The sequence below is a fragment of the Calliopsis andreniformis genome, chromosome 5 (genome assembly GCF_051401765.1).
Source record: "Calliopsis andreniformis isolate RMS-2024a chromosome 5, iyCalAndr_principal, whole genome shotgun sequence".
In the NCBI taxonomy this organism is placed as follows: domain Eukaryota; kingdom Metazoa; phylum Arthropoda; class Insecta; order Hymenoptera; family Andrenidae; genus Calliopsis; species Calliopsis andreniformis.
In genome coordinates this window covers 19,146,160-19,361,251 of record NC_135066.1, presented here as the reverse complement: position 1 = coordinate 19,361,251, position 215,092 = coordinate 19,146,160, and the positions used below count along the sequence as shown (strand labels likewise).

The 215,092-nt window shown below is 33.0% G+C and overlaps 7 protein-coding genes and 1 long non-coding RNA gene across 11 annotated transcripts; 1 reads left to right on the top strand and 7 right to left on the bottom strand.

Moving 5' to 3' along the window:
* Window positions 1–13,949: 13,949 nt before the first annotated feature.
* Window positions 13,950–128,489, top strand: Adsl (adenylosuccinate lyase). The gene is made up of 6 exons (XM_076379482.1): window positions 13,950–14,188; window positions 108,343–108,546; window positions 110,307–110,589; window positions 119,331–119,482; window positions 124,987–125,385; window positions 127,841–128,489. The coding sequence occupies exons 1-6, from the start codon at window positions 14,033–14,035 to the stop codon at window positions 128,102–128,104; spliced, it is 1,458 nt and encodes a 485-aa protein (XP_076235597.1). The 5' UTR covers window positions 13,950–14,032; the 3' UTR covers window positions 128,105–128,489.
* LOC143178991 (uncharacterized) lies at window positions 22,319–38,624 on the bottom strand. Its single transcript, XM_076377945.1, has 8 exons — window positions 38,518–38,624; window positions 35,925–36,671; window positions 32,244–32,309; window positions 23,205–23,286; window positions 23,075–23,131; window positions 22,912–23,010; window positions 22,479–22,845; window positions 22,319–22,410 (listed from the first exon to the last, which is right to left on the bottom strand). Exons 1-7 carry the CDS (start codon window positions 38,622–38,624, stop codon window positions 22,627–22,629), a joined length of 1,377 nt encoding a protein of 458 aa, XP_076234060.1. The 3' UTR covers window positions 22,319–22,410; window positions 22,479–22,626.
* On the bottom strand, window positions 38,812–50,128 carry LOC143179294 (uncharacterized). Of its 2 annotated transcripts, XM_076378450.1 has the most exons (6): window positions 49,809–50,128; window positions 44,113–44,273; window positions 43,949–44,045; window positions 41,183–41,392; window positions 39,523–39,695; window positions 38,812–39,091 (listed from the first exon to the last, which is right to left on the bottom strand). In XM_076378450.1, exons 2-6 carry the CDS (start codon window positions 44,271–44,273, stop codon window positions 38,911–38,913), a joined length of 822 nt encoding a protein of 273 aa, XP_076234565.1. In that variant the 5' UTR covers window positions 49,809–50,128; the 3' UTR covers window positions 38,812–38,910. The 2 variants fall into 2 exon arrangements, with proteins under 2 accessions (XP_076234565.1, XP_076234566.1); XM_076378451.1 differs by lacking the exon at window positions 49,809–50,128 and having other exon boundaries at window positions 44,113–44,301.
* On the bottom strand, window positions 53,484–77,436 carry LOC143179124 (uncharacterized). 3 transcript variants are annotated; one of them, XM_076378182.1, is made up of 4 exons: window positions 77,422–77,436; window positions 64,542–64,811; window positions 62,998–63,183; window positions 53,484–54,627 (listed from the first exon to the last, which is right to left on the bottom strand). In XM_076378182.1, exons 2-4 carry the CDS (start codon window positions 64,629–64,631, stop codon window positions 54,397–54,399), a joined length of 507 nt encoding a protein of 168 aa, XP_076234297.1. In that variant the 5' UTR covers window positions 64,632–64,811; window positions 77,422–77,436; the 3' UTR covers window positions 53,484–54,396. The 3 variants fall into 3 exon arrangements, with proteins under 3 accessions (XP_076234297.1, XP_076234295.1, XP_076234296.1); XM_076378180.1 differs by lacking the exon at window positions 77,422–77,436 and adding an exon at window positions 65,969–66,263; XM_076378181.1 differs by lacking the exon at window positions 77,422–77,436 and adding an exon at window positions 65,969–66,261 and having other exon boundaries at window positions 64,542–64,806.
* On the bottom strand, window positions 97,476–104,649 carry Ssk (smooth septate junction protein snakeskin). Its single transcript, XM_076378300.1, has 4 exons — window positions 104,599–104,649; window positions 101,679–101,885; window positions 100,011–100,130; window positions 97,476–97,736 (listed from the first exon to the last, which is right to left on the bottom strand). The coding sequence occupies exons 1-4, from the start codon at window positions 104,647–104,649 to the stop codon at window positions 97,626–97,628; spliced, it is 489 nt and encodes a 162-aa protein (XP_076234415.1). The 3' UTR covers window positions 97,476–97,625.
* Window positions 125,691–126,763, bottom strand: LOC143179323 (uncharacterized). Its single transcript, XR_013001948.1, has 3 exons — window positions 126,593–126,763; window positions 126,250–126,515; window positions 125,691–126,171 (listed from the first exon to the last, which is right to left on the bottom strand). It is a non-coding gene; the product is annotated as an uncharacterized LOC143179323 (long non-coding RNA).
* Window positions 128,490–132,126: 3,637 nt separating the features above from the next.
* On the bottom strand, window positions 132,127–146,226 carry C1q-vp (C1q-like venom protein). Its single transcript, XM_076379483.1, has 3 exons — window positions 146,078–146,226; window positions 136,374–136,533; window positions 132,127–132,723 (listed from the first exon to the last, which is right to left on the bottom strand). Coding segments are annotated over exons 1-3 (483 nt in total). The 5' UTR covers window positions 146,080–146,226; the 3' UTR covers window positions 132,127–132,402.
* Window positions 146,227–159,058: 12,832 nt separating this feature from the next.
* On the bottom strand, window positions 159,059–200,588 carry LOC143179660 (uncharacterized). Its single transcript, XM_076378974.1, has 13 exons — window positions 200,528–200,588; window positions 190,656–190,799; window positions 173,256–173,392; window positions 172,656–172,828; window positions 170,740–171,010; window positions 169,407–169,529; window positions 169,166–169,336; window positions 168,299–168,459; window positions 167,974–168,224; window positions 164,515–166,116; window positions 162,555–164,434; window positions 162,375–162,488; window positions 159,059–161,859 (listed from the first exon to the last, which is right to left on the bottom strand). Exons 1-13 carry the CDS (start codon window positions 200,586–200,588, stop codon window positions 160,693–160,695), a joined length of 6,255 nt encoding a protein of 2,084 aa, XP_076235089.1. The 3' UTR covers window positions 159,059–160,692.
* Between the last annotated feature and the right edge of the window lie 14,504 nt (window positions 200,589–215,092).

The following is a 215,092-nucleotide window of genomic DNA, read 5'->3' as shown; positions in this document are numbered from 1 at the left end:
CACGACGCTGAACCAACCGTAAGCAATTTCCTTCTATGAAAATTTCTAACGAATCCTAACTCATTTTTCGGCCTATATAAACCCTGAGATTTTACTCATAAACCCTCATGGGTTCAGAACATAATAAAAATTACCATCTAATTCATTTTACATCATAGAAATATTCGGATACTTTATAAACAAAAGATAACAAAATGAAAATATTAATTTTTTATAAAAGGTATTATTTGGTTGGATGCTCCTTTTATTCAATAACACGTTTCAAGCAGTTGAAAATATTAAAAATTATTTTTCTGTAAATGATAAGTGCTATTACTTATTCTTCTGTTAGACAATACTATAATTTTTCTTTAATTGGTATTGATATATTTACCAATTGGATCCTTACAAAACAATTGTGACTTTGGTTCTTTAACATTTTGCAACATACTCGAATATCCTTGTAAAATCAAAACACATTTTACATCAGTTTATTTTTTGCTACGTAAACAACAGATTTTTCATTACGTAGCTTTTTAAGAGTGTATGAATAGACGTGTACGACGTAAAATATTACAGCAAAATCTATAGATACGAGAAAAATATATTGATTTATTATGTACCAAAAGTGAAAAGTTTGTTAAATGCAGATAAGCCGAAAAATAATACATTTTAATTTTGTAGAAATATTCTAGTAGGTATATTACAAATTTACCTTATAAACCTAACTATCAATTTCTTTATGAGAGTATGATTATTTCTGTGCAGTCAGTTGAACAGTAGAACTGGTAAAAAAAGTGAATAAACATTAAAGGAAAATGATAGCATCGTCTAGCAGAGGAATAACTAACAGTATCAATCATTGAAAAGCAGTAATAGTTAACGTTCCACACTGCTGTTTACACTCGTTATTAAACAAAAGAATCATCCAATCAAATAATAACTTTTATAAAACATTGTTATTTTAATTCTTTTATCTTGTGTTTCATAAGGTGTTCGAATATTTTTGTTAACCGACTGCATGTCTAGTTAACAAAATTAGTAAATTCAATTCAAGCGAAACAGAATTCTAAATGTGAAAGAAACATTCGATTATGATTTTTCATGTCCTTGCATTTCCAGACACTCACTCCTATGCTTTAGAAACATTGTATCGCAGATTCTGAACGCGAGGCCATTGATCTTGATCTTCAAGCGGGTAACAGGTTACTCAGGCAACATTGTAACGCAATCATCAAACAGGGACTGATCCGAAATAGTTTGAACCGCTACAGAAATTTTTTCCTATTGCCGTCTGTTAAAAAAATATTTGCAGCGGAGATATAATGTAATTGTTGTATGTAATATATTATGTAACTTTTAGTGTATAATAAATTAAGACATTTGTTACTTTATAAGGGTATAGATTGTTCTTATTGCAATTTTATATTATTATATCAGTTGTACTATATTCCTGAATAGTAGTTAATAACGTTATAATGACAATATTCGTAACCCTAGAATAGCATGCTATTTTTTTTTTTAAATACCTAACACCATACATATATGTACTTGAATTTTTTAAGTTTAGCGGGATTTTCGCACATTTAGAACATACAAAATCTTTGCAAAAATTCATTAAAGTATTTTAAAGCACATATACTTTACGTTAGCACATATGCTTAAGAGTATTAAATTCAAATATTCCAAAAAGATTAAAGAAACCTTATATTTACAATCATTTTTCGATACAGTAGTGGAAATCAGTATCCTGCAAAAAAATTATAGTGAACGGTATGTATATTTATTGATATAATAACTTGTCTATAATTAATAATAAAAAACGATTTTATTATGAAGCATTTAGAAAAGATGCTACCTAAACAAATTTTAAAGAAATTACACATATACAGCAAGAACGTCTTGTGTAAAATACACACATTTCCTTTGATTCGATAGAAAAACAATTTTAATTATATCGTTTTCGTGAAAATCGTTTTCTGACATTTTCCGTTTTGTTAAAAAAGTTTCTTATTCCTGTACAGTGAGGTCTTCTATATTCTGTACTAAGTTGAATTCTCAAAGCCTAACTTATATTTTGTAGAAACAGAATGTATCTAGAAATACTCATTTACTTTATTATACGTCAATCTCAATGTTTATTAGAGAATGGAAACAACGATCTCATAAAATAAACCTTTTCTATTTAGGCACATATTTGTATAGAAAATATTGTTGGGGTTATAGTTGGTTTAATTAAAATTTCATACATTGCAATTTAATTCTAGAAATTTTAACAAATTGAAAATCTCCGAGAAAGAGGGTGAAGCTAGTTTCAAAATAGTTTACAAGCAAACTTCATGATTGTATGAATATATTATTGAAGACATTCGAGAACGTGATTGTAACTAGTCTGAAGATATTTTGCTAGAAAATTCCGCATTTCTGTGAAAATATTACCAAAAATCTTTAGGGTAAAGGTTGAAGCTAGTCTGAAAATATTTTACATATTATCCTCTAACTCTAACTAATGATATTTTACATTTATTATATTCTACGTAGCATTTAAAACAAATGAAAGTGGTCAACTATAAGGAGTGAACAAAAATTTCGCAGAATGAAGGAAGAGAGATATACGAACACCCCTCCAAAGGGTTATCGGAAAGAAATGTATCCAATGGCGACAGTCCGAAATAAGCGCCATCTGATCTCGTACACTTGATCCAGCAGGCCTATCGCGGCCTACTGCATCAGTCGTCTGTCGTGTTTAAATCGTGGTGGTGCCTCTTCTTGTTTCTTTTACAACTGCAACCGGTAATTGTTGTCCACCTGAATAATCAACTACCTTATTTTTGGCAGCCCATACAAAATTATCGTCAAATTATCCCAACATGGTATAATGAACGAAACGAAGGATTTTTATAAAGAAAGCATCATGTTGAATATCAAAAAGGAAGCGGGTCAAAACAATCAGAAGAAGGAAGTGACTTCCGCTTCGAAAACGCAGAAGTCGGCTAAACTACATAAAAATTGCAGAAAGGAGAATAGTGAGAAACAATCGGGTAAGTGTAAATATATATTATACAGTAAATATTTCAAGGATACACAGATTTTCTTGGTTTTGTTGGAAACTAATTGCCTACAATCTTTAAGTGAGTAAATAAGATATTGTGATTAGGATTAGATACGTTTCTTACTTTTTATTATTAGAGGTATTATTTCAAAATTAATTATTGATTTGGTGTCGTTATTTGTTTTAGAATGTTTGTAATACGTGAGAATGTGTTCGCGAAAGGGACACGCGTATAATTTTCTATTAATTGTTTGAATTTTGTTTCATTTTGAAAGTCCTCCTCTATATCCATTTTATTTAGGTTATTTGAGTTATTAAAAAGAATCTATTGAAATCGCATATAATCATACAAATTTTCAAAACATTTAGACGATAGAAGAAGTATAAACTATAGACAGTAATATTAATAAATTTTGAGAGCCACATTTATATCTTTATAATAAGTAAATAATTTATATTAGTTTATTAACAATCATAAGTGTATACCTTTAAAGTTTAATTGATTTGTGCAGTATCTCATTGTGCACTATTTCAATGGTTAAAAGAGCCAAAATGACAGAGAACCTTTTGTGAAAATTATTTAGTTTTATAACTTTACAATTTTTGAGATTTTCCGTACTACTTTCTGTATAAATTAAATAATTAATTTTATCCTTTTTCCTTATACTTTTCTGTATGAAGATATTTGATATGAATATAACAAAAAACACAAGAATCATCATTTATCAATAGTTCTAGTCTTTGGTGTGTACAGGGTGAGTCTCATAAAGTGTAAAAAAATGTTTTCTTTAAAACTATTACAGATGTTGACAGGATTTCTTTCGCAAAATAAATGGGAAATGGTGCCTAATCATTTCGAGTGCAATAAATTTCTCAGGGGCGGCATTTAAGAAAACAAAAGGGGCTCTACTTTTTTTTAAACACAACCGTGTATTTTTCATCGTACATATTGAATCTTTAGAATGTTTTGCGTATAAAATTATAAGAGTATTGTATTGAAAAAGTTAATAATTTGTGAGATATTTGTAATTCTGGATGTGGCGAACTCACTATTCAACATGTGTCCACGTATTTTAGGAGTATACGCCATATCAGAAATTTCAAATGTACCGAAGATTATTAACTTTTTAAATATTGTACTTTTATACTTTTATACGCAAAATATCCCAAAGATTTTATATGCACGATAAAAAAAAACGCAATTCTATTTCAAACAAAATAAATGGTGTCTTCTTCGCGGCTTGAACGCTGTTTTGAAAAATGCACTCATCTCTATATCGCATTGAATTTAAAAAAAGAGTCGTGTCAATATTTGCAATAGTTTTAAAGAAAACATTTTGTCATGCTTTACACATAATATATCTCATTTTGATTTTGATTTTGATTTCTTTTTGATTAAATATAAAAATTGACCACATTAAATATAATATATTGTGGAAAATACATTTTATGCATAAACAAATATTTTAAACAGTTCTGTGTCAAAGTATTATCTTTAAGTTCGTGAAATTAAAAATGAATGCGATGAAGTTAATTTTCTACTTTACTAACGGCTTTTCAATACTTTAAAAAAATAGTCGTTCAATATGTTATTTAATTTAAGTTTGTCAAATTAAAAACAGTTTGAAATGAATCTTTATATTTCCTTTATCTGTGCTACTTTTCTCTCTTGTAAACTACTCAAATCTTTAACAAAAAGCGTTCAATCAGAATATTCATTGTTACCTATTTAATTTTTCTGCACTGTTGGGGACCATTCGGCCCGAAGCTTAATCTTTAATGCTTTTTCAATAAGAATTAAGTTTACATAAAATTCAATGAGTATCAACTATCATTACTAACATCATTAACAAAAATGATTGACATTGAGTTTTTCGATACTAATTACAAAAACACAGGTTTCATCAAATTTGAATAAAAACAATATTGTTATTAACTGTTCCTAGAATTGAATAACATTAATTGTTATGTAGAAACGGAACACGAAAGACTAGGTGTTTCCAAACATGTCAGACATTTTTAGAGGGTAAATTCTAGACACGAAGACAATGAAAAGGGTTCGGTAGTTTTTTAGATGGAACTCGCGGCCGATCGACATGAATTTAGAAAGCCAAGAGGAGAGGGTGGGATGAACTCGAAATATAAAATTTTAGCTTCGGATATTTATTAGTTTTTGAGATATTAATAAAAAATGTCGGTACTATACATAGAATTCTGCTTATACAGACATTACTTATACAATTGTACGATTAGATATGTTAAGGTAGCGACATTACTGACACAATTAGGCAAAAACATGGGTTTACAGGAATCGACTTTTTGTTCATATATAAAAAAATTTTGAGCTGAGAAAGGGTTTATTCGAAAGAAAAATTATCAATGCAGCGCAGTCTGGTCGTGATTTAACGAAATTTTGCAAATGTTTAATAATACGAGCGTTACAAAGTACAGCAAACATCGGCCATTCACAGTCGCGGAATTTAAGCATTTTTATATAATTTGGAGTGTTTTGAACGAAATCGTGACCAAACCGCGCGCTGCATTAAACTTTTCTCTTTCGAATGAATCCTTTTCCAGCTAAAAATCTTCTCATACAAGGACGAAAGGTGAACTTCCGTAAATTCATGCCTCAGTATTGCTTTTTGCTGGGTTCTCGATAAAACAGAGTAAAACACGTGACAAATGGCCTAGCCGAATAAGGAGGTCAAAAGTGCCCCCAAACCAAATTCGATTGGGGATAGGCCATTCGATAGCTTATCACAAAAAAAACTAGTTTGTGCCAGTTTTCAACCTTCTATCTCAACCTGGGGGGTAGTAATGGGGGTAAATAGAAAATCAGGTTTTTTGGAAATTACTCATACCCTATTAAATAAAAAATTCGACCAAAAATCAGAGATATTTCAGACACCAAGATATATGTTATGAAATTTTTTGAGATTTTTAAATCGATAATTGAAGCCATGAAAAATAAAAAACTGGAAAAAATGCCAAAAAACGCGAATTTCGCATTGAAGCAATCTCAGAACTACAATATTTTTTTTACAGTAAATACATATTGTTATTACTAGTATCTCTGATTTTTTCAGATTTTTCGGTTTGGTGCGCCATAGTAAAATAAATCAAAAACTGATATTTTCATCGTTTCTGTCACGTCAGAGTAACATATACGTCGAATTTTCGTACATTCTTTAAAAGACAAGTGTTTTGTTCAATGTTCAAAGCTTTTACACTCAGGAAAATAGCATAACAATTACAGAAAGTAAATAAACTCGTCCGATGAAAACTGCCGAGCTACTTATGTTTCGAAGTGTCGATACTATGTTTCCAGCAGCGTTAGTGCCGCAGCGACAGAGCGTCCATCTGCTAAACGGCTTCATTACTTTTTAGGCACAGATTCGGGCCCCTCTTTGGGTTCATCATTTTTTATACATTCCAACCCCCCACCCCCCCACCCCTCTAGAATATTTACACATAACGTTTCAGTACCTCCTTCAAGTACAAATTATTTAAAGAAAATATCAAGTAATGGATTGACAAGGAGAAAGTATGCAAAACTATCACCCAAGGGGTATCAAGTTGAATGGCAAGAAATTGATCTCTTTTTCTCTATTGATATGAAACTTTTTCGTATATTTATGTAACATAATTACGTTTCGTACATTTTGTAATTATTTTACATAAATAGATCAGAGAATTTTGAAAAGAAGAAACTAAAAAAAATTTGCCCTCTCATTGATCAAACTCCGTACACCAAAATGGTAGTTTCACACAGCTCTTTTACGCCAATGCATTACTCAATTTTATGTTCAACTTATTTATACTTATACAAGATAATAAAATTTTACTAATATCTTGAAAAGTATTGAGTGTCATATATTCGTTATGAAAACCACTGCTGGAGTTTCGATTAATAAAATCCAAATGAAGATCGTCGTAGGGACAATGTACGAATGTGAGCGCTCGGTCATCAGGCATACCGTCATTTGCAAAACGACATTTGTGGAACAAACATCGTAAGTATTTTCGCATTTACTATCTCTGTTTTTTCTATTGTTACAAAATCATGCTATAATTCATTGAAAACATGTCTATACTTATCTCGAGTGTCGAATAATTTCTCTATCTTTGTCTTTAACTTTATTCGACGATTTATTTTCTCAAATAATAATTATAATTTTCAAGCGCGTGTCTAGCCACCGAATGCTGACTCGGGGACAGCCTCGAACATTACAACGTAACATCGTTCAATGACAAAAATTTAATTTTTTATTACCACTCTGAAACAGATAGGATGGAAATCATAAAAAATTAGATTTTCGTCATTGGACTGACTCCTCGATACGCGGCGGCTTGGTGCGCTCTCGAAAATTATTACTTGAGGTTAAATAAATCGTCGAATAAACTTGTAGGTAAAAATAAAGAAATTATTGAATACTCAAGATGAAACTTTATGAAAAAAGTATCTTCATTCAATAAATGAATTCTCTCTGAATACATTTTTTATTTGTCTATGAATCATAAATAATAATTCAAGAAAAGGATACAACAATTTCTTTAATTTATGTTTAGATGGGAAATAAAGAGGACGTAATGGACAGAGACCGCCACCGCGGCGGGGACCAAGGCAGCCGCAGTCTCCGTCATCGCGGCAGGGATCGAGCAGGAGTAGCAGCACGTCGCCGCCAGCAGAAATGCTGGCTTCACTCAAAAAAGTACATACTTGCAATTAGATACATACGCAATTTCAGACTAGATAACATACTAATTATTTACTTTTTCTATTACAGATGAAAAGAAATGAAACAGCAGATAAAATATTATAAATACGGGAAAGGCGCGAGAGACGGGAGAGGAGGCGGAAGAGGCGAGCGCGGTCCAAAGAATATTATAATAATAAAATAATGAAAAAATAAATAAATTTATAATAAATAAATTAATTCTTATATTGATTCTCTTAACAATCGGTGCTGTCACAGTGGCTGCATTTCCAGAGGTCGTAGAAGTCGGCAATGCCGACACAATAAATATGGGCAAATGAAAATATCGCGCGCGGTTTGTGCCGTTTGTCGGCAACTTGGACAGTATTTCAAGAGCGAGAGAGTAAGGTTCACTTTACATTCGCGTTCTTTTCTGACTTTCCAAAGCTGTCTGAAATGGCCTGAAACACTGAGCTTCATGCACACGCGAATCCTAAGGTGGTGTGTGTAGCGGAGGGGGAAATTTTTAGTAACTCGCATCGCCAATTTGGGTATCCCAGATTCCGATTCCACATCAGCAGCCTTTCAAATTAGGCGCCGCCTGGTTCGCAAAAGCCCAGCTAAATTTGTCACATTTTTTGTTCTGTTTTATCGAAAACCCAGCCAAAAGCAATATTGTGGTATGGTTTTACGCTCTGTCACTTTTCGTTCTTATATGAGAACATTTTGAACTGGAAAGGGGTTCATTCGATAGAAAAAAGTACAACGCAGCGCAGTCAACTCGCGATTTCGTTCAAAACACTCTCTAAATTACATAAAAATGCTTAAATTTCTACAACTGTCAATGGTAAATTTTTGCTCTACTTTATAGCACTCGCATTACTAAATATCAGCAGAATTTCGTTAAATCGCGAGTTGACTACGCTGCATTGAACTTTTTTCTTTCGAATGAACTCATTCCAAGCTTAAAATCATCTCATATAACGACGAAAAGTGTCAGGGCATAAACCCCTGTTTTTGACTAATTTTGTCGGTAATGTCGCCGCTCTGACATATCTGATCGTACCCTCTTAGCTCAATTTTCTCCTTTGGGGTTCTGTTAAATAATAGCGTACTTACAGCCAATTCAATATGTTTAAGCTCCAAAGTCAAATACGATGGAATAATACAAGAATTTAACCTCGCATTTCAAGATCAAGCGCAATTTTGCGGGAATATTGTTTAAGACTTCCGCCGCTCCAGTGGAGCAGGGCAGAGTAATTCTGCCTTGACATGTACTTCCTTTACATCTTTTATAGCTTATAGATTAACATTTCATTTCATTTTCAAGTACAGAAAAACGTGAAATTAAGTGTCTTGCATTTTTAGAAAATTTTGAATATTTTGCGACTTGTTTTAGTGAAAATTAATACTAAAATATTTTTAGTAGATATTGTTTTTTTTTATAGTTGGGCAAGTATAAGCGTTATAAGTGATGAATAAGAGTCTGGTCAGATGAACGTTTACGGACGTTGAAATCGACAAACGATTGTACATGCCTTTGTCATTTTCAACCGAGAAAACAAAATTCGTAATGTCTGTTATATTAACGCTCGTGTAACCAGGCTCTAAAATATAGAATTCACAAAATTGCCGCATATGGAATACTGTAAACTTTAATATCTATTTTTTATTCACGAAAAAATGTGTTTAGAAAGTTTTTAATAAAATTGCAGCCTGCTTGGAGAAGTCCGCCAGTCAGTTGAATGGTGGCAACAAAGTAGAGAACAGGATAGATCAAATGGAAAGCTGTTTCAAATTATTGAAATTCATGACTGATTCCAAGGTGACTATAACACAAGTCAACGGACAAAGAAAACTGGGGCCGCCTCCAGGGTGGACAGGGCCGCCGCCTGGCCCCAGATGCGAGATTTTTGTTGGAAGTATCCCTCGGAATTATTATGAGCCCGAGCTTGTTGTAATATTCGGTCGCGTGGGCCAGATTTATGAATTGCGGCTAATGATGGATTTCTCTGGAACCAATAGAGGATTCTGTTTTATCATGTATTCTACCGAGGAAGAGGCAGCCCGTGCTGTGAAGGAACTGGACCAATACGAGATTTATCCCGGAAAAAGAATTGGTGTCATGGCAAGCATTAATAATTGTCGTCTTCATATCAAACAGTTGCCTCAAAACATCAATTCTGAAATGATTATCAAGGTACCTTGGAGTTTTTTGAATGATTTTTAAATGATGTCCTTGACGTTCTCTGAATTTTAATTTTTTATTTTGTTACAAAATGATGATCGTCTAAAGTTTAAATATGGAATGTTAATGGAAAAATCGTTTTCTTCTTAAATTGTTAAAGAACTAGAAACAAAATTTGAAAAAGTATGCTTTAGGAAAGAAACATTTAGCATCATTTCCACTAATAGTTCTTTTTTTAATTTTCAAGCTTGTAAGTTTCCTGTGGCTCTCTAGATAGACGTAACTTCTGAAAGTTTTAGATGTATAACGTTTTAATTTATGAAACAAATCATAACTATATAACTATATTGTGTATTGATAAACTTATTCAGGTTTCTATTTACTTTTAGATGTGAAATTTACAACACTTTATCTTTCGTGAGTTAGATAGCTATATGCCAAAAGGTTCTTTAGACCCATAAATAAATAAATAACAGAAATAGAATCCAAAGGGTAAAATATAGCACGAGGAGAGTATGATAAAATGGAACACTTAACTTTGCATTGTATTGACTAAAAACCAGAATGTTATTAGGCTTCACTAAGAGTCCTAAGTAAACTTTAGTGTACAATAAGAAAATAAAACTTTTCAGAAAAATATTTGGTTACAAATGAAAATAAGATTTTTTGGAAGTATTGAATCATCCCTTTAAGCTGTGTAGGAGTGTAAACTGGTACATTTATTTAGAATGCAAAAGTACAAAATTTGTATATGTATGTATGATTAGAAAACCATAAATAGAAAAGGCTAAAGATATAAGTTCTGGATATCATTAAATTATAATACAATAATATTATAAATAACATAAATTATTGAAGATAAATACAAATATGAAACAAAGAATACTCGTGGACTTTTATGTGAATAAAAATGTGACCGGATAAAGTATGTATAGAGATTGGATAAAACGGAACTGGAAGTTGTTATTGTATCATTTATGTTTTATTCAGTAATAACAAATGTATTTAATACAGTTCAAAATCAAGTAAATTTGATTTTACAGGAGAAATGAATTTCAAACAGTTTTCATAAATGAAAAACAAAAATTTATTGTAATAATCAATGTTCGCTCATCATACACGGGTGGTGAATCCTTAGTTTAATTCTTGAAAAAAAAAAACTCAATAAGTATTATACTTTACAATAAGATCTTAGATAATAAGTTTTATACAGACACGTAATTAAATATAAACCATATGTAAATGACACTGAGTTGACTTTAGCGCTGTAGGAAATAGGTATTTTGTCTTCATGTGTTAATTGAATGATATAAAAAATTTCATAATTAATTTCTTTTTAATTGTTAGCGAATTTACGAGATAACAGAAGATGTAGAGAAGGCTGCTATTTATCGGAAAGTGAATGGTCTAGTTTTCTATGCGTTAATCTCATACAAAACTCATCGAGGCGCTGCTATGGGAAGACGGAGACTTGTATTAGAATCAGGCAATCTTTTCAAAAATTGCGAAGTTAGCATAGAATGGGCGAATCCAACCATGACTCCATCCAACGTAGTACGTATAATAAACATGTTTTTCATATGTTAGTGTAAATAATTAGAAGACTCATAACTAAAACAACCCTTTGTCAACGTTTTTTTCTTTTTAAAAGAACCAAAAAATTAGTTTAGTATCTTTAATTCTTGTTTAGTAGATTAAAATTTTTCTAACAAAATACATATCATATTATACATACTATATTTCTGATAATACAAGTTTCACTGTGTTCTAAATTTCACGTATAATCATTAGAATATGTTATAAAAAAGAGCTTAGCTTGGCTAGCCACGATTGTTTTCTTTATGAGCCCTCCCCCTATTTCAGTATATAGTTTTAAGTTTTTCTTATGGTAATGATTAAAAACTTTTCGTACAACCTTTTATCTCTAATTCTAATTTTACGAACAAAGAATGTAAATTTTAATCAAAATGAAAGTCAATAACAAACTTGAATGACTTTTTTAAATTACAAACCTGAGATTAAATTGAAGTACCTTGTATTGTTAAACTTTAGTGGCGCTATTAATGCTAAAGATATTTAATTTCACGTTAGAATTGTACGAGTAAGCGTTTTGTTTTTACACATTGGTGCAATGCTTTTGACTGCATTAATCGATGCAATATTTCACTCTGCATAAAAAACATTAAAATATTTACATAGGTACATCTTAAAACTAATAATTTAAAAATTATTGTTTAGATTCCTTATGCAAATTCATATTTTCATACGCATTATTAAAATAATAAATGCTAACAATGAGCAAGCGTAAAGTTGTTTGATTTTCCAAATATTATAACGTGTACTTTACTTCTTATAAATTTGTGTATTACTTTATATTATGTATGTTCTGTTCTTTTTTGCACACTTAAATTTTTCGCAAATACATAAAATTTTGCAGTCTAATTATCACGGTTTGAAATTTGTTTACCTTATTGTACTTTCCATTTCAAACCATCTTAACACTAAAACTATCAAGATTAAACTATATTTATTTTTATTAACAGTGTACTAAATTACAAATTATTGAAAAAATATATAATTCACACAAATAACATTTATTGCTATATTTTCTAGTTTCGTTAAACATGAATTAGAAAGAATAAAATATATACATATATAAGAGAATATTGTATTAGTCATTTTTATTTCTAGGATACATGGTTGTTGTAGCATTAAAAATACAACTCGTCTCAGTTGCAAGGGACAATCTATGAATCAATTTTAAAAATTTAACACATTCCTAAAAAATTACGTATTTAAGGAAATATTGTTTATTTCAATTTTCTTAATTTCCTTAAAGAGAACATAATAAATAATCGTATTGATCATTTTAACTATACCGGCAGTTCTACTGTCAATGTTCATAAACAACCATTATTGATATGAGACGTTTATAAAATAACAATAAGAGTCTGACGAAGTGATGTTAGTGTTTGCAAATTTATGATTTTCCTTTCATGCCTGGAGAACAATAACACCGGCCACATGTTGGTTCCACGTGAAAATGGAACGTGGGTAACTTTCTTTATCGGCTTGTCCCCGTAAATGGCAATCATACTAATTGGAAGCCTTGTACATAAAGCTTAAACATAAATCGTTTCGTGAAATCATTCGTGAACTCTTACATTTATGTGTTACAAAATTCGTAATAAAAAAAGGTGGTACCTTCAGAACGAGTATCAATAATTTTGTAATTTTTTGACCAACAATACTAATTCAAAAACATTGAAAGTGATAAACATTCAAAATGGTTTATTACACTATTCAATTTTCGTGTATAAATTTTATAAAATTTGAAGGACTTGAAAAGTTAGATTCATTTCAATACATTTTAAGATCTTTTATCAATTCTATAGGTATTTAGTAGTATTCTTTGATATATAATCATGTAATACTTCAATTGTTTTGTTGGATAAAAACTATCAATAAGTGAAAGTAGTTTAGACATATGAACTTTCTCGATGTTAACTTATTTGATATTTTATTATTATTATTTAGAAATGGAATTAACATTAATAATTTAAAGAAAACGAAACTATCCAATATTTAAAAATGTTTAATTCAAAGTTTCAGAAAACTGGATACAAATATCAGTGATTACAACATTTTAATAATTCTATTTTTAAAACATACTGTTGCAGTTGTTCCATTAAAAATTCTATACAGATTTGATCAAGTCACTTTTCTCAAATAAATATAATAAATACATCTTTAAATACTTTTAAAGATTTAAAATACTATTATAACATATTTGTTAGTTCTATTTAGGGTATGGTACAGGATGTTTTTATACATTAACATAATTGTATCTAAACCCTAAAAATAGCTTCTTTAAATAAAAGGCCTATTCAAAATGAATAAATTTTCGCGGGTAATGAACGGTAAACATAGCTGAATGAAATAGTTCGAGGTTTCGCCATCAGACGGCGCTGAGAAAGTCGGCTCTTAGTAAAGTGAATGATGTAGCGACAGATGTGCTGAGTTGATCAGCTGATCGCGTGTTTCTTCACTTTCGTATTATACGAAACCGATTTCAAGTATTGTATCGTGCGTATATTCGCTAAAAAATTTACAAAAATGAGTGTTTCGGTAGCAGAAAACAGTGAATACAGTGATTACCGCAGTCCTTTGGCAACTAGATATGCTTCAAAGGAAATGCGCTACAATTTCAGTGACCAACACAAGTTTAGCACGTGGCGGCAACTCTGGATTTACTTGGCCAAAGCAGAGATGGTTCGTAATTGCTAACAATTGTATGAATGATTATAGCTATACGTATATGTCATTTCTTAGCAGAATACTTAATTCCTGCTAAATGTTTTTTCATTTATTTTGTACGATGATTATTTCATTAAGCAATTTATCAAAAATTGAATTAGATTTCTGTTACTTTGAACGAAAAACAATTTTTGTTGAGAAGATCGTAAGTTTCAGTTGACAATTGGAGTTCGTTTGTTTGAAAAAAGTTTGTTTTTGAATTAAATTATTTAGGTATTCTGCCATTGTTGTAATTAATGATACAAGTTGTTATTAATAACAGTTGATACTTGGACGGTTTTATGTAGGTGTTGAGAATTATTGTTGAACTTTGACTGTGCGATTTAAGCATTACGAAACATTGAAAAGCAGATATTAATTATAATCATTATTTGTAAACTAAAACTTCATTTACTGAATTTAAATACATACCTAATTAATCTCTGCTCGTACAAATAAAGTGCTCGGTAAAGTACGGGCCAAAAATCTTGGAAAAAGATGTTCTCAGAAACAATATCATGAGTCTAACTCGTGATATTCATATTTAGCCCGAAATTGTGACCAGAAGACTCGTCATTGTACGCGAAGATGTTAAATTTTGAAATTGGAAATGCATTTTTTGTTTTTTAAATTTACAAAGCATACAGGAAGAATAAATACTTTTTCGATTTCTGAAAAAACTCTGTTGTTTTGGACAAGTAAGGTTCTCAGTCGATGTCGTAACTTTCATTGCCAGTTAAGATAACATTATGGTTTCACAACTATCTTTTTATAATTCCATATTAACACTTTATGAGTAAACATGGTAGCCTAACTTGCAAAAATTATAATATCATATTTTTAACGTTGCGTCAGTTGATTACGGAAGTAATGAAGTTGTCTTTAAGGCTTTGACTATGTTTGATTTTTTTACGAATAACTAGAAATTTAGTAATTTTGCATAAATTAGATAATTGAAAACTAATTTATTTATATATCGTCTATGTATAGTAAAGTTATCCTTAGCTATAGATGATGAAAATTTTTTGCTGAATTTTTTTACTATCACTATCTAAAATAGTTCGAATTCATAAAAAATATATTTTTAAAAGATAAACTCTATCATATATAACGAGAAAACGTTTCTACTTGTTTACTTTTGCTTCTTGTATTTATTAATCTATTGATCAAATAAGACAAAAAAATGAAAGCGTGACAGTTCTCAAACACCAAAATCCTAATCTGGTGCTTCAGCAATAAGACAGACCTTACAGATATAAAACAATTTACAGCAATAGGGGCAATAACAGTGATATTGATTGCTAATAAAAAAAAAAATAAATAAAATGAGAAGATCTCTAGTTAACTGAACAACTCTGGTAAAAGACTTGGAATAACGATGGAACTGTCTTACGGGATTTTACATGTAAAATTTTAGGGGTCCAAGGGCGCAGTTTGCCAAAAATTATCTTTCGTAGGAATGTTTTTATTACCATGTCGTTCCATTAGATAAGAACAGCTAGATACGAATTCGTATAACTTGTGATAAAAAGAATATTAATTGGTCCGCCAATAATTAAAATTGACACGGTTATGTTAGGTGAGCCTTTCTACATACTCCAAATATGTTTGGACAAATCTGTAAGTCATTGTACCTTCAGGGGGGATACCTATCCGGAAACACTCAAAACGTATGCATGTTATATAAACAGTACAACTGAGATCCTAGAAGGCATTTTATTAGAAGCTTATTGCGGTGACTAGTACTATTCGGAGGGAGATTACCTATAATCACAAATCCTTCAATTTTTAGATAGTATATTAAGTTATCTAGTCCAACACTGTCCAAGCGAGGGCTTGTGAGCTCTGTGGGCTCTCCTACTACCCCTTATGTCGTCAAGGAAATCACGCGACGCTATGAAGGCCGACATGATATGTTAATATCTCTGTTTATAAGAAAGCTCAAACATTACGAGCAACGTATGTGTTGGTGAAGCCATAGAACGATTGGAAGGAGAAGCAGGCGAGTAAGGGGTCCTACGCTGGACAGGGGACAGCGTTGATCTAGTCTTTATCGAGCCGTATTTTTGATGAATTAATCTGTGACAGAATAGCGGCACTGAAAATCTATGTTAACTTTCAGCTGTTTAAGTCACTCATTTTTTTTGCACGAGAAAAATGTATAATCATTCATTAGAACATGTTACATATAGAAAAAAAAAAAACGTTTACCCAAAAAAGTTCAACAGTTTTTCTTTAAAAGCTTCACAAAGATGCATGTATTTTGAACGCATCGTAGATATCCGTCCTTAAATTCAACAATAGAATCGAGTACAGTATCGTTGTGCGTAGTACAGTGTATACAATAATACTCTGATTTCATTAATTCACACTTATATTCTCTTCGTTTGCGATGTTACTTATGAAATTTCATTTATTTCGTTTCGTGTTGGGTCTCAGTAAAAGGAGTACGTACAACTTAGTTTGTTGTATTGACTATGGTATCGAAACAGTGATTATATACATATACTTCTATCGTCGCATACTAATCACATGAAAAGAAAAAAGGTTTATATTAATACATGTGTACTTATGTATAATCTGTAGAAATAGAACTATACAATATATAGTAAATTACATCTATATAGTCACCTTCATTGAATGAAAATCTAACTTTTAATATAATATAAATGCTAATATCGTACATAATAATACATACTTTCTGTCTCGACACATTTACCAATTTATGTTGTTTATTCTGAAACCAACTAAGAATAATCTGAAACTAACTAAGAAACATTACTGTACAGGTTACTATCTGAAATTGGAGGGTTTATAAATAAAATCACTACTATTTTTCAATCTACGTCTAAACAGACCAATAACTTTGCAAACATAGCATCTCTTCGTCAAACCTTTACTTTACAAATAATACTTAATTTTCTGTATTCTGAATAATTGAAAAACCTAAGCGTTTAATAAATTTTCCCATTTCTACCGCCTTGTAGTTAGAAGAATGCGGAACTTGTGATGAGCAAGGCAATGTGAAGATTACAAAAACCTTTATGGAGTGCGTAAAGATTAAGAAACCAGTGACTCGATCAAGATGTAACAGGAGCATGGACAAACGATGCAACGTAACCAACTGCCAAGTGGCTCAGAAACCCCCTCTCAACTCTATAATCAAGGCTAGAGCTATAAAAGCTAGCTCAGAAAATGTAGCTAAATGTTCTCAATGTGATAATTCAATGTGCTCTCTGTGTTCTATGGATAACTCAAGAATCGAGAATAAAGCCAAAGACAATGTCGACCAAACATGGGACATAAATGGAAATCTATCACTGCCCACGAATTTTAGAAAAAACCAACCACAGTATCAGTCAAATGCTTTGCTTCCATCCATCAGCGCGTATTTGAGCAAAAAGAAGCGTCCAAAGAATTTAAAAGTTAATGACATTCAGAAATGTTCTAGTGAGATTTTCAGGAACCAAAGTTTTACTACCAACTCATCAAACACCTATCATCCGTTTAAGTATGGCATCGATTACCTTAGTCGATTACGTGAAAATAGCACTCTCAATGAAGACAGACTTCATTCGAATGATATTTGGAACACAGCGTGCCGTTTTGAGCCAAAAGTATCCGAGACTAACGAAAAAGACAAAAATTACATTAATTACAAACAGGAAAACGTTTGCAAGAATGAGCAACGAACTTCTACAGGACAGTATCTGGAGAGTGTTCCTGGTTTCCCTAACATTATGAACGAACACCAACATCAGTTCCCTAATTGCTTTCAATATTTGAATTATTATCGGAATTTTCCCTTCAATGGTGTGGGACAGAACGATGTAAGACCTTATTTTCAATCTTCTGTTCAGTTCTCGGGCCGATCTAATTTGCCAAACCTTCGGAGATCAATGCTTCATCAGGAAGCAAGATTTGGCCATTTGCAGCGAGGATTTTTTATGAATAATGTCGCATCAGTTATGGGACAGAATTTTAACTGTGTCGGTGGAACCTTGTCTAATCAGCCTCCCTGTTCTGAGTCTCAACAGATTCTAGGATCATTTAATAGATTTTCGAATAACTTTAAATATATCGATAATTGTCATGCATTCAACGATCCTTCAAAAATGCAAATTGTACGTTACGATGATCAAATTATTTGTGAGCCTCTTATGAATTCTGTTTTTAATTATAGTGATAAACTCTTTCATAGAAGTGAAATGAAACCTATCCAAACGTATCCAAAGAATATGGCTTCCATCGAAAATAAACAATTTAAAGAAAATTTTCAAAATGATAGCAACTGTTACATGAGACCGATTTTGAAAAACATTAGTGCTAATATCAACGTTAATTATTGATTACACCTCAAAATTGTTTACTTCTTCTAATCTCAGTTGTTTCGTTCATAGTTGTATCGTTACGTAATTTTGTATCTCATTATAGTGCGTGTAATCTTAAATGGAAATTATAAAGACTTCATAAACAGGTTCCTACAGTTGCGAGAAAAATTTTCTGATCGAGGGAACTTTATACTAGGTGTTCCAGAAATATGTCTAAACTTCTGAGTTATACAGTGTTGTCTCGATAGAAGATCGATGTTACGCTCATGTTTGCGTGGAACTATTTCTCTTTAACTAGTCCTCGCCATTGAGAAAACAAATTAAAGTTTCTAGAGCACTGATTGAAAAGTAGAAATAAAAAAATTTGAAATGCCAAGACTAAAGTTGCGAGGAAAACGATTTTCCAATATTGGCCTTCATATAAACATCCCTTTTATGAAAAACAAAAACAATTTTTTTAGAATGCATTTTCAGCCTTTTTTTGTTTCCTCTGCAATTGATTTTAGGAATAAGTTAGCACTGTATATTGACCAACAGGATGATAAACTTGTTATACGGGATGGTCAAAGTGAAGTGACTTAACTGTTTGTGTCACACATGTATGTATGATTTCCTATAAATATGTGTAAATATTTGATTAAAAAGTCACGATATTAAACCTAAAGGTAATAGTAATATCGCTATTATTTATCATTATTAAGGATATCATATATCACACTATTAACGATTAAGGACAAGCTTTTCATAAACTTGATGGTATCCACCATTGTTTGGGATTGTTTACAAACGAATTTTGCTTTCGTAGATTTATGAAATTATTAATCTTTAATCATTATTATACAAAGATAGAGTTACTCTGATTCAAATGCAAGCTTTCGATTTCTGAAAATCCGTATTCAATTATAAAATTTGAAATACACAAAAAGATTGTGAAAATTTACAATTCAAGATCTGAATTTGAAAATTTTAAATTGAAGATCTAAATATTTGAATATTTGTGAGCTTCAATATTGGAAAGTTTGAAACTTTAAAATCTAAAAATTAGTAGTATTTTAAATTTCTGAAGATTTAGAGATTTGACAAATTACTGTAGACTTGAACATTTGTAGTTTGAATATTCGAAAATTTGCGAATTTGTAGACTCGAAAACTTAAATTTTATTGCAGAAATACAAATATTGAAATTTGTAAATAGCCTCACTTTTGTACATATCAAGAGTTAGTAAAAAATGAATGTGCACGCATAAACACAAAAAGTGAGTAAATATGAGTGAGCACTATAAACTTATCATCCTTGACCAGCAAGCATACATCAAGGAAACAATAAAGAAAATTGTCTGAAATAAGTTTGTATAAGTTTTAAGAACTGCTTTTAGATTTCGTAAATACATTTTATGTGAAATTTTCTACATATTCAGTTCCTTACGTTTTTTTGTGTTTTATCTTTTACTGTATAAATGCAATGAAAATCTTAATTTTTAATTTACGATAAAAGATTTAATAAATATTGTTACCAGTTAGAAGGTTGAGGCATAGACCACGCCTTTGAAAGTTCGTTATCTATTTCTGGAACACCTTATACGTCATTTATTTTTAAAAAACTTTTGTAATAAAGTAGTAACTGAAAGACGAGTGATCGTACGATGATCAACGATCAAGAGGTTTTGCTAATCAATATTTAGTGAAAAGTTCTATTAGTCATATCTTTTTATTTTAGTAATTAGAGCTCTTTGTCTTGCAATCAGTGCTACAAACCTTGTAACAGTTTGTTCTTAAGACATATATATTTATCATTAATTTTTATCTATTTATATAATACGCGAGTAAAACAAAATAGTTGTTTTATCAATGCGAGTAATTTTGTTCAAACTTTCTACATATTAATAAAACTAAGGTTCCTAACAGTTAAGTACAATTTTATATAAGCAGTTTATCAAAACAATTGCTTAGTTTTCACCAAAGAGTAATGGCATGACTTATTTTAATGGCAACTAGAAATCAATTGCTACATTTTTACTGTAATCATAGTAATTTATTAGAATCATACTATTTATATTATTTTATTTTCTGTTTGTACTAGTATAATGTAGTAGCTTGTTTCGTGAATTTTCAAATATTCTGCAATGTTTGTAGTATTATAAATATAGAAACTTACACGTATACTTTTTATTATATCGTTTGTTATTGCATCTTATTTTCTTGATCAAATAATTAGTGGCGCCGCTAGAAAAATGAAATTGATAATGTCGTAATTACAATTTATTATGGACATTGAAAACTATATTAAACAAGAAATAATACTGTTTTACAAGCATGTTACAATGTGTTATAATCATTTGCGTACTTCTACAAAAAACGTATATTATTTACAATCATCTTCATTTGTAATGAGTGATGTTACATGTATCTTCTTTAGTAAATAAACAAGGCTTTGAAATACACTAAACCATATGTTACATAAGTTTAATTAGAAGTAACATGAAATTATGTTACATTTGATATTGTTTGGAAGTTTGTTAACATAAAGAAGTGTGTAAAGAATGAATTAAATTATTTTTCTAAAGAAGAAAAAATATATTCTTTTATACTACACATTAATACAATTGTTTTTTAAATTTGTTAAAGTGCAAGTGGATGATACATCAATTATGATAATGTACCACGTTGTCGATTTTTATTTTCAATTTTTTATTTATATATATAGTGGGACACCGGAGAGCCGTAACGTCGAAGCGTGACGTCACGCGTGCGTCGGGGCCCGTCGCAGCAACGCGAAAACGCCCGAGGCGAAAAAAAAGAACGTCGGGAGAGTCTGAAAAAATATGGCGAGCGACGCAAAACCGTCGTTGTATCTATCGATCATTATATTGCATTATTTTTCTAGTAACTGATGTTTATTAATATCCAACCTCACCATTTCTATCCCGGATATTAGGAGAAATCCTACATATATATATTTCTTATGCATAGAATGATTTGACGTATACAATGAGTTTTTGAAATTGGAATAGAAAATAAAACTACGGCATTGAACTTAAAACTTCAAATGCATTTTTTCCAAAACACATGATTTTATTTGGCACCTAATACATAATTCATTTGATTAAATTTGGACATGATGTTCTTTATAGTATTCTTTATAACTTTATAATTATTTTTATTTCCTGATAAATCTCCGTTATTCTATAAAAATTCCACTTTTAAAAAAAAATGTATAAATCGCAATTTTTTAATATTACACACACAAAATTCTTTATTTCTTAAAACATTCTTTGACTACCAATTTAATATTCTTTTAAAGTGTAGCTGAAAACCACGACTCTGAAGAATATCACACGAGGAAAATTGGGTCTCATTTTTTAAATTCTCTATCAAATCAAAATCGGACAGAATGATTGAATGTTCTACAGTTTTTCATGCCACTATTTAAATATACATATAATTAATACATTTAATTTAAATTTTATATCAAATTTTACGATAGCAGCTTTCATTGGCTTTTAGTTCTGTATAACTGACTCACAAAGAAACATTTTTTTCAACAGTTTCAGCTGTCTAGTACCTTTAAATACAACTTACAAAAACATTACATTAAACAAAATGTTTCATATAACTTGCAATACGAGTTATAATATTAACACATAATAAAGAACTCCAGTATTCCTTTGCTACGTAAAAAGGTTTAATCTTTACTTATATATTTCATCTACTGTATTATTAAAATAAAAATTTAATTCTAGGTTGTGATGTGATAAGATTAACTTTCTTACTATAAAGATATTCACACTTGTTTATTAATTATACATAATTTTACATATATACATATAGGTTTAAACATCATTTTCAATTCTTAGGACCTTTTGAATTTCTGCAAGCAAAATAATATATTTATAAGAATAAATATATACATATACACTTTGATAATTTATCACATACCTCTTACTCTAATTTTAATGTCATGCGTACTTTTCACTTGCATACCATTCCATTTGTATTCACATTTTTATGAGTATTCATACACTGCATTTTTACACAGTTTAGTTGGATGGGGCTGATTGCATGTGTACTTGTGTTTGACCAGATTTTACGTTATTGTCAGATCTCTTTCGTAAACTCTGAATGTAGACAGAACCAATATAACCAAGACGATAATTGTAAATTGTTTCAATTCATTAAACAAGCCTTTAATGTAGTAATGTAAAGTTACTTTTACTGCATATTCGTCCATACTAATCCTTGGCCGTAGAAAATTCCCACAACCTGCACATCTTAGACATTTCTGTTCCTCGTTTTTGTATAATACCTGAAATAGATGAAAATATTGTCTCATACGCTGCTTTTAATAATATATCTTTTATGCTTGTTGTACCTGAATGCAATTAACTGTAGCACAAAAATCACAATAAAGCCTTCCTCGTTTGTCTTTATGAACATTGTAGTATCGAAGAGGACTCAATACTGGGGGAACCTGTTAAAGCCTAAGAGATGAAGTGTGCATTCTGAATTTACTCAAATGTAAGAGTAGCATTTACCTGTTGCTTTTGGCACGAGGGACAAGTATTTACAGTTTTGTCTTCACCTGAACCTGGCTTTAGAGAGTAGAAATTTATATCTTCTTATCACTTAAAGGTGGAAATTTAATAAACTTTTTTTAACAATTACCTCTGATTGTGGTTTATTAGTAGGAGCATCAACTTCATCCTGGGTTTCAGTTTTTCCAGTTTGAGCACCTGTGTTTATATGTCTGAATAAAAGAAGTTTTTGTATTAGTTGCGGACCTACCAGAAAAGTATGTATCTATCAGCGTAGCGAATTACATCATCCCGGAGTAGGGGTAAGTTATGTAGTAAGGAGCTGCAACTACAGAGAGGAGATCGCTTGACGGCGCGGCGTAGCCGCCATAGTAAGGGAATACGTCCTTTGGTAACGTATCGTGATGACGCTTGATAACGCTACTTTGTGTTATGTATCGATAACTACATAACCGTATCCATATGACATATTGTAAATATAATGCAAAATAAAATAAAAAAGGTTAAAATTAACTGATAGATATATAATATCGATTTCATTAAAATAGTTATTTAAAACATGTATGTATTTTGTATAAAACTTAATAGTATCCAATACTGTATGCGAGAGCAAAGTTAATTGAAGCCAATTGTTTCAAAATTGAATTATCTACATTTTATTTCTCTTTTAAAAACACGATATACATACATACGTGCATACATGCATACACATACAAAAATTGGCTTCAATTAACTTGGCTCTCAGATACAGTATTGGATACTATTAAATTTTGTACAAAATATATACATGTTTTAAACAACTATTTTAATGAAATCGATATTATATATATATTTCAGCTCATTTTGATTGTTTATTTAATTTGACATTATACAGTAATGTAATACATAAATTCCAATAGAATTGTAATGTCTTAATTACAATGACTCAATCCCACTACCATCCCACCACCATCCCACCATTAAAAATCCTCAACTCAGCGTGACCTGGTCCTATGGACAAAGACAGTGAATCGGTATAGCAAAAGTAAACAAAAAAGATATAATAGGGCGAGCAGCGGTGGCCGACACCATGCATTTGAAACAAATGTCGCATATATTATAAAAAACGTGAAATTTCAAGAATACCAATTTCTATAATTTTCATCTTACCTTTATAAAAACGGTGCCGGTAAATTTATGAAGTCCTACGGATAAAAATGAGTCCAAACTCTACATAAATTCGACGAGTTTTTATTATTAATCACAGTTCGCGATCTTCTGTTTCGCAGTTTTTCCCACACATACACATGTATATGTATAGGTTCGCACATTAATTTGCAATAAAATTTCTTCACTCCTGCTTTGTTTACAATAGTCTTTTAGGCTGTATGCTTGGAATTGTACAAGTTTATCATGCTATTTTGACCAAGAATATTAAATGCCTTCTTTACATCCTCTTCTGTACATTGACACGGGGAACATTCCTCGTTTACTTCTGTTCCTTCTTTTCTTTCCCCTCCTCTTTCTGCTTCTACTATAGAACTTATTTCTTCCTCTTTACAATTTGATATCCATTCTTCTATTTCTGGTGCATTTAATAACGTTTCCAGTAAGTTTGTTGTGTTGCTGACTTCTGTTTCTGGCTCTGTGTTATCTGTAATTTGGTTTTCTAGAAGTTGCTTCCACGAATTTTTATGTCTTTATGTGTAACTTCTTCCCAGCATTCATATAATTTATAAATATAGTTTTTTAAATTATATATCGCATAAAATTCTGTAATACCGACAGGATAGGTTAAGGGCCTAGGGTAGTCACATGACTTACAGATTGCGTGGTCGGTATCTGCTGTTACAGTTTTCGTTACAGAAATAATATTACCTACAGACACGTGCCTGCCAAATGAATGCGAGATGGAGCCACACTAATTCCCCCTCCACTACACATTGTACTGCACGAGCCGTATGTACGTGAGTTCGGCTCCTCCCGCTCCTCGGACCAATCCGGATAGCTTTGGAAAGTTATATAAAAAAATATATAGTTTCATCTAAAAAACCAAATTTGACCATCATATCTCATGTAATAATAATGTTACAAAAAATTCGCCTTCGCTAATAAATTGGCCCCTCCGGACCATCCAATCCTGTATAAATAATTTTTTTATCTCTAATATTTTAGGAAATAACGTACTGTACAATGTTTGCTGGGACACCCTGTATGTAGTGAGATAGACTCACAATTATATTCGTGATGTTTGGTGTACAACGGATAACGGGCAACGTTGTTAATGATAGTTTTTTTTAAAGAAAAGACCATAAATAAAATATGGATATAGGAAGCCCGTTAACGTTTGCGTGTAACCTAATGTGACTATGACGATTTAAAAAACGCTATACATTCGCTGTCCATGGTTGTATAGAAAAAGCGAACACGTTAATCACAAGGCATATGGACGAGTTAGGCCTAATGTGGAAAAGCTTGTCTTAGAAAACATTAGTGCACCCAACAGAAAAGAAAGAGCACGTTAATAAAGTAAAAAAAGATGGTGTTACAGCAGCACTGTGTGCGAATATAATGGTCACCCACAAGCTTGCTCCGCTATTTATTAATAGATTTAAAAGCCCACGAGTTTTTGGACTCAAGTGTTTGGACTCATTTTTATTGGTAGGACTTCACTAATCTACTGGCAGCATTTTTATCAAAGTAAGATGAAAATTACAGAAATTAATATTTTTGAAATTGCATGTTTTTTGTAATGTACGCGGCATTTATTTCAAGTGTATGACACTGGCCTTCACTGCTCGCCCTACTATATCTTTTTCACTTACTCTCACTATTTCTTTGTTAGGAACTCAAGTCTTGAATATAAGCAAATTCCTGGGCGAATAAAATCGCTACGTATAATGCGAAAATTACAATGTAAACCCTCAACTTATAATTTAAACTTGATATTTATTTATAATATTTCTTATATTCGCATCGTACCACCGCATTACGTTACCAAATGACGCGTTACCTCCACTACAGCGTCAAGCGATCCCCCCTCTCTAGTCACACTTCTTTACTACAGTTTACCTCCACTCGACGATGATGTAAATTTGCTACACTGGTAGATACTTTTTTGGCAGATCTAGTTAGATAATTTTATCTAGATATGCTAAATTGTAAGGATGTTAAAAAACGAAACCGAGACTTCAAGAATTTACAGGATGATCAGTTTATCTGGAAACCTTCAAAACTACTGCCGCTGTCGGCCATAAGTGGAAATACAGAATAAGTCTTGTCTCCGTTCTAAATACCTTTTAAACGATGGTGACAGTGTCGTAAAAGAGGATTAAGGAATCACAGATTACGATAGCCCCATTCTATAAAAGAATATTCTTTGACAGTTTCGTGTGGGATACGCAGGATTTGAGGAATTGAGGAATCTATCTCAGCGCTATGCTTATTACAATTTCGTACTAAATTATGTGGGAATATAGGTTAATAGTTATTGTAGATATGTAGATTGTAGGTCATTCGTTGTGTTCAATTAATTTGTAAAATTGATGAAAATAATTTTGTACTGTTTAAAGCATTGTGAACTAACTAGCTAAAACTCTTACTATCCGAATATCCGACTACTTAAAATAGTCATTGTAACTCAAACTTGGATTCGAGTATCAGGAGACGCGGCAACGTCTCGCGCCAAGTAGTTCAGTGGTTATTAACAGTTACTAATTGTAGCATAAGCAATGATATTTGTAAGTTAATTTCTTCTCATAAAAATGAAGGCGCACTTCATGGGGTGAAACATAATTTTCTTGTAGCATATTCGAGCAGTATCAAAAATATTTTAAATGGGAGCCACACTCTAGTAGCAGAAATAAGATTAAAAGTGATATTTATTGGGATTACAATATTGGCAATGTTTTGGTAGAAGATTAAATTCTTACGCTTGACGTTTTCTAATAATTTCAATGGATTTGTTTGCCCTAATATCTTAAATTGGTTTTTTCAAATGACTAATGCTTTGTGGGAGAGTGGATTCTATAGGGTAGATTTGTTAAGGAAACGCATATACTTGGCGTGCTCTTATTTACCCTTTTATGGTTTTTGGAGGGGATTAATATTTCTTGATAGTTATATATTTCTTCAATTTTACATGTTACATCAATCTCGCATGTATATGATTTTGATAAAAAGGGCCTGCCAAGCACACCTTAGGTTTAATTTTTCTGTTTTTCACATGTATTTGTTATTTATGAATTGTAAAGCACACTGTACAAACGAGGCAACTACTTTTGATTTCGGTACTTTTTTTAAATTAAATGGTAATAAACACTTTTGGGGATGATTCTTTATTATATTTTTTTGAAGTTTTGGGTTTCATTTTTATGGATTAATATTTTTTGACAGTACTTTTGTGGGGTTTATTAACACTCGTTGTATCTCAACAACGGCTAATCGCAGCATCATGATCTTAAGCTCATTTTAAAGCAGAGAGTCTGGCGATTTGATTGAGCCCTGAATGAATTTGCTGTGACCATTTTGTTCTTATTTATTTAGCAATTTATTGCTAAAGCAAACAATGCATCTTCAATAGGAAAGTTCAAACTTTCTACCGCTTTTTTTATCTACGTTCTACGATGATTCTATCGCCTTTGAGCAGCAATTAAAGTTAAAGAGACGGTTTCTGCTTTAAAGTTGAATAACTTTATTAAAAAAAATCGCACAACATTCAGCAAACACTTATTTTACACGGGAAAGAAGTCGCTTTCGACTGGTATAAATGCAATGAACCTAAAAAATTTGTTACGCCCCATGGAGTATTAGAAAGTTGGTCGAAATTTAAAAAAAAGTTTAAACTGCCCTTTATAGCGCTATAACTTTGCCACAAAACAACAAAACTAAAATCTGAAAACAGTACGCAAAAGTAGAGATTTCACGCTTTCAAACGACTTTTTAATATTATCAATTCGACCATTTTTGCCAAAGTTATGTCTATTTGAACTTGGCCCCATTTTTCGGCTTCGTAGAAGTGATCCCTTAAGTCTTTTGCTGAGTGTATTATAATTACATATAATATTGTAGTTCACTATTGTTAATTTTGCCATATCATATTGGAAGTATTGGAAAGAAAGAGAAGTTACTCGAATTAGATTTATTAGGTCAATGCACATTGCTAGGTCTCCTGTATTGAGATACGCACACCACTATACTGAGCCTTACGTTTAGGGTAAATGTTATTGCATAGCAGAGTAGTGGTAGGCTCATGCTCCTATGTATGCCTGTACACAGTCAAACCAATGCCAAATCTTTAATAATTTTTCCTGACTAAATGTTTCATTTGCGGCATATGGTTTCTTTCAAACATTTTCTATATTAAACGATTTGAATATGATTATGTAATAAAAAAAAATTAAAATTAATTTTCAATGTTATAAACAATTTTGCAGACGGACCTTTTTGCAAATGTCCACCGATCCAGAGGTGTGGATTTACCCCTGAAAGCCATGATCATTAATTTTTTTACATCCTGTACACGTCAAGCAAAGAAACTTTTGACAAAACGCTAACAATAAGAAGTGACTTTGTGAAACAACGAGTCGTGTCGTTCTTGTCCGAGCATCGTCTCTGTAAAAGCTACAGAATTTATTTCGTAATAAGATCTATTGTATTCTATATATGTACACAAACGTATACATATGTATATTTTCCCCATGTCAACTCATATCTGGTTATGGAATGGGAAAGGCATACGTGAAACGTATGGTTCCTTAGCATTACATGTATAACATAAGTAAATATAACCTAAATTATATCGTATTTGGTATCACTTTAAAGAAAAAAATGTCACGAGTGTGATAAAAAATTGCGTGAGGAAAGAACCACAAATAAAAAATGTTTGCTCATGCATTAGTATTGTCTCTCCGATACGCAACTTTTAATCTTCGCTGAAGTACCTCAACTTTCAGTTTCTCTTTCTTGTCGACTAATTGCCTTTTTATACGTTCGGCAAATTATAAATAATATAGTACCTATAGGGGCGCTAGTTTCGGAGGTTTCCAGATAAATTGATCACCCTGTATAGCACAGTACTCCTGAAACATAGTCTCGCTGCTCGGCACAGGTCGCGAGCATTTATCCTGGGTGGGGTACTAAGTTCACACCTCATTTGACTTCGAGTGGATTGTTTGTTTAGACTTAGACGATAGCGTCGATCCTCGGCGACGTCACTCGATGATCGAAGACAAGGACGGTTTCAAGAAATGATGAGAATAAGTGAGATTGAATGAATCGCAAGCGAAGGAAAGGACAGCGTAAGAAACAAATGAGAGCGAACAAGAAAGAATGAACTGAAACATACTAGGCTTAGTGCATACTAAATGCACGTGGTCCGAGACCCGAACGAGGAGTCTATGCCATGAGAAAGAATGAGAGGAATTGGGATTACGTGCATTTAGCATCGGTTCATATGTACCTACTTCCTTTCACTCTTTCCCATGGTGTAAGCTCGTTACTCGAATCTCGGCCCGCGTGCATTTAACATTGGTTTATTCTTTCCTTCTCATTCACATTTACTCTTTCTCACAGCGTAACCTCGTTGCTCGTGCCTTGAACCACGTGGGTTTATCATCGTCTCGTTCGTACTTGTTCACTCCCTCTGACTCTTTCTCACTCTTTCCTATGGTGTAAGGTTATTGCTCGAGCCCCGGTTCGCGTGCATTTAGCATCAGTTTGTCGATACACTAGTTACTGGCATGATTAGAAAGCTATTTTTTGTGTTTTATTAAAAACGATAATGAAAAAAAATGAAAGTTGTTAAAATACACACTTGAAAATTATTTGAATCATGTCGTGTTTGGTCTTGTTTTTATCCGAAAAATCACAGTAATACCTCCTTAATTTTTTAAATACCAGTCTTCGATTATTCACAAAGGAGCATCGAGCGAGCCGAATCGTGTCACATTTCACGCTTCATTAATTCGAGGGTTCCTCCATTCCCCCAATGGTGGGGTTGGCGACGAGACTTTATCAGGGAAGATCTGGTGAGCCTATATCTCAAGAGTACTGTACTCGTCAAAAAGAGGAGTGAAACGCATCTAATCAACACGTTAAAATCAATCCTGTCGACATAAAATGAACTTTTATGAGCGAACGTTAAATACGGCAAGTCTGTTCGCAATACATTGTATGGAAATAAGCATGATTCTATCTATCTATTGTACATGATATTTGGCATTACTTAACTATAATCGCTTGATTATGTGATGAGTATAATTACATATACCTATATTCAATAGCGTAAACTATCATGAATTGCCAAATCTGGTGACTTCAGAAAGTACTGGTTTTTAAGTTTTTTTTATTGTTTGGAAGTATTTAACCCCTCAACGTGGGAGCAGTCTGCCGAAGAGCAGTGTCGTGCTGCGTGTAATTTCCTATTGGTGGAAAAGCTGGATCCTCCTTCGAGGACCTCACCATGTAGTCGGTCTGGGAAAGTATTGGCATATTTGAGTACTATTGTCGACCTGGGAAAGCATTGTCACACTTGAGAATCATTAGCCGTTTCACTGGAAAAATAAATGTGCACTTCAAATACCCTGACGACCAGGATTCGTCATTCTGTGCGTGGAACCACTTTTTCCGTGACGATTAAGACTTGTCAATCCACGTTGACGGGTTAAGAATGTTTTTTCGAATTGCATCAGCGGCCGACCAACATGGAATTCGGACGAGGGTGGGGAAGAAGGATGGACTCAAAATATAAAATTTTAATGTGAGATATTAATTAGTTTCCGAGATATTAATGAAAAACTGGCTCCACTCTAGTTATTGGGGCAATGAGCAGGCGGGTTTGTGTATCTTGATCGCTTTGATTGAACTTGACTCGCTTTTTTCAAGTCGAGCAATAATATTATTGCTCAACGACAAATCAGCCTGAGAATAGTGTAACATTTGAAATATGTATTGGTGAACTTGTCGAAGTTGATCATGTTGATATGTACCATGCCTGAGGATCCTTCGGATCCACGAAATGCGTAATAACATATAAAACATATCCCAGGTGACTCAACACCCTATAAGAACCTACTGAGTCTAAGTTGATCCAGTGAAGAAAGGTAAAGTAGGACACGACTTTAGTTGCAATTATAAACCATACGAAATGACTATCGCGTCGTCTATATCCATGTACGCAATCACATCTTAATACATTTTTGTATTAGTAACATCTGTATAGACAGAATTCCATGTTTAGTACTGACATCTTTTTATTACCATCTCGGAAACTATTTAATTCTCAAAGCTAAAATTTTATATTTTGGGCCCGTTCCTCTTTTCTTCTCACCCAGCACTCCTCTCAAGTTCGTGCGGGTCGATTGCGGGTGCCATTCAGAAGAATAGCCGTATTTAATGATAAACCATAATAATAATATAAGTATAAAGTTTATGACTATACTATTGAGAACAGTTATTAGCAAAGTAACTTCAAAGAAACACAAAAGTTTCAGAAATAATCAAATATGTCAACAGGATTTTGTATCTCTTATTAAAAGGCTAATTCTAGAACCTATATTGCTGATAAGGGCACAAGTTGAACCTAAACACATTATTTTTTACCAGTCTTTGCAAGTTTATAGAGACTAGAAATACCCGACACATAGTTTTTTATCGACAGTCCATATTGAAGAGATGATAACGACCTTCAAAGTTGGGAGTTAAAAACATAATTTTTGAAATATCTTCTAAAGTAGTACATAATCATAGGAAGAAAACTTTTTAATTGTTTATTTTCCAAAGACGAACTCACTTCGTGAGAAATAACATTGTTTGATTAATATTTTTTGCAAACTATTAACCAATTTTTATTTAATTTTCATATGTGTAAAATATAGTCTGAAAGAAGAGATCTCTAAACATAATAAATATTTCTCCATTTTTATAATGTTCTAAGTTATTATACTATATTTTATGCTATCAGTTGTATCTTCAATAAATATTACGTAGTATTAATTACCTGCGTAATGTGTATGGAAAGCCCATACTGTGCTCAGCTGATGTGCACGGCCATAGGACTTGCAGTCTTATATGTGTCGAATATTTTTGGCCACTCTACAAACCTGCAATGGTTGATCAAAATCCCTGTGTTCGGGTTTGATATGTTCTCTTATTAGACATTTTTCACTTTATTATGTATGTGCTTACTTACGTCACTTCAATGGGTTCGACTTTGTTATTCTTTCGAAGTATGTGAGTCTTTTTATTTCTGGCTGCCCTGCAATATTTTAGTATAATGTAAAACAGCTATGTCTTAGTTCCGTGTAGGGAACAAAAATTAAATAAACTCTTTAGGTACAAAGCTTCTATTATTTATTCTACTATTCGAATTTTTGTTGTACTTAAATATTTCCTGGAATGGCAAATTTAAGTAATTGAATCAATTTTTAATAAATATGAATGCTTCAAACATAATCACAGTCATTAATATATACTAATAATTATATAGTAAATAATGTAAGCTTTTATTTTTTACAGCTAGAACTGATACTCCAAAGCTGATTTCCAATTTCACGACTTAGTGGTTTCTCAATCACACCAGTCTCGCTCTTTTCAATACGATCCCTCACACCACGCACCTATCTCGCGTATTGCCTCCCTTCTCGCGATACCCGGCACACATGGCACACTCTCACACAGAATTGCTTACAGTAATAATATTTCAAACACTAGTTAACGGCATTTCGGTTAATGTATCTACTATTAAAAGCAATCTAGAGGAAGAAGTTGCGATACCCTTAAATAGTTATCAATCTACTAATATACCTTCTTATAATTTTGCATTTTACAATCTGTTAAATTATTATACAGTTTATTATACCTACATAGCATAGAAGAAAAGAAAGTCTGCCGATTATTCACATTAGATAAGTATTCTGTCACTATTAGATTTACCGGCAAGCAGCTTGAAGAACGTAATGGTGTGTCTACATTATTTGTTTGCTCACGAGCAAAGCCACGCGCAAGCCTGTCTCAATCCGTTTTTGAGCATTTGTTTCCCTATAAACGAGAATAGGCTCGAAAACCACGAGTATCACGAATGGGTTACGAATGCCCATTCGTACTGTTCATGATACTTGCAAGTATGAAGGTCCTCTGGAAATCCCTTAACTCCAGGAAGCCCCACTTTTGTCACTTGACACTTGATGGGTCTTTCACAGATATTTTCTATACTTTCATGATATTGGTAATTCGAGAAGATTGTGTTTATTTATTTGACAATACGACAAACGGTACTATGTTTCGAGGATTTCGTTGCGCCTTATCCTGCAGCACCTATTACTTTTAACAGGCGGCACAGCAATTTAGTTTCAACCAATTAAATTCGTGAGAGGAAGATACGCGTTCCAGAGCTGGCCCAAGCAGGCTTGCGAGCGGCTCTGCTCGTGAGCAGAAGAATAATGTAGACGCACCATTAGAAGTATTTTACAGGATCTAGTTCATACTTTGATAATTAAGTAGATCATTACGTCAAGGATAAGAGGAACAGAAGAGGAGAAGATAAACGAGAAACTGATTATTATGTACCTAGTCCTGTTGTAAATTCTATTACAAACGTATTGGAGGATTGTAAAACAATAGAACGCGTTACATAATCTCTACCTAATTAGAATATTTTTTTTAAATTCATGTAGACGGATGTGAGACCGTCATCTTTTGAAATGTATACATTTGTTCAAGCGTTGGAATCATTGATATCTGTTTTAATAACGATGCGACGTCGCATTATTACTTTCCTGGGTGTTATTATAGATATAATTAAGTTCCTAATTAAGAGTCTTATTATACATATAATAACAGAGGAAAAATATTGTTATGGGTCAAATTTTGATCCCATCAGGATTTTTGTATTTCTCATTATTTTGAGGTCCCCTCGAGACTCCTTGAAGTCCAAAAATTCCAAAGAACTGTTAATTAAATTCTGTATGTGTGTATGGGTGTGTATGCGTGTTGTATTGGCGTCTATTTTGCTTTATATTTTTGTACTGGGTTATCAGTATTTCATGAAATTTTATATGACGGCTTCTGCATATTTGACATTAATGCTATGTATGTATTATAGTTTCAACAGATTTTGTTTACCTGGAAAAAGGGAAGGGGTTGGGGGCATGTATCAATGGGGGTTGAAGTTACAGAAAATATTCTATCAAATTTTTAACATATTATAAAAAGATACTATTGGTAAGAAAGATGCTCCTAAAGTTTCAACAAAATCAAAAAATATTGAGTTTCCATATCATAATAAATTACTTGGCCGGTGGCCCAAAGTATCACAATCGCAACGTCAATTTTTTTGTACTTAAAAAGCTAACCGAAAATGGGTTCCATTCGTGAGATCTTCCTCAAGAAACTAAACAAAATTAAAAGGCGACTACATTTAATTTGTTGTAATTTTATTTAGTTCCTTGAGTAAAACTTCAAGAATGGAACACATTTTAGGTCAATTTCTAAGAAAGGAATATAAAGCAGTTATGTAAAAACATATTAAGAAATGAGTACTCGAAACGTTATGATCAATAGTTACTACGCTGAATGAACGTGTACGATGTCAAAGGACTTTCATAAAAAATGATGACCTAACATGTCTTCAATTGTCAAAACAAAAGGTTTAAATTGTTTTCGAAACTTCATTGTCACGCTTGGTGTGTTATAACGAAATATATTCAAGAACCTTATTCGTAACACGGATTTTTTGTAGAAATATTTTGGTACAACATTCTCTTGTTTCTGTGAAAACGATGTTTGCAGTCAAAACTTACCAAATCGACTTTCTATAAGAAATAGTGAGACCTGTGATAATGACTCTCTTTTAGAAGCCTAGGTAAGTTCTCCAACAGAATACTGTTTCAACTTAGAAAGCAGAAACTAGACAAATTAGATTTCAAACAACGTTTCAGACTTCATAGTAGTCTAGATTTGAATGAGCTGGTTCACAAATTGCGGTTAGAGTTACAGAATATATATGTACTCTAGAACTTCTCATAGATGTTTGGATAGCCTGAAAAAAGATTTGACAAAGTAGATCAGCAGCAGATGCACCGATTTTTATGAGACTAGGCTTAATTGAAAAATCGTACAAACATGATATTCACGATGATATTCGTGATTAAAGTTTTTCATATACGCAAAACTCCAAATAATGTGCACGGTAGTGCCTACTATGCCCTGCATATGTATGATTGGCGTCCCAGCACTACCGTTTCCGCTTAATAATTAAATGTCGTTACAAGTTTGTATTAAAGCATTGATTATTTCGTATAGGATTCTTGGATATTTTTCGTTCTGACACATATTAGCGATCGGACGACCATAACCGTTCAATCCGTTCAGACCCAGACTTTTGGTGAAAAATTAATAAATTCTGATTAGTCACAAAATTATAGTCAGCAGGAGTAAGTAGTATTGTTATTGTCTCTCTTTCCCCCATGTTTCGACTAATAGAGGGAAATGATGGCTTTAACCAGCTACCTAGGAATCAAAAAACTACAAGCTCGACATACGATTTTCTTTTGCTCTCTATTTTGCTATAATCACCTACGATATTTCTGTCCCTGAGAGCTAATCCAAACCAAATTTTTTCTGCTATTTTTTAGAAGAGCAGAAAACAAATGTGATTACCAATTTCTTGACATATTATTTCAAGTAGTTTAGACTGTTAAATTTCTTAAACTTATAACGTAACTTAAATAGATTCTTATTATTTTAATAACATGAAGAGAATGCAGTAAAATAATGTATAAAATTTAATTTTGGAAAAAACGGACTTGAGTTAGGCTAACTCTCAGGTACAGATTTATGACAGAACTTATGAAAAGACTAATACTCTACTTACGTTTGTGTCCCCATTTGAGGCTGAGGTACTAAAGAAGTCTCCAAAGATCGTTCCATCTTCGTGTCGTCCATATTTTTCGAATCACTAACCTTCTCTTTGTCATTTGAGACACTTTTCTTTGCACCTTTTTTAGAGACTTCTAAATCATCCACCTTTTCTGGACTTTCTTTAACGATATTTGAACGCTCTCCCAGGGGTTGTTCCAACCTATAAGCTGCAGTTGAATCATCGAGGATAAGTTCAGAGTCGGTGACAATGCCAGTAATGCTGTCGTATCCATCTTCTATGCTTGGTGTTTTTGCATTTTTGTCAACATTTTCTTGAATCTGTTTTATGGCAGTAACTCCGTCTGTTTTTTGACCTTCAATTTCTTGTAAACGACTTATTATTTCCGCAACTTGTTGTGGTGGAGAAATTATCTTCGACTCTGAAACCCGCAATGCTTTTTTCAAATTACTGGTGGGAGACTCTTTAGGAGTAATCACTGATTCCTTTTCTGTAATAATTTGCACCGATTTTCGTTTTTCTGATAACTGCTTCTTCGTAGGGTCTATCTTCTTTTCTACAGGTACCTCTAATGGTTTCTTCAGAACAGAAATCAGTGGCTCTTTCTTTACATCGTGTATTATTTTCGTTTTTTCTTTTTCTGGCAGCAAAGTTTTTTTTTGATTCTGCACCTCCGTTTCCTTCTTCTTCATTATGCTCACTTTTGATGCCTTCGATTCCATGGATTCAACAGGCTTTTTTCTAACGGAAAAATTCAATTAGTATCTACTTGTGATAAGAGTAATACTATTATCTTATTTTATCGTTTCTTAAGGTTATTAATTAATCTTTTTCACACTGCCCATTCCCAAACAATAAATAGTGTTCGAATTTTTGCAGTTTATGTATTTGTTTTGAAATTATAATTATTTGAAATTAACAGCTTTCAAACTTTTCCATTCTGCACCTTCTACTATGTATGCTTTTTTTATAACTTTCCTATTATATTTTCCGTCAATAATTAATTTTTACAATTCTTTGGGACTTATAGATTGATGCCTTATTAATATTTTACGTGCCAGAAAAACACAAAATTTGACCATTTTGTGCCATTCTCTTTCTTCTTTGCTGAAAAAAATCAACTTTAAACATTTATAATAATAGGTAACAAGTGGATACGCATGTTAAGGTGTTAACTCTGTAACGAAACCTATTTTGATTCTTTTATCAATTGATGTTTTTACTGGGAAAGGCTGTTACAAAGAGTGAAAGCTATTTAATGAACGAATGTCCAGATATAATATTTGAGCTATGCTTGAACATCTCCAAGCGGTAAAAATGAGACCACAAGGGTTTAGTGCGATCATCAAGACACGGGCCATGGTAAGCATTCAAGATTTCTCAAAATTCTTAATACTATGACATGGTCACAGAAGATTTTGAAGTGTCGCGACTGATTCGTGTTTTCTATGTTTTCCTAAACAATGAGAGATGTCTAATGTGTTAGCTTAAGTGGATGCATTGCATTGGGAAAACGACTGAGAGGGGTTCAGGGAGAAGATTGTCGGGATCCTCTCTCTTTTTTAAAAACTGCATAAGGCAAAATCTTGCATTAGTTTTTTGAAGCAGTAAGTTGTTGACCATACTGCAGTTCGAGTAGTCTTTCCACACTATGTATTAGAAATCCCCATCTCAAATGAAGTTCTTGAATGAACCAGCTAAGATGTGAAACACTCAAATAAATATTGTAAAATAAAAACAAATTTTGTCGCAATTCACAATAAAGGATTCATTTTTCCAAATTTGAAGTTGAATAGTTTCGAAGATCTGATGTCTATCAGGTTAAAAAATTTAGTTTCAAGGAAAAGCATGTTTAAAACTTGAAGTTCGTATTACATATTACGAATATTACATATCGTATTCAATGCTGTAATTTCATTAACTAGTCCAAACTCTAAAAATCTCTTTACTCGAAATAATCACTTATCACTTGCAGGGACCATCTATCGAAACGTTCTCTGCCTATCTATCTATCGACATTATCTAGCTTGGCAGTGAAATACTGCTTCAAACTGTAGTATAGAAATATTATTTCAAGGTTGTTTGTAATATTAGACGGAAATATGTATTCTATATGAATCATTACTGTATTTTTTATTTGATATATGCATGCGTCTTGTTTAATTATACGTATTATTTATATTGTACGAGAGTTGTATAAGCAATAAACCATTTTTGTTATTTAATCAGAAGTAAAAATAACAGAAAATTAAAATTATTAATATTAAAACACATACCCTAAAATTATCCAAATCATATTGTGTGTGATCTTATTCTCATTATAAAGGTCATAGGAATAGGATAAAAATGTTTTTAGAAAAATAAAATTTTAAACTTTAACTTTTCATTGTTGGTTATGAGTTTTAAATGCCTTCCTAACGCTTTTAAATGCACGTTTCATATTTTACTGGTTCCGAATGGCATATCCTCCAAGTAATAGAAATAGCAATGAACGTGTAATAAATCAAATCTGACTCATATATAACAACAATTTACTGTAATTAGTTTTCGCTTGAATGCCCTCCTCCCTCTAATTCAGAAGACTTACGTGACTTTCGCGTCATCGTTGTTGACCGTTTGAGACGAGGTGTGGGCTTTCCTGCTGGGTGTGACGCAGTAGGACGCAACAGTGAGCTTTGTGATGGTTCCTGTCATTTTTGGATCCCGCAGTTCACCTTCGGTACCTTCAAAGTAACGAATGCCGGCAAATGAAATCCCAGAAAAGTGGCTGTTCTAGTGAATCCAGATTTAAAAAATGGTTTCTAGGATTTTGACTGAGTAAAATAAAAATACCAAAAAAATTAGAGACACTGTGAAAAACAACCATGTTACAATGTTTTAATCGTATATTTGTTACACTGTTGAAAATGTTATAATTCAGAAAAATGTTAGGATTCACTGCAGTTGATAAGATTAATCAATTAAAGGAAATTGTCTTTTTTCATGTCAACGCCTGATCGACTCGAGCTTTCTCACTCGTCAACACTCCATAGGATTTATCATCTATCGGTTGTACCCATTGCACTTGATCCTTGCCTGATTGCTCTTGCTGATCCTGTCTTTGTGTCTGTTGCTGTTGACTCTGCTGCGGCATTTGTACTATACCAGCGACGCATCTGCAACTATTTTTTGTTTTAAGGATTAGTTTTGCATCATTTATCAAAAATCAGAAAATTAAAATAATTAAACAACCTATACAAACTATAAAAATTATGCCTTCCAAGTTGCTTAACAAGTAGAGTGTCATAGCAGAGTTTCAGCTTCTCAATGAAATTCCGACAACTATATTTATGAAATGAGTTTAATAATAGAAAAGTAACAATAATGTTAACTTTTTCTGCATCCATCATATCTCAATTTTAGATTGCAGAGTACACTTGTCCACATGATGGAAGTTCGACTAATAATACGTATCATGGGCCATTGATGGCCCTCATAGCACGCAATACATACTACTAATATACTAAGTTACATTGGGTTTATTGTAAAATAATGTTTCTTTTTTCTATTGAAATTGGAAAGCATTACTATTATTATTCTAAGTAATACTAACCCTGGACAACACGATACTCCCCGAATGAGCTGCACAAGTGCAGGACAAGGTGCACAAGGTGATTGTGTCGTTGGTTGAACCGTGCCGGAAGATGAAGGGAATTGTAATTGTCGATTACATAGCTCGCATTTACTTACTGTTTGCACAGGAGACTCTTTCAGTTCCCGTTGCGTCTGAGAGAAATTTTCTAGTTATTGAAATTATTCGGTTTTAGTTTAAAATTTTTGCAACTTAAGGTAATGTTAGAAAATTTCACGATATTGTATAGAAGCTGCTATACCTTTCCTTTTGGTAAAAAAATAGTGTACAGTTATTCCTAAACTATAAACTCTAATTATGCATTATATATTATAGGGCTATTGACACTGTAGATTAATGGATTTAATTCTTAACGCATTACTTAGGAACCGCAATACTATTTATAAAACACTATTTTAAATGCTCAAACTCACAAATACCCGTTGTTAAATCTTAAAATGTTTAAATACAAGTTGTTAAGTTTTCAAATTTTCAAATACCGGACTCTGAAATATTTCAACCTTCCTAACTTTGAAATTTTTAAAGTTTTCAATTTCGGTTCTATAACCATTATTTTTTCGGTTTTACGTATATCGGTTCCAAAACAGTTATAAAATCGATTCTCGTATCGATTTCATTACGGTAAATGAAATCGTAACATGTCAGGAGTTACGCGTCTAGATGTAGAATAATCTACATGCACGTAAATATATTATTAGAAAATTATTATAATATATAATATAGATTACAGTCGCAATACGCACTTCATGAGCGCGCGCGCGGGTGTCTGCATACATGTATCAACGCTATTCAGTGGCAGAACTCTTAGCTCTTTTCCTACCCTCCCAGCCACCTCTTTGGTTTTAAACAATATTGCACATGTCATTTGTAGTGTTCCAGCTTTCTTCACACAGAGTACTAACATAAATAGAGTATCATGTCTCATTGTTTCCTTGATGACGGAAACAGAGTGGGAAACCCACGGGGCACACGAGCTCTCGCTTAGACAGCGTTGATATATGTGTATATTATATATTTATTTTTATAATAATTTTCTAAAAAGTATGCTTATGTACATGTAGATTAATCTATATCGGAAGTCGTAACCCCTGACATGATACGAGAATTGGTTCTATAACTGTTTTGGGACCGATATATGTAGAACCAAAAAAATAACGGTTCTAGAACCGATATGAGTGCTGATGTAGAACCGTAACTAGAATATGGTCTGAAATTTCGGTTCTTCATAACAGTTATTTAGAATAAAAGTTCTTCGTAACTGTTTCAGTTGATACCATTATACATATAACAGTTTGAAACCGTTATTTTCAGAACCGTTTCAAGCCCTAGTTTAAATCTAAAGATTAATTGAATAGTGATGATAAAGAATGATGGGAGAAACAAATTTATTTAACGTTTATAACTGTATTATATTTCTCACTCATAATCTCTAAAGAAAGCGTTTTTGGTATGTGATGATAAGCATTTTACATGGTTATGTTGTTTTGAAGAATAATATACCATGTTTGATGCAATATAAATTAAGATTTGAAAGGAGATACCTTAACATTAATATTTTGTCAAGGTTCAGCAAGAAATAGGATTGTTCTATATGATATTCTAATATCAAAATATTGCTCACTTGACTCCCTATAGTAGATGTCGCGTGAAGTTCTGTTTGAACCTCGACAATGTCCACGACGGACTTTGTTCGAGCGCTGGTTGGGCAGTCCACGTATTGACGTCGACGACCGTATCCAATCTTCCTCTGACTATGATCAGGGATTCCTTCTTCATCTCTAGAAGGCATTGTTAAGCTGCTAATACTGGTCATCTGGTCGTACTTGACCGTCTAGATTGCAAACAGACACCTTAAAAGAGACGTTGATACTCCAGGAAGATAGCTTACTTCGTACTAGCTATGTTACAGTTAACAATGGTGATTAGTAATGTTTTTGATAATGTATTTCAATACGGTGGAAGTAAATTTTGAAAAGGATATAGCCGAATAAGTATGACAAAAGTGTCTCTGACCAGATTCTATTGTATACAGTACATGTAGCAAATCTAGCTATGCCGGTGACGCAATAGACCATCCTTTGAAGTGAAGAGTTCATACTTTGTAATCGTAACTCAGTTATTCTTCTTTAACGTAATTAGCCTCATCGCTTCTCTTTGTTGGTTTGTGTAACTCACTGGCAAAGCTAGATTTGCTGTACTGTAAGGATAAACTTTGTGTCTCAGTAACTTCAATCAAAAAATTGACATTTTAAAACTTTTCGAATGTTCAAGTTTTTCAGTCAAAGAATCTGAAACAGTTCTCAAATATATACCAAATTGGTTATAGTATCTCAGATATTTTTCATAATTTCTTATAAGATAGAACAAAAGAAATCAATCGTAAATTATATCAGTACCCTGATCATAGGGTTACGGGGCTAAAACTTTCACGAAATGGTTTTTTTTACAAAATTTTGTCGATTGACATATCACAAGTTCAATTTAATTTAGTGGCACTGCTATCATACATATTTGGCTATATCCTTTAACACTGAAAGGAGGTTTCTTAAAAATATAAATATGTATTCCAAATATTCTATTGAAGTACTCTGTTTCAAAATACAGTAAATAGTCTATTTAAGAGATACAATTTTACGGCTCCATGTAGATGGAACTAATCCATAAGAATGAATGAATATAGTATAGATTTTCTTATCTATTGATCATTTTCTTACTTTAAATAATTCTTAGATTTGTTAAAGTTCATTCTTCTCCAGTAATGAAGTTTAACTTTGAAAGTTTATAATTTATTATCTCACGGGCCGAGCGAAGTAACAAAATAAACCAAACGAAAAGCTAACGTTAGAAGCGACGTAAACGCGACGAACCAAACGTACGCCGAACGCAAAAGCCAACGTTGGGAATCTCATGGTCCAAGTAAACACGATGAGCCAAACGAAAAGCCGACGCGAGGAAGCGATAAGAAAGAGTATAAAGAGGGGGGCAGGCGAACGCGAGAGTTAGTCCTGAGTTAGACTCTGGTGGTTTTCACGTCAAAATCATTGTCAATAATTGTAACGTCAATTGTGAACGAATAAAACTTTCTCTTCTCGAAACTTCGTGTGTAACATATTTGGTGTTTTTTTTTTTTTTTTTTTTTCGAGAAGAGAAAGTTTTATTCGTTCACAATTGACGTTACAATTATTGACAATGATTTTGACGTGAAAACCACCAGAGTCTAACTCAGGACTAACTCTCGCGTTCGCCTGCCCCCCTCTTTATACTCTTTCTTATCGCTTCCTCGCGTCGGCTTTTCGTTTGGCTCATCGTGTTTACTTGGACCATGAGATTCCCAACGTTGGCTTTTGCGTTCGGCGTACGTTTGGTTCGTCGCGTTTACGTCGCTTCTAACGTTAGCTTTTCGTTTGGTTTATTTTGTTACTTCGCTCGGCTCGTGAGAATTAAAATGTACTTCGTGTGCGAAAATTGTAGTAATTTAGTTCAGAAGCAATTGTTCAAGTATTTCTATTTAGAAATTTCGAACTGATTTTAATACTTGTGAGTATAGCAATGTAGGATCATTCAGAGTCCACAAAATTTCTGTAATACGAGCAGTTTTAAAATTTTAAGTATCTAAGTCTTTAGATTTGTGAATGTTTAAAATATAAATCTTTGATTTTCTGAATGTTCACATTTTGGCCTTCCAGATTAAATACAAATTTCCAGCTTCCCAATATTCAGAGTTTTGAAATGTTAAACTTCCAAATTTTTAAATTATCAAATATTTAACACACAAATCTTTAATTTTTCAAGTTTTAAAATTTCTAAATTTTTAAATATTTCATTTTTTATTTTTTAGTTTTGATTTGTCAATGGTCGAAAGACGATTATTTAACGCAATTTTTCATACAAGATTAAAAACAAGTATTTGAAGAAGTGTATCACTTCCTAATCAAAGCTTCTATTACTACATGTTTTTTTACAAAATTCGCAGTTCGAGAAACTGAATTTTGATTACATTTGCACATTGAAATATTTTTTAAGTGTCAAATTTGTAACACACATTTTTTGTAACTTAAACGTTTCGATGTTCACTTTTAGAAAGTAAGTGTATACACACGAGATGTCGAGTTCTACGATAAAATTACAGAAAGAGATCTCAATAGTATTTTTCTATTATGCTTCTCTAATTGTACATAGAATAAACCATTCTCGACCTAATCAATTTTTACGTTTGTATAGCTACTATACAAATTCAAATATATTTTTCTGTTTATTCATTCATTAAGTCGGTATTTCACTGAATTCATAAAAAGAACTACATAACAAGTTTGTGCAACTCTAGAAAAAAATCATATTTCATTCATATTTACTACTTTTACAAGAAGGAAGTCTTTATTCAACTTACTTCGCTGCACAAAGGATGACAAAAGTCACCTTTCAACACTTCAGTCCTATCCATTGAACAACACTCCTTGCAGCAACGGTATTTCCGCTTCCAAAACCTGTCATGAAACATGACGCCTCAGCGACATGGGGACTATGATTAAAGTACAAAAACTTGAAACTTACATCATTATCATTGCAATTTCAAGTAGGAAAAAGATACACATGAGACAGCAGAGTATCAGCATTGTTAATATATACCAAAACGCAGCAGTTAAGTAAACTGATACCAATATAGCTACAGTAATACCGAAGAGCAACGCTCCCAGAAGAGTGAAGAGAAGCATCTGCAATCAATAAAACATCCGTAGGATTGCAAAAGTTGTACGAATATTAACTAATTGTAAGTATGCTTTGCGAAAAGTATGTTGATACGCTGCAAAGAACTAAAAATTGTTTAACTACAATATTATGTCATGTATGGTAAGCACAATTTGCTATTCATTTATTATGTTGCTATATAATGCTATATATTGCTATATAATAATAAATAATTTAATTTTTATTATATGCTAGATAAATATGGTAATAACGCTTTACATAGTATATACGAGATTGGCTGAAAAGCAATGCACATTTGCGCATATCTCGAGAATGAAAAGAGGTATTGAAGAAAATCGAAATAAGAATAAAAGTACAATTCTTTGGCTTTGAAAGGGTATGTTTCTTTTTCAACATAATCCACATTTAGGGATATTTATTTCTGCCAACTCGTGACAAGTTTTTTCATTGTGTAACTGAGGTATCCAACGGTTGATTCTTCATCCAGGACATCACTACTGCCTTTGAGGTCTCTTTTGAGGTGTAAAAAGAGATAAAAATTACAGGGTGCCCAATGAAATGAGTATAGGAGCGTAAAACGGGTTTACATTTCAACTTTCCGAGAGTATCGAGAGTTGGATACAACGTGTATAATTGAACATTATCGTGTTGTACCCGTTCCACAACTGATTCTTTGACTTTCGTATACGTCATACACATTTTTTCAAGTTCCTTATATCTCCGTCTACCTCAGAGAATTTATAAAAATCCTGGATCAAGAATTAATCGCTGGAATATCCTAACGATGCAGGTAAAAAACTTGTCACATGTTTGGAGAAAAAAATGTCTCTAAATGGAGATCATGTTGTAAAATAAACGTACCAATCTAAAGCCAAGGAATTGTACTTTCACTTTTATTTCAATATTTTCAATACCTCCTTCCGTTTTTTGAGATATACGTAAATGTGAATTACTTTTCAGCCGACTCTCGTATAACTGTAAAATATTGTACACCATTAAGCTAAACCCATTTAAATAAATAAAATTCTCTTTCCGGTGGAATTTAATATTTCAACTGAAACATTTAATATTTAACTGAACTTTAATAATAGAACTGAAGTATTTAATATTTAACTTTAATATTTAACTGAATAAGAGTTAAAAGAAAAAAAACAAGAAAGTTTATATTATTAATCTTATCAAAGGTGGTAACCTATTTCGGCGTCTGATCGCAGAGACATTAGTATTAAAAGTCGCCATTTCTATAAATAAGAGTGTTCTACAAATTAGGGCTGCATTTATACCTTTAGAGGCCCTAGGCGCAACATTAGAAGGACTAAAATAAGTCTATTACAGTTAATCAAATTCTTATACATTTTCTTCTTTATTGAAAATGAAAGTCCGCAATTCTATTATAACTCATTTGAATCAAATAAAAATAACATTGTTATACTCAGAGAGGGTGTTTCACGTAACTGACAAGGAGAAAGTAAGTCAGTCTGAGCTCTGATTTCATTAAAACTCTGTACAGTAGTAGGTTTTATTATTCTGTTTAAGAAAATATCATGATAGGCGTAAACGGTCAATAATTTACAAGATATTAATAAATAAAGTTTTAACACTAGGTTGAAATTTAGTTCAACATTTTCCAGTATTCCCAGTGAATACCCGATATTTTTTTTCATTTTTTTCTGAATTTTTCAATATATATGTACAAAATAATTATATTTCGCATGCAAATACGTATAGACAAGGTTAAATAAATTTTAAAACATATATTTCTTTATGAATGTGTCATTTACTATATGTGCTATACGTATGGGCTATGATTTATTATACGTATAAATACATATAGTCAATTTATCCTACTATATACGTATACAAAAACATATGGGTATATAAAAATGACATTTTTCAGTACGTACAAGTGTAATACTTGTCATAAAGACGAGGAACGTGGTATGCTGAAATATTTCGCGTATCAAATAAATTCGGGTACATATATAGAGTGTCCCAGCGAACATTGTACAGTGTGTTATATATAATAAATGTTTGAACTTTTCTCTACAATAAGTATATATTGCGTATATATATACGCATGCATATACATGTATATGCATTCACAGAAAATTCAAATATTCTATCTGACGTTGTAGCCAGCCGCTACGTCCAACGCACACAACTTCACAAAACATGTAAGAAAGCAAATGCAGTTGTTGCATTTAGGCCTTAGGCAGTGGAAATTCCTCGATAAAATGCACAGATAAAAGCAGAAGAAAGTTCAAATTTATGTATTTATGTATTAGGTATGTATTTATAAACAAAAATTTATGTTTAAAAAGTACAATAGTTGTGAAATACTATTACGTGCAATTTAAATATTTAAAAAAAGTAGCTTTTTCCATATCGGATATTGAATCTGGAACATGTTACTTATATTGAAACCATGAAACGCAGCTGTCCAACCACTTGTTTTTAGGATACTACTAACTTTTGAACATATACGATGTGGCAGGGCGTGCGATACAACCGGAAAAGGACAATTCTAGATACCTATAAAAATAAACCGAAAACAAAGAATACAGTTCCTTTCATAAGGTACTTAGTTTTCTACTTAGTTTCGGGCTTTATATATGTATAGCAGTTATTATTTTCAGTTTATCATTGCGGTGGAGTGTGTAGTAGAGGAAGAAATTTTAAGTAACTTGCATCACCAATTTGGATATCACAAATTCCAACTGCACATCGGCAACCTTCCAAATTTGGTGTCGCCTCGTTCGCAAAAGCTCAGCTAAATTTGTCACATGTTTTGTTCTATTTTACCGATAACCTAGCAAAAAGCAATACTGTGGTGTACGTTTATGCCCTGCAAAATCAAAAGGTTTTGACCTGCAAAAAGTTTCATTCAAAAGAAAAAAGGTTAACGCAGCACAATCAACTCAAGATTTCATTCAAAACACTCTCTAAGTTGCAGAAAAATGCTTGAATTCCATGGCCGTGAATGATAGATTTTTGCTGTACTTTGTAACGCTCGTTACTAAATATCAGAATTTCGTTAAATCACGGGCTGATTGCGCTGCATTGAACCTGTTTCGTTTGAATGAGCTCATTCCCAGCTCAAAATCTCATATAATGCAAGATGTCGCAGGACGTAAACCCATGTTTTTGCTTAATTCTGTCGATAATGTTGCCACTGTGACATATTTGATTTGATAGGGTGAGGTGGACTAGTTAAGAACTATACACTCTTTTGTATCATAACTATTATATAATTAAAGTGATTTTATTATAAAAAAACAGACTATAGATGCTCTTACATGCTCAACGGAATACACCACACACTCATGTCATCGTTCGTCCAACACGTGCATACCTTCACACACATAAGACTGTATACAGGCATACTGAGCCTTACATAATACTTATCACGATTCCCCCCTTAATACTACCAGGAGCATTCAACACTTGCATGTGTAATAGACTTCATAAAAAAACATTTTTAAAATTGTTTCTGCATTCGGAAATATAGACCTTCGTCCATAGTTTATAGATTTGAACATACATTCATATATGTAATTAAAGAATTTCTTCTATTATTATTATAATATAGTAAAAAGTAGTTCATTAGTAAATTTTGCTAATAAATCTTGTGTTACAATTATTGTATACAATTGTTGGGAGTGTGAGAATTCACTTTTTTTAGAATTTTTTTTAGTAGATACTATGTAGAGCAGAGCTGTTCAGGCCGTTGTCTCGGAGAAATTATAGAATTAAGATATACACGCGATCTCATGAAAAAAACTAAAATTATTTGATAAAATGTTGATAAGTTAACGTGTGACCTGAAAGTTATACGGCCCCATAGAGGGTTAAAAACGTTTTAAAAATATCCAGTAAAGTTTTAAAAATCTCCAAAAGACGTCTCTGAGACGTCCGATGTTACAAATCAGTATGTCTTTAGGACGTCTTAAGAAACATTTATAAGACATTTTAGGGACGTCCAAATTACGTATATAAGACGTTCAGACAAAATTAGACGTTTCTAAGACATCCAAAAGCGTAAGTTTTTAGGACATCCATGTTCCAACGTCTTTAAGACGTTTTATATGTGTAAACTTTGCAAGTCTTTAAAATGTACGTTCTTGGATGATTTTAAGACGTCTTGGATATCTTTAAGACGTTCAAGCATAATATGAACACGAAATAGACGTCTTCAAGACGTCGTGTGCTATCTGGATATACTTACAGAGATGGCTTCGGATAACTTTCTTTAGACAAAGATAAGAATGACACGCTGATGTTCCGAACGTGTTATACTGTTTTACTGTTTGACATTAATGAGAATGTGAAAATGTTTAATTTTCAGAAAACATATTGCATTGATTAAATATGAAATATGCATATTTTGGGAATTATAATTTCAGACGGTTCCCACCATTATTAATAATTATTTCAAAATTAGATTCAGCCAAGCTGCTCATAGCTTCGCGTTGGATTGTGAAGGTCGGTAGCGTCCAGTAGCGTCTCAGCGTCTGGTGCATTTAAATAATTATCTTTTGCCCAGTGTGACGTCACACTTGGGCAGTTATCTATGCTTAATCGAGTTCTGTATGCATGTTCTTGAATATCGGTTTATATTAAATCAATTTTTGCAACATTTGGTTGCGTTTAGCTTCGTCACAACAAGTTTTCGTCACAACATTCGTCACAACAACTGTTTTCTATGTTACTGTTTGTGAAAAGTAAAGTTTTAAACTATAGACCCATATTGATTGGGGTCACACCTCACAGCTAATATGCTTTAGGGGCCCTAGTAAATGTGGCCCTGTTACTAATGTGAAAATTTTTAGTGATTCTATTCTAGAGCCAGGAGCTGTAAATAGAACTACATTTTTTGAGCTTGTCAACATACTTTCCGTGGCAAGTGTATACAGAGTGAAAATAAAACAATACATATGGTAATATTTTAAAGAAGGGCAAGGTAGTTTAAACAGAACGCAAAATATCTTATGGCATAATGTCCGACCTGCTTGTATTTTGCAATAATACCTACATACTAAACTATCAGTCAGAGGATTCTATAATTTTACGAATGCATTGAAGAGCAGAAATAGAACAGAAAAGTCATAATACATTTTGTTGTATTTTTGTGGTATAACATTTATAAAGCTCTAAAGGTCCAAGATCCATTTCCTATAAATATCTCAGATTTGTAGAGCTTTATGTAAGTTAAATCGTAAAAAATGGAACAAAATGTATTCAGATCTTTTTACTGTTTTTGTGCACTGCAATGAACCTATAAAATTGCAGAATTCTCTGATTGTTAGTTTAACATATAGGTATACTGACATTATGCCATTATTATTACAACGTGGAAACGGATCGAACATTTTATTGTAGATCATTTTGTGTTTCACATGAGCTTCTCTACTGTCCTTTAAAATATTACCATGTATATTATTTATTTCCTGTATTTAAGAAAACCGAATGAACAGAGTTATTATCCTTTGTAGGAATTTTTCGGACAATATTTTTTACTATTTTGTTATGCAAATGTTTACCGAAATAGCATGCAATTCTCCTCCACTGAATTGGCTGATCAGATCGACTGCCAAAACGAAAACGTAGACTCCGGAGAGAACGATAAGTAGAATCCATGTTACAGACGGTCCGCTCGAGTCGCTCAACGCGATCGTGTAAATTACAAAAACGAAGATCAGTAGTACCACTAGCTAATGACACAGACAAAAATATAGTTTTATTGTAGTAAGTTTTGAGGAAATGTATTTAGATCCACAAGTATTAGGGCGAGTAAAAATTAGGTTGGTCCATATAAAATGTCATTCTTTCGAAGTTTAAAATAGGGGTCCGATACCATGCATTAAATTGTGTTCGATTGTCAGTTTTTATAAATTATATTAGAAGAGTCGTTTGTTAATGTATGTTTACGTGGCTTGAATATTAACAAAATTTATACTCAATTAAGTCCTTGCCATTAGCTCTATGATATTTAGCATCCAGCACAATTGTAATCTTCGAATACATAATTCTTTTTAGAAGATTAAACTTGTTAAAAAAAGTACAGTGGAAGTTGCTTTAAATTAAATTTATCATTTGTAGAAATTCATGTAAACGAATTCGTAGTTCATCATTGTTATTTTTTTTTTTTAATTGAAAAATTAATTAAGGACAAGGTTGAAAAATGCCATTGACAGTAATGTTCTAAAAGAGATTATAGAAAACAACACACATAAAATAGCAAGAAAGGCTACATTTCACATTTCTAATTACTTTCATATTCAACAAATAGTATTTTACTCGGTTCAAATAGTAAACTAACAGAACGTAAATCAGAAAAAAATCTAGAAAGAGTTAAAATTGGTCCTAAAGATACTTTAATCTACGTTAAATTAAGTGGTGCTAGTGTGTAATATACTCTCTATATTACTTCCGGTTCTTCATACGTTGTAGTTACGTTATTCCACGCGCTATATATGTTCAATTATATTAAGTACTATTTTTATGCATAACCATCAGAAAGTAAAGAAAATAAGTAAATGGATTTCGTACAAATAACCAAGCCATATACAGAATTCAGGCAAATAGAAACATCAACATCAAGAACGATTACATAAAAGCTTCATGGATTAAAATATTAAATTTGGCAACATCCCTCTCGTCAAATTAATGTAAACAATTTTCTAATAAGTGAACTGTGTTGAATTGAGGATATGTAAAAGTAATATTCATACATTGTTTAAATTCTATATCTTAATATTTTTGTGAATTTAGAATAATAAAATTAACTGTTGAGACAGGTATATAAAATTACGTAGAACTTATTTTGATTAAGCATTTGATGTTTTGACAAAGTTACCTGTATTTAAATCTTTGTTTAAAAATACGACATTTCACTTGCACCAACCTAATGAAAACATTCTAGATTTCAATACTATGTCGATACTCACGAATTGAAATATCCTGAGTGGCCTACTGACTAATCTAACGAGGGCAAAGATTCCTTTTTTCGATTCCTGTTTGTCATCCGGTGCTAGAGCCCAGTTATCTTTACCTGCAGTTTGAAAATTTTTATTTTGTCATGGTAGTAAGCAACGGATAGAAAAAGGGAATGTGTGCTAAATAATTTAACCTTGCATGATTTACTTGCTATTAATAGGATATTATCCGTTTTACGCCATCGAACGAACCTCGAAATTCGTGGAGACGCCAAATGTCATCAAGTTTTTTGTTTCATGCGTGTTGAATGTTGCTATGTTAAATTGCCAGTTGCATTGTTGGTATACTCTCGATTGTACTGATCAATACTTGTAGAAAACTTCGTATAATACTTAACGTAAATTGTCATATATAAGATGGAAAGAAAATTAAGAACACAGTAAAAATAACTACCGGAAAATAGAAAATGTCATGAATGTTACTGAAATATCTTAAAATAAACAAAAAAAAATTGGTTTGATAAAAATATTAAGATTTACTTACAATTAGCATGATCTTTTATGTACTGCACACGCAGGAAAATGTAACAGAAATGTAACTCCATAGTAAAAGAATCTAAAAATTTATGGAGAAGTTTCAAATGAAGGAAAATTGAGCCATTACTAAATTACTTAAAAAAATAATAAGAATTTATAATTCGAGTGATGAAACTTAATTTTGGCTCCATTTTGATATGGTTACGTAAATATTTTTGGGTTCCAGATATCGATTTATTTTAAACTCATGTATTTGTAGGCAAATTATAAACTTCTCAACTCAAAAAACATCTTAAACTACTGCATATAGTATGTGCTTCTATTTTTTCATACGTATATCACCACCAAATCCATAGTATGTACTATACAATGGTTCTGTGTAGATAAATATGTTTAAATAATTTCTTAACCTTTTCAAGTTGTATCGTTTAAGTTAAAAAATACAAGTTTTCTAATGATATCATTTTTATTTCCGTTTGCATAATGTTTCTGCAAACAGAAGTTCTTCATGCATGAGGTGTTAAAATATTGAAACTAATATTGTTTACGTCCTATATATAATTTTAATAAATAGTTACAAATTTATCGAAATTTACAATGCCTTTAGGAATCCAACATTGCTAATATTAAATTGGACGGACTTGTTTTGATAAAGACATAATTGTCACAGCTGCGCTGCATACATTTACATGTACTGACAAGCGTATATGTATAGTATCGTTTATATACCATTCTTGGTCCTTTCTTAACTACAATTACTATTATAAGAGAGTTTCAACCTCCGTCCTACTTAAAAATATCTATGGCAATTCTGAGAGTTGTTTATATTTTTATATTAGTAACTCTTAGAGAATTATTATTTTTATAATTCTAAACTCTATAATAATAAACATTACATTAGTAAATCTACAACGTTTAATGCTACAGTCATTGTATAATCATACAAACTTGGAAACGCAGACTGATATTAACCGTTTCGCGTACAGTGATGTGCTTGACTTGTAGTCACAGTTTCGGGCCAGACATGAATATTACGAGTTAGACTCATGGTATTATTAATGGGAATGATTTTTCCCACAATTTTGGCCCGGATTTTGCCGAGGTAATTTGTACTGCAAAAGGTTAATAAAAATTCACGTTGTTTAGTGGACTTAACATTTCTTTAAAATACAAATAGGACAAGTAATTAAAAAATCTTTGGATATTAGTTTGAATTAAAAATATCTATACCTAATTACTATATTTACCCAAAGTATTTCCCATATGAAAGTCTATTTAATTAGTAAATATAGTCGTGTATTTAAAGTGCAAAGTTTTTTATGTACAAATTAATAATTTATAAAATCTAATGTTTTAGTATATAATTCAACTTATACTGAATTTGTACACTTTCTAAAAGTACTAGTACAAACATACTATTCTAGTCGCACATCAATAAACTAAGTTTAGTAGCATTATTAATATTAAACCACTGAGCCTTGTACATTTAGTTTTAATATTTGGCTTTTGATTGTATACATTTTTTACTCTGTGGACGGAATATTATAGTATTATGATTATTTTACATTTAATTTTATTACATATTACTATAAGTTCGTATATAACCTTGTTGTGTATATTGGAACACATTCGGTGAACTTTTTTGCATTTTTTTTCTTTTCTTGTCAACAATTTTCAAATGTATTTCAGCTCTTGTACCATATTCTTTCTTCTTCAGAAATGTGAAAAGATTTGATACATACATACATGCTTTGATACATTTATTTAAAAATTTTACTGTCTTGGTAACACTTTGATTGCAACGTGATATTAATTTATGTGATTACGAATGACACCTACAAATAATAGTGACAACAGTTGTATGCACTATATAGAAAAAAAAGAAACTCTATGGAATTAGTATGTGTATAAAAATAAAATAAAATCATTTATTGAATATAGTGAGGCAGTCAAAGTATTAATTTTAGTACAAAAAGTATAATAATTTTAGAATTTGGAAGTGTATATTCAATAATATTCCGAAAATTTTGTGAATCACTGTATACTATCGATCATCTTCATTCAACATATCCCTTGTTTGTTACAATAATAATATAACTTAAAGTTCATAGTTTGTAGGAAAATAAGAATATCGTCATTTAGAGTAAAAATTGTTTCTTCTATAATTAAAAATCGATAAATTTGTTTAGATGTCATTATTGCAAAAAACAAGCGTATAACATATGATAGTATTTACATACTTTGCAATTCTGCATAAAAGCAAGAGGGAAAATCTATATTTACTTTTGTCTAACTCCATTAATTTTCAAGAAATCTTTCACATCTGATTTCGAGGTCCGTTTTCACTCCCTAAGCATGAGTATGAGCAACTATAATAAAATGTCTAATATTTTTCAGTGTTTTACATACGTGCCACATTTTATTAAGACCTGATTATTATTGGGTAATATTTTTCATAAGTGTACTACTACGCAGAGCAAAGTTTACTCTGCTAATAGCTTATTATTGTACAAAACAATTAAAAACGGTTCCTAAAATCGTTTCACGAAACAGTTGACTAGCAACAATCCGTATAAAAATATAATTTTATATTAATGATTGCGAATGTGTTAACATATGTTTTTCTTGTTGAAAATCAGAACTTCGCCTTTTTTCTTCATTGAGTAGTCTTTGTCGAATTCCTTATGGTGAAAAAGATTTCCAGGACGAAAACTAGCGCATTCAAGAATGTGAACACTGCTCCCGATATTAACATGTCCATATATTGTTTGCTGGGATAGAATTCGTTGTTGTTATAGGAATTACCCATAATCTTCCTCCAGTTGTAGACGATCACACTTCCAGCGACGACATGGAGAAGCGCTCCCACCGACGCGAAAATTATTAGCTGAAATCAGAGCAGAGGAATATGTGTAATAATTTTCGACCACTTATTTCACAATGCAGTCAGACTGATCTGTCTCCTATTCCTCCATTTCTTTTTTTCACTTTATATAAAGATTTAACATCCCACCAACAAGACGGTTATTAGGCCCGCTTACACGGACAATTGTTTCGACAGTTTTAAAACGCCTACTCTAAACATACAGGCCGAAACTGTCAATGTAAATGCTCGGCCTTCTAGAGGTGCATGGAGCGCAATCTGGATTCACATGTTTCAGGTTTTGAATTGTTTAATCCAAACCTACAGTCTGGCGTGTGGACTGGGAATGTTGAATATTTTTGCATCACGCGCTATGAGTATACCGTCTAAACTTGCGCCTCGGCGTACCACTCTGGAGCGGTATGTCAAACCGTTGGATCGGAGCGTCCGTGTAAACGGACCTACTAGTGACAAAATTCTATACATTGTATGTGGTACAGTTAAATTTGATGATTTGACTAGGTTACGAATTTAATAGTTTTTTATATCTTCAGAAGATAGAGCAGTATCTGGGTTAATGTTAATTTTTTGTTTTTTAAAATTAAATCTTCTGTGTGGTGGACCGTCATATAAAGTTGTAACAACAACTACCATAGGGGAGTTTGTGTACTTGAGTAAATATTCATCAGAATATATGCCATGGATATTTGTATGTATCTAATACTATCAATTTTGTAACAAATGTTTTGTATGATTGTAAAAAAACACAAAACGAAAGGAGATTCTATATAGTAGGAAAATTGCATCCAGTCTCTAAACTTTTGGCTACCATGTATGTAGCTAATCGGAGTCATGTCCCTTCTATTGCTTGAAAGATAAGAGAAAAGGTGATAGTAACAATACTGCTTACTTACAACTAGTTCTGTTAATCTGAGCCTTCTAACTGATCAGAATTTATTAATACAATATGTATTATAACAAAAAGTATTCTGAGGTTTTATTCGAAATGATCGAAATTACTTTATTGGAAATATCGTCTTCTTTGTTACAAATTTTCAAATAACGCGACCAGTCAGCCCTCGATTTATAAGGATATTTGACTAGTTACTTTGATATAACTTTCTTGGAGTTATCTAAAAAAATTTCTCTAAACAATTCTGCAAGCCACCCTTTGACAACGTATTTCAACGTCATCAAAATCGATGACGAAATAGTTTTTCTAGAATTTTATCAAAGCAAATATATATTGTAGAAACTGTTTGCAAAGTAAATTAGAGATTACATGGACACTTTTGGCAATTACTAAAAAGATGAAATCGGTTATTTGACACTGAGACATATCGTCCTGCTTCTTAACACATTACTTACTGGTAGATCTTACCTTATTAGTAGACATCTGGTAAGTAATGTGTTAAGAAACTTGTATGTCGTTCTTTTTGGAAAAATTTACATGTTTTATAGGCAGTACGAAAAATCTTTATACTTCTTTTCGTCTTAAGCTACTGTAATTTAGTCATTATCAACAACTTGCCAGTGTATTTATTATTAACACTTCGTATAGTTACGAATTAGTTGAACAAACAGCAATATAAAGAATAATCTATAGAAAATGGTGAACTGATATTGAAATATTGAGACCTACTACGCGCTTTATAGAGAATGGTGGAATAGGGCCTGTAATTTTAAACACTTATATGTACATATTACATATACGTAATACATATGGATATGGAATATGGATTTTTTCTACTGACTTGCGAGACAATATGACCATAAACTGGACATCTACGGAATACACGCGCGGAACCGTAGGCGCTAATCCGGAGTACCGTTTCTTCCTCCTCGAACTTTCCGCGATCTTCGACCAGAAAGACTTCCTACTACCGTCACGAGGATGGCTAGGAAGTTTCCCCTACCACCGTACAAGGTGATCAGGGTGCATCCTCCACCGTCGTTACAAAGTGATGAGGAAGATCCTCTTCCCTCAGATCAACAATCAATCGATATCGATTTCTCAGACTTTTGTGGACTTGGCGTTTCAGACAATACGAGGAGGAAAAAGGAATTTCATCAAGCAATATAGTCGATAATTCGATCGATAAGCCGATTTAACTAAAGACTAATTACAGACTGAGTAGAATTTTAGAATTTTCTTTCGATAGAAAAAGAATTATTCAGTCTGTAATCTGGCTTTAGTTGCACCCACAAGATTGTCAGCTGTGTGCGCCTAGGCTTTAGTCTAATCTATACTGTACATATGTATATGTATATACTGCTTATTTCCATCAATATAAAATCGTGCACAGTTTCATTTCCATCAGAAGAATTCAACTATCTAGCAGGCGCTATTACAAACATTTGTAATTTGCTTATGTAGTGTTTATATATTTGCTAATGCATAATGTCGTCCCCAGAGTCAGAGTGTATGAAGTCATACTTTTTATCACCTTATTGATCAGTTTTTTGGAAAATATCGTCAAAAATGAATTTTTCTTTATCCATGGACATCTTTATTTGAATATATTTGCATTACTTACATTTACGGGGAAAAATTATGATAATATAACATTTCTACCAATATTGCTTGCTCGAATTAATTCCAGTGTGCTCGTTTAGATGTTAAATTTTGAAAGAGAGCAAATCAAACACGAAGAAAACCTCATAACTTCGGAACCGCTGCGAATAACGTACAGATGGGACTTAATGTTGTAAAAAGCACTCAAGGATTTAAAATATACTAGAGTCAGAAAATATTAACAACCTATTACATTTTTCAACTCGGAACTAGGTATAAATTTAATATTATTTTTACACTATTATATTAAAAATTAGACGACTCAGAATGTGATAACTTTTACATTCGCAAAGAGCGGTAAATAGTGACAAACCTAATACTCTTTGGTTTTTGGATCCAAACCCAAATTGTCCTCGACGGGAATCACTTACCTACAGTGTTTCCTAACCAAAAATTTGTTAGTTTAAGTTGCTAGTTAATATAGGCATTCAGTATATAATGATTAAACATATAATGTGATTATAACGAAAAAGGCCCTGTTTTAAAACTTACATACTCGTTCAAATGAGGCCATAGTTCAACGTACTTACATAGTCAGTAATTATTCTGCTTGTTATCAGTACGGTGCGACAACAATTATCGCGCTTTTCGAAATATCGAGGTCTCGATACTATGACTGCCAATCGTAAAACTAGCATAAACGTCGCAAAATAGGTAGTTGATAAACTGACACGTACAAGAACTTGAATGTTGATAAGTAATGAATTCTAATCGGACTGAAATAGAACACATTCGTGTACATATTTTATAACGTGTTTGCTTAAAAATAACAGTTATAATGGATTCTGTCACACTTTTCAAACGCATAGTTATCAAATATTGTAATACTTGTGTGATAGGTTGCTACAATTGGAAGTTGTAATTCTTGCACACCGTTCTATTTCTGTTAAATTCTACTGTTGAAACTTCATTTTAATCTTCAATGCTTTTTTAATGAAAAGTCAAAGTAAGTACATAAAATTTGTTTATTTTTAACAGTAGCATTTAAAGGACACAATTTCTCTGATTTTTGACGCTCCGAATAGAAACAAACAATAAGCTGCGACATTTGTTGCTAGCAACAACAACAAAGCAACGAAGAAATCTGAAGAAACATTCGACAACAAGCGATAATTTTTTTAAGATACCTAGAACAACTACAAAAAGTTTTGATTGTTGCTTCAGTGAAAACGTAGCTTAAGACAAAAAAGACATATGTATGTCGCAATTCTACATTCAAATTTTCCCATACGAAAAAATAAGTGTTGTTTCTATAGATTTTGTGCTGCTGAATCTAAATCTCGTCTGTATTGAATAGACATACAGTATCTGAGATTGATGCAGATCCTCAGAGGACCGTGGTTCCTCGTAATAAAAATAAAAAATTAGATACCCAGTAAGTTGATATTGGAAACCAAAAATACAGTTAGGTTATAGTTTAAGAATAGCTTAAACTGCTAAAATAAACTTGCTAAATACAGCAAGAACACTTATAGGGTGTTCCAGATATGCCGGTACAAGCGAAAAGGTTGTGATTCTACATGAAAAAATTAAGTCGGAAATATCAAATAAAAATGTTTAATATCATGCTTCGCAGAAATTGGATCTGAATTACGAACAAGTATAGGTGTACGTAAGTACAGTTTTGGGTATTTAAAGGATACATGGGGCAAAGAGAAAAGAAAGAGAAACGTTCCCTTTTCCACATTTATCTCTAAAATATGTAGGCTTCATTACGATACCCTCGTCACCGAGTAAAATTCATAGTTCATTTTCTCGAAAACGACGCCCGATATCAGAAAATGTTATTGTATATTTCTGACTGTTTTTCATGTAGAATCGCCACTTCTCTGTCTGTACCAACCACTTGGTCAACCTATCGATGTGTAACGTCCTCGCCGATTTCGATGAACTTGAAATATGTTATAAAAGACAACATTCTAAACAACTTTTTCCTATGCATATATTAGGCGGTCGGCTTTAGCTTCCGAGATATATTCGTGAAAAATTGCAAGGCTGGGGCTCCGGGGCAGTGCCGCGCACGGGGGTTTACTCGGAAAGTAAGGGTTCAACTTGGAAAATACTGTCTACACTCGGTAGTCTGCCATGGAATGGAGGAGTGTTATATATTTTGCGTGTGAAGCGTGTCACAGAGAAACGACTGACGAGGTATAACTTTCAGTATATTTAGAGTACTTCAGGTAGCAACTTGTTCGTGTCGTACCCTAATCTGCATATTTACCGCTAACCCAGACCTAATTCAGATCAAGCTCTTTAATCGCTGTGAAATGTAATTGTCTTTCTAAGATATATTTTTAACGAATACACCACTTATATGCAATTTTGTCAGCTGTATTGCGTCGCGCCGCGCTGTGTTCTCGGAAAGAACAGCCAAGTGTTCAAGCTGCGCTACGCATACGTTGTCACGCACGTATATGTGAAGACGAAATTCAATGAGTAGTAGCGGCGGATTTTCGCAAGTATCTCGGAAACTAAAGTCGACCGCCTAATATATGCATAGGAAAAAGTTATTTAGAATGTTGTCCTTTATAATATATTTGAAGGTCATTCAAATTGGCGAGGGCGTCACACATTGGACAGGTTCATCGAACAGTTGCATGGTAATTTTAAAGAAATTTGAGACGTTTGAATTTTCACAATTTTTAGAGAAAGACTATCTTGATTTTCTTAATTGCTTTTGGGTGTAGAAACATCTTTCTAGCATTTCAATATAGGAATGTGAAAGTAGAGGATTCGCCCGTTAAAATGGCATTAGGAAAATTAGTGTATGATTTCTCTTCAGGAAGTTACAATAATTCAAAGGTCAACATTGTTTCGGTTTAGTATTTGAATAAATTCGTAGGTCACTGTAAACAACAATATCGATTTTGGATAAATTTTTATAATGCTGATGTTGAGATTGTCGCATGTAAACAGAAACATTAAATTGTTTAGTTTCGTGACTGGAAGGCCCCTATTAAACTTATTGTCAAATGTTGTGAGATGCTGTGAGATAAGATTATTGAGAAAATCTTAATAGATGGATCGATGTTTCTCTTGTCATTTATGTATGCGTTAAGAAAAACAAGCAGACCTTCATCAGGTAATCTTGAGCACTTCATTATGTTAATAAAGTACCACTTTTTCGAAGGAATATGAACATGAAACACACTTAGAGGATATTATACATTCTGTTAGTAATTGAAAATCTGTAGAAAATCAATTTATAGATCTTTATTCAAGGTTTGAGGTGGAAATAATCAAATATAAAAAGAAAAAAAAAGCGAAAAGGAGAAACGTAATAATGCTCCTAGAATATTCATTTTCTGAGTTTTGGGTCAAAATTACTATCGGAAGTACCTTGAAAAATATACACGTATAGTTCAGTTTTTAGTAGGTATATTAATAAGTAGATATCAGTAAAAATTTAGTTACGTTTCGAAAGATTGTTAAAAAGTGTACTTAGAAATGAGTTAAAAAGTACAAGTACAAAGAATATAATTTCAAATACGACAATGCTGTCACTTTCAATTTTTATTTGAGCATTTAAAATTCATTTGTTATCCGAATAATAATTTGATTTACATTTTAAACTCTCATTTAACAAGAAATGTTTCATTGCTCTTTTCTTAAACAACAATTCACGAAGAAAATATAATTCCAAAAGATAGAATTTCACATATATTCTTTAACTCTCTTTCCTCAGATAAAAACTTACTGAATTTGTGAAACAAATAATAATTAGAAACGTAGAATCAAGTTCCAAAGTTTCCTTTGTCTGAATTGAAGGCTCACTTTGCGAGTACTGTGACACTCATTCTTACAAGCAACCGTTAACTTGCACAAATACAAGACAGTAATAGTACATAAATAAGAAAAAAGGAGGAGTAATGCACGAGGAGTGCACGTATGAAGAACATGACGCATCTGTTAATTATCCAATGCGTGCTTCTCGTCAGCGACGCCTCAATTGTGTAAGCTATAACTATATTAATCTTTTACCAGAAAGTAACAATATAACGGAAACTCGGCCTTGTCAGTGAATTTGCCATACTTTCGCGATCGTCACGCGATCAAGTGATCGTGTCACTTCATTAATTTATTATTGTTAGGTAGAGCATATAATTCAAATTCTAATTATAGCAATATGCTATGAGCCAAATATATTCTTATTTCTTGCAAAAATGTTACTAAGATATAATTCTATTTTTATTACATTGTATTAAAATCTCGAGTGGCTTTCTTGAAATTTTGTGTTGCTAAAATAAATGTATTGTTCAATTTTTATTGCAGAACCTTTTCTTATTAACTTTTCTTTATGGAAAATTTGTAGTGATTTGCTAAATAATTATGAGCTGTGTTTTCGTTATATTTCGTTCTGACATTCCAGAGTTGTAAAAATTCAAAGAAATTCTACAAAGACAATGGAAAAATGCAGGGTGGTCCGTCCAACTTGCATATCTCTATAGCTTCTGAAGTGTGCGTTGTACGAAAAAATTTTATGTACAAAAGTTGCATGTTTTGGAGGGTCATATTATGCAATGTGTCCACTTTTTTTATAGGTGTAGGCGTGTCGGAGATTTGAAGGTTTTTTTTTTTTTTTTTTTATAGAATGCTATATCTTTTATACGAAAATATGGAAGAATGTCGAATTTTTAGTAAATAAAGTGTTAATCTTTATTACCCTTAAGCCTAATAGTTAACGTGTAATTTCGTTTTGTTTCTTGAAAATTTACTTCGCATAATGTTGAAGATTCAACCTTATAATTATTTATTAATAGTTTCAGTATTATTAAATTTAATTTTTACTTTTACCATACTGATAATTACGCAGGAACACTAATTGTAATTTCAACACTGAATCATGAACACGTTAGATAATTGTGGATCATGATAACTCTTATCGTGTTAATAAACCTTGTCACATAAATACCCCTGTCTTGCAGAAGTCTGTGATAACTTTGAATCTACAATTTGGAGGCTTCAAACCATACAAGTTTTGTATACAAAATTTTGTCGTATAATGCATATTCTAAAAGTTATAAGGGTATGTAAGTTACCCTGTATAACATGTGACACAATATAAAAATGAATAGTCTGGGTGCCTAGAATTGGAAAATCAATGATGAAATCACGAGGTGGATATACATGTATAAGTGAAACAAGAGCTATTTAACGTCCTTGCTTCGATATTTAATACTCGAATGCAGGCCTGCCTATAGATTGTTCCCGCTACGAAAAGCAGTCTTCAGTGGTGGCCGCTGTACTATAGTAACCGTGAAAAAGTGGGGGTCGTTGTGTTGCGTATAGTATGAGTTATGAGTAAATAGATTACTCTGTTCTACACTTAACCCGGTAGACTATAGTAATCCCCACCTTCTTGCTTTTGACAAAGCAACTCACATTGCGTGTTGTTCTAATTAGGAGAGCAAAAGCAGACACTTTAATCTCTGAATGAACAAATTTTGAAACAGGTCTGCTCTAATGTAATATTACAAAACAAAGTACTTAACATTTATTGAAATTCATTGATGGTTTCATAACTTTTCTTACATTGATATTTGTAGTAATTAAGTAAATATTTTAATTTCTATTTTTAAATGGGAATGCATCTACATCAATAAAAAAAATTGTTTCTTTTACTTATATAAACAGAAAAAAGTAATTAATACTTCTCAACCTAAAAACCCAAAAGTACATATTTTCTAACTAATAACACAGTATAAAATCAGAACCCCGTATAAAATTACAGTATAAAATCAGAACCCATTAACTATAAGTTTTCTTGCTGCATTTTGCGATTTTTGTTTCTTTTTAAATGAAAATAGCCTTCGACTTACCGTTCTCTTCGGTATGCGATCGCCGAGAAAATGACAAACGATGAAAAGTGTGTTAATTATAATGTAACCGGCAATGCTGATGTAAATTATTGCTGCATCGTCCAGTTTGAACTTCGATCTGACCAAGTTTCTGTGGAAAGAGTTCAGTGGATCAACAATCAATCCAATTGCGAACACAGCCAGGACCTAACAGAAAAAATATGACAGATTTTTTAATTTTGTAATTAGGGAACATGTAAACGCAAAGGACACTTTGTTAACAACACTTTTCACTGACATTTATTTTTTTTTAACACTAGAACTACTTAAGATACCGCATATCTATTTCTAAAGACATGCACAAATGACAAATGTTTGAAAATGCATGTAATTCATAATGATGGTAGACATCGAAATATGTGTAGCAAGAAGGTTCGCAGTAAACACTAGGATGGACCAATACTGCAACAGACTACCTTTTCGTGTGATGCAAATGCAAGTAAAAAGCAATGACTCGACACGGCATGAGATACAAAGACATATTATATTGTCATAATAAATTGTAACATTAGTTGTAAGTTCGTATATTATTATGATAAATTCTGAGATATAAATCTAATGTTAATTAATATATTTCTTCAATTTAATTCAACATTAGTTAGAAAACAATATTAGTTTGAGGACACGGTAGGCACGCTATATCCTTGTTTTGGCCAAGCTATACATCTCGACACTATTTTTTCACTTTTTCAACTACATTTTTTAGGAAAGTTACTTAATATTTATAATTGCTTAAAGCATTGAGAAAATGCTTTTAAATGATTACAAGAAATGAAAACTAGAAAAGTACTTTTGGAAACTTTGACCTGCAAAATTTGCATCCAATGTGTGTGCGAAATCCCGAATAATGGAATTATTTTTAGTTTAAGTTAATGTCATATTTGTCAAAATTACATCCTTTTGCAGCTTGTTGAAGTATAAAAATAGATGTTATGAAGGTTTCTGTGATACGTATTTCAAGAGCAATACAACTAAAAAAAAAATGTATGTTTTTTAGAAGAAACGAGAAACTATTTGTGAGTTTACAAAAAATTACATACTAAAATAAAATTGTTAAAAGGAATACTATTATCTAATAAAAAGTTATCTTATACGTATAATTCGTTAATATGTAGAAATTACTCGTTAGTAGTCACTCGTTACTCGTTACTCGTTAGTCGTTATTCGTCAGTCGTTATTCGTCACTCGTTACCCGTTACTCGTAATAAAATGATTTGGTCTACATTATTTGAAATAGTTCGTAGTTATTTATTTGAGAAGTTCTTTGAATAGACTTTCAAATTTTAAAGTTCTATCAGTAAAATTTTTACTATAAATAGAAGTGTGTTTATTTAAATGTTTACTAACTCAAAAATCGCATTTTTCGTGTCGTCTTTGAAATACATGCGCGATATATTTTTTCAATTTGTAAAATAAGTGTCTTGAAGTGCAACTACTGGTACATTCACATCTAGTTATTAGCATGATATTTAATTAATGTTTTGTAGTTATTAAGAGCCACTTACAACTTCCAAGATTTTCAACATAAATGGTAACTGCCTCGTTATCTTGTGTCCTTTGGAGACATGCTGATCCTGTTGACTATCGTCTGCCATTCTAACCCTACGATGTTTTCCTTTGCCGTCGCCCAGTTTGATAAATTTTTAGTTAACTATTGTTGGCGATCAATTGCTTTCCACCTCACGACGTTAACTTTCTCTCATTAAACACATCAATCCCAAAAGGCAGTCAGTAATGCGATAAACATCGATATCAAGGGAAATGGAACCCCTAATCTAGAAACAAGTGCACGTGGAGGAGTGTAAAGTTGGAAATATCAATTTTAAAACACGTTTTATATGTTTGAATTTTAACGTTATTACAGAATTTTGTAATTGTAAAGGAATTTTGTAAAATTCTGTGAATTTTAAACTTTGTTTAATTCATTTATTATAAAGTTGAAGATAAATATTCTCTAAAGGCATATCTATGTGCTAGTAATACTAACTAAGTATTAAATTACGTTAAAATAGAGCCTCGTGTTTTATGAGTCAGTTGAAAAATATAATTGAGAATGATTTTAATCACGTTCATAAGAGTTTTTTTTATAGATTTTGCTCCAAAAGTCAAAGACCTTCTTCATTTGTCAGACGTTTAATTATTAACGTAATTTTAACAACTGGACGGTCATTAATGGGAAATAATATGTTTTAAGTCTGTCTTTTCTATTTTTTTTTTTCATAATTCGTTAAATCATTCAAAAAAAATTTTGAAACTGACCAAGTTTATGTACGATTATCATCAAGTATATCAATTTCTTTTAAATAAATTTAAATTATACGTTATTTAGATTTTCGTAAACGTAATTTAACGTTCTTTTTCTTTGATTATTAATACTTATATCTCAACATGATTCTTTAAACAATCGATATTCTTAAAAACTGCACTGATGCTACAGATACGTTCCACATATTTTTATTTATACGTTTCTGTTTATTATTTGCATGTACCTACATTGTATTTTGCTTATTTAAGGCGTTATTGCATAATGTTAATAACAATAGTTTTACATATAAATTATCATTCTTCAAAGGTGAAAAGATGATAATAATGTTTAACGATAATTTTTGTCACATTATACATGGATGATAATTTTTCAACACAATTAACATAAATATGTTTCTCAAGTCATGCGTATTATACAATCAATTAATTCCTGACTCGAAAACTCAACGTCTAGATCTACCTTTTAAACTTACAGACATACATCCTTCTTCCTGCATCAAAACTATCCTTATGACACAATATCTAATATAACAAAGTTCGGAAGATTTCGAAATGAACATATTCAAAAACAAAATGCGTCAGATCTGTCATTCTCAATCATAAGTCCTATGTTAAAAAATGCAATATAAACAAGAAACACGTATTTGAAAAAGTTGTTTTAACACACCTTCCACGCGTTTTACGTTATGCAATGCTTATAAATTGGCTCAGTTTTCACAAGCGAGTCCTACACTGTCACTTATCAATTTATAACTCTTTAGACACTTTTTCTTATTTTACGAAGATTGTCCTAGGCTCCAAGCGGTTGAGTAAATTCGCTCTCAAAATGAAAAAATAATAAGGAGATTTGAGTAATCGAGGCGATGGGAGAACGACTCGGCCGGTGTTTAATCACAACAATCGTCGTCGAACAGTGCGAGGAAATACGCAGTTCCACATCGTGCCGCAGAACGACTTAAACTGGAACGCCAAGCATAACATACCGTGAGGCCACATCGTACGTGTAAGTTGCGCAGGCGATCTACTGGCTTTGTTTAAGCCAAGTTCACCGTATGACTGTGCTATACTCACATACAGTGAGTCAACAAAGTACTTCCACACCCAGTTTTTAAACAGTAATCTTACATAGAAAAATAGATAGGGTAATAGACTCGATAACAGATACCTATGAATGTATAATGTACAGTCACGCTAAGCTATTTTCCATAAAGTAATGAATAAACTGTATAAAATCAAATAAAAAAATTTAGCATATTTAATTTTTATTAAGTACCATCTACTTAATTTTTTTGTGTCAGTCATTTCTATCAGATTATTAAAAAATCTTAAGTTGATTAGAAGAATGAAAAATAATTATTGGGGATCAGATATACGTCACCAATTTTTATGACCTTGGAATATATTATCAAGGTCATTTCAAACAATTTTTCCGTATACATGTTATTACCACTTGACCTTAGTTCCTGAAATATACGAAAAAATATTTTTGAAATTATTTACTTTGAATACTATTTATGTATGCATTTTTTAAAAGACTTTTACTTAAATTATGGCTAATTATTAACAAATAAGTAAATTACAATTTGTATTTTCAATTTATTGCTAAATATTATAGGGGAGACCAGGGATGAAAATATCAAGTCTACTCCTTTTTCCACAAATATTTTCAGAAAATTTCTTTTATGCAATTACATGTGTATAATAATGTATTTTTTATTTCAATCGGACCTGGGCAGTAATACCAATCGCAAGTAGTCAAGCTGAATTTGTGTATTTAGATCATCCAGATAAGTTTCTGTTCTTTTAATTTTTGCTGTTGATATTTATAATTAAAGTACGAACATTGAGTCAATCATTTGCCCGAGCGTTCTTAGATAATGTCTTTATAAGTTCCTGTATTTGTTTTCAATAAGTCTTTTGTAATTTGTAGAATATAATATTTTTATTCTGAAAAACGTGAATTAGTACAAAAGTAACACGTGACTATGGGGAATAACATGTCACTTTTGTTCAAATGAAAGTTCAATGTGCACATATTTGCAAGAAAACAATGAAGACATAAAGTAAGCAAAACCTCAGTCAAATTCTCAACTTTGTTACGTATGCGTCTTACGTCTACGTGACCTTTTTAACTCTTCCTGAAAGCTGGAATGCACTGGATGCAAAGATAAGAACCCTTTGCATGAATCTACTTTATATAATAGTTTTTCAGAAAATCCTAACGAAAATGTTAGGTAACGTCTATGTTCCTCTAACACTAGCACATTGCGCTGTCTCCCACCATAAGCAGGTTCAGATTTAAGTTTCTTACGGATCAAATAGAAAAATCATATAGTATGTATTAGCTACTGTTAGGCATTATTTTATTCTGACACACATTTCTCGGAGCGTCAAAACTGAAAGTAGCTTAGCTCCGCGACAATTTCACACAACTGCCAACGTGTTGGTAATATAATATAGTAAAAGTCCTATTGTTTGTGTAACAATATAGATATTAAGTTGTAATTTTGAATCACAATTAGTTTATTTAAAAACCAAGAGTCAACATCTGAGTCTCATTATATTGAACCCAAAGCAATATACTCTCGCTGCTAAGAGTGTGTTTACAATGTAAGTTATGTGTCTCTCTATTTCTCAAGAAATGTGAAAGTTTATCCCCTCCACTCAGATAATTAATTTTGGAACCAGTGAATTGATTAATGCGGTGGCACAAAGATTCGACCACCGAACTGTGTAAATAGGGTCCGGGAGCGAATATCCATGTGAGACAATACTAATGCAACAGCAAAAATTGTTTATTTTTGGTTCTTTTTGCATACAGTTTTTGTTAACATATTCCTGATAAACAGGAAATTTGTAGCGTTCTCGCCAACAATCTTGTCGTAATTTGTGAAATGTGACACAAACAGAGAGCTTAATTTTAATAGTATAGACCTCTGTTCTTGAAATATCTGTGGCGATGCTTTCAATGTGCGTAAAAAAAAATTTGAGCTATTCAATATTCTAGAGTTAAACCTTGATAGCCGAGATCTTTGACTTGCGATGTTGCCGCTCTTCTGGCTCCTGAGTGACACTTCTCTCACGGGGCGCGCACCCTGCTTAATGGGTCTTAACCAATTATCTACGTTTGCTCAGTCGTGGGACCTTACTTATACTCTGTCTTTATTTACTGGATATCGTGTTTGGTTTCCTACAGGTCCACTCAACGTCTTTTTTATGGCGGCTAGGAAAAGTGTCGAATCTTATTGGTAATTTAGGGAGGTCTGTGACGCACAGAAGAAATGGCGAACATCTCAGAAAATGTCACCTCATAAGATAGTAAGAAATATATTTATTGCAAATATGCGTATGTAACAGTTATTCCAATAATGCTTAAGGATTAAATTAATATAAATAACACACCGTTATTGATTTGTATTACACTTCAGAAATAAAAACAGGGAACCTGTAGTAAACAGTAAATAACAAAAAAAGTGGAAGTCGAAATATCTCTGAAACAGTGAGAAACAAAGTTTTGTACATTTATATCACTGTTATATAAAAGAAATATATTTTTATTGTATAAAATAGCAAAATACCATCTGATCATTTCTATATATTTACTTCCGCGAAAATATTTTTTTCCATTGTTTTTTACCGCCAAAAAAATTGTCCCTTTTTTTAACTTTAACGTGAGAAGTCTATCCTATTGTCTAATAATTCTTATTTGGCCAAGTTCACATTGCCGACAGGTATTCTACTCGACTGAATAGTGTCATTTCTAACTACATACAAGTTCTACTATTTAAACCCACTCTTTCTTGGTCACAGACAGTTTTTATTGTAATTAAATCTGTACAAACGTATAAATTGTTGCGTAAATATATATGAGAAAGGTAAGTACATGTAAAAATTTCATTCTAAAATATTCATTCTTCTCACATAAAGTGAAAGAAGTGATTTCAATCAACACGATTTTACGAAAAAAGGCAGAAATGTCATGTTTCAGTGTCCTATATGTAATAAATAAATTCAATATAAGCTAAATAGTGTCTTTAACTACCTTGCAATTTTATTTAGATCCACCTAAGATTGTGCCATGATCTAAACCTCTTACATTTGTCGAAAAAGTAAGTAAGTATTCGATTTGGTACGGACGCTATTGCTTGAAGTTACCTACAAACGAAGAAATCTGCTTTAGCGAATCTATGAGAGAGATGAATTTTCTCTTAAAGTTAAAAAGAGAGATCCGATCTACTGTACAATTTGGCAACATTGCGGGAAATATGCTTCTGGCGTTGGGTCCCTCTCATAGTCAAGCGCCAGTCGCCTGGCACGCCCAGGGCTCAACTTTAAAAAATCGGACAGTAGTTGCAACGTCAAATTGGTCCTTAGATCCTTGAGCAGGTCATGCAATAAATTGTTGCTGACACCCAATTTTTCTCTGTGTTGTGTCACACTACCCCTCGGAAAGTTAAAAGTCTCAATATGTACATACTGAGCAAAGAAGCTTTTGGCAAAACGCCAACAATAATAAGTGCTTTTGTGAAATAACATGTCGAGTCGTTTTTGTATGAGCATTGTTTCTGTAAAAGCTACAGACCTTTCTGAATACAAACTATTTTATTCTATATACAGTATTATTCTCCACGTATATCACCTCACATCTGGTTATGGAATGGGGAAAGCGTACGTGAAACGTATTTACTAGAATTGTATGTATAGCATAAGTAAATATAACTCAAATTATATTATGTTTGGTATCATTTTAATCAGAAAAATGTGACGAATATGATAAAAAGAATTACAAGAATCAGTAAAAAAGAATTACAAGAATCAGTAAAAAAGAATCACAAATAAAAAATTTTTGCTTATGCATTAGTATTGTTTCACCAATACGCAACCTTTAATTTTGGCCGAATTACTTCGACTCTCAGTCCCTTACTCTCGCCGACTAACTATCTCTTTCTACGTTCAATAAACCATAAAGAATGTAGTGCCTCTACGATAAATGTGACTCTCCAGTCCCGAAAGTTTCACATTCATCGAGACAATACCGTATTAACAATCTCAAAGGTACCCCTGTGTTTAATACACAGACTTATCCTCTAGATTTTCCTTGATGGCGCCCTCGTCTCTCTGACACGGCGGTATCCACGCTTCAAAACTCTTCGGAGATACCCCCAGATAGTAAAATAGAGGCCTCTCTATGAGTATATCTGATTCTGTGACTCCCCGTGTTAACCATACATGGACTGTTCACACTATCTGGTCCTCTGCAGTACCCCTGTGTGTAAGCACGGGCCTTCCTGTTAACAATCTCCACTAAAAAAAACCAATCCTCAGTAAGGCGGCCGAACTCCACTCGCCCTTGGCTCGTAACAATGTACTAGTTCCTCACCGATTTTAGTGATTTTCAAATATATGGTATAAAGGAAGTGATTTTAAACAACCTTTTCCTGTGCACATAATAGGCAGTGAAACTTAGTTTTCGAGATATTTGCAAAAAACTTTATATATTACACAGTCGAATTGTACCCTATATGTATACGTATTGACAGCATGTGTGTAAGTTCGATGTCACCGTTTATCTATTGTTTCTATGAACATACCGCAGCAGCCAGTAGGCAACTTATACAGGGTGTAACGTGTGTACGTTTCAGTATTTTAAGGGGTGGTAGGATACTCCAATTGGATCACAAAATGTCCTATAACATAGTGTTCAATTTGCTTTCGTTTCGAAGTAGTGATACCTTAAAGGTAGCACTATGTTCTGAAACGAAAAGTGGCTTTTGCATATTGATGAGACAAACACACTGAAAGAGTCCGCTGACTTAGAGAATTCGGTTGTTTGAGAAAGTTGTGTATGTTTCGGAAGGCCCTGAACACGTGTTGAAACCCTCATAGACGCAAGTCCTTCAATGGGGCTCCTGTTGTAAACGGTTCCTGTTCTGCCGATCACTGGGTCAATCTTGAATAGCTGACTGCCGGCAGTCTTTTAGGTTACAATATACATATTTGTGTGTGTTACCTACGTTCTTTTCCGCAAGCATTTTTGATCTTTAAAGCTTTATAGAAATTAAACCGTAAGGAATATAATAAAATGTATCAAGACTTTTGTCTGCTATTGCTTCTCCGTAAAATATCTGCAAAATTACAAAATCTTCCGACTCGTAGTTTACCATATAGACGTGTTAACTTTGAACTTAATCTTTCTCGAAACAATTAGTGTTACTCGTGCTCACCTTTTAGGGCGAAAGTGACAATGACAATAACTGCGGAAAACTGTCATAGCTCTTTGATTATGTATCACATGAGGCTAATACCTGGGTTAAGTTGTAGACCAATAAACATACTCTCTTAAGGCATATGTTTCGTTTTCATATCTTTAAAAAGTAATTCGCAGCTACGCCACATGTAAGAAATGTTACTTTTGCCCTCGCTCTCCCCTAATCAATATTATACTGGGCGAACGAAATAACTCGACCACCTCGAATATCTCGCTTACATTTTATAGTAGGAAGAAGTGACAGAGGAAAAAGTTACTTGATTTAGAGGGGCAGATATTATGGTATACAAAAAATGGTAAATTTTAAGTTTAATGGCTTTGCTCTAAATGGGTTTTTTCGTTTTTTGAAAAAAGGCTATGTTTCAACATTAGAAAGAAATATAACTCGGGGGAGCTTAGAAAAGTAATGTGTTTTTACTAATTTTCCGTTACATAACATAAAATTTTTAAAAACTGCACAATACGTGGATCTATTCCGATGATTTTGGAATGTGTTATACATTTAGGCTTTAGTTTTCGAGATATTGCAAAAAGCTATGTTACTAGGTCCGCCAATTTTATGTGAACTGTGATCAAGACACCTCAGAAAAATGGTGTTTTTGATAAAATTACCTCAATCGATGACGGTACGACCCACTATACCGAACTCATATACTTTAATGTATTATGACGCGGTGAATTAAGGCATAAGCAATTCAGTACGAACTGGCATACTACGTTTAACGAGAGGTGGGAATGCAATTCTTCGTTGGGTGACAATTCGTCGTTTTTATCATTGAAAACTGTTGGATCTGTGCACAAGTTGCAGTTGAGTGTTTTACGAATCACATTGTGCTCTTATAAAAAACATAAGCAATTCGTCTTTGTTGCTGCACATTCCGCAAAATACCAAATTCTTCCGCATACAGCTAATACAATCCATTATTTACAGCACTTCCAAGTTCGCATTCCATCTTTCTACGTTTCAGGCAACGCACTAATGATTCATTGTATACGCCTGCCTGTCGGTCGCTACGATGCGTTTTTGTCACCTGTTGCGATTTGCTTTGATGCTATCTCTTGCTGATGTAGCGCGTCCACGACACACATACAGAGTTGAATGGAATAGTAATAAAAAACTTTTACAAATATCTCAAAAACTAAAGCCCAACGATAATTATCCTTCAGACAAAAGTTGTTCAGAATCCTGACCTCTATAATGTACTTCAAAATCATTTTTTAAAATTTTATATTTTTCAACAGAGAACTAGTAAAAACATATTACTTTTCTAAGCCCCCCCCCCCCCCCCCCCCCCCCCCCTCGCCCCAATTCATGTCGCTCTCTAATGTTGAAAAGTAGCCTTCTTTCACAAACTCGGAAGAAAATAAAACCTTTTAGAGCAAAGTTACTAAACTGCAGATATACCCCAAAAATTTGTCCCAAGGTCACACTTTTTTAGATTTCAAGGTCACCGCAATTTTTTTAAAAAGGACGATATATTTTCATTATCGTTGTATGATAGTTCAGGTCAAGACCAATTCAATGACTTAGCATACTACGACCTTCACGTAACATTGAACGCAAAAAATTCAAAAACATTTTGGTGAGTCAAAAAATAACGACTTATATAATTATAAAATGCGTTCAAAATGCTGTTCCTCATTTTCAATACATTTTTGGATGCATACTCTAAGTGAATACCTAATTTACTCAAATAAATGTACGTTGTAATTCATTATAGTCGTCCTAACATGTGATGCGATTAGGTCTGCTATCTGTAAAATAACTAACCTAGGACAGAGAGCATCAAAACCTCGGATATTTCCATTAAAAACTTGGACACTTTTAACTGGTTCTTACATTAGGTTAAATCAACGAGTACGATCAAGTACGATCAAAAAATAAAAATACAATGTAATTGCTAGAAACTTTATTAAAATAGAATTAAGAAAAATATTTAAACCAATCATCCTGAGTATACAAACATATAATTTATTTTTTGTTATTTCAATTATCAAAAAAAATGAATTATAAAATAAAATAAAATGGAAACATTTTACAAACTATTTTGGACCTACATATGTATATTAACACATTACAAACATTTGGTAAAATTTGTATAAAATTGAAATATTAATATCATTTACGTTTCAGTCTTCTTGTATTTGTCAATTTTTCCGATGGCAGTTAAGATATGTTTCTTGCTAACGATAAATTTGTAAAAATCATCACAAGAGAGATTTTTGAAATTGTATGTCTGTCTGTACTGGATATCTGCTTTGGAACAGAATTCTTTCAGAGTCTCAGTTCTAACTGTATATACTGAAAAATAATTGTAAATTTTCAGTATTATGGATTCTACATCTAGAGGCAATGTATCACACTTATGTTGCATAGCATTATTAATTATATGGGCAGAACAACCAGCATCAACGATAGTTGCTTTCAGTTCTGATTTTAATTTATAAAAAACATTGTTAATGTCTGTTCCTTGTTTTCCACCAAAATTTGTGTTACTATTGTCTTCATTAAATCCTATGCATTTATGTGAAAGGTTGAATTTATTAAGATTTTTTATAATAAGCTTGAAAATGGTATCTCACGTCTCATTTTCTGCGGTTTCTATTTCGAGCAGTTTTGTAGTTACATACACCCTTTTTTATATTTCCATGATTGCTAGCGTCAGTGGACATGCTTATAGATGCTATATTTTGTAAATCATTTATTAGTTCAGTAATAGATACAGGAGCTAGCTCATCATTTACAATCGCTATAGCTTTAGTGCGATTACATATCATATTTTTAGCCGTTTCAGATTCGGAAAATAATATTTTGTTCATTGCGTTAGTGCAATCTAAAGAATTGATAGACGGGTGATGACTCACCCTTTGAAGAGCTATTGCACCTTCAACTGCTCGAATACACTCATTATTATCAGGACTGGATTTTATGACATACATATGTGTTCATGCTTAATATACCTGCTTGACATCTCATTCTCATTTTGTACTTCATGGTATTTATCTGATCATTAATATGGTCAACATCTTTGTTTACAATAGAAATCTTTGAGTCACATATATTACAAAGAATTTTCCAATCATGTTTTGTTTTTTTAAAGATTGGAAACTTTTTTGCAAGTCACTGTTAAAGGTATATTTACGTTTGGGTATACTGAGTCATTAACCTTTTTCTCTTTAAATACAAATTACAATCTCGATTTTGCAACAATTTATTTTGTTGACCGGGGATTCATCGCAACGTTTTGCAACTCACATGCAAAAGGAGAATAAGTGATGATTGCATGACGAACCCGGGCAGGGGTAAGCAAGTAACCAACATCGGTAATGCCAATATGAAAAAGCCAGATCACTATAAAGTGAGAAAAGAATTTCTCCAGACGTCCTCGGACGCCCAAGGAACTAGGACGAATTTGGGGAAATCCGGACGATTGACAGCCTTAAACGCGATGGATATCTTTTATCTGAGAATTGTTCAGCGTATAACTGCTGTGCCTTCACAGTATTAATTCATTCACCGTAAATTAAGAGCATTCAGTTTTCTTTTCACTACTGTAACGATCCATGATTACCACTGTCTTTTTAGAAGATCGTAAGCGAACTAAACTGTGTCTTCTATGACTATCAATAACAATAGACATGAAATACATTGTAAACAATATCCGAGAGGTTGGACTAATATTATTAATAACTGTGTTTATTTTCTCAATTTGGGAGCTTTGTATAATGTAGTTGTATTACGTATTTATTAAATTATTCACCAAAACATTTTTGAGTTTTTCGCATTCAAGATTACGTGAAGGTCATTGTATCCAAGGTCATTGGTACGGCCTTGATCTGGGCTATCATGCAACGATGATAAAAAAATGGTAATGATCTTGAAATCTAGAAAAGTATAAACTTGAGACAAGTTTTTTGCATACCATAATATTTACCCTTCCAAATAAAGCAACTTTTTCCTGTGTCATTTCTTACTATTACAAAATGTAAGTGAAATATTCGAGGTGGTTGTGTTATTTCGTTCACCCTATACAAATGGAAATATTCTTCCCATTACGTCGAACAACAAATATGTATAGCCACCTGTTCTCTACTCATAACCCAGTAGTAAAGCATGCACTCCATATTTCCCCACGCATAACCTAGTAGTAACCACGTACCTTACATAAAAATATAGAGTACACTTTAATATGAATTATAATTACGTTTTTTATTAATTCCTCAAATGCATAACGTAACTATCAGCCACTTAAATGCGTTTGAGTTTGATTTGGGTTTGATGTGTAGATTGTAGACTGATGTGAAGACTTTTCTACCGATAATAACAATATTATTGTAGATGAAAAAGTCTCTTGTAATATCTTGGAAGAATGGTAACCTTGACAACATATTTTTACGAGTGCCTGATTCCCAATAATTACCGAATTAAAATTATGACTTCCTTACTAAAGAAAACACACGACACTAAAGAAAAATCCATAACTGCATAGTTAAATTATTAATGACAGTTAATTCTTTAAATAATATAGATATCACAGAAAATGCTCCTACAATTGTAATTAAACACTTAATACAGTTTTCTTTATTTAATATTATTTGTGAGATAGTGATTTAAACAAGCATTTAAAGTATCTTCAAAATACTATAATGACACTAATAGTGGATGACGTAATCGAAGTCTTGTACTATTATTATTACGTAGTAATTTTTGGAAAAAGTGATAGTAAATGGGGCAACAGTACTTGACCAGTTGCTAGTAACGTGACAATAATAGTTCCCGAAATATTTTTGTCAAATTAGTAAATTCATAAATGATAATAGGGACCTTAAAAGTCACACAAATTTTTATCTTTAATCCTTAACTGATATGTTAGGGTCATGGCATTTATGCTATTTCACTTTTAATACTAACTGTGTAGCATTTAAAGACAGGGAATAAAATATACTTTTGGTGAGTAAATAAAAAAAAACGTGCAGTAACATCAGATTCTATGCATAAAGTGACAGTAATTTTACTCTATTAGCAGAAACCGTTCTGTTTAAATGAATATTACTGAAGCTATTTCTGTCTACAACATTCAGTGTTGAATAATAAGAAAATAGCAGAAGAAGAGTGATCATTTATGAGTAAAAACAAAGGTAAAAAAGAGTTAAAAAGTTGAGTTTTCATACAACTGTTATAGTAGAAGTTGAAAAAATTTTTTTATAAACATTCTAATTTTTCTCGCAAATATTGGGTCAATATCGAGCGAGAACGTTTGTCCCTTATTATAGCATATAGATTAATATAGACTATAGACCATAGAACCTGATATTATGATGTACCCATTACCACACATTGTAGTCGGTCGAATATTCTTATGCTGAAGATTAGTGTGTTTACATTAGTAGCTCTGTTATATTAGATTTTTTTAAACCGTAAAAAATTCAGCCTAATGGGATAGCACACCGTGCAGTCAAGAAGTGGGACAGTATTTTACGCAAATAGTATGTGACTAACATACTATACCTATTGAGGCATATATGTATTTGAACTTTTTTCATTGTTTTTGTATCCAGAACCTATCCTCCAAAAGTGTCTCACGTTTTTCTTACTTTTTACAGAATTTGAGCCAACGTTATATGCAATACAAAATAGCGCAGGTATAACTAAAACCCTAAGCATTTTCAAACATATATTCATATGAACGTTCTTCATTGTCTATGTATGTAGAACCTATTCTGCAAAAATGTGTTACATGCTTAGAAACACCCCGTATACGTCTTATCATAACGTGGCGCACTATCTCGTAATTATAAGTATAGAAAGTTAAAGAATGAGGTCTGGGACTTTAAGACCTTATAGTACTCACCGAGACGAGTAAAAATTGTCCGTTCCACATGTAGTATATTTCGTTATATAACCGCTTATATAACACAGAAAATATAAACAGGAGAAGTGAATTAAAAATCAAATAAGTTAATATTTATTTACTTATATGATAATAATCTAGGCTAAACCAATTTATGTAATTACGATGTTTAAGCTTGCTACAATATTAAAACTCGTTATAGACAAACATAGCTGAAGAAGTTAGCAAATATTATATTACATACGAGAGTGACGTTTTCGGAAAGGTAATCAGAGTTTGGAACGTAGAGCACGGTGACTGTTGGATTTAATTCACGGGCGCGTGCTGTTGGTGCGACGCAACATATGTATCGGAGCATGCTGAACTTCACGTGATTCATTCGATGTATAATTTGCGTAGATGTATTGCGGCTATATATGTGTCGAGCAACCTTGAAACTCAGACGATCGTCGCTATTAAACATGCACGAAGCAAAGTAGTAGAATGGATGGAGAACCGCAAATAAAAGTGAATATGTGGAAAATTAAGCGAAATACTAAGTTTGTAAAGTCTTTGTACAATAATAATTAATAAAATGTTTGGCAAGTTTGTGTTAGAACGCAATTTGATGTATGATATATACAAAATAGGTGAAAGTAGTTACCGACTACTTTCTTATATCCAGTATTGACCGTGAATTTGTAATGTAACATACAATTTTGCGTCTAATAAAAAGGTTACATTGAGGACGCATGACGCTTTAATTTTTTTGCAAATTTGAGTGGTAAAAAATATTAGAACCAAATAGCTTCTTGTCTTATAAAGTTTAAGTCTTATAAAAGTTTAAATTGAAAAGCCTTCTGTTGTAAATTCAATAAAATTTTTACATGTAAAAAGGAATTGCAAAGGGATGCAAGTGATATTTTTAAAGTTTTTTAGTTAAGAACAGAAATGATTAGATAAATTGTTAAATATAATGTTCTATATCATTTAAGTAATTTAACGTTACGTCAGGGTGTCATTTAAAGACCAGAAAAATTGACTGCTAAGCAAATTATTGAAATAAGTGGATGAAAAGGGAATGTAAATGATTTACTATTTCATATGGTGCAGTATAAATACAAAGAATTTCTATGAATCCGTTGAGTAAATACAGAAACTAGTAAAGATAGATTCAATATAATTGTAATAATATTTTAACTATTGATATTCGTAATAAAGGCATTTAGCAACGTTAATATATCTGTACAATATGATGTTTTACGTTTCTTTTTTCATTTTTCTTACAAAAAACTCATTGCGAAAAGTTTAATTGATGCCAAAGGGATGCAAGTATAGGTGATAACATTATTCTTCGCAATATTGGTGAACCTGCAGATTAGTCACACCATCGCCGATTTCAATGATCTTTGGATATATTATAGACGACGAGATTTTGAACAACTTTTTCTTATATATATATAATAGGTAGTCGGCCTTAGTTTTAAAGTTATAAGCAAAAATATGTTGGATACTACGTATTTCCCCATTGGGTCTAAGTTGACCCAGTGGACAGGTACAAAAAAAATCCTCAGGCTACTCAACACCTTACAAGGACCCAGCAGAAAGAGGTAATACACACTAAACTATCCTGGAAATATAGAATGCAAGATAGTTAGATTTAGGCTACTATCTAACTATCCTGGAAATATAGAATGCAAGATAGTTAGATTTAGGTTATCTTTGTCCACTGGGTCAACTTATTCCACTAACATGAGTAAAAGTCCACCCCTTATATTGGATGTCGCGCCTATGCTATGTTTGTAGAAACAGCAGCAAAGCGGCGTCACTACGCGACGCGCACTGCCACGGAAGCGTAAATGTAACCAGAATTTAATGTGTAGTAGCAAGTTTCTTGCAAATATCTCGGAAATTAAAGCCGACCACCTATTACATATATAAGAAAACGTTGTTCAGAATAATAATCTTAACAATACATACAAAAATCGTTGAAATCGGCAGTGGTGTGACTAATTTGCAGGTTCACTGTAATATTCAGTAACCTATAAATTAGAAAATGAAATTTATTAGAAACTTGTGCTTACGCTATATGTCAACTATTAAATTATACAACTCAATGTTCACACAGACTTTCTGTGGGATTGTTTTAATTAATTTTTGTTGAATTTTTGAGAAAAAAATGTGCAGCACTGTTGACGCTAATATACATATTATTTTCATTATTTTCAGCTGAAAATTTTAATAATTTTATAAAACTTGTGTCACTAGGTTTCTAGCTGTACGAATCACTGTAAATATACAGTGCTTATTAAGTCCATTGTAAATTCTCGAAGTTATAATATTCAAAACAGGATAACTTAAAAATGTACGATGTTTAATGAAAATTGCTAAGCGTTTTAGAATGCGTCATTAAAAAAATTGGATTCTACTGCCACTTTATCTGTAATAATATACATATATTACAGTGCTGTTAGTAATAATCCAGCTAAAATGTTTTATAACATTGTTACATTATTTTTTAATTGCGCAACAATCCTCGTACTTTGTGACTCGTATTACACAAGACCGTCATACCATATGTGCCTAACAATAAGCATCGCAGCATAGTGTCACTCACACAGGTGTAAACGCTATTACGTTCGTCAATGATGTTTACAAACGGAAGATAACACGTTCACTAGATCAGTAGGTGGGTGCGGTTTAATCTTCGTTGACAATTATTCTGTAATCTTGCGATTGATTCGAAATTATAAATAACAATTTCCATTTCAAGGAATTTTTTTCTTGATCTAAAACTGTGCAATACGATATTTATTTTAGAAAATTTTATGGATCTGGATGATTTCATACAAAAGTTTGGAAGTAGTTTAATTTTTTAGTTAAACAAATATTTTCTTGTTAATAAATTGAAAGTAAACACATACTAAAAACTTTATTCTATTCTGTGCTTGCATAAGACTTTATTCTAAGCTGTGCATGCATTTCTGTTTTCATGCAATATCAATATTACAAGTACATATACATATAGACATGTATATACAATTACAATTTTTAAGATATTATACTTTTCATATTCAAATAAAGAAATTTGAGATAAAAGTTAAACGTTAAAAAAAATAGCTCAGTAGTATTCACAATTAAGTAATATTCAGAATATGTATGAACGAATCTGTAAGTGGTACTCACTCAGTGTTATTTACTACGTGTATGTATTACCAATTAGTGTAAAAATCCGAAAATTGGTAAATCCTAGGTTTTACCAGTGTATTCTAGTATTTTCTAAAGGTAAATGATAAAAGCCTGAAAAAAGTTCGTAATTGCTTCCATTTTGGACTTTTATTAAACATTTCGATAAATCTATTACCAATTTTTGGATTTTTACAATAACAGAGTACACCTCATAAAACTTGACTTTGGAAACATTTAAAACTTTAAATCAGACCTAATATAGCTTAATCTATCCTCGTATTACCGGGATGTAGAATGATTAGGTCAGGACTGAATTAGGTTTAGGTTAGATTTTATTGGCGAAGTTTTGAACTTTCTCGAAGGCAATATTTACTAATATTACGGTAATTATTTAAAGAAGAGCTCACGTATAAGCAGAATTTAAATTTGATGTTTTCTTTTTAAGATAAGCAATATTATATAATTTTTTTGTGTTCCTCTGATTGATTCGTTGTTTTAGCGATGAAATGAATTGGGAAAGACATTAAACTGTAATTTCACTAAAACATGTCTAATTACGCTAATGTCGAACTTAGCACACACTAAATGCAATTTGTCTATAGAATACGCGAAATGATAAATATGTTATTTCAAAAGAGTTTCCAGACTGTTAAATATATTATTTCTAGAGAAAATTGGAATTGCCTTAATTCGAACTTAATTTATAACATGTACAAATCTTATTATTCTATAATATTTCAAATAAACTTTTCCATAATTAATACTACAACACTTTATTTACAAAACTCATACAATTTATGCGTAGTTTATACTTTAGTGTTACAAGAACGTATTTCTATCAATTGGTTTACACTTTTTCTCCCCCGTATCTTTGCTTTATATGATTTTCTTTTGTTACTTGGTTTTTGGGTTAAGTCTCTATTGGTTAAATTACCACCAGCACTCGTAATTAACGTGATTACGTATCCGGATCGTGGGTGTGGGATTGTGTCGGTCATTCACGATAATTACGAGGTCAAGTAGACTAATTGATTCATATTGTGACTGCTCTGTGACCCTTCCTCAGTTAATTTACTTCTAGGTTGAAGAAAGGGCGTAATATCTTCGCTTCTAACATTTGAAGTATCTTTCTCGGATTGTTTTCAAATCATTCATTTCCACACCTTTCTGAAATATGTTTATTACTATTTCTAATTACGGCTCCTTCAAACATTTAGATTTTATTCAAATTTGTATACTAGACTACATAACTAGACTACTGATATTTATGCAGTTGAAGTATATCCAAATAAGCAAAAAATATGTACATAATATTCTAAAAGTATATAGATAACTGTAGATTTGTGATGTGTTAGTAACTTAATTGCTTTTTTATTTTCAATGAATTAGGTTATAATATGTAACTATTGCTGTTTCAAGATTTTCGACCAGGGATTGATGCCGTTTGTCTTAAAAATTAATTTATCAATGGAACATGATCGTTCTACATTGCACAATGTGATTGGTACATGTTTATTCTGTTATTGTAATGGAACGACATTTGGTCCTTTTGCAAATGTAGCACTCAAAATTTTTGTTATGTTCGACAGTGAAAAATCTTTAGTGTTTTCTTCGAACGTATCGGGTATATTTTCCATACAATTTTCAACAATTTCTTTAATTTTTTCCATTAATTCAGTTAAGAACACTTTTTTTTGGTTAAGTAACAAGTCTCAAAATGGACTTCAGTATATCTATGTATGTCAAATACTGATTTAAGTTTTCTTGCTTGAAAATTTGTTTAAAAGATTTAACATACTCAGTTATCGGACGTTTATATATGTGTAATTCACAATATGAAAAATATGTATTTGCATAAATATTCACAGTCTATTTATGACAGATTACACTTTACAATGTACATTTTTTGAGAAGAAATTTTTACTGGTTTGACGAATTTTATTGACGTAGTCGATAAAACACCACGCTACTTAAAGAAATGCCATTAAGTACCAAAACAGCTGCTAGTACGAACTCTGATATACTGAAACAAAATTATTTAGCAAGTATATTCAAAGTGTGAACAGAAATTATTTAATCAATTTCATGCAATCATTTAACTGTTAGTTAGTTATATTACTTTACTTTATTTTAATACAATAATATCTGAATGTCATTCTAATTGGTTTCATTGTAATCGCTGTACATCGTCAAAGACGTAAGTCGAGACAGAAGTTATATACATACCTATCTATTACCGTATATTAACAGATATTAGCATTGTATTATACAGGATATTAAAACAAGGAATTCGACCTTTAAGAACTTATAATAGGCACCAGGAAGAGTAAAAAATGTCTAATCAATGGAAGCGCTAAACTCTATATAGGTGCTAACCTCAATCTCTTCGATATAAAATTACCTTTTACTATTTACAAGTGTTCGATATTTTCATAGATGCAAGCGTAGGGCACACCTTTATATTTATTATAATAGATTTTCGATATTTCTTCTGTTCATTTCAATACAAAACTTTCGTCTACGAATCATAAATACACATATATATGTTTTCAAATATTTCTTCCGTACCTTGTATTATACGATACGTATTTTCTATTTATTGTTGTAAATCTAGCACATTATTTATTGGCGATGAGTAGACTTAAGTCTTCGAGTCATCTCCACAAAAAGAAATTCGAAGGATTGAAATGAGGCGATGGAGGCCATTTTGCTAGACCCACTAGCCCTATTCATCTTTCTCAGAATACTTGATTGTTACTGATAAATGTTATTTCAGGTTAATTGAATAATGTAATGAAGGTACATCATGTTTAAACCACATGCATAATCTTTTCCAACATGACACATCGTCTGACAAAGGGACTCTACGTCGTATGTACTGAATCTTTTGCAACTTTGTTTCCTTTCCGAGATATTAATTATTAAAAACTTTATTAACACCTTTCCGTTAAGCGTGAAATAAGATTATACACTTTCTTATTTTTTACTGTTTTTATTACAATAAGGTACTCATAGGAAAATATAACTGACACCTCGTATTATAGTCCTATATACACTAAGAAAAGAAATTCAATCTGGATTGACCGATAGAACAATAGTTCATAACCTGCGCCATCAACATTTCGACCCTATCACATGCTTGACGCGCTTTATTTGAAATAAGATTGCTATTGTAACATCCTTTCTTAATCTTAATTTAAATAATTTTATAATGTTTTGAATGTACACATATTATCTATACACATACACTCATTGCACCAGCTCATTTCTAAATTTCTCAAACCGAGTCGTTTCCAACGGCTTAGTAAATATATCTGCTATTTGTTCGTTAGTGTTACAATATATAAATCTTATATTATTTTCTCTTACTGTTTCTTCTATAAAATGATAACGTACATCTATGTGTTTTGGCCTCTTATTTAGAATTCCTGTACTGATCAGTCTAATCGCGCTCTGATTATCTATATGCGTCTCAATTTGCAGTTTCGTACCGGTTAACTCTTCTATAAAGCTTTTTAAGTACAAGAATTCTTTAGAACATTCTGCGGTTGAAATAAATTCTGCTTTGGCGCTTGATAAAGCTACTATAGGCTGTCTCCTTGACGCCCAGCTAATTTTACATCCACAATACTCTATTACATATTCTGAGGTATTCTTCCTAGTTTTTACATCACTTGCATAGTCTGCATCGCAATATTCTTTTAACACGTTCATATTACTTTTACTATTCTTACCATATACTAACCCTAAATGTCTTGTTCCTTGTAGGTATTTCATTATCCTCTCAACACTAGTTACATCTATATCTGTCAGATTTTCTATTTTTCTACTACGACACATCACAGCATAGTTTATATCAGGTCTTATTTTAGTTGCTAGGTATAAAAGACTTTCTATTGTTTTTCTATAAAGAAAGTTAGTCTTTTCTGCATCTCTTCCTGTATCAGCGTTAGCCAATGTTCGAGTAGTCACAGCTTTCGCTCGTTCCATGCCAAACGTCTCCAAAATTTGGTCTAAATATCTTGATTGTTTTAGTTTAATGATTTGTTGTTTCTCTCTCTCAATTTCAGGACCTAGCAAAATATTTAGATCATTACCACATGTCACATCAAAACAATTTTCCAGCTTCTTTATCAAATTTTCAAGTTCCTATTGGTTCTCTCCAAATAATGTTCCATCATCTACATGTATTGTCAGGATAGCTGTATTAACTTTCTTTTTAAAAACACATTGTTTTATAATAAGCTGGTTGAATCCACGTTGTCGTAGTATTTCTTGAAATTTTCTGTTCTAGCAACATGACGCCTGTTTTAAACCATACATACATGCCTTTTATAATTTACAGATTTTATCCTTTTCCGCCTTATATCCTTCTGGCAATTGCATATATATTTCCTCATTAAATTCTCCATAAAGGAAGGCTGTTTTTATATCAAATACGAAATTCCATCTATATTGCACTGCAAGTACAAATAGTATCCTTAGTGTTGTACTCTTCACTATTACGCTGTATAAATTCTCATAATCTATATCTCCTTTCTGCTCGCAGCCTCTTGAAATTAGTCGAGCTTTATATCTTCCTTCTTCCTTTACTTGTAATACCCATCTACTAGACAAACATTTCTTTCCTTCTGCCCCTTTCTTATCTATTAACTCCCATACCTTATTTTTTTCCAACAAGTCCTGTTCTTCCTGCATGGCTTTCAGCCATTTCTTCTGGTCTGTACTTTGCATAGCCTCTTCATAGGTTAAAAACACATAATCACTGTATTTATCTGGATATTTTTTGCTTCTAATAGATCTTCTTAATCCTATTTCTCTTTGATACTCTCTAGCTTCTCCTGCTGAGTTACCTATTGCATCTTCGTATTGATCACTTAATGTATTTCCAGAGGACTCTACTACTGTTGCACTTTAGCCATCATCTTCCTCTCTATCACTTATATCTTCTATCGAGGTTATTTCATCCTCTTTATTTTCTTTTCCAGACTCTATTGTAATCTGCCCTTTTTTACTGGTTTCATATTCTTTCATGTCATCGTCTTTATTTACCGCTCTTGAAATGATTATCTTTTTTTTCGTTGGATCCCATAGTGTGTATGCTGTTAGTGCTAAACCTACAAATTTCACCATTTTACCCCTTTCATTCAACTTTCTGATCTGTTTTAATTCTTTAGAGTATGCAGTACGCCCAAAAATTTTCAGATGCTATAAGGCAGGCTTTTTTTTATTCCATAACTCATAGATGCTGTCTTCTCATTCGTCTTAGTTGGGCTTCTATTATGTAAATAAGCTGCGACTCTTACTGTTTCTCCTCACACTATTTTACTTTTCTGACTTGTCGTCGCCCTGACCTTTTCAATTCGCCCTATTCAATTGAAGTGTATCGCGGCGTATAGTTTATCCATATACCTTTATCTCTGCACCACATTTTTAATTTATGACATGCATACTTCCTGTCATTGTCGCATCTTATTCCTTTGATTCTCTTATTTCATTTTACTTCGGTTTGTAATACTCTTTTAATTTTGTAAACACTTCTTTTGACTCTAATAAATGAACTTCAACATAATTGGTATAGTCATCAATGAAGATGATAAAATACCTTTTTCTGTCTCACGTTGCTGGAGTGATTGGTTCACATACGTCAGTGTGTATTATTTTCAACTACTGTGTTGCTCTTCTTCTCTCATTTTCAAATGGTATTCTTTTGTGATTCGCTAATATGCACTTATCCCCACCTTTAAATTGTGGCAATATATGATTTTTTGTTATTTTTATTCCTTCAGCCACTTCAAACAGTTTTACCATATTACTTGCACTTAAGTGCTTTAATCTTTGGTGCCGCAATTTTATTAAAGTTTCTTTTACCGTTATTAATGCTCTTGCTTCTCTTTGAGTCTCATTAATTATATAACCCGATATTATTCTTCATTCTTTGTGAGATCATATTTCCATCTTTACTTATCTTTATCTCGCCATCGTTAAATTCTACTTTTCCTCCAAAAGTCTGGCTGTTAAGTTCGTAAGTGTTTTATCAGCTGCTGATGTCGACTCCGAGGCACTGATAAAGTAACGGTAATTTTCTGGTAATGACGTTAATATTTTTGACAGGTAACATTGTATCCTTTATTTCTTCACCTAAGCTCTTAAGTTTAAATGCTATAGCTTTGAGATCTGATATAAAGGTTGTCATGTCTGTCTCACTTTTCCTTTTGTACTCGAAAAATCCCTGCATGAGAGTACATTTTTGCTGCTCTGTATTTCTCTCGTATATACATTTAAATTTCTCTAATATCTTATATGCAGTGTACACGTTATTACATAAATTAATGCTTGCTTTTCCCTGGTACTCACCACAATCCTTCTCGCTTTTGCGTCATTTTATTTTCAATCATCTGCTTGTATTATTGCCTCTGTAGGCGTCCCTTTAAAAACCTTTAAGAGATCTGCCGCCTCGAGATAAATTTTGATTTTCTGTGATCTGTTTTTTGCAAAATTTACAATATTTCCTGCAACACACATTTTTCTTATTCCATAAAACTATCTATTTGTTTTATTGGACCTTTCTCTTTCTATTCTTTTCTAACTTTTCTATCTAGTTCACGCTACGTGCTACTGGAAGCTTAGTACCTGAGCCCATAACCTGTTGGATTTTTACTTTATTAACTTTACACTTTTTTACTTTATTAATACATTACTGGGCATGAAATAAAATTATACACTCTCTTATGTTTTACTATTTTTATTACTATAAGATACTCTATATAGGAAAATATAACTGATACCTCGTCGTATAGTCTTACACGCACTAAAAAAAGAAACTCAATCTGGATTGACCGGTAGAACAATAGTTCATAACTAGCACCATCAACCTTTCGACCCTATCACATGCTTGACGCGCTTTACTTGAAATAGGATTGTTATTGTAGTACTATCTAATGAGCAAGTTCCTGAACTTCTTTATTTACAAGAAAAATAACTGTTTTTGTAGAACCTAAAACACCTGTTAGGACGCACAGGTACGAGGCTACCTAAGTCCAAGCATGAGCGAGTAGTGTGGGAGATTTGATTCGTAATTAATTATACTCGGGCATAATCGTATTAGGGAATATTCGCGATGTGTGTGGGACCGGCTTAAGCCCTAGGCATTTGGTCCTCTTATGCACTCTTCATGCTTTTTCACTCTTACAATTAGTGTATGTATTGCCATTGATATTAATCTTGTGCGGTTTCAAATAGGCTGAAGAGGATTGATAATATTATTGTTTTACTGAATTGATTATATTATTGTCAGTGTTATTGACATTTTGACTATTATAAAAGAATTCCTCTGTTTATATTTAGTATGTTACGAAAAACTCACAATATCGAATTATTTTAAAATTAGACACTTTGTACTCCTCACAGTGCACACTGTAAATCCTTAAGGTCTCGAACCCTTTTTCTTTAACATCCTACATTACCAAATAGACTTTTATTTAATAAAAGTGACTATACAAGCAAAGTTTAGCATACAATTATGTCTCAAAATTTGATCAAAAATCGGGACGAAACGCGACGACGACACGACACGACGTAATCAATACAGAGACTAGATAACATTTCGAGACAACATAATGCATAGGTACTACATATATATACATATGAGTATAACTCCTTTTCCTCCCAATGTATTTAGTATGCGAATATGGAAGAATACATGTAATAATTGTCTTAATCCTGTAGTGCACTGATGGCCAAACCCTGCCATGACAGAAGCAATATTTCGATTATCAGAAATACTTGAAAGCTACATCCTTTCGTGGAACGGTATTTTATACATATGAGTGTTAATTGTTAAACATTTTGCAAAGTTAAGGGGTCATTACTTTTGGACTGACAAATTGTTGATTATGGAGCTACTGTTACTTTACAAAAAAAATCATACAGCAATTCACTCGGGCTCATTTTAAAGGGAGAAGTCTCTTCTTTCTCACCTCTGAATTAAGTAAGAAGCTTTTCAACAATTTTCTAACAATTTTCCTAGGAGGATTTTCAAAATCTAAAAGTAAATATTTAGGAGAGCTACATGAGACTCGCGAGTCACGATTTGGCCATTGTTACTATAGTAAATGTATTTAAAGAAAAATCTGTAAATTTGAGAAAAAAATATTTATTAGACAGTAAAGGGTGCTACCAAAATCTGGCAAGAAACACAGTAATGGAAAGTTAACATTGCGATTATAAATTTCATTACTTACAGAAATACCAATAACATTGCAGATACAAAGAACCTATACAGGGTGTCCCAAACTAAGTGCGGGAGCCGGAAATGGGAGATTCCTGGGATGATTCTAAACAACATTTTCCTTTGCAAAAATGTCCTCCGAAGCTTTGTTAACAAGTTATTAACGAAAAACCCCGACCAATCAGAGAGCACGAATAGCGAGCACTCGGCCGACCAGCGACAGGTCACCTGTCGGCCGAGTGCTCGCTATTCGTGCTCTCTGATTGGTCGGGGTTTTTCGTTAATAACTTGTTAACAAAGCTTCGGAGGACATTTTTGCAAAGGAAAATGTTGTTTAGAATCATCCCAGGAATCTCCCATTTCCGGCTCCCGCACTTAGTTTGGGACACCCTGTATGTGAGTTAATGTAAGCTTGGATATTATTGTAGTATAATGAAGTTTTTCGTTCTGCTTATGCAAATATTATTTTCAAATTAATTTTTGACGCACTTGTAGTCATCAGAATCACAAGCAGTATCTACTATCCACTTAATCCACTTGAACAATTGATAACAGCCACAAATTAGACTTCCGATTGCACCAGTTACAGCAAAGCATACTTCCTTTACAAAATGAAGCACAGTAATACAATTTTACAATATATATTAATATATTAGTAAGTATTAACTTCGTATATTCATCTACGTTAACTCACGAGAAAGATATAGTTTTCATCTACGAAGATCATAAACATCTCGGAAGAATTTATAATGATGTAACCGATAATAAATGTGGGCACTAAAATACGAAAAATTGGAACTTCGAGATACGGTTCTAGATGATTCATGTATATTGCAGTGCCCACTATACAAGAAGACTGTTAAAATGTGAAGAAAATGAAACTATTATATCAATTGTCAAGTTTTGGAATCCTTTTTGACTTCTTATGAATATACAATTTGTTACTTATTATAATGTGTAAATAAAACTATACTCTGAATGTGGAATTACATTCTTAAACTCAAAGTTGTCATTGATTGCTCATTTAATTAAAAATCATAAAAGATATATGTAATGTAAAATATTTGGCAATATAAAATATGAAAACCATATTTAACATAAAATAAGTATCAGAGAATAGGAAATTTATATTGTTATGAATATTAAGCCTAAGGAGGAGACTCAAGTAACGGGTCAAAAAAATCAATTTCTTTTTTTAAGGCACAAAATAATACTTTTATATCTCAAGAAATTTTAAGTCGTTTCTGAAAGAAAACTCTCGCTTGCACTATTGACTTTTCTAAAATGAAACCTTGAAACCTGTTTTTTTCAAAATTGCATTTTTAAAATAGCATAACTCAAAAAATAATTAATCAATTAAGCTCATCCGAAGCATACATATACATAATTGTAACTTCCTCATCATATGAACCTACTTGATTTGTAATATTAATTATTTAAACTATGTTTATTGCATAATTAAAATAAAAATTTTATGGAAAGATTATTCCGTAGCCTTCAGAACAGCATAGTTTTGTATTTTATTAAACAAAATTTTGTATTTCTATGATGAAGAAACTTCGTTTGACTGTTTCTCCTAGATAACACTAAAAAGATGCTAAACTACACGCCGATCAACACCGCCGGCGGGAAGGTCCATCTAGAATAACATTCATTTATTTCACAAAAAATTAATGAATTCTACAAAAAAAAGTGTATATAGCTAGAAATATTAGAGAATATACATGGAAAATGACGAAAAGCTTCAACAAGATTTTATGTAACAAAAAAATTGCCGCAATTTGCTTTTACTTTAACGTTTTACTTGAGTTTTCCCCCTTAACAGAAGTCTTTATGAGGAGAATTTAGAAATGGGAAAATATTGTCTCAGATTATTGAAATTTTCTTATAATTCTAATATAGGTTAGAATTACATTAATAAAATTGATCAATCATTGATCTATTTTTTCATTAAACTAGAATGGTGAAATACTTAGGTTAGAGAAGAAAAGCGTGGAATGTTTACCATGAGGTATTCCTATAAATATAAAACATTTTTATTTTAAGAAGTTATTTTATTAGTCTAAACAACGAACCATAGATACTGTCCTCCATATCAGTAATTTCTTTTCAGGAGTCCAATGATTTAGTCTTAAACCTTGAAAGGGTATCGGCGCATTGCCCATTTCACTAAAAATATGTATATCTACAGGTACTCTAGTATACTGCAGTAGGAAGAAATTTTCAATTACATAATCTATTTTCATACATTTCTGTACACTATTGAATACCATCGAATAGAGAGACAATTATATACTGTATCGATTAAATGATATTGCAGCGTTACTAATATCATTGTATACATAGAGGGTGTTCCAGCGAACACTGTACATTACGTTATTTCCTAAAGTATTAGAGATAAAAAAAAATTGTTTAAACAGGATTGCATGGTCCGAAGGGGCCAATTTATTAGCGAAGGCGAATTGTTTGTAACATTATTATTACATGAGATATGATGGTCAAGTTTGATTTTTTAAATGGAACTATATATTTTTTTACAGATCAGTTGATAGTGTGTTTCAAGACGAATCCAGCGACATCTAATTTATATACTTTTTTTAATTACTTTTCGAGATATTGCGCCTACATTTAGTGATTTTCGTCGAAAGAGAACGTTAGTGTGTGAAAGCTGCAAAAAAGAAAATTATGAACTGTGATTAATAATAAAAACTTGTCCGATCTATGTAGTGTTTCGACTTATTTTTATCGGTAGGACTTCACCAATCCACCAGCAACATTTTTATAAAAGTAAAATGAAAATTATAGAAATTAATATGTAAATCGCATTTCCAATTTGGAATTATAGAGTGACTCCATCTTACCATCATCAGACAGCTGCGTGTCTGTAGATAATACTATTCCTGTAACGAAAATTGTGACAACAGATACCAACCTGTCAAATTTGAAAAGTTATGTGATTACTCTAACCCTTTAACAAGAAATATTGAAAACACACTATTTATACTAAATAGATATTTATTGATTAGTATGTTCTACATTTGTCGCAATAACAGAGCTTCTATCCACTTGCCGTATTTTTTCAATTTCCAAGTAGGTCAAGTAAGCGGTCTCACAAAACAGTACAATAAAATTAGCTGGAAACCATTGGAATATTACTTCAATAATTACCTTCTAGTGAATTTATTCTGTATAGGAGATTAAATGATTGGAAAGAAATAATTTATCAGGTTCAGCACCTATTAGCAAAAGTCCGATTTTGACCTCACTTCGATTCGGATTTGAAGGTGCATTTTTTCCTCTGACAATGCCTGCCACTCCACCTATTAAATGGAAAATCGATCCGAGCGAAAAATACGTGTATTCCTGTACATTAAATTTAAAAAAGTTAAATGCATTCGCAGAACAATATCTACCTAAACAAATGTGTATATTCACGGCAAACTTTAGAGTTGATATTAGTAGGTATATTAAAAAACATTTAGTCGTCAAATTGGTGTTAAGTATAACATTTTAATAGTGAATAAGAATGACACGTGGCTTACTTAAATTTTACATGTTAGGGGAGGTTCTGTTCTGAGAAACTAGAAAAAGGTCATTTTTGGGATTTTTTTCTATAACAAATTAAACAAGATAACAATTTGTGATTTTTGGCATTTCATTGTTTATCTTTCGAGAGTATACAAAATTTTAAGGTGAGTGACTTCAATTTCGTCAGTGCTCGAAATATAGCCGAATCTACTCAATCGCTCCCGATTTGTGGTAACCATCATCTAACAAGATTCATAGAGAGAATGAACCTTGTTTTACAACCTTTCAACCAAAAATTACAATATTTTAATGATGTGTCATAAGATGACTTGTACAAAGCTCTGTAATTAGTAAGAGTTGTCTTGTTTTGTATGCCAGTTTGGTACTAGGGTAGACAATCTGATTAGTTTGACTAACAAGGGAACATTGCGAAGTGTAAATTTCCGATTTTTATGAAACTTGGCAGAATTGTGAAGTAGCCGAAAATATTTCAGACGTATGTATTTGTATCGGCTGTACTTCATATTAAAGGTGTAAAAACCACTCCCAAAGTTGGGGATGGAAAACATATTTGGCTTAATATCATGGAAAATATTACGTATACCGAAATGGCGTAAATAAGGCGACTGCATATTTTTGAGCAACGAATTCACCTATATAAACGATTTTTGAAAACATCAATTTGGTTAAAAAATACATTAAAAAATACGTAGTATATTTTTATTGTTTTCGCTGACTAAATGCTAATCGATCTTTTCACAAATTTGTATGTTAATACTATGAACCAAAACACAAGATACTGATAAAATAGAATTTTTAATTTTTAAATTATAAACAAAATAGTAGCAATTCTATTTAGATATATTTTATGCGAAATTAAGTCCTGAAACGAGTGGCTTTATGAAAAATATATGTTTTTATAATGCTTTCATCAGTATATTATGATATATATTGTTTCTTGTTCATTAAATGTATAAATAATAACACTGTTAGTGAATACGCGCAATGTCTTGCATTCATTGCAAACAATACGAGAAGTACAGTGTCGGCGAGTCTGGCATAGCATAGATGAAAATGTAGTTAGTGAAGATCATAACTCATTTCTCATTAATAAATATTATTTACCATATTCAAACAGTTAAAATTTCACCACTAAACGTTTAACATGAATTACAGCCGACACAAAAAAATACCTGTCGAATATTTATGGCTACTCTACAATTCTGCCAAATTTCATAAAACTCAGAGATTTACACTTCGCGATGTTTCTTTGTAAATAAACTCTGAAAAAGAATTCTCTTAGACTAAGTTAGCAATCTTTTCGTTGCGATATGACGAAATTGCGTACCGCAGATATGGTAATTTCCCTAATTGCAACTTTTTACTATTTTGTTGTAAACTATAATTAAAAATTCCTTTTATGGGTAATAATTTATTGTAGGTATTAAGTAAGACTCTAAGTTTTATAAAACATTCAATAATTAAACTACGTATGTTTTTAAAAATCTTATACCACGTTTTAAATGGTAGCACGTGCGAAATTAGAATTCACCCACCTTATACTGTTTTATTTTACGCAAGTATTAAAAGTATCTTTGCGACATTCCATAGTAGTCTTCGAAAAATTCTCTTTAAATGGTGAGACGTCTAGCATATTAACTGTAAATTAAAACCAAAAAAATCGAAGGCAGTAAACTTCTGAGATAGTAAAATAGTATTCCAAAATTTCCGAGGCAACAACCTCAGAAAAGTGAAAAAATAATATTGTTTTATCATTTTTCGACACCTTAATTAAAATCAAGTATCATTTCTTATCAATTTTTTCACAATTCTACGTCCCTTAGAAATTAGTAAATTTGGAAAAGCTCAAAATACCACAGGTTCATTTCCTGCGAAAAAGTATATTCCTTAATTTGAAGAAAGATCCATTTTTTAAGTTTTTGAGATATTTGTCCCAAGAGTTCGAAAAATGATGTTTAGAGAAAACCGTCTGAAACTGCGCTACTGATATCAAACTTATGTCACCTAAAAGTCTATAACTTTGCTAATTTACAAAATTTTAAAATTTCCTATTAACCGCATATTTTTAAAAAATCAGGGAAGTGAATAATCTAAGCAGGAATAGAATTTTTGTAAGCACTAGATTGGAACCACCCCTTACAGTTGAGCTGCTGATGTTCAACTAATGTGGCAGCTATCACTTAAGAGTCTATAGTCTGGGTAATTTAAACCAACTATCTTCTTTCGAAAAACAGCCATAGGATTTTATATTTCCATCCGTATATTCTAATTACAAGAAAAAAAGAAAAGAATTATACTTGTATATGTATAGTACTGTTTCGAAAAGTGGTGGGATTTCTATATTCGAAATACGGACACAATGAGTCTCGAGATTCGACTGTATGCTAAACTTTGGCCATATGTTCACAAAGTTTCATTGATTCTGTCAGAACTAGATCTAGGAGATGCAAGGAATTTCGAATAAGCATATGCCGACATGCCAGAAACATAGTTCTGAAAACCTCGCTTAGGCGCCGCCAGTGCCTAATTCCACAGCTGGCGGGTCCGCTTATTTGACGTATAAATTGACGTAGCGACATTCTATTTCAACTTATTGTTAGATTGTACCTTAATTCTGTAACTCAGCTGCTGTACAATTAACAGATTTATAATGTTTTTAACTAATTTTTTATGAATAAATATAAATATGTTCTCTGTAATAAATTTAAGTCACAGAATATGTAACGCAGACGTACAATGGTAAATAGTTTACTAATACAGAATCAAAAATACGCTTTAAAAGTGTTATAATTCCATTTCTATGGTTTATTGTTGCAGATAGAAATATAGGAAGTATAAACATTAGCTTCTTCATTTTACGGTAATAAAAGAGTAATGGAATTATTTGAAATTTTTAAATATACTGACACTCATAGTAAGAAATACATTATTAAAGCGATACAATTTTATTCTTACAGTTTATTATTTTGAATAGAAATGTAGAAAGTGTAAACATTAGTTTTTTAATTTTATAGTAACAAAAATTTCAAGTAATGCAACTACGTATGTACTCTTTTATTACCGTAAAATTAAGAAATTAATGTTTGTATTTACTGCATTCCTATGGAAAACAATAAACCATAAGAAGGGAATTGTATTACTTTTAAAGAGTATTTAATAATTGTATCAGTAAACTATTTTCCATCGCATGCCTGCGTTACATATTCTGTAACTTAAATTTATTAAAGAGAAAATTTTTATATACATTTGTACTAAATAAGTAAGGAAAATTATATTTATTCATAAAAAGTTAGTTAAAAATATTACAAATGTGCTGATTTTACAACAGCTGAGGTACAAAATCAAAGTAAAAACTAAGTTGAAATAGAATGTTGGATGTCAGTTTACACGTCAAATAAACGGCCGAAGCAGCCGTGAATTTAGACACTAGCGGCGCCTGAGCGAGAGTTCCAGAACTATGTGCCTAGAAAGTCTGCATAAGCTTATTCGAAATTCCCTGCATTTTCTAGATCTAGTTCTGACAAAATCAATGGAACTGTATAAATGTAGTCATCTTTATTGAATAAGAGTCAAACTCCTAATATCATATACTAAACTATTATAATACTTTTAATGGCAGTTTTCTATCCTTCAGATAATATTCCAATCCTTTTGAAGCAAATGCACTTATTACACATGTTTATTCAACAGAAAATGTAAAATGAGAAATGATAATACTTTATGTATAGAACGACGTGAAATATAACCTAACTATGATCAATAGTTTCTAAATATCAGTAGATCAAGATTGAATATTTTTAAAAATATACAATGACTCATAAATGCGTTCACATGCAGCAGAAATATTTATTAATCCTAAAAACTGTTATGGTGTATTTTTTCTTTTATTTGTTTTATACTTAGCTTTTAGGATTACCTTTTATCTGGCTCTTTCATGAATTTAATAATCCTTCGTGAACAAATTCATGAGTCCCTGTATGTTTTTTCTTTGTCAACTAACAGGAAACTTCCGTGATTTCTCAAACACATGCGCCATTCCTAACACAATATAGATGATCGAGTATGTTGACGAATTAATGCAGTAAATAACCCAAAGCCATGCAGGTATCATGTATTCACTAAATTTCGAGAGTTCGCAGAGACAGACGGAGGCTATGATCTGAATAACAGAAAAACGAAAAGTCTTTCAAATGCCTTTGATTTTTATAACGAAAAGATTTATCTTACCAATTTTTCCACTTTTAAAAGGAAACTGAAGTCTTCCAAAAGCTTTCGTACAAGTTTGAACATATTTATTAAGTTCAGTGTTCATTCATTTGAAGTTTACTGACAAGAACAAATGACTAAACCTTTTTAAATTATTGTAACATTAATTTTTATTTTGAAGCTATAGGCTGTAGGTAGTATAAGTGTATCGTTGAAGTTTTTTTTAACGGATTTCCACCTTTTATGCCTGAATAAGTAATTTTTATTATTTAACCTTTAGTATATTAAGACGGAGTCACTTGGGATCTTCTCAACTCGGGGGATCATAATTTTAAATTGACAATTTCTCAAATTTCCAAATCCTTAAATATTCAAATATTTCAAATACAAATCTTCAATTCTTTAAATTCTGTGATTTTGAATTTTCAAATATTCGAAGATTTCAAATTTTCAAATTTTAGTATTCTCATATAATAAATATTGAAAGTTTCAAATTCTCTACTTTAGTTGTTTCTAGTTGTAATTTCCAATTCCTAAAATTCTACATTTATGCTGTGACACTTCAATCAAGAGGATTCCCTCTTAATACGATAATGGTTAAGCAACTACCTTAAAGATTAAATATTAACCAAAAGAGTTCGTCTATACATATATTGTAATTAGTAGAAACACAGTAATTACGATATAAAAACCAATTTAGTATCAATCAATTTACTAAAAATCAATTTAATAATAATAATACATCTTATCAAATACAGAAAATTATATGTATTCTATGTGTTTGAATATAAAATTTTGTGCAAAGTGTATCTGTAATATTATTAGTGTATATTACTGTTAAAAAGTAGAATTATCAAAACTCGAAAAAACATTTGAACATTGATTTACTGTATGTAAAATGCGTAATGCGAAAAAATGGTTTTCTTCTGTCATTTCTAATAATGTTGACACTGAAAATTCTTATAAATGACGTGGATTCAAAATCACTGGTTATTTTACTCGCAATTGAATTTGATGAGGTGAAAGCCGTGAGCACGCGTTAAATATGACGTCATTCTAAGAAATCGTCACGGTTTTTTGCGAAGTGTAAGAAGCTCAGTATCAGGTCTACGAGATATGCTGCTCCTTCAATTACGCATAATGACCCAACAGCCAGACCCACCTAAAAATTGAAATAGTTTATGTAACAGAAAAGTGTTAAAAAATTACTGAATCATGTGTGAATTACGTATGAACTTCACTTCAAACAAATTTGTCTGCTCATTCGGTATATTTTAAAGAAAAACAAAGATCAAGAATAATGAAATGGCATTTAAGTATTCATTTTTTAAATATAAACGTTTAACGAAAACAGTAACTAACACCGCACTTCACACACTGCGGTGATATTCTACCATATTTGTCTCGTACATAGTTAATAATCATTGCTTTTGATGGCTGCACTCCTATCATGATTTTCGTGAACAATCAATGTTAAGCGATATATCGAGTTTCAAGTAAATTTTACCGACTTTTTTAGCTTTTAATCCTCGGAGTACTGGTATACCAAAGTAAAGCCTCTCGGAGACTCTAATAACCAGTTCTACAACATGAGGAATTTGAAGTTTCCAAATCTTTTCTGAATTTTTTGATTTCCAAATTTTTTTAATTTTCAAACATGCAAGATATAAATGTGCACTTTTTAATATGTAAAATATTCAAATTTTCGAAGTTCTTTTGTATACATATTTATTCTAATTTCTTAGACACCAAGTATGTTTTATTTGAGTTTTGAATGATCCCTTAGTATGATAAGGATTAATCATTTATAGTTAACGAGCAAAGTTTCAGCCTCAATTTCGCTGTTCTTGATTTTCATCTCATTTTGACATGTAGAATCACTCTTTGAATTTTCCTCTCCTTTTAGCTAAATACCATATATAATAATGCATGCTTAAATTAAAAATTTTGTCGAGATCGAGATTTTATTCCAGGAAAGATCTTGAGTGCGAATAGTTAGCCTTAAGGGGGTATGATCAAATATGTCAGAACGGCGATATTACCGATAAAATTAGGCAAAAACATGGGTTTACATCCTGCGACTTTTTGCAGGATGATTTTGAGCTAAGAATAGGCTCATTCGAAAAAAATGTTCAACGCAGCGCAATCAACCTGTGATTTAACGAAATTTTGCTGATATTTAGTAATACGAACATTACAAAGTAGAGCAAGAATCTACCATTCATAGTTATGGAATTCAAGCAATTTTCTATCATTTAGAGAGTGTTTTGAGCGAAATCACAAGTTGATTGTGTTGCGTTAAACTTTTTTCTTTCGAATGAAACCTTTCATAGATCAGAATCTTTTCAGGTATGGATGGCAACCCTGCTGCGGACAGCTTTGAAAAGTCAATAGAGAAGGCGAGTGTAAACTGAAGCTTACTTTCTCTCAATTCTGAAACTCAAACGTCGCGTCGTGGGCAAACAGCACGAGCCACGTGCGATCTGTTCGATTATCCAAATATTTTCTCTTTCCAACTTACAATTAGAGGGGGACTCCTCGGTATGATTCTTAGAAAGTTGTATACGATTTTGAGAGATGAGTCTAGAAATTAAATGATAACATTTTCTGAAATATTTCGTGGTAATGCGTATTCCTTAGTAACAAAACAAATCTGCACGCAGACTGTAGCAACCGAGAATACTTATTGCAGAAGAAACTTCAAATATATTTATTAGATACGCATTTATGGATGGAAATTGCTACAAAACAACTGCAGTATTCATAAAATAGTGCTATATGCAATCTATATATTTTAAAAAGTATGTACATATTCGTTATTTTATCAGAAATTCCGTCTATGCAGCGGTGTAATTGAACAAAATAGTATTAGCAACAACTACCAAACATTTGAAGCAAATTGGATGAAAGTTTACTGAGTTATTGTTAGCTTTTAATACCTAGAGTGTGGATTATATAGCTATATTATTATCGCAATAAATATGTAACAGATGTCTTTTCAAACGCTTGATTTTATGTATATTTAATTTCGCATAAAAATAAAGCAATATGTGTTGACCATAATTTATTCATTATAATAGGGCTCAAAAAATTGGTGACGTTTCGGATCTCTTGAAAACTGAATACGTCACTGCCGTGTATTAACAAATCGAAAAAAGAAAATATTTGGGCGATGTAAAAAATTACACTTGGCTCGCGTCACTTGCGGCAACTTGAATAGTTATATCTCAACGTTTCAAGAGCGAGAGAGTAAGAGTCACATCTGCCTTCTCTTTCGATTTTTCGCAGGTGTCCGTAGCGCCGAGCTCGCGTACTCGTGACTCGTACAGTAGTAAGTATAGTGACAGAGGAAATTTTGTACGTCTACTCTATTCCCTCAATCAGTCTTACGATTAATGAAAATTATATACATATGTACTTGCATTATTTTACATACCTGTCTTTCTTGAACAATAGTATCGAATTTATGTTCTGGCAGATAACCGTGCCAATAATGGAGTGCTGTACCACCCACTGCCACAAACATAAAAGTTCCAACGAAGTTCATTATGATTTCCTAGAAAAAGATAAAGAGTGGATCAATTTAATTCAGAAGCTATAATAGAAGAATTCATGGCTCTATTTTTTGCAAATTTATGGACAAGTATCTTCTCTTTTTACAAGCTAGAAGACAACCTGTAATCATTGCCGTTAGTAATAACATCCTTCTGACTGCACTTCGCAATACACAGTGAGGCACATAAAGCGTGATACACTGTTTCGTCCAAAACTATTGCAGATATCGACATGATTCCCTTTTTAAATTGTGCATGACATGGAGGCTAACCACGACGAAACAAATATGTTACGGGAGGCATCTAAAAAGACAAAGGAGGAGCACTTATTCTTTTAAATGGACCCGTATATTTTTTTTATGTGGCATATCGTATCTGTGGGATATTTTGTGTATAAAAGTATAAGTGTACCATATTGAAAGAGTTAACATTTTATGAGATACTTTAAACTATCGGTACAGCGTGGCGTGTTGCTCTAGTTAACATGTTTCTACGTATTTTGGACAACGGATTTTCTAAACATAAACTCGCATATTATTACTCACAGAATATTTCAACGACATAAAAGTTATTAGTCAGAATTACTGTTAATACTATAAAATGCAATTACAGTATTTTAATAACATTTGTATATAAATGTACTAAACCTTTTGTAATTCGTCGTCAAAATAATCACTTTACTAAACATTTTCCCTGCAATTTAATTAATAAAACTCTTACTTAGCTCTATGTGCGTTCACAATATTCTGTGCAGAATAATATGGAGGTACGCATGTATAATGTTTAGGAAACAAATGTTCTAAAATGCATGAAAATATGTTGAATAGGGCATATACTACCAAAAAGTTTAATATCTCATAAAGCATTAAATTTTCGATATTGTACTCTTATACTTTTATACGTAAAATATTCCAAAGATTCGATATGCATGACAAAAAATATGCGGTTACGTTTAACAAAAAAATTAGTGTTGTTTTCTTTGCCCTCTTAAAAACTGCCCCGAAAAATGTATTGCATTCTAAGTGGTTAGTCCCTATGTTCTATTTAATTTAAAAAAAAAAAAAGGAAAAATCATACTGATACCTCAACAATTTCAGAAAAAATAGTTTTTCAAGTTTTATGTGACTTACCTATATTATAAACTGAATGAGATTTAGCAAGTAATTCCACAGTTTTGACCGGTGGTGTACATATCGACAATAATCGAAATTCATATAAAATAAGATATTCATAAAATACAATAACTGAAACCTTCAAGTTATTTAGTAATCTGTATATAAGAAAAACTATTTGTGTGACACTGACTTATTTTTTATTGCTCAAACGATTCGACATCTGCTTTGTTATGTAGGAATACAGAAAACTTGTTTCGTCTAAAAGTATCTTAGACAGAACTTGTAAGTAACAATTTCTTATTAAGATATTAAACATTACCAGGGCTAGGTTTGCATTCTCATGTATCATAGAAAAGCTAATATATCCAAGAGCATCTTAAATAGAATTTTTAAATAAGTGAACATTTTTTATTCAAATATAATATATGGTCTTACAACAAGTGTCCTCTTGTGATATGTACTCCCAAAGCAATATGTGATCAAAACAACACTGGTGTATATGAAGAAACCGACAAGAACTCCTGATGCAACAATTTCTGCGTCTGGACTCTTGTCCTCGTTTAAGTTCCATGTTCCTCCAACGCCAAGAAACTCCCCTTTGTATCCTGTTCGATACAGGATCAGGATTATCAGGTTAATAATCTGAAAGGACAATTAACCGAACATAAATTCAGGTAGAGTGATAGACATTTTTATCTAAATGAATATTTTCACAAAAACACAGATAAAAAAGTAGAAACTAAATAAAACTTTGTTTCATCCTTCAAATACAATAACATATACTTTCCTTTTTATATTTTGCATGTTTTTGCATACAGTATGCATTGTGTAACATTTTAAACATTTAAAATGCCCGATAATGCATAAACATTCTCACTTTAGTGATAGATAAATTGATGAACAAAGTGATGGGTACATGGCGCAAAGCACTATAGTTGGTTCAATAAGATGAGGCAGTAAATGTAGACGTACTGTTCTTGCCCTGCATCTTGTGTTTTGTGTTTTTGTCCCACCCAAGTGCCCCAGACGTGCATTTGTTTTGACAGACGCTGTGCCTCATCTCATTGCATCAACCATAGATTGATATTGCGGTACAAGCTCAACGGTGCACGTACATACGTTTATTAAAAGTCTTGAGACTATGATTCTACCCTACGTAATTTTCGTCTTTGAAAGTTTAATCTCGAATTATTATGAAAATTGATCCTAGAAAGAAGTTTAATACTTTCTTTACGTTCCTAACTGCTTTTACACCGCGAGCTTGTATCACAATAATACTTTAATCCGTATAGATTCTACTTTCATTCCGTTTAGTGATTTAGTTACTTAACAAATTAATTAATGAGAAATTAAAATTTGAAATGCAACGGTCTTAAAAAATTTCTAAATACGCAGATAAATTAGTCTACTGGTATTTGCTACAATACTAGGTCTCTACAGAAAAAATAGTTTCAGGAAAAAGTACAGAGTACTTGTATCACGTTATCAAAAAGGGTGTCGTATCGCTTTGCAAACACGTCTGTTTATCGTACACTGATAAGGATCGACATGAATCATAGAAAAGCGTATAAATAATGTTTAAATGAGCCTAGCTACGATGATTTATCCACAAGAAGTTTTGCCCTGATTCGCGAATCTGGCATTCTTGAATGACTATGCAGGAAGGTGCAATGACTCATAAATTTGTTCACGAAAAATTAGATTTATATTAAACAAAATTTTCAAATTCTTACGAAAAGTGACTTTTCGGACCAAAGTTAAGGAAATTAAATTGAATATAGAAATTACAAACGATGGAAAATAAAAAAAGATGGTATGATACTTTTGAACACTATAAAATAATAATCAAAAAAAATTATGGTACGATAGATAGTTTATTTTAAAACCAAACCTAAAAAAAATAAACAAAATAATATATAGCATAGTAAACTGCTTAAAAGATGATTAATTTGTTCTTGAAGTATTGAATTCTTGTCTAAGAATTTAAAACTTGTCAAAATGGCTCTGGAAATGTATTAAATGTTATTTAGTAATTATACATCGTTTAATTGTTGTACAACAGTAAATATAATTACGCAGATAAGTGTTTCGATTTGCAAAAAGTTGACCATTAATCACTTGTTTCGACGATAAAATGGTAAAATATGTTATTTAGGGCGATATATTTGAAACTGTTTCCTTTATATAGGTATATGCGGCGGATGGTTTTAATCTTTATTACAGAACAAAAAATGTTTTGTTCTAGACTTAATGACAGATCGGTGAACTTCTCGATGAACAGGGTTTTCACAAATTCCTGTTATTTTTTGCAGTAAAAAACATTATTGGGTGCGTGATTATCACTGTAACCAGTTGATGTGTGTAGGAATGTGGAGTACGTGGAATGCATCCACTGTTAATTATGCACCTCACATCCCCTCACACACCACTCAGTGGTAACCATGCACCTAACAGTCCACACACACCACCTAGTGGTAACCACGTACTTTACATAGTTTCCCTGAAAACAATCCTATTTGATCAAAATTCGATTTGTATTGCTTAAATTTTCTGTTTGCTTTCGATGTCATTACAACCTCAATCCAATGCATAGTATTGAAAATATTATTGCATATAATTCGGAAGCTAACAATAAGACCGACCGCTGCATGTATGTACACAAAGGAAAAAAGATGCTCAAAATGTCGTTCTTAATAACATATTTCAAGCTCAATCAGATCGGTGAGGAAGCAGTTCATCGATAGGTTCACCGATAGCATTAAAAGTTTTACACAAAGCAGAGTAATATTCTGAATACGTGTAAACGAATCTATGAATCATTAAATATTTAAAGTTTTAACGAAGGTACTACATTATTTGCGAAGCTCATTTGGGTAACTCCCATTCAAATTGTGAAAGCTTAACGGTACCATTAGTCATAGCTTCGTAGCGTACGATATTATCATAAGATAACAGACAATACATGCTTAGATCGGTTTTTATTATAACTGATATAATTTTTTTATTTTTAAGCAGTATCGCCATGGTCTTCTCAGATTTTAAAACCTTCTCGTCGATCTCACAAACTATACACTTTTCTATGTACACTGTCGATGTAATGGAAAGCACAATTCTCTTATCACAAAGAATATGTTTCGCAAAGAATAACACATAAATTTAGAATATGTAATACGATGTACAAATTATTTATTTTCTGTATATTTTATTTTATATTTGTGACCCTTTAAGCTCAGTTTAATGTTTTCGCGAACACAATTTATTCCGTGAAAAATTATCAGTGTACAAATAATTTCGATTGGGTTATGTGTATAGAATAGTTTTGATAATTGGAATAGAAGAAAGGGTCTCGTCTCACCAACTTGAGAGCTTTTATCACTATACCCGCCACACTTTCTAGAGACACCATGCCGGTCCACCAAAATGTACTTTTAACGATGAAAACGTGCGAACGGAATGAAATCCCCAGCGGACCGCGTGCCTTCAATCCAGCACCAAGCCCTCTTTATCTAATCAGTGATACGGTATACGTTGAAAGAAGGATAAGGAGTGTAGAAAGCACCTGCACGTAAATTGTATTATTAGTCACGATAATTCACCTCGATGTCATTGAAATATTACATTTGTTGTTATACGTTTTTCTAGGAACTTATTGTTTGTGATTCATTCAGAGTACTTCAATGAAACTTCATTCATTCCTATTCTGAAGGTCTAAAACCTAACAGTGTCTAATTTGAAGGTTGAGTTTGCATTGTACAAACTGGTACCTGTTATACAAGCTTTACGTGATTTTATACGTAATTTAACGCAATATTGCTGTATTGGTTTTTGTCTAGCATGGTATTAGGGGGAGGGAGATATCGTGTTCGTTGCTTACTTATTGTTAGATGCAAAACTTTTTTATATTTATAGTTATATAGCATGAAGCAAACAGTCCTAATTAAAATAGTTCTATAGTTTTTCAAGGTAATTAGTCTTCCTTCAATAGTACTAATGGGAGTTTACTCGTCATTTGCAGTGGTGAAGTATTCATGTGTACAACTTTCTTAAACACGACAAAAATAAAGGTTTGGTACACTAAATCAGTTTATTTCATTTATACCATTTTATATCATTTCTTTTATATCATTATTCTCAGCGCAACAGTTTGAAATGTGAAACTAATAGTTATTTTTAAATAAAGCAATTATTTTTTCTCTAGAATGAGCCAGAGAATAAAAGAAGAATAACAACAAAATTATTTTTCATTTTTTTTATATTTTTATATTAACAATATATATCATAGCTCGTACATTATATTAGTATTGCATTTTTGTGAACATTTTTATAAAACTTATATGTGCAATAATTCGCAGTTTCATCATATAAACTCATAATAGGAAGATATTAAAAAAAAAATTTAGATAGTACATGTCTATATCACTGTATACTGTCGGCACAAACAATCTTTATGAAATTCTTATTACTGGCTGAGACTTTTTTGCCTTCCAATTAGCAGTGACAAAGTAGTTATTGGATTCTATTATACTTATATTATATTACAATATATTATAATATAATTATAATTATAATATATTATAATAATTATAATAATTATAATAATTATAATATAATATATCATATATTATATTATATTATATTATATATATAATATTATATATTTTATATTTATATAATTATAATATAATATATTATATTATATAAATATAGGAAATATTAGAACGGAACCGCCTGCCGTTCACAGCGGTCCCTATACGCATTAACGTCATTGAGTACCACTGTCGCCGCCGCACGTTTCGCCAAACTATTTTATTTCTATTTTGAAAACAAAAATAATTTTGGACATTCGCCTGATGCTTTCCTTAGTAGAAAGGTTTGCTCTATCGCGTGGTATAGTCAAATTTTCTCCTAGACCCTTACTTTTTAAAATAAAGTGAAAAATATCAGCAAAAATGGGTGCGTTTTGGGTGTCCTTTTCACTTTAATTGTTGTTTAAACCTATTTCGATGTTTATAATCTAATAACTATTTATATTATTTTATTCGGGAGAGTCCACAGAATCATTTCGTGCAAAGAGGAACTAAATAACTTCTACGGTAAAAGCAGAAAAAAATCCCAAAGTTGAAAATTTGTCATTTTTTTCAAAATTGATTTTTTCAAAAACTGTACGTTCTGGGAAAAAACGGTTTGCAGATTCGTAATCAGCACGTCGAAATCTATAAGAAATGTTTATTCACGCTTACAAAATCAGACCCGTGTTGAACAGTGTAATTATATCACTATATTATATCATTGCGGATGGATCTGTTGGCTTACAACAGGAGGTCTTTGGGGTGCATTTTTTGCAGCCTTCTAGGCATGTTAGTATCGTATAATTGCCTTGCTAATTCGTTGGGATGATGGGTTAGTCTCAATTTGTAATTGATGCACTGTTATATAATTTCTTCTGTGACTATTTTAATTTTAAATCTTTGCGAATTTCATCATTTTTAACATACCGCGGAGCGTTTGTAATTGTTCTAAGAACTTTTTATTGCATTGCTTCTAGCTTTGATACGTGGTTTCTGACAGCCGTTTCCCACAATTTAGTGCCATAAGTCTAAGTAGGCTTGATGATTGTTTTATAGATTAAGAGTTTATTGTCTAAGCTTCACTTAAAGCGTTTGCTAGTAAGCCAATGCATATTTTGTCTTTTAATACGAAGAACCTAGCCGAATAAGAAGGTTAAGAGTGCCCCCAAACCGAGTTCGATTTGCGATGAATCAGTCGGTAGCTTATCACAAAGAACTAGTTTGTGCCAATTTTCAACCCTCTATCTCAACCTAGGGCGTGGTAATGTGGGTAAATAGAAAATCACATTTCTTGGAAATTACTCGTACCTTATTGGTTAAAGGATTTAACAAAAAATCAGAGATATTTCAGACATCAAGATACATGTTGTGAAATTTTTTGAGATTTTTAAATCGATAATTGAAGCTGTGAAAAATAAAAAACACAAAAGAATACCAAAAACAACGCAGATTTCCCATTGAAGCAATCGTAGAACTACAATCATATTTTTACAATAATTACATATTGTTGTTACTAGTATCCTTGATTTTTTTTTAGATTTCGATCGGTTTAGTGCGCTATAATAAAAAAAATCAAAAACCGATGTCTTCGTCGTTTCTTTCGCGTTAGAATAACATATATGTATGTCAAATTTTCGTACATTCATTAAAAGACAAGTTTTTGTGCAATGTTCGATGCTTTTGCACTTAGGAGAATAATATAAAAATTACAGAAAGTAAATAAACTCGTTTACATGGCGGGGTTAAAGGTTGCAAGTAAAAGTATAGGTGTACATGGTTAGGAATTGAAAAAAATATAATAACGAGTGTTATGTTTTTAATAACAACACTTGTTGTTATAATAATACTTATTACAATGATTAAACTTATAACTACGTATATGATACAGAAATACGCGTGCGTTTCTTTACGCCATGTTCTTTGTTCTACCTCGTTGTTGGCGCGCTCGCAGTATAGCCAACCTATATTCTATATGTTACCAACCTACCATTTACGACAACGAGTATAAAAAGGAATGAGCCCAAGGAGGGGCTCGAACCTATGGTTAAAAGGTATGCTGCGGTTTGGTAGGCAGATGCTCTTCCTTTTCTTTTTTATAAAGTTTATTCAAAAAGAAAGTAATACAAATCACAGTATTAGGTGATAACAAACTTACAGAAATGCCTTACATTATAAATCTGTTCAGTAAGGCCAATCGCATTTGGCTCACGTTGAAATAAAGTAATTACGAGGACGCTATAAAAAATATATATTTAATTAAAAACAATAAGTATACATTTGTACTACAATATATTGCACTTAAATAACATGGGGAAAATATTAATGAAAAGAACCCTGATTTCATATTAATAAACTTAAAAATAATGCTATAAACTACTTACAAACTAATTAAAGTAATAGTTATAGTAATTAGTAATTGCTAATTAGTAATTAGATTGCATTCTGCCCAATACTGGTATAATGAACTAAATACATATTCTACTGAATGAACAATGGCAAAGTAAATTAACAAAGAAATAAAATTATTTCAGGAACTCGGCTTAGCCATCACTCCAGATCAAATCGCTGAAATGCAGACTCACGTCAACGACATTAACTTTGAAGAAGCTGCGAAGGAAGAAAAGGCAACACGTCACGATGTTATGGCTCATGTTCATGTTTTTGGGAAGCAGTGCCCAAAAGCTGCTCCCATCATTCATTTGGGTGCAACTAGTTGCTACGTTGGAGATAACACGGTAAATATTACCAATATAAAATAATATCTCACAGAAGAAATTATTGTGTAGGATTAAGCAGTTTGATCATTGCTTTAAATATTAGATACTTAAAGCATCGTTTATATTAGTTATTTTCGGAATTAATGTATTACAGTTTCCACGTTAATGTAAAATACTGGCTGGGAATGGGTTCATTCGAAAGAAAAAAGTTCAACGCAGCGCAGTCAACTCGCGATTTAACGAAATTCTACTGATATCTAGTTATACGAGTATTATAAAGTAGAGCAAAAATTTACCATTAACAGCTATAGAAATTTAAGCATTTTTATGTAATTTAGAAAGTGTTTTGAACGAAATCGTGAGTTGACTGCGCTGCGTTGTACTTTCTTCTATCGAATGAATCCTTTCCCAGTTCAAAATGTTCTCATATAAGGACAAATAACATGTGTCATTTGATAAATACCACTACATTCGCACGATTCAATGCTATATTGAATCACTGAAAATATCTCAGCAATCGGAAATATCGCGCGTGGCTCGTGCCGCTTGTAGGGAGTTGAACAATTGAATATGGCGTTTCAAGAGTGAGAGAGTAAGACTCATATTCGCACTCTCTCTACTTTCCGCAAATGTCCGAAGTCGGTCGCGAAGCGTCGAGTTCACGTACACATAGCTCGTATAGTAGTGTGTGCAGTAGAGGGAGAAATTTTCTAAGCTACCTCCCGAATTTGAAATCATAGAAAGGCTCTACCTTGCGTTCATCAGGCAACCACGTGTCTGTGGGTAATACTATTTCTGTAACGAAAACTGTAATAGCAGATACCGACCTGGCAGTCTCGAAAAGTCACGTGACTACCGAACCCCCTTAATTCTGACAGAATCAATGTAGGCATCTGTTACGCATACTTTAAACGATTTTGTCCGCTCTGATACGACGGCCATAGGGGAATATTACTGATCTATATAACTCGATACGAAATAAAATTTAGCCGCTTTGAGCAGAAATTGAAATAAACAGTTATTTTTCGTCTTCAAAAAAATTCTTTTCCAACTCATATTTTTTGTTTCAAAGAATATCTGCTTTTATAGATTTTTTATGGGAGGAAGTGTTATCATTAGGAACGTATTTTAAAAAGTTCTTGTGGTATCGATATTCTAGAATCTGTATAATTAAAGTTTCATGGAAATAAGTTCTTTTGGAACATTTTTTAGGAAAGGTTCCATAAGCTAAATAATATTACTAAACTATTAGGTACTAGTTTTATTTAATAATATTTACATTCACACTATTCAATGAATAATATTCGGTATTTATTGCAGTGTATGAGAACTTTTTTGACCTTTTGTCGATAACAGAACCCTAGTCCGAAACTAATAAGTTTATGAAATATGCAGCGATCACCGAAAAGTGTTAATTAAACGTTCACCATGTTAAAATTATGAGTATCTGTTTATTTTCACATACATTCCTATTTGTGTATTTCCTGAGGTAGTTTGTCACCCCTGCTGCCTATAATGGTTGTCACATTTATATTACCGACAAAAGGTTAAAAATGGTGAACAATTGATCTGTTTCTGTTTCGGAAAAATTATTTTTAAATTTTATAAGTCCTATTTAGAAGAAAACTTTTATTTTCAAGAACTTTTCATGTCTGTTTTCAATGAAACTTATAATGTGAGGACTGTCTTTAAAAAATTTCCGCGGTATATATTCGGAATAGAATCTATTAGAGATTTTAGATTTTATAATGGATATATAGTAATTTATTTTTAAACAGGATCTAATAATCCTGCGTAAAGGATTTGACATACTCTTGCCGAAGCTGGCAAATGTTCTATTACGTCTCGCGAAATTCGCCATGGAGTATCGAAGTTTACCGACACTGGGATTTACTCACCTGCAACCAGCTCAGCTTATTACTGTTGGTAAAAGAGCATCTCTTTGGCTTCATGATCTCTTGATGGACGAGAGAGCTTTGCGACGTGCGAGGGATGATCTCAAATTTCGTGGGACAAAGGGTACCACTGGCACACAAGCGTCGTTTCTTCAATTATTTAACGGTGAATATATTTTTCAATTATTTGAAATTACTTCAAGTATTGCTGTCAATGTTTCGTAGGAATAGAAAGTATTCAGGGAAGTATGTAGACCAAATAAATAGAGGGTGATAGAAAAAACACTTTTTTGGTGAATAAATAATGTTCGTCCGCGAGAAGTTGGCTAGCGGGACGACGGCATAGCGGTCAAGAGCATCACCATGTGTTTCGGTTGTTCAACACAATCGGTTATCAATCTCCGTCACATCTTTCAGCGAATATGGATAATACGTGTGACAGCAGGTTTCTTCCGTTCGACGAAGCAACACTCTGTTTTTTATTGTTGCCAGATGTGGAAATCTTGGTTCTTTTCGCATCGTTTCGAAGTTCCACATCTGGCATATTTTTACAATATAATTTCGGGACTTTCGTCGAGCGGCATGTTCTTTTCCCTAGCAATAACCATCGAAGAGGCCATATTGCTCCGCGGTCGTTAACGGCTCAGGGCCAACCTCGGTAAGGTCATCGAGGATTGCAGTCGACTCGCGGGACAATATGGCCATAAAAACATCTGTGAAACACTCGTTCGGTCTTGTTTTTTTGATCCGGAGTACCGTTTCTTCCTCCCCAATTTTCGCGGCCTTCGACCTGAAGGAGAGGTTTCCTCCACCTTCGTCACGAGGAAGTCAGGGCGGTTCCCTTGCCCCCGTCAAGGTGGCCAAGAGGAGCTTCCTTCTTTGGGTCGAAGGCCAATCAATGCTGATTTGTCTAGTCACACCAAATCAGTGACGCCCTGAAATTCGCAAGTTTGGGGGATGAAAGTGGTGGAGGAGCGGACTCCGAGAAAACAAAACCAGGAGACATTGGAGTCTTGGTCAGAACGCCAAAAGCATAACGCCGAAATAAGTCAAACAGTCTGAACGGCAGAAACGTGACAACAGTCAGAGACCATTCGAATCCTCTAACGAGTTAATCGACGCAATAATTAAAAAGACTATTTTAGTTAATTTAAATATAGTTAATTATTTTAGAATTAGCCACCTAATATTAAGTTGGCCGGTGGTACGCGACATTCGTGAATACGTTACACGTTCGCGAATGGAACAAGGTTGATGTGTAAAACCAGTTCAAATGATGCGCTTTTTTGACCGGTACGATCATTTTATCGAATCGGTAATAACCGAAGATAACGTTCACATATTTTTGTATTTTCGACCCATATTCAGATCTTAAATATGTGAATTAACCGATTCAGTTTGGTGTGAATGATTTTATTTTATATCTCTATATCTGGATACGGAGTGGTGTTTAGCTCGATGAAAGCAATAGAGATATCGCCACGTTGTAGAAATATAACAAGCGCGACTCTTGTGGGGTGGTCATAAGTACTAAGTTTCTAATTCACATGTGTCACGTGCCGGAGCAGATACATCGGTAGGGAAACCTATCCCTAATTTTCCGACGCGCATTACTATTTGAGTTACGCGTTTCTTGCGTTCACATCTACTCTGGGACCCACGAACGATGAATCGCGGTCTTACAAATGTTTTTAATTTCACTTACCGGTTGTAGGCTCAGTAGGTGCTACGAAAAATTTCCTTCATCTCCGAGAGTATCCTTCGAACCTTGGATTGTCGACACAAATTTCAGATAATGCAGGAAGGTTTGAAAGATTTATATTACAACTATTGGCTTAGATCTTTCTTAACAAAAATTTATTCAAAAAAAAGATCTATTCTAATCCTATGATTAATACAATATTAATACCTATTCTAATCTAGTTGAATATTTATGAGATTATGAAAGAGTGTGAGGTTATATTATTCGTAATTACATAAAAGTGAGGTTATATTGATCGTGATTATCAGCTATCAATTATCTCAGTAACGCAAGGGTTATACGTCTACGCTTTATATGTCGTTGAACGAGAGTTTAGGTTATGCGAAGACGCTATTACTAATTAGAGATATATTAATTTATGTAATTCGCGGTAGAGGATCCTCTATACGAGGCGCAGTGTGTGTGTTGTGTGTGTATGTGCAATGAATCTTATTTTCTATACCTTGGTTGTTGCCAAAGCTATAGGTAGTTATAACCTCGGAACAGTCTCAAGTCTTCAGGAAACGAGTAACCTTTACTTGAATCGTCTAAGAATCCGTAAGTCTTTCGTTATCTCGGTCATATCAGTCGCTACCCTTGAAAAAATACTTTTCGGCTTCTCTATTCTTAGAACGACTTCTAGCGCTTGTTGACAGGTGATTCGTCTGATTACGGCAAATGTGAACTACAACCTTAAAGGAGCATCAATTACTATATCCGCTAGAACAGTCCTTACCCCTAGAAGACCGGTCTCGATCCAACAGGGCTTAGTACATCAGCTGCCTCTAAGATGTCGCTTATACTGCACCTACTTAGAATCGGCGTAGTGCATCTGTCATAGAGATTACGTAAACCTAAGTCTGTAAAGGGGAATCGAATACTCTTGATCTCTGGAAAATGGTCGCTACTTCTAAAGGAATGGTCTCGATCTTTGGATGAGTAGCTCTACGGCAAATTGTCCTTTGGCTTTCTGGTCCTTCGCGGAGGCGGCAAGCCCCTTAACTCCGAGGGTAGAGGACCCCTGTACCATCCGGTGTAGATACGGCGTCTGAATCCGGAAACTGCACGGCCAGGGGAGGGGGACGGCCTCAGGGTCACTAAGGTTTCCTCTACGGCCCTGAAACGTCATGCGCTCGGCACGGAAGCACCCGAAATTAGCAACGATTCAAATTCACGATATTTCCCTCCAGGAGGCGTCTCTGGGTATGTGTTCCGCAAGGGGGCCTACAGTCCTTCTTATCATAAACTTCGCGTAATTTGCTAAAGCGGGGACGGCGCTATGCGTAACGTCAGAAAACAAACAGCCCATCGACACCCGATAGCTGAGAGACCCAAGGTGATCATCAGCCAACTACTGCCAGCAAGCCAGCATTGTCTCACGCATCTCATTTAAAGTCGCGTACAACCTAAGTCCCAGTCATAAAATTAATTTTGAATGTTGACCTACTGTTGTTGTTGTGTATGTTGTAGCAGCTGATGGCATTTAATTCTTTGTTTTTTAGTTCATTAAGTGCATCCTGTGATGCACTCTTCTAAGCCTTTTAGCACAACAGTTAAGGTCTTTTGATCAGGTGTTGAGAAGGTGTGGTACTCTATTTTGTCGTGCTTTGCTGCTGCTATGAAGTTATTGTAGTTTTCCATTTCGAAGTGTTGAATTTTGGTTTGTTTTCCTAGACATTTGACTTCAAATTTATTCCCTACTGTATCTTTGAGGACGTTAGTGAATTCTTTTAGTGACGAAGATCTAAGTGTATGTAGATATATAGGGGGTGGTTTGATTTTGTTCCTATGCTCATTTGCGGGGACAGATGTTGCATTTATGTGATTCTGCTATTTTTGGTTATGAGTTTGGTTATATTGTGATTATGAGTGAGTGCAAGAGGAGTATATTTTTCTCCAAAATTTTTCATAAGGACATGAAATTTGTTCCTTACCGGTATGTATGGTGTGGTTTCAAGATCCGTTTTAGTTTGTATTTCCTCTTGTCCGTCCTTTGTTAATGTTGCTTTGTGGTCGGCAGCTTTAGATTGCTTAATGAAACAGATTTGCTTCTCTTCCTAGCTGTGATAATGTACGGTTGATCCTTCCTCGTCGCCTGGTGGCGGAGGACTTTTAATTTATTTTGTCTTCTGTGACTCCACTTTGTTGTTGTTTTTTATCATGTAACGTAATATTGGTATTGAATTTTTCGAACACTATTGTATGTACTGGTGAATTTCACTACTATTTCACTTTCAAATCGCTACGTGTGACAGTCAGTTGCCCTCAGTCTTCGTTCGAAAACGTGCTTCCTCTGTCCTGTCAACCTGTTTTCCGATAAATTGCATGGTCTCTTTCCTTCGGTGTGGCTTACACGCCTTATATTTCCGCGGTGTAGTAACTTTACTAGCGAGATCGCGGGTCTCGCGGTGACCTCCTCGCGGCCGTGGCGAGCACTAAGTACGCATGAGACGTTCTCGAGTGCGAAGTTCGCGACCTTTCTCTTATTCGTTACAATGTGTTAATAAAATAAGTAATATAACCTACTTTTTTAAAGTAATCTTAAGATTCAAAATAGTTTATGTTTGAAATATTGTCAAGAAAAGTAAAATTTTCCGACTAAATCGATAACGTCGAGAGTAACACGAAAATGGTAACGGGTCCAGTACCCCGTTTGTTTGGGACAGAAAAATACATTGGATGTTAGGTTTATTCGGATATTTAGTCAATATTATAACTATTACTTTGTACAGCTCTTATGGTAATACTAACTCAAACGTCGATTACCGACGTCGTACATGAATTGGAAATCTGAGTACCTGTGACCGTCCACAAACGCCGCGCATGTTGTTTCTTATAACATGACAGCACTTCTATTGTTTTCATCAGTAGCCTATGCTCAGAAGACCTATGCAGTGTTGTAAGATTTGAGGATTTCCTACCGTAACGCCGTCTGTCATAGTGTGAGAAATAACAGATTACGATAGCTTCACACTATAGAAGAATATTCTTTGGCAGTTTCGTGAAGGATATTCAGGATTTGAGAAATTGACACCGACGAAACACGTATTGATAGTGTTCTGTCATTTATAATTGTATATATTAGGGTGCGAATTGAATCCTTAATGTATGCACGCTGTGCCGTCTTTGAAATCTCTTCGAAGGACCATCCAAAATGAAACGGCTTGGGACCGTGATAATAAACACGTGGTTGACGTAATAAAAACAAACTATTTATTATAGATCAATATTGAATGTAGCGTGTTTATGTGTGTGTTTGTGTGAACAATTACGTGTTTGAACTTATGTTTCTGTTTTCTAATTGACTAATTGTAAGTCTCTATCTGAAACTTTCTATCTATGCTATTAGTTCTCTTCTCTCCCAATTCTGCCAGGTTATTGGGCTTTAATACATCGTGTCAGGGTGAAGTTAGGGTGCATGATGCATTTGCAAGACTGGGTATTTTCCAGGTTTTTCCAAGTGATGACTCGCTGTCGCGGATACCGTTAAGTTCGATGCCGAGTCGTCCTTCGATTCTGCAATGTTTATGACAGGTTTAAAACCTTTTTCATAAGTTCATTGAGCATCTGGCAAAAATTAAATTTGTCACGTACTGTGCGGCTGCTGTAAAATACCCTGTCATAAACCTTACTTGCCCGAAACTCTAACAGTGTATTTGTAATTTTTGTTGGTTACATAAATGGACCTTAAAGGGAGCAAAGGAGTGAATACTTTAAGCAAAATGATTAATATAAAAAATGTGAAACCTAATCTACTATTATATTTTATAGATAGAGTGATATATCCCAGATAGTTTTACGTCTTACGACATAATTTTGACGTCTTAAAAACATCCAACAGCGTATGTCTTAAAGACTTGAGAAATTTATGTCCATAAAATATCTTAAAGACACAATACATGGATGACTTAAAGATTTTTCGAAATTTACGTCTTTAAGATGTACCATAGGATACATCATGTGGATGTCTTAAAAACGTCTGAAATTAACGTTCATAAGAAGTAGCATAAGACATACTACATGGATGTCTTAAAGGCGTCTTAAATTTACATTCTTAACATATCTAACAAATGTACCAGATGAATGTTTTAACAACATCTGAAATTTTGCTTTCTTGAGACGCCTCAAAGACGTATCAGATGGGTTTCTTAAAAGCGTCTGAAATTGTCTTTTAGACATCTACGAGGCGTATCATACATCTTCTATTAGTCGAAAGTTCCGGTTTTCTACTCGATACATGCATCGACCTTGAATCCAATGTGTCAAGATGTCTTTAAAATGTCTGTATGACATACTAAAGATGTCTTAGACTTCCTACTTTGTAACATAAGGTGATCGGAAAAATGAGTAGGACATTTGTAGAACCCCAGACAGCACCGTATATCCAAAGGACGTCCGTTTAATGTTCGATTCACATCTTACGTTCATTTTGAACATCCTTAGAACGTTCGTAAGATTTAAATTTCGGGTGCTCTAGAACATCCGTTTTGTAAGTTAGTGTTGAAAATGGATAATTATATATGTTATTAATATACATACAACATTACGCGCACGATACATTAACACTACGTGAGAATATGTTATTTTAGTATATTATAGTGTAACAACTTGCGACGATCTCAGAAATCTAATTAGTTATATAGACCTTTACACTGATAGCATTAAGAATAAAATAAGTATTAGAATAGATATATATATATATAAATGACAGTAATCCTAACCTAGAACCATATCCTAACCTCAATTTCCTAATTCAAACAATCGCGCCAGCGACGCGCAACATGCATGCGCATAAGCAATAGGACTCTTCCATCCACGCATGCGTAAAACATCAGGACATCATCCGAGTAATATCCTATGGCGTGCTTCTCTGCACGTGCTGACGTCAGCATGGCGGCAGGATGATAACGCCACGGACCAGTCCGAGCTTCTTGGTACGCATGCGCCAAGGCATCAGAACCTACTAGGAGCGAATATCCTGCGACAGTTTCCAAGTACGCATGCGCAATACAATACTTCTCCTCCTCTGAGGGGAATCACTGACTCCAACAGAAGGAGGCTATTTCCGAGGATAAATATGGCGGCGTCAACGATAGCAGGGCGTTTTGGAGTTCGAGGTTTCGAAGATTACGCTGTCCCACTCCTAAACCTCTCCGATCCTAAACCTCTCCGAGGCAGCTTTGACCAGCACCTCGGTTTCTTCCGATCGAGGCTTTAACCAGCACCTGGATCACTCCTCACCGAGGCAGCTTTAACCAGCTTCTTGGTTCCTCCACATTGAGGCAGCTTTAACCAGCTCCTTGATTATCACTCCGAGGCAGTTTTAATCAGCTCTTTGAATCCTCTTCATCAAGGCAGCTTTAACCAGCTTCTTGGATCCCCCTCATCAAGGCAGTTTTAGCCAGCTCCTTGATTACCACTCCGAGACAACTTTAACCAGCTCTAACTACCTAACTGTCTAACTACCCAAAGACAGTTGTTGTAAAATCAACAAATTTCTAATGGTTTTAACTCATTTTAATATAATTTTCCTCATTTATTAGGTACATGTGTATATAAATATTTTCTTTCTAATAAATTTAAGTTACAGAATATACATTTTTAAATTAATATGATTCCATTCTTATGATTTATTGTTTCAGATAGAAATATAGAAAGTGTGAATATTAGTCTTAATTTTATAGTAGTAAAAAGTTTGAATAATTCAATTGCTTGTTTATTACTGTAAAATTAAGAAACTAATGTTTAGTTTCTTAGTTCAAATAAACGGCCCTGTGTGCCATGGAGAGTGATCTAGTTGTGACAGAATCAATGGAACTTTGTGTTCATATACTAAGGAGGGACTATAGCATTGAAAGGTGCTGGGCCTAAAAGAATGGTGGTGGATGTGAAAAAAACGGCAGACCGAAGGAAAGGGAAAATTCGTTCCCTGTCTCAGAACGACTTGACTTTAACTGTTAGGACACCTAAAGTGGGATTGGGATTTACACACTAATCAGACCCGCATTCCTTTGTTTAGCCAACTTCTTACGAACGAACAGTATCTACTGTGTTTTGCTAACAAGAAGATTCCCGGACGGCACAGGGGCAAGAGAGGTTTCTCAGTCTATATTGCTACGAGCTACGAGTCATATATTTCGCTAGACACGGTGATGATGGCGCTTTTGTAACATCAGATAGATTAGGATACTTTTCTCACACTTTTTGGTACTTACATTCCTTGTTCGCGTTTTAACCTTTTCGCTGCATTTGACGAATTGAGCTGGTGATACCATTGCGAGGCTATAAACTCAAATGACAACTGCAGCTTGCATTGCACACATACAAAATGAATAATTTAAATTTTTAAAGTAGTCATCAACCATTTCAATCTCAGGTTAAATAGAGGAAACAAATAGAGGAAAAAACAGTTTCCGACTCCATACATTCCACTCGTTCTATCCATTTATTCATGTCTCTCCCTATTTTTCATCTTCTTCTACAAAGACGATGCCGAACGAAAATAACTTATAACTATCGCGTGACTTCTACCCCATCTACTATTGCCATATGTCGGGACAAAACATCTTCAGGTGACGTCATAGAGTAGAAGAATGGCGTGCTGCACAATATTTAACTGCATTGCCTACAAGGAGATGAAAAAGGGTAAGACATAAGTGAACGAATAAAATGAGTGGAAATATATGAAATCAAAAGATGTTTCGTCTATTTAAAATAAGAACAAGCAACGGAAGTGTCGCAAAGTGTGAAAGAAATATTTTAATCTGTTCGCTGTTAAAAAGCACAAATCAATGTTAATACAAATTATTTTATTCACAAGCAATAAATAAGTTTAGAAAACGTGGTTATATAATATATTAGAATATATAATATATTAGAAAAATATATACGATGAAATATACATGTATGATGAAAAATAATAAGCAATGTCACTCATTAGATAAGTAAATATGTTCCGAATCATATCGCGTTTGGCGTCATTTTGGCATTTTTTGTTTGGCATCAACAAAATGTACTTTGTGATAATAATCGACTTAAGGCTTTACTTATGTAAAAATGAAGTAAAAACGATTGTGTCTTTACCAAGACAAGAAATGTTAGATGTTAAAAGTTTTAATAACTACCTGAAAATAATTTTTAACAATTGAATGCACATATTTGCGTAGGTGATGGAGAGAAGGTGAAACAGTTAGATCGACTAGTAACTAACATGGCTGGTTTTGAAAAACACTATTCTGTAACTGGACAGACTTACAGCAGAAAAGTCGACGTGGAGTGCTTGAATGTTTTAAGCTCTTTGGGGTCTACTGTACATAAGGTGAGTTAACTATATGGTGTAGTAATTCTATAAATTAGAACTACAATAAAATCTTGGTTACGAGAATACTGTTTAACGGAATTATCGATTCCATTATCGATATCGATTAATACAACACACTGCTCGGATAATGGAATGATGTCGAGTAAATATTGTTTATATTTTGCCTATCTTTTGTCTTTTGTTCTGTTTTATGTGTCGTATTCTTCAATTATACATTTTATACAACATTAGCGGAAAAGGTAGGAATATGAAATAATACCAGACCCTTCCCAGATAGCACACGACGCCTTGTAGACGTCTATTTTATGTTCATGTTATGCCTGAACGTCTTACGACATAATTTAGACGTCTCAAAAACATCCAAGAGCGTACATCTTAAAGACCTGCAAAGTTTACGTCTATAAAACATTTTAAAGACACGCTACATGGACGTCTTAAAAGCGTTTAATTTTTGTCTGAACGTCTTATGTACGTAATTTGGACGTACTTAAAACGTCTTATAAATGTTTCTTAAGACGTCCTAAAGACATACCGATTAGTAACATCGGACGTCTTAGAGATGTCTTTTGGACATTTTTAAGACTTTACTGGATGTTTTTAAGACGTTTTTAAGATGTCTCTGTGCTTGGGTTATTTCTTCAATAACTGCTAGGATATTTCGGAGATTGAAATGAACATATCAATTAATGTCCTTTAGTGCCGCCAGATAGAACTAGCGTAATTGACGTGTTTATTTTTGTTAAAAAGTGAAGGCGTTAGCTTTTCTACGTTTACAAAGTTTGTCAAGATAAGATTAATTCATTTATTTTTTATTGTTGGGTTTTGCAACTGCTTATAGCACAGCTCGAACGCGGGACCGATGGTCGCCCAGGCTTGTATGAGTTAGAATGAAAAAATTGCAGAATCAGTTATAGAAAGAACCGATAGCCGTCTAGGTTATAAAGCAAGAGACTCTGAATTATTAGATACACAGAAACTTTATTTGTGCTGATAGTATGTTTTCGTCACAGAGGATTCTTACAGAGGTAAAACTCTAGCCACCGTTTCTGAAATCCCAATTTTCACTGCGCATGCGTAGCTATGGTGTACACAGACCTGAATGTAGCTACAATAAATTGATGGATTAGCTTCAGATTGTGGAGCTATGGTGTAGAGACGTGAAAGTAACTACAGGAGCTATGATATGTAATCATGAATGTAGCTACGTAAATACGATTTGGCATAGAAGGATTCATTACCTAAAATTTCCACAGTTTGCAATCTATATCAAAGACTGTTGAAAGTGTCTAACCACCCACAATGAGGACGAATATCGATATTCAATTACTATATCATCTTTTACGATGCGTTTAAAACGTTCCTCCAAATAAAATATATTTCATGTAACCGCAAAACAGTTTTATTGACCTTTCTGAGAACTAAAATTAAACAAACATTTGAAATTACCTTGAATGCATTGTGAATGTATGGTACATTTCTGTAATTATTATACTGTATCATCTGATTCATCGATTTTTGTATTTCCATTGATTTTTTAATGGAACCTACTTATATTTTAACATTTTTTACATATCAGTTCATACAATTCAATGTTCTTCATTCCATTTTTAACAATCGCCTGTAAACAATGTGCAAATCACGGTGTAGTTGTCCTGTTTTACATGTATTTGGGACTTTTAGAAGTTTTGCGTTATTATCAGTTGTTAGAAAAATTGATTTTTCCATGTTTAAGTTCCATGCGGCACCCCTATATTCTTGTGGGTATGTATCCCAGATCATTTTTCTAAACTCAACATGTAATATAAAAATGTTAAATCTTTTGATATGTAATGCAGCGTTAAAGACGTGTAACTTTGTACTGATCGCGACTTCCAACCACCGACGAGAAATGCTAAAATGATACCTTTTAATTGTAAAAAGAATATAAAATTTATAAGGCATACAAAATTTAATACTACATAAGAATAAAAAAGAGGATATAAGAAAACGGTTTTGTACAAATTTTGTTTTTGATCTGTAGTTTCAAATCTTCATATATTTGTGAAATAATTGTTTTTAAAAAAGTCGTTACGATGTCAGTCCCGATATGTTAGATAGTTTGGGGATCCTGATCAATCCCAATGCATTAGATACTTTCGGGATCCCGATCAGTCCCGATGTGTTAAATACTTTTGAGATCCCGATCAGTTCTGATGCTAAATCCCACCCGATTTTTGCCAACCGGATTCGAAACTCGGGAACCCGCACACCACTAGTGATATTATGCTTGAAATATTCCGCGTTTTCCACTATTTTTTCGATATTTGTCTTTTCTCTGTTACCTACTGCCCCATAGAAAGTAACGGAAACATATTTGTTTAGAGAACTGGCAACGCTATTCCTATGATGTGCACGATCTGTACGGATTTTGGGGATACGAACATCAAAGGTTTTGACAAAAGTTTCGCTTCTGTAAGAATGCTTTGTGCAAATGTACTAGCCAAAACCCTTGTATGGTACGTTTCTACTCTTAGTTGTACCATAAGTTGCGGTCTTAGCTTGCAACGTTTCTTCGTCTGTTCATCCCTTCTTCAACCAATTGTTGTGAAATTTTTACGTTTTCCAAATGCTAATAACGCTCCTTTGAGGATCCTATAAAATTGCAACCGTTATCTCTTGCCACGGGATAGTCAGAACTGTTTCTGCAGTGAAAACGAATAGATCTTAACAGAGCGCTATATATCCGTAATTTTTACCGTGAAGCTTCATTGACTTCAGATTAGTTCGTGAATTTATAATAGTGTTACTTATTAGTGCTTATTAGTTAGTTTAGTGTTACTTATTACTATCAGTTAATTAATTTAATATTAGTCATTAGCGTTAGTTCGGTAGTTCAGTATTATTTCGTTAGCTAATTTATTCCTAAGACCTTAATTAATTTGACAATATTGACAAACATAGAGTGCTACAATTTGTTTGTGTTGTACGGGAGATGCAACACGAACATTTGCGCTGCTGTACGAATGTACAATTAGATGTACCCGAACAGATAACCGGTGACCAGAAAAATTGCAACGCGGATTCTATGGACCTTACGCAAGACTGGTTATTTTGGTCCTGACAACATGACAAGAGGATGAAAAGTAATAGGTCTGCTGAGAACGAAGAAAGAGTATTCAATTATTTGGAGGAAAATCTGACGACAAGTGTGCATAATATCGAGAGAATTATGAAAATACCTCGATTTACTACGCATCGAACCTTATATGAAGAAGGACTGTTTCCATACCACATGTATTGCACTGAAGCACTCCAACTACGCGACATGTATCTTCGATTCGAGTTTTGTCAGTAGCTACTGCGTCAGTTCCTTTTTTGTAGATATCTCTTTATGTCGTTGTGGGAGCATGGCAGATTATAATAGAGACATTTTGTAGCTTCTTTAGCAGCTTCATCTACATAGTTGTTTTCGCTTCTTCCAACATGTGATGGGATCCGTACATAAACAACTTCTTTATTCATAGCGGAAATTTCATAGTTTAGATTTATTATGGATTCAATTATTGGATCTTGTGCTGAATATGGTTTAAGGTTATTGAGATTTTCTATTTCACTCATTGAATCCGTAAATAGGATAAATTCGGAGTTATGAGATGATTTGATTGAATAGCAGGCACTTATCAAGCGGAGGTAAAGATTCTTTTCCCCGATTGAACTCGAGACGAGGGCCCGAGCTTTCTTTTGAAATGTTTTAAACATGAAAAAGGATAGCGAGTTAAAAAGAAAGAGGGTAGACAGTGAAGGTGACATAAAAGAAACATCATTAACATGATACTAATGTTACGATAAAAGTTCTTTACTTTTAATAATTTTTTAGTAAAGCTTTTACAATCATGTTTTTCAGGTTCTTCTTTTCACCTACTGAATAATGTATAATCCAAAGTATATTGTGTTTGGTTTTATTTTAATTAGAAAACCCTAAAAAATATGCTTGTCAAAGTTTTATTGTAAAATAACCAAAATTATGAAAGTTTCACCTTTGATTAGTATTGTTTCTTCGATACAGGAGCTCAGACTGAGTTACAATACCTTATCCGACCATTGAGCATCGACGTAAAGAAATGTGTCCTTCGTTTGGCACATCTAGTCTTTTCAACTACTGCATTTTGTAACTGTCTGGTACAATTTCCTCATTTTTAAAGGTAAGAACTTTTATCCATGCAGTCAATTGATTTGAATTCAACGTGTTTTGTCACATGGGCAAATCATTTAGGTCATATTTACGTATTTAATGAGTGTTAATAACTCACTAATAACATAAATAAATATTATCCAAATTATATAGTGTTTGGTCTCATTCTAAGCAGAAAAACCTCAAAAGTGCACTAATAAAGGTTTCATTAAAAAAAAACACACACACACAAATATAACAATTTTGTTCTTCCATTAACATTGTGTCACCGATGCTCGAGCTCAGATATGGTTATCTTGGTCGGTCCCTCCTTCGCTGTTAAGTTTCGCGTAATCTTGAGAGAGGTTTCCCCTCAGTGGTGGGGATGACAATCAGGCAATTACATCGTAGATAGATTGAGGCAGTTATCCAGCTTTTACTGTATCTGCATTTCTTGCAGAACGATCTGCCGCTGTTGTTGGAAGATATTCCATTAAATGTGCGGAGGAATATGGTATTCCAACAAGATGGAGCACCAACCCATTTTGCACAATGTTATCAGGTGTTTTCCCTGCGTGGAGCTGCCGTGTGCTCGAAGCAGGGGTGCCCGATAAACCTTGCCCCGCAAGTCGCTTGGTAAAAGGGACAGTCGTCCAGATGGGTGTCAGGCATTTTCGTGCCGAGTAACAAGAAAATCCGGAAAGTACGCGATTCTTGCGATGCAGGTACGGCGGAAGCTTCGGCTAGCTCGCGAGAGACGAAAAGTCATGAGTCGGAACCGCGTGGAAAAATGTAGCCTTCACGGCAAGGCAATGACGACATGGTGTGTATCTTCCACGGGTGTTTATTACAGAACACCGGCCGCATGTTATGGCACGACAACGGTAGATTGTTCAGATTTTCGACAGTAGAATCAGGCACGCGCCCGTGACAATCAGCACGCGTGAACTCGCCTGCCGAAGTTACCAGGACGTTAACGTTCAAGACAGCTCTGGAAGAAACCCGAATCGCGCCCAGCACTACGGCACTCTGTGCCCGATAATTGAGACCAAAGTAATCTGTTCAGCTTACCTTAATAATCGCTGATGATTCAGATCGCAGTCGATTCCTTTGCTACGCGAGCATGCCCCCCCCCAAGAAGGAACTTTGAACCGGATTCAACTAGTAGCTTATATTCCTGTTAATGTTGTTAAGGTATTTGAGTATCCCAATGGATTCTCTGTACTTTTGTGAGGATTTTGTGATCTGAGTAACATTTCATATCGTTTAATGTGTTTAAGTAACTAGAATTTTTCTTTAATATGTCATGTCCTTTTTTTGGACTTTCATTTGAACAAATTTAATTTTTCAGATTTGCAGTGACATCAGACTACTGGCGAATATGAAGGAAATTGAAGAGCCTTTCGAGTCTACCCAAATAGGATCCAGCGCTATGCCGTACAAACGGAACCCAATGCGTTCCGAGAGGTGTTGCAGCATTGCCAGACATTTAATGACTTTAACCAATAATGGTCTGCAAACTGCCGCGACTCAGTGGATGGAAAGGACATTAGACGATTCAGCTAACAGAAGGATCACACTATCAGAAGCATTTTTATCAGCAGATGTGATATTAATGACTCTTCAGAATATCACAGAAGGTCTCGTAGTCTACCCTAAGGTCATTGCCAGGCACGTGGCTCAAGAGTTACCTTTCATGACTACAGAAAACATAATAATGGCTATGGTGCAGGCTGGAGGTGACAGACAGGTAAATTTACTTATATGGTTCTATTATCTATTGATGTGGCAAATAAACTGTATATGAACGGTACTTTTTGCATGAATGTCACATAAAACCCTAACTGGTCTATTTAGTGAGAATTATTCTCTTATACAGAATGATTCACCAAGATCTGCCACTCAAATTATTTGAAAATTGTTTGTTATATGAAGAAATGTTCGAAATAAAATTTACACGATATGAAGGGAAGTACACAGTGCTATACTTAATTTCTTGGTATTATGCTTTGAAAAGAATATAGGGTAATGCAGTTCACAACACTTTCCTCAATTAAAATTGTGTGTTTATTTACCCTCTGGACTATGCGTAGCACACAACAAGACAACGCTTTGATAGATTTGTCCAAAGTGACCCTTTCGTCTTTGAATAATATATATCCTTGAAACTATAAGGAAGGGGAAAGAAATAAGATAGAGAAGAGAGAGAAAACCCGAATATACAGAAACAAAAAGCAAACACGCGAAAGAAGTTAGAGACAACGAAAAAGAGTCATAAAAGAAATTTAAGTGTTTCACCCGAGCTTTGCTAAGAACGTCCACCAGGCCCAAGCGTGGCTGTGAAAGAAAAACACTAAAGAAAGAAGAAGGAACAGAACTAAAATACGAATACACCTGGTCGCCTAAAATTCACACTGTCTAGAAACGCCAGAACACTGAGCAATATTTTAGTTTTAATACTTTAATATTTCAAATTTTTAAAGTTTTTAATACTTTAAACTCACTTTGAGTTTTCTAACTGTAATGTGTCCTAATCCTACAATTGAAAAGAGTGTTAAACGTTAGATAAAGAGCTGTTACGGTATATGGGTTCAAAATCTAACAGAAAACTTACCGAGATACACAATTCTTCAAGGAATGATGATAAACTTTCATGAACGTAAAATCTGTACGTAACTAACATGCCTATCGCGAAAAACATGAAAAATCGTATCAATATTGAGCGGCGCGTGTTGCGAGTAGGTATGCACGTAAAAGTGTGCCTCAATCGCTTTAATGACATGCGCTTCAATCCCATCCACAAGCCTATCGTAAACATATTCAGAAATTTGTAACTATTCTTCTCGTCGCGACCCACGTCTGTTCACTGTTTTTTCTCATCTAACATAAACAGGGCAATTTTACATAAGCATGAAACAAAAGTTCCTTAACACAACAATCCACGGTCTACCACTCACCTATACAATTGTTGTAAAGATGTGACTTTTCGAAATTTAGGTTTGACAGATTCTAGAGAAAGCCGATTTCTCTCCCCATTTGATTTTCCGATTACATTTGAATTTCCGGACTGGGGATCATCCCTTGTGAGCAAGACACGATTTCACGCCATACGTATGCGTGCATCCACGCATGACTCTGAAACACATCGCTCTGAAAGTGACCTAATAGCCTTTTACTTATCGTTTAATGTTCTTTTCAGTTGCAGGGACAAACTTTAAAAATTACGAATAAAAACCTGACTTCCAAATCTGCATGAAAAATAAAGTAGTAGAAAATTAACACTTTGGCGGCCGCACTGTTTTTAAACATTTCTTCGCTTGGCGCCGGCCGCCGAGCAATACTTTGCGAAGGTCACCACTGTGGTGTCGCCGGACGTCATAGTGTTAATTATAACATTCTGAGTTTTCCTTTATATTTTACAACTTCCTTTCGAAACATTTTTTCATAAATAACAGTTTTCAAGTAATTGGAATTGCAGATTTTGGTGAATGACTCTGTGCTGTTCGAAAAGTTGTATCAAAATGACATACTGAAGTTTGACTTGTACCATCAATTATTTATATGTTATTTTACCTACATTAACAAAATAACTTCTATGTGTATACATAGAAAATTACTTCTATATGTAATCATGAAAAGAAGTGTAAAACAGTATACAATTTTTTCTCGATAAAGCTCAATGTTTCCTTGTAACTACTGCATAAATGGATTTCAGAAGCGAATTTCTCACATTCTAGCAATAAATCAGTAACTGATTTCAAGTTCTGATGTAAAGTTACGATCGATCAAATTGGTCAGATCCTTTGGGTATGTTTTGCTGCTTCGAATAAATTAATATCCAAAGCGGAGGATTAAGGTAGCAGTTAAAATATAAAATCTTTTATCTTTTAATCAATTGTCATCTAGTCCATTATAATCTTTCCAAATAATGAATGCTCCTGGCTAACAAAATGGACATATGCTGTGACTTACTGATCTGTGTCTAAACTGTAATTCCAAGCAAACATGAATGAATCATCATGCTGTATTGAATCAACATTGTAATTTGTCTATGCTGGGACTAAGGTCTCTTATCTCACACAAGCTTTTCTCATTCAAATTTCTTTTTTGTCATACTGATTGTAAGAGTTAATAGAATTAATTAATGTTACTTTTTTGACATCCTGCAGTGCTTTTTCTCAGTTCACAATATATTTCTGTGCTAGGTATGTCACGAGAAGATAAGAGTGCTGTCGCATGAAGCAGGTGCGCAAGTAAAGCAGCATGGATTAGATAACGATTTGGTCGACAGGATCAAGAACGATCCTTACTTCTCACCGATTCTCAGTCGACTGGACAGTCTTCTTGATCCTTCCACCTTCGTCGGCAGAGCACCAGAACAGGTGACTGAATTTCTAGAAGAGGAGGTTCATCCTGTGCTCGAAAATTACAAAAGTCAGTTAGGTAGTATTGTAGAGCTGAATATTTAATAGACGCAGCACAAAATATTCTATTTCGAAAAAATCAACTTTTTATTATGGGAACTCAGACAGGACGATTTTGTAAAAAAACAAATTACACATTTATTCATGCTTCTATTAAATTCTCTGTTCTGTTTTCATAAAAGAAATAATACAAAGTATACATTAATTGTTAATCTTGAATAAATGGCAGAAGTGTAAAAGCACTGTTTGCAGTCATACACATGTTTTCTTTTTTTTTTTTTCAAAATATAACGATTCTTTTCTTCCTGTGGTTGCATTCTTCTTCTTTTACGACTCCATTAGAGGCTTCTCAACAACGTAACTGCTGTGATAGCGAATTAGTAAACAAGAGAGACAGAGAGAAGGTACGTTGCGTTCTATCGACAGGAGACTCATTTTTAACGTTTACAAATGTAGCATAGCGAGAGAAGATAGATAAAGAGAAAAGATAGAGTAGACTGTATGACAGAAAAGACAGAAATCTGAGGGTCTAGTGTTTATTCCAAACTGATTCTTCAGATACTGAGGGATAACTTTTTCATCTTTAGCTGAGATACGTTTAATATCCACGGAATAAATATGCGATACTTTTTCGTTGCACTCACATGAAGTAAAATGACAATTTATGTTTCAATGCTAAGTCAGTTACTTATCCAAAAGTGATCCTACAGCGGATTCGTTTCAACGAAATACATAACTGTAAGTTACAGAATTAGTTAAGCAATAAGAATTTACATGGCAGGAAATTAGTTGGTTATCTTTCTAACAGCTTAGGTATTAGCAAAATAGGAAAGAGAATTATCTTGTAGGTAATTTGGGTCATTGACTTTCCTTTCAAGTCTTTTTTATTGCATAAATTTTTAAATGTATGACCTTAAGCAATTGAATAATGTAATAGAAACTTTATTAAGCATCTCAGAATTCTTTTAGGTTTGTTAAATGCATAGAACAATAAAGAAATTAAGTTTAGTCATAAATGAGTGTGTCTACAATATCTAAAAAGATATATTTGTCTATAGAGAATGAACGCTTGTAAGGTCTATAGTATCTGAGGATCACAGCAAAAAGTATGTAGGCTTAGAGTGAGCATAGTGTAAGTGGTTATATTTATAGATTCCCCTACTCTTTTGCTATTTGCAATGCAATTTGTCTCAGTTATTATTTATGAGCGAAAGTATATATTCCTATGTTCATACGAACAAATTCTTGGGCAAGCTTGATATAGGTGAACGATATGTAAAAAGACTAGACAAAAAGTAAGAAAAACATGAAGAGCGCATAGTTTTCCAGTGAAAAGTGACGGAAAACTTCTGTTTCTCTGTGTTTTCTTGTTGCCATGCACGTGGAGAGTCATAGTAGAGTCCTGACTAACCGGACTTCGATTATTCAATTTCTCTTATTCAATATCGTTCATTTTAGATATAATAACGATAAGAACACAGTAGAAGATGGATTTGAATTTAAATACTGATCTGATTATTAGCACTCTGCAAAAAATAATGAAACTAACTACCAAACAGTTGCCCGAGGTTTGAATCTCATGCTTGAATGTCTAATATTCCGTATAATGGACTACTGTACTACGACGTGTGAATGAACTTTACAATGGCACGAGTGTAACGCCCAGAACAAAAGGTTTTGGAATGGAAAAGAAGGATGAAATAATAGTAAAAGTCTATAAACAAAGTTTGAACTGCAAAGAAGTGAGCAAAGCTTATTGAAAGAAGACAGAAGGAAGAAGTTTAGACAGAAAGAAAGACTTAAAAACAGAAGCTGACGAAATAGGAGAAATTAAAAGTCTACAAAAAAGAGTCAGGCATATAATTTGTAAAGTAAAGAAAAAGCGTCTTATACAAAGTAAAATGCACAGCATTATTAGAGCATTCAAGTTTATAACTGTATTGTTAGAAAGACTAGAACAGACACCGTGTTTCGGCGATATATACTTAATAAAATTGTGTTGAGATTTATAGCTTTAGAAGAAACAGTATTTAGGAAAGAAAATATAGAAAAATTACAAAAATACAGAATCTTTGTAGATTCGTGGAGAATTTGTAAATAGAATTAGAGAGCAGTATTTTCAGAGTTGTGAAAAATGAGAGAAGGAAAGAAAAGACAAGGAAAGAAGAAATAAAATGAACGTATTACAAAGATTGGAAAGAAAATTACAAGTCAAATGTAATAGAAAAAAAAAGAAGAAAACGGAAAAGACAAAGTTACTAGAAAATAATAAAAGCTCAGTTCAATAAAATATAAAATAGAAGTAAAGAAATGAAAAAAGTGAAACGAATGTAGATAAACAAAAGAGAAATACAAATCTCTATGTAAGTTTCTGAAGGAAGTTGTAAAAGACAATGAAAGAATTAAAAGATAAAACACAAGACTCATTTATAGATAGTAACAGAAAGAAAACATTCTAGTTTAAGAGTATGAAAGAAGAAAAACAATGAATCTAAAGAAAGAGAAGAAAAGAAAAATGCGACAGAAAAAGAACTGAAAGGTGAAAAGAAAGTAAAAAAAAGAAGCGTACTGAAAGAGGGCAAAAAAATGCGTAACAAATAAAAGAAGAAAAAGGCACATAAATTATAGATAAAAGCAATGAACTGGAAATAAAAAACTGAAGAAACATACGAATATTCGACAAATAGAAAAGTAAAGCATAAGATAGCAATAGGGAAATAAAAGGAGAAGTTAGAAAGAATTTTAATAACCATTCAAAGATAAATAGAAAAGAACACAGATAGATATGTAATAAACACAATGACTTGTTTGTAAAATAAACAATCAAAACAGGTTAAGCATCAGGTATGTTTGTACATGTCAATCTTTTAGCATAAAGATAGAAAAACAGTAAACCGATTTGAAATATTGAAATGCAATAAAAAAAGCAATAAGACTAAAAAAAAAAGGTTAAAGAAAGTAACAAAGTAAAAAGAAGTAACGACTAAAGTGTAATTATGGAGTTGAAGGGAAAAGTAAATCATTTTAAAAACTTTTGTGAGATACTTGAAAAAGACGGAATATAAGAAGACGAAGAAGAAGATTAAAGAAAGTAACAAAGTAGAAAAAGGAACGACAAAAGCGTAATTATAGAATTAAAGGGGAAAGTAAACAATTTTAAAAACTTTTGCGAGATTCTTGAAAAAGACGCAATAGAAGAACAAAGAAATAGTTTTAATTGATTAAATACGTTTAAAAGATACATTATAGTAAACTTGGAAAAATTTTGAAATTTTAATACTGTTAGGTAGGTGAGAAAAGTCAGCAGATAACTATAAAATGAAATAGCTTAGAAGAAATTAAAGACATATAAAATATAGAATATAACGTGAAAAGAAGATAAATACAATAAGAAAGAGTGGGGGAGAGTAAAAACAGCAAGGAAAAAAACAGAAATGCATAGATATAGAATGTGATTTCGAAAGAGATCGAGAATTTTTAGAGAAGAAAAGTAGTCTTTAAATAGTCTTTAAATGAAATTTCCAAAACTAAAATTAAATAATTAAGAAAAGTTAATATTAATAGTAGTAGAAAGTATATGAATTGTAGAAACAGTAGATAGGTAAGTTTCAAGAAAATTGAAAATAAATATTCAAGAAAAATTTATACTCGTTAACAGAAGAAAAATGTGTACAAATTGAAGAAATAGTAGAATGGTGGAGGAAGTAGGTATGTACAGAAAATAAATGACAGAAGAAAGAAGCAGAATAAAAGAGATGGTAGAAATAATACCAATAATACAAATAATGTAAAAAATAATAACCAAACTCAAATTCCGACGAATTTTAGTATGTCTCACAATTTCAATGACTTGTTCTCATGCAATCGCATATCTATAATAAATGAAGTCAGTGAAACTGCTAGACATAGAGGAAGAGAGCATAAAAAAGTAGCTATCACAGGGCGTTAAGTTCGTGGAGAAGATTACAATTGCTCTGATTATTATTAAAATATGAGTTTAGGTAACTCTAGTAGATCAACTCAAAGAATTCATATTGGTAATAAACTATAGATAAATTGTAACGAACTCGCAGTTTTGGCAAATTTTAATGGAATTTAGAGTTTTTTCGTTTTGTTTTCTTCAGCACCACGAGAATTTCAGGTAACTATGAAAACTGCAAGATCTCGATGACAAAGTAAGTAATCCGCAAACAAATATGTTAGTTGGCACAAATGCATAAATTATCGTGGAACAAATAAATGTTCATTATTGTTTTGCAAATTTTGTGTCACTTGAATTTTTTAGAGTCATGGTCGATGGTCTTCTAAGTGAGAATCGACAGTCTCAAAATGTTGCAATGTGACTATTTCTTAGTGATTCGATATCCAGAGAAAGTGCAACTGTCTGCAACTTTTCCTGAATCGACGAAAAGGGCGAGCTGATCGCCAGCTTCGACATCCAATAAGACCAAATTCGCACCTCCACCAGGACCAGCACTAACTACTGGTCGCCAACTATCAGAGTTGTTTTGTTTCTTTTTGAGAGTGAGTCGAAGGTCGGTACTGCCATAGCCAGCGAAACTGAATTGGTACAGGCCTGCACAGTGGGTGACGAAAATTCCTGTCTGGGCTACGTAACCCACGCCTTTGTCAACCAGTGTTTCAGCGAGGACAACCCTGGCATGCTAGTAAATAAGAGAATGTTACATTAATTATACTATTAATTTGAAATTTAATTTGATGTTGAAGTAAGTTGTACTTGTCAATATATGTATGTATAAACGTAATATATGAAAAGATACACGAAGTATATTTTTATACATCTGACAAAATCGAACAAAGAAACAACACATTTTAATTTTACTTTTTTAAAAAATTACATTTCGTATGCTTTCGACATCAAACTTTTCACTGTTTCTGATGATAAAAACTACGTATTAAGTTTTTATCTTACGATATTATAGCATACAAATGATTTTTAGTCTATATATATTTTATTCTGTAAAGAACGTAAATATCAGGTGCTGATATTTTCTAATTCTAATACAGATTAAATCCTTAATGTAAGTGCTTTTTACAATATTGGGTTCTATAACACTGAACTTGATATTAATTTATAAAAAAATTCAGCACCACCCAATTTTAAGTCTAGTTTTAGCTTAAGATAACTTCCGCTATGATACCTATTTCAACACATACTACAGAACCGTATAATACTATTTCTCTTTTTACGATATTAATGCTTAACTATTGATACCGAGCATGGTAAACTTGACGTAATATTTTTTATTACTTTTATTTAAATGTGAAAGTTGGAAATATGTATGTCTCATATTTCGTTTCTACATTCCAATTGGCAGCATATTAAGTTTATAAATATTTAATATTAATAGATTCCAATCAAAGTCTTCGTGTCCTAAAATTGGGTGCACATAGTTGAGGATAGTTATATAAAGGAAGATGCAAAATTGGGGCCATACTATTCAATCAAAACATGTTGATGTTAAGTCACTGACGTATTAGATACTTTATCAAAGCCAGAAGGTATCAACCCCAATTTATTTTTTACTTCTAAAAGCAACAGTATCCAGTACATAATTTTACTTTCAAACACTGAAATAGTACATTTTTGATATGTTCCAAAAATTACGTAAGTATACATACATATATCATATTAGAGGTTTTAGAGATATAAGATTTTTGTTTTCGTACCTTTAATATATATTTACTTTTCTAATGTTTGAAAAGTGTGACTTAAAATACTCTAATTAGAATCTATGTAGATATATTTCCTGAATTCTGATACTTAGAAAAGGATTTTGATGTAATAGGTTTTGAAATAATAAAGCGCAAGATAAGTGCAATAAATATTTAGTGATACAGGTTATTGTTAATGTAGAGAAGTAAGCCATCTAAAACTAAATATAAATATAAAGGAAGATGGTATAAAATGGTCAAAATTTGACCTAAAATATTGATACAATATAGTTCTATAGGCTCTAAGATATAAAAAAAAAGAAATTATTCACTCGGCCAGTAATGGAAAGGTTATAAAAAAAGTAAATGACCTAGAGGGCACATAAGCCGAGGCATTGGTAATCTTCGATTTAAAATGAGTGGTTACTGTGGTTACTAATTATTCGATTTAAAATGAGTGGTTATTGTGGTCACTAATTAATATTTGCAATACTTGTTTTTCATATAAAATATAAATATCGTCTATTAGTTATAAAATAGCGTTTGAATTTTTGTATATCATATATTCGTTAAAAGTTATGCTCATTTTAAGTTAAATATTACCAATGTCTCGGCTTATGTGCCACATTATGACCTTTCCATCATTGGCCGCGTAAATAATTGTTTTTTTAATATCTTAAAGTCTATAGAACTATAGAATATACTATATCAATATTTTAGATGCGGAAGCGACTCAAATTTTGACAATTTTATACCATCCTCCTTTAATTATAATATTATGTACCAATTCAAATAGTTTTTTTCTAATTAGGTATGTAACATTATGTCCGCAAATCAGTCACCTGTGCATTAAGATGTGCTTTGTTCTCTCAAAATGTACAGTTTAACCCAAGTGCACACCTACCAATAATCGGTGACTAATAATTTTATCGGTCTAATAACCGATTACAAATTCGATATGTCGGTTGTCTTATCTCTTAAATAACGAAAGGAAGAATTGTTCAGTCTGTAATTGGTCTTTAAACTGACAAAACCGTTGGTCACCGACTGTCGGTAGGTGTGCGTTTAGACTTAACAGTATAAATTATTAGTAACTTACCAATCTGGTAATTCAAGACCAAATATAGAGTACAGACGCAGTTTAACATTTTTACGATTTTTCAAAATCGTAAAGTAAGTCTAAACCCATCCTGTATGTATTATACGTGTCTCATGTGAACTCCCATGGAAAGCATTAAGGGGGCATATATGTATAAGATTATTTGGGGTATCGGAACTGCGTGCTGAAGCCAAAATGGAAGGATGGAGATATATGGAAAGTATATGTGAGGAAAAGAGACAGACATTTGTATCTATACTCTGATGTTGGCTCCATTCGCCTTTCATTGAAAGTACAGTAGTGCCGTTATAAGATTTGCCTTGCGATAAATGTGAAAATTTTATACACACTGGAACCAATCAAGTGGTTAATGGGATACGATTACGAGGATACGAGCCGGGTAGCATAACGTGAAATGATCAGATGCGCAAGCATATCGGTGAGCCTAGTATTAATTCAATGACTTAATTTATTTATTTTCTACTATAATTTTATAAAACACTCACCATTATACTTATAAGATTTTTCTGATTCGGTGAAAGTAACACCAAATAAAACATATTCGCATATTTAAGAAATGGGAACTAACGAATTATTACCACTTATTAAATGTGTAAATGTAAACCAAGTTATGCCATGTTTGGTGTCATTTTATTCAGAAAAATCTCATAAATATGATGGTGAAAGTTGGATAAAAGAATAATAAAAAATAAGAGAGTTAATTCTACCTTTAAAATCTAGCTCTATAATATTTGCCGTCTGCTTCGATTCTCAGTTCCTCTTTCTCTTTCATTTGCTATTCTTTTCTACGTTCGACTATCAGGCCTTTCTCTTTCATTCGTTGTCGTTTTCTTCGTTCGGAAACATCAAAGCAGAAAAAATGTACTACCTGCTTCGGTAAATGTGAAACTCCGGACCCAATGGTTTCACTCTTATTAGCGGTCTTATACATACATATTGATTAAGGGCAATGCTTTACCGGAGACTTCTTATGGGACATGTATAATTCTTTATATGTACTATGTAATTTCTAGGCGCACACTACTGGTCAAAAGTAAATTTCTAACTTTTGGAGGTAGTACTTTTAATAGTAATAGCTGTTTTTTCACCTTACCACTATTAGACTAAAGTATTACAACTGTTTATTTTTTCTTAAATTGTGTATATATTATGTTTGCTACCATGGTAAAATGAGAACAGAATTTACAGCATACCATACTCTTGAAGAAGTTGTAAAAGTCGATGGTAGCTGGGTATGAACGGATTCGCGATTGATTCCGCGTCCAAACGTTAAAAAGTAGACTTTATTTGTTCCGATCTTTATAAAATAAATAATTATTGTTACATCAGTAGTATACAAGTAACGCAACGAGATATAAATTAGAATCGTTACGCCATACAAATGTATGTGATAATGGTAGTGTAGATATTAATGAGATAATCTTTACTTCCATTCATTTGGAAATTGATTGAACACTTTGACCAGGAGTGTACATGTTAAAGTGAAATGCTAGAGTTACTCTAAAAAAGTTGATTTACATCAACAGAAGCCTGAGTTGCGGAAAAAGCAACAACACCAGAACAATCAGCTGCTGTTGCCAATTTCAGAGAGCCTACGGTGGTAATGCCGGAAGTCGGTGGATCTGGTACCGCTGCCTCTGCCAAAATAACTGATAGTAACAGCACCGACCACACCACCCTGAAATCAAATTATACTTATGTACAATTGTAATACATATGTAAGTGTAAGTGTAAAAGATTCACATTGAAGCACTCGCCATTATTCCCTACTTTTTTCACAAAATGATAACAATCTTGTACACGGAAAAAATGGCCATACAAATCTTACAAAAGTCTCTCAAGTAGATTTAAGCAATATAGACTTCTGTAGGATCGAATATAGATCTTTGTAAAACTAATAAAGGTAACTTGACTACAGCAAGCGCAGCTTTTCTTAAATTTGCAAAGTCGACTCTTACTGATTTTATTAAACTCGGGCCTGTTAGAGTAATTTCGTAAATTCTACAAGAGACTTCAAGGCTGTTATTCGCGGCCGATCGACATGAAAGGAGGGGTAAGAGGGGAGGAGGAGTGGGTCCCAAATATAAAAATTTTAACTTCGAGACTTAAATAATTTCCGAAATATTAATAAAAAAAATGTCGGTACTATATATGGTATTTTGTCTATATAGAGGTTACTAATACAATGTTCCGCGAAAAATCGGTCCAATGGCCAAATTTCAGTTTGTTAATTTGAGCAATATTTTCATATTCGCTAAACTATTGCTGTTAATCACTTTGTTCAGTCTTAACTTAAATTCCCGTAGATACCACCTAGTGGTAGCTACGCATCTAATATTCTACAACATATTGTAGCTGGATGTTCTTTTGTTACTAGAAAACATTGAGCTGTTGCTCCAGTAATCCATCAGTTTGTACAATTCTTTTGCGTAGCAATAATGTTGGGATTCGACATAAACGCCACCACGTCTGGTGGCGAAAAAGAAAAACATTATTAACACTGCATTGAGAACTGTTTTCTTTTACTAATATTTCTATGCGAAGGCTTTTCTTCGTCCAAGCGTAAATTTCTTCGATTTTAATTAACATTTTCACGTTACTCAAAGCAGTTACGTGTATTTCACGATAAGCACAGTGTTATTTGTCACCACATTTAAGTAGTGCATACTGGTTAAGTCCTGCCCCTATGTTGAATTCCAATAAAGCTTTCGTATAATGGCATCGACATCAAACAATAATTCTGAAGATAATTGGAACATAGGAGAGTTAGATCTTGATTAGGTGAAAAAGGAGACTGAAATTAGTTTGGGCTAGATTTTAACGTAACAATGGAGTCGATTCAACTTGTTTCAAGGTTTGAAAACAATAAAACAATTTTTCATATGTTTCAAAATTTGAACATGTGGTCCCCAAACATTTAAAAATTGTTTTATCTCGATAGACATTACAGCTCGGGTCGATTGTTTTTATGTTGTCATTCGAGTTAACTAATAATTGTATATTTCATTCAACCTAATAGTTTAACATTCTAGATTTTCTCTGAACTATATAATAGTTCATCCATTATATAGACTGCTTTCTTTTTGCTAGCAACTAGGTATTCACGCATATGCTACCACGGACGCCTATGTATACAAAACGTTTACCAACCATATTATGTGGCAGGTATTGACTATTAATATAACGAAGCATTAAATATTATCAAAATCGAAAACTTCCTTAAATATTATTGTCACATGCACTATTGATAAAAACTTTGGAATATATTATATTATGTAGGAGGTATATTATTTATAGAGGTACTATATGTAGTTATATTTGTTATCCCATAAATTAGTTTACAGTAATTTGCAATTGTTTTGCTGTAACTTTTAAGAAAGACAACTGAATGAAGCTTTGATGCTGCAAGTCTTACTTTATTTTCTTCATTTTGCTTTTAGTTTTACAATATATCGAAAGGGTAGTTCTATCTTTTGAATTCAGCAAAAGTTTTGCCATTTTAGTAAAATAATTATGCTATATTTGAGATTATTTGTATAATGCGCTTGTCAGGTAGTACCAGTTAAAAGAAATGGGTGAATGTCAGTCAAGTAATTGAGATTTCTCGATCAACACAATTAATCGAAAAAAGTGTTTTAGATTACCTAAAAGTTCTTTCTTATATCTAGATGTCGAAGAAGTGGATTCAAAGATCTGATAGAGGAAAATGAGAGATTGTAACTGACCTTTTCATTTCTGTTTTATAGTATATTTATAAATTTGTTTTTGTATCTCTGTTTGATTATGCACTAAGTAAATATTATGCTACCAAAACAATAAACATAAGTACATATAATTTTGTTTTCTCCATGTAAAAATCATTGGAGAGTGCCTGTTCGCATTACCTATAATTGGGGAAACATCGGTCAAAGCTCACTTTTCGTTTTTCTAACTACATACTACTTTTATATGGTTACTTTTCTATTTATATGTTTACATGCATTTCATGTTTTATCATGACGAAAAGCGTACATTAAGCTATCTCTTTAAAAAAATACTTTTAATAAATCCGACAATATTTTCAAACAACTTTCCTTAAGTAAGCGGTATTCCTACAGTTTCCCTTAAAAGTTAAATGCATAATTTTAAGATGGTACGAACAGAGGAATAAATGACAGCACAGTAATTTTTTCATATAATATTATTTACATACTCAATGCATGTGAGTAAACGAATCTGAGAGTCGTTGTATGTTCAACTATCAACAAATGTTCATAAATGAAAGAGTAAGATACAAAAGTTCCATTTATTATTGTTGCTGTCTATAAATTTTTGCTGTACATGTACCGAGTGACAGTAAAAGAATAAGAAATGTTATAATTTCTAACTAATCAGAGTTTATTATTAACATATGTTACATGAAAAATATTCGAGGGATTTACTCAAGATGACCACATTTTACTATCATGACAACTTGCAAACATCGTAACTAGTCAGCTATCTTTAGTACGCTTTAAGCATTTGAGAGCTTAAAATTGGGAAACACATGTATTTATATCAAAATAAAGAGTGGTTATTTTGAATAAGATCAGTTGAATATTTTTGCTTTCCCCAATTATTTGATAGATTTGTAACATAATTTACGACAGCAAGAAGAAAAATAGATGTTTTAAGCGTTCCACTGAAAGTTGTCATCGAGAAGCAGTAACACTGTTGCAGCAGAAAAATAAACCGGCAACCTGTTCTTGCGCAAGAGAATTAGGTAGGCGTTGGCAGCATTTTTATAATTTCATCTTGCCCATTTATTTCTCTTTTTGTCGTCCCAACTGTGTTAAGTTGGCAGCGTAACCATTCTCGGCAAATTTAAACCCGATTTGTGACTTTCACTGCTCCAGGCCACTTTGCGCAAATTTGCTTTTTATTTCTCGCTGCTTCTTCGTGACTCCGTTTTCGCCTTAAAAATTTTCGTTTTGAAGTATTCCATTTTCCACAGACGTCATTAATGATCTCGAAAGGATTTTAACCCTTTTGCAGAAATGGGATCGGTTTTCAATGTGTTACTGTCGGATGTAGCGGGCGTTAGATGCGAAAAGATTAAACAAAATTTTGAGGAACGCAAATTCAATTGTTTTGGGTGGTATTTTATTTTCGATTGTATTTAATTCATTGTGGAAACTCCAGTTACAGTATAAAATATTTGAGTATTTAATTATTTTAAATAACAAAGTTATTATTTTCAAAATTATCTTCTGCAATAAAATGGAGCGATTGTATTTCAAAACAGAAATAGTTTGGTATTATCGTCAATATCATCGTAACAATAAAATAGTGACGATAAACATCAGCAATGGAAGACATAAGACTAAGCTATTATTTATGTATCATACTCTACTGTATTCTAATGACTCACAGAAGCAATTAAAAATGTATGAAGGCCCGTTTCGCTCCATTAATCACATACCTTGTATCCGACAAAAGAAAAAAACAAAAAGCTATTCTGTCGAGCAATCAGCCACGCCACTCGAACTGAACTTTCTACTTTAGAGAGAAAGTTGTGTCGTTACAGGTCATACCTAACCTTTTTTTATCATATCATTCTTCGTTCGCTTTTTAAAGCACCAACATGATCTACTATTGGTTCTTTAAACAGTCACTATACACTGACTCACGAATCTGTTCGCAAAAGATTGTTAAAATTACAGATTTAGAATCACGAAAATTAAGAAAATTGGACAGAACATAAATTTAGAAGTTGATAAATAGAAGTAAGTTAAATGAAGAAACGCACACCACAGTTGTTTTTATAGTTGATTAATGTTTCAATTATATTTGAATGAATCAGTCATTGGACTTCTAAATTGATGCTAAAACTATCACAGTAAAAATCATTTATTTAAAAAATCTTTGCACCATAATATTGTGGATACACATATGATATTTAACAAATATGTGAGAAATACAGTTTCGATTTTTTTTTTAAACCAAAAAAGTGGTGTACCTCTTCAATTCTCTGAAATAAGATACTCAACGTTGTAAGAATCATATTTTAAAATTTAGTTTGAAAGTGGAATAACCACTATGGAATAACCAATTTCTGTGTAAAATGTTCTCCAGGGCAATAAATTACAAAAACTAGTAAACATTTACAATTATTAGGAATCAATTATAAAACATCCTTCTGAAAGGATAACTATGTATGTACTCTGATAATCCTATGCTTGAAAAATCAAGGACAATAGATATGGACCTATACTTAAATTTTTTGTTACGTAACGTAAATGTGAAGAACCTCCACTAAATTTTTAAAGAAATTTAAAAAAAAATTACAGTGTAAAATATAAATTATACCACAGTGATGCCACATTGTTCTCGGAAAAAGAGTAAAGTAAAATCGAGTAATCAATGTTTCTCATTTAAATAAAAGAATTAGCAATGATCAAAATCTTACATCGCATTGCTAAATTCAGTAAAAAATCGCTTTGTAGACAAAAAGGTGCTTCTCATCGAGGGAAGGGGAATAAGCAATGTACTAGCGTAACGTACTGTTAACCTTTGATTTGCATTCACTTGAACCAAATAAAATCAACAATTCTTTCACTTTCACGGACTGGCAAAGCTCATATTTACTAGGCTCACTACTATGCTCACAAATGGGCTCAATACTAAATGAAAATTGAAGATTTGTACTTCGTTTGAAGCTATGTACTAATATTTGTTGGTGATAGTTTAATAATCTTGTTTTGATAACCTGGAAGGTACTTCTGAACCAATTCCTCTATTTACATTCCATGCATCGTGGAGAAACTTATTTACGGTGTCGAATATACGTAGATAATGAAACTCAATTTTTTGTCGAAATATTGATTTTACACCTATGTTAATTAGACGTTCTTCACTCTTCTCGGTAAGTACTATAAGCTCTTAAAGTCTTGAACCCTTTTCTAACATTTTTTATGTTTATGTCCAATTTTGTTCAAATTCATAGAGATATGTTTCTTTTTTTACTAAAATAAAAAAAGTTAGATAATACTTAAATGCAGAAGCTTAATACACGTCAGGCAAAAACAGATGTATAACATAGTTATAGCTTCCAGTAGAACCATAAAGGGGATAACATATTGTACAAACAGATAATGTGCCAGCGTTTTATGCAATACAAAATAACGTGTTATTAAAGAGTATGCGGGCATAAATATATTATGCACCCTGCAAAAATGTCTCACATTCTTTTATACACCCTGAATAGAATCAAGAAATGAAAATATACTTGTAATTTGAATTGATAAACAGATTCTGAGTGGCTATAAATCAAAGTACTTAATTTAAAGATTCAAAACAAAAACAACCCTTGTTAAATTCTATGATTTCTTTTAGAACAATGCTTCCTAGTGGCCAGAAACGAAATTCACAACATAATACAACTTCTAGGGATGAGTAGGGTAAATACGAATGTGGGGCAATCGCGGACGTAGTTAGTTCGGTTTGTTAGAAAAAGAAAGCAGATCAGTTCTAACCGAAAATCGACGGGTATGAACCTGAACACGTCCAGTAGCAGATAACAAATGGTAGAGAAAAGCAGTACACACAGGTCACAGGTTAACTTTTATGTAGTTTCTGTAATGGGATTGTAATAAACACGATTCAAATTAGATTTCAGTATTAACGAATTTTCTGTTTCACGTCTCGAACTTCTAAAATAAATTATGTTTTATTGATATTAAATCGTGGGGTAATCACGAATGGATTGGATGGGGCAGTTGCGAATGTTCGCTATTACTCCAAAATGTACATTAATATATTATACTCTTTTGCGTATTTTAAAAATTTGTTTAATTGCTTTCTGATACTGCAGCATTATACAAGAAAAACAGAAACGAAGTACAAAATAGAGGAATGAAAAGTACGAAGATCCACCAATTGAAGACTGGATCATGTGTTGTAATTGTAAGTTGTGGTCACATAAAGATTGCAGTTATGGTGAAAACACTTCTAGAAGGTTTCTATGCGAGTACTGTGATAATTAGATGTGATTATCAACTTGTTCGTGATTATCTCATATAGTGTTTGTGATTATCTCACATAGTGTTCGTAATTACCCCACAGCAATCGGGTAATTATTGAGCTAAAGGTTTTGTTATTTTGTTAACAGTGTATTTTATTTTTAACTTTTATCGATATTGAGTATTATAGCTTATAAATGAATAGTTTAACTACAATTATAAATCATAAATAAACTTATTTCTGACTCAGTTTTCGTTTTATTTCAATTTTTGCTTAGATGTTCGCAATTACCCCACTTTTCCCTACGATTAAAAAAAGCTCTGTGTCCCCATTTGTCACAAAATGAAAATTGATTCTACAAAACAATTATTATTAAAATAAAATTCTACAACAAGAAGCCTAGTTCAGTGATTAGGCTATTGATATTAATAATATTGACACTGTTACGCACTTCAGTGTTTATTCTTTTTATTTGACAAGCAGTATTTAGTACAAATGAGGGTCATTTATTATGTAAATCTCCTAATTTAAAAATGATTTAGCCTGAAAATACCGCAGTAAGAACATTATTCAGTTGGACCTTTGGATGTTAGGAATGCATAGATTTTTCTATATCAATTCAGAAAATATGCCATCAATGTCATAGAAATATAATTTAAAAATGCTATTTATAGCTAGTTTCAGAGCTACTTCTATTTTTATGAAAAACAGCAAATCTCAGATCAGAATTCTCGAAAGTATAATTATTAAAATGGTTTTGAATTAATAGTTTTAAAGTTTCCATTCATTATAAAAATATTTTCGATAGCAATGTGTTAATATACTTAATACATTTTTTCTTTCAAAAACATAACCTCTTGTCTACAGAAGTATGTTCTAATTCTAATTAGTTACGAAGGAAAATATAATAAACCCTTGTTGATGAATTAATTGAAAAGGGTGTGCCTTTACCGAGTTGGATGATTTTTAATTATGTTATACAAATCAGATATACAATTTAATACTCAAGCCTTACAGCAACTAATATCACATACAGTACAACCGATTGAGATTTTTGTTCAGTTGGAGCTTATGTTTATGAAGAATTTATAAATGCTTATGTTGATGTGACTTTTTTAACTATAAAAGATTATCCTGTTAGCTGTCACTCTTCAACTTTGTTAAATAAAAACTGTATAAAATATTTTTCGATAAAAAGTAGTTTGTTGTATACAATTTACAATATTTTAACAGAGTTGAAGTCATGAAAATTCTCATATAGGTGTCTTTAACTGCTTTTTACATAGTTCTTAAACTAATGCTCAATAACATTTTTAAAGTTTATTTTTGGAAGAATGCTCTTTCGCTTAATATGAAAAAGCTTTGTGATTCCATCGTCAATGAAATAACGTTTCTTGTTAGTTGTAAGGTCCATAACATCATCATAATCAATAAAGTTCTTTTCCGATATATGTAGATACTTAAATGCAAATAATACTCGTAGCAAATACATAATATAATACATATTTCGTTAAAAAAATTGAAATTTACTGAACAAAAATGAAAGATATTTAAGTATTCTTTTTGCTTTCCTGGGAAAAAGACAAATATTGACAAATGGTTGTTTCCTTATGAGTTCTACAATTTATGCAAGAACACTTTATAGGATTGAAAATATCTTGTAATCTTCATCTTATAGTTGAATAGCGTTAGTATTATTTTATTTTCAGTCACTTCAATTAAGAGCAAGGCACTGAAATCTTATTCGGAGAAACCTATGATTTCAGACGAAACTTGAGTAAAATAACTGAACACTCAGCGACGGTACAACGTTTTACATAAACTTATGATCGTGTATAATTGTAATACCATTCATCTTATGCAACATCTGCCAGCATTATAAGACGATATGCAACGTGATTCCCTTATCGTAGAATATAATTTAACGAGATAAAGTATCTTTACTGACGCATTATCGTTTTGATGTATTCAGAACATTTTCCTTATTGTTAGCTTTTCAATGAAACGACTGAAAAGAAAAAAGTATAGTCGCTTTGTAATTATTCACATAACTGAGGTGCAATGTGTGTGTAAGATAACAGAAACGTGCATAATTATGTCCGTGAAGAAATATGGATTTTTCTATTTAGTTTTTCGCGTATGTAATTAATAAATGCATATTCATGATATCATCATACGAGTTGCTCATGTACCAGTTTGAATATTTTTATCTAAATGACCCAATGTCACATTAATGCATTTTGCTTAAAGTTTATGATCTGCTGAATGCTTTTAATTTTTAGTAATAGCACTTCAATAATTTAGATGTCACGTAAATGTATACATTTCATAAAGATACTAGATGTAAATAAGCCTCGATAAATAATCTTAAATATTTTTTTTTATATTACTAATATTCATATAGACTAAATCTTGAAAAATGTTTAAATGATAAGTTGTGAATTGCATACTTGAAGAAAAATTATTTTAATTTCTGAACTGTTTAGTGAAATACAAAAATAAATGAGTAACATTAGTTGTTGACTTTAAGAAGCTGAGAATTTAGGTATGATTAAATAAAAGGAAATAAAATTATTTCTTAACACGTTCGTTATCTGCGACACATAGGTAGGTACATGTCACCAGTTTTTATTGAGAGCCCAACGTCACACATGTGTAATGTATTGGAAGACTAAATTTATATTCGCATTTATTAGATTTTAATTATATATTTGTAAATAAAAATTTGCAGGAAATTTCTCTTCGCGGCGTGACATGGTAACGAACGTGTTTATTTAAAAAATGTATTGATATTAAAATTTATATGTTTCAAATTCAGTATTCATTAATAACAACTAAAAGAATACAGTTTTAGCACTTCAAATAATTTTAAAGGCTAAATATAGAAAGAAAAATTCTTATTATTAGACACTTAATGAGCATATATTAATAACATTAATATTCAAGAATGATCTTGCAAACGTAGGTGTAAAATTTAGATTATTTAAACAATTCTAAAATGCAAACAAGAATTTAAGAATTAAATATCTTTTAAGTATCATAGCTATAAAACCAATAGTAGTACGTTAGTGTAGTAGTGTAGATCCTCAACTGTAAGTCTACACAGCAATACTGATAATTATAGGTAATAAACATACGATACTAGTAATTGAAATAAAAAATGTGCAGATTAAAAGCTTTTAGAGAACTTGACCGTTCGACTGAGACATCAGGCAGGAGATTAATCATTTAAAGGTACTTACATGATGGTAGAAAGTGGTGTGGCTCTGGCAAACGTTCTTAGCCGTGTTGGCAACGCAGCTGTTCTGTATCTCTGGTAAGTTAAACCAGGTAATGTCGACGTACAGCTTTATATTACCTTCTATCCCTGAACTGTTTGGTCTGGACGCCACCTCCAGTATCTTTCCTACCCCGTCTCATTCCTTTCCATTTCTCGTGACAAGTGCTGCTCGCAGCTCCCCACTCCGGTGTTACTTAAACGCAGTCAAGTAGATAGTGACAGTCGGATAACCGGCCGCCTTGAATTTTCTAATAAAACTCAGGTCGGAGGTAGAAATCCAATGTTCGCTTTCTAGTAATATTTCTAGGTTAATAGAAAATGTTCCAGGCTTAGGCAAATTGTACTTGGAATAAAAATAGAAAATAATAGTTTGATATAATGAACCATTTCAAGTACTTTATTACTTTTAGTTTAAAAATAACGCCTAAACATTAAATTAGAAGTAACTGTATTTTGTGTCGGTATTAAGTAAATAATTTTTTAATTAAGTTAGTCCGTTTCAATAAAATAACAGGAAGTTTCATTATAAAAAGCTGTACTGGGATTACCTGTCATTTTATTTAAATAATTTAACTCCTATTTTACTACAATAAATTAACAAATCTAAAATTCATATAATAATATAATATGGCTCATAATATCTTTTGAAATAAGTATCAAGGCTAAAATTATCATGATTTAAAATTAGACTTAAAATTGTATGGCCCTTAACTAGTATCAAGACTGGTATCGTGGGATTTAATACTGCAAGAAACATTTAGAGATTTAAAATGTGCTTGAGCCAGAAAATACCAACAACATATCATACTATTTGGCTTGAAATAACTGTAGTTTTAAACTCATTTTTTCACTTTCATTTATCAAAAACTAAAGCCAGCTAAACGGACAGTATGAATGAAGTAGCTTTTACAAGGTAATAATTTCTGCATAGAAAATGTCATTTGTGGAAAAACTGAACTTAAAGGGGGAAACCATTGTGACGGATAAAAATAAAGACTATTTTCGAGATGTTTCTCAGACAAATTTACAGCTTTCTTAGAAATCCATTTTCTTAAGTTATAAGGCAGTATCTTAATTTAAAAAAGGAAAAATTTATTATAATATTATAGAACTTTCAAGAAAAAATGTCTGGAAGGTCTGAAGATCTCAACGTTTCTTTTAAGAATATGTAAGAACTGATTATTCAATCGAAAATTCGAAGTACATTGAACATAAATGCTTACTTCAAAATAAAAAGGAAGTGGGTTTCGATAAAAATACGTTCGAAGCTTAAAGTGACCATTTGCGAGCATTACGCTATATTTAATAAAACTTCTTTATCGTTGTCTGTTTTGTGAATTTTACTTTAATATTTTAAGGGATCAACTTTAAAACCCCAAGTATTGAAACGAGATAATACAATTTTCTATTTTTCCAAGCCGTACAGTGGTTTCCCCCCTAATCATTACGTCGCTGTATTCGACTATAGTCGAACGCTACTACATTCCCATTCCCTGCCGATTTCGACTTCAGTCAACGCGTACTTATTTCTATAACATGTACACTAACATACATATACTAACCTCTAAAATATACAAAAAGGTTGAAAATTAAAAATCCTTTTTTTCATCTAATTCATCTTTTTTTCATCTTTTCAAGAATCGTCTAAACATTTAAATAAGCAGTATAAGTGAAGAAATCCGTATTTCTGACGCAATTGATAATGTTGACATGATAACATTATTTTCAAAAACATTTACTAAAATGTAGTAAAGTTATTCAAATCAAGTGAAAAATTATTTTACATAATAAACGTAAATAATGAAACAAATCGAAAAAAGCTCGTTTGATTATTCAAATAACTTGTTACGTACGGAGAATATTTTGCGTTACTCTCCCAAATATTCAAGTCTCTGCTTGTTAAAAGAACATTTTAATAATTAAGAATCTTAATAATTGTTGGTTGACTGTTTTGTTTTACAAAAATGCAAAAACTTTGCTATACTACCTAGTCATTTAAAGCAAGAACGAATCAATAAACATGGAATCAAACAGATCACCAAGACGAATAGCCTCCTCGATCATTTGACTTAAATCCTTCGGATCCTTCTTGTGTGGCTACTTAAAGACTGCATTCCACCCATCGCAGATAAATGATTTAGTAGAATTACCAACAAAAAATGCATGTCGTACAATATGAGTTTCGAAAGGAATAATTCACTGTGTATGTTCATCGATCTATGATCCGCATTATATTGAAATGAAGGAAAAGATACGTTTGTATGTGTAATAATCGGCGACGATATTGCCGATAATTTCAACAGCATTAAATTCTAAAAAACTAGTTAAATCAACTATTTTTATTAATATCATTAATAGTATTAAGAATAAAATACGTAGTAGAATAGATTTGTACAGTTGATAGTAACCCTAACCTTAATTTCCTAGTTCAAACGATTGCGCCAGCGACGCACAACATGCATCCGCATAAACAATAGGATTTTTCCATCCACGCATGCGTGTAACATCAGAAGATCATCCAAGCAACATCTTTAGCGTGCTTCTTTGCATGCGCTGACAACAGCATGATGACAGAATGCTGATACGACGGACCTATTAGCAGATGAGCTTCTCTGTACGCCTGCGCAAGCGCTATCACATGAATGCGTTAAAACATCGGAGCCCATTAGGAGCGAATATCCTGCGATGGTTCAATACAACAATACAACACTTCGAGTATACAACCTTGGAGTATACATACGGTGACGCAAGCGACAGCAGGGCGTTCTGGCGTTCGATGTTTTGAAGACCAAACAGTCCCACTGAACCTAAATCACTCCGAGGCAGCTTTAGCCAGCTCCTGTGTCATTCCTCACCAAGGCAGTTTTAACCTGCTACTTGGTTCCTCCTCACTGATGTAGCTTTAATCAGTTCCTTCCTTCCTCCACATCGAGGCAGCTTTAACCAACTTCTTGATTACCACTCCGAAGTAGCTTTATCTAGCTCCTTGGATCCTCCACATCGAGGCAGCTTTAGCCAGCTTCCTAATTACTGACCAAGGCAGCTTTGACCAGCTCGTTGGCTTACCCTCGATCCCTATCGACCATAATCACTGCCATCTGCTCAAATCAAATCTTATAAGTAATTTCAATCTGAAAAGTATTCGGTCGATAAATAAGCAGTATTAGTGACCCATCCAGTTTAGTGAAATACCTAATTAGACTATAGTTCCTTTCCCAATATAAGTCCATAAAGTCTTGGATCACCTTTTTTTAAACAACCTGTACCAGTTTCTCGTACTTTTGAAAATCATAAGTTCCAAATCTATTTTAAATTATTTTAATTTTGTATAATATAATATATAATGTATAATAAGTACTTGAAGCATTTGAATATGAATTCATGAATAATATGTTCGAAATGAAACTCGGCTTTAAACGTATTAATCGGTCTCTGTAATGAAAAATAACTTTCACTGTGACTTTCAATCTAGGTTATCGCATTTATAGCGATCTGTTTCTTGGGTCTATTTGCGTTCGCTAGTCATAGTTTGTTTTGAACGTGCTCGAATTTTTGTGAATACACTCTACATATAAGGAGTACAATTTTAAAATTGACTATGTCCACCTGAAATAATTTTGTGATATTTACAGAGTTTCTGATAGTTTCGATTTTCAATGTATATTTTCAAAGGATTTAAGTGAGTTTTCAGAATAATCTTCGATATAGCAAAATCAAAAAAGCCAACAAAGTGGATTGCGTTGATTTTAGCTTTTCCAATCGACTCCTGTCTAGTTTTTCTTTCTTTCAATACAGAAGATAACATATCTCTAAGAATTTGAATATATAAATTTAATCATCTTTTGTGAACGAATTCGTAAGTTACTGGAAATGAAGTACCATTATTGATACCTCAGTGAAAGGAAGTAAGTAGCAAATTTGTTATATAAAAAAATGTTAAGTATTTTTGAAGAATGTTTGTCCAATTGCATGTCTAATTAGTTATTTTAAAATTAAGACTGATTTCTTATCCATGAAGTACTAAAACGCTCTACTAAAGTATGCTTTCAATCACTATTTTACAAACTCAAGTAACATTTAAATACTGTTACTTTAGATTTCTTCAGATACTTCTTGCTAACTGATGATACGACAGAAAAATAGACTTGTTTAATTTCAGACAAGATTACGTTTTCTTCCATCTAGTCAAACAACTGCTCTTTCCCGGGAGGAACGTACTTACAAGTTTTACGCAATCTATGAATCACCTACACTAGATGGGATCCTGAGTGATACATGAAAGTAATAAAATCATAATTTTACTCATTGCATGATCAAAAGTTCACGTAAGAACTCGTTGCTAAAGAAAATTCTGCAAATTAAGTATCTCTTCCAATTTCTTTTGCCTTCTCAAAAATTACTTCCTTTCATAATTTAATAGCACTTTTTATTGTTGTATTAGATATCCGAGATATAACATCTAAATAATAGACGCAATGCATAGTCTCACAGAAATTAAAATTTGAATTTGAAACCGATATTTCAAAGTAGAAAAGAGATATTTCAAGGTTGTTTGCCACAGTATTATGTCATAAATAAGCTGCGGATTTCCATGCAAATGTATATTTTCATAAACAGAGCTACAGAAATGGGATTTAAGGAAAAAATTTCCGATATAATACATTTATAAGACTAATAAGGCATAAACTCATATGTGGGTATACTCATTTGAAACAGCAAACTGTCTATTCTGTAAATTACATATCAAATTAATCTCTTTCTTGAGTGAAACACTAGAATTATAGAAAATGTGAAACTTTTCCTATGGAGCAATGATTGGACAGAAATCTAATATGTTTCAATTATTAGACAACATTTCAGTTGCAATAATTCGAGATAATATTGAAAACTTGTTTCTAATTATTTGATTAAAGTAAGACGTAAATTGGACAAATTAAAAAATATAATGACAACAAGTTAATAATTAATTAACATTTTAAGCACATAATGATAAAAAGGATGGTAAAAAGGAAGAAAGAAAAGTATATTCTCATTAACAGGAAAAATTGATATAATTTTAATTCCGAATAGTAAAACCCACAAAATAATAAAAACAATAATAGAGATTAAAATAATTATGAATTATTTATTTTATTTTATTTTATTTTTTTCCATTTCTTCTGATTTTTTAATTTTAAAAAATTTTTAATCTACCATTCTTTTCTTTTTAAGATTATTTATTTTATTCCTTTTTCTTCCAGTCTTTTGTCTTTTTCAATTTTTTTTAAATATTTGCACCTCTTGTCTTCTTTTTTTATGTTCAAGCATTTGATTTCTTTTTTCTTCTAATTCCTCCTCTTGTCTAATTTTTGTTAATCAAAAATATAATTGCCTTTATTAAGAATACTCACTTATAAACTAAACTTAATGCTTTACTTGTACATATGAGCCTTAAGTAGGCCCTACACGATGAGACTTGCCACGAGATATGCCTCGAGACAAGGTCTCGTGAGACCTACCCTAGGTCTCACGGTCTCACATGAGACGGCAGGACATACTCTGAGTCTCATGAAACCTAATCACATTCAGTACTCATACAACTTTCAACGTGAAATGGCGTTAGAAAATTTGTCTGCGAATAAGGGCGCTGCGTTGATTATGGCATTAGCTGTGTGTACCGAAGAACAAGAAGTTCCCCATAAAAAAAGAAAGTGGTCAAAAAATTGGATAATGCAAAGAAATACATTTTCGCATATATATTCATTAAAAGAATTGCGATTAAATGAACCAAAAGACTTCATAAATTACATTCGTGTGATTGTTACCGAACGTAGTCGTGGGCTGTGAAGGCAGCCTTGTGAGGCTAAGAAGGACGAGAGGACGAGAAAAAGATGATGATTTTGTGAACGGACCGACAAGATCAGAGCACACGTTCAGCGGCCCACGGATTCGCTATTCGTTTCCTTAATTTTATGAGCGAAGGTTCTTTCTGGGTGAATTCGAGAGAATGAATGAGGATCACTCGAGCACGAAATAAGAAATGTTCGCCCCGACATATATATTCCAATAAATTCTTCCCAAAATGTACGACTGCCTGCCAAACTCATGATTTTTTCGTATCTCAAGCAACGTTGTCAGATCGTGTAGCCAACTAGATCTCTCTTACCATCCTTAGGAGCAAATGCATCTTTCTCAGTGACTGGATAAAGCAGATTCCTTTATCCGCAAGACACCCCATGGTAAATTGATTACTTTTTTCGTATTCATTTATCAATCTAAGGGATTTTAATACCAATTTAATATTATACAGACCTGAAAGAAGTTACGAGGTAGTTGAAGACCGTGTTTACCCTGTTTTGAGTATAAGTTAAGTGAAATTGAATTGTCCGCCATTTTTTCTGTGTGACACAAGCCTCCCTTAAATCGCCAATAGGATTTGACACCCTTGTCAACTACCATTAAAATAGCGGTAGGTGACCTCGTTGAAAAAGAAAAACGGCAGACGCTAGACAAAGATAGGGAAGAAGCAAAGACCTCTGAGGACCCACGACTAAGCATTCGTAGATAATTGCTTAATGCTCAACGAGTAAAGTACGCGTCGCTTGGGAGAAGCACCAATCACGAGCTAAAGAAGCGACAACATTGCAATTTAGAGGGCCATACTACCGGGGCTCAATTCTAAAAATTCGGACTGTAGGACTTGTTAGAAATACATTTCTATCCTCACCACTTTGTTTGAAATTCGTCACCGTGATGACAACTACAAGCCATAAATTTCACTAAACATGGCCGCGACAAGGCAAAGCCGTTGTAATCACACACTGATTTGTATGTCTCTTACTCTATGTGATGCTTGCGTTCCTCTTTGGCACATAAAATTTAAATGGACATAATAATACTGTGTTCCATCTTTTTCTACAGAAACAGTGCCAAACGAAATTTATCTTTTGTATCTCTCATATCCCTCTCTTTACACTTCAGCCGTCGCATTCCTCACAATAAACAACTAAGGCGCAAACCAAAAATGGTGTGTCTCCCGAACTGTGTACTTCTAACCAGACATCATTATACTGATAATGAGGTCACTGATGATTTCGAGTATATGAGGCGTGAGAGCGGCCCACTTTCCCCTCACAGCTAAGAATTTCAAAGTAATACTAACAATAGGTGTAAGATGGGGGACACCATCCGAACATATTGGTTTCTCACGTTTCCCCATTCCTACTTCCATTGTAGTGTCGTCAAAAAGTTCTGCGCGCCTAGCAAACGAACTCAAAACAGCTCTGCACAGTATCGTGCACCGGAAAGCAGTTTGAAAGTGTTTATTTTTTGTTAAGTATTTTATAGTTTATTACACAAGAACGTTGAATAACAAAATTCATTAAAAGTGGTACTCAATGACGTCAATGCGTATAGGGATCGCTGAACGGCAGGCGGTAGGCGCGACGTCCACCGGCGCGCGCCGCCGTCATTGAGTACCACTGTCGTCGCCGCGCGTTTCGCCAAACTATTTTATTTCTATATTGAAAACAAAAATAATTTTGAACATTCGCTTGATGCTTTCCTTAGTAAAAAGGTTTGCTCTATCGCGTGGTATAGTCAAATTTTCTCCTAGACCCTTACTTTTTGAAATAACGTGAAAAATATCAGCAAAAATGGGTGCGTTTTGGGTGTCCTTTTCACTTTAATTGTTATTTAAACCTATTTCGATGTTTATAATCTAATAACTATTTATATTATTTTATTCGGGAGAGTCCACAGAATCATTTCGTGCAAAGAGCAACTAAATAACTACTACGGCAAAAGCACAAAAAAATCCCAAAGTTGAAAATTTGTCATTTTTTTCAAAATTGATTTTTTCAAAAACTGTACGTTCTGGAAAAAAACGGTTTGCAGATTGGTAATCAGCACGTCGAAATCTATAAGAAATATTTATTCACGTTTACAAAATCGAAAAAAAGTCAAAATTTGTTGAACAGTGTTATTACTTCACTTAATAGAATCGGTAACTATCAACGTTACTTATCGACAGAGTACTTTCGGTTTGAGGCCACTTATGTGTTCTGATTTAAGCAGATGGCAGTGATAGATTATGATCAATAGGGATCGAATAATCTCAATAGGCCGAGGAGCTGGTTAAAACTACCTCGATGCGGAGGAACCAAGGAGCTGGTTAAAGGTGCCTCGGTATGGTTAATCAAGGAGCTGGTTAAAGCTGCCCTGATGTGGAGAAACCAAAAAACTGGTTAAAGCTGCTTCGGCGAGGAATAACCTAGGAGTTGGCTACAGTTGCCTCGATCGGAAGGAAGCAAGGAGCTGGTTAAAGTTGCCACGGCTTGGTTTAGGATCAGTGGGACTGGTTGATCATTAGATTCTCGAACCTTGAACGTTAAACGTTGAACGTTGGACCGCTGCCGCTGGCGACGCTGTATTTATACTCAGAGGTTACCTCCTTCCTTTGAATCCAGCAATTCCCCTCAATGAATTGCGCATGCGTGCTCAGGATCCGTCGCAGAATACTTGTTGCTAACAAGCTCTGATATCTTGATGCATGCGTGTGATAGCGCTTGCGCAGGCGCACGGAGTAGCTGGTTTACTGATAAGTACATCATGTCGTTATCCTGTCGCCATCTTGTCGTCAGCGTGTTCGAGATAACACCTCATAGGATGTTGCTTGGATAATATCTTGATGTTGTATACATGTGTCGATGAAAGAGTCCTGTTGCTTATGCGCATGCGTATAACGCATTGTTTGAATTAGGGAATTGAGATTAAGATATGGTTGCAGTTTAGGATTACTTCCAACTGTATAAATCTATTCTATCGCCTATTTTATTCTTAATCCTATTAATAATATTAATGAAAATTGTCGATATAGTTTTTAGAATTTAATATCGTCGAAATCGTCGCCGGTTGTTACAATTGTATAAAATTCTGCTAATCCGTTTACAAAAATAAAAATCACTGTAAACACAATAATGTACCTTTACTAATTTATTAATCGACCACGTGATCAGAACAACGGGGAACTTGTAACCGGTATCACAACTCTGCTAATCACGACCGACCACTATGCTCTGGCAACAGACAAAGCAATCTCAAGTTGTGCAGATAAGAAAGGAGATCCTCAAGAAGGAACAGAATTTTGACTACCAAACCGCCTATTTTCCAAAGAGAAGGGAGAGCAAGGGTGGGGGGACTAACGCGACGTTCAGCCTCATTCTTTCATCCACTTTGATGGACTAATTCGAGCACCAATTCTACTCTCTAACTATTATCCTTTGGATTGGAACAGAATAAAGGGTATCAGAGTAAACTTAAGTAACACCGTTTCTCAGTAGCGGGGTGGGGGTGGGGGCGGAGGGAGGGTCCTTTGTGACCCACGGTTAGGGAGGGAGACAGGAAAATCGAAGTCACGTCAAAAACTCTGACTGGATCTGATGATGCTCAATAGTCCGATTATTAACTTTGTAACGAGTAAGAGGGAGATCGCGAATTCCCCAATCGAGACCGCCTCAGGCGGACGTAGTTCAGACCGCGGCCGCGAGGCGGCCATCGCGGAATATAAAGCGGGCAAACGGTACCGGGAGGCAGAGCGTTCCAGTTACCGAGCATGCATACAGCGAGCGAGCACCGTGATAGTGCACAAGCTGGTTCTCGCTTTTGTAACCGACTGTCCTCAGTTCTCCAACGGACCCTTGGAGGTGGTGTCTAACCGCTCCTTGTGGTAATAACCGTGATCCTCGACGGGAGAGTTCTCTCTCCACGGCACCAACATTGGGTCTCTATGTCTCCACTCGTGGCGTAGCCCAATGGACACAGACAACGGACCCCTCGGCCAACAGACTCCGATCCCGATGATCCTACTCCCCTACGTACTGTAAATACTGAGTAGAGCAGTAGCTCCAAACACCCGCCGACACCGCCGTTGGGACATACGTTCCCCCACCGCGTACCGAAGGGAGCAGCGGCTCCCAACTCCCGACTCCCCTCCCGACCGCGTAGATAGGGCAGCGGCCCCTACACCGTGTTACGAACGAGAGGCATCCGGCCTCACGTCGCGCGTTCCACGAACCTCAATAAAGGACTATTCTCAACCGAAATTTAACTGATTCCCTTCATTCGCTACAGCGAACCTGGCACCCGAGTGAGGCGGCACCTTCTTCCCCCCCTCCTTTTTTCATAGGACAACGCCAAACGCGCTCCACGCGCCAAACCCGTCCAGACAGCTCCGAGCTGTTCGGCCAGAATGCTGCCTATGCACTCCTTCCAGAATTTTCGGTTACTTTCGGTCAGCTCCGGAATCTTCTAACTTTATTTGTAGTACATCTTCATTTATATATTCTCTCAGGGTGTTTTCAGTTTTATTCGCATTTGCGGCGAGCCTGTTTGGATGCGGCCTAACCGAAGTAGGAGCATACCCCTTCCGAACAGCAGGGCTAGCGGCCTGTGCCTAGCATTACGACGATCTCCGTTCCGAACAGCAAATGCAACAGTCCCTGCCTCCTATTAAGATAAGACTGTGACCGGGCCGTCCGTACGCACAAGCTTGTGAGGTAGTGTTAAGAACACCTCGCGTTAGGATAAGTCTGCTAACCTGTAAATGTAGCTAGTAAGATCGAGTTAGGGATAATAGCGAATTAGTAGTCTTCGTACAAAAACTTAACCTCGCTCATTTGTTAACACGAGCTTGGCGTACCAACTGAATGGGCATCTTCTTCCCCGTCCTCCGGTGAGGCTAAACATGGTCACAATGTATCAGTTGTCACTGACTGGCAACGCACGGTCTATATGTATGTGAATGATGTATTGTAGTTTTAAAAATTGCTATAGTTATACATTATAGTTTACTAAATATTGTTCGGATCTGGTAAGTTGTTGAGTTGAATAAAGACGGGTCTCGTTGGTTACAATCGAATGCCTCTTTATGGCACACCTTTCTTCATTCTTATGTTATACTTAAGCGTTTGTAAGTGCGCAGGATATTTGAGACTCGCCACCAATTCTTAAGGAGGTACGATCAGATATATATGCCAGGGCAGCGACATTACCGAAAAAATTAGGCAAGAGTATGGGTTTATGGGAATCAACTTTTCGTCGTGATATGAGAATATTTTGAGCTGGGAAAGAGTTTATTCGAAAGAAAAAATTTTAACGCAGCGCAATCTGGCCGTGATTTAACGAGATTTTGCTGATATATAATAATACAAGCGTTAGAATGTACAGAAAAAATAGACCATTCACAGTCGCGAAATTTAACCATTTTTATGTAATTTACAGAATGTTTTGAACGAAATCATGACCGGACTGCGTTGCACTGAACCTTTTTCTTTTGAATGAACCCTTTCTCAGCTCAAAATGTTTTCATATGAGGATGGGAAGTCGATTTCCGTAAATCCATGCATCAGTATTGCTTTTTGCTGGATTATTGATAAAACAGAATAAAAAATGTGACAAATTTAGTTTGGCTTTTGCGAACTAGGCGACGCCTAATTTGGAAGGCTACCGGAATCTGTAAGCAAATTGGCAATGCGAAGTACTAAAAAATTTCCCCTCCACTACACACACGACCGTAGGAATCACGTGTACATGCAGTTGGCACTTTGGGTCACTTCGGACCATTTCGAATAGCTTCAGAAAGTCAAACGAGAAGGCGATTGTAAAGTGAACCCTACTCTTTCGCTCTTGAAACTGAAACATTATCCAAGTCACGGGGAAGCGGCATGAATCATGCGCGATCTTCTCGATTGTCCAAATATTTTCACTTTCCAATTTACAGCTAAAAGAGAACTCTTCGGTGTGATCCTCAGAGGGTTGTATGAAATTTTGAGGGATGAATCTAAAAAGTAAATGATGATATTTTGTGGAATACCTCGTGCTAATGCGTATTTCTTATTAACAATTGAATTCAATCTATATACAGGCTGTAGTAGGACGCGTTGTACAACTGCGAAAGGTGAAGATAAACCAAAAATAATGACCGTTATACATATGTAAAGCACGGAAACGGTGAGGTACACATATATTAGACGGATCTTGAAATTTAATTTTCCCGAAAACTAAGTACCTTATAAAAAGAATTGTATCCTTTGTTTTCTGTTTATTTTTATATGTTTGTAGAATCATCCTCTTCCCGGTTGTAGCGCACGCCCTAGCACATCATATGCATATGTTTACAAGATAGTAGTATCCTCAAAGCAAACGGTTGGGCAGCTGCGGATCATAATTTCATTATAAGTAACACGTTGCAAGTTCGATATTCAGTATGGAAAGAACTATTTTTTTTTTAAATATTTAAATTGCATATAACAGTATGTTGTCTAACACATAGAATAAATACATTTGAACTTCCTTTCGCCTTTTTATGTTTATTTTATCGAGGAATTTCTACTACCTAAAATTGTATTACTAAAACTGCAGTATTTGTGAAGTAATGTTACATACAATTTAAATACTTAATAGAAAACAGAAAAATCCTTTCTGCATCCTGGGTATCGAACACAGGACCTGTCATTTAGAAAGAAATCATCATCCGCACCTGCTAACAGCCTTTCTGGAAACTACTATTATTTTCTAAGTACATATATACGGACAATGCTTTAATTGTTTATAAAAATGCACATAAAGATATTCCCCAGAATGTTATCATTTGATCTCATAACTCATTCCTCAAAATTTTATAAAAATCTCTGGGGACCGCATCAGTAACGGATTTACGCACAGGCGCTAGGTAGCTACCTTACGACCCATAGGACAGGGATTCCCCATACAACAATAAAAATATGCATCATTTAACCAGAAATTCCGTATGTGTAAATAAACAGAATAGTCTTAGCAATTTCTGCTAAAAATTTCAAGCAAATCAGATGATAATTTACGCCAGTTTACGGAGTCATTGTTAACTTTTAACACCTAGGGTTTGACTTATATAGCTACATTATTATCGTGATAAATGCAAAACAGATGTCTTTTCAACTGCTTGATATATTCTTAATTTTATGTGTATTTAATTTTACATAAAAATAAAGCATTACATATTCTGCATAACTTATTTATTTTAATAGGGCTCCAGAAATTTGGAACCCCTCGGGCCCCTTGAAGACTAGATCCGCCGCTGCCCCCTTTTTCAGATCGAAAGAAGGAAATATTTAGGCAAATGAAAAGATTGTGTCTGGCTCGTGTCGCTTGTCAGCATTTTGAAGAATTGAATCTTAACTTTTCAACAGCAAAAGAGTAAGGGTCACATCTGGCTTCTCTCTCGACTTCTGGCAACTGTCCGAAATACCGAGGTCACGTACACGTGGCTGGTATAGTAACATATATAATGGAGGGGGAAACTTTGTAACTCGCGTTTCCAGTTTGGAGCCATAGAGTGACTTCATCTTGCCTTCATTAGATAGCCGCATGTCTGTAGGTAATACTATTTCTATAACAGAAAGTGTAATAGCAGATACTGATCTGTCAGTCTCAAAAAGTCACGAGACTACCGTACCCCTTTAAGCAGAATAATGACATAGACAAGGCTACGTGGACTTTGCTAAGTACTTGTCTTGCTTCTGTTTCGTCGCGGTCACTAACTTGCCAGCTCTCAGCAGTACATAGGTAAGCATATGTACATAATAGTTAATTGCTTATTACCTGCCTTTGAAAAATTTAACCCTTATTGAACGTTATGTTATAAACATGTCGATCTTTGTCAATTGCATTGTAATTCCCAAGTATATTAAAATGAAAACCAATGAACTGTTACAAGTTATACAGAATTTAACTAAAATAAATTCTCCGTCTATGAGTATTTAAATATTTTATTGTGTGTATTCAGACTTCTGCTGCAGAAGATGTGATTAACGGAAAATTAATTAATTAATAATATTGGAAAATAACTGAATATTCCAAACGTGAAAAAGGCTGGTGTCGCTAATGTTACTGAAGATAGTAACCTACGTCAGAATTAAATTGATGAAAATGGATACTGAGAATCACCAATTGTGTCAAGCAGAATGTATCACTGACTCAAAAATCTGGCGGTTTTAATTCAATGGTTAGAAATTATAAAATTTATTGTACAATATTCTCTCTTAATGTTGCTCAAAATTCTTGTAATGGCACTTTAAGGTGAAGCTTTTTTTGCAGAATTATCTGGATATTACATAAATTTAAATCTAAAACAAACTACACTACTACAGTAGGACTTCGATTAACGGACTCATAATTACCCATGATCTTTGACATGCAGGTTCTCGACTATTTACCGTACTAACAATACAAGTACAGTAGAATCTTGGCTGAAAGTCAAATCCTGATTTAATACTAGTCTTTAAGAAATATAAAAATTGACCCTTAAAAGATTATTCCACTTTTGTATTTGATGCAAAGTCGGTTAATCGATTTCTTTCTTGACAATTTTTTAAGGTAAATCATAAGTCTCAAAATAATAATTACATATTTACAACCACAAGATTGATTAATTCGGCATAGATGTCTCTCCACACTTTCAATAAATCAAGAGTTTTAATATCTCCAAGGATCAAGATTCAATTAATCTGCGTTTACAAGAGACTGTGAGAAGAAGAACCTCAGCTCTCGACAATGAGTAATCTAAACTAATAAATTATCATCCTGACAAGCTGGCCCCATACTGGGCCAGTTGCAGGCACCTGCATCATTATCGAAACTCAGATGTACTGGACAGTTGAAGACATGTAGTGTAAACTTCTTTTTCCATTGGTCCCAGTGACAAGCGTAGAACTTGTTGCAGAAATTAGGATGCCGGAACAATCCAGGCCTGGCGCAATTGGTGGCGCCCTCTAAGATCTCCTCTGAATCACGAAGTCCTCCTGGACCATAACGATCGAAAGAGGCACCTCCATTTTTATCGGAATTCTTGGGAGTCTCGGCATTGTTCACACTCTTGCCGGATCTGTAATTGGTAGAGAATCCAACTTTCGGAGAACCTCTAAAATTGCTTTCCGAGAATTCTGAAATACCACCACGAAGAGCTGTGCTGTCAGGAGTGACATTAGGTAAATAGGTCGACGAAGGTTTCTCTGGAGTTTGAGAAACTCCAATGTTTATTGGAACAGATGCTTCGTTCCTGGTTTTGACTGGTTCTGGTGAATAGGATTCATAATTGGTTACGTAATCATCTTCGTAAGAACCATCTTTCTCGAGATCTACGTAAATATCAGATTGGTCATAATTGGAGAGATCCACCTTGCCCTTGGATGAGTTGATCAGTTTAGAACCTGGTCCTCGGAGGTTTGCGAAAGGATCCCCTCTGCAAGTACATTCAGCTCCTAGCTTGCCAAGCAGAAGAGGATGTAGATCGCTCCATTTCACAATTACTTTAGCCTTTCCTACGGCTGTAGATTTAGCAGTGGTTTGATATGTAATGACGGAAGAAGGTTTAGAATAACCATAGAATTGTGATTGTGTCTTTGTGAATGGATTTAACGTCGTTGAACTGTAGACTTTTCCATATGGTGACATGGAGAATGACTGTTCTCTCGTGAAGTCACCACGAACAATTAAGTCAGGTTCGTAAACATCATATTCACTTGGAACATACTTTGTTGTGCCCCTGTTGTAATTGGTGACAAATTTTCCGACGTCATCTCTAGAAATTTCGACATTGGTTGGAGAACCACTCGTTGAAGTAATAGGTGTGATCGGAGTCGTTTGATAGGTAATATCTGGCAGTGGAAAAACTTTCTTGTAGGTTACTCCAATTTCTGGAGAGATGGAGTCACTTGGCAGATACTGAGTCTAAAATTTGAAATCTCAAAGTTACTTTCTAAAATTACAAAATTACTTTCTAATATTTCACTTATAAAAGTTAAATCGTCAGAGATACAGCAAAATACCCTTCGATTTTCGACAAAGTGCGTCGCAGAATCATCTAACCGATACAAGTACCGTCGAGGTTTGCTGTCTCTCTATTAGATAAGCCATTCGTTGTTCAATGGCAAAAATCACCATCGCGATTCGATCAACTGCCATTTGTCGCGTACCCGATGCGATCGATATTGTAAGACAGTTTGCCTGATTACAGCCAGATTTTACCAAATTTTGAATTGCTTATAAATAATTAACGAAGCCCCAAGCAACAAATCATCATTCTTGATTTGCGTTTTATTTTGACCTCTAGAATTGCATCTTAAAATTTCTCCCATCTGTAGCCGAATACTCTGTATTTATAGTCCCTCCATATTTATATACAATTTCTTACAAATGAATTGCTAGTTTTTAGAAAATCGTCTACGAAGTATTCATAAACTCACCTGTGATTTTAATGTGTCTGAAATAACAGAAGGTGTCACTCTCTGTCCAAACAAACTCTTCGATGTTGAATCGAAATGTCCAAAAGCAGACGGCTGAGTAGGTACGTAATTAACCTAAAAATTTAAGGTATAATAAATAATTTACAAATATGGTTTTAAACTATTACAGTAAAATCTTACCTCTGGTTTTTCAGTAACGGACGGAAATGAGGAACTAAATGGTCTGGGCTTAATAGGAGCATATGTCGACGCCACTCCGAAGATGGACGAAGGTGTAGTACTATAAACGTAATTCTGTTCATATCCATCTTGTTGTGAAGTTCTTGTTCCAAAGTTAGATAGGGTTTGTGCAGACACCGACCCAGTTTGGATGTCTCCATTGAATGTGTTATGACTGATAAAGGCTGGTACTGACGTTGGTGAGGTAACAGTCTTGTACTTAGTGTCAATTCCTGACTGGGGAGTTGATATTACAGTAGGAACTTTGGCAGCTTCAAAAGCAGTCTTGAAATTGTCTAGTGAACCAGTTGTATAAGTTACTGGCCTGATAGTAGACACTGGTGCTCTTGTGAACTCACCAGGTATTTTGCTTTGATATTGTCCGTCTACAGATCCGGAGTAAATGTGTGGAATGGAAGATGAAGGCGTAGAACTAATAATTTGTGGCGCTTTGTACACTTCAACATTTAAAAATGGCGTTGGTGATGTAACTGTAAGAATGTTACCTCCAGGTGGTTTGGAGTACGCATAGCCTGTAAATTTCGATGCACTCGAGGTAACCTTAGAGGTATCTATGTGGTTAACGTCATCACACGGTGTTGCAGTAGCTCCTGGGTACGCCTTTAGAGTACTTTCAGTTGATGATTTCGAGTATCCTGCTACGTTACCTTCAAATGCTTTCTCTCCTATGTTACTCTGATTGGGCCTAGGATACGTTTTTCCTGTACTAACCACGTAACTACCATGGCCACCCAAAGCAGCAGTCACGAAACCTGTTTTTGTGGATCCAGTTTTTGTGAATCCAGACGGCGTAGGAGATCCAGAGATAACAATATCAAGAGGAATTGTACCTCCATCTGGTCTGTAGTCAGGAATATCATTTTCTGTGTACTTCGTAGTTACGTCACCGTTATTAAATTTTATCGTACCCCGTCCAACATTTTCGTGGTATTCATTCGTTTGGTAACCAGTAGTATAAGTTCCAGGTAAGCGTCCAATTTTTGTGTCATACGTGAAATTTCTGGAAGTACCTCCTTGTTGCTCCATATCACCATATCTTACTGACCCAATAAGAGTGTGATGTCTTGTAGAACCGACAACTGTCCCTTGATCAATTGACTCAGTTAATGACACACCAGGTGCTGTTTGTCCTGTCTGAACAATTCCAGGAGTCAATGTTCCTTTTATAATAGTCTTAGGCTGAGACAATCCAGTCAATGTTACACCATCGGAAGACGGACCGTATATTACAGTTGTAGGGGCAACTGAAGCACCGTACACAGTCTTGATTCCTCCGTCAATTACATAACCAGGTGAACTTGAGCCAGTTTTTATATATCCTGGATAACTGCCACCAATTACTGTGGTACCTTGATCAATAGGTCCTGAAATTACAATTCCTGGAGTGTTTCCATACGCTTTAATTGTTCCAGAGGAAGAGTCTCCAGTAACAGGCGATCCATGGATATTGTTTCCTGTTACTATCGTGTTAATGTCAGCAGTTCCTGTGATTCCATGAATGGGGACATTGACGTCATGGTATGTCGTACCGGTGGAAGGTATGGTGTTTCCAAATAAGGTGGTATTTAAATTTTCAGTACTTCCAATTCCCCTGGAAGTATTTAACTGGTCACTATGATCATGGTAAACCGATGTGCCAGAAGTAGTAATTCCCACTTGGGAATGTAAGGTAGGGAATATAGAACCAGATGAAATACTATATTGATTAGCGTAATCGCCTATTGTATGAACTCCATCACCTAATTGAGTACTTCCCTCACAATTGGAAGAAGTGCAACGAACATTCGGTTTGTCTGGTTTTTGTATGTAAACCGATCCAGCTGCAAAATTAATTTAAATAAATTAAATAATTTTATCGTAGGTATGAAAAAAATGAATGTTTCTTATGGGAGATACTTACAGCTATGTCCTACGTCAACAGATGTTAATTGTGTGTCTGTCGGGCTACTGGATGCATAAATTGGTATTTGTCCTGGTAATGTGACAACTGTGTCTGGTTGACCAATTTCATGAAGATTTCCTTGGTTAGATCCTGTGTGTAATTTTGTTTGCGTAGAATATTCGTGACCAGATGATCCTGATACAGTAGCACCTGAATAATTGATTCCTGACGCTGTTAAACCACGAGAAAGTCCTGAATATTGAACACTAGACGAACCGGGATAGTTTTCCTTTGTTTCTAATGTATTACTTCCTACTGAGTATCCCGGAGTAATGGACGGCCCTGTTCTAGTAACTTCAACCTGACTTCCACTTGATCCTGCATATCCTTCGGTGGATCCTGCATAACTTGAACCAGTGTATACTGGATATCCTTTATTGAGTGATCCTGCATATCCTTTGGTGGATCCTGCATAACTTGAACCAGTGTATACTGGATATCCTTTATTAAGTGATCCTGCATATCCTTCGGTAGGAAAACCTGGATGAGTACTGTCTGTTGATCCTGAATAGTCTCCAGTAGCAGATCCTTTATATCCTATTCCATTAGCTATTGTTCCTGCATGTAGTCCGATAGTAGATCCAGTGTAGCTAGTTCTTGTTGATCCCGCACTGATTGCTGATCCTGAATATCCTCCAGTGACCAAATCAGTATAGCCTGTTCTCCCATAAGTATCACTAGTCGATCCTGCATATCCTCCAGTAACAGAGCCAATGTAGCCTGTCCCTACAGATTTGGCATGAGCACCACTTGTAGGTCCTGCATATTTTCCAGCAACAGATCCAGTATAGCCTGTGCCTATAGATCCTATATGAGTATCACTCGTGGAATCTGAATATCCTGATCCAGCACCATGACCAATAAAAGTCGACCCTGGATATAGATTACCATTTGCACTGGACAATCCCTGCCCACCTAAATGTGTAGATCCTGCATAAACAGTACCAACTGTTCCTCCGTAATTTCTATCACCACCAAAGTGCACCGTATTTTCGGTTCCTGGAGAACTTAAACCAGTAGGCACCTGAGCAGCTCCAGTTCCTCCTGAATATTTAATGCCTCCAGATGCTGCATAAATTCCAGTCGTTATTCCAGAATATCCTGTATTGCCAGTGCCAGTTGAGCTTCCATAATGCCCACTAATAGATTCTGTTCCTAACTTTATCCCAGTTGCCCCTAATGCATTATAACCTTCAGTATTAGCTCTTATGTCACTTCCACTTCCAGTATTTCCTTTTGCTACTTCAATATTGGAACCTGAGTATCCAACACCAGCTGGCCTGTGAAACTCAGTATTGGTATGTCCAAAGCCAAATGTTGTACCCGTGTAAACTCCACTCCGAGCAGTTGTTCCTGAATATGCATGTGGTAAACCTCCAGTGACGTATCCGCCAGTGTTCTTGGTAAACTGACCGTCATATTCACCGCTATATTCCGTTCTTGTGTAGCCACCATCTGAATAACCTGCTACTAACCATGGCCATTCACAAATTAATTTGTTTTCATCGAATATCAGTCCATATGGACAACGGAATTCGAATGCCATCATTTCAGGACCACCTAAAATTACAAATAAAAATAATTTTCTTTTACAGTGTTTAACATTAACGTAACTAAGTATGAAATAAGGTACACTTTGAAGAGTATTTGCTAATTAATGTTCTCGCCCAACTAACAAGGGAACAACCCAAGGTGATAATTTCCGATTTTTATGAAACTTGGCAAGTTTAGAGAGTAGCCAAAAATATTCGACACGTTTGTTTTCTTCATCGGCCCAAATCCGCGTTAAGGGGATGAAAACTGCTTCTAAAGCTAGAGACAGAAACCATATTTCGCCTAATATTTTAGAAGCCATTGAATGTAAAGAAAGCTTTAAATTAAACAATTATGAGTTTCTGAACACTGGATTTATTAGCGTAAACAGTTTTTGAAAATATCTATTTCTTATCTCACGTGAGTGTTGCAAAATCGAACATTTTGAAAATTTGTCTACGTAGTTAAATGCATTATGTAAAAATACGTATTTAGCATCTCCAACGAGCAGTTTATACAGAATATTCCCAAAATACTATGGAAAATATATTTTTCAGTTTCTACTTTAAGGATTACTCTAACTCTATAGATCAGCGTTGTCTAAGCGAGGTCGTGAGTCCTGTAGACTCTCTCAGTCAGGTTGTTGGGAAACCATACGACGTGACGTTAAAAAAGCCGACATGATATGTTAGTCTGTCATCAAAAAAGCTCATGAACTATAAATGACGTATCTATTGGAAGATTAACGAAACCGTTTAAAGTGGAAGCAAGCGAGTGGGGGGCTCCACTACTGGGCAGCACTGCTTTAGACATAGACATTTATCTATTGTTCTGTTTGGCGAAACAATCGTTTGTTTTACTGCACGTTTCAGACTTCCATTTCGTCATTTTCACTTTGAAATTCCACATCTGGCAAATGTTGTCATAAAACAATTTACGTGTTTTCGCCGGACGGTGTACTTTTCTATTTTAGCAATAGCTTGAGGGCTATACTGCCCCGCAGTCGGTAACAGTACGCACAGTCTACGTCGCCTCGGACTATCTGAGGGTTGCCGCCGACTTGTGGGACAATATAGCAATAAAATATCTGCGGAACACTCTCGCGTTTCTTCCTCCCTAATTTTCGCGGCCTTCAGCCTGGGATGAAGATTTCCTCCAGTACTGTTCCTTTCTCCACCATCAACTGAAGACCGTCCTCTACCATCGTAGAAGACCAGGAGGGCGTTGCGTCCACCCTCTTCGGAGTGGCTAGGGGATCCTCCTATCTCAGGTCGATGGCCAATCAATATCGATTTTTGACAACGTCGAGACCAAGTTTGACACCCCGTATCGTATATAAGAAGGGATGAAATTGAGAAGGAAACGGACTCCGGAAATCCGCGTTCTAGTGTTCGAACAGTCAAATAAGTTACAACTTCTCGAATAATTTTTGACATCGAGTAGAGTCTTGGAGTCTGTCCGTTCGAGGAACAATTTGTGTATGAAGTTTTCTCTTTTTTTTTTTTTTGAATTAATCACCCATGAACAGTCAAGGTCAAGTCAAGATCAAGATCACCCGAAAACAGCCACTCAATATTAAGTTGACGAGTGATACGACGAGATTCGCGGTAGTTAACGCTACATTATACCGCGACCTGAACATCTACAAAAGAATATATACTGAATATTTTTGACATGTCTCTAAATTTGCAAAGTTTTATCAAAATCGACGTCGGACACTTAAATAATGTTCCTTGTGACCAATAGAGTTTGGATCTTAACGCTCTAAAAGCTTGAGGTTCCTATAATGTTGGTCTTCAAAGCTAGTTTATAAGGTAAACTTTAAATCTTCAAAGGCTGAAGCTTTATACATAACTAGTTAATATGTATACAAGAAATACAAACCCAAATCTATGCAGGCGAAGAACCATCGAGGATTCTGAGGATCCGCATAGTATCCAGGTTTAGAACACTCGAATCTTACACGAGTCACAGGCGCGATCTCACTGCTTCCAGGACATGGGGATCCTTGCGATAATGATCCTGGCCAGACGCAAACTTCAGTGTGTTCGTCGAAAGCCAGACCAGCTGGACAATCAAACTCAAATACAGAATAGTCTTCTACTTCTTGATTGAATTTAACGCATCGATAAAATCTATATAAGAAATATAAATTAACTTATTATTATTATAGTACTTATTTAATCTATACTTTATGTGTTGAACATACCTGTTGCAACTCTTCGGATGAACGAAGTAACCTTGCCTTGAACAAGTGAACTCAGTTTGAGTGTTCTCGCGAATGGCTCGAATATGTCCTTCTGTATCTACTACTCGAACGACTCGAAATGTGGATGATTTGGCTTTGGTTGAATATGTGAGATCAGTTTGCTGTCATTTAAAACCAGTTATGGAATTAGTTCTATGCAATAATTATAATAAATCATAAAGAAACGAAAAATTTCAAAGATACAATAGAGCCTCGATTAACCAAACCTTAGTTAGGTACATTCTTCCTTATTATTTGATGTGTTAATGCTAAGATGTGTGTATGATGTGTAAGATGTGTAATGCTAAGATTATAGTAAGATAATTTAATGAAAAAATTGACTGTCAAAGGGATATTATAGTTTCGATTTTGGTCTTATGTCAATTAATTGAGGTCCTATTATATCTCGATACTTTTTATATTAACAAGTAAAACTTAAAAGTATCCTAAAAACAGTCCTAAGGTGAAATATTTTCATAATTACGTTAATTAGCCACCGTGACAGATTTAAACATACGTTAGCATCAGTACGTGTCGCCATCTACCAGTACAAGTTGCATGTCTAAAACTTCACTGAAAGGTGGCGTGTCGATGCATATTCTTAAGTTCAATTTTAAATCACATTTCATGACGTAGATAATGTCGCAAAAATTTTGATACGAAAACTTAATTAATTCCAACTTTCAATAATTGCAGGATTTAGTAACGTGCTATTAAATGAAGAATATGCGCTTCAAAAATTTAGTAGTCAAGAGGAAATCATCTTTAACGGCCGATGTAAACTCGTATACAAAACTCATGATTATTATGGTATATTTTATTATTTACATGCAAATCGTCTTCCAAAGCATTCAAAATAGCAGCCCTCGACTTCCTTTTAAATTGAATAAATGAGTGATGAATTTCATGAGTAAGAGGCTCGCCACACTTCGTCTCGAGGTCATTTTCTATATCTCGTATGGCAAGTCCTGGAAGGTCCCGAAGCAAGACGTATTTTCCCTAGAAAGCGATTAAAAGGTAATGATTTTTCTGGTTTGAAGACGAAAATTAAAGTAGTATCGATACGCACTTTTATGGCAATTGAAATTTTGTCCTCAAAGGCCACCCACGTTCTGTTTTTAAATGCATAAGGAGCAGTAAGATCCTCGTCTCTCTCGATTGTCCATTCATCCTTGCTTATCAAATCACACAGCTAAAAACAGAAAAAATAGTCTATCACGTTGCAGAATTTATTGTTTCAATTCCTTAATATTTTAATACAAACTTCATCTAGATACAGGGTGTTTCACAATATGTATATGGGAATTACTTTAGGGATGGAATTAACGCACGAAAAGAATACAGAAGAGGTTCATATAAACAAACACTATCAGTCAAAAGTTTGGAATTACTTTGTTAAATATCTAAGTTAACTAATCTACTCATTCTACTGACTAGTGGTAATATATATAAGAAAAAGATATTCAGAATGATGACCTTGATAATATATTTCAAGGCTATTGAAATCGGTGAGGAAGTCAAACTTCTAAATAACTACCAATCAACTTCAGAAGTTGAATTTTTAAAACTAACACTGTATAATGGTCGACCTTTTGAAACTTTAAGTTTATAGTTTTAATGTTCTATTATCTAACGATTATAGCTCCCATTCGTGGGACTCTTGCTATTAAAGTAATGAAATTAACTCTTCTGCCCTGAAGAGCATGTACATATCGACATCCTCAAAAAATGGACACTTACATATAGTGCTCCACTGACAAGAAGTTCTCTAGCAACAATACAAATCTTTTAGTCCCGAGGAATTCCTCGTCAACAAAGCATAATACAAAGAACGGATAGATAGATTCTCCAAAAATGGAGACGCATACGAAGAGCGTATATGTATTATTTTCAATACTGAAATACTAAATTCGAGCCAAAATTACTGTACTACTTTTTCATGTAATATAGTTTCAATAAGTATTAGCAGGTGATTCCAGATTTCGGCCTATAATACAGATATGTTCTATTGATCCTTATTTTCGAAGTATAACGAATTTGTTTTCTAACAGATTGTATCTGCTTACTTTCGCAAGAAGTATCTGATCTTCTTGTATTTGAACACAAACCTATAAATGTTTTATCATTCGTTGTATTAACCTTTCCATTTGTTCAGAAGTTATTCTGGTTTGCTAGATACCTTATCCAGTTATCTGATCTCTTGTTTTGTTTGTAAATAGTTGGGTGAAATTACTTTAACTACTGTAATCTGCTAGAAGAATGATTGTCACACGAAATTAGCTATAACTCCAGCATACGGATAAGTATAGCTTATGTTAATATACATTTTTCAAATTGTCTTTATATGCTAAATCTATCCTTAATGTTAGCAAACTTCCTTTAAAATTTGTTTGTCTTCGCACCTGCTTCTGATCAATGACGACTGGTTGCATTTCTTCAGTTAATGCCCTTGGGGCATTGTCGTTCTGATCTTTCAAAGTGAACCTGTGGACACTGGCTGGCACTGACACTAGAATTTTTCTCTTTGGCACGCCTAATCCACTCACTAAGTCGATCAGGCTATCAGCATTGTACATGTCGAATAAACCCATCAATCGTGAAGGATGGAAAGTATGATAGGTCTCATCATCCTCAACCAGGTAGTGCGTGGGGAGAGTGAATAGATCCACGTATCTAGCAACAATGAGAAAAAGTTATTTAGTTACAATAATGCATGCTTACGAATTTTGTAAGCAATAGTTTACAAATTGTATACATCGTTCTTGAAGATATACGATACTAGCTTATAATTGGAAATAATGTAATCATTGCTTGAAGCGTAATACTTACTTCATAAAATGATTACATGATCATTTAAATATCTTAAGAATTGTTCATTTATTTTTCGAGAGAAACTCTGAATTTGAATTTCCCAGACATATCTATATTTGATTGAATATTCTGCGTGTCATTGTTATGCAATAAGAATCATGTATTATGTAGAGTTTACTAATATAGATAAAATCATAAATGATTCTATTAGTGTTACCTTATTTACGCAACAGGTTTTGTTATCGTATTTGACGTTAGCTTCATACAAAAAATATAGTGACACACGAATTCATTTAAATAAAGTATTAATTAATCGTAAAAATTATTATGGTGTATATTTTACTTTTATATTTATTTTATAAATTTTCAATTACTGAACTTTCAAATATATATATCACAAAATCTTCAAATTTCCGAATATTTAGAATAGAAGTCTTTAATATTTCAAATTTTGTTTTGACGTTTTCAAATTATTAAATTTTCAAATTTTTACACTCGCGATATTTTTTTTTGTGTACATATTCATTTCACTTTTTGGATTTGAATTCCTAGAACTTTATGTTTGAGCTCTAAATGACACTTTAATGGAATAAGAACTGAGTAGTTATGAATACATAATTTGAAAAGATGAACAGTTGTAAATAAAAAGCTTATAGAGAACTGCCACTGACACTTCTGAAATAGTTTTAGAAATGACTCTCTATAGATTTTATTCCCATCACTGATGTGACAATTTTTATTATAAATCATCTCATTCTCATTTTCGCTGGCGTTCCTCGTATCTTGCTACTCATTCATATTTAGTGAAAAATTCCGACTATTTCAGTAACAGTTCACGAATCCTATAAATGTAAAATACATCAGTTTGTAAGCAATCAATCAATCGATGTATCAGATTGCGGCATTCCTGACGCATTATTGATTCTACAACTGATACAAGGTTAAACGGGCACATGGGTAGCTTATAGAATCTTCTTTCGCTTGTTCTCTTATTCTTAGTCAATAATACATGGGACGATTCAGTAGACAACATTTACCGTCACAGTTGTCAAGCTAGTGTTACTTTTATCCTACACTTATCATATTATTGATAGTAATTACAAATCTCCGCAGATTTAATATTTTCTTCAAGAAAGACTTTTCTAATACTTTACATCATCTATAGCTTCTGTGATAGCCTTTTCCAACTGTTATTTGAAGTGTATATTATGCTCTACACTTCCTATTGCTTGATAATTCATGAATAATTTTGTCTCAATATAACCTCGACGGTACACTCACGTTTTTTACAAACTATTTTTTCATTTCACCTATCTCTTATCTTTGAGAAATCAAATCTAATAAGTTTCTCTCGAATAAGTATACTTCGAATTGATTTGAAGTCGAGAGTTTATATCAAGACAACACACTACCCCTCTAAGAAATTAAGCGTTTAATTTAATTCATTTGCAACACTAACTTTCACCTTAAAGTTAATTAATCACGTAGGTAATTAAACAGTCCTTACTTAGAAAGTTGTTTTAAATCAAACTGTTTAGCCAATTCCTCTGATTTAGTTGGCAAGACTAAAAAGATTCTCTTGTTGTAAGATTTTTTCATCATCTCGTCCCTCAAGTTTTTCACGAAGTTTGACAAACGTTCCTTCGAACCAGTCGTCATGTTTAATTCAATTGCATCGACCTGCGGAAGTAAGTGCAAATTATTCGATTAGAAACAATTCACAACTTTTTATCTAACAAGGGCAACATCGACTTTGTTTTTCTCTAATTATGAAGTACCATTAAGGAATAATATAGTTCTTTATTATTATTATTTACTGGGTGTAATATGTGTACGTTTTAATATTTTAAAGGGTGGTAGAAAACCTCAAATGGATCATAAAATGTCTTATAATATAGTGTTCGATCTGCTTCCGTTATGAATATATGATATATGTATATATAAATATAAAATGTATAATGACATATCCACATAAAACTATCCACACCACCGTTCATAAGCATTTGGACACTCGATGCAACCCAAATAAAACATCCATATCTTTATTTGAATGAAACTCTCTTTAATTATCTCTAATTAATGATGATTATATAGGAATATCCATTACCTTTTGCAGAATCTTAATCAGATAATCGATAGCTTCCTGCTGGTTAAAACCGAAAGTCTTTTCGGGGTCGTCCACAGAGATGGTGAGTTGAAGAGCCGGATTAATCTCCTTCAAGGATTTCCGAAAGTTTTCGAAACCTAGAAAATATCAATTAAAATATAATATTTTACGATCTGATGAAAATTTGTCAGTGATTAGGGCTTTTTTTCTAAGCTAGATCTTGATCATTATTTACACAAAAATTCAATCTCGCCGATTTCAACAACCTTGAGATATATTGTCAATGTCTTGAATAATTCCACTTGTAGAGGATATTAATTGTAACGGCCATCACGATTGTTCCGGTATAAATGCTAACTTGATAAAAAAATGTTTTCAATAAAACAATAACTATAAAATTCATGTCAATATTATTTTGTTTTATTACACTGTCCCATTCAATACAATCAATTCATTGCACTATCAAAATTCACTTTTCTAAAAAGTAAAAACTTAAACCAATAAATGTAGAAATGAACTTACTGGTACTATGCATTATTATCTTTGTAATGGTAAAAATTAGAACTAGAATAGTCATTTATATTTTTTGTTATTTTGTCATAAACAAAAGTGTCCCATTCGTGCCACCTCTCCCCTATATTTTTAGCACCTTAGTACAAACTGCTTTTGTATTTTCCGAAATGCCTTTAAAAATAATTAGTACCATATTTTTTATTTAACTTTTTGCGATGTGCCTACTTTTCAAAAATGCTTTTCTCATAATTTGTAATTTCTTTATAGTTGCGCGAACGTACATTCCAGCAAATCGCCTCTATTACAAATACCTACTCATATTTACTTTTTACACAATTCATTTTTGATTTTAATTCTTAATGTATGTAATTGCAATTGTTTTTATTTGGAATTTGGAATTTGAAAAATGCCGTAGTTTCACTTCTGTAGTAGGTACAATAAAAGCCAGACAGCAAGAGAAACTATCCTAATTCCGCCTTTTTCAAGACATAAAATACCCCGGAAGTACCAAGTGAAATTTATAGCTTGTTGCTGTCATTCTTTTACACTTTTTTGTTTTGAAAAAAGCACAAGGTACCGATAGGTACCAAGCCTCAATGTGCGACTGTTTAGCGGAATAAAACTACCTGTTTTTGAAGTATTTAACCCTTTCACGTTTCTTGATACATCTGACACGTGCATTCTTTACGGTCGTCGCTGATCATGCGTTAGTGCGTAGTGAGGCTTCTATTCAAGTAGCCGGTCACGCACCATCGCGTGATAGATCTATGTTCCGTTAACAGGTGCTGTGTGGTTGGCATTCTGGGACAGCCTGTCGTTTCAGATAAGCAGCAAACGTGTCATACAAAGAAATTGTACGTGAAGAAGTTATGTTTAGGTACTGGCCATTAATTACTTCGAATATAACTCGCAGGAATTATAAATGCACATGTTGATCTTTTTGAATAAATTTAAGTAAAAATAAATGAAAATATTACAATTTACTGTAGAATGTAGCTAAAATAAATTCTCCTTCCATTGGTGTCTTATATTATATTATGCAGGGTGTCCCAATAAAAATTACCACCTTGATCATCTTTTAAACTGTATGAGTAACAGAAAAGTTTTTTAAGTAAAACTTATTTGATATGAAACAGGTCATCATATGGTTATGTCCATTTCTTTGTAGGTGAAGTCGCTGAAAACATGTGAAAGTCACTTCTGCTTTTCTAAATGACATCCTAGATTTTTCTATTTAGCATCTGATAATAGGTCTCAAGACGAATAGAAATATATATAATACAAGGTCATTCAAAGTCATGCAAGAGAGATGATGAATAATAAATAAACTCACTTTCTTTAGATGTAATATTCGAAATGTCATCCATCGGCATTAATACAACGCTGTACACGTGTTGCTAGTAATGCAAGTTCTCTATGACACGTTTGGAGACACATTTACACTTACTTCTTATGGAAAACATTCATGGACATGTTGTACAAGCATAATCACGATTTATTATACCATGTGCTATTTCGAATATTACATCTAAAGAAAGTGAGTTTATTTATTATTTATAATCTCTTTTGCATGATCTTGAATGACCTTGTGTTATAGGTTTTTGTATTCGTCTTGAGAACTATTATCAAATATTAAACAGAAAAATGTAGGATGCCATTTATAAAAGCAGAAGTAACCTTCACATTTCTTCAGAGATTCCACCTACAAAGAAATGGACATGACCATATGATGACCCCTTTAATATCAAACAAGTTTTATTTAAAAAATTGTTTTATTACTCTTGCAATTTAAAAGATAATCAAGGTGGTACTTTTTACTGGGATACTCTGTATAATAATTTTATATACTTTACCACTCATAAGTATCCGAACGATTTCACAAATTTGGAAAATTACAGATTTATTGGTAGCAATTGATATTTATTACTCAGATTAACCATTAATTGCTACTAAAAATACAATTACTGTAATTACTATGTATATACTTAATTTTGAAATATAATAAAAATACAAAACAAGTGTAATGCAAAGAAACCTGTATCTTTCTCAACATGTGACACCGTTTGAATACGTATGAGCGCTACTGTATATTATATAATAATGGTGTATACTTTATTGCATACATACATTCGGACTTCTATTGTGAAAGATTTAATTAACCACCAATTAGTATGGAGAAACGACGACATATCCCAAAGGGAAGGTTATATGTAGTAGTCTTGTTAATAATAGTAACCTACATATTTCAGCGTCAGTATGCGAGAAATAAATACATAAAGAGAATCGTCAATTATATGAAGAAGAACGTTTTACTAACTCAACAATTTTTGGTGGACTTATTTCAGTATAAACAATTTTAATTGCAAATACTTAAATGTATCATACCTTCCTTTACGACTCTGTAAATTTTGTAATTTTCAGTTACTCTTAATTAATCCTCAGAGACCACAACAGTGTAATTAAAATGATAAAAAGAGAGAAAGTAAAGAACATTTAGCTGGGAAAACCAGTTCAATTATTTCTGTAAGCAGGAAATTAGAGGTCTGGATAAATCTGTCAATGAACACTACTCGTATATTCTCATTTCTCTCTAAATATTGTTTCCTGTTATCGACTGCGTAATTTTCACATCTCGTCTGTTATAATGATTTGAAATTTACGATTTCGCTAAAATAGTGGACTGAAGTAAATTCATTCTTGCTATTTTTTTATATTTATTGAAAGTAACTTCATTTTTTACTTTTTGCATGACAAGTGAAATGTTGTACAACTTTATATTCTTGTAAGAATATTTTTCAGTTGTCAAGTATCTATATTTCATGATGTCAACAAAAAGTGTTAGTGAGAAGTTCCGCTTTCTTTTACATGAGATTATTAATGACCTTATACAGTCGCCGCGACGCTATTAAATGAAAGTACAATTAATTGTTTTCATATGCTTCCATGGATGGCGATGACTATAATAGGTACTTTTTAGAAATTTTAAAACATTGTTTCCTAACACGCTGGGTACGGAGCCGATGTCAATGTCGGTCCACAGGAACCGACACCGCATCCAACGTGCTTGATGACTTTGTTTTAAATTGTTGTAACAAAACTTGAAATTTGGCGCTCTCATAATTATATACGCGTGTACTATTTTCTAATTTAACGACGTCTTTCAACTATACAATATTCTATGATTGAGGATCACGAAAATCCTATTGTTCAACACAGATCAGCAAACTATATGTGTATGAAAAGTAGTTTCTCGCATATCCGAAGACCCAGTATCCAAGTATATATCCCAATATCTAAATATTCTATTATTGGTATATGTATTCTATTATCCAGAACTAACTCTGCACCATGCTATAATAATGGCAATTAAGCAGAAGCGGATAGTTCTAATTAACCATAGAAGATACAACAAAATTATAAAGAGCTTGTAAGTATGGGTTCTTTGAATAAGGAGTATAAGTATGTAGGATAAGTGGTACAAACGGAAAGTTGGTGATTCTAAATGAGAAAGTAAGTCGAAAATATGAAAAGCAATTTTTTAATACCATGCTTCGTTTTTGAGAAAATTAATTTTGAATTTTTACCGAGGACAAGAGTACCGAAATACAGTTTTAGACACTCGAGAGACAAATGCGCAGAGGGGAGTGCTTCTAGCTTACAGTAGAGAAAGTCAGTGGTTAGACCGTGAGTGTTCCTCCTTTACTCTGTATACAGTAGTTACTCGATCGAGAGCTGCGGCTATTTCTACTACTTTATTTGATATGTGCCACGGAGTAACCAATTTCTGAGAACCTTCGCGCTCGAGCTTGACGCCCGAGGACAAGGGGCCCTAAAAGACAAGGATAGTATTAGGGATTAAGGATAGGAAAAATTGAAGTTTCTTATTTGCAAATGACCAATCGATTCCTTGTGCTCTCCCGATGAAAATAATATCAAACATGACATGATTTCAATTATTTATAATAAAGATACATAAAACTTGGTTTGTAGAAAGAAAGGTCATGCTCGTCCGCGCATCAAATGCTACGAAAAGTACAAAACTTTACTAATTCCCCATTATTCACTCTTTTCCTTAAACAAATAATTTTCGAAAATTAAATAAATTAAGAGCTATTACACTTGTAAGAATTATTCCCAATATGTAGCAAGTATGTACAGAGGGTATAAAAAATGTTCATACACCGACTAATTTCGAATAATATACTGTGAAATTGTAGTTTATTAACTAATTTTTTATAAACGAGTTTGTACATATTCTCGGAAATTTCTAGAACAGATACAGTGCAAAAGAATTAGTTGGTCGAATAATCTGCAATTATCAAAAAAAAAGAGAGAGAAAAAAACATTGATCGAAATATAAGAGCAATAAATATTCGTACAGCTGCTACATTTTTTAAAACTCATTAGAAAATGAGAAGAACGTGGAAATTAAATTTACTTGACAATGAAGAAGTAAAATAAACAGTTAAGTTAAGTTAAATTGATTTTATAATTGCTGCGACTCTTTTTGGCAGTGAATTTACTAATTTCGCTGTTACGCTAAATGAGGTCTTATTCCCTTCTTCCATAAGAGCATTTTTTAAATCTTCTTTAGAGGATATTTGATGTTTTCTAATGTGACGTTCCAAGTAGTGCCCTAGGTGTTCAATGGGGTTCGAGATATATACCATATTTTAGTTTTTTAACATTAGTATGTACTTATATATGTAAAATAATATATAATTCCCTATTATATATATTCTTTATATATATAATAAAGGATGAATGATATGCAGCGAATTAGTACATCGGAGTACGGACGAGTAAACTCTTTCTTTCCACAAACTGAGTTATTAAGTATCTTTGTTATAAATACTCGAAATAACGTCGTGTTTGATATCATTTTCGTCGGGAGAGCACAAGGAATCGATTAATGTCACTTACGTGAAAATCCGTTTGCAAATAAGAAACTTCAATTTTTCTTATTCTTAATCCCTAATGCTATGCTTGTCTTTTACGACATCATTAATTGCGGGTGTCGAGCTCAAGCATCGACGACCGAGTGAGACCTTTTTGTTTGCTTCTACTGTTGTGTATCAATTATATATCTCCGCGGCCAAGAGCAAAGGAAGCCGAATCGACTACCAGTCACGACAAAGGCTCCGCCCAAAGCTGAACCGCGGTTCTTAATCGAGCTACTACTATACTCTTCAAGGTTTCAAGTACCCAAAACTTACTTACTTTGTACCCGATCGCAATTTAAGTTCAATTTTCTCGAAAACGAAGCACGTTATGAAAAATTGTATTGTGTATTTTCGACTTTATTTTTCATATAGAGTCACTACCTTTTTTCTTATACAACCAGTTCGGAGAGATTTATGTTGAAGAAGTTAAATTTTCTTGATCTTTACCTCAAGAAGAGCTCCAGAAATTATGCTAGGTAGGAAGTGGTGGTAGAATGTAATATTTGAATAAGCTGTAACTAAAAATAAGAATACGCGTTCATTATTTCTTTATGAACATAATGATTTTTGGAAATATTATTTATGGAATGACCTAATAATAGTTCTATAAACTATTCTACATTTCAATTAAGAAATTAATTATTATAAGATATAAGATTACTTTCAGAGCGACTCTGTCGCGTGTGGGTACGCGCGTAATGGTCAGCGTTTCTCACTCAATAACTTGCTCAGTCAGATACGGCACAACATCACGGTGTTTGCGCGCGACCTGCGTCGCTCTGAAAGTGGTCTAGGTCAATCGAGAACAAATTTTGCGTAGGTTAATAAATGAAAGTTTGTCACTTCTTTGCTGCTACTCACAATGAACAATGTTCAAATTATGATAGAATCTCACAGTTTTTTATATGGATCAAAAAATTATACTATTATGCTCACTATTGCAATTACGTCACCTCCCAATATTTAAAACTTACGTATTTTCGTAATATCTGTTTAAAAATTAAAAGGGGGGAGGGAGGGGACGCTGTTCTTAGTTGTGCAGTTTCGAGTACTGTGAAACTCAGCGGCACCTGCCCTTACAAAAATTTCACCATTACGGCATCCACGAACAGGGCAGAGATGAGCCACACGTGACTTATACCAGAACCTCGTTTCAAAGTATCAAACACACGTAAGAATGCATAAGTAACACAATGTACTAATAAATACAAAATAAAATAAAAGTAATAAATACAAGTTATACAATATGCGCATGAAAGTTACTATGGAAATGTTATGTTTCTTATCAAATAAAACTATTATGATTTTATACAAAATATTCTTTGAGTTATTTATATTTATTTATGATCCACGCGTTGCCGAGCACATCTTTCTGCGTTTAAACGCTTACATAAGTTACGCCAGGTTATGCCTGTGGTGTAACCTTCCATTACTTTCTATATAAGTTTATCAAAGGACGAAATTAAAAAAATGTATGATCTTCTCAGGTTTGGGGAAATCACGATAACGATATTACTGATATCGCCAATGATTTTGGACATAAAACAAATATTACACATCGCTCATAGACAATAAAACTGACACAACTGGGGAAACCTCAAAAGTAAATACATTTGCTTGTGATATGTCACTTTCGTCATATATGAGCGATATTAAACTCCTTATTGTATGAATAAATTATTCTGAAGTTTCATATTATTTTTTATATTAACACATACACGGGCAAATTTAGTTCGGCACGTGAATGAGAAATGTATGACATTAGTTATTTTAAATCTTGCTAGATGGGACAGCTGTCCAAATTTCGCAGTGGGGTTAAACCCCCCTACGTGCAGATGCATTAGTGCAGCCAGATTCCAATAAGCTGGATATATGAACAGTTAATTGTTTTCATGTTGAAACGAATGTAAAAATTCGTTGATGTTGATAGAGGACACAGTTTTCAATAAACAATTATCACAAGGTATTATATTTTTAATTAAAATTTATGTTATGATTAACACAATATTTCAGTAAAGTAACTTGCATTTATATTAATTTTCATAATAATGTAGCTCATAAATCACTCGACAAAAACGTTTTTAACCCTTAAATAGTGTGGTATCAATATTACAATATAATATGGTAGAATTATTACCATTCCATTATCAAAAATTATTAATAACAATAAATCTATAATAATAATAATAATAATAATAATAGTAAAATAATAGTAAAGTATGATTATCTGTAAGTTATTCACTGATATTTTACACAACAAATATTAAAAATGAGGTAGTAGAATTGCTGTGATCCCACTATGTCAATTAAGGGTTACATTACATTATTCTCAACCTAATAGTATAATTTTTTAACCTATACAACAAAATTTATACGATTTCATCATTAATTGAATAACGTTTCTAGTTTTTCCAAATACTTGTTCTCCTTACTACTTCCATCTCCTCATTATTCTGAATAATAGAGGTTCTCTTATATTCATAAGCTCGGTAACATTCTTTCACTTTCACTCAATAAATGGCCAAATATTAAAAACTTCAAAAGTTACGTATAAAGTCTTATCCCATTAATTACATAATATAAAAGACACAAATATCCCTGAATCCCCCAAATATTAAAAACTCCAGACGTTATGCATGAAACCTTGACCCATCAGACGCATACTATGAAAAAAGCAAATATCCTTGTAATGCAATTACAATTTCAAGCACATTGCATAAAAATCCAGCTGCACGGATTACGTTCGAAAGTAGTGCGCGACGAAAACTGGTTTAGCCGAATTTCCATCTTCGAGAATCCAGTCATTTCGATACAGGTAAGTATATCATCCCGTAATTTCACCAGCGACTGGTCATTCTTGCTCAAGGACATATTGGAAATTCGACACATAAAGTGAAATAATCCTTTTTGTTCCTACAGGGTGAGCTATAAGCCACAGTGGGTTCAACTTTTTGATTGCTTTCTTCTTATACTACATTCTAGTAGTTTTCGGTAACGGAATCTTGTTTTTTATGTTCAGTTAATTTTTTGCGAGGTAGTTTGCTTGTATATGAGTATTGGATGTTTACAATGTCTATTATCATTTGTACGATGTACTAAAACTATGGAAAGAAATGTCGCGAAAGGAGAGCAGTTCTAATTAGTCAGACTGGAATAAACCATACCTGGTCTCATACGCATTTTCGGCTTTAGTAATATGTTATATTATTAAATGCCGTTAGTGCCATTATTATTCAGACAGTTCGAGTGTTAATTGCTTACTATGTGAGAATTTGAAGAACTGCTCAGATTCTATGGGTTATTATTTTATCAATTGATGGAGGTCAGTTTCATTCTACTAATAAACTGTCAAATAAATTAAGAGAAAGAAAAATTGTCTACACGAGTTTCTTTGGTTTTTCAGGTGGATTCTTGAATTGAAAAAAATTCTTGCCTTGAAGGCCTACGATAATGAACGGTTTGATCTGGTTCACACAATACTTTCACGACATGATGCTTTATTTCAAATATTCTGACTGCTGTTCTTATAAAATAGTAGAAAACCTAGACATTGTTTCACATTATTTATGGACACATACATTACGCAAATGACTTCTATTTTCCATTATGCATAGACAGTCTCTTTTTAAGTTTCTACTGCATGTTTTGACTAAATAAATTTATGTCTCTACATCCTCAGTTCCACTATATATACATTCAATATTCTCCTTCAGTATCATTGAATTCCATCATTGTGGTTTCCATCATCGTAACAAGTCAATTAGGAAACTTTACTACAAGAAACTGAATTAAACGACGAAATATAGATTCCAAGAAAACATTTCTGACGTTAAAAAGTATAGCAATTTGCTCTTTCTTTTAAGTTAACTTTGTTGTACTGAGATATTATTTAAATGGTTTTTAATTATTTATTTCTCAATCATTATAATCGCTACTACACGTGCGTAATCGATCAACAAGTGCTAATGTCACACACTTAAGCATTTCTTATTTATTAAGTATGTTTCTTAAGTATTTTTCATTTATGGCATTACATGCTGCAATGATACGATTCTTTGTCCTTTGTGGTGTCGATGGTATTTTGTAATAAAGCTCATTTTGTATAATGTCATGTCTACTAAATTTATTCTTCACAATAAATCCACCGATTGGGGAATAGACTTTGTAAACACTAATAGAAGTTTATCAGATTCTTTGAAAAATAATATCTCGATAACTATTAGTTTCCGGATTAATATACATTAACAGTTTTTTACTCAACATTCTTTTCAATTGCGCAGTCAACTTTTACATACTACAATTGGAAAACTCAAGATGACCTTCATATCTCGATAACAAAGAAAAACAGAAAAAAATTAATTATAGCATGGAGTGTCTCCCTTCATATCTTACAATTTTTGCTTGAAACATTTTTCTTTATAATAAACAGTTTTCAAGTAATTTGTATGGCAGATTTTGATGAATCACCCTGTATAAGAGAAAGTAGTAAGTATGTATGTGTTTGTTCGATCTGGATATTCTGGAAAGACCACTTTCGGCGATCCTGAAGTTCAATTTGCCACACCCATACACAATTTGGGCCATACAAGCCAAATACGGTAAGTCACAAAAATATTTGATACCGATCTAAAAGATCCACGGAATGCGAAAATAATACTTACATCAAACGTCTCTTGAGCGATCGGAATTACAAGGACCATAGTTATAATGATATCAATATCAGCCTTACACTTAATTAGAGAATAAAACTTTTGCGAGTTGTTCTCGAGAATACTCTCAAATTGTGTGTGTATGCATACTTACTAAACATCGTGTTGCATGAATGAATATTTTAACTTTACGTCACATCAAATTTTACATTGATTTCCCATTCGGCATAACATCCGGTTTATAATTTTTCACAGTTTCAGGACAATTTTACGGATTGTTTACATTTTTAACAAATTACTTTCTTGGTATACCTATAATATTAGAATTTTCACCATAATCAATTTTTAAGTATGTTAAATACCTTTATAATTTAGCTTAAGATATCAAGACACGAATTTGAAATTAATTTAAAAAACGAAAGGACGGTACAGTAAACCCGATAACAACTACTTGTCAGGTAACAAAAGATGCACCAATCGTAACAATGTACGTGAGTTGCGGTTAGGTTTCAATATCCTGTTGCAAGATCAAGGACTAGGTTGCATGTTGCATTCCTACGGATGCGTTACTTACGCAATCATGAAACAGTTCATTTTACAGTTTTCTCTGTATTATTTTATTTCGTAGAGTCATTATCATTAATCATAAAAGTCGATAAACTAATAAAAAAACTAAACAATATTTATATACCATGTACTTCATACAAACTTATTGCAAAACATGATACTTAATGAATGGTAATAAAATTTGTTGCCGAATGGCGACTGAATCGTTAAACAGTCCAAACGTCTTTTAAATAATATTATATAAGTAGAAGTAGTGGTAGATAGTATCGAATTTGTGTCGTTTTGGTGTAATGCCGTTGTATCAGTGAAATCCCATAAACAAAGTCTAAAAATTATACACTGATCACCCTATATAAGGTATAACCTATATAGCAAGATGCTATCAGAAAAACAACAGTTACGCAAGATTTCATGTCAAGCCACAGAAAGGAACCCAGAAAGTATCAAATTATCACAACAAGAAAAATCCTACACAAATGCCACTAAATACGAAAATACGCCTACCAAGAACCAAATTGTTATAATCTAATTGATGGATAGTATTAGCATTAAAGAGTATGCCTGTGCAATTAGAAGAGTAGACGGCCTTAAAGCAATAAGGTACATATCCCGAACCTTAAATGGTAGAAACTATATGTATTTAAGAAACTGTCATCTCTCTAACCAATTAATACATAGTAATATAAATAAATGACATAGAAATAGAAATAGGACCAATAGGACAATTAAAGAAAACAAGAAGAAACCGTGGGAATCATACGTCTCACCAATAACAAATACAACACCAATTAAATAAGTATGAAAGAATTAACAGCAATTAACAAAGGTAGACTGTCCACTGGAATCAAATTCCTAGAATAAGATGAAGATAAAGTAGTAACGAACTCTAAAGTTATTACTAACATCATTGCTGTGAAATTCAAACTTAATTCAAATGATACTAATTACTCATCGGCTTTCCTGGCAAATATAACTAAATACCAAAAGTAAATTGAAGAAATATTAACTAAACAAAACCAAACAGAATACTCCAATTAACAAAAGATTCGTCGCCAGGACCGAACAGCATTCTAAATAAAATGCTCAAAAATCTTTCAACATCGGGATAAAACCACCTACTTAAAATTTTTAACTGCTTATAGATCCATAAAACTTTTCGTGGCAATTGGGAAAAAGCTATACTTGTAGGCGAAATCAGGGACAAACGTAGCAATTTGGGTTTTTACCTATGTAACTTCTAAGTTTTATATAATCGTCAAAAAGGTCGTACATGACAGTAAACCTACATTATTAAATAACATAATGGAATAAAAAAACTCGCAATATATCACACCAATTCTTTTAAATAAGCCTTTTTAGAGTATGTTATTTGTTACTTTTTTCCCTACCACTAGAGATGAAAGTAACATGTACTAATATGAAGCAAGGACAATGATAACACCTTATTTAAGATTAAAAATTTAATTAACAATAAGTAATAGAAAAAATACTTTTGAAAGGTATTTCTATTTATTCTGAAGATGAAAATAAGTATAAATATCATAACATACACTTTACATAGACTTTTAAGATGTCAGTCCACAGTCTGTTTTTCTTTTACGAATGTTGAACATTCTGTAAACATTAATTCCGTATTTGAAGATCACGTTTAAAAACTTAATAAGTCCATTTTTTTCGATTTTCTGTTTTTATGTCATATGGTTGCCACAAGGGAATGCTTTTATTGTATTTCAAAGTTAAAAAGCTAAAAGTTTTGACAAGTTCCAAAATATGACTAACGATTTTCATAATGAGTACATATACAAGGAAATAACTTAATCAGCCTATGTAAAATAATTTGAGAATAATTTGATAAATTAATGAGAAACTCAAGTTATTAAGTAGTTTCTAATAATTGTATTGAAAAATGTTAACTACGCTGATTACATAATTTATTGTAGTTATTTCACAGTGTTCTGTTTCAAACTTCAAGATCGCTTGTCTGTAAAATTTAGGAAATGTTGCTTAACAAGTTTTTTCCTCAATAAATTTTATTAAAATAACATATCGGGTAAAGCAAAGAGAAAGAAAGAAAAAAGCCGGAAGTTAAAATCGGTTCCCTGGCCTCCCCTACCAATACCTAAACCTGGCAAAAATAAATTCAAATCAGATAACTATCAACCACTATCACTAGCAATCAATATGTGTAAATTAATAGAAAAAGTAATGTACTTGAAAGTGAACAATTTCTTAACACAAATCCAGCATGGGTTTCGGCAACACCATTCTACTGCAGACGTCTTAATCAATATAAAAACAGATATATGCAATGCATTCTAAAAAAAACAACTTATGATAACATGTTTAGACACTGAGAAAGCATACGACGTGATTTGAAAACCTAAAATCATTAAATCTCTCATCCAATTTAATATTAATGGTTCTATGTTCATCTTTATAATAAACTTTCTAACAAATAGATCTATCCAAGAAAGAATTAATGGTATACTCTCTGATCCAGCGGAAATAAAAAACGGAATTCCCTAAAGTACAGTGCTCAGTGTCATGTTATTTTTGACAAAAAATATCTTTTTGCAGGCGAGCTTGCTATAATGTGCAACGGGAAAAATATATTTGGTCCGAGAAGCCATAAACAATCTTCTACAATGGTCCTATAAGTCAAGGCTCAAATTTTCCGCTCTAAAAACTCAAGGCGTTCTATTCTCCAAAAAACATACCCATCAAAGCATACCAAACATAATCATGAAAAATACAAAAATAAAATTTGTTGACGCCATCAAACATCTGGGTCTCGTACTACATAAAAAACTAACCTGGATCTCACACATTAGAAATCTGAAGGAATCATGCTTAAAAAGGCTGAATATCATTAAAGCACTACCCAACAACTGGGGTTGAGAACAGGAAGTTCTTTTAAAAACATATAGAGTCCTAATTCTCCCTAAAATTGATTATGGGTTCATCGTACACAACTTATCCAAACCTAGTATTTTAAAAGTGTTAGAATGACCATAGGATTATATCGCACATGGCCTACCAGTGGCATGCTGTTTGATGTAAAATAATTGCCATTGGAACGACATAGAAAAATATTAAGCGTAATGTATACATGAAAAATGTCAACCACTCCCAACAACTCTACCTTCGAATACGTTTTCAACAACAGATACAAAAATTTATGTGACTATGACTAAAAATTTATGTAACAATTCTCTATCCTCGTTCTCAATTGAAGAAGCATCTGCTATAGAACGCAAACAAGAAAAAACAGCTCCATGGACCATCAAAACTCCTGCAATTAATATAGAACTAGCAGACACTGAGAAAAACCAAAGACGCTATGTTGAGCATAAAACCAGATTCTTAGGAACCAATAACAAGTCTATATGCTATAACAAAATAGACACAGGTGCCTCAAAATCTGAGTGACGAGTAGGAACCGCCATAAGCACAAAAGACAAGATAATTAAACAACACCTATCTAATCAAATGTCTATTTTCTCCGCTGAAATTTACGCAATTCACGATGCTCTAAAATGCATTAAAGAAAGTAACTTCCTAGACTATGTTATCTATGCAGATTCTATAAGTGTAATCTAAGCCCTGATGTACTCGCTTAAAAAAGAAAAAAATAACGAAATAATAGAAAACATATTAAGCATAAAGAAAATTATGCTAAAAATAAACTATTACCTGAATATGTTCATACCAAGGAATAATCGGAAACGAAAAAGTTTCCTTCCATTCTAAGAAAACAACAACACTTTCATTAAATTTCCTGATCCCTATGTCCTAACAAGAATTTATAAAATATGAAAAAACCTATATTAAAAAAAAATGGAATCGAATATACATTACATCGAATAGGACAAAAATCCACAATGTAATTAAAGATTTTTATCCACAAATCCCAAATACTGAACTCAGCAGAAAAAAGAAGACAGTAATGTCTAGGATAAGGACAGGACTCCAATATTACACATGAATATGTACTAAAGAAAACAGAACCACCCTACTGCAACAGTTGTCAAAAACCCATAATGATCTACCATCTCCTATTTGAATGCAGAAAATTTGGAATCCAAAAACAGAAACATGAAATCAACTCGGATACTGCTCTAACCTGACAAAAACATATAAAAAATACAATTAACTATATAATAAAATCAAATCTGTTTGCTAAAATCAAACGAAACCGTCGTTAATGACCTAAATGTCGATGTTACGTTAAATTCTTACACAAAAAAGAAAGGAACTTTTATATCTCAAGAAAAGGAAAACGAAATGGCAATGAAACAATTGCCATTTCAAAACTGAAATATGAAGACTCTACGAAATTGCGTACCAGGATAAAACCAAATATTATATTTACCTCCATCAATTAAAAATGCCCTTAATTGAACTATTGTAATGCTCACATCTCCGATCTCTTGATGGTTATCTTTATTTGCAGTAAACTACTATTCCATTATTATTCAAAATTCAATCAATTCTCTAGTGTATTCTTATCGTCATTATTCAGAATAATAATAACTGTATATTAAGTCACTAATAATTGTTCTTCGGATTGGTCAGGAGTAGTTTCAGCTATACTGAAATTGTTTCGCACGAATTTTTTTTATTTCTTAAAAATTAACTATTTTAGCATAAACAAATTTATTGTCAGGTTTTAATTATGTTTTAAAAAAACGTCTGCTTATTTGGATTTAAAATGATACTAACTGCACTGTTAAAAGATTTCAACGATTCAATATTTTTCTTTTACCAGTATATTGTGTTTTGATTTACAATATGTATACACAAGTTTGCAAGAAATTGGATCAATAGATTTTAAACAAATAAATATTTTTAAGAACTATTTACGTAAAGGTGATTAGTCATTCGAAAATACACAACAATTTTCGAAATATTAAACTAAATAGGTTTTGTGCTCCCAACTTTGAGAGCGATTTTCATATGTACAAGGTGCCCCATTCGAAATTTCGCATTCAATTATCTCTTAAACTATCGTTCGTTTAAAAAAATGTTTTAAATGAAACCTACCCTGATTCGAGGGGGATCTTATAATGATCACAAATTTTTGCTAGGTGGACGTGCTTCCGAGTTTTCAAAGAGACCTTAGTTTTTTTTTAATGGAACTATATTTTTTTTATCAGGGTGAATTCATTGACCTATAATACTTTGGTATTTGAAGGTCGTTCAAGGTCATTTATCACATTTCAAATATATATATATTTGCTATGGCTATGGCTATGGCTGCTATGGCTATGGCTATGGCTGCTATGGCTATGGCTATGGCTATGGCTGCTATAACTATGGCTATGGCAATGGCTGCTATGACTATGGCTATGGATGCTTTGGCTATGGCTAAAGCTGCTATGCCTATGGCTATGGCTACTATGGCTATGGCTATAGCTGCTATGGCTATGGCTCTGGTTGCTATGGCTATGGCTATGGCTGCTTTGGCTATGGCTATAGCTGCTATGGCTATGGGTCTGGCTGCTATGGTTACGGCTAAGGCTGCTATGGCTATGTCTGCTTTGGCAATTTCTTTAGATGTAATGTTTCAAATAACACATGGTATAATAAATCGTTGTTATGCCTGTACATGTCCATCAATATTTTTCATAAGAAGTAAGTGCAAATGTATCTCCAAACATGTCATAGAGCAATTGTATCACTAGTAATACGCGTACAGCGTTGCATTAATGCTGATGGATGACATTTCGAATATTACATCTAAAGAAAGTGAGTTTATTTATTATTCGTCATCTCTTTTGCATGACCTTGAATGACCTTGTGTTATACATAGGTATTTGTATTCATCTTGAGGGCTATTATATTAGATACTAAACAGAAAAATGGAGGATGCCATTTAGAAAAACAAAAGTGACCTTCATATGTTTTCGGCGGATCCACCTACAAAGAAGTGAATATGACCATGTGATGACCCCTTTAATATCAAACAACTTTTATTCAAAAAAATTTTCTATTACTCTTACAGTTTAAAAGATAATCAAGGTGAAAATTGTTATTGGGACACCCTGTATATACATACATACATGTATATGTTGCAATCAATGAAAGAAGTACGATGTCAAATATTTTTTATTACTCTGCAAAGTTTCATCAAAATCGGAGTTTAACATTCCGGTATGGTTCCTTGTTAGTTGACCTAATAGAGACTGAGAACAATTGACATACATACGGATAATCGACGTTCTCCTGCACTATTTACTGACAATTTTCTTAATTTAATTCTTACTTTTCTATTACTATTCACGCATTCTTTATTAAACTTATCGAATATTCTCAGTATTCTCTATGCAAATGAACGTTATTTAACAGTTGAAAGGAGGGAGTACGCGTAAAACAAGTTATCACAGAATTCTTAGTAAAGTTTTCAACGTAACAGTAATATTTTTTTCCTACAACATTCACGCATATAAATAGAGATTTCGAGTCAATTATAAAACGTAATTAGCAGTCTGTTTAGTAGTTACACAATTTCAACGATCCTCCGCCGTTTTCAATTATTCTACAATGATTTCCCTAGTGATTTCGAATTACAGCAAATATGAAATCGTTCGACGTATGTAATCGCTTACACCATCAATCGTGCTTAATGTAAAATCGTCTTTTGAATCATCACTATTTCAAAATTAACACATTAAAGTCTTTGGTGCACACATTTATTATTAATTGTTGCAAGTAAAAAGTAAACTTACCGGAAACCGAGAGATTCCGCAGATCATATTCTTTCTTCACTAATGTGGTGCACTTGCAGATGGAGTTGCTCAGCTGTTCGATATCCAAAACAGAAGTGTAGCAAATGACCTCTCGCCCCGGTGAAGTCTTTTGTTTCGGACATTCTGAAATTAATTAAAGTTTATTGGAGGTATAACTTAATGATGTGAAATACATTTTAAGTAACGGACATGCAAGAAGTCGAAATACTATTAATTTTAGTCAATTGATTTGCGTATAGGCATTATCACATTACAATTTTCTTAAATTTGTAATGATAGATGTAATGATACAATGTTATGTACATTGTTTTTTATGTAGTTGTAAAGAAACATTATTTATGTTATTATCATTGATAACGTTAAATTAAATCGTAAGGACTTTAATAATAATTAGAAAATATATTTGGCGTATTCTGTGTTTTCTATTGTCCACATATGTATATTTTACAAAGTTCTTAGGACATTTCTATCCATTTGCTAAGAAAATTCTTTTCGTTATCCTAGTAAAATCTATATAGATAAGGGCCTTTCATGAAAAGTTGTTTTCCGAAAATGTGACAGACTGGACTCAGGTTCCAAGCCAGAACTTGGATCTTTACTTATCCATACTGGAACACGCTTAAATAGGAGCTCCAAATTAAACTAAGGACAGTTCGATTTCGAAAGCAGCCAAAATAGGAACAAAACTGTTCAATCGACCTCAATTCGAGGTTTATTTCATATACAATTCAGAAAATAGACAATATGTTTTTTGAAACAAATCTAGGTACAAAGTGTACTCTTTCAGTAAATTTCCTAAAATGGAATTTTTTCTCTTAATCGTTATATCGTTGAGATATTTATCTTATATAATTTAATTTATTTTAAATACTTAGTTCTTATACCCAGTTGTTGTCTTCCAGATTGTATTTTAAGATGGATTTAAATAATCCCATTCTCGCTTTTGGGAGGTATGTACTATATAGAATGCGTTCCACTATTAATATAATTTTGCGTAATTTGCAGAATGTTTAATCTTCTTCGTCGAAAAGGTTGTACGATTCACGATAGCTGTAAATATTGTCGTCCAAATTAATATTGAATGATTGTAAACGATGGATCTATTTGAGTAGAAACATCAAATGTTTTAAATAGTCCGAACAATGACTTCTCACGAACTGTTAATGTGACCTTTACAAGTTATAATCCGAACAAATAGTCTTACGCTACTATGACAGGAATATTGATATTTAATCATTCAAGTTTGTGATTATCTAATTTTTTTCTCGTTAGTCGAACCAAAAATTAGCGGTTTCATAGATACGTTTGTTATGTACATTAATTAAACGTTGACATCATCCTTCGTATGTAGATGCAACCGTTGCTATAATAGTCGTTTACATAGTCGCATAGCTTTGCCGTTCTCCATCGAGGAAGAGAAGAGTGACGTAAAGGATGTTTCGTGATAAAAAAGCAACCGAGTGATTGTCGTGTGACTTGATAATAAACTTGTGAAAAGATTGAATTCAACAAGATTCACGGGGACTCACAAATTTATTCAGATAGAATTACTAAATCTGCACGTTCAAATTCTAGAAAATAAAGAAAATTTTAAATAAAGGAAGTTAAATAACAAATGAACGTAAAAACTCAAAGCGAGACGAATAGAAAAAAACAAATAGATATGTACAAATATTCTGAATAGAAGAGATCAAGGGGAGATTATATTTCTTATACAGAAAGGGCAGCATTTTGAGGAAACAATCATGTAAACAAAAATCATGGAAACAAAAATGTATGTTTTCTTATCTTTAGTTTAAAGCAGAAAATAGTTTGTGAGTAATTAATTGTGAGATGATTTAAGGAATACAATCCCGGCCACTTTACCCCACTAGCTATCTCTAACGAATCTCTATATAGTTGATTATACAAATATTTGAACACTGGTATAATTTGACTTTGGTGCTTTGCATTTACATTATACATACAATATACGAAAAAAGACGTTATTTTATATTACACAGTGTAGTTTATGGATAACAAAAATGCAAACATTTTTTTTATAACACGTAGATTATTAAATAATACAGCAAAAATGCTACATACGCGGTTGAAATTAGAAATTACCCTATGTTATGCCCGGACCATTCGCAAAATTGTGAATGTTTTTGTACAATACTATGTAAACATCCACGCGTGTAGCACGAATAAAATTACTTAGATTTTGTAGAAACATTCACTGTTTTGCTAAGAGTCGACGCGCAGAGAATTCATCCGCAGGACTCGTCCGCATCCGCGTTATATAATTTTCTCTAAATAAATAAGATGTTTCACAGTCAAACGAATTCCGTAGCAAAGCGAATATCAACAAAATCGAGTTCAATACCGAAAAATTAATTTTGGGGATACATTTCTCGATTGTTTGGTATCGAGTGATGGACGACCCGCTTCACTATGAAAGGAACATCGAAGTTTCTGCGACACGCTTGCGAGTGTTTCGCTCAACTCTGTAACGGGCCCTACAGTCGCGACCATTGTAACTCACCTAAAATTGTTAAAGGAGATAAAAGCACAGAGCAAAGGTACATGAAGCACATAACAAAAACGATGCTCGTCAATTTTTGCCTTTTTCTAACAAAGTAAAGTATACTTTAGCAACTTTAATTTTTATACAGTAGATTAAAATTTTTCTACAAAATATTCATCATATTACACAAAGATATGTATGTATTACATTTGTAACGATATTAGTTTCACTATGTCTTAAGTCATGTTTATAATTGCTAGAACGTGTTTATATTAAAGGAACTCACAAAATTTAATACGACTTGTTTTTATCATAAGTCTCTCATATTATGTCAATTTATTTGATTATTTTGAAATGAGGAATATTATAATTACCGTCGAAAGTCTTAATCTCAAGTTAAAATACGTTGTCAGAGAATACTATAATTTTGATGAAAATTAATAAGGAAAATCAAGCTCTCGATTAATACATATTAAAGCCCATTAGTAGACTGGAGATTTGTAAATAAACGGGAACCGAGAACACAATTGCTTACAATTAGACTAAAGCTTGACCTAGGATTTAACGAGTTTCTGTTTCGGAGCGAAAAGTAAGCAGTCTACGTAACACCTTACACTTGCAAAGACCTCGTCACTTACAAGATTAACTTGCCAAAAGAGGCCTTTACGTGTAATATTTTTCGGTCAAAAAAAACATCCAAACAGATTGTGGTGATCGTTATCGAGATACAATAAAACACGAGTGCGTATCCAAAAGGACTATATAAATTTAAATCGTATTGTAACGAAAACTTTTAAGTTGATATTCCAATACAGATATTAGTCCATCTTGACAATTGCACCGATATAGCTTTGATGATTAAAAAAATATATAAAATTTATTGAGAATTTCAACGTGTACAAAATGTCGTTTTTACTGAAAATGTTATGTTATTAAAGGGGCAAGTAATATACGACAAGCGAAATAAATTCGTGTAAGAATTGTAGTAGATCCGTGCTTAGTAAGCTGACTACCAGTCCGAAGGACCCCATGTTCGAATCCCTCGACTCTTTGCGCCTCTCCTATATTTTCGAATGAAAACTTTCATCGTGTTTGTATGTTTTCATTTTTCGCTAGGAAAAATCTCTATAATAAAATTAATTTATTATCCATAGTGTAGTGTGGTGCATATTATCATGAAAAATTGCATGAAATAAAATGTAACTGCACATCATATTATTCAACAGTTGAGTTTAAAGTGGATTGCATGCACGGTGTGTGTGTTTTTGTGTGAATATTAATAAATAATATTATAATGAATTCTCAATTATGATATTTTCTGTTACAAAGTTTATAATTTTCTTTTTTTTAGTAAAAAATTTATTTTATAAATTTACTTATGTCCATCATATATACGAATATCTGTCTCGAACATTCTTAAAACGTACATAAGATGTCTACGTTCTGTCTGGGACATTATCGGTATTTGTAAAACGTTTTGAATGTTTAAAACAAACGTCTTGAAATCGTCCTGAAAATATCTGTATGACGTTCTAAAGATGTCTTAAAGATGTCACGTTTTGTGACAATAGAAGCGAAATTGAAGTGAAACCAAAAGAAAGTAAAAAAGAATATATTCTTAGCAATGAAACCTATGTATTTTCTAACAAAGGAATTTGTCAAGAATCTAATAAAAGCAACATGCGCAATCTTTGTTTAAATTGTCCTGATCTGTATGTGAGTTATAGAACTGTAAACGTGTTAAACCTTTCTCTACATTTCGTCGTAAAAACAATACAAAAAATCCTCATTTTCCGAAGAGTCTGAAAAACAATTGAGATACACTGTACAGTTTATTTTTTCTAATTGTGCATTCATTGAGTCTATTTGAAATTGAAAATTTATCGCATGTCTCGTGAAACCTATCGCGCAATCAGTACACCGATGCTCCTGCCCGAGAATGGAATGTCTTCGGATGCTTTCGTCCGTTGCCGGTTGAAGATCGACCAACTTTTAATGATGTAAATGGCACCATCCTTGTACGAATAACTACTCTACTTGTCGCTGACGCAATCTAATCTTAGATGATAGGACGTCTCCGATGCGAGTCGATACGATTGCGAAATGAGAAGATCGGTGATGCTGAACCGTTCTCATCGTGTATACACATATGCGTATTTTACGTTTTAATTTGATCCTCGCTCCACGAATTTTTCTTGGGTTGCATGTATTTCAGTTAATTTAAATAGAAGGAAGGTATATAAAATGGTTACATAAAATTGTCTGGTGAAACTAACTTTAGCCAACAAAATAAATTTGAAGAATCAAATGTACTCGTTATTTGAAACGTTTAACAGTTCATTGTTGAGAATTGCAAAATCTGAATAAACTTATTTAATATCATTTACTACAATGATGACGACTGTTAATATCAACCTTAGGGTAGTTTTAATAAGTGTCACTTGTAGGTATTGAAAAAGTAAAACAACTGAAGAAAGTGTTTTTCAGGAAAAGCGGAAAGCTATTTAGTCGTAATTTTTAAAGAAATAATATTGACAAAAAGAATAGAATCGACTAACTAAAGTTCTTTTAGATAAATAATTTATTTAAAAACTATTTATTTCTTATTTGCAATAACTGATTTCGATGGTTTGATTTAAATAATTTGTAATTTACATTTTAAAAATCCTTTGAATAAACTGAACAGCTTCGAAGTTTAATTAGTAAACCTTTTTTGAGTTGTGTCACTTTTGAAATGTACGTACGATGTGGAAGTCAATGACATCGTTGCATTAATACCTAACAATGTTAATTTAAGTATACAATTTACCAAGTATATTCACTTGAACAACAGTAAACGATATCAACGTTCAAAAATCCTTATGTGTAAGCCTGTGGACGCAAAGAGCGGCAAACGGGAGAGCAATAAGCGATAAGTACATTCTAAATGTACAATTAACTGCACTATTTCCTTACTTCTTTTCATATTTTATCTATAATAGCCTCATTTTTATAATCATTTTATCCAATTGTTGCATAGTCTATTTCATACAAATCTATAAATTCTATTTATTTTGTGTTGTTTACCATTCTTTACGTAACCATGACCTTATGCCTTGAATATTGTATTCATTTTTATGTTCACGCTTAGTGTCGCGTCATCTACAAGGTCTTTAGTAACGGACATGGTTCAGTTACCTTCTACTCCTTGAACTTGTTAGATTTTACACTACCATTGAATTTATTTTAAATAGTTCAGGGTATCTTTATTATAATCTTAAAATGTCAAAGCTGTATGTGGGTCAAGTCTATATTTTGATTTTAAATATTTGACGCTCATAGAGCAAATGTTATATATCGATAGCAATTGGTTACCATAATTAGAGACCGATGCCCAAACCTAGATAGCACACGACGTCTTGAAGACGTCTATTTTATGTTCATTTGATACCTGAACGTCTCACGACATAATTTAGACGTCTTAAAAGCTGTTTAACATTAGACGTCTGCTGTTTAACATTTGGTTTTGTGTTTTAAATTGCTTTTCTGTTTTCGTTTTTTTTGCTGTTTGTAAGTTTGTTAAATCCGTGATCATTTCTTGAATTTCTTAAAATTGAGGGCTATTTTTGTTTGGTTTCCTTTAGTGATTGATGTTAATATAATTAAGTTTGTGCTTATAGTTTTAGAGTTCTAATATGAAACGGCAAGAGCAGTTTCGGTTATCTGGCATCGACTTGTGCGTATATAGTTATGAATATGTTCTTATTATTATTTCAACGGCATAATTTAGGCTCAGAACTATCCTGCTTTGTTCTAAAGTTGTTTCATTGATTTCAAAGAAAATACTATTTACACATTATGCGATAGTTTCTTATGATTAATCTAAAGACCTTCACAGACCAACGTGAATTTTCCCTCGTGGCGAATTTTTCATGGCATGCTCTTCGCACCAATATCAATTCGCATGTCTGTTTTCTCAATTCGCTACCGTTGCGGAAAATTCACATTGACTTGTGGGAGAATGGAAGCCTTTAACGGAGTTCTGAACTGAATCGATAATTTATGTTCTTTTTGCTTTACCGAGTTGAGATTGTAGAACTGTAGTCTAACATATTCTGATTAATGCTTTTAAGCTTAATACTCTAATTAAAAACTTAATACTTTTAGGAGTACTTTTTGATTTGCTCTTCAGTCATTAAGAATTACAAGTTTAATAATGTGCATTTTTTGGAGACAAAAATTCTTTTAAATATCTATTCTAGGTAAAAAAAACCCAGGTTAATTTTTGATCAAAAACAAACCCGAGTAATCTTACACTATCTATTTGTTTTATTTCGAAATTTTCCATTTAAGTTTATGCATATTTTGACATTGTTTGCATTTTCTTGAACAGGCTATACAATTCAAGCGAAAAGTTTGGAATTGCTTGCAAATTTTTATTATCTAACTTCAATCGAAATAAAACTATAGCTTGGCCTAGTTACTGGACTCACCTTGCATAGTTTCAAGAATAATACCTTGTTTCTGAAATAATAGCTTGAAATAATAATTAAATCATATCATACACATTTCTTTCTTAAATACAATTAGAATAAACGTTATTGCAAGCAGGTGAATACTTCAAAGAGGATAGTTCACTACGCGTCTACCATATGCATATCATTTATGATTTTCATTTATTTCTTATATGTTTGTATTTCGCACACAAAACATTTATACTATCAAAAATAAGATAACAAGTATAAGTACGCCTACAAAAGCAATAAGTAACCTGTTTTATCCGATTACCCTTTTTAAAGTTTTATTCAATCTTCCTCTACAGTTCTATTTAGACCAGTCATTTTTTATTGTATATAAAAATTTAATTTTGTTGGATTAGCCGCTATAGATACGACAAGAAATCAAACACAATTACGTACGTGTTTGTATTTAATTAACTGACTTAAAGAAATAAAAATAAGCAGTAAAAAACGAACTGTGTCCTCTATATCTCTTTTACAGTTCGATTTATAAAGAAACTATTACCATTTTATGATAAGTTTCTTACATCAGTGCATTTTTTCGATTGCATCTTACTACTTGAAATAACAGATATATAAGGTAAACTGTGAGATAGCTAACATGTTCGTTAATAAGGTAAAAATATTTGTTGGTCTACTATTTTCATCAACGTAAGTAATGGAGATAGAATATCTATATTTTGCACATCCATCGCTTAAATAATATAAACGGCGGTCTCGAAAACCAGTAGTTTCCACAAGATTGGTATCTCAGAATATTAAAAAATGTTTCAGATACAAGTGAAATAGTTTCAAGGGATACATAATTTAATACGATTAGCTTTTTCATTAGTGAACGCGTAAAAAACATATGAAGGTCACCAATGTTCTTTTTAATGGATTTATATATTTTCTAATATAGTAATTGATCCAACTTGGCATAGTCTACAAATAATATTACCCACTTATACAGAAAAATCAGTAGTTTAGAAAATATCTACATTTAGTAATTGAAAAAATTGACATTTACATGTCTACTAAACTAATGCTTTTAATATACATATACATATAGACTAATACTTTTTTGTAAAGAATGATTAGATAGGTTGATTAATGCATTAAACAATAATGATTTTAAAATCTAAAAATTTTTATATAGTACATTATTCTATTCGTCATTAACCTACATAGCACAAAGACATCTTAAAAATGTCTTAAATACATTCAGTAATGTCCTAAAAATGTCCAAAGGACGTCTCTAAGATGTCCGATGTTATAAATTAGTATGTCTTTAGGATGTCTTAAGAAACATTCATAAGACGTTTTAAGGACGTCCCAATTATATATATAAGACGTTTAGATAAAAATTAGACGTTTTTAAGACGTCCAAAAGCGTAAGTCTTTAGGACGTCCATGTAATGTGTCTTTAAACTAAGACTAAGACGTCTAAATTATGTCGTAAGACGCTCAGGCATAAAATTGACATAAAATAGACGTCTTCAAGACGTCGTGTGCTATCTGGGAAAGTGCTTGCTTTTATAAAAAAATTAAAGAATATTATTAAAAACATTGTATTTCTTGTGTTCTTTATGTGTAATGTATTGTTTAGGCTTGCTTTTCATAATAATAAAAAGTGTTTCAGATAACAGCTGAATGGTTTAGAGAGGGGACATCATTTGATGCGATTAGCTGTTTTCGCAGGTGAACGCATAGGGATGTTAGTTCTAAAAGTTTGCACTATATCTAACCATTCTTTACAAAAGAGTATTAATCTATATGTATATGTATATCAACAACCATTAATTTACTAGATATTTAAATGTCAATTTTTTTAACTATTAAATATTTCCTAAACTACTGATTTTTCGGTATAAGTGAGTAAATTACTACATTAGAAAATATATAAATCAATTAGAAAGAATATTGGTGACTTTTATATGTTTTCTACGCATTCACTTATCGAAAAGCTAATCGTGTCAAATTAATTATCCCTGAAGTTGATATTAAACATTTATTAAATACCATATCTATTAAGAAATATACAAATAAATATTATGGAACTGCACTGAAACGTTTCAAAAAGTATAATATCTCTTAGCTCATAGTTTGTTCAGGATCAACTTGATCACAATAGAAAAATTCATATCCTTATATCTTCATTTAATTCAAATTAATCGATTAAGTTACGCATGCAGACAAGTGTTCTAAATCCTTAAAGAATGACTCAACAAACATTTAATGGAATTATTGACGGTATAATACTCTCCATCAAATTGTGTGAGTACTTAAAAGAACTGTACACTAAACTTTTATGAGTGTTCAAACACAGAAAAGAAACAAATAAACCAGATGCTTAAAAAATGAACAAAAAAAAGTTCTATACAGACTAACTCACTAGAATCAGCCAAACTAACCTGTCATTCATCTTCACGGAAAGCAAGAATTTCCTAAATAATCCAACATAATTTTATAATTTAAAAGTGAAATTACAAAAATCACATATTCTTGTTTTGAGAATGTTAACGTTCAAAGTTCTGATTCCTCAATTCTGTATGAATTTAAGATTTTCATATTCTTGTTCTTAGAAAAAAAATGCTTATTTCTTTTATTTTTCTATCTTGCTGTAAATACTATCTTCAATTAGGCCATAAGTTAAAATTTTTTCTAAATGTGACTTATGTCGTTTAGTTTATAACTAAAGATTTCTCAACAGTGTAATATTGACAAGTTTAAGTGCTCAAATACAAAAAAAAGAATTCAAAAATGAGTTCAAAAAACCTAAACCCTAACCCACTACAGTTACTCAAACTGTCAATTCCCCTGCATCCATAAACTATAACCTGAAAATATCCAAAATTTAAACTCACCCAATCCATAAGCCAGGCTCAACAGTCCCAACAGGACCGTCAGGTACATCCTGTCACTCATCCTGTTATCCCGAAGAACCATTTTTTTGATCAGAGGCCTAAAGATCCGCTAAGCCAGCAGCAGTTGAATCAGCGGAGACCGGATCAGCGACACTGGAGCCCCGAGATCGGCGCTCATCGAGACCGAAGAGCGATCTTATACGTCTCGGTATAGCACCGGTAACGAGAAGTTCGAGTCAAGTGTTCGTAGACAAGGGAAAGCCTCTCTTTTTCTTTAGGTCGGCCGAGTGGGGACTAAGGAAGGCGAAGGATCCTTCGAGTTCCAGAGCACGTTTCAAACTGAACCTTCAGAGGATCCATGCTCTCGTAGTAAACCCTACCAATCCTATAGCAGCTGCCGAGGAACAGTGTCCAAGAGAGATGGAGTCACAGGGGATAGAATCGAGAGGAAAGGGAGGTCGGATTACGCGGGACCACGCAGATTACCGGATACCGGGTGGGGTGCACACCGGCTGGCCCAGATCGGGACTCTTTCCGTATTACACGTACGCCATCAGGTTAAAAATAGGATGTCTCGCGCGCCTTGGCGATGCAGTGAGTGCGACGTTAGGGATTACTTAACGCGATTCTTCTTGGTGTCTCTTTACCGAACGGCTCGAATGCACGCGACACCGCGTAACCCGTTCCATGTCAGGAGATCAAGGTGAACCATGCCGATCAAGGCATTTCACAGTAAACTAAAACGTTGTTTCCAGAATTCAAAAGTTGAATTTGTATACAAAACCGTATATCCCCCCCCCCCAAACACTTTTTAAATTTTTGACAATCCATTTTCATCAACTATGTTGTCAATGCTTATCAGTAACTTTTTTAACGTCATCTGGTAAGAGTTCAATTTTTCTTCGTTTGGAATTTTTTAATAAACATTTCAGTTTTTTAAATACAAAACTAAAGTTTGTGCCATATCTTTCTATGTTTAAAGTATTGAAAGATGAAAGGCCAATAACATTTTGTCTATTTGTGGATAACTTTTTCTACACAATTGCGGATGATATCTCTATCACTTTTTTTAAAAACATTATCATGCTTGTCTATTTAGACTAATCGAACCTAGAAAACATAAAAACATATTTCAGTATATCTGTAAGGAGACACATTTAAAAATAGAATCATTTTAACACCGCATCGAAAGCACATCTAAGTGACCGTTGATTTCCTTCATGCCTTATCTGAAGTTAAATTAAAGTTTGATACTTCATTAATAAGTTAAATCGTCCCGTCACTCTACTAAGAATGTACCAAAACAAGAGATAGAAGAGCTTAAATGTCGAATAGATAAGTAAATGTGTTATCATTACATCTAATGCTGTAGTTCAGGATTGTTAATTTTGCAATATGATATTTGAAATACATTTGGAAAGAAAGAAAAGCTACTCGAATTAAGCTTATTAGGTTAATGCACCTTACTAGGTCTTCTGATTGGGATACGTACATCACTATGCCAGGCCTCACGTTCAGAGTAGACGTTGCCGCGTAGCAGAACAGCAGTAGGCCCATACTCCTCTATGTGATTCTATACAGTCAAATCGATGCCAAATCTTTAATGATTTTTTCTGACTAAACGGTTCGTTTGCGACATATTTTTCTTTTCAAACGGTTTCTTTGCTAAACGATCTGAATACGATTACGTAATAATAAAAAAAAAAATAACATTAATTTTCTATGTTATAAACAATTTTGCGGACGTGTGTTCTTAGAAATGTCCATCAATCTAGAGGTGTGGATTCACCTCCTTCAGCTCTAACCATTAATATTTTTACACTCTGCACATGACCGATATCGGATTGATGCTTGAACCCAATAATGGTTTCATAATAGGGTGTCATGATAACAAAACAGATCGATTAGCAGGGTAATGATTTTGAAATAATTTATTTAATTCTTACACGAACCTAATTATAATGAACAAATTTTGTGATTTATCTGCTGTAAAAGTTTAGGATTCATAAGTTTGCTTTTCTTTCATTTTATGAAAAGGGAGTACTGAATAATAATATCTCTGTTTAATTCGGTATTAAACAGAGACATATATTTTGTATATATTTTACTTTATTTTATTTTAAGTACTACTCAGAATCTGAGTGTCAAACGTTTATTGCTCTATTCTGTACAAATTCTCTTATCTGAACACTTTTCTCCCTCAGTTAATTCGTGTAATGAAGGTTATGCTGTACTTTAAATGGAATCTTTGAATAGATCTTAAAATAGTATTTTATACCGAATTTAGATAACAAATAAAACTTGAATATATCATTAAATTACAAGAGTCATTAATAAGCTTTTATCGTGCTATCACGAACAGGGCAATAAATCTGCAAATGCATTACTCTAATGCAACTCTTATGTACCATCTAGAAATTTTGGATTATTAACAATTCATCATATTGCATGGGATCAGTTTCATTATTGACGTATTAGACGTTCTACCTAGACTCCAATTTTATAGTTATACTTTGTGTTCAACACAATCACTGGCACAACACTTGTTTTGTTATTAATTCTGTCCTTGTTCGCAAACGAAAATGATCTTCTTAATACAGTACTAAACAAACAAAACCTTACTGTAGAATTTGTTCAGTATTCAAAGAAAGATTCAGTTGACTTTGAACTTCAGTCGTTATGCATTGAGAATAAGGAAAAGAACAAAAGATACATGTAGATTTACAGCGCTGCTAATTCAGGGGAAAAAATTTAAATAAGAATTAAACTTCTTTTTATTAAAATGGCATTTGGGAATTGCTTACCCCGCAAAGAATTTCTGAAAATACCAATGTTCTCAAGAAAGACGTTTTTACCAATACTTAATTTTTCTCAAAAACTATATACGATTAAGAAAACCTGTTACCCACCTCGAGTTCAGTAGTTCAATCTATAAAAAAATTAATATTTCCTTGTACCGTCTTCGAATATAAAATTCTGAGACATAATCTTTTTGTCTTACTTTAAACCTACTTTTTTAAACTTTTAATTTGAATTTCTAGAGGACCCAAATATGGATTTAACACATTAACATGTATAAGAAAAATGTAAAACCTTTAATGAAAAACAAGAAAAATCATTTTTTGCAGATGAATATAATCATACCTCAAGTACGCACCTCAATCAAAAAAAGAAGTACGCGCCATGTCAGAAGCATGATAATTGTCCGCTTCAAACTAGTAACTAGCAATATCCTCTTTCTTAAGATGCTGCATATGTTTGTTCGGTGTCCACGATAAACACCGTTGCAGCTAAATTAATCACGAATATATGCTAATCGGTAATGACCACCGTTATACAGATGCCGTGTTACGTCATTTAACGTTTCACGTGTATTGTTGCGCTAGAGATATTACAAATTAACACCGCCACAACCTCCGCATCGCGGGTGTGATTGATCACTGCTCAATATTAATCGTCGGTTTTTATGCTGGATGACTGATTTCAAAGCAAACAGATTCGTAAACAGATATTAATGGTTTGGTGTGCCGCTTTACTTTATACAAAGTTGCAAGATGAATCCCCTTTTTCGTTTGTTCCTCTGTCTTAAGTTATTTGAAGAAGAATTCTTGTTGAAAGGTCCAACATTTATCCTTACGAAACTGTATCCTTTACTCTTAAGGATTAAAGAAAGATATACTTGTTGAAGAGTATTTTAGACAGTTTTAACGGACCTCTAAACAGTACTCTTTCTCGCTAATGGTGAATGCGACCGTAGAATTTTACAAGTGTTTTGTAATTTTACAGGGTGGTGGACTCTACTTTTGAAGATGTGAAAAAGTTATATATATAATATTAATCTATATTTAAGATGCAAGGTTGCTGGATCAAGCTATGGATTCAGCATGGAAAAGAATTAGAAGAATGTATCGTTATTGTAAAGATCGAAAATAAAAAATACTGGTGTGTAGTCGCCACGCGCATTATAAGTGAAACTTGAGGAATCAATTTAGTTATATATTCATTTTTTCGTAAAAATATATCAATATAATGACTTTAGCAATTGAATGGAAATAGTGATAGAAATATTGTACAAAGACACATAAAATAAATACAAAAAGAGTAAGTGTAAATAAATATAATTATATTAAATTGAAATATTTTTACGAAAAAATGAATGTACAATGTACACTTCATATTTGTTATTTTTGTGACATCTGTAATTTGGACCATTAAATAAGACAGTTTATTTAATTTCATTTAATTTGTTAACTATAGTTTACCGAAATTTAATTGAATTTCTTTGAATATTGTTCTTAATTTTCTTTTTCTTCTCTTGAATTCTATATTCTTTGCCTTTCGTATCCCACAATATTGGTTCATATCCGTATCGATGTTAAAAACCTAAACCATCCATCATTCTATTCGCGATGTCATTTTTTTAAATATGAAGCTAATTCATATTTCGGAAGTAACTCGCCGATAAGAACATTAGGTACAGGTACAACGTGATTGCTTTCCGATAGTTCAATAATGCTTCCAAACACTCACTCCCAAACATAGTCTTCACTTGTGAGAAATACTCCCGAGAATAGCTTGTGCTACTTTTGCTATCAAATAGATACCTAATTTAACAATATTACCTACCTACAAAGCATGAACTTCATACAGCACAAAACATACGCAATACTATGTAGTAGTGTTGGATGACTAGCTCTCTGTTAACATTCTCTTAATTCCCATTAAATATCTCAGCAACAAGGACTTTGTAACAGCTTTGCTTAAAACAAATTTGATATTATCACACTTTTCTTTCCAAAGTAGAAATTCATACAGAATCAGATTTATTTAATATTGTAAGGACATTAGGCATCCTTTCTACTAAACAGCTATTCTATTTAAGACCTAAGGCAGTATTCTCAAGAAAGTATTTTTCATTTAGAACTTTTCATGTTTCGATTTCATTCTTGCAAAGTACTTAGTCTTGTACCCTATTTGTATTTACAATTAGATACTGTACATCTTTTCAGATCGATTGTTCTAGTGTTTCCATTCCTCTGTAAATTGGAAAAACTTGGAAGAATACAAAAGATAAACTTAGACCCACTGGCTGTTTTTAGGGTGTTGAATTACCTGGGGGATTTTGTTTTAAACTTGTCCACTGGGTTAACTTATACTACCGACAATAAGTAAAAGTTTCAAAGACAATGCTCGATAGTTGACTCATATGCTGCCACGGATGCGACATATGAGCAAAATTCAATGGGAATGTAGCTACAGGTTCTTGCATATGTTTCGAAAATTAAGGCCAAGCGGCAGTTACATGTACAGGAAAAATTGTTCAAAATAGCGTCCTCTGTAGTGGACCCAAAAATCATAAAAATCGGTGAAGGCTACCCTTTTATGCACAATTACCAAAACAATTTTAAAGTGAAAATGAATTGCTGTCTAGAATTCTGGGTTCATAAAGAAAAGTGTGAACATTGAAAAAATATTCCTCCGAGGCGATGTAATATTTTATTGGATATTTAGTGCCCACGAATGGTATCGATTCTGTATGGCGATCGTGAAGTCCGCCACGGAAATCGGGGCCGGTATGACAGGGCGACCGCTTTGTCGCTCCTCTGGAAAGTGACGTAATTCGTAGGAAGAAACTGCAATACCGTGAAACACATACGCGAACCTGGATATTTGCGGGACGACCTTATGGACAATGATTCACGCAGCCATTCATCTTGCTGTCAGTGCAGACCCGAGATATTTAATCGAAAACGAATTCTTCACGCGTAATATAAAATACGGGTGTTTTATTATTTTATACTTCCACGGTTTAGATAAATTTGACCTAAAATTTAATTTTAATCTTTAATGCTGTTTTAACATCAGAACACAAATGTCATTCAGTAGTCTTCTAAAATAAATGTCTTTGAAATTTGCAACTCTTTCCAGATTTTTATTTTTATGTTTAACATTACAAAGATATTTGATTAAAAGTTTTTCGTTACGAATCTATCCATTATTTGAAACAACTGTAGCTATTTATAATCTTTTATCTATAACTTTTGAAAGTATGTCCTTTTTGTTACAAAATACGAACTTCTTTCGAAGTAGTTTAAGTTCCTTCAAATAGTTAAGACGAAGTAAAATAGAAATTAATACCTGAAGCCATTAAACTGTAATAGACTGGAAGAAAATGTACACAATCTATAATGCGCGATTCAAACGGCTATTCCTCCTTTAAACGTTGAATTTGTGATATTAATCAATTACTTACGCTACAATAAACTTATCCTAACGGATGATTTGGAACGAATATAGAATGCACAACACCTTACCTACTATGTTCTGCAAACCTACATCCTCTGAACTTCTTTTTATGTGATTACCTAAAGAAAGATAAGATTTATATGCTCAATTTGTTTCTATGAAAGACTTGAAAGAACGAATCAAACTGCATTGTTCAAACATAAACAGTAATCACATTAATCTTCGTAGTACTAACCAATGCCGGAGTTACAAGTGACACAATAAAAAGAGAAAGATGTAATAAAAGTGTTAAATAAAGTAAAGAGAAAAATAAAAAAATGTTTAGACTGCAATGGAGGACCATTTGAACACTCGTTATGGTATGTGTATCCTATAATATCTGTAAGTACCTATACTGAAATAATTTAGTAAACTTTTAACTACTATAAGTTTTTAATTATACGGTTCAGGCCATAAGTACTTTAATACCTTTTTCTAGAGATTAAAAAACTACCTTAAATAGTGCAATCAAAACTACAGTGTTCCATTTCAAAAAGAGAGGGAGTTGCACTTTTTACAAGCACTAATCCATGAATATATATTTTGCCTTATGAAATTTTTTCTATCGCTAACCGTTTTAGAGATACAGCTTTTCCCAGCTGCATAGGGCACCCTGTATATTTTAACTATAGTTTCACCAATAGAATCGGTTTAACAAACACCACAATTGCCACAGTCAGTTTATTTGTATTCTGACCGTTCAACTACAAATCTTCAATCTACTAGGCAAACTGTGGATTATAATCCATTTACGAGAATTTTAAATAGATAAAAACGGAACAAAACAAAACAAAATGTAAAGTGTAAATTATAACATTTAAAGAGTAAACAAACTTTAAAATTGCTTTAACATTTCACAAATACAACGAATGAAAAGCGATGTGTCCGTCATTCGTTTGCTGCAGGCAATTTGACGTAATTGCAACAATGCACACGTAGCGACGTATCGAGGGAAAGGACTGTTCAGAAAATTACATCGTGCGTAGAAAGGCCGCGGTCACTTGAAAAGGAGACACTTATCTCCTAGTGGGCGTCTAGGTGGACGCTACATAGCCTTCTATAAACTTCACCTGCATCGTGGGATTCGTCGTGATACACTAATAGTACTAGGCTGAAAATGATCGATTACGTTACACGGAAGATATTTTTTCTGCTTGCTTTGGACCATTTCTGATTTGTTCATTTTTCCATAGAAATTTTGGTTTCTGCCTAGTTGATAAATAATTGTTTATTTAATGATTGTAGACATGATATTTTCGTCAAAAAATACCTTGCAAGAAATGCATTAGGGAATCTGAAAATCAACCTACATAACTTCTATAAAAAAACTAGAACAAGATACGCAGTAATCGACACAAAAGTTCGTAGAGTTAATTTTTCGTTTGCTTAGTACATTGGCCCTAAAAACTACTCGACTATCAATACCTACAATTAATAACAAATATAAGTTTTAATACAATGATCAACACAAGCGACCAAGTGATTGTCATAACAAATCCAATAAACTTATCCTATAAGTCTCTACTATATTTAAATTACACTATTTATTTCAATGTTCAAATTGAAAAAAAACACACATAATTAAATGAATGAAAAATGAACTGTTCATTAAAAAATGTAATAGGCGAATGTAACGGTATATCATATATTATGTACATACGTATTCATATCATTTATCACCTTCTAAAGAACCTAGATCAGATCTAACCTGAATCTGCTCTGGAGTCGAACTTCGAATGGTTAGAGCTTCTAAGTCATCGAGATTACCCATTATACATGTCTTTATACATTATCTTTTTTGTTTATTATCCACGCCTAACATAGCCTAACTTAGCCTAGACGCACTCCAAAATTTTTCATATTATAAAAAAAGTGGTACCGACTTTGACGAGTTTTTCCAATATATTTCACAAATTCTCGAATAAAATACATGAAATAACATTGTAGTTAACATTGTTTGATTTTTTGTTACTATTCGGAAAACATTGCCAGTATCAATTTGGAAAATGTAGACGAATGTACTAATACGACTTTGCAATATTTGCAGTTAAATATCTTGTAAATTAACGATTTGTCGACATAAATAGTTTCACACCTCTTTGTAGGCAATAGTTAGCTGAATCTACTAGTACATTCAAAATTATATCATTTTATATTAAGAAACAAAAACAATTAACAATCAAATGCTCTCTACACGTCCTCCTGTAAAAACTCTAATTGTATCATCTTATGTTCTCCTCGAAGCCATTCAATTCCAGTTGGAAATATTATTTTTAAAACGGGTAGTTATCGAGTAATTTTCATTTACAGATTAAAATTGGGTACCCTTATAATATTGGAAAAATTTTTACGAATATCTCAGAAACTAAAGCCGAGCAGTGGTATCATGTATAGAAAAAAGTTTGAAATGATGACCTATACAATACAATTCAGTCATTGAAATCGATGAGGAAGGTAAACTTCTAAATATTTACCGAATTTAGATAATGCAACTCTGATAAACAATGGAATAAAAGTTAACGTAGACTGTGAAAAGCAATGCTCCAAAACTGTTCAAGTTCACGGATAGAGAAAACATATAAGAGTTAAAATATGAAAACGGAATACCTGTGCTTCATAAACGTTCGAAATGATGGTCGTTTACGTCGATGCATTGCTGTAAACGGGCTCCGAAGGAATGTTCAACTGTGACAAGTATATTCGAGGTGATATTTGCACATGCTGTGATGATACGCTGATGTATATCTTCAACTGTTGTTGAAGCATTCATGTACACGATCTCGTTTAGCAGACTCCACAAAAAGAAATCCAGTGGATTTAAATCAGACGAACGTGCTGGAAATAAAACAGTTCCACCTCGTTCAATCCATCGGTTTGGAAGTCTAAAATCCGACGTTTCTCTTGCCACTCGTACATAATGAGAAGAACAGCCATCATGTTGATACCACATATTACAACGGTTTTGTAAAGACATTTTTCAACAAAATTAGTAGATCTTGCAAAAATTGAGAATATTTTTGTCCTGTCATCGTTCCGGTAATAAAGTATGGCCAGATTACTTTGTCATTCAAAATACCACACCACATATTTACGTTCCATTGTCTTTGGTGGTCAATTTTTCGAAGTCAGAGCGGATTATCAACAGACCAATAATGGGCGTTCCGTACATTAATTGAACTCTAGGATATTTGAAAATATTCAGTAACATTGAACATGACCTTAATATGTTTACAAGTCTCACTCGTGATGAACTCATTTTGCTTTCATATTTTACATTTTGTACGTTTTCTCTGTCCGTGATTTGAATGACCTTGAATAGTTATAGTCACTGAATTTCTAATAAAAGGGGTTATCATTGTAGGTGTTTAAAAAGAGGTGGTTCCATTTAAAAAAATGGAGCTGTTCTTGATATCTCTAAAAAAAATGACAAAAAAACAAAAATTCATTTGGTATTGTATGAGCTCCATTATACCATTTAACTCTCTCCTTGAGACATTTGACGTATTTTAAAAAACAACAAAGATAATTGAGGTGCAAGCGATAGGTGATTCACCCTGTATACCTACTCAGACCTAAGCCAAACCTAAACCAAACCTAATCCAAATCTAACAAGTTTTTTGTGAATATTTCTGACACTAAGGTCGATTGCTAATTTTGACAAGGAAAAAAGTTGTTCAAAGTAACGACATCTATAACATATTTAAAAATCATCGAAATCAGCGAGGACTTACATCAGCGTCAACTTTACCTAAAATAGATTTAATACCTACATGGGAAAAATGTCGGCTCACACTATAAGTGTCATGTGAAAAATTATATGTTTTCACGTGATATGACATTAACGTGTTTCTATCTTTATTGTACACTAAGTAAACAAAAAACTGCTGGGAACCTATCACAGTATAATTGAATTGTATACATATACGTAATATTATAATGTTGCTGTGTAATGTCATACTGTCGTGAGTCATGATTTTTACTGTCACGTGTAAACATACCTTGAGGACTTTGAATATATTTACTACACCAAAATTCAAGGATATAATAGTGTTGGAATCTTGTACAGTCTAGCAAGTCCTTTCCTCATTCACATTAGTACGTTACTACTGACTAGCCATAATTTATTTTCGGAAGGTGTACAATTATTGATTACCGACATATATTGTAAAAAGTGTAATTGGTTTTATACTTATCGCAAGATACAACAAGGTAGTAAGCTGTTCTGACAATAGTTCGTGGTGTACACAAATCCCTACAAACATTAATTTTTGTTTGATAGAATTTAAAAATGTTTGACGTCAAAATTTTGATATTGTGATCGCATTACCATAATCTTTTTAAACATCTCTTAAGAAAATTCATTGCAATAAGCACAGCATCGAATTTTATGTATATTCCTTACATTGTATTTTGATGTTCTATCGATTTTTTAAATCTCTCGTTCTAATGTGAATATTGAATATATGTAACATTTACTAACTTATCGCACGTAAAAAGAAAACAGAACAGTTATACATATGTATGTATAGATATGCTATACGCGTAAAGAAAAATGAAAATATCGCTTAGTTAGAACATAGTTATTCTTTCTTAAAATTATAGGATTGTAGAATAACATTTTAGCTATTATCCTAATTTCCAGAAACATTAATTTAGTATATAAAAATATAATATAATTATTAGAAGACAATTCTTAGCTAAACGTCAACATTCAAAACTGCATTCAATTTTTGCGGATCATTAGTTTGCACTACAAGAATTTACCGCATAATTATCGAGAAATTATTAATAAAAGTTGATACATTTTAATACCGTGACATATGGCAGAATCGAAGAAAAAACTGCTTCTCAGCTACTTTTTATGTCTGAAATAGGAAATTTGTATTGAGGAACGTTACTAAAATTGAAATGAGGTTATACTGAAATGTTATGAAGCGAATATATTAATTTCAATGTAACCATCCGTATAGTTTTTTCGTAAATGCTAGTGAAAAAAGAAATTTGTGTGAAAATTTATCTGTCAATTACAATAAAGCTAGTCAATGTGGTGCGACTATACTTGCATATTTTAGTAACTCAATATCTGCAGCTCGGAAAAATCGAGTAACTCGAATTGTTTCGAACGGCTTCAAAGGATCGAACAGCTCAAAAAAGCAGAGCAACACAATTTGATGTACCATTTTTTAGTTTTCATTTTATATATTTGTAACAAAAACGCTTCCATCAGCCTCAGGGATATTTTAATACTTTCGAATAATTTTAATTCGTTTGTAGCTAAATATTTTTCTTAACCAAGTCTCATTTTTTTATAGTCTAAAATCCATTTAAGACTCCCGATCTAGTTAAATGCCTTTTTGCCTTATGATTCTTTGTTAGTATAATAAAACATTAAATACTTCATTTTATTCCACCTACCTAATCGTCACTAATGGTTTTCAACTTGGTGCGACAATAAATAAAGAAAAAAGAAAACTTATTTCGAAACTGAATGAATAAACTTCAATGTAGGAATATTGCAACACAAACGTCGATTCTAAATCAAATTAATGAATCATGGGAAAATTTTGGTAGTCGTACAAATTTATTCCGCGACAGGAGCTGGTACTTGAATATAAAGAAAAGGCTATTCTTATCATACCAATGATCTGTCAAAACAGAAACTCCAGCACTATGTTCACCAAGCTACTCGTAACCGTGTTTTCGTAATTTACGCGCGACTCGACCTTCGTCTGCTACGAAATCACTTGCCAGAATATCGTACGAGGAACAATAAAATGATTTCAGAGATATGCGAGGTCAGGAAAGCGGACATAAGGCTGGGTGAATTGCAGAAGTATGCGCAACAAGTAGGTAGGTACTTTTGTATCTGCATATGAATAAAAGTACATTGATGCCATTTGTTCGGCTGAAGTCAATTCATTTCGTCTCACATTCATGATGATTTGCTACAAAATAGAAATAAATATTTCCTCTTTCTGGGTTTTATGTGAAACGTTAACGAAGAGTACGCCTTTCTGCTGATCGAATATCATGTTAAAGTATGTATGACGCACGCAACCCTATTAATTGTATCATCAGCTTTTAGAATGTATGTTTGTCTAGACTACCTAAAGTGATTCGCATCAATATTCGGACACTGACACAATTTTAATTTCTAAACTTTATAGTATATATTCTACAAGTCCGAAACTTAATAAATTCTGGATTCATCGAAATGATTTAATAAAAGCTGGAAATGGAAGCGTTTACAAGCTTCTTTTAGACTTTTACTGCCTCCTTCTAATAAATGTTAGGATTTACCGGTGAAACCTAGAACTTACCGATTTTCGGATTTTTATGGTAACACATTACACATGGGAGGTTGTTCAATCGCACATCATCGTGGTTCTAAAAGGAATCAATTTTGCTATTGAAGTCTATTCCACTTTTTATCACGCGTTTCCTTCAACGTGTTTTTTACTAAAAAGTGCAGATCATTCCATCCTTCTTTAAAATTACTGTTCCACATCTTTCAGTATTTCTGATGTTATTGTTTCATGTGCTTGTGATTCTTCCCGATAGTTGAATCAGTGTGTCCATGAGCGTTCTAGAGACTTATTGTTTAAGGCAACCTTTTCGAAAAAAATTGCATGTGGAAGAGTCGAGCGATTTTCGAAACCACGTTACTAAGCCTTTACAGTCAATCGATTTATTATTAAAATTAATATTTAATCAGTTTCACACTTGTACAGCATGATAGACTAATTGCTTGAATGTTACGGAAGCATTAGAAAAAACCATTTCGCGACAATTGCATGTCTGAAGAAAGCAGAAATTCAACTTGTAGTAATTGATTACTTATTAGTTTGTTACGTCATTAACTAGAATATTTGTATTATCTTCTTTGATGAAATATAAATCTAAACATAAATTATTCATTTTTTATTACATATACCCCTTTTTTAGAACTATAATTTTTTGTTGTACCTATGTATTGTGTACAGTCAATCTTGATATTACTTGTCTTGTGTGCAAATTTACTACTAGAAGTAAGAATCCTTTCAGTTTGATAGATACTCCCTGAATTTGCTTAGTCTAAATTGAAAAACTTATTCGTTAAAGTATGCCGACTTTGACACAATGTACTCTGGGACTCCGTGTATAGCAATTTTGCCAGTTTCACTGTTTTATTATCTTTATTCGAAACTAATTAAAAATTCCTTGTATGAATAATAATCTAGGTGTCAGATAAAACCCTAAACTTTATGAAATATTTGATCATTTCACTATACATATAGATATTTAGTAACACTAGGCCAACTTCAAGAAACCGGTTTTTTATATTGCGCTCATATTTCTTTCCTTATCTTCCCAATTAAAAATTGAAAATTGCTCTTATTACTTTCAATTAGGAAATGTGTGGCAAAAATCATTCATCCGAAGCTAGTCTTGGTACATACGTGTCCATTTGGGAGTAAAACTATGACGAGTTACTTTCGAAAGTATTCTCAAATAGTGTATCCTTTATGAGAGTGTTTAAAAGTGGAGCTATATCGAGCCTTTGTCTCGTCTGCGAAAACCGTTGTCGGTTACCATACGTGACCTACCGAAAATGTCCTCAGTAGGAGATTTCGTTGCGCTCATAACAGACATAACAAAAACGACGTATGACTCTTTTCGGTTATTGCAGTTAAAATCGTTCTGGTGAACGAACTGTCTCAGATGTTCGAATTTCAAGTTCAACGTCGAGTGGGAACATCAAAGTCTGAGAGGGAGAGAAAACATGTAAGAGAATACAGATAGAGATATTAGAACACAGCGAGCGCTGCATAGCGGCTAATTAGCACTCCGCGCTTACGCGGAAACACTTGCCAGTCTTTCGACAGTCAATTAGCGAAATACGCTCCAGTGTACACTTTAGTGAGCGCTCTTTGGTCACGAAATCGCTTAAGGACTCTGAGACGATTCCTAACGTTGCTATCTCTATTTCTAGCAATCTGAGCTATTCGTTCTGGGTGAATCACACGTATTGCACGTGCACCAGACAGGTAGAGACATTTTCGTGGCAAAAGCCTGAAAAACCGATAGAAATCAAAAAGTTACTTTGATTCCTGGTGGTTGCTATTCGGCTTTAGAGCACCAGAGGTCACTCCTTGAATACTAACTAATTAGCGGTGCACTCGCCAGGTACAATTGACGTGAGGCAGGTTTATGCTCCTTCGTAGTGCGGACTCTACTCTCACGTCCAATAAAAACGCTCGTGTGACGAATAGATGCACACGTATGGGATGGATGCTGTGT

Excerpts from the sequence above, each read along its gene's own strand:
- Adsl (XM_076379482.1), top strand. The coding sequence starts at position 14,033 with ATGAGTGTTTCGGTAGCAGAAAACAGTGAATACAGTGATTACCGCAGT. Across the intron at positions 119,483-124,986 it reads TGGGGTCTACTGTACATAAG|ATTTGCAGTGACATCAGACT; the intron begins GTGAGTTAACTA and ends TTAATTTTTCAG. Across the intron at positions 125,386-127,840 it reads AGGCTGGAGGTGACAGACAG|GTATGTCACGAGAAGATAAG; the intron begins GTAAATTTACTT and ends TTTCTGTGCTAG.
- LOC143178991 (XM_076377945.1), bottom strand. The coding sequence starts at position 38,624 with ATGACAGGAACCATCACAAAGCTCACTGTTGCGTCCTACTGCGTCACA. Across the intron at positions 36,672-38,517 it reads AACGATGACGCGAAAGTCAC|AAAAAAGCCTGTTGAATCCA; the intron begins GTAAGTCTTCTG and ends TTTTTCCGTTAG. Across the intron at positions 23,132-23,204 it reads CTAATAAACCACAATCAGAG|CCAGGTTCAGGTGAAGACAA; the intron begins GTAATTGTTAAA and ends TACTCTCTAAAG.
- LOC143179294 (XM_076378450.1), bottom strand. The coding sequence starts at position 44,273 with ATGCTTCTCTTCACTCTTCTGGGAGCGTTGCTCTTCGGTATTACTGTA. Across the intron at positions 41,393-43,948 it reads GTCATCCTTTGTGCAGCGAA|ACGGTCAAGTACGACCAGAT; the intron begins GTAAGTTGAATA and ends TTTGCAATCTAG. Across the intron at positions 39,696-41,182 it reads CATCTACTATAGGGAGTCAA|ACGCAACGGGAACTGAAAGA; the intron begins GTGAGCAATATT and ends AATTTCTCTCAG.
- LOC143179124 (XM_076378182.1), bottom strand. The coding sequence starts at position 64,631 with ATGGCAGACGATAGTCAACAGGATCAGCATGTCTCCAAAGGACACAAG. Across the intron at positions 63,184-64,541 it reads TGTTGAAAATCTTGGAAGTT|GTCCTGGCTGTGTTCGCAAT; the intron begins GTAAGTGGCTCT and ends TTTTTCTGTTAG. Across the intron at positions 54,628-62,997 it reads ATCGCATACCGAAGAGAACG|CTAATAATTTTCGCGTCGGT; the intron begins GTAAGTCGAAGG and ends CTCTGATTTCAG.
- Ssk (XM_076378300.1), bottom strand. The coding sequence starts at position 104,649 with ATGGTGTCTCTAGAAAGTGTGGCGGGTATAGTGATAAAAGCTCTCAAG. Across the intron at positions 100,131-101,678 it reads ATCACAAGAGGACACTTGTT|GAAATCATAATGAACTTCGT; the intron begins GTAAGACCATAT and ends ATCTTTTTCTAG. Across the intron at positions 97,737-100,010 it reads CTATTGTTCAAGAAAGACAG|GTGGGTCTGGCTGTTGGGTC; the intron begins GTATGTAAAATA and ends TTCAATTTTTAG.
- C1q-vp (XM_076379483.1), bottom strand. Across the intron at positions 132,724-136,373 it reads CAACTCAGGCTTCTGTTGAT|CATGCCAGGGTTGTCCTCGC; the intron begins GTAAATCAACTT and ends CTTATTTACTAG.
- LOC143179660 (XM_076378974.1), bottom strand. The coding sequence starts at position 200,588 with ATGAGTGACAGGATGTACCTGACGGTCCTGTTGGGACTGTTGAGCCTG. Across the intron at positions 168,225-168,298 it reads CATCCGAAGAGTTGCAACAG|ATTTTATCGATGCGTTAAAT; the intron begins GTATGTTCAACA and ends TTTCTTATATAG. Across the intron at positions 161,860-162,374 it reads CAGACACATTAAAATCACAG|ACTCAGTATCTGCCAAGTGA; the intron begins GTGAGTTTATGA and ends TTCAAATTTTAG.